Source organism: Nycticebus coucang, chromosome 21, assembly GCF_027406575.1.
Source record: "Nycticebus coucang isolate mNycCou1 chromosome 21, mNycCou1.pri, whole genome shotgun sequence".
Taxonomy (NCBI): Eukaryota; Metazoa; Chordata; class Mammalia; order Primates; family Lorisidae; genus Nycticebus; species Nycticebus coucang.
The window spans coordinates 57,222,473-57,509,925 of record NC_069800.1 but is presented as its reverse complement, the minus strand read 5'-3'; the positions used below and the strand labels follow the sequence as shown (position 1 = coordinate 57,509,925).

The following is a 287,453-nucleotide window of genomic DNA, read 5'->3' as shown; positions in this document are numbered from 1 at the left end:
CCTAAATGAGTCTCAGAGGACTGAAATCACGGCAACTGCAGGGAAGGTTCCTTCTGGAGTCTCCAGTGGAAAACCCTTTTCCTTTGCCTTTTCTGGCTTCTGCAGGGTGGCTGCAATCCTTGCTTCAGAAACCTTTCTCCCATCACCCAGCCTCTTCTTCTGTTGATACAGCTCCCCCTTTCTCCTTCCATTTGCTGGCCTCCCTCTTATAAGGACCTTTGCGATTACCCTGGGTCCACTTGGATAATCCTGGATAATCTTCTCATTGCCAGATCCTTAATTTAAGCACATGTGCAGAATCCCTTTTGCCAGGTCAAATAACGTATTCGCAGGTTTCAGGGGTTAGGATATGGACGTTGGAGGCCATTACTCAGCCGACCACAGGCCCTACAATTTCTCTGCAGCCTACTGATCTACCAGGCGCTGCAAACTTCCTCCTCATCCCCTGCTCCTCTTCCCTCCTCTACTTATCCACTGAGACTTCTGCTCTTGCCCACCTGCCTTACTCATCCGGAAAATAGAGCTAACAATGGCCCTGACCCTGGAGGGTTATTGTGAGACTTGGTTTGAGAGCATTTGGCATCATGATCAACAGCTATCTGCTGCCAGCCCTGACTCCCAGCACCACACTCTTCCTATTGCATCCGAATCTCATTAACTTGCAACCCCCAGACACTCACTAGGGAGGGAGAAAATGCAAATACTATAAGCAACGTCGTAATGCCCCCGCAGCCATTGGAGAGCTGATCCTTCTACAGGTATTTTTGGCAATGAGAGGAAACCAATAAAAAGAAGCATCTATTTTCCAAAAGCAACGAAGGTGGTTTTGGCACTATGTTGCCTTTTCCGTTGTTTAAGAATTACCTAAAAATGTATTTATTACGTATAGTAAATAGAATACATGACATAAGGAAACCTGCATAAGGATTCCATTTTGCAATAGCAAAAAAAAAAGGGTGGGGAACAACCTGAATATCTACTGGAGCAGAATGGAAAAGGGTGTGGACCCAGCAAAACACGACACAGCTGTTAAAATTAATGCGCTAGAGAAGGAATCAGCGAGCTCTAGTCTCATCCTTGTCTGATTTTGTACAACCCATAAACTAAAAATGAATTGTGAATTCATTCACCTTTGTGAATGGTTAAAAAATACAAAAGAAGGCTTGGCGCCTATAGCTCAAGCGGCTAAGGCACCAGCCACATACACCTGAGCTGGCGGGTTCGAATCCAGCCTAGGCCACCAAACAACAGTGACGGCTACAGCCAACAAATAACGGAGCACTGTGGCAAGCACCTGTAGTCCCAGCTACTTGGGAGACTGAGGCAGGAGAATCGCTTGAGCCCGGGAGTTGGAGGTTGCTGTGAGCTGTGATGCCACAGCACTCTACTCAGGGCGACAGCTTGAGGCTCCATCAAAAAAAAAAAAAAATTATAAAAGAAGAGGGTGGCAGGCGGCGCCTGTGGTTCAAAGGGGTAGGGCACCAGCCCAATATGCCAGAGGTGGCGGGTTCAAACCCAGCCCCGGCCAAAAACTGCAAAAAAAAAAAAAGAAGAGGGTGGCACCTAGGCTCAGTGGGTGGCGGGTTCAAACTCAGCCCTGGCCAAACTGCAACAAAAAATAGTCAGGTGTTATGGGTGCCTGTAGTTCCAGCTACTTGGGAGGCTGAGGATAGAGGATCACTGAAGCCCAAGAGTTTGAGGTTGCTGTGAGCACAGCACTCTACCAAGGGCGACAAAGTGAGACTCTGTCTCTAAAAAAAAAAAAAAAAATACAATAGAAGAATGATATTCATGACATGTAAAAATTTATATGAAAATCAAATTCTGGTGTCCATTTATAAAGTTTTATTGGAACATAGCCATGTCCATTCATTTATATGTTGTCTATGACTGCTTTTATACTGTGGGATTAGAGTTCCGTAGAGTGGACCATGTAGCCACTCTACTGTTTTTTGTTTGTTTATTTATTTTTTTTTTTTTTGTAGAGACAGAGTCTCACTGTACTGCCCTCGGTAGAGTGCCATGACATCACACGGCTCACAGCAACCTCTAGCTCTTGGGCTTACGCGATTCTCTTGCCTCAGCCTCCCGAGCAGCTGGGACTACAGGCGCCCGCCACAACGCCCAGCTATTTTTTGGTTGCAGTTTGGCCGGGGCTGGGTTTGAACCCGCCACCTTCGGCATATGGGGCGGGCGCCCTACTCACTGAGCCACAGGCGCCGCCCTTGTTTGTTTATTTTTGAGATAGAGTCTCACTATGTCCCCCTCAGTAGAGTGCCATGACGTCACAACTCACAGCAACCTCAAACTCTTGGGCTTAAGTGATTCTCTTGCCTCAGCCTCCTAAATAGATGAAACTATAGGCGCCTGCCACAACGCCTGGCTTTTTTTTTTGCAGTTCTCATTGTTGTTTTAGCAAGCCCGGACCAGGTTCAAACCCACCAGCCTCAGTATATGTGACCGGCGCTCTACCCACTGAGCTACTATTTTTAGAGAAAGGGTCTCGCTGGATTGCACCGGTATAATCATAGTTCATGGCAGCCTCGAACTCCTGGGCTCAAGTGCTTCTCCTGCCTCAGCCTCCCAAATGCTATGATTATAAGTGTGAATAAACTGTGTCTAGACCAAAGCCCAGAATATTTACTCTACTATCTGTTCCTCTACAGAAAAAGAGCTCTGAACAGGAGCTATATTGACCAACATGAGTAAATTCTAAAAATATAATAGTGAATTTGAGAAACAAGCTGAAGAAATACATGTGTGAGATAATTCCAAGCATACAATACATATCATGCCATTTTTAAAAAATACCGTGAGCCAGGTGTGGTGGGGTGCAAATCTGTAGGCCCAGCTACTCAGGGGGCTGAGGCAGGAGGAGCACTTAGCCCAGGTTCAAGGTTACAGTGAGCTGTGATTGTGCCATTGTACTCCAGCCTGGGCAACAGAGCAAGACCCAGTCTCGAAAAAACATAAAGCATGGGCGGCGCCTGTGGCTCAAGGAGTAGGGCGCCGGTCCCATATGCCGGAGGTGGTGGGTTCAAACCTAGCCCCAGCCAAAAAAAAAAAAAAAAAAACATAAAGCATAACAAATAAATAAATATTATGAATTACTAATAATTTGGATTCTTATATACATAATAAAATAAAAATAAAAGGTACACATACCTTCCCAATCCTGGTTGTCCCTTAAGAGGAAAGATGGGAGGTAGAATTTGGAAGGGCTATCAAAGATTTTCAAGTTCATTAATGATTACTTTTCCCTTTACGCACAAAAAAATCTGAAACAAAAACAATGACAGGCACTAACATTGCTGTATCCTACCCGGTGGTAAACAGCGTTTGTTATTCCTTTTACTATATTCCTTTTACTTTTGTCCTTTCTTTTGAGACAGAGTCTTGTTTTGTCACCCTCTGTCAAGTGCTATAGCATCATAGCTCACACCAACTTCAAACTTTTGGGCTTAAGCAATCTTCCTGCCTCAGCCTCCCCAGTAGCTGGGACTACAGGTGCCCACGACAATACCCAGCTACTTTTTTTTTTTTAGCGGGGGAGGTCTTGCTCTTACCCAGGCTGGTCTAGAGCTCTTGAACTCAAGCAATCTATCTGCTTCGGCCTTCCAGAGTGCTAGGATTAAAGGCATGAGCCACTGCTTTTCTGAGGTTTAATTTTTTCCCCAAATTTATACCCACAAGTATATGTATGCTTATTTTTTTTTTAAACTGTGAATAGTCACATTTTAAAAAAAAATGGTAAGTACCAAAGAGTACCCCCCAAAGTGAAAAGTCTTCATGACTATTAGCATCTTGGCAGCCCCCAGGCACACGTTTCTCTGAACATATGTGCACCATCTTGCTGGGTACATTTTATGTATACATTCTGCTCTGCCATCTGCATCTTTAAATTTCAACAGTATGTCAGGTTTTTTTTTTTTTTTTTTTTTTTTTTGTAGAGACAGGGTCTCACTTTTATGGCCCTCGGTAGAGTGCCGTGGCCTCACACAGCTCACAGCAACCTCCAACTCCTGGGCTTAAGCGATTCTCTTGCCTCAGCCTCCCGAGTAGCTGGGACTACAGGCGCCCGCCACAACGTCCGGCTATTTCTTGGTTGCAGTTTGGCCAGGGCCGGGCTTGAACCCATCACCCTCGGTATATGGGGCCGGCGCCCCACCGACCGAGCCACAGGCGCCGCCCCAGTATGTCAGTTTTATGGATCACTTTATTTTTCTTTATTTTTTCCAGTTACAAACTAATAGATGTCCTTTTTAAACTTTTTGTCTTGGAGCAATTGTACATCGTAAGAAAGGTGAAAATAGGTTACCATGAGCACCGTTTCTCAGGACCTTGTAGGGCCATCTGTTTCAGGTTGGCCACACACACTGGGCTCAGAATAAACCTCCTTATATTAAAAGAAAGGAAAAAAAAGAAAGGAAGGTGGGCAGGTAGGCAGGCAAAGTAGCACAGTAAGATCCATATGCCATCACTCATCTGCCCCCACGATGACATTATCAAAACCAGGAAATCTACATTGGTACCATACAGGGAACAAGACTACGGACCTTACTCAGTTTTTACAGGCACTTGGCATTTTATTTCCATGTGACCTTTAAAGAGAAAAGCAATTGCCAGGCACGGGGGCTCACACCTATAATCCGGGCACTCTGGGAGGCCAAGGTGAGAGGATCACTCGAGCTCAGGCGTTCCAGACCAGTCTGAGCAAGAGCGAGATCTGTCTCTACTAAAAATAGGAAAATTAGCCAAATGTTGTGATGGACATCTGTATTTCCCAGCTACTTGGTGAGCTTGCTGTGAGCTAGGCTGATGCTACATTACTCTAACCAGGGCAACAGAGTGAGACTCTGTCTCAAAAAAATAAGAAAAAAAAAAAAAGAAGGAAAAAAGAATTAATATAGTGCTTGCTTGGGCAGCACGTATACTAAAATTGGAATGATTCAGAGATGATTGGCATGGCCCCTGGGCAAGGATGACACGCACATTCATGAAGCGTTCCATATTTGTTGTACTCAATTTGAATATGGAGGCCGCTAATACAAAGTCCGGGGTAGAGAAATGAGTGAGCCAGGAGAGGGGAGGATGGAGAGGGATGGGGAGTCACGGTGTACGGCACACCTCTTGGGGGCAGGTCACAATTATAAGAGGGACTTTAGAGCAGTGCCTGTGGCTCAAGGAGCAGGGCACCGGTCCCATATATCGGAGGTTGTGGGTTCAAACCCAGCCCCAGCCAAAAACTGCAAAAAAAAAAGGAGGGACTTTAACAAATGCAATCCGTGTAACCTAATTCTTTGTACCCTCAATGAATCCCAAACAATAAAAAAAAGAATTAATACAGAAATATAAAGTACAGAACATCCAAATCCATTGTATTGTCTGAGATATTTCCCTAGGTTATTTTCTCTGTGTAGGTGCTAATTATTTTATTAAACCACAACAATAAAAGATTTTCTAAGCCGTATATTATTTTTAAATTCTCTTTTTTTCTTTCTTTCTTTCTTTTTTTTTTTTTTTTTTTTTTTAGTAATGGGGTCTCACCACGTTGCCCAGGCTGGTCTTGAACTTCTGAGCTCATGTGATCCTCCCACCTCAGCCTCCCAAGTATAATAGCCGGGACCACAGGCATGTCCCATGTGTCTGGCTAAAATTTGCTTTTTAAAAAAAAATAGTGGAAATCTTTTCATGTCAGCACAAATTTAGATCTACCACGTGTGACTGTCCTTGTGTTGAAACATCTGTGCCATAGCTGTTGACTTCTCATGGAAGTAGTAACCCAATTTATGTCCAGGCTTTAAATCTTGAAAAACATGGTGGGCCCCAACCGTCGGGATTTCAGAGTGTGCGTCTTGGTGTTTCCCAGTCCGCTCCATGCTCTGCCCTGGGTACAAAGAAGAGTGACTGCTGACCCTCAGAGCAGCGTCCCCCACCCCGCAGTCCATCCTCCGGTCACCCCGCACCTGCTTGGGCCTGCATCACTGTTAACATTTACAAAATATTTTTATGAGACATCCACCTTAACAACTTCCAGAAAAATCATTCTGGGGAGGGGGCCCCTCCTGGCTCTCCCTTCCCCCACCCCGCTCTCATGCATTTGGCATAAACATTTCTTGCAGCCCATAAACACCTTGGCCATTTTACCAGTGTCGTGAAAGATGTTTATGGCCCAAATATGAAAACTTTGTGAGAATTAACGCTTTGGCAGACGGTGTTATTCTTGGAAAGAAATGTCTTCTAAAAAAGACCCAAAGCAGGCAGGGGTGGGTGTGTGAAAATACATCTGCGTTGGCATACTTACGTGTAAAACCCTCAAGATGGTCTCTGATTCAAACTCTCCACTGTTGCTCAGTAACCGGGCGGTCCTGCGGGTTTTAATGGTTATCAGCTTCCTGTTTGAGTGTTTTTATTGCATTATTATGTTGCAAAGTGAATGAGGCAAAATAAAATAGGGAAAGAGATGCGGGACCAGGAGGTTAATAAAAATCCATGTTGTCACTCGACAGCCCCCAGCTCCCTTTTCAAGCCCCTCTGAGTCTCTTTGTATTGACAGATGCCATTTGCTCATTTACGATGTGATAATAAAAACCTTCAGCCTTTTTCAATGTTATTCTTTTCCTCCCCTGACAGGAGGGAACCAAATGGCTCGTAGTCCCCTCAGCAGGCATTTTTTCATTAAAGATGATAACTTCACAATGAACAACATTCAGGAGATGTTTCAGAAAAACAGCAGAATTTGCTCAGGGAAAGGAAGATCTATGCAGACATGTTAACCACTCCGTAAAGACCCAGAAATAGTTATATGTATAAAATGATCCAGATTTTACACAATTAAAGAATATGTAATAAGCATGGCTGAATGTTCCAGCAAGTATGAGCTTGAATGGTAAAAGCTTGTATAGCAGATATTAAACCTAAGTCTTCCCTCATTTTGGCAATTGTGTGACTAATATAAAATCAGGCATTTAAGCAATTAATTGCCTAATACCAACTCTGAATCCTTCTCACACTATCTTCTGCCAAAATATTTTCTTAAATTTGTACTGGGATTTGACACAGAAGATAATTTAAAGTGAAGTCTGAAAGTTGCACAGCTTTTTATTCCAAAAAGTATCATTCTACAAAGTTTCGTTGATATCAATCATTTTCAAAATTGGTGGGTTTTAGCCAGTAGAACCATATGCTCTTTTCCTAAAATGTATTATTAGCACGTTTTATTCACTAGTTTAAATCACAGATTAATTATACCCACTAGTTTCAAACAAGACCAAATTATTAGAGAGTTGTGACTCAAATTGTTCCATCCTGCTATATGTCATAAACCATAAATTAGGCTTGTTAGTAGACGACAGATGTCTTTTAAAGGAACACAGACAGATCGCTGTGTTTTAACATTGATTCTCTGGAGTCTAGACAGAAATACTTATAGACCATCAATTCCTGTGTACCATTCCTTAAACGTTCTAACACAAACAAACCCGAATATTAAATACAAGGCACATCCTGGGTGGAAAGGCACAAATGTGATCACCTATATGCAACATAGGGTCATTTGTTGTGTTTTTAATTTTTTACCGAACCATAAACACGAACATTTTGGTCCATATAGGTCAACTTCATTTTTTTTTTAATGTTGATTTCTAATATTTGGCTATAATAATAACAATGGCAAAGATTTTTGAGAACTCACTGTGAGCCCAGCCTTAGTTCCAGACTGTCTGAGCATCACCATTTAATCCACACCATCAACCAATAAAAATTCCAAACATCTTTCAGATGGAGAAAACAAGGAACTAAAAAGTGAAGCAATTAATGACTGCCCTGTTCATGGACAAAATCAATTCAGTAATGAGTGTCCTGTACATCTATTTTTACACATTCCTATTTTTGTTGGCTTAAGTAATGGGTGTAAAATTGCTACACTTAATTGCTACCCTTTTCATACTGAAAAGCATTGCTGCCAGATTTTTTAGACTTAATATATATTCTTCCTATTTGGAGCAGACTGTTGTCCTCTAAAGTCATATTTTCCTTAGCTACGTGATGGACGGACAGACAGATGGAGGAATGGTCAGACAGAACCCATTTTCCCAGAGTCTTTGAGTTAGTAGCATTCGATGCTGGCTCTGTCCCTCCACCACCACCCCCCGCCCAAATGTAGAGGCTGGCCTAAAAGATCGGGGTGGTTTTCCCCAAATTAGGGGAAAACTATTTTGAGGGTGCAAATCTCAGTCTTTCTCCTCTTACCGATTGTTATTTTGGAGGTGTTTTCTGGTCATAAAATTCATTCGGAGGAGCAACACACTTGCCTAAAATGGTGAGTCCAGGCATTGACCCACCCTGGGAGCAAGGAGACTTCCTAAGTTATAGGCAAGAGTCACTCCCCAGAGAAAAACACTCGGGCATCAACATCCCTGGTTCCCCTTTCCCTTGTACAGTGAGTACACAGCAGAGAGAAACAGCTTTTACTTCAGAAAAAAGGCAGAGCGGTCTGCTTCAGAACTCACAGTTCAATGCTCATAAAATCTGATCAGGACCAAAGAGGCTCTGAGTGTCTGCGCACCTTCATACTCCAGGAGACAGAAACTTCAGCAAGTGCTGATGGCTCCGAGGCAGCCCTGTCATCTGGGAGGAGTTGGAAGATCAAAGGCTCAACTCCAGGGAAGGGAAATGAGAAGAATTAGTGTCCCGCTAAGAGCCTCTCGCCCCACAGTAAGGCCGTGGTTCTTCTTATCATCACCAGCTATTTGGGTCTTAATTTGGGGCTTCATTAAGGGCACATCCACACTGGAATAGGAGGAATGGAAGTTTTTGCAGTTTCTTTCAAAGTCCGGCTGTTATACTAAATTGTCATAAAGAATTGTCTACATTCACAAAGCTAATAAATCAGCACCTGGCACATGGCAAACCCGTGGTAACTGTGGCCATTATTTTTATTGTTATTTATTTGTTTATTTATTGATTGATTTATTTTAAGACCAAATCTCACTCTGTTGCCCTGGGTAAGTACTGTGGCATCATAGCTCATAGCAACCTCAAACTCTTAGGCTTGAGCAATCCTCTTGCCTCAGCCTCCCAAGTATGTGGAATTACAGGCACCTGCCAAAACACCCACCTCGTTTTTCCTATCAGTAGAGACCGGGTCTCATTCTTGCTCAGACTGGTCTCGAACTCCTGAGCTCAAGCAATCTATCCATCTCGGCCTCCCAAAGTGCCAGGATTACAGGTGTGAGCCCCTGGCCATTATTTTTATTATTAACATAACTTGATGGCAAAATAATCTGCAAGATTCAAAGAAAGAGTGATGTTCTCCCACTCTTATGGAGTGCATTAGAAATTTCTAGAATAGGGTCTGGGCACATAGAGGAGCGCATCAAATTTTCCTTGTACAGATGATTCAGAACACTCCTGGATGGTGAGACGTGGTTTAGTGTCCCCATGAGAAGCTGACTGAGGCTCAGAGAGCTGATGTTATTTCCTTGAGGTGGGACTTGAACCCAGGTCTTTGGAAAGTTGCCATGCCTTTACACATTTCTCTACGAGGAATTCTACATGGCTGAGCAATTGAATTAAGTAAGGTTTCTGTTAGCCAGTAAGTGGAAGAGATTGTTCTGCAAACATCAGCTCTAGCCAAGCTTAGCCTGGTTGGAAACTGGCAGACTTTGGGGCCCCGTAGACATGGGCTCACTCCTCAACCCAGACATTATAGCTGTGTGATCCTGGGTAAACCACTTTACCTCTCTGTATCTTAGGCTCCTCCAATGCCAAACAGAGATAATAACACAACCTTACAAGATCCTTGCAGGACTAAATAAAATGATATCTGTAAAGAATTGGCATCCTACTGGGTGGAGAGACACGACTCTCTCCATTGGCTATGAAAATAGCCTTTGCTACACAGAATAGTGGCCCCCAAAAGATGTGCACGTTCTAATCCCCGAAACCTATAAATGTGTTATGTTACATGGCAAAGCTGGATTGAGGAAGTAGGTGGAATCAAGTTTCTTAATCAACTAACCTTAAAATAGCAAGATTATCCTGGATTATCTGAGCTGGCCCCATGTAGTCACAGGGTCTTTGTAAATATAAAAAGGGAGCAGAATTGCACAAAAATTTTGACTATTTTTTGTATGAAATATTTGTCTTCCTAGAACTGTGCACAGCACCTGGTTAATGCTGAATAAATATTTGTGGCATGAACAGCTGATGGAATAATGAGTGATTGATCCGTTAACACACAGACCATTCTTCTATTTTGGAAACCAAATTTGGGGTTAAGCAATTCAGGAAAGTTTTGTTTTTAAACCAAATGTTTAAAAATGTATTGAGGTGGCTGGGCGTGGTGGCTCACCCCTGTAGTCCCAGCACTGTGGGAGGCCGAGGTGGGTGGATTGCCTGAGCTCAGAGGTTCGAGACCAGTATGAGCAGCGGTGAGCCAGATTAAGACCCCGTCTCTGCTAACATTAAAAACAGCCGGACGTTGTGGTGGGCGTCTGTAATCCCAGCTACTGGGGAAGCAACGGGAAAGAGAATCGCCAGAGGAAGAACATTAAAAAAAAAAAAGAAGAAGAAGAAGAAAATGAACAAAAAAAAAAAGTACTTCAGGGCAGCGCCTATGGCTCAAAGGCCCCATACGCCGGAGGTGGTGGGTTCAAACCAGCCCCGGCAAAAAACTGCAAAAAAAAAAAAAGTACTTCAAACGAAGAAGAATGAACAAGGAAGCTGAAATTAAAAATTAAAATTAAAAAAAATTTTTTTAAATGTATTGAGGCATAATTAACATACCATAAAATTCGCCCATTTTACATGCGCAGGTCAATAATTTTTTGCCGAATTCCCTGAGTTATGCCCTTAACACCGAAATCCAGTTTTGAAACATGTTCATTATCCTAATAAAGTCCTTTCATTCCTGTCCTGCCCTTTCCCACCCCCAGCCCCTGGCGACAATTAATCTACTTTCTGTCTCTATAGATCTGCTTGCTCTGGACGTTTCACAGAATAGCGGATCAGAAATTTAACTAAGGGAGGTGAGGAGGCATTCTGATCGCAGTCTGAAGCTCTCCACGGAGGGAGCTCGTGGTACAGGAAGGTGAAGAAGTTGTACTGAGCACCTTTGCCCAAAGCCAGGGCTGACAGACTGTGGGCAGGCAACATCTTACCTTGGAGACCCGAGTCGGCAAAACTGGGGCAAAAGTCTATTTGGTCAAGGAGGCTAAGGCGAGTATCCTATGTTAGCAACCCGCCCCCAGGTCTTTGTGACGTTTCTTTTCTCCTAGTTCCTCCCTCCCTCTCCCCTTTCTTTCCCCCTCTCTCTCTTTCTCTCACTTTCTTCTTTCTTCCCTTCATTTTCTTCCCTTGGCCACATCTTACCTGTTTCCTTCTGAGGAGCCAGACAGGGGTGAAGAGACCCCATCCACGCCCTCAGGCCTCCCTTACACCATCTCTCTCTGTCTCTTCCTCACGTTTTTTTGTTTTGAGACAGAGCCTCAAGCTGTCACCCTGGGTAGAGTGCCTGTACCATCACAGCTCACAGCAACCTACAACTCTTGGGCTTAAGCGATTCTCTTGCCTCAGCCTCCCAAGTAGCTGGGACTACAGGCACCGGCTGCAACGCCTGGCTATTTTTTTTGGTTGCAGCCATCATTGTTGTTTGGTGGGCCCAGGCTGCATGGGAGCCCTCCAGCTCAGATGTATGGTTGGTGCCTTAGCCGCTTGAGCCACACCTTTTAGTGATTGCCTGGTTAACTGTGTGCATCTCGGGGGTATATGGGGTGGGATCAATCGCCTGTCTTGTTTACCATCAGATCCGAGGAACCCAGCTGACTTTTCCACACCAAGTAAAAGCCTAAGTGTTGGTTGAATTAATAAATGACTAAATGGAATTAGAGTCCCATAATCCCACCAAATAATTCATTTTTGACGTTTTTCCTCATCTCCCCCACGCTGTACCTTTACGGCCTCCCAAGTCAGCAGCTGCATTAGTTTCCTATTGTATTGTATGGTAACAAATTGCCACAAACGTGAGTGGCTTAAAAGACATTCTATTTATTATCTTACTAGTTAGAGGTCCGAAGTCCCAAAGGGTCTCACGGCACTAAAATCAAGGTGTTGACAAGACATTCTCTGCTAACCTTGTCCTAGTAGAGAATACATTTCTTTAGAGACACCTGCCTACCTGGGCCCATGGCCCTTGAATCTCAGAGCCTGTAAAGACAAAGGAGCCTGTCTCACACTCCCTCCCTCAATACTGACTCCCCTGCCTCCTTCTCCCACTCCTAGGGACACTGCAACTGTTATGTTACATGACACGGAGGGATTGATAGATTGATAGTTAAGGTGCTAATCAACTGACTTTGAGATGACTTTGATCATTCCATTGGGATCATTGTTGCCACAAGGATGGGTGGGTGGGTTTGCTAAAAATCAGGGGTCAACCAATTTTTTCTGTTAAGAGCCAGACGGTAAATATTTTAGACTTTGAGAGCCAAGAGGTACTGTCCTCAACTTTTCTTTTTTTCTTTTTGAGCAGTGACACCACTGGCACTCTGCCCATGGCCACATAGTGAGACTCTGTCTCAAAAAAAAAAACAAAAACAAGAAAGAAAGAAACAGGGTCTCACTCTTGCTCAGACTGGTCTTGAACTCCTGAGTTCAGGTGATCCACCTGCCTTGCCCTCCCAGAGTGCTGGGATTACAGGGCGTGAGCCACTGGAGCCTGGCCTTTTCTTTTCACCAGAGCCCTTTTTCTTTAACACAAAAAAAAGTGTAGAAGAAGATGTTAAAGATAAGGAAGGACAGTAGCCTCACTGCCCCAGGTGGACTGAGTCTGCTTCCTCAACTTCGTTTTGTGCTGCTTTCTTTTTTCTCTCTTTCTCTCTCCCTCCCCTCCCCTCCCCTCCCCTCCCCTCCCCTCCCCTCCCCTCCCTTCCCTTCCCTTCCCTCACACGTAATTATTATCTACATGATCACTATAGCACTAGCACTATGGTAGATTTTCCTTGTTCAGCCTTTTTCTCTCTCTCCCTTTTTTTTGTTCGGCCAGCCCTGGTGCATGGGGCCGATGCTCTAACCACTGAACCACTGAGCTATGGGCACCCAGCCCTTTTTTTTTTTTTTTTTTTTTTGAGACAGAGTCTCAAGCTGTCGCCCTGGGTAGAGTGCTATGGCATCATAGCTCACAGTACCTCCAATTCAAACAATTCTCTTGCCTCCGTTTTTCTATTTTTAGTAGAAACGGGGTCTCGTGTTTTGCTCAGGCAAGTCTCAAATGCGTGAGCTCAAGCAATCCATCCTGCCTCGGCCTTCCAGAGTGCTGAGATTTTGCATGAGTCACTGCGGGCCGCCCCTTTCTTTTTAATTTTAACGCACATTATATTTGCATAATTTGTTACTAGGAAGCCAGTTTAGTTGTTCCTAAACATTTTGATGAAGAGGCTTCAGCCATTTGTTTTTAAACAGAGAGATTCTTATACCTATAGACACTTAATTTCTTCTTTAATAATCATGGACTAAGATAAATAGAAGCCCATGTTCTCACCCCCGGGTGAGTTCCCAAGAGGATCCAATGGAAATATCTTTTAAAAAATCTTCAGTTTTTCATTTTGCTACCAAATGTCTTATCTGATACCATGTCTATGCGATGTAAGCAAAGCTAATTAAAAAGTAGATTTGCGGGCGGCGCCTGTGGCTCAGTGAGTAGGGCGCTGGCCCCATATGCCGAGGGTGGCGGGTTCGGACCCATCCCGGCCAAACTGCAACAGAAAAATAGCCGGGCGTTGTGGCGGGCGCCTGTAGTCCCAGCTGCTCAGGAGGCTGAGGCAGGAGAATCGCGTAAGCCCAAGAGTTAGAGGTTGCTGTGAGCCGTGTGGCGCCACGGCACTCTCCCGAGGGCAGTACAGTGAGACTCTGTCTCTACAAAAAAAAAAAAAAAAGTAGATTTGCTTGGTCAACTGTTTGGATAACATGACAAATGGTTGACGGATAATTTTCCCCTGAATGGACTAGATGGTTAGATTGAGACTTTTTTTCCCCCTCTTGAATTAACAAGTTGTTTTGAAGTCTTGTGGGCACTGTCTGACTGCCTACTCCATCTCATGGGGGTGGAATTCAGTTAATGATGGCTCTTTCTGGATGTCTAAGCAGTGTATATATGCGTGTGCAGACAATTTGCCTCCTAAGGAGAGACATTTGGAACTATTGTTGGCATTTTAAATATGTGCTCTGAATTAACTGTAGTCATTACATATTTTAACTTAAAAACTGATCTTTATTGAGTATTTTCTCACTTTAAAGAGATTTAGGGGGCAGTGCATGTAACTCAGTGGCTAGGGCGACGGCCACATACACCAAGGCTGGCGGGTTCAAACCCGGCCCGGGCCAGCTAAAACAGTAATGACAACTGCAACAACAACAACAAAAATAGCTGGGCGTTGTGGTGGGCACTTGTAGTCCCAGCTACTTAGGAGGCTGAGGCAAGAGAATTGCTTAAGTCCAAGAGTTTGAGGTTGCTGTGAGCTGTGATGCCACAGCACTCTACCCAGGGTGACAGCTTGAGACTTGAGATTTAGGGGCCAGGCACAGTGGCTCATACCTGTAATCCTAGCACTCTGGGAGGCCCAGGAGGCATGGGGAGCTGGGGGGAGGAGGGCCCTAAGCTCAGGAGTTCAAGACCAGCCTCACCAAGAATGAGACCCCATCTCTACTAAAAATAGAAAAACTAACCAGGCATTGTGGTGGGTGCCTGTAATCCCAGCTACTCAGGGAGACTGAGGCAGGAGAATCACTTGAACCTAAGAGACTGAGGTTGCTGTGAGCTACGATGACCTCATGGCACTCTTCTCAGGGCAATCACCGAGGGAGACTATGTCTCAAAAAAAAGAGAGAGAGAGAGAGATTCAGGCTTAGTGAAAAAAGCACTCTTGGTGAAAGAATACAAATAGATGATGTAGAAAGCAGAGACCTTTCAGTTCGTCTCTCAGATAATCACTGTTACCAAATGAGCCACCGTCATTTGTTTAAATGCGCTGCACTGTGAGCCCCTGAAACAATTCCTGCGGCAGAGGAAAGAACAAACAAAGCAAAGCCCATGTTAAACCAAAACTAGAGCCCCGGCATGTGAAAGGTGGTTATTTCAAGGTGAGATACTGGGTGATTGTTTTTCTGTTTCCTGTTATTGATCTACATTTTCTACAATATCTGACTCGCGTATTTTTAAGTTATGAAAAAAGTAAATGGGTTCAGAAGGCTGATTTAATGCCCTGTATGTGTGTGGATTAAATTGGTGGGCTGTGTGTGAACCAACGAGTGACCATGAATGACCAGCATTTTTTAATGGCATTGCTAGCTGTATATTTTCTGGGAGATCGCTTTTTTTTTTTGCTTTTTTTTTTTTTTTGCAGTTTTTGGGCAGGGCTGGGTTTGAACCCGCCACCTCCGGCATGTGGGACCAGTGCCCTACCCCTTTGATCCACAGGCGCCGCCCCTTTCTGGGAGATCTTAGCGTGTGAAAATCCTGTTTGAAAACCTGACAACTGATCCAGAGAGTGAGGAAAGCAAACCCTGCATAATCTATCACATTTCCCAGAACAACAAACACGGGTTTGATGTGGCAGCAGCCCCTCCAGAAAACGTCAGGTAAATAAACATTCCAGGAGGGCAGGGTTTGAAAAGTCGGCTCAGGTACCAACTAATTTGTTAATGTCTTTCTGATGGCTTGTTCCCAAATTGATAATAGCAACAGATGTAATTATTTGAGAGCTTGCTAGATTCCCGGTGCCCAGATAGGAAGGACTGGAACGTTTCCTATCTGCCTAACCTCTCTTTACACTCATAATTACCAGATGAGGTGGTGGCACCCCCATTTCCTGGCTGTGGGACTTCAGGCAAGTTACTTGCATGCTCTGTGCTTTTGTCTGTTCACATTTTTTTTCTTCACATTTTAAATGAGGACAAGTTGCAGTAGTTTATGCCTATAATCACAGCACTCTGGCTGGCTGAGACGGGAGGATTGCTTGAGGACAGGAGTTTGAAATCAGCCCTGGCAACATAGTGAGACCTCACTCTCTAAAAAAAAAAAGCAAAAATTGGCCAGGCACAGTGCCTTACACCTGTAATCCTAGCACTATGGGAGGCCAAGGCTGGTGGATTCTTGAGCTCAGAAGTTAGAGACCAGCTTGAATAAAAGCGACTCCCTATCTCTAAAAATAGCCAGGTTGGGCGGGGCCTGTGGTTCAGTGGGTAGGGTGCCCGCCCCATATACCAAGGGTGGCAGGTTCGAACCCGGCCCCCGCCAAACTGCAACAGAAAATAGTCAGATGTTGTAGCAGGTGTCTATAGTCCCTGCTACTCAGGAGGCTGAGGCAACAGAATGGCATAAGCCCAGGAGTTGGAGGTTGCTGTGAGCTGTGACCCCACAGCACTCTACCGAAGGCAGTAAAGTGAGACTCTGTCTCAAAAAAAAATAAAAATAGCCAGGCATTGTGGTGGGCACCTGTAGTCCCAGCTACTCAGAAGGCTGAGACAAGAGAATCGCTTGAGCCCAAGAGTTTGAGGTTGTTGTGAGCTATGACACCACAGCACTTTACTGAGGGTGACAAAGTGAGATTCTGTCTCAAAAAAATTAGCCAGGCATGGTGGTGCATACCTGTAGTCCCAGGTACTTGGGATGCTAAAGTGGGAGGATCGTGTGAGCTCAGGAATATAAGGTTACAGTGAGCTACGACTGTGCCACTGCACTCCAGCCTGGAAGTGCAGCAAAACAGAACAAAACCCCTTCTCTACAAAAGAAAATAATAATAATAAAAGAAAATAAAATTAAAACAGGCATAGTTCTTTATACTGTTGTGGGCTTATGTGAGTTAATACATTCAAAGCACCTAGACAGTGCTGGGCACATTGTAAACATTTAGTAAACTTAGTTATTAGTGTTCTTATTATCCCCATTTAATGGATGGGAAGACTGAGGCTTAAACATCTTAAGTAATGTGCTCAAGGTCCTACAGCTCCGGGCTGGATCCCCAGTCTGGACCTGTCTTACTCCAACATTCATGGCATTGCCCAAGAGTCAACATACTTTTAGTAAAGAGGCAGATAGTAAATATTTGAGGTTTTGCAGATCAGATGATCTTTGCCAAAACTACTCAACTCTGCCTTCGCAGCAGAAAAACAGCCATAGATAATACATAATGGAATAGACTCGGCTGTTTTCCAACGAAACTCTATGTACAAAGGCAGAAAGCCAGATGTTGGAGACAGGTCTGAGTTTGTCACCCTTTGGTATTAACTGCTACATAACAGGACTCTATTATACAATACTCATCTGAGCTTGAAAAGAATTGCTTCTATGACACAAATTTCCTTCTGCCTCTACTGTGTTTGAATTTTATATTAGCAGAGTGAAGACCTCATGTATACTTAGGGAATGCAACACCAGGCTAGTAGCTATTAACTTTCCTGCATTTCTTAAAAAAACAAATCCATTGTTGTGTAGACAGACATTCTATGGATTGTTCTTAAAGAATGTGTTTAGAAATGGTATTGCTCTGTTAGGTAATGCTATCTTGATTGACAGAGCTACCCCGCCGGCCTGCTGAAACCAGATAAACAGAGATATGTCAGACATTTAGATTTTTAATCAATCTGGCTTCATCTTGGGAATGTTTAATTCCCCCCATCTGCATCAGCTCTTAAAATTCCCTGAGAACTTCTGTAAAAATGGAAAGCAATAAATGTATTTGTCAGTACCCATAACAACTCATCCTTTTTTCCCGTGGATGAATTTGAGTGAGGATGAGAATAGGATCAATCTTGGAAGCTTTTTGGAATTTTTGGGGTGTTTCAAAACACTACTCATGGTTTGGAATTTGAATCAGACACAGATAACTGTGAATCCCAGATCTGAGTGACAAGTTGCAATGTTTAATTCTATGTAAGGTATTTCACTGTGTAGATGTCTGTAAACTAGTATTGTACCATTGGACTTCAGGTCTTCAGAAATTCCTTTATCACAGGCCCGGGCACAGCGGCTCCCACCTGTAATCCTAGCAGTCTGGGAGGCCAAGGCGGGTAGAATTGCCTGAGCTCACGGGTTTGAGACCAGCCTGAACAAGAGTGAGACACCCCATCTCTAAAAATAGCCGGGTGTTGTGGCGGGCACCTGTAGTTGCTGCTACTTGGGAGGCTGAGGCAAGAGAATGGCTTGAGCCCAAGAGTTTGAGGTTGCTGTGAGCTGTGATGCCACTGCACTTCTCCCAAGGTGACAAAGTGAGACTCTGTCTCAAAAAAAAAAAAAAATTTCTTTATCAAGAGTAAAATTAATTCAGTGTCTACCTCTTTGTGATATGTATTTGTGGCCAACTGTGTTCTAGATTCTAATACAGTAGAACCTCTATAAATTAACCACCCAAGGGACTGTAACGAACCGGTCAACATACGGAGGTGGCCAACATAAGAAAGTAGGCCTATTGCACTGATAGGAATAGGTGGTGCCATGTCCGATCTATGAAAATCAGGTTAACTTAAGGAGGCGGTCAGTGGGAGGTGGTCAGCCACGGAGGTCCTACTGTGTTAGGTCTCAGAGAGCAATCAGAGAGGCAGAGTGGAAGGTGAGGGGCTGAGGGGACCTGCCTATGGTCACCTTTCTACTCTCTTAATTCATCTTCTTACATATGACCCCACCTAGAAAGTTAACTATTCACATTATAGATAATACGGTGAAATGTGATCACTGAACTAACAGAAATGGTTTAACTGGTTAATCAGCCTCTTTCCTTATCTCCAAACTCACCTTCCCTCTCCCATTTTGGAAAATAAACAGAGAATGGGGTGGGTCCACCGGGGCATTCTAATATCTGTGCTGGGACAGAATGAGCGGGAGAGCAAAATGAAGGAAGAAAAATATAACAGGGGGTGGGCCTGTGGCTCAAAGGAGTAGGCGCTGGCCCCATATACCAGAGGTGGCAGGTTCAAACCTGCCCCCCCCCAAACAAAAGATAACAGCCACCCACTCCTATCCCAAAGAGATGGAGGAAGCCATTGGATCCTGCCTTCACATTCGGGGTCTAAAATGTCCACTTTTGACATTATCTGCAAATGAGGCCCCAGAGAAACACTTGTAAGAAGAAAAGAAGGTGACAGTCCTCATATACTCTTTTTCCAAATATTCCTATGCTCTTTGAATCACCCTCATTTATAAAACAAATGAATGTATTAAGTACAAATATAGGGCTTAATCTTTATCACAAGTTCCTAAACTTTCTTTGTTCTAATTTTCCTTTTCTTGTTTTTTTTTTTTTTTTTTTGAGACAGCGTCTCACTTTGTCACCCTTGGTAGACTGCTGTGGTGTCAGAACTCACAGCAATCTCAAACTCTTGGGCTCAAGTGATTCTCCTGCCTCAGCTTCCCAAGTAGCTGGGACTACAGGCACCTGCCACAACGCCCAGCTATTTATAGAGGCAAGGTCTAGCTCTGGCTTAGGGGGCTCTCAAACCTATAAGCTCAGGCAATCCACCCACTTCAGCATCCCAGAGTACTAGGATTACAGGTGTGAGCCACTGTGCCTGTCCTTAATTTTACTTTTCATTATGAAAATTCTCAAATATGCAGAAAAAGTACAGAGGGTAGTTTCCACCTATGGATGGACATGCCCTTGTTGGCTGGGAGAGAGAACCATCGCTGACACTTTGCCATATTAGCTTTTATCAATCGTTATTTTTTCCTTAAGTATTTCAAATTATAGGCTATGCATATTTGTCACTAAATCTCTCAGGCTGTGTCTCTGAAACGATAGGGAGGACTTTCTTTTTTGTGTGTGTGTGTGTGTGTGGTTTTTGGCCAGGGCTGGGTTTGAACCCGCCACCTCCGGCATATGGGACCGGCACCCTACTCCTTGAGCCACAGGCGCCGCCCAGGGAGGACTTTCTTAAACAATCACAAATGTCCCCCAAATATCTTTAACAGCTGGTTTATTCAAACCAGGGTCTAAGGAAGGACCACACTTCACACGTGGTTGTTGTACATTTTGTATCTCTTTTTTTTATTAATTATTTTTTATTAAATCATAACTTTGTACATTGATGCATTTATGGGGTTCAGGGTAGTTTTGTATCTCTTTTAAAAGCTGCAGCAGCCCTCCCTGCCACCCTGCTGTGTTTTTCCCCACGACTCTAACTTCTTGAAGAGGCCCAGCCAGTTGTCCTGCAAACACTCCACCTTCCCAAAGTTTTTGTACAAGTTTAAATTTGTGCCTCATCATCACCACACTATTCAGGATAGAAGAATTAATGTTGTTTTTTTTTTAAATAATCTTCTGATGAGCACAATGGTATACCACTTCTTTTTACATTTCTTTTTTTCTTTCTGTCTTTTTTGGGGATTTGATGAAAGTGATGATTTATATGTGCACACAGTTCTTTGGTTTTTGTTTTGCTTTGTTTTTTGAGACAGAGTCTCACTCTGTGGCCCTGGTAGAGTGCTGTGGCGTCATAGCTCACAGCAACCTCAAACTCTTGGGCTCAAGCGACCCTCTTGCCTCAGCCACTTGAGTATCTGGAACTATAGGCACCTGCCACAACGCCTGGCAAATTTTCCTATTTTTATTTATCATTATTATTATTATTTTGAGATAGAGTCTTAAGTTCTGACCCTGGGTAGAGTGCTGTGACATCATAGCTCACAGCAACCTCAAACTCGGGCTCAAGCATCCTCTTGTCTCAATTTTTCTATTTTTAGTAAAGATAGGGTCTTGCTTTTTCTCAGGTTGGTCTCAAACTCATGAGCTCAAGCAATCCACCCACCTTGGCCTCCCAGAGTGATAGGATTACATGTGTGAGCCACTTTGCCTGGCCTAATTTTCCTATTTTTATTAGAGATGGGGTCTTGATCTTGCTCAGGCTGATCGCAAACTCATATCACGTAGTTTTGCTTTTGTTTTTTGAGACAGAATCTCACTCCATCACCCTGGCTAGAGTGACATGGCATCAACATAGCTCACAGTAACCTCAAACTCTTGGGCTCAGTCTATCTTCTTGCTTCAGTTTTTCTATTTTTAGTAGAGACGGGGTCTCACTCTTGCTCAGGCTGGTCTCGAACTCCTGAACTCAAGCAATCCTCCAGTCTTGGCCTCCCACAGTGCTAGGATTATAGGCATGAGTCACTTTGCCAGCCCCCAGCACAGTTTTGATAATATATCACACAGTTAGAATATCTTACTTTTTATTTTTTAATATACAGAGACTCTCAAAAGATGGAGGTGATTGGGCTTCCTGTGCTCCTAATAGTCACTGATTATCTGCTCGAAAGTGACCCTGGGCACATCTTAGTGTTTTTGTTTTGTTTTGTTTTTGAGACAGAGTTTTCATTTTGTCAACCTCGGTAGAATGCTGTGGTGTCATAGCTGACAGCAATCTCTAACTCTTGGGCTCAAGCGATTCTCTTGCCTCAGCCTCCCCAAGTAGCAGGACTAAGGTGTCCGCCACAATGGCTATTTTTAGAGACTGGGTTTTGCTCTTGCTCAGGCTGGTCTCGAACCTGTGAATTCAGGGCAATCCACTCGCCTCAGCCTCCCAGAGTGCTAGGGTTACAGGCGTGAGCCACTGCACCCAGCCTTACATTTTACTTTTGTAGCTCCTGTTCCCTGTGTCCATCATTAGAGGTCCACCACCCCAAACCAGTTACTTGTTCCTAGTCATATAATATAGTCATTATCGCACGGAGAGCGAGTTGCTCTCCGGCACATGGCGTGCAATATGAACTTGTTTCCAAGCCTGCATGTGGTTTCTCTCAAGCTTCTTCAAGTCTGCACACGTACACGTACCTTCCTAATGCGGTGACAATCATTTCCTGGAGAGTAAGCTGAATTATGTGGCCAGTGGCTCATGACTCTTTTTTTCTATTGTCACCTTAATTTCATGCCAACCTCTTCTGGGATAGTAGAGTTTTCCTCCTTTAATAATAAAGCCTTCTGCTTGCCGGTAGTTTCCATTCTAATCTGTGTCAACTGGAAGGGTTATTTGATTTGAAGAGATCAGCTGAGCTGCCCCAGACCGGAAGAGCTGTCTGGCTAGCCTGCAAATATCGTGAGCTATAGAAGTGATGATTATATTAAGCCACTAAGTGGCGGGGTAGGTTGTTACACAGGAAACGAAGTTCATTTTTTTTTTAGGTGTTTAATGAATTGCTGACATATAGGAATAAGGTGCATTCATGTAAGAATTCAGATTGCAAGATCTTTCAACAAATGGGATGGTCTGGCTACGCTGGGCCTGCTTTCCTGCACGCAGGTAATTGGCTGGGGCCAGTGAGAGGCAGGACTATTCTAAGCACCCAGCAAATAATGACTGAGCCCTCACATGTGCTAGACGCTGTCCTGGAGCAGCCATAGAACAGTGAATGGAGCACAGTCCCTAATCTCAGGGTGCTCACTTGGGGGGGAAGGAGACAGACGCTAAACAAAATAATCTAAGTAAAATACATAATCTGTTAGCTAGTGATAGGTGCTGCGGATTAAAAAAAAATGCTACAGAGAAGAACCAAGACTAATGGGTAGGAATGAACATTTTATATCCACAGGTCAGTGAAGGTCACAGACAAGGTGATTTGAAGGAAGAACAGAGGGAGGCATAGAAAGTAGGAGAAGAGTTCCAGACTGAGGGGACAGCAGTGCCGGAGACTAAGGTGGGCTGGCGGCTGGGGGACGCATGCAGCAGTGGGGAGGCTGGTATGGAGCTGGCATGGGAGAGGGGGCCGCGGCCAGGGCTGAGGGAGGCTCCTGAGAGTGCAGCAGGGCTGACAGTGCAGTTTCCCCGCGCCCTCCACCTGCTCTGTTGGGGGTGGGAGGCACCAGGACAGCAGCTTGGAGGTGACCCCCATGTCCGGACTTGGCCCAGGGTAGAAGCAGTGGGGACAGAGAGGAGGGGGCAGACACAAGGTATTATGAAGGTGGCAATGGGCTGTAGGCGAGATGGAGACAGCAGAGAAAGAGGTTTTCTTGGCCAAGTGGCAGGACAGAGTTGCCAGGAGCTGAGCTGAAGAATCCTGTGAGTGCTGGGTTTGAGGTTGACCAGGGTTTCGGGGTTTGGGTGTTGTTTTGTAAAGAGTCTCATTCTGTTGCCCAGGCTAGAGTACAGTGGCATCATCATGACTCACTGTAACCTTGAATTCCGGGGCTCAAGTGATTCTCCTCCCTCAGCCTCCTGAGTAGCATGCATGCCACCCTGCCTGGCTAATTTTTTCATTTTTTGTAGAAATGGAGTCTTGTTATGTTGGCCAGGTGGGTCTTGAACACCTGGACTCCAACGATTCTCCTGCTTCGACCCCCCAAAGTGCTACAGTCACAGGTGTGCGCCACCCAAACCTCTGGACTCCAATGATTCTCCTGCCTCAACCCCACAAAGTGCTACCGTCACAGGTGTGCGCCACCACCCCCAGCCAGGAGTTTGGTTTGACCCAGTCACACTGGGGAGCATCTCTGCACCAGTGGCTTTCGGGACCTAGGGGACAGATCTGGGGTGCAGCTCAAGAGATACTCACACGTCAGAGCGTAGAGGCCCAATGAGAGCACGCACAGGACAAGTGTAGGCGAGGGAGCCCCAGGACTGAGCTCTGCACCTCTGCAACATGAGGAAGGGAGAAAGGGGAGGGAGAGCCAGCTTGAGAGACTGGAGACTGGGAGGAAAACCAGGCCAGAGTGATATTCGGGAAACGCCAATGGTGTTTCCAGGAGGATTGCTGCTGGTAGGTTAAGAAAGATCATCTCAGCAGGCGGGTTGGCTCACACCTGTAATCCCAGCACTCTGGGAGGCCGATTCCGGTGGTTTGCCTGAGCTCACAAGTTTGAGACCAGCCTGAGCAAGATCGAGACCCCATCTCCACTAAAAATAGAACAACGGAGGCAAGAGGATCGCTTGAGCCCAAGAGTTGGAGGTTGCTGTGAGCTATGACGCCATGGCACTCTACCCAGGGCAACAGCTTGAGATTCTGTCTCAATTAAAAAAAAAAAAAAAAGAAAAGAAAGATAATTCTGAGAACTGACTGTTAGTCTCTGGCTTCATCCTCCTTCAGTTAACAAAATTATTCATTCCTTCCTTCATTCATTCAAGTTACATGGAGCACCGTGGAGCCAGTGTCTGAGATGGTCCCCTGTGATTCTTCCCTCCTACACTGAATAAGGCTGACCCGTTAACCAGCAGGGCATTGCAGGACTGGAGGTGTGTGACTTCCAAGACTGGATCCTCCCAGGGGCTGGGATTAGATGCTGGTGATGATAGCACATCTTTGTGAATCTACTAAAACCCCAGAATTGGGTCAATTTTTTGGTATGTGAATTCATTTCAATAAAAGAAATGTACATAAAATGAGTAGGGCATAGTGGCTCAGGCCTATAACCCCAGCATTCTGGGAGGCAGAGGTGGGTGAATTGCTTGAGCTCAGGAGTTTGAGACCAGCCTGAGCAAGAGCGAGGCCCTATCTCTAAAAAAATAGCTGGGTGTTGGGCAGCGCCTGTGGCTCAACGGAGTAGAGCCCCATATGCCAGAGGTGGCGGGTTCAAACCAGCCCCGGCCAAAAACTGCAAAAAAAAAATAGCTAGGTGTTGTGGTGGGTGCCTGTAGTCCCAGCTACTCAGGAAGCTGAGGCAAGAGGATCATTTAAGTCCAAAGAGTTTGAGTTTGCTGTGAGCTATGATGCCATGGCTGGGACAACAGAGTGAGACTCTATCTCAAAAATAAAAATAAAATAGAACAAAATAAAAGTAGAAAAATTCAAAGGGGTTGTACGAATCACATCAGTCACATCAGGTAGCACAATAAATGTGAATAAATTGAGTTACCTTGCTTTAAAAAAAAAAAAAAAGCCTTGTGCCTACCACAGTGCCGTCTCTCTGATCCTGGGCTCTGGGGAAAAGCTGGTGCTATAGCATAAGGCTATTCAAGGAGCCTGGTGGAGAGGAGCACACGTGCCTCCCGCTGAAGCCACGCACATGAGTCATCTTGGAAAAGGATCCTCCTCCCTTCGGCACCTCAGCCAGCATCCGGAACGCTACCTTATGGGGTCTCTGATCCAGAACCCTCTGACTAAGCTGCTTCCAAATTCCTAACCCACACAGACTCGGAGATAACAAGGGTTTGTTGTTTTAAGACACTAGGTTTCGGGTGATTTGTTCCATAGTAACAGAGAAACCACACAATCACCGACACTGCCTGGGGCCCCAGAGACTAAAAAATGTGGCAGGCCTGGTAGCTGCCCCGAGACTCCGTGAGTCTCAGCCCCCCGAATTTTCTGTCGCTGCTATCTCCCAGGTTAGGACACAGAGACTTAGCCAGGCCAACGACGTGACCGCTTTCACATTCATAACTCAAGCAGACAAGAGCTGTCTGTGCAGTCACAGAGGAAGAAGCTTTCGACTCTTTTCCAGATCTTTGGAAAAAGACAGTGCCATCAATAAGAACTTTGAGGACCCTGTGGGAGACTTTACGGCCCTAAAAAGGACTTAACTACATAACAATGCCATGACCCGCTCCATCTTTTCCTATAAGTCCCAACCCCAATGTTGCCTCGTGAGTGGAGTCTGACTCTAGATACTCCCATAATGCAGTCTATTCCTCTGAAAACATCTATGGAGCACCTGCTGTATGCCAGGCTTGCCCAAGAAGCCAGGAACACATGAGGCAAGTTCTAGGCCTCAACAGGCTCCATGTGGGGTTGGCAGACATATTTGCTGACAAGAACGGCAATTTATGGCCCACAAACAGAAGAACATACAGGTAGATGTCATATGGCTTGGTGGCAAAGCACACTAACTTTAGAGCCAGACGGACTGGAGGGTGTCAGTGAGGTAAGGGAGGCGCTGTTATACATATGACTACAGAAAGGAAATCCTCCACTCTTAACAGATCACGGAAGGTGCACCCTAAACTATTGGACCATAAAACCTCCTTTTTTCTGGCTGTTTCTCAGCACACACTAAAGTGTCCCTGCCTTTAGGACCAAGAACTACAGACCCTGAAAGGCCTACTGACCTACCCATGGTAGGGTCTCCTGACAGCCAGTGAGGGATTCAGGAGCTGGCTGTTGTCCTGGGCACTCTCTTCTCTGGGTTGAGAGTCTCTGAGCTGATTGGAGGTAACACGCACAAAGTTCGATTAAGTACAACCCTTCGCTAGAGTTCTCTAACAAGGCTTTTCTGTCTGGACAGCCAGCCTTTAGTGTTCTACAGCCAAAAGACAGCCTTGGAGGGACACAGGCCCTAGCAGGCAAAGCCAGACCAGGCTCGGTGGCTCACACCTGTAATCCTGGCACTCGGGAAAACCAAGGCAGGAGGATTGTTTGAAGTCTTGCAAGAGCAAGACCTCATCTCTACTAAAAATAGCAAAATTAGCCAGACATCATGGGAGGGGCCTGTAGTCCTAGCTACTAAGGAGGCTGAGGCAGGAGGATCATTTGAGCCCAGGAGTTGGAGGTCGCTGTGAGCTATGATGATGCCACTTTGACATCATAGTAAAAAAAAAAAAAAAAAGATGCCTGCAACAAGGAGAGAAATACAAAATAGAATTTTTCTGTTCTAATTAATAGATTATCATGGGGATATCTGAACCCCCATTATCCATGACGCCAATTATCCATGACGCCAAGTCTCCCTGCGTGTCATTTTCTCCCAGGGCCTCCATACAGCCCAGACCTCCATTGCCAGCTGACTCCTAAACTTGCAGAGGATGGAGGAGCCAGTGTGAATGGAAGGAGTAACTTCACCTTCTCCCCCAGCCCAAGCTGTCCTTTTGGGAGTTCTAGGGGAGGTTTTTCTCTCCATTTGACAGATCTCTGTGCTCCCTGCACCTTAGCAAAACGATGATCCTCCTTCAGAGTGAAATATTGTTAATATTGTCTCCCTGTTTAATCCTCAGATGCTGTTCCAGCCACGAGAGGGCCATGGTCAGGGCTGGAGCTCCATCAAGCTTGAGTCTTCCCACCTAGGATCAGTGGGGAAGGTCATGGTTAAAGTGGTTAAAATAAATTATTTTGCTTGATTATTTATTTCCTGATAAATCATTGGGAAAGACAGTCAGACCTAAAGAGAATGCATCAGCCCAGGAGGGAAAAAAGGGAGAAACTGAGAGACCAAGCCTGGCGACAAGGGCTAATTGTGCTGGGAGAAGGGCCGGAGGCTGAGCCTGGACCTGTCGTCCTCCCTCTGTCTCTCCCAAGCTTACTTTCTCTATTTCCCTTGTTCTCACCATCACCTGCCACCCCATTCTTTTCCACGTCAAACCACCCCCTGGAGAAACACAGGAACACAAACTCAGCCTAACCAGCCATGATACAATAAAAAGCTAAAACAACCATAGGCCCCATTTATAGAACCCTCCTGGAAGTGTTAGATACGCTTATGTTATGTGTACACACACTATGGCAATATGGACGTATGTGTGCTTACACGTGTATAAGCACACATATGTATACTGTGCATACTCTTAGAACAGTCTTGTGAAGTGGGCCCTGCTATTAGCTCTAGTTTATAAATAAGGAAATAAGGTACAGAGAAGTTAAGGAATTTGGCCAAGGCCAAGGTGGAAGAGGCCTGGGTTTGGACGCAGGCAGTCATGTTCTGGATCCTACCTGCTTAACCACCGTGCTATACATTGGGAAATTTTTGTGTGTGGTTTTTGGCCGGGGCTGGGTTTGAACCCGCCACCTCCGGCATATGGGACCCGTGCCCTACTCCTTGAGCCACAGGCACCGCCCACATTGGGAAATTTTTAAGCAAATGAGGGACACCCCTAGAAAGCTTTTTAAACAAGCGCTCATTTGATTTAAAATGTTTATGCATCTGAGAATATCTCAAGGCACAGATTTTCTGCATTCGTATTTTTTCAAATACGAAAATAATGCACCAACAAAACTATCAGTATCATAGTTCTTAAAAATAGCACCACATACGGAGATATTAAAAATCTCAAAAAAGTGGCTCTGCCACAAGGAATGACTAATTGCAAATAAAATTTAAAAGGAAATGAGGGCGGTGGTTTGAGTCAATACCATCCTAGACAGTGGGTGTGTCAAGTGAAGGGCTGGAATTCCACAGAAGTCTTTTCAGTGTGGCTGTGTAAGAAAAGGAGCCCTTAGCCTGCTGTTTTACGTTTGATCGTGTTCTCCTGTTAATAAACTTGCTGCGTTCCCATTGGGCAAGCTTCTAGCTAGGCTGTGAAAAGGCATTGTCCCCAGAACATATTTAAATTTCAAATGCATGCCTAATAAAATCAAGCCCAGTGCTGGTTAAATTCTCTGCATAACTCAAGGGGTTATTTCATTTCACTCCAGCTCTTTGGAGTTCTACAACTGGGTTTTGTCCACAGGCCCCAGCCCCCAAGTCTATCTTCCTTTCTTTCTCTCTGCAATCTGTTGGTGGCAATTAGCCTAAAAGATATACCTTTTCACTCTGGTTTGGTTTAAAAAGGCATTAATCTTGGTTATAGAGAGAATACTCTATGTTCGTGTGTGTTTTATTTTCAGCGTCTTATTGATCTGCATTTTCTATTCTTCCTTATTAATGTTCAGCAGCCCAACTTTTAAAGGGTCAAATTTCAAAGAGACTCCATCCTCTCCTTGGGAAGTACTCTCCCTCATAATTCTGAAAATGCAAGTGGGATATCTGACCCCTGATTCATACGCATGGATTGGTTCATACAAGGTTCAAGGGTGCTGACCCAGCCCAAGACACTAAGTGTACCTGTAAGAGAATGTATAAAACTCACTGCTGAACTTCTATAGAATGTTAAGAAAAAAAAAAAAATCAGGCCGGGTGCAGTGGCTCACACCTGTAATCCTAGCACTCTAAGAGGCCCAGGTGGGTGGATTGCCTGAGCTCAGGAGCTCAAGACCAGCCTGAGCAAGAGCGAGACCCCATCTCTAAAAATAGCTGGGCATTGTGGCAGGTGCCCATAGTCCCAGCTACTCCGGAGTCTGAGGCAAGAGGATTGCTTGAGCCTAAGAGTTTGAGGTTGCTCCCAGGGGTGACAAAGTAAGACTGTCTCAAAAAAAAAAAAAAAAATCACTTCCTCTTAATTTGGGAATCTGTCTTCCATCTGGGGACTGCCTAATTTTTTCTTTTTTTTTTTTGCAGGTTTTGGCCGGAGCTAGGTTTGAACCCGTCACCTCCAGCAAATGGGGCTGGCGCCCTACTCCTTTGAGCCACAGGCGCCACCTCTGCCTAAACTTTTCAAAGGTTACTGAATCCAAATGCTTTTCTCTTCAAATTTATGGAAATTCTAAATTTAGCCAGTAATCATTAATAGAGACTTATGGTAAAAAAAAAGATAATTCCAACCTCTGAACTTATCTTTAAAAAAAAAAAAAAATTTATTTCTCACAGTTTTTTGTTGTTGTTGTTGTTGTTGTAGTCTGGCCGGGGCCGGGTTCCAACCTGCCACCCTCAGTATATGGGACTGGCACCCTACCCACAGAGCCACAGGTGCCGCCCTGAACTTATCCTTTTTTTTTTTTTTTTTTTTTTAGACAGAGCCTCAAGCTGTTGCCCTGGGTAGAGTGCTGTGGCATTACAGCTCACAGCAACCTCCAACTCCCTGGTCTCAAGTGATTCTCCTGCCTCTGCCTCCCAAGTAGCTGGGACTACAGGCACCCACCACAATGCCTGGCTATTTTTTGGTTGCAGCCGTCATCATTGTTGTTTGGCGGGCGCAGACTGGATTTGAACCCGCCAATCAGGTGTATGTGGCTGGCGCCTTAGCTGCTTGAGCCATAGGCGCTGAGCCTGAACTTATCTTTTTAAAAGAAGTTTCTTGGGCAGGCATAGTGGCTCATGCCTGCAATCCTAGCACTCTGGGAGGCCAAGGCTGGTGGATTGTCTGAGCTCAGGAGTTCAAGACCAGCCAAAGTAAGAGTGAGACCTCATCTCTACTAAAAACAGAAAAATTAGCTGCACATCATGGCAGGTGCCTGTAGTCCCAGCTATTTGAGAGGCTGCAGCAAGATCAGTTGAGCCCAGGAGTTTGAGGTTGCTGTAAGCTATGACAACATGGCACTCTAGCCTGGGCAATAGAGTAAGACTCTGTCTCAAAAAAAAAAAAAGTCTTGCTGTATATGCATAACACCTGTTCAATTGTTCAATTATTTACTTTATATTTTTCCTTCATGCAACTCACATTTTTATTTAGCCTAAACTAACCTCATGCAGCTGTCTTCTTGGAAATTGTAAGCTTGCTAACCTAGTTATTTAGTCCTCTTCTACGAATGAATGTACGCATCTACCTATTTATGTCATCCTGTGTACAACCAGCTGTGTGGGTACCACATTTTGGCAAACCAGGTTCTATACTGTGTCATATTTAATGGCCGAATAGATTCTAGAGGTTGTTATTTCACTTTGTATCTTTGTGTACGTTCTATAACTTTGAGAGTTGTGCAAACACTGCTACAATCAGAATACAAAACAGTTCAATCCCTCCTGCTGCCCCTTTATAGAACTCTTGTTTGGACAGACTATGGTCTCCTACTGGTGGGTCAAGTCGTTTCCTGGTTTTCTCTTTGATGATCTTGCTTCCTTTCAGTAGCACTGTATTTGAAACCTTCTGGGATAGCTTCAAATTGTAATCAACCAAAGATTTCTAAGCACTTATTAAATACCCAGATAGACATAATGATACGGTCTTTCTTGTATTTTAATTCTCTGTGTCCCTAAGATTTTATGCATTTATAAAAAAGTCATGATTTTTTGTTGTTTCTGAGCACAACTAAAGACAAATTGTATAAATATTTCAAAGATGGAACATCTCAGATCTGATATCTAATGCACAGGGGTACCTGATTTTGGCTTGGCTGTTCTTTCTCCCATCCCCTCCATCCTTCCCCATCCTCTCGTGGTCAACAATCCAACCCTGATACAATACTCCCCAGCACAGGCAACGGCTCTTTACTAGGCTGTGTGCCCAAGAGGCATCACTGACCAATCAGGACACTCTTCAAGCACACCCTGATATGCCTCAGAGCACTTCCCGACCCTCATGTCAGGCAGTTGGTTGGTTGATACAACAGATGAAGTCTACCTGTTGTGCTAATTCAGTCCCAGGTTGAGGGTGAAATAATATCTCGATCTTGACCGGCTGGGTTTCTTCACCCACAAGTCCCCAATCTTCATGCGTGAGTCCATTTATCTTCCCCATCCCCCACTTCACCCCTGTGTAGACCCACCCCCAAATCCTCAGGAGCAGAAGGAAGGTGTGACTATCAATGTTGCTGGCATCATAGCTCACAGCAACCTCAAACTCCTGCGCTCAAGCAATCTCAGCCTCCTGAGCAGCTGTGACTATTAGGCAGGCACTACGGTGCCTGGATAATTTTTTTCTTTAATTCTTTGTAGCGATCGGATCTTGCTATGTTGCTTAGGCTGGTGTCAAACTCCTAACCTCAAATGATTCTCCCGCCTCAGCCTCCCACAGTGCTGGCGTAACAGGCATGAGCCACTGCACTCCCCCAGCCAACTAACATTTATTTAAGCTATTCCAGTGGCAATCAAACCATGATCCTGGTCCAGCAATATCTGGGGTAACGAACTGTTTGTGTCCCGACTGTAGTGGTGGGTTACACAAACTGACACGTGTTAAAATGCATCAAACTGTACACCAAAAGAAAAGGCCAATCTAAACATTTTTAACACAAATGAGGGTGGATACTGTTTTTACCAAGGTAACTTTGAACTTCCACTTCCATAGGCAGGTTGCACAGTTAAGCAGTGAATTTATTACATATGCTCAACATACAACTAAGGGTTGTTTGGTTTGGTTTGGTTTTTTGATGCAGAGTCTCACTCTGTTGCCCTAGACTAGAATGCCATGGCATCAGCCTAGTTCACAGCAACCTCAAACGTCTAGGCTCCAGCAATCTTACTGCCTCAGCCACCTGAGTAGTTGGGACTACTAGGCATGCGCTACTGTGCCTGGCTAATTTTCTCTTTTTTAATTTTTTTGTAGAAATAGGAGGGTCTTGCTATGTTGCTCCGGCTGGTCTAGAACTCCTGAACTCAAGAGATCCTTCTGCCTCAGCATCCCAAAGTGCTGGCATAACAGCCACCACACTCACCTGGCCTTATTGAAGCTATTTGAATGGTAATCAAAGCCATGATACTGGTCCAGCAGCATCTATAAACTTGTTAGAAATGCAAATTCTCAGGACTCAATGAAGACCTACTGAATCGGAAACTCTGGGGTGCAGCCTGCAGTCTTTGCGCAAACTCTCCAAGCAACTTGTGTATTTGCCCAGAAACACTAAAATTTGAGAGCCACGGGCCTGGAGTACCTGAGTCCTGACTGCACTTCCAGGGGCTGCTAGATTCCAATGTCTGGCTAAGAAATGATGGACTTGGACCAAGGCAGTAGCAATGGAAGTGACAAGAAGTGGTCAGACTTGGGATGCATTTTAACCGCAAAACCAATGGAATTCTCTGAAAGACTGGATGAGATCCAGGAATTAGAGTCACCTGGGGAAGCTTTAGCAACCATGAACGCCAACATCCTCCCCCACCCCAGGCTTAGCTATTAGTATGGCCTTAAAAGTTCACCAGGTATTTCAAACCTGCAGCCAGAGTGAAACCTAACCTACAAGACTGTTTCTTACACTTGAACGTGCACGGGGAATACCTGGGGGTCTTGTTAAAGTTCTGTAGGTAGGAGTAGAGCCTGAGATTCCTCATTTCTTTTTTTTTTTTGAGACAGTCTCACTTTGCCGCCCCCGGTAGAATGCCGTGGCTTCAAATCTCACAGCAGCCTCAAACTATTGGGCTCAAGCAATTCTCTTGCCTCAGCTTCCGAAGTAGCTGGGACTCCAGGCACCTGCCATGATGCACCGATCATTTTTCTATTTTTAGTAGAGACAGAGGTCTTGCTCTTGCCCAAAATCTCAAACTCCTGAGCTCAAGCAATCCACCTGCCTTGGCCTCCCAGAGTGCTAGGCTTACAGGCGTAAGCCACCGCGCCGGCCCAGCCTGACCCTGACCTATTCTATTCGCTACATCTGGGCACTCAGTCCAGCCCACACAGACAGGGAAGGGAACTGGACCTCCTTCTCTGAAGGGAGGACTGCCAAGGAATGTGCAGGCATTTTTTTTTTCAATGTAACAGAGAGAAATTTTATTTAAGAAGAACAAAGAGAAAGGTTAGAGCATTTCCGAAGAGAGTTGGAAGTGAGTCCCTCTCATGAAGGAGCAGAGGTGAGAGAGAGCCTGTTTTTAAATCCCTATACTCCCCTTTACCTTGCTTTATTTTTCCTTTAGAGCTCTAGCACTTCCTGACATGTGTCTATCTCTGTGTGTTTATCTTGCTTTTCCATCAAAATAGCAGCACCTCTGGACAGAGTCAGTGTCTGCCTCCATCCCTCCTGCGTCTCTCTTGTTTATAAGCATGTGTCGTGCACAGTAGATGCTCGCTCGCTCTCTCTAGCTCTCTCTTTCTCTCTCTATATATTTCACGCTTTGTGAACTTGCATGTTATTCTTGCTCAGGGGCCATGCGAAACTTCTCTGTATCGTTCCACTTTACAGTAATGTGCTGCCGAAGTTGGCACTCTCTCGATAGTTTTTGAATGAGTCAATTACCATGTATTAATCCTTGTTATATTTTGCAAACAATCCAACTGCTGGAAATGCAGAGAAAGCGCAGGAGGGAAAAACAGTCTGTTAATGGAGAGTGAGACCAGAGAAACTTAATAAAGCTTAATTATGCCCTGTAACTGTGAAGATTCAAAAGCTGAGGGCATCCCATGGGGTCACTTTCCCAGCTGGGCTGGGCTGTAACAATCGGCTCTCTGGGAGAGTGGGGGCTGGCTCTTCACTGAGTACACTAGACTCACTTCTTGGAATTATTTCTGATCCATACAAGTGAGGGACTCTTGCCTTCCCTACTCGGCTGCTTGTATCTTATTTTATTGTTCCACATATAATGCAACGTACTTAAAACTCAAGGGCTACTTCATTGAAGAGCTTCAGGCATGGAGGAATAGTACTAACAGGTATTGTTTATTGAGTATACTGGGTGCCAGGTACTGTGTTAAGTATTTGATATATAATACCTCTGAGTTTGCAAATGAAAGTGTGTTGGTTTTATAGGCTGAGCAGCATAGGAAGACCTCATCTTTACAAAAAATGTTAAAACATTAGCCAGGCATGGTTGTGTACACTGTAGTCTCAGCCTCTAAGAGGCTGAGGCAGGAGGATCCCTTGAGCCCAGGAGTTTTTGGAAGTTGCAGTGAGCTGTGATGATGCTACAGAGTGAGTGAGACCCTGTTGCTAAAAAAAAAAAAAAAAGCAAACAGGAAAGAATTGTGTTCATTTTATAGATCAGTAAGCTGAGACCCATAGAAAATTAAACAAAAACAACAAGGGTCTTGCTCGTGGTGGGGACTCAGTTAATATTTGTAGAATAATCAGATTCCAGTTAATATTATCATTTGGGCATAGGCTCCCAGCTCTCAGAAGCCACATCCAGACTAAACTGGAAGAAGGCCCGTCACGTGGAGATCCTGAAATGGAGACACACACAGCCCCTCTGAGGCGAGGTTCCTCCTACTGGGACTGCGTGAGTCTGTTTTACTGTATTAATCCTGGGTAGCTCATGTAGCTGTTTTGGAATTTTATGCAAGGAAAGGGTCGTGCATGTCTGCGTGATTCTGTGAGAATGGTGACGCCTGGAGCTGTTGCAAGGTCTTGCTTCTTTTGGTCAGACATCCCACTTTCTTTGTGGGGCTCCTTCCCCACTCAATGAGGTGCGAGGAGGCTGTCAATTAAGGTGACTTACTGTCCCCCCTCCCACCCACCCACAGTCAGCCAATCAGAGAACTGTATTCCAATCACCTGCCACCAACGCTGTCTCCCTGATTGGTTCAGAGATGAATGGGAAATCACACTGGCCAATCAGACCATTCCCTGGAATTCCTCTGCTAGCGGTAGTGTGGAGAATAAATTTGCCTTTAAAATTTAAGAACAACTCTCCAAACCAAGTATCTTTAGATCCATGTTGACCTCACACCACATCTGTTCTACATAGAGTCAATGTACCTAATTGCAAGTTGCTGAAGGCAAAGAGAGGTGGTGGGCAGAGGGGGTGTTAGGAAGTCCTGCTTTCAGAGGAAGAATCTGAAGCTCAGCGAGTGGAAAAGGAGCCAGATGCAGAGAGAGAGAATGAGACAGTGAGACTGTAAGACTTTGCAGGTCCTAAGCAAACGAGTAAATAAATAAGGACTTTCTGAGGATCAGGTTGGCAGTGAGGCAGAAATGGCGAAGAGAGTGAGGGCGGATTGGGAAGTACCCGCCCCAGAAGAACCCTGAATTTTGTCTTTTCCAAAGTGTACGGTTCTTGGGGATTTTGGCAAACTACTCACCAATTTCTGCCATTTTGGTTCTGAAAGTATGAACTTATAAAGATTTTCTTTACAGTTAACAGACACTACCTCAGCCAAGAGATCCAAGTTGACGGACACAGTGACCAGTCTCGTTGACAGTCTGTACCTTTGACACGATTGATGGGAATGACTTTACCTCTGTGGTTTTCCTCCCACAAATATGTAGCACCAGACAAATCCCAACAGAGGGGCATTCTACAAAATAACTGACAAAACCATCAATGTTATCAGAAATAAGAACAGGCTGAGAAACGACAGTGAAGAGGAACCTAAAGAAATATTACAACTAAATGTAGTTAGAGGCTCAGTGCCTGTAACTCAGTGATTAGGGCACCGGCCCGTATACTGGGGCTGGAGGGTTTGAACTGGGCCTGGACCTGCTAAACAACCAGTATAAAAAAATAGCCGGGCATTGTGGCAGATGCCTGTAGTCCCAGCTACGTGGGAGGCTGAGGCAAGAGAATCGCTTGAGCCCAAGAGTTTGAGGTTGCTGTGAGCTGTGATGCCACAGAACTCTACTGAGGGCAACATAGTGAGACTCTGTCTCAAAAAAAAGAAAGAAAGAAAAAGTAGTATAGTGTTTTAGGTGGGATCCTAGCACAGATAAAAGACATTAGGTAACGACCAAGGAAACTTGAATAAAGTATGCACTTTAGTCAAAATAATGTCAGTATTAGTTCATTAATTGAAATAAATGTACAGTGCTAATAATCTAAGATGTTAATGACAGAGGAAATTCTGTGTAGGGTGTATGTTACCTCTCAGTACAATCTTTGCAACTTTTCTATAAGCCTAAAACTGTTCCTTTTTTTTCTTTTAGAGATAGCATTGCTTTGCTACCAAGCTGGGGTGCAATGGCGCAATTGTAGCCCACTGTAACTAACCTCCAAGTCCTGGCTCCAAGCAACTCTCCTGCCTCAGCTTCCATAGTAGCTGGGATTACAGACACATGCCACCATGCCCAACTGATTTTTATTTGTTGTAAAGATGAAGGTCTCCCTATGTTATCTAGCCTGGTCTCAAACTCTTGCTTTGAGCAATCCTCCCACCTCAGCCTCCCAAAGTACAGGGATTAGGGCACATGAGTGGCCATGAGTGGCTGCACCCAGCCTACTCTTCTTAAATTAAATTGTATTTATAAAAAGAGAATTGATCATTTAAAGCAAAAATAACAAAGTAGGGCAGTGCCTGTGGCTCAGTTGGTAGGGCACCGGCCCCATATACCGAGGGGGATGGGTTCAAGCCCGGCCCCGGCCAAACTGCAACCAAAAAATAGCCGGGCATTGTGGCAGGTGCCTGTAGTCCCAGCTACTTGGGAGGCGGAGGCAAGAGAATCGCTTAAGCCCAGGAGTTGGAGGTTGCTGTGAGCTGTGTGAGGCCACGGCACTCTACTGAGGGCCATAAAGTGAGACTCTGTCTCTACAAAAAAAAAAATAATAAAATAACAAAGTATCTTGGAGTTTATAACATAAGCAGTAGTAAAATTTATGACAAATATAATCCAAAAGACATGAGAGGGAAATGAAATTATATTGTTATGAGGTTTTTACATTATATGTAAAGTGCTATAATATCATTTGATGGTAGATTGTGGTAAGGTGAAGATGCTTATTATACATGTAAACCTGAGCACAACTACTACAAAATAGACATAGCTAATAAAACATTAATGGAAAGAAAATAGAATCCTAAAACATAATCCAAAGGAAATCTGGAAAGGAAAAAAAAGGAATAAAGTACAGATGAGACAATGGAAAACAAAGAGCAAGATGGTAGATTTAAGTTCAACCATATCAGAAATTGCTAAAATTACTATAAATGTACATGATCTAAATATCCCAATTAAAAGACAGAGATTGTCAGATTTTTATAAAAAGCAAGATCTAATTATGTTCTGTCTCTGAGAAACCTACTTTAAAGACAGATAGATTAGAAATAAAGAATTGAGAAAGATATTCCATGTAATACTAAGTATAATGAAATAGAAAACTATACTAATTTCAGACAAAGTAGATTTCAACTTGAGAAGTATTTCCTGGGATAAAATGGTACATTTCAAACTGATAATGAAGTCATTTCACCAAATGACATAATCTTAAATTTGTATGCCTTAATAATATAGAATTAAAAGAATGCATGCACATTATATGAAATTCAAAACAAAAATATGAATTCTGTTTGGCACATGGAGAGGAAGTTTATCTGTAGGATCAACTGCAAATTGAATTACTGGATCAAAATAATGTTAGTTTTAAAGTTTGAAGACAAATTGCTCTCAAATGAATTTATACCAATGTATACTCTCCAACAAGGGGAAATGGATAAGGATGTGAATGAATTACTGTTAACAATACTATTCCAATAAGAATAACAGCTAAGAGCCAGGTGGTGGGAGCCTGTCGTCCCAGTTAGTTGGGAGGCTGAGATAGAATGATTACTCCAGGCCAGGAGTTCAGGGCTGCAGTGAGCTATGTAAGCACCACTGTACTTCAGCCTAGACAACAGAGCAAGACCTTGTCTCAAAAAAGAAAAAAAATAATAGCAGCTAAGATATTCTGAGCATGTACTGTGCATCATGTTATAACAAGTGTGTGACTATTTATGAACTTTTTGCACCTATGAAAGAGGTTCTCTGCTACTCTGCCATTTTGCAGAAAAGATTATTGGGTAGAGGACTTTAAAAAGCAATGTAGATGCAGGGAGTGCGGACACTCCACATTATGATTATCACAGATCCTAGAAATCTTCACTTACACACACTTTAAATTTTTCCTATACTGTTGTGTAGCTAAAAATGGAGTATAGGGTGGTCCATTCTTTTTCCATCTTTCCCTTTCTCTTAGGACTTCTTTGCTGGGCTGTATTTACCATGTTGGCTTCAGAAGACAGGAAGCTACATTCCAATAAAGCTTTTTTTATGGACACTGAGATGTAAACTTTATATAGTTTCCATGCATCATAAAATATTCTTTTTTTCATTGCTTTTTTTTTTTTTTTTTTTTTGAGATAGAGTCTCAGTCTATGGCCCTGGGTAGAGTGCCTGCCGTGCCATCATAGCGCACAGCAACTTCAAACTCCGGCGTTCAAGCAATTCTCCTGCCTCAGCCTCCCCAGTAGCTGAAACTACAGGCTCCTGCCATGATGCCAGGTTAGTTTTTCTCTTTTAGAAATGAGATCTTGCTCTTGCTCAGGCTGGTCTGGAACTCCTGAGCTCAAGCAATCCACCTGCCTCAGCCTCCCAGAGTGCTGGGATTATAAGTGTGAGCCACTGAGCCCAGCCTAAAATATTCTTTTGTTTCTCAACCGTGTAACTAAAGTATTTCTCATTTACATGACATGCATGTGCTTGCACTACCCACAGATTGAATGACTGCTCCTCCCTTTCAAAGATTTTCAACCACCTAAGCACACCCACCCTATTCTTGCCGCCTAACAGTGTTTCCTTCCATTGTGAAAAGAAAATTCCATGAACGCAGAAGCTGAGATTTGTGAATTTTGTTTGTTTGTTTCTCATGAAGATGCTTATCGAAGGTGAGCTTTGCAACTGAAATGCAAAGGGGCATCAGATGCAGCTCAGTGGCATCAGAGAAGACAGGCAATTATCAGACGGTCTGAGTGATAGAAGGTTAAGTATTTAGGGAAGAAAGCTGCTTTCAATACTGCACATTTAGGAGGATTTACAATTGGATCTGGCCTGGCAGAGTTATCATTGCTAACTTGTACTTTGGTGTACTAATTTTTTTTTAACCTACTAGTTGCAGCCAACATAGTTTTTTGTTTTGCAAATTAAAGGGCTGGAAAAAAATCTCTTTCTACTTTTTTGCTTGCCTAGGCAATCCCAGATCACTCCAGGTAATCCCCACTGTAATCAAAGGGTTGTCTGTTTTCTAAAATGAAAGTAAGAGACAAAATAAGGTTATTTGGGGGGTTTCCTTCTAACATACAAGCTTTCATTTCTGAAAATTCCAAGGTGAACTGAAAGCCATAGGTGATGCATCCTAAGGTGAAAAGTTTCATGGACTTTGGAAACTGTTGTGATTTGATTTTTTTTCTCCCTATGCATACCAATCATTTTTAAACAGCTTTTTCTTTCTTTCTAACTAAAGACATTCTTAGAATTTGAAAAAGCTCATTCACCGGATAAGTTAGAATATTCATCAGAATCATATAATTGTAAGAATGGCAAAGATTTAAAAAAACAGCCATCAACCTTTTGAGAAAGAGTTTAATCAGACATGTGAGCAGAGGAGCCCAGGGAGGTGGTCACTTGAAGAAAAATCCTGACTCCAATTATAAAGCGAGGACAAAATCCTTGAATCCTTTCAATCCATCCATCTTCCCTGGCCAAATTGTATTCTTTCTCTTCCCTTCCCACCCCCTTCTGAATTTCCATAAACAATATGGCTATCTGCTGAGCCCCTTGGTCAGCAAGTAAAGGCAGAGGGCTAAGTAAATTTGCTTCCCAGCAATTATTTTTGTGAGGTCATGGAGTTAAGCATTACAAGAATACTACTGCGGAGGGGAGTATTCAATAACTGTATGATTTGTGCTGCAAAACTGACAAAAGAACTCAGCCACTCTTTCACTTTCATACCCACAGAAATCATTGACCGCAGGGTCTTTGTTTCCTAAATTCATCTAAGAGGAATCTTTCACATGAATGCCCCTGCATTACAGCTAATCCCCCCTGCACTCAGCTTCCCAAAGAATGTTCCTTTGGTCATTTGCTCTGAAGCTACACCTGCAAATTATCAGGATAATTTTGATCTTAAGAAAATAAAAGAAAGAACAAATGGGAGTGGGGGGAGAGGGAGAAAAGAAGCAAAAATATCCACCACAGCCTTTAGTATCCAGAGCAGGAATCAGCTTCTGTAAAAGGCAGACAGTGAATATTTTCAGCTCTGACCACTCAATTCTGTATCTTAGCACAAAGGCAGCCACAAGCGATGCTTTTATGCAAATAACGGCGGCAGTTCCAATTATATTTCTTTATTGACACGGAAATTAGGATTTTATATAATTCTCATGTGTCATAAAGTATTATTCTTTTGATTCTCAACCAATTTAAAAAATATATAGAAAAACCATTCTTAGCTCAAGGGCAGATTTGTCCCAGAGGCTGTAGTTTGCAGACCCTTCATCTGGAACAACCCAGCCTTTTGGTCTGAGTAATGTGGATCCTACTGAATGGGCTTCATGGGGAGTGTAGCTACTTGAGAACAAAGCTGAACAATGATTTTTGGATTTTTATATCCTATTTAAAATGAGAAATTCCAGGAACTTAAGCCAGGAAACTGGATGTCATTCCACATACACTGAAAAGTCCTTGTCAGGCTCTTAACTGTAAATTCATCCATCCAAATCTTAAGGAATATAACCTTCTGGTCATTCAGCAATAACTGTCACACCGGTGCCTTCCGACAAGCCATGTTTCTCAATCTCGGTACTACTGACATTCTGGGCCACAGAATTGTGTTGTGGGGGAGAGTCTTGGGTACTAGGCGATGTTCAGCTGCACCCTGGCCTCTACCCACTAGATGCCGGCCACATCTCCCCAGGTGTGACATTTTTGGTCTACTTATATATCTACTTTGGAGAAATGTCTATTCAAATTTTTTGCCCATTTGTAATTGGGTTTTTACCTTAAAAACAAGACCTCATTACCAAATGTCTCAAGGGAGACAACATCCACCCCAGTGAGAACCACCGATCCAAATCAGCTGTGTTCCTGTAACCCCAGCGCTCTCGGAGGCCGAGGTGGGTAGATTGCTTGAACTCATGGGTTCGAGCCCTGCCTGAGCCAGAGCAAGACCCCTGTCTCTACTAAAAATAGCCGGGCATTGTGGCGGGCACTGGTAGACCCAGCTACTTGGGAGGCTGAAGCAAGAGAATCGCTTGACCAAGAGTTTGAGGTTGCTGTGAGCTATGACATCACGTACTCTACAGAAGGCAACTAAGTGAGAGTCTGGCTCTAAATAAATATAAATCAGTGGGCAGCGCCTGTGGCTCAAAGGGATAGGGTGCCGGTCCCATATGCCGGAGGTGGCGGGTTCAAACCCAGCCCCGGCCAAAACCCACCAAAAAAAAAAAAAAAAAAAAAAAAAATATATATATATATATATATAAATCAGCTGTGTCCATGAAACATGGTGTGATGGTGGAAATGTTCTACATGGGAGCTCTTTACTATTGGGCGCACATGCGTAATGAGCACTTGAAATACACTAGCATGCAAAAGGAGCTGAATTTTTCATTGTATTTAACTTTTAATGACTTTAAAGTTAAATTTCAATTGTCTATTTGGGCAGTGGCTGCCATATGGGATGGTACTTTTCTAGATTGTGACTAAACCCACTCCCCCACAACGCAAGACTTGGGAGGAAGTTTAACCTGGTATTATGTGTAGGAAACGACTCTGGATTGAGAGAGCAAATTCTGTGGTTCATTCATTTATTCACTCAACACGTACTGAGCACCTATTATGTATCTGGCACTGTGCTGGGGGCACAGAGATGAACAAGGGTTAAAGACCTTTTCTTCCTGGGGCTTTCATTCTAGTGGGAGGACAGGCCAAAATATAAGTTGAAATAAGGTCATTGTAAGTCATGATCAGGGCAGTAGAAAAAGAGGGTGGGGGCGGCGCCTGTGGCTCAAGGAGTAGGGCGCCGGTCCCATATGCTGGAGGTGGTGGGTTCAAACCCAGCCCCTGCCAAAAACAACAACAACAAAAAAAGGAAGGTGGGGAAAGGTTCTCCTTTAGATTGGGTGTTTGGGAACTACCTCTCCAAAGCCTAGAAGATGGTTTAAATGTGAATATTTCAGTTGAAATTGCAATGTGAATTGTTTAATATTGTGCATGATGCCTGCTCTTAATATTTTTTGGCCATTCCTCCTTTTAAAAACCAGCATTCAGCAGCACCTGTAGCTCAGTCAGCAAGGGCACTGGCCACATACGCCTAGAGTGGCAGGTTCGAATCCGGCCTGGGTCTGCTAAGCAACAATGACAACCACAACCAAAAAACAGCTGGGCGTTGTGGCAGGCACCTATAGTCCCAGCTACTTGGGAGGCGGAGGCAAGAGAATTGCTTAAGCCCAAGAACTGGAAGTTGCTGTGAGCTGTGATGCAACAGCACTCTACCCAGGGTGACAGCTTGAGACTCTGTCTCAAAAAAAAAGCCAGCATTCCTTGACCTTTTCCACTGTTTACTTTTCTCCAGGCACTCATCTTACTACTGTAATTTTTACATCTATTGTAAAATTGTTCCCTTTTTTACAGATAAGGGAAACTGAGGCACATTCACTTTTGCACATTGTACAGCTAGGAAATGGTAGCATGAGATTAGATCTCAGGCAGCCACTTTATTATCTCTAGCAATGCACTTGAGTTTTCCAGAGAATTCAGTATTCAGTTTTTAAAAGGCCACGCCTTATAAATGAGAGGAAAGGTGGTAAAAAGATGCACTTTCCAGGTTGGGAGAAGAACTTATGCATTCTTTAGTCCTTGATTGAAATATCCCAGCACCACTGACAATAAATTGTAACTCATCTTGGGTGGGTTAAATCTCTGGTTTCTAGGTGCAAAGGAAAACACTGCCTTTGAGTCGTAATTCCTGGTGAAAGTATAGGCGCTGGGTCAGTTAGGACTCTCAGCAGCAAATAAGAAAAAAATTTAAGTCGAACATTTCCCTGGCAACTTCCCCACAGCCTTCATTATCGGGATGAGGAGGATGGTTCTTCTGGCCACAGTTGCACCAAAGTGGTCTTCAAAAGACAGTTGATCATTATTTGAGGAGGATGTATCTGCAGATTCACCTATACCCTGAAATTTATTTGCAGCCCCCAAATCAACACTTCTGGTGCCTTACGGCCCTTTGTGGACATGCACAGAACATTGTCCAGAGCACACAAAGCGACACCCTGCCTTCTCCTTTCTGCTCTCATATTGCAAACAAGTGGCCTTTTCTTGGTCTATTTAATAGCATTTTTCTAACGTCCCTTTTGTCAGTGCTTTTCCTGTTCAAATGCCTCCTGTTGGCTATGAGTTCAGAGTTCAAGGATCAATAATATCTATGAAATAACTTTAAATATTATAAAATCACTTAAAATATTTAATAAATAGTATCTAGTAAATAAGGTGTCTTTAAATAAAAACAAGCATACAATATAGTTTTGTGCTAGTCAATTGATGAACACATTGTGACCAGATGCTTGCGGGAACCTTTTCACTATTAGAAAATATACTGCTACAGGGGCGGCGCCTGTGGCTCAGTCGGTTAGGCGCCAGCCCCATATACCTAGGGTGGCGGGTTCAAACCCGGCCCCAGCTGAACTGCAACCAAAAAATAGCCGGGCGTTTTGGCGGGCGCCTGTAGTCCCAGCTACTCTGGAGGCTGAGGCAAGAGAATCGCGTAAGCCCAGGAGTTGGAGGTTGCTGTGAGCTGTGTGAGGCCACGGCACTCTACGGAGGGCCATAAAGTGAGACTCTGTCTCTACAAAAAAAAAAAAAAATATATATATATATATATATATACTGCTACAAACATTTGAGCATAAGTTTCTGTGTGGATATATGTTTTCAAGCCTCTTGACTATATCCCTTGGAGTAGAATTTCTGAGTCAGAAGGAAATTCTATGTTTAACATTTTGAGAAATTGCCTAACTGTTTTCCCAAGTGGCTGCACTATTTGCATTTCTACCAGCAATGTATGAGCATTCCAGTTTCTCCACATCCTTGTCAACACTTGTTACTGTCTCTTTTTTTTGTAGCCACTCCAGAGGGTATGAAGTAGTATCTTACTGCAGCTGTGTTTTGCACTTCCCTAATGACTAATGATGTTGAGCATCTTTTTATGTGCTTATTGTCTATTTATATATCTATTTAGGAGAGATGTGTATTCAAATTTTTTACCCATTTTTAATTGGGTTTTTATCTTAAAAGTAATATAGTAGTTAAGTGGTGAGAGTTCTTTATTTATTTTGGATACTAGTCCCTTATCAGATATCTGATTTGCAAGTATTTTATGGAAAGGTATTAATCAAGGCAGTGAAATGATCAGATCAGTGGTTTAGAAAAATGACTTGTATAGATTCTTTCATTGTCTGCTGTTAATCAAGAAATAAAGTGAAGGCTATAACCCAACTATAGCACAAGACTATGGGGAAAGGGCCAAGGAAGGGGAAGGGAGGGGGGAGGTTAGGATGGAAGGAGGGTAATGGGTGGGGCCACACCTATGGTGCATCTTAGAATGGGTACAGGCGAAAGTTACTAAAGGCAGAATACAAATGTCTACATACAATAACAAAGAAAATGCCATGAAGGCTACGTTGAACAGTTTGATGAGAATATTTCAGATTGTATATGAAACCAGCACATTGTACCCCTCGATTGCATTAATGTACACAGCTATGATTTAACAATAAAAAAAGGAAAGAAAGAAAGATGCAAACGGTACCTGTGGATGTCTTTGTGGGTTTACATCATCAGCTAGGAATGGTATGGTTTCAATAATATTAGTGGTACCCAGAGTAATGATACCATGTGTCAAGTTCTATTTTAAGCATTTCACATATTTTGAACTTATTTAACCCTTCCATTATTACTCTCATCCATTCCATTTTATATATGTAGAAACTAATGTATAGAAAATTTACGTAGCTCACCCAACGCACACAGCTACTAAGTGTTGGAACTCAGATTTGAGCCTAGGTTTCTGGCTCCCAAGTCTGAGTATTTTATTGTAACTCTATCAGAGAGGGGCCTCAGGAGCAGCTGGGGATGTTTCTTCTCATCTGACATCTCCAGACTCATTTGTGACCTGAGGTAGGCTCTCAGTCTCATCATTCTAAGGTCAGTTTGTTTAATAGGTTGATTCCCAGAAGGTGTTTCTGCTCAAAAATCTGTGATATCTTGGCCACATGCCTCTCAGCCAGGTATTTTGAGACAGCTTTACATATATAAACTCATTTACATTATCCCAAAAGGCAGTTCTAAGTTGAATAATTTGGGGTACAGATTTGCAGCCAGATGTGTCTGTATTCACATCTCAGCTCTGTGACTTACAGGCTGTGTTACCATGGGCAAATCACTTAACCTCTCTGGTGCCTGATAACTATCCATAATTTGTAGGCTATTTCATAAGCTAAGTGACATAATACATTCACAGCACTTAGCTCATAGTTTATACCTAATTAAATAACTATCAATTATAATGAAAATAAATAATTTAACAACTGGGTTGTGTGAGTATTATCAGTTTCATTTTATTAACAAGGACATCTGGGTTCAGAGACAATGAATGATAAGCTCAAGATCACATTGATGCTAAGTGTTAGGATAGGACTTGAACTCTGACCTTCCAACACCAGGTCATGTGGGTTTTTTCCCATGATACCTAGGTTCTAAACATACATTTCCCATATGAATTACTTATTCACTCAGATTCTGTCAATAATATGTTAAAATCTTACATAATAAAATATACAACTTCTTTTTCAAATACATCCACTCAAGGGAAAGATAAATATCTATTTTCAGGTTAAATATTCAATCAAAAGGAGCTATGAAAACCAAACAGGACTGTGTGAATTGCTGATATTACAATTTAATAGCAATGGAAAAGTAGCCAGTCAGGAAGGGCCACAATATACTGGGTCATCTTTGCTTTGCTTTGCTTTGAGACAGAGTCTCACTATGCCACCCTTGGTAGAGTGCTGAGGCGTCACAGCTCACAGCAACCTCCAACTCCTGGGCTTAAGCAATTCTCTTGCCTCAGCCTCCTGAGTAGCTCGGACTACAGGCGCCCGCCACAACGCCTGGCTATTTTTTGGTTGCAGTTGTCATTGTTCTTTAGCAGGCCCCGGCTGGGCTCAAACCTGCCCGCTTCAGTGTGTGTGGTTGGCGCCCTACTTACTGAGCTACGGGTGCTGAGCCCATCTGTGCTTTTCTTAAAAAAAGTCCCCAAATGAGGAATTTTGCTTTTTGCAACTTAACGGATTTCAAGATTAATCCTGAAATATGTGTCACCAACACAAATGCTGATCTGTGATTGTTCTATTTTGTTGTGGTAAAACACTCAACATGAAATCAACCCTCTTAACATTTGAGTGTAGGTTCAATGCTGTCCAGCAAATCTCCAGAGCTTGCTCATCCTGCTTAACTAAAACTTCACGCCTGTTGTGACTGCCTCCCATTTCTCCCTCCTCCCAACCTCTGGCAACCACCATCCTACACTCTGATGCTATGAATTTGACTACTTCAGAGCCCTCTTGTAAGTGAAATCCTGCAGTATTTATTTTTCATCTCTGATTGGTAGTACCTCTTTCTGGCAGCTGCAGGGAAACCCTCAGCCTTCATTGAGGTCTATTTCAGGAAGGAAGTTGACTGATGAGTAAATATCACAGTCTTTGTCAAGGAATTCCTTCTGTCCCTGCAGAGAAGCAAAGATTTTTTTGTTTGATTTTTTTTTCCCCCTTTTCCTGGCACCATCACTCTTAAATCCTCACCAGTAAGGAGAGAAATGTGAACAGTTTCTAGGAGCCAAGTCTTCCGTCCATACTTGGTGGAAATCTGAATTGATTTCGGGTAGACTCGCCAAAGTTTCTCAGAGGTAAGCAGCTTGGCACGAAGAATGCCGGGCTGACCTTTTTTTAATAAGGTTTAATTCAGATTGTTGTTTTGCAGCCTGGGCGTGTAAATGGCAGGAAGCCAGGGAGAACTAAAGATGCTCCCTCTGTTTTGTCAGGAAGGGGTGGCATCTAAGGATCATAAATTGCCCTGTGGCTTTTCAGGAGTTTATGAGCTCCCAGGCCTCCTCCACAGTGGGACGCAGGATGACTCTTAACACCTCATTAAGGATGTTTTTTACCAAATGCTAATAATAAAAAGCAGCCCTAAAAGTCCGGCTCATTTTTATTCAAAATCTTCTCCCCTAGAATATAAAAGATGTCATAAAATGGAAATACAATGGGCAGCCCACATCTTGGGTAGACTGGTAAAAATGTTCACATCCACAGGGACCCCAGGAAAGTCAAGGCTGGGTCCCTGGGGTGGGAAACCACCTTTTTGTCCTGTTAGGTTTTGTCCTGAAAGTTAGGTTTCCCGTAGGTTTCTGGGAAAAATGCAAGGCCTGTGTGTCCTGTAATCACTGTATTGTTTTATTAACTTCTGAAATATCGTTCTGAACTTTATCTTTCTGATCACAACACAGCTTTGCCACCGAGTCCTGTTTCACAAATCGTCCATGAAGGCCTTTTTTTCTTTTTTTTTTTGTAGAGACAGAGTCTCACTTTATGGCCCTCGGTAGAGTGCCGTGGCGTCACACAGCTCACAGCAACCTCCAACTCCTGGGCCTAGGAGATTCTCCTGCCTCAGCCTCCCGAGTAGCTGGGACTACAGGCGCCAGCCACAACGCCCGGCTATTTTTTTGTTGCAGTTTGGCCGGGGCTGGGTTTGAACCCGCCACCCTCAGTATATGGGGCCGGCGCCCTGCTCACTGAGCCACAGGCGCCGCCCCCATGAAGGCCTTTGATTTATAATGTAATCTATGGCATCAGCCTGGGCCAAAACTACGTTTAAGAAAAACAAAAGAGGGTCTATTCATAAAACCTGGGACAGCTAGAAAAGTTCCTGTATGTGATCCCTGGAAGTTATTCTTCTTTCCAGAGAGTCTGGTACGAGGCAGTTTTAGTTACACGTTAAACTTGGGCCCCTTTGAATGGAAAACCACTCACTTGGTTACTGTTTAGCTGTGTGACCTGCACGGGGGACCTCTTCTCTCTCTGCCATCTTTTACTCTGTAAAATAGGGCTATGCATAGGAGTGCCCACCTCTCTGAGGTGTATTCTGAGGCTCAAATGGGATAGTGCTAGTAACATGCTCAGTGTGGTCTTTGACAGACAGAAAGCCTTTGATGAATGAATGGTACTTGGTGTTCATTCATTCATTCATTCAACTAATCTTTACTGGGCACCTATTTTGTGCCCAGTACTGTTCTAGCATCAAACAACAAATGTCCATACATTTTTTTACTTGACATTGTAGTAATTATTCTCCAGAGCACATGAAAATGGGGTCTAGTTGCTAATCGGTCCCTTGCTGGGTACGTGAATCCCTCAGCCTCTGAGGTCAGGGGCTCCCTAGGGGAGGCATGGGTATTATCTTGGTTTAGACCAGGCTTTCTGAACATCAGAGCTATTGAAATTTGGCCCCCTCTAATTACTTTGTTAGGAAAAAGGCATTGTCCTATGCATTGTAGAATGTTTAGCAGGATTCTGGTCTGTACCCATTAGATGCCATAGTTGTGAGGATATGTTCAGACATTGCCAAATTGCCCCTGGTTGAGAACCACTGATATAGACAGTGGTTCTCAACTTTCCGAATGCTGCAATGTACCTTCATTGTTAAAAAGGGGTCCCGACCCACAGGTTGAGAACCGCTGGTCTAGATGAATCTCTCCAGCTCTCCAAACCTCAGTTTCCTCATTGCTGAGCTGGGATAACAATCTTATCTATTTCACAGTTAATTAGATGTGAGGAGTGAATGAAAGAAGGCATTTCCTGGCACACAGTAAGCCTTCCATAAAGGTGACCTATTAGCTGATAGGGAGGATTAGGGTGAAACTTTCATGTGTTTTGCCTCTGAAGGGGACACTGGGAGCCAGAGTTCCTTTGTTACAGGTGCTCTGAACTCTGACAGGCCCTGAATCTGATGGGGGGATCTTACCGCCTCTCATCTTTAATGCTCCCAGGTGAGCAGGACCAGGTTTGCACAGTCATGGCCGATGTACATCTATGCGTTATTTATGAACCTTCCTTCCAACTTGGCTTTTGCCAGTAAAAGAGTCCAGACAGTTGTAGAAAATTAGAGTTGACTTTTTCACGTGCAAAGGAAGTTTAGCCGCACGTCTAACTTCTCTGGGGCGTCCTCCTGCCCCTTTGGTTAACAACAAAGGCTTAGGCTTGCTTCCAAAGACTTTTGGTGGGAAACTCTAGAAATGCCAACTTGTGTAGCAGGCAGATTAAGAAGTGAGGAAGAAGGCGGCGCCTGTGGCTCAAGGAGTAGGGCGCCGGTCCCATATGCCGTAGGTGGTGGGTTCAAACCCAGCCCCGGCCAAAAACCACAAAAAAAAAAAAAAAAAAGAAGTGAGGAAGAAATGGCACCATTCTGAGAATGGACCATGGTGACATGAATACCATTTAAGGTGTAACCTTGCACAAGTCACTTCAGCTGTCCAAGGCCCCATTTCCTCACCTGCCAAATGGTAATAATAATACCACGAAGCCCTTCAGTTGTAGGGATTAAAGGGGAAAAAAGAAGTAAAGAGCTACCTTTGTTCAATGCCTAGAACCTAGCAGAGTTCAAAATATGGAGGCTAATTTTTTTTGGGGGGGGGAGGAAGGGAGGATGATAGGCAGCTAAATATTAATACACATATGAAAAAATACTGTTACCTTCCTGATTCTAGGCACTGGTTGTCCCCATATTACAGAGGAAATAAACCCATTTGTCCAGGTTTGCTTAGGACTTTCCTGGTCTCGTGTCCCAGAAAACTCTGCCATACCATGCAAAAAGGGACAGTTGCCACCTAAAACGATGACTTTGAAAGTGATTTTCTGGTTCAGTGTCCCGGGCAGAGACCATAGTGGGGTTAAACTGTGACTAGCTGGTGGTTTGGAAAAAGCTTCTAACCCCTGTCCACATGGGCCGCGTCAAGAGAGAATATACTTTGTGAGTTTCGAGGGGAGGTTTACGAGCACTCTTCTTGAAGGTTTAATGGTCCGGAGTGATTTACCCTATCTGGAGAGTCGTTGCTCTGAGGAGAGACCTGCTCGTCCAAGTCTGTGCTTCCCTTTACCAGCAAAGCTTTCATCTTCCCAGAGAATGTCTCCAGCCCCCATAAATAACCTTATTACGGCCACACAAAGGCAGGGCTGGTCCTCCTGCAAGACTGGACTTCTCAAACAGTGGTTTCGTAAACCAGTTTGACCAGAACATGGGAAGTCTTAATAGGATCTACTGGGGCTATTTTAAATGTGCAGCAAGCTGCAGGGGGAGTTGGGTGGTGGTTCCCTAGAATGATGAGCTTGGGAGCTACCCACTAAGTTACATTCCCGGAGTGTCTTAAAATACAAGGATGCCTTCCCCTGCTAAGAATCCTATCAAATGGGGGCACGTGATAATAATTTCCATACATTATTGTATTTTATTCATTGTTTTTTATTTTTTGAGACAGAGTCTCTCTGGTGCCCTGGGTAGAGTGCTGTGGCATCATAGCTCACAGCAACTTCAAAGGGCTCAAGCCATCCTCTTGCCTCAGCCTCCTGAGTAGCTGGGACTATAGGTACCTGCCATAACACCTGGCTAGTTTTTTGTTTTGTTTTTTTTTTCTTTCTATTTTTAGTAGAGATGGGGTCTTGCTCTTGCTTAGGCTGTCTTGAACTCCCAACCTCAGGCAATCCACCTGCCTCAGCCTCTCAGAGTGCTGGGATTACAGGCATGAGCCACCACACCCCAGCCCTATTATTGTGCTTTTTTGTTTTTGTTTTGTTTTTTGTTGTTTTTTATTGAGACAGTTTCACTGTGGCACGCTGGGTTGAGTGCCATGGTGTCACAGCTCACAGCAACTTCAAATTCATAGGCTCAAGCGATTCTCTTGCCTCAGCTTCCCAAGTAGCTGGGACTACAGGCACCCACCACAATGCCTGGCTACTTTTTTTTTTTTTAATTTAGCAGGCCCAAGCTGGGTTCGAACCCACGAGCCCTGGTACATGTGGCCGGCACCCTACCCACTGAGTTATGTGTTTTAAACCAATACTGTCCATTGGAGCTTTCCACATTGATGTAAGTATTTTTATAATCTGCACCATCTAATATGATAGTCACTGGTAAGTATTGAGCTCTTGAATAAGACTAGTGTGCATGACAGACTGAATTTTTTACATTATTTAATTTTACTTTAATTCATTTAAATTTAAACAGCCATGTGTGACTAGTGGCTACCATATTGGTTAGCATAGTTTTAACCTAATAAACAGATTAGACATGGTGGCTCACACCTGTAATCTCAGCATTTTGGGAGGCTGAGGAGGAAGGATGGTTTGAGGCCAGTAGTTCAAGATCAGCCTGGACAACATAGAAAGACCGCCATCTCTACAAAAAATTTCAAAATTAGCCAGGTGGCCCATACATGTAATCCCACCTACTTAGGTGATGGAGGTGGGGAAATCTTTTTTTTTTTTTTTTTTTTAGAGACAGAGTCTCACTTTGTCACCCTCAGTAGAGTGCCATGGAGTCACAGCTCACAGCAACTTCCAGCTCTTGGGCTTAGGCAATTCTCTTGCCTCAGCCTCCCGAGTAGCTGGGACCACAGGTGCTCGCCACAAGGCCCGACTTTTTTTTGTTGCAATTTGGCTGGGGCCAGGTTTGAACCCACCACCCTCGGTATATGGGGCTGGTACCCTACCCAGTGAGCCCCAGACACCATCCGGGAAATCTTTTGAGCCCAGGAAATCAAGGCTGCAGTAAGCTATGATCACACCACCATATTCTAACCTGGACAACACAACCAGACTCTGTCTCTTAAAAAATAAATAAATAAAATTTTAAAGTAATATAAAAAAAAACTATTAGAGATTTATAATAAAATGTATCATTGTGAAGGCTGTGCTTATGATTTTCTTTTCAGATTCCAACAATAAAAGGGAACTTTACCATTTGTATCACAGCAGTGGTCCAATGTGCCTGTGCTGTGTATCCAAGTTACCAGCTGACTCAGGGTTAAGTGTATTCCAAGAGGTCACTGCACCCTTGCTTTGCCTGCCATACCTGGGATGGTCAGCAAAAAAACTGGGTACTTCTTTGTACCCTCAAGGAATCCCAAACAATAAGAAAAAAAAAAAAAAGAAAGAACAGTTGCATATTTAGAATGAATTAAGTTTCAGGAAACATTTTGTAAAAGAACTATAAAAATGTTACATTGCAGGCACGGCGCCTGTAGCACAGCGGTTACAGCACCAGTGACATACACCAAAGCTGGCACGTTCAAACCCAGCCCAGGCCAGCTAACCAACAATGACAACCGCAACAAAAAAGAGCCGGGCGTTGTGGTGGGCGCCTGTAGTCCCAGCTACTTGGGAGGCAGAGGCAAGAGAATCGCTTAAGCCCAAGAGTTTGAGGTTGCTGTGAGCTGTAACACCACAGCACTCTACCGAGGGCAACATAGTGAGACTCTGTCTCCAAAAAAAAAAAAAGTTAAATCACAGAACTTGACAGCTTGCTTTAAAGATCGAAGCAAATATTTTAACAATTTAAAAGGTATATAAAATTAAACATGAACAATAAAAAAACCCACCTGATCCCTCCCCTTCTTGCCTCTACTACCGCTCAGCTGCACCCCCATCTTCCCATAGAAACCGTTCTTTTTTTTTTTTTTAGGACAGAGTCTCACTTTGTCATCCTGTGTAGAGTGCCATGGCATCAGGGCATCATAGCTCACAGCGACTCAAACTCTTGGGCTCAAGTGATCCTCTTACCTCAGCCTCCCAACTAGCTAGGACCTCAAGCACCTGCCACAACACCTGGCTTTCTATTTTTAATAGAGACAGGGGTCTCGCTGTTGCTCAGGCTGGTCTTGAACCCCTGAACTCAAGGGATCTGCCTGCCTCGGCCTCACAGAGCGCTAGGATTACAGGCATGAATTGTGGAGCCTAAAAAAAGCCTAAAAATACCTCAGGGCAAATTAGTTCAGGGCTTTCTCTGAACACACACACAAAATATATATATATATGTGTGTGTGTGTATTTATGTATTAATTTTTTATAAAATTATGAACAATGACAAATACTGACCTATATCTAACTTAATTCTTTTTTTGAGACAGAGTCTCACTTGTTTGCCCCCAGTACAGTGCCATGGCGGCATAGCTCACATCAACCTCAAACTCCTGGGCTTGAGCAATCCTTTTGCCTCAGCCTCCCAAGTAGCTGGGACTACAGGTGCCCACCACAACACCTGGCTATTTTCTTTTAGAGACAGGGTCTCTTTCTCTCTCTGAAAGACCATTCTTGTCTTTCAGATCTTTTTTTGCACGTTCACACCAATATAGAAATACAGAGCTTAAGTTTTTTTTGCAAATGCCCAAAACTATATAAAGTGATGATTAACCCCACTAATAATTAAGACTGTGCAAGTACCAGATTGGCAAAAATTAATAAATTTGAGAGCATCGGGCGTAGGTGAGGATGTAGGGCAGTGGAAATTCTTTTACATTGTTGGTAAATACCCTATGATTGAGTCATTCCACTCCTAGCTGGGGACCCCAAACATTTCCTGCTTGTGTGCACCAGAACGTGCAAGGGTGCTCCCAGCAGCACTGTGAGTGATGGTAAAATCTTGAAACAACCCAAAGCCTCTTCCCAAGAAAATGGGTAAGTAGATTATGTGATCATCATACATTAGGATATTATACAAATGTGAAAATTAATAGCATTCCTGGATGAATCTCAGGCACGTCATATTAAGATAAACACTTCATAAGAAAGAAGGCACAACGCTTCCCCAAAAGTGTATATGAACTAAAGGAATAAATACTTAATGATCTATATGTGCGTAATCATATTGTTCAGAATAGTCAATAATAGCTGTACAATTCACTGCGTGGAGAGTGTGGGAAGGGCGGCTGGGGGAAGGATAGAGAAGATTTCACGGTAATGTGGCATCTCCTCAGGGTGGTGAGAGAATGGTATTTGCCATAGTATAATTATATTCATCTGATATCTTTTTTTTTTATTAAATCATAGCTGTGTACATTAATGCGATCATGGGGCACCATACACTGGTTGTATAGACCGTTTGACACATTTTCATCACACTGGTTAACATAGCCTTCCTGGCATTTTTCTTAGTTATTGTGTTAAGACATTTACATTCCACATTTACTAAGTTTCACATGTACCCTTGTAAGATGCACCACAGGTGTAATCCCACCAATCACCCTCCCTCCGCCCCCCTCCCTTCCCTCCCTTTCCCCCTTCCCCTTATTCTTAGGTTATAACTGGGTTATAGCTTTCATGTGAAAGCCATCATCTTATATCTTAATATTTTCATCATGTATGCAAATGTTAACTTTTACAAAGACGTAAGCCTTAATTTGTGACTTTAAATCAATTTCATAAACCAGAAGAGATAATTTCCTAAAAGATACTTTTCAAAATTTTATATTTGTAAGAGAGAAAGTAGTGTAAGTACACTGTAAGAACCTGGGTTTTAGCATCACACAGATTTGACGTGCATCTTATCACTGTGGGAAAGTGGCCGGTGTCCCGAAGTTTGGATTTTCTCATTCCAAAGTGGGGATAAGAATAACCCTTACTTTACAGGGCTACTGTGAGGCTCTGAATGAAAATGAAACAGTGGGTTCTTTGAAAGCTCAATTATGGGGTGGCGCCTGTGGCTCAAGGAGTAGGGCGCCGGTCCCATACGCCAGAGGTGGTGGTTCAAACCTAGCCCCGGCCAAAAAAAAAACCAAAAAAAAAAAAAAAGAAAGCTCAATTATGTCTTATTTGTGCATCACAAGCTTCTATTTGTAGTGTCTGCTGCATAAATATTTATTGAATGATTTGATAATACACGAGCATATACCCCAGTATGGGCAAGGTTCCCATTCAGACGCCCATCTGATCATTGACGCTCTATCTCCACCTGTCTACTCCATATTTACTCATTCATCTAGTTTATTCATGCACGAGTGCTTATTGAGGATCAGTTATGTTATAGGCATAGCTTTAAGCTCTGGAGACACCACAATGACCAGGAGAGACAACGTCCTCTTATGGAGTGGACATTCTCTTAAGGTGAGAAAGACATTAAAAAATAAAACACATGAGCAGGAGAAATATCTTGGTATAAAGACATGTAAGATAAGGAGATAGAGTGGTTGGGAAGGGTAGATATGTTGAACAGTCTTGGAAGACCCCTTTAGGGAAGTATAATATCCGGGGCCAAAAGTGCAAAGGCCCTGAGGCAGAGACAAACGTCACTTATACAAGAAAAAGTCAGTAGAGCCCAAGTGACGGGGGATGAGAGAGCAAAGGGAACACTGGCTGAAGACAATGTGGAAGAGGGGAAAAGGCCAGGACATTGAGAATTTGAAAACCAGAATGGGAGCTCTGGATTTTGTTATAAGGGTAAAAAGTAGTCACAGAGGAAATCTGAGCAGGGGAGTGTGGGGCTCTGAGTTTTAAGGTATAATTTATATGCAGTAAAACTTTAAAGTTCTTGGCTCAGCACCTGTGGCTCAAGCAGCGAAGGTGCCAGCCACAGACACCTGAACTGGCGGGTTTGAATCCAGCCCGGGCCTGCCAAACAACAATGATGGCTGCAACCAAAAAATAGCTGGGCCTTGTGGCAGGTGCCTGTAGTCCCAGCTACTTGGGAAGCAGAGGCAGGAGAATCGCTTGAGCCCAGGAGTTGGAGGTTGCTGTGAGCTGTGATGCCACAGCACTCTACCCAGGGCAACAGCTTGAGGCTCTGTCTCAAAAAAAAGAAAAAAACTTCAAAGTTCTTAAATGTACAGCTCAGTGAGTTTGGCCATTTGCAGTGACTACCCAAAACAAGACAGACTGATTTTATCACTCCAAAAGGTTCCCCAGTGCTCCTATCCAGTCAGTTTAATCAGTTCCCCCACCTCCCACGGACAATCATATTCTACCATATCAATTACCTTCTCCAGAACCTCATATGAATGAAATCGTACAGTATGTCCAGCTCCTTTGACTCAGAGTCACGCATGTAATATTCATCTATTTCATTCTTCCTATCAGTAATTTATTTATTGTATTGATAAGCAGTCTTCCATAGTATAAACATACCAGGACTTGTTCATTTATTCTCCTGTCTGAAGATCATTGAGTGGTTTCAGTTTGGGACATTATGAATAAAACTACTATGAATGTTCTTGTACAAATCTCCTATGGAAATGTTTGATCCCTCTTAGGTAAATGCCTGGAAGTGGAATTGCTAAGTTATAATACAGGTGCACACTTAACATCATATGAAATTTTTTAAACATCACAGTTGCACCATCTTACCCTGCCGTTCACCACTGTAGGAGTTCCAGTTTCTCCAGATCCTTGTCAACATTTCATATTATCAAGTCCTTTTCATTTAAGCCATGTTACAGGGTGTCCCAAAAGTACCCTCTACTGTGGCCATAGGTGGGGGAAATGGGAAGTGGTAGCTAAAGGAACCTTTATTTGCAAAATCATCGTTATAACATTTTATAAGAGGTGGCCAACACGCAGAGACTATTTTGTAAATATTTTGTAACATGTTGTCACGAATATTTTGTAAAAAAAGGTACATTTACCTACAATTTAGATGGTGATTTTAGGGGTGACTTTGGGGATGCCCCGTAGTGAATAGGAAGTGATATCTTGTGTTTTGTCTTTGTTTTGAGATTTAATATATGTACAGAGGAGAGTTCAGGTCTTCAGGGTACAGCTCAGATTTGGCAAACGTGTATACCCACATAACGCAGACCCCTATCAAGACAGAACCCTTTATCCCGCCATCCCCATTTTGTCATGGTAAGTTAGTTTATCCTCTTCTAGAATTTTATGTGAATGAAATAGTAAACACGATAAGTGTGTTTGTGCCTGGCTGCTTTCTCTCAGGGGGATGCTTTTTGAGGCTCACCTGCATTGTTGCATGTAACAGTAAACCATTTCTTTTTAATCCCTGAGTGGTACTCCGTGACATGAATACACAGTCCCTTAAGGAGGGGGTATATGTTCTGAGAAACAGTATCATTAGGTAATTTCTTCCTTGTGCAACCATCAAGCAGTGTGCATATACAAACCTACATGGATGGCCTCCTAGCACTCCTAGGTCATGTGGACCTAGCTACAATCATGTACAGAATGTCAGGCAACTGTAACACAAAGGTAAGTATTTGTGTATCTAATCATAACTAAACATAGAAGAGGTACAGTAAAAATGTGATAGATACATAAGATTTAAAAAAAGGTACACCTTGGGCGGCGCCTGTGGCTCAGTGAGTAGGGCGCCGGCCCCATATGCCAAGGGTGGCGGGTTCAAACCCAGTCCCAGCCAAACTGCAACAACAAAAAAAAAGGTGCACCTGTGTAGGGCACTTGGCAGGAATGGAGCTAGCAGGACTGGAAGTTTCTCTGGGCAGGTCAGTGAGTAGTGAGTGAATGTGAAAGACCCTGGGTGAGACCATTCCTGACTATAAACTTGGACATTGTATAAACTTGGACTTTGGCTACATGATCCAGTCAGACCATTCCTGACTATAAACTTGGACTTTGGCTACATGATCATTTTTTTTTTTTTTTGGCTGGGGCTGGGTTTGAACCCGCCACCTCTGGCATATGGGACTGGCACCCTACTCCTTGAGCCACAGGCGCCACCCTACATGATCATTTTTTAGATAAAATAATGGTGCTACAGTGTTATAACGACTAGGGTAACCCTAGGCAATGGGACCTTTTCAGCTCTGTTGTAATCCTTTGGGACCACTGTCACATATTTGGTCCAGTGCCAACTGGCCATGTCACTATGCGGCAGGTAACCGTACCAGACTTTGATTACCCATTCTCCTGGGGATGGACGCTGTGGCTGTTTCCAAGTGGGGCTGTTGAGAATAAGGAATTTTGTGTGTGTGTGGTTTTTTTTTGGCCGGGGCTGGGTTTGAACCCGCCACCTCCAGCATATGGGACCAGTGCCCTACCCCTTTGAGCCACAGGCGCCGCCCAAGGAACCTTTTCTATATGTGGTTTCTGTGGAAGTAGGTTTTCATTTCTCCTGGATAAATTCCCAGACATGGACTTCCTGGTGGTGGAACTTCCTAACAGCTCTCCAAATGGCCTATCCTGTCGCACCAGCAAGGCCAGGAACTCACACAGGCTGCACGGATTGCCAGTGTTGGGTGTTGTTAGTCTTTTTTTATTCCAACAGGCATGAAGTGGTATCTCCTCTGGTTTTAATTGCATTTCCCCAATGACTAATCAGCTGAGCATCTTTTCATACTGAGTTTCATTTTTTTAAACATAAATACCTGGGCTGGTCGCAGTGGCTCACGCTTATAATTCTAGCACTCTCAGAGACCGAGGAGGGTGGACTGCTTGAGCTCAGGAGTTTGAGACCAGCCTGAGCAAGAGGGAGACCCCGTCTCTACTAGAAATAGATCGGTCAAAGCACGTGGCTCATGCCCGTTATCCTAGCACTCTGGTTGGCTGAGGTGGGTAGATAGCCTGAGCTTAAGAGTTCGAGACCAGCCTGAGCAAGAGCAAGACCCTGTCTTTACTAAAAATAGAAAAATTACCCTAGTATTGTGACAGGCGCCTATAGCCCCAGCTACTTGGGAGGCTGAGGCAAGAGAATTGCTTGAACCCAAGAGTTTGAGGTGGCTGCAAGCTACGACTCCAGAGCACTCTACCGAGGGTGACAAAATTAGACTCTGTCTCGAAAGAAAAGAAAAGAAAAGAAAAAGATACTATATAGCCTGAGTTTCATCTTTAATAGATTTTACTTTGGCTTCTGGTAGAGACCTGGCCAGAGGCAGATTCAAAAGGGAAAGAGAGGAACTTGTGGAAGACTTTCCGGGGAGGTGGGAGGAGCGATTAGGATGGGGATGTATTTTTAAGAGCGCCAGAGCTCTCAACAGAGTGGACGCGGGTTGTCAGTCAGACAAAAAACTTAAGGAAGACGCTTAACTTTCGCCCCAAACAGCCAGGTGACTGGTGATGCTCTTTCCTGAGATGAGGGACAGTGGGACAAGAGAAACAGGTCCGGAGGGGATAATGAGCTTTACCTTGGAAAGATGAGGTGACTCTTTTTTTTTGTAGAGACAGAGTCTCACTTTATGGCCCTCGGTAGAGTGCCGTGGCCTCACACAGCTCACAGCAACCTCCAACTCCTGGGCTTAAGCGATTCTCTTGCCTCAGCCTCCCGAGTAGCTGGGACTACAGGCGCCCGCCACAACGCCCAGCTATTTTTTGGTTGCAGTTTGGCCGGGGCCGGGTTTGAACCCGCCACCCTTGGTATATGGGGCCGGCACCTTACTGACTGAGCCACAGGTGCCGCCCAAGATGAGGTGACTCTTACATGTTTGAATGGTGATGTGGAGGAGCCTGGAACTGAGGAAGGTGGTCCCCGATGGAGCCATCTGCCCCTGGGATGAGTGAGGTGTCCAGGGTAGTGGATGTCACCTTTGCCTGTACCTTGGAATCACCTGGGGACCTTTCAAATACTCATGACCAGGCCTCCGCTGCAAGGATTTTGATGTAATGGGTCTCTGAGTGTGCCTTAGGCAGCAGAACTTTTAGAAGTTTCCCCGATGGCTCCCCAGTGCAACCAGAGTTGAGAGCCTGGAGAAGGGTTTAGCGGGAGTCTGCACATGGGCCACAGCAGCCTCTCCTCCCTTCGCCTCGTCCCCTCACTCCCACAGTTCAGCTCTCACGGGGCTGCAGCCCAGCCCATCGGTCCTCTTGGGTGGCTGAACACATGGACTCTAAGGAGAACTGAGTCACCCAGTCATTGAATCTCAACCTTTTAAATTGAAAAGGTTACAGAGCCTCTGTGATGCCCCCACCATCAAGTTTCATCCTCTGGCCAAATAATTGTACTGGGGGACTCTCTGTGGCCCAGATGAAGGGGCAAGGTGAGGCCAGGCCAGGGAAGGCCCAGGTGAAGAGCTGGAGGCAGGAGGCCATCTGGGGTAAGGACATCTGCTGGGGGACAGAGCAATGCAAAGGCTCCTCTCCATACAAAGGGCTGCTCTCTGTTATATTTCAGGGAGTATTGATTCTGTTCCTGCAGGCATCATGGCCTTTCTCAGAAAAGGGAGCCTCTTTTGCCCGTTCACTTTCTCTTCTGTGGCTCAGTGTCCCAGGGATGTGGTTCTGGGTGAGACCACCTGATCTAGGGCCTCTCCTAGACCCAACCAGGACTGTTCACAGAATATTCCCCAACACTGATCTGAGCTTTGGGTCCAGGCCAGCACCGTCAGAAGGAGTTCTCATTAATTTAAAAGAATGTAATGTCAGCAATGCTTAGAGAAAGACTATGCCTTTTTCTCCAAATGAAATTTCTGTAAATAAAGTAGTTTCTCATCATGGGCTCGTTGTACTTATGCAAATTTAACTCTATAAACACAGCAAAAAGTAAAATGGTGCTGCTGGTGGAAGTGAGGATGATGTAAGAACACATAATGATTTATAGAACTTTTTCCTTTTCAGAATTTGTTAGGTAATGCAATTTGGTCCTCCTGGGGACAGTGTGGAAGTCAATCTCCACCCCACCCCCTTCATTAAGGTTCAGAGGTTTTTCCAAGGTGTCAGAACCAGAAGTTGTAAAATTCAGGTGTAACCCTTGGTCTTCTGACCTTTTTGCCCTGACCACCTCCATCCTGTCAGAAATCCAGAGAGCTTGCAATTCAGAAATGGCCCAAAGACTCTTAATGAACCGGTTTATCCTTCTGAAGCCCAGGAGTTGTCCTCCCAGCAGAAGGGGCAGCAGGATGACCAAGGAGCTCAGGCATGCACTGGTGACATCTGAGGTGGCATCAAAGCCTGAGGGGGAGGCCGGGTACAGTGGCTCACACCTGTAACTGTAACACTCTGGGAGGTGGAGACAGGGGGATCCCCTGACCTCAGGAGTTAGAGACCACCCTGAGTAAAGCGAGACCCCCATCTCTACTAAAAACCAGCCAGGCATGGTGGCGGGCGCCTGTAGTCCCAGCTACTTGGGAGGCTGAGGCAAGATTTCTTGAGCCCAAGAATCTGAGGTTGCCGTGAGCTGTGACACCATAACACTCTATGGAGGGTGACAAAGTGAAACTCTGTCTCAGAAAAAAAGCCCCCGGGGAGTTTGACAGAGTTCACTGTTTCTCCTTCCATCACCATTTCTGCTTATGTATAGCAATAGTCCTGGACTGTGATATCTGAGTGCTGGTACATGAGAAAGAAATTAATTACTTTCTTGTTTAAACTTCTGTTATTGTGGCGCTCTGCCAGCAGCCAATCCTGTATTTAAACTAATATCAAGAGGCAGCAGTTGGGCGGCACCTCTGGCTCATTCGGTAAGGCACCGGCCCCATATACCGAGGGTGGTGGGTTCAAACCCGGCCCCGGCCATACTGCAACCAAAAAATAGCCGGGCATTGTGGCAGGTGCCTGTAGTCCCAGCTACTCGGGAGGCTGAGGCAAGAGAATCGCTTAAGCCCAGGAGTTGGAGGTTGCTGTGAGCTGTGTGATGCCACGGCACTCTACCGAGGGCCATAAAGTGAGACTCTGTCTCTACAAAAGAAAAAAAAAAAAAAAAAGGCAGCAGTTATTGGTTCCCTGGCAAATACCTTCATCTGAGTTAGGGTCTTTGATCCCACATACACCACTGGCCAGAGTTTTCAGTTACAGGAATCAATGATTAGCACAGAGGGGCTGGCGCCCTTACAAAGCATACAATCCACTTCCAGGTAAGTAAATTAAAGAGAAGAAAATACGTGGAAAACTTTTTAGAGATCAGTGCTGATAAAAAAAAAATTAAAGCAAGAAAATTATGGGAAGCACTTTAAGGGGCATACGGTTATACACAGGGTGGTCTGGGAAACTCTCTCTGAGAAGTTTGGAGCACAATCCAGCAGGAAGTGAGGGGCAGACCATGCAGACACCCGGCTGAAGGGAACAACAGAGGGGACAGCAGTGCAAAGGTCCTGAGGTTGGACCCTGCATGGAGGTTTCAAGTAACAGTAAGGAGGCCATTGTGGAAGAGTGGACAGTGAGTAAGAGCAGGAATAGCAGGAAAGACCTCGGGGGTGGCAACAGGGATATAGGGCCTGGTGGGTTACAGTTGAGATTTTGGCTCTGAGTGAGGTGGAGCCACAGGAGGATTTTGAGCAGAGGAGGGATGTGATCTCACTTAGATCTCAACAGGAGCCCTCTGGCTGCATGTGGAGAACAGATTATGGGGCAAAGGCAGGATTGGGAGGGCTAGTGAGCAGGTGACGGTGCTGTCCCAGAGAGAGATAATGAGGCCATTATCTGAACCTCAATGGGTTAGTATGTGCCAGATTGATGGACTGATTAATTGAGACAGGGTCTCACTCTGTCATCCAGGCTAGCGTGCAGTGGCATCCTCATAGCTCACTGTGATGTCAAACTTGGGGGCTCAAGCGATCCTCCCCCCCTCAGCCTCCCAGAGTGTTAGAGTTATAGGTGTGAGCCACTGCACCTGGCCCAAATTCCATTTTTTGTTAATAATAAAATTTTTCAAAATATACAATTAAATATAAATCAAAGTTTCCTGTAGTGCCCTTCACGGTCCCCAGAAATACCTACTTTGTGTGTGCGTGTGTATCCTTCTAGAACTTCTTTTGACATCGATGCAGTCATTCCATCTAAAATATCTCTGCCACTTGCTCTGTTTGGTTGTTAATGGGACCCAGAGGGATTTCTTCAGAGCAGAGGCCATGGACCGGCCTCAGCATTTGGAATGCTGCTTTGTATTTGTTTGGTTCACAATTTCTTTCCTTATTCTTTTATAGGTAGATGTGGTCCTTCTCTTTAATTTTTAATTTCACTAATAACACATGAATATATCCTCTTTGTAAAAAAAAGCCTAAAACTTTGCAAATAAGACTGACATTCCCCATGCTTGCCTGATTTCTTGGCCTGCACCCCCCATGGAAACCCAGGCCATCAATTTGGAAGGCAGGTTTCCAGAAGCTTCTCAGTGTCTGTCCCTACAGAAAACGTAACACTGCTTCCTGTTTTCCCTTCTATCTTGTAACTTGCCTTCCTCACTCAATCATATTTGTAGGTAGAGCTTCCCAAGGCAGTTCACATAGACCCGTCTCTTTCTCTTTCAGTACTGCAGAATCTTTCTGTAGTTTGTAGAGATCCCCTCGCTTAATGTTTAGCTCCCTCCTGGGTGACTTTAGGTGGTTTTCAGTTTTCCTCTCTTACCATGAAAACTACAGCCTACATCTTGCTCTGTGTTCACATGGGGCAACATTCATTCATCCATTATTTGAAAGCTGTGTCTGTGATGCAGAGTAACCAGCCAAACAAAAGCCTTGGGCACAAGGGGCTTTGGATTGAGGAATCTAGAACCTGATGTATCCCTTCTCAGATATCTGATGAACTTATTCTCCATCAGTTTACACAACGTGACCTGGCAGAGAGAGAGCTATAGAACCAAATAGAATCCCGGCCTCTTACACCAGCTCTGAAACCTTGCACAAAACTGCTTTTATCTCGAGAGTCTGGGCATTCACAGACGCACTCCTAGCGTGAAGAATGATTCAAATGAAGTGCTAGGCACCTGTGCCTTAGGGAGCCCTCAGCAAATATGGACGGTTACTGTTAAAATGTGACCTGCCTCTTACTTCTGTCCCATAGGATCTGTGGTGTCCTACTTAGACTTTTCAGGCTACTAACTTTAAAAACAAACAAAAAAATTAATCCGGTCACCCCTCTCTAATAGACACCAAAACAACAAGCTAAGGTTTAAGAAAAACCAGAATATTTAAACTTCCTGCCAAGTCTAAGAAAGTATTATGTGGGGCAGTGTGGCAATCAAGGGAAGGAGACACTTCCAGAAGGCTAATTCTGACAAGATTCCGGGGTTTTCCCACTCACCCAACCTGATAATTAATAGGAGCCAGGAAGAAGCCCCTGTATTCTAAGTGCTGATTCCTGCTGCACCGGCGCTCCAAACATCTGAAGGGAAAACAGTTTGTTAATTGCTGTCTAGACGGTTTATTGCGGCCATAAGATCAAAACCCAGAATCCTAAGGTTTGTGGTATGAATCATGCAGACTAAACAATTGTTTTATTGCATTTACAGAGAACTTGATTTATAACCGCACTGGGTAATAAAATTCCTTCATGGTTTATCCGAAATAATTTTGCTCTTTTTACACCACTCTGATAATTCCACCTCGCGGGGCTGTTAAAATGTGTTCTCCAGCACATCTAAACAGTTTCTTATCAGATGTCTTGTTGTCATCAAATGAGAAACAAGGGCCAGGGTTCACTCCATCCTGGCAGAGCCTGTGGAGAGCAGCAGCCTGGCTGGGGTGGCCTTTGTAACCCAGCTGTCATGGCTGTGCCTGCCTGTGCCCACCTGTGGCTGATGAGCAGGCCCTGGAAGCCTCTGTCTGCTTTGTGGGCAAAGGCATGTGTGTCATGGCTTCCTCTCTATCCCATTGACTGGTTCCTAGATGAAATGGACACATCTGACCAGTTCTTTGGTGCCTCTGAGACTCTGGGGTTGACATCCCTCCTGCTCGAAGCCACATCTGTACCCTGACAACCTGTGGGGTGTGCGGGGAGGAAGGAACAGGCCAAGACGTACACAGCATTGCTTCGGTCCACCCCGCAGACGTCTAGTGGAAAGAGAGGGCAGTGCTCAGACATCTGGGTGGCTCGCACAAGGCCAAATGTTGGGAAGTCTCAGTCCTCAGGCCCCGATTCCTGTGCTCTTCAGCACCGGAAGTGATGTCAGAGATTAGCATCAGATACATTTTAGTAACTTTCCTAAAAGGGATTTGCCTGTTTCTTCTCTTTTTCATGCCTGTGCCCGGTGAGGCCAGCCACTTCCCAAACCCCTGCAAGCAAATGCTAGTTTTAAAAATTGACATGAAATTCATAAAACGTGAAATTAACCATTGTGAAGTGATGAATTCAGGGGCATTTAGTACATTCACAGTATTGTGCAATCACCACCTCTAGCTGGTACCAAACCATTTCATCATCCCAAACCCAAGTGATAATTCTTGTGTTTAGCTTTTTGGGGAACTGCTGCACTGCTTTTCTCAGTGTCTGAACCATTGTACATTCCTATCAGCTATGGGCAGGGTTCTAATTGTTCCACATCCTTCCCAACATTTATTTTTTGTTTTTGTGTTTGTGTGTGGTTTGGGTTTTTGATGATCGCCATCCTAGGGCCTGTGAAGTGATTCCTCCCTGTGGTTTGATGTGCGTTTCCCCAGTGACTGATGATTTGAGTGTCTTACCATGGGCTTGCTGGTTACTTGGGTATCATCTTTGGAAAAAGTATTTCTTTAATAGTCGCAGCTACTTGGGAGGTGGAGGCAAGAGAATCACCTAAGCCCAGGAGTTGGAGGTTGCTGTGAGCTGTGTGATGCCACAGCACTCTACCGAGGGCCATGAAGTGAAACTCTGCCTCTACCAAAAAAAAAATATATATATATATATATTTCTTTAAATCTATTTAATAGCATTGCATTCTAGAATAACACACTTACTCAATTTTCAGATGTCTCCTTCCCTTCAGGGCTGTATCTTTCCACCATTACAGTTGCTCCAAGGGGTATAGGGAGACCCTGACAGTCCCTATCCCACTGCCCACCTTATTATCTTCAAAGCCCTTACCTCTCCTTATATGCTGTAGAGCTGGTTTATGTGTTTAGATCTGCCCCACCATCAGTACAGTACAGACTTTTGGGGGATAGGAATTTTTGCATGTTGCGTTTGCCACTGTGCACACAACACCAAGAACAATGCTCACACACAATAGCTGCTCAACAGATGTTTGTTACATGTTTGACTGAAAACACAAATGATTGGATGCCAACCTGGGAAGGAAGCTTGCACATGGACACTGGGATGTCTCTGACGTCTCTCTAGTAGAGGGCTTGCTGTTCATTCCCTTTGCCAACAACGAGTAGGCCTCAGGCGCAGAACATTGGATAGACCACTGTATACCATTTTCCTTACATTTATTTCTAAAATTATTTTCTATTTCTGGCAAATGATCCTGGTTTTCTAATGACTGTAGTGATAGAAACATTCTAGTATGAAGGGACTTACTTAAATTTTTAAAAAGCAAACTGATTTAGAGAAAAACAACACAAATAATGGTATAGGTGGGCTGAGCATATAGAAAATACATCTAAGCCGTGTACTGTCCCTTCTACTGGCAGACAACATCAAAAATGGTCCCCGGGAACTTCTGCCTCCTGATTTTCATGCCCTAGCCCTCATGTAATCACCTCCGCTTGGTACAGGCTGGATTGAATGAATCACTTCTGGCCAACAGAAGGTGGTAGAAATATTGAGACATTCCTTCCGGGATTAGGTTACAAAAAGACCGCAGCTTTGTCCTGGGCACTCTGTCCTGCTTTCTCACTGTCTGTCTTTGAGGGGAGTCAGTTTCTATATGAGTTCCCTAGGAGTCTCCAGCTGGCAGCTGGGAGGAACTGAAACCCTCAGTCCACTAGCTCTTGAGACACGGGACCCTGCCAACCGCCTGTGGGTGAATTTGAAAGCAGATCCTTCCCCAGTTGAATCTTCGGATGAGACCACAGCCTAACCCACCCCATGATTACAACCTCGCAAAAAGTCTAGAGCCAGGGGCGGCGCCTGTGGCTCAGTGAGTAGGGCGCCGGCCCCATATGCTGAGGGTGGCGGGTTCAAACCCAGCCCCAGCCAAACTGCAACAAAAAATAGCCAGGCGTTGTGGTGGGCGCCTGTAGTCCCAGCTGCTCGGGAGGCTGAGGCAAGAGAATCGCGTAAGCCCAAGAGTTAGAGGTTGCTGTGAGCCGTGTTACGCCACGGCACTCTACCCGAGGGCAGTACAGTGAGACTCTGTCTCTACAAAAAAAAAACAAAAGTCTAGAGCCAGAGGACCCAGCTGAGTCTGTGAGGTGATAAACATTTGCTGTTGTAAGCCGTTAAATATGGGGGGCTTTGAGGGGGGGGAATTTGTTACATATCAGTAGGTAATTTATAGACTTTTTATATTCTTATTTCGTGGTCCTAATGACCACCTGCCATTGTGCGTCAGGCCCTCTGTCATGTCATCCTCACGACAAACCTGCAAAGTGAATTCTTTTTTTTTTTTTTTTTTTTTTGTAGAGACAGAGTCTCACTTTATGGCCCTCGGTAGAGTGCCGTGGCCTCACACAGCTCACAGCAACCTCCAACTCCTGGGCTTAAGCGATTCTCTTGCCTCAGCCTCCCAAGTAGCTGGGACTACAGGCGCCCCCCACAATGCCCAGCTATTTTTTGGTTGCAGTTTGGCCGGGGCTGGGTCTGAACCCGCCACCCTCGGTATATGGGGCCAGCTCCTTACCGACTGAGCCACAGGCGCCGCCCGCTGCAAAATGAATTCTAATACCATCACCATTTACAGCCAAGTAGACTGAGGCACAGGGAGGTTTGGTAATAGCTGGGGACTGGCAGCTCGGAGATTCAAAGGGGGGACTGCTTCTACCTCACAGCTGTTTTCCTAGACACCACTCAAGACTTCATGCTCGGAAACTCCAAACTCTGTGACTCCTGAAGGGCACTGACTGAATTTTCTGGAATAATCTGTGAGGAGGTCAAATAGGAAGAGAAGTTGGTGCCCAGACACCTTCAGGAATCAACACTTCTCCGTCCCACATACTCCTCCGTCACCCTCCATGTCATAAGTGGAGACAAGAGTCGACCTTGCCCGGTGCCCAGTCACTCCCTTCTGCCAGCTCTGTTACCCTCTGTGGATCCTCTGGGGAGTATATTGGGGAAATAATATAAATTGTAAATGTTTCCAAAAAATGGATGTAGGGTGAGGCAGAATTCTTACACTTCACATCAAAAACATGATCCAGAAAAGAAAAACCTGATAAACGGGACATCATGAAAAGTAAAAGCTGGTGCTAAAGACACTGAGAAAAGATGAAAAGAAAAGCTAAAGCTTGAGAGAAATATCTGTAAATCACATATCCAATGGAGGACTAGTGTCCGACACAAACAGTCCTCGCAGTGGTAGGCTATATAAAGAACTCTCAAATCTCAACAGCAAAATAACCCAGTGGGAAATGGGCAAGAGACAAAGTCACCAGAGAGGATATACGGAGGGCAATAGCCCCCTAAAACTGTGTTCAACATCATTAACCATCAGAAAAATGCAAATTAAGACCACAAGGAGACGTCACTACACTTCTACCAGAATGGCCACGCGCGAACAAAAGTGACTGCCCTTGATGCCGGTAAGGATGTGGACAAGCTAGATCGCCCATCCGTTGTTGGTGGAGATGTCAACTGTTAGCAGCTTCTCTGGGAAACAGTTTGGCAGTTTGTTAAAAAAAACAACAACAACTAAAAACTAAACATGCAACTGCCACATGACCCAACAATTGCACTGCTGGAGATTTGTCACAGAGAAATTAAAACTCTTGAGTTCACACAGACACCTGTGCATGAATGTTTACAGCAGCTTTATCCATTATAGCCACAAACTGGGGCAACACATATTCTTCAACAGGTAAACAGCTAAACAGCAATAAAAAGAGACAAGGTACTCATTCCCATAGAGACCTGGACGACTCTCCAGGGAAAGTAAGTTACGATCATCTACAATCGGAATTATAGATTATATCAATGGCAAAGCCAATCCCCAAAGGTTATATACTATGCGATTGCATTTATGTAACTCCCTTGAGATGACGAAACTATGAAAACGTGGAACAGATCAGCGGTTGCCAAGGATTAAGGAGGGGATGGGGGCAGAAGGAAGGTGGGCCTGGCCATAAAAGTGCAAGCTGGGGATGACCTTGCTCTGTTCCTTGACTATATCAACCTCTATATCCTGGTTGTGATATTGGACTAAGGGTTTATAAGACGTTACCATTAGGGAACTGAGTAAAGGGTAGACAGATGGCTCTGTGTTATTTCTCACAAGTACATAGGAATCATTTTTCTCAAAATTTCAAAGTTTAAGTAAAAACATGCCCATATTTTATATTAACTGATATTGTGCTTGTATGTTAAGATGGTCTCATATTGGTTCTTTCACACAGTTCAACCTAATATTCCCCCCCCCACCGTCCCCACCACTCAATTGGTAGCATCCAATTCATAGTTTGGCTTCCTGTGTTTTTCATTTCACTCCAAGGCTCATAGGCTCATAGAATATTCCAGATCAGTAAAAATACAGCTGCCTCCAGCTGTAGAAATACAATGCCATATTACAGATGACCGTAACTTACTTTGACAGTTTCCTATAATAGATGTTTTGGTTGTTTCTGTTACATGCAATGTTGCAATATACTTCCTTATACATACATCATTTATCATATATCCCTTAGTGAATCTGGAGAAAAAATTGCCAGCAGAATAACTGTTAGGTCAAAGGATATGTAAATCGTTTATTTTACTTTATGTTTCTAAAGGAGATTGAACCAATTTTAACTCACGCCTACCATGGCCCTGTGTACCAGAGCCTGTTTACCCACACCTTGAAAAGACAGTGTTATCAAACTACTCCCTATCTGTTAATCTGATAAGTAAAAAAAAAAAAATCCACATAGTAATTTATATTTGCATTTTTCTTATAATGCCTGAGGTTAAGAATCTTTTCTCATACATGCTTGGTAACCTCATCACAATACTCATTTAGAATCTTCTAAAGCAATGGTTCTCAACCTGTGGGTCGCAACCCACAGGAATTGTATTAAAGGGCTGCAGCATTAGGAAGGTTGAGAATCACTGTAAAGGGATTTTGTTTTCTATTTCTTGATATCACATAGCTCTGCAGAGTATTTAAATACAGTAGAAGATTAAGAAATACTTGAAGATTAATCACCCCACCCTTTAGCCATCTTTAGGACCCCACCCTCACCTCCTCAGGCTACAAAGAACAGAATGACATTGAGAAATCATTAGTGTGCTTTTTTTAATAGCAAATAAAACTAGACAGCAAAAGGGCCATTTTCACTAGCAAGCCCTACTTGGCTTTGTCTAAACTTTCAGGGATATTTTTATAGGTGCTAAGATATTAGATTCAATGATCTTAAGAGTTTTGCAAGAGCCAAAGAAAAATGTAGAATTCATAAATGTCTACAAAATATAGCAACATGCTAGCGGGCATCTGCGCCTGGAAGTTTTTAGGATTCTTTAAATTGCACACCCAAAATAGTCTATTTTGGTCCAGCACGATGGCTCACACCTGTAATCCTAGCACTCTGGGAGGCCAAGGCAGCTGGATTGTTTGAGCTCAGGAGTTTGAGACCAGCCTGAGCAAGAGCAAGACCCTGTCTCTACCAAAAATAGAAAAATTGGATTGCCTGAGTCCATGAGTTCGAGACTGCCCTGAGCCAGATTGAGACCTCATCTCTAGAAAAAAAAAAAAAATAGTTGAGTGTTGAGGCAGGCACCTGTAGTCCCAGCTCCTTGGGAGGCTGAGGCAAGACAATCACTCAAGCCCAAGAGTTTAAGGTTGTTATAAGCTGTGACTCCACAGCACTCTACCCAGGGTGATAAAGTGAGTGAGACTCTGTCAGAAAGAAAGAGGGAGAGAGAAAGAAAGAAAGAAAGGAAAGGAAAGGAAGGAAGACTGAGGCAAGGGGAGTGATCGCTTGAGTCCAAGAGTTGGAGGTTGCTATGAACTATGATGACACCATGGCACTCTACCCAGGGCAACAGCATGAGAGAGACTCTGTCTCAAAAAAAAAGACAGAGACAGAATGGAATAAAGAGCTTATAAAAAAATAGTCTACCTTAACAAAATCGATAATGAAAGCATTTTAGAACATTAAAAAAGACATACACATATATTTCATTGAATGTAGAGTGTGGTTGCATTTTAATATGCTATTGAGTGTCATATATTATATATTAGGGCCATCAAAGCAAGACAGCCTGGATCTGCCATGCTGCTAGGCAGTACCTTGAGAACTGCTGTGACCAGGGGTGGGCTTCAGGAAAACATCCTTGATCGACAATGGTTTCCATCTCTCTCTGAATTTTTCTGACACATGCCTGGTAACCTCATCACAATACTCATTTAGAATCTTCTAAAGCAATGGTTCTCAACCTGTGGGTCGCAACCCACAGGAACTGTATTAAAGGGCCACAGCATTAGGAAGGATGAGAACCACTGTAAAGGGATTTTGTTTTCTATTTCTTGATATCACATAACTCTGCAGACCCAACCTGAATTTTCCATTTTTTGTTTTACACCTTTCTAATTTCCTCCCTTGTAAAATGAAGTAATGATAACATGGACATCAAATTTTGGTAAGGACAAAAAAAATGAGGTCTTCAGGTTGGAGCATTAGGCACAGTGGACATTTGGAGAATGGACAAGACTCGCGTCAGGCCTCCCTTGGTGCTTTTCTCAAAGCTTCAAAGGGCCACCAGTGTCAGAGTGGCCACTGCACGCAAAATCCCTGGAGTGGGACTAGGAACCTGCATTTTTATTTATTTTTACTTTTATTTTTATTTTTTTGAGACAGAGTCTCACTTTGTCACCCTCGGTAGAGAGCCGTGGCGTCATAGCTCACAACAACCTCAAACTTTTGGGCTCAAGTGATCCTTTTGCCTCAGCCTCCTGAGTAGCTGGGAGTAGAGGCTCTCGCCACAACTACTGGCTATTTTTAGAGACGAGGTTTCGCTCTAGTTCAGGCTGGTCTCTAACTTCTGAGCTCAGGCAATCCACCCACCTCAGCCTCCCAGAGTGCCGGGATTACAGGCCCCAGGAACCTGCATTTTAAACAAGTGTGCCCAAGGCCTATGAAAGTTCCCTAAAATGTGTTAAATAACAGCTTTAATGAAATAGAGTTCACAAGGGTTGTAATTCAACTATAGAAAATGTCTGATTCCCTTGTCTTTAGTTTATTCATAGTCATTGCAAACATTAATCAATTTTGGAACCTTTCATTACCCCCCAAAATGAAATCCCATACCCATTACCAGTAATTTCCCATTTTCTTCCCCACCTACCTCCTGGCAACCACTAATCCATTTCCTGTCTTGTTTCTGGATTTGCCTATTCGGGAAAATGTAAATAAATGGAATCACACAATCTTGGTCTTTTCGGTGTGGCTTCTTTTAGCCTAAAGGAACATCTTTTCAAGGTCCACCCATGCTAGACATTGCTCAGATCAGAACTTCATTCCTTTGTGGAGTTGGGGTTTGTTTGTTTTGTTTTGTTCCGAAATATACTCTAAATTTTGAGATCACTGGTCTTGGTGCTCTCAGAACATTTTGGTGTTTTGTTTTTGTTTTTTAATAGATGACACCCAGATTTGAATAGAGCAGCCCCAGGCAGTCTTCCATCACTGGAGCTCCGGAGGACTTGGGCTTTTTTAATGAAAACAACCCAGAGGGAGCAGCCACGGCCACCTTTGCTTTGTGGCAGGCCCTTCCTTGTGTCTTCCCGAGCTTTATCTCATAGAACCCCCTCCCAGCAGGCAATTATCATCCCTACTTCCCAGAGGAAACAGGCCTAGAGAAGTTAAGTCACTTGTCCAGCTTCAATGGGGCAGCCGCAAGTTGTTCTCATTCTACAACCTCTGTTTGGTAATTTGTGAAATCTACAACCTTCCGTCTTTGTTTAAAAGTTTGATGGACTTAATATATACTGTGCAGAGAAACAAATATGCCTAGAAACACACATACAAACATACCTATGTTACAAATAAAATAGAATGTAAATCACACATGATGTGATACGACACAGTATTATAGTAAAATTTGAAGCTGTTTGTTTCACCCAGTCATTCAAGGTAAACAATGAGACATTCATTAAAAGGCTAGGTGTGATGGCTCATTCCTGTAATCCTAACATTCTGGGAGGCCAGGGCAGGCAGATCACTTGAGCTCAGGAATTTGAGACCAGCCTGAGCAAGCGTGAGACCCTGTCTCTAAAAATAGCCAGGTGTTGTGGTTGGTGCCTGGAATCCCAACTACTAGAGGGAGGCTGAGACCTGAGGATTGCTTGAGCCCAGAAGTTGGAGGCTGCTGTGAGCTATGATGATGCCATAGCATTCTAGCCTGGGTGACAGAGTGAGACTCTGTCTCAAAACAAAGCATTTATAAGAATTTACAAATCTCAACCAGAGACAGAGGCCTCTCTTGACCCAGTAACAGATCCGGTAGAAAATGGCAGAAGCTAACTATTTGGAAAAAATAGGTGGAACCAGACTGATAAGAACCTTCCAAGCATTCATGAAAGACAGTTGGATACATTCCAAATGCTTATTCCTCCCTCTCTCTCACTTTCTCTCTCTCTCTCTCTCTCTCTCTCTCTCTCCTTGGGAGCTCCTTGATAACCATCTTGGCCTTTTGAAACCTCCCATTGTATGCTAAGTTACGGTGGGCTCAAGACTGATCCCTTCACAAAAGTTCTTTGTTTGGGGATTCTCTCTATAAACTAGGACTCAGTGAATTATGCTCCCTCTTGGAAGCCTTCCTTAGCTGATTATATTTACCTAAGCAAACATTATTTTCTGCCTTGTTTTCTTTTCTTTTTTTTATCGAGCATACTTCAGTCCAAGGGAAAGCATAAGAAAAATAAGGAAAGGTGCCAGCTAACAAGGAATTTCTGGCTTCTACACTTTAATAGGGATGGAGGATTTTTGCAACAAGCACATACCATTTACAGAAATCGTTGAAAAACCTTTTTCCTATTCATCATTATCACCCTAGAATAAGATCTGTATTGTTATAAGCATAATAATAACTGTACAATGGCAGCATGGTTGAAAAGTGAAATTAAAGTTTTTGGTTTTATTTTAGATGCTGCCTTTAAAGAGCACTGGTGAGACCTTTAAGAAAAAAGCTGAGCCACATAAAATTAGAGCAGCAAAGGACAGACTGGCAATAAAAGGAGTAGGGGGGGGTGTCCCCCTAGCATGGAGAATGTCCCTCCCTTCCCTGAAAAGCAGCCTTCTTTTCATGGGAAACCAAGCCCCTGGGTTATTGGGTTCACAATGAGTTCCCCAGATGTAGTTCCCAGGAGTGAGGATTCTCAGAAGAATAAAGAGAGTCCTAGAGGCTTCTGTTTGTTTTGTTTTGTTCTTGTTTTAGTAAGGTTTTGAATAGGTAATGCCTCCAAGTGGTTCAAATAATCACAAAGTTTAACAAATGGTGAAAAGTCTCTTCACTTCTGTCCCGAAGCCACTGGTTTGTTGTCCTTCTGAGTCAACCCTACTCATTTATTTTGCACAGCAAGATAGAGCTGTCTCGGGCACATATAACCAAGTGTACGGGTAAATCCCGTACACTTTCCCCCTCTCTACACAGATGTTAACATACTGTACGGTGGTCTGGCACCTTTGTCCTTGTATGAACATTCCTCATGACCATGGTCCCGCCCCAATACATAGAGAACTTGATCCATCTTTTCTAAGGCCGCATAATGTTCCATTGTAAATGCCCCCAATTAATGAGCCTTTAGATTATCTCAATATTTGGTGATTACAAACAGCTCTTCTTTGAATAATCTTGGTCACACATCATTTCACACCTGTGGGAGTAGTTCTAAGGAGTACCTCCCTCCAAAAGGAATGGGTAGGTCAAAGAACGTATTAGCCTATTGCTAAAAAAAAGGACTTGAGATGCTCGCATTATTTATAAGGTTGGCTTTTCATGCCTTTGGTTTTATCCTGTCTTAATATTTAAGTTACCCAAGTAACACACTAACTAGTTCTCCCTGTACACTAAGTCAGTAAATCCAGAAGTACATCTGGCAAAATGTGAAAGTCCCCTTTGAATTCCCAACACACTACCCTTCACCGTCACATTCTCCTCAAAACCCATTCTTCTGAGCCCAGCACCGTACTTCATACCTGTAATCTTAGCACTTTGAGCGGCCAAGGTGGGTAGATGGCTTGAGCTCAGCAGTTTGAGGCCAGCCTGAGAAAGACTGAGACCTTCATCCCTACTAGAAATAGAAAAACTAGCCAGGCATTGTGACAGGCACCTGTAGACCCAGGTACTCTGGAAGCTGAGGCAGGAGGATCACTTGAACCCAAGAGTTTGAGGTTGCTGTGAGCTATGATGACACCAGGGCACTCTAGCTTTAGTGAGACTCTGTCTCTAAAGAAAAACAAACATATAAATCCATTCTTCTCAAAATTAACAACTGTGGTCAATTTAGTGGATATAATTTAAGGCTTTCTATACATTTATATTATATATATACATATGTATAGATAGCTGGATGGGTGGATAGATAGGATGTTATATTGACATATGTAACACACAGGTGTTTACAGTGTGCAGAAATACAAATATAAGCTTTTGCACCTGTGCTTGTCAAACTTTTTTTTTTTTTATAGAGACAGAGTCTCACTTTATGGCCCTCGGTAGAGTGCCGTGGCCTCACACAGCTCACAGCAACCTCCAGTTCCTGGGCTTAAGCAATTCTCTTGCCTCAGCCTCCCGAGTAGCTGGGACTACAGGCGCCTGCCACAACGCCTGGCTATTTTTTGGTTGCAGTTTGGCCGGGGTCAGGTTTGAATCTGCCACCCTCAGTATATGGGGCCGGCGCTTACAGACTGAGCCACAGGCGCTGCCCTGTGCTTGTCAAACTTTAATGTACTAACGAATCACTTGTGGATTTTGTTAAAATGCAGGCTGTGTTTCCGTGAATCTTGGGGAGAACCTGAACTTCTCCATTTCAAACAAGCTCCCAAAGGATCTGGGCACTGCTAAGTTCGGGGCATTTTTCAGTTTTAGCTTTTGTTTCTTATTTATTTTTATGTAAATGAGATCATATCTATGTACTGTTCTGCCACTGACTTTTTTTTTTTTTGGCTGGGGCTAGGTTTGAACCTGCCACCTCCGGCATATGGGACCAGCGCCCTATTCCTTGAGCCACAGGCGCCGCCCCATCTGCACTGACTTTTTTTCCAGGCTATGTCATTCTGGAGGATAATATGGATGTAGCTTTGTAAGCCTAAGGAGCTGGCTGTATATAAAGCTATACATTTTTATGAAGAGTATGAATGTATTTTGATACATTTTTATGAAAAGGTGATTTCATCCCTTTTCAACCTGTGAAGCCTCTAAGACCTTCTCAAACTGATTAAATCAAACTTACAGGATCAGTGGTGGTATTTCAAGCAGTTTTTATTTGCGAATGAAATGAAGCCTCAGATTACAAGAGAATTGTTTCTGGTTGATTCATTACCCCCAGGTGGCTCTGTGCAATGGTGTGTCTTTTGAGAATGCAACAGACGTGAAGAGAGAAGCATTGGCCAAAAAAAAAGAGTTCCCATTGGATGTATTTACAAAGGGCATTTTAATTAGCGTAGAGAAAAATAATAGGACTAGGCCAGGTGAGATGGCTCCTGCTTGTAATCCCAGCACTCTGGGAGGCCAAGGCCAGTGGGTTACCTGAGCTAACGCGTTTGAGACCAGTCTGAGCAAGAATGACACCCCTCTAAAAATAGCTGGGTGTTATTGCGGGCACCTGTAGTCCCAGCTACTCTACTGAGACAAGAGAATCGCTTGAACCCAAGACTCTGAGGTTGCTGTGAGCTATGAAGCCACAGCACTCTACTTGGGGTGACAAAGTGTGACTCTGTCTCAAAAAAGGAAAAAAAAAAAAAAACAAGTAGGACCACAGAGTCTTTTCCTCACTGTATAGCCTTCAATGTCATTTCTTACTCATACCAGAGAGGGTAGGATGGCTTGAACTGGGGAAGGATCTGCAGTTGCTCTAGCTGCTGGAGCTTGAGGCCAGGGACCTTCACTCCCCTCATCACCCCCATGCACCCTCCAAATCTCCAAATTATATCGTCCATCCATTTGCAGCTCCATTTGATACCATCACCTGCAGGGTGGCAGGAGCTTCCTCACTGGTCTTCTGTCCTCTCTCACCTCCCTCCAGTGGTTTTCCAATTACAGCCATGGTCGACCTGATTCAACCCAAAAAGAATGGTATCTCAGGGGCACCTGGAATGAGTGAGTCTTGCCAGGGCTTGCACTTGACAGGGAGAGAGGATGGCCCCTGGACCAAGTCCTTCATTTCAAAGTGATTCGTTCACCCCAGCCCACCTACAAGGATGTGAGTGAGGCCAACTTGAACTCCACCAATCCTCAGAGATGTGTAGGTGTGAAGTATGTCCACTCCGGTCATTTCAATCCACACCAGCTCTGAATCCTATCATGGCCAGTCTTCTCTGTGGGTGACCTTCCCAAGTTACCGAGCAACTATGACCTCAAACTGGAAAGTGATGATAATTGTGGATGCTACTTGAGAAAGTTGTGTAGATTACAGTGGTGAAGGCATCAATAGCACCAGACATTGGTAAGCTCTCAGAAGTGAGGTGTTCCGTTGTCCAAGCTAGTCCTAAGCCACCGAGGACAGCCTGGGGATGCGGAGTGAGAATTCAAGCCAAGCAGAACTAGAGGTCACTTCATAACTCCACACTGAAGGGAGGGCAAAACTTTTTTCTTTTCTTTTCTTTTTTTTTTGTTTTTTGAGACAGAGTCTCACTATGTAGCCCTGGGTACAGTGCCGTGGCGTCACAGCTCACAGCAACCTCAAACTCTTGGGCTTAAGCGATTCTCTTGCCTCAGCCTCCCAAGTAGCTGGGACTACAGGCGCCCACTACACCGCCTGGCTATTTTTTGTTGCAGTTGTCATTGGCATTTAGCAGGCTCGGGCCAGGTTCAAACCCGCCATCCTCAGTGTATATGGCTGGCAGGGCAACCACTGTGCTACAGGCGCCGAGGCCAAAACTTGTTTTTAACAGAGTCACTTTAGCACCAAAATGTCCAGCCCTCAGTCCACCACCAATGTCTGGTGTCTTTTCCTTTTGTTCATGGCTGTAGCCTCAGTGTCTAGGACAATAAATGACATCATGCAGATGTTGGGATGAGTCCAGGGAGGCACCCGGGCACCCTCAGGGTTGGTGTGTGTGGCAACTCTCCATAGTCCCCACCTGGGCCTAGCACATGGTACAAACTCATGAACAGTTGCACAATGAATGACTCCAGATATATGGAAACAACCAGACCTGTGAAGTAATCTTTTCTCTCAGACGTATTGACCTCAGATTTGAGCAGCCTTGGGCTGATGAAGTGGCAATATCTTCACTTCAGGATCTCCCAGGAAATGTAGATATTGTGATCACCCAAATACCAGGGATAATGTTGATATTCAGCCTTCTTGGAACCCTGTATCTCTGTTCCCTGCAGTTACAGGATTTAAGTCACAGCAAGCACTGTGAGTGCTGACTTCCTTGCCATTCTGATCAGCTCTCACCTGCTTGCTGGCTAAGTTGGTTCTACAAGTGACCTCCTCAAAAGCATAGTTGTACCATTTTAAAACTGTGGGGACTTTAGCAAGGTGTTGTGACAGGTGCCTATATTCCCAGCTACTCAGGAGGCTGAAGCAAGAGGATATCTCTCTTTTTTTTTTTTTTTTTTCTGAGACAGAGTCTCACTATGTCGCCCTCAGTAGAGTGTTGTGGCATCACAGCTCACAGTGACCTCTAACTCAGCGGTTCTCAACCTGTGGGTCGCGACCCACAGGAACTGTATTGAAGGGTTGCGGCATTAGGAAGGTTGAGAACCACTGCTCTAACTCTTGGGCTCGAGCGATTCTCTTGCCTCAGCCTCCTAAGTAGCTGGGACTACAGGTGCCTGCCACCATGCCTGGCTACTTTTTATTGTTGTTGTTGCAGTTGTCATTGTTGTTTTAGCAGGTGGGGCCGACCTTGGTGTATGTGGTGTATGTGGCCAGCACCCTACCCACTGAGCTACAGATACCTTGAGCCCAAGAGTTTGAGGTTGCCGTGAGCTCTGATGCCAGGACGCTCTATCCAGGGCCACAGAGTGAGGCTCTGTCAAAGAAAGAAGAGAGAGAGAAGAGAGAAAAAAGAAGGAAGGAAAGAGAGAAAGAAAACATTAATTTTTTGGAACTTATGGAATTTACTTCTTAAACATAACAATATATCTTTTTTGTTTGTTTGTTTTTGTAGAGACAGAGTCTCACTGTACCGCCCTCGGGTAGAGTGCCGTGGCGTCACACGGCTCACAGCAACCTCTAACTCTTAGGCTTACGCGATTCTCTTGCCTCAGCCTCCCGAGCAGCTGGGACTACAGGCGCCCGCCACAACGCCCGGCTATTTTTTTGTTGCAGTTTGGCTGGGGCTGGGTTTGAACCCGCCACCCTCGGTATATGGGGCCGGCGCCCTACTCACTGAGCCACAGGCGCCGCCCCATAACAATATATCTTGAGCATCTTCCCCATCACTACCTATAACATTTCAGCTCACAACCTGAGCTCTTGGGCTGATGAGGAACATGGACCATGAATGGAGGCGCATGACCAATTTACACATGTGCCTTAGAGTCTCCTCAAAAGAAATCCCGAGGCTCAGGGACAGCATGAGGACAATAAACAGCAAAAATCTTCCTTCCCAGAGCGTAGCATCCTTGGAAGAGCTACAACTCTGGGGCAGCCCCCACCCCGGCAGAGGTTACAGCCCAGGTCTGCTCTCAGGGGCTCCAAGACCTTCAGCAAGTCATCGAGTTCTCTGCTCAGGCTGCTCCATCTACAACAGGGAGGCAGTGATGTTACCCCCCACAGCACTGTGGGGGGATGAGGGCACTTGCCTCCTCCTGTTCTGGTTCTTTTTATGATCCTTTCCCGTATTTCAACATAGATGATTTCAGGAATCCAAAGCATTGAACATTAGGAGAACAGGGAAAAAAGCTTAATTCCAGAGGATGTTCCAGAATCTCCCCATGGGACGGCTGCTCTAGGCTTCCTCACTTTGTTTCCCTTTCTTTAAAGCACGAAGCCTCTGGGTTTCTGCAGGCTGCACAAGTTGCTGAAGGCCACTGGGCCAGGGCAATCCGAGGCCATTCATTCTCCCCCTTTCAGCCTGTCCCTGTGTTTACATGACCCTGTTTAGTTTAATGCACATCCCAAGATTACCCCTAATATACATCCTCAGAAATGTTTATGGAAATTCTTTATAAGCAAACGGCTTTATTTCCCTTGAGTAGGTGCAGATACAAAGCAGCGGTCACTTGTTTTATTGACAGGCTTAAACACCTCGGGATGTCCCGGCCCCCGACCCCCACCCCAAGGAGATCTGTTACCCAGCCCACCCACGCGCCCATCGGGGGACACCTCAGTGCCAGGGGTGGGAACTTGGCTGATCTGGATCCATCCAGGGTTCTCAGCCCTTAGTCATGACGCCAAAGAAGGAATCTTAACAAGTCTTTTAGACATTCTGGGTCATTCCTCCACTGCTGGTTTTGTTCAGGTAGGGGACGGAGGGGGAGGAGAGAGACATCATTTTGTGTTCACTCCCCCTGCCTTCCCGGCAGAGATTTAGTAAATGCCTGTTGAGCACCAGGCACCATTCTGGGCATCATGATTCAGCAGAGAGTCATCAGCTGTCAGGCTTGGGCAGAGGCAAACTGCCACCAAACAAACAAGGGTCTGGCTCAGCGCCCATAGCTCAGTGGTTAGGGCACCGGCCACATAAACCAGGGCTGACAGGTTCGAACCCGGCCCGGGCCTGCTAAACAACAGTGACAACTGTAACCAAAAAATAGCTGGGTGTTGTGGCGGGCACCTGTAGTCCCAGCTATGTGGGAGGCTGAGGCAAGAGAATTGCTTAAGGCCAAGAGTTTGAGGTTGCTGTGAGCTGTGACAGCACAGCACTCTACTGAAGGCAATGTAGTGAGACTCTGTCTCTAAAAAAAAAAAAAATGGGTCTGGTAACTGCAGAGGTTGGGAAATGCAATGTAGATGATAATGCAAAATAATGCAACTAAAGTTGAAGAGGCAGGAGAGGCAACGTAGTCAGGAAAGGATGGTCGAGGAAGACGGGTAAGAAGAAATGACTCTGAGCAGAGCCCGAGCGAAGTGAGGGAGAAAGTCTGGGAAGGGCATTCCAGGCACAGGGGACAGCAAATGCAAAGTCCCTGAGACTGGAGCCTCTTGTTCTAGAGGAGGAACGGGAAGAACCACGTGGCTGGGAGGTGGCGCTCAGGGGGCACTTCGGTCTGCCCTAGTCTCCATGGAAGGTCCTCAGGGGCTGTACGGGGGAAGGTCATGACAGGATCCGTGTTTATAAAGGTACCCTGGTTTTGTGGACAGGATGTCCTGCAGAGGCTGCAGGGGAACCAAGGAGGCCAGTTAGGAGGCCGCTGCTCAGTTCAACAGACTGTCCAGGAGAGGACGACAATGGCTGCCCTGAGATCTAATTGCTGGAAAGAAGCAAAAGGATTCAGAATATAAGGTGTCCTGGGAGGGAGACCCACCATGCTGGTGGTGGGATGAAAATGGGGGTGAGTAGGAGAGGGGCATCGTGTGGCTTGAGCAACCTGGCCGTTGAAGGTGCCGTTTTCCAAGATGGGTAAGATGGCAAACCGAGTCCCTGGGTGGGGGAAATCAGAGAGGCCTGAAGACACCCAGTGGAGGGGCGTTGGGAACTGTAACAGGTTAGCGCTAGGAGTAAAAGCCCACAGGGGCAGAAGTTCATATCCGCCATGGTCTGGGTACCCTTTAACCCTCTCCCACCTCCCTCACCACAATCCTGCAGAGGATTAAGATTGTGGCAATATCGTCCCCATTTTCTGGATGACAAAGTGGAAACACCAAACAGTTTAAGTAATGCAGCCAACATGACCGAGGCTGGATTTGAACTCACGGACATAGGATGGTTACATGTTGAAAAGGATATGTTGGGCCAGTGCCCCGGTTCATGCCTATAATCCCAACATTCTAGGAGGTCAAGGTGAGTGATTTGCTTGAGCTCAGGAGTTCCAGACCAGCCTGAGCAACAGTGACAGCCTGTTTCCTACATGCCGATAGTCCCAGCTACTTGAAAAGTTTAGGCATGAGGATGGCTTGAGCCCAAACAGTTTGAGCTATGATGACGCCACAGCACTCTACTCAGGGCCACAGAGTGAGACTCTGTCTCAAAAAAAAAAAGATATGTTGGGGTTTTGACTCTGTGTGGAAATAGGGTCTTCACAGAGACCCCGTTTCCAAACAACTGGTGTCATTTTGGGGGAAATTTGGACACAGAGACGGACATGCCTCGAGGGATGACAGTGGAAGGAAGAGTGGCAGGAGAAGGGCCCAGAACAGGATCCTTCCCTCCCAGCCCTCAGAAGGGACCAGATTTCTCCCTTGAGCAGTGAGCTTGGGGTCCTTTGTTACAACAGCCCCTGGAGACCAATGCAGGCTCCTAACTGGTGAGCCACGTTCCTCCCAGAGTTTGATTTCTCCAGAGTCTGTGTTTGCCAATAAAACAGGTATTTCTGGTTAGCATGAGCCACGACTATATGTTATAACTGCCTCACCAGTACAGTGAAAGTTGTTCCAACTTTTTTTTTTTTTTTATAGAGACAGATTCTTACTTTGTCATCCTTAGTAGAGTGCTGTGGCGTCACAGCTCACAGCAACCTCCAACTCCTGGGCTTAGATGATTCTCTTGCCTCAGCCTCCCAAGTAGCTGGGACTACAGGTGCCTGCCACCACGCCTGGCTATTTTTTTGTTGCAGTTTGGCCGGGGCCAGGTTTGAACCCACCACCCTCGGTACATGGGGCCCACGCCCTACCCCTTGAGCCACAGGCACCACCATGTTCCAACATTTTTAACAGTGGTATTTACTCTTAATTTAAGCTTCATATATTTTCTTCCATTCTTATTGTCACTGGTCATTGGGGGAGGGGTAGATTAGCTGCTCTAAAGTTCAGTAAAGTGTGATACTTCTAATACTGAAAAAAAAACACAGGTATTTCTGGGTGATAGAGATGATGATCAGCTTCACACTTGGGTGTGGTACATCAAAGTCGTCTAATAGAAGTTAAATTGTCATTTGGAGATAACTCTGAGCGTGGCCTCTTTACAGTAAGAAAGCTGCCACCAGACAGGCTCAAGTCCCAATAAGATTTTGATTTTGATTTTTTTTTTGGCCGGAGCTAGGTTTGAACCCACCACCTCCGGCATATGGGACCGGCGCCCTACTCCTTGAGCCACAGGCACCACCCAAGATTTTGATTTTTAAACTAATGTCGTATTTTGTTAACTTTTTATCTTTAATTATTATAGATACATAATAGTTGTGTATCTTTATAGGGTATAGGTTTTGGGTATCTTTATAGGTTTTGATACAGGCATATAAGGTAAATCAATTAAATCAGGGTAGCTGGGGTATCCATCACCTCTGCATTTAATATTTCTTTGTATTAGGCACAGATCAGGGAAGAGAAAATGGAGAATATTCTGCGCTCTCAGAACGTCCACAGGGCACACTCTGGCTAGACGACAGGACCCACTTCTGGAACATCATCCTCTCTCTCTGGGTTATTTATGTTGTTCCCCTTTTGCAAGAACCACATAAAATATTTTACATGCTTTTAAAACTCATAAATGTAATGAAGCCAAGATGTTTCGGCAAATGTGCTCCATGGACAAATCCTGCTGGAGATCCACTCTCAGCTGACGTCAGGACAAAAGGCGCATCTCGTGACCCACAGAGCATCTGACAGCAAAGCCAATAAATTCGTCCCCCTCGGCTTCCAAAACATCCAAGCTGTCAGTGGATCTTAAAAATGTATCTATTCCTTCATTCACTTCCTGCCGTTCATCTCTGCAAGTATTTACTGCTCTTTAAAAACTGAACTTGGCCAGCTGGAAATACATCAGTGAAGGGAGAGTCCTGTACTTAGTTCGGGCAGTTGTGCTGCGACCTCCAATCTGACGTCTCTGAAACACAGGTTCATGTTTCAGACACCCTGAAACTTGGGTTCATGATCTCTTGAAGCTCAGTGTAAAAATCAGCCATTGTAAAACAAAACAAAACAAAACAAAATCAGCCATTGTTTATTACAAAGCCAGGCATGCTAAAGAGTAGCCGAGCTGGAATCTGAATGGGTCAGACAGGTTTCTAGCCTTTTACACATAATGGTCACACCCAGCCTCCTCATAGATGTATAATGCATGTGTTACTATCCCCATTTTACAGAAAGATAAGTGAGGCCCAGAGGGAACTGAACCAGCTTGACTGGGGCCAGGTAGTTAGCAGATTGGAGAGTAAGAAGTTAAATCCAAGTAGCGTGATTCCAAGGACACTCTCAACCTCTATATACAATAACGCCTACCTAATGGCCGGGCACAGTGGCTCACACCTGTCATCCTAGCACTCTGAAAGGCCAAGTAGCCAATTGCTTGGGCTCATGAGTTCAAGACCAGACTGAACAATAGCAGGATGTGATCTCTCCTAAAAATAAAAAAATTAGCCACTGGTTGTGCCAGGTACCTATAGTCCCAGCTACTCAGGAGGCTGAGGCAGGAAGATCCCTTGAGCCCAGGAGCTTGAGGAGGTTATGAGTTCTGAGGCACCACGGCATTCAACCCCAGGGAATCTCACTGTCTTTAAAAAAAAAACAAAAACAAAAAACCCAACTCAGAAGTTTTACTGGTATATCTTGACCTTCAGACTTCAGATCTGCAGCTCAGGCTGAGCCAGAGTTTTGATACACGAATACACCCAACACCTGTAGTTTGGGGTATCTGCCTGACACTGAGGATACAAGTGTGGGTAAGACAGTGTAGCCCTTACTTGGATTGTGCCTGCAGTCTGGAGAAAGAGAAAGAGCTTAGTCAACTAATCTCACAAATGAAGCAAAATAAAAACTTCAATAGATACCACTGGACAGGTGTCCTGCACTCCAAGGGCCATGTATGAGGGAACCTGACCTAGTCAGGGAGGGGCGGGTGACAGGACTGAAGATAGGATGCCTGTGCTGGGGATGAGGTTAGTCATTAACAAAATTCAGGGGGGCAGGCAGAGCAGTTCAGGCAGGGAGAAGAGCAGGTGCAAAGGCCCTGTGGTGAGGTAGCAGGTCTGGAGAGGAAAGTATTAGGAGGATGTTGTCACCCGGGGACGGGTTCCAGGGGAGATCTCTGAAAAGGGGACAGGAGGGCAGAGACTCAAATGAAGCCAAGGACTGAGCCACGTGGATCTCTGCAGTAAAAATGTCCTGGATAGAAGGGAAATCAAGGCAAAGGCAGGAACCTTGTTGGAGGACCTGGAGAAAGACAAGGGGGCCAGGTGGTTGGAGCAGAGGGGAGGGCAGAGAGAGGAGGAAGGAGATGAGGGCAAAGGAGAAGCAGGGGGCCTAGCATGAGGGTCTGCGGGCCCTGGGAAGGTCCTGGGCTTCTCTCATCACCCTCAGGTTGGCCTCAGCCTCCTGTTCAAGGACGTCCTTCCACCTCGGACCCTGCTGCCCTCTGAGAACTTCTGTACTCTTCTTGCCTCTTGAATACTCAGGCTTTCCTCTTAAATAATATCCTTCCCCTCAGCATTTAGAATCTTCCCGTCTTTAAAAAAACACCCTCTCTTGTCTTCTTCCCTCTAGCAACTGTCCTGTCTCTCTCCTCCCTTATCAAATGGCTCACATCCATATCCTTCTATTTCTCTGCCTCTTGGTCACACTCTCCATGAAAGCCATCTGTACACGGTCACCCAGTCACCTGTCCAATCCCTTCTCTGTAAATCCAGTAGGCATTTTCCTAGCCCTTATCTTGATCTCGCAGCAGCATCAAGATACTGCAGGATGGAGACAGGAGTGATGCTGTCACTCACCCCTCAAGGCCACCTCCCACCTGTCACCACAGGCCCCCGAGCACTAGGAGCCCAGAGCTCCTCAGGGAGGCACCTGAGACCTTGTCACTTCTTACTGGATACTCTCTCCCGGTGTCTGCTACTCCTGCAGCCTCTAAACCATCTATGAACCAGCAGCTCCCCAAGTTCTGTCCCCACCCAGATGTCTCCGTTAAAGTATAACAACCTTCTCAGGAAATCTCATGGGATTTACTCATGTTACAACAGTGGCTGCTGTGAGCTGAGCCCTATTCTGAATGCTGGGGTTCAGGAGGAAAAGAAACAGCCCCCAGTCCCAGCTTCTGTAGTCCCAGCAGAGAAGAAAGACAAGTAGGTAAAGAATACATGCACAGGGCGGCGCCTGTGGCTCAGTGAGTAGGGCGCCGCCCCATAAACCAAGGGTAGCAGGTTCGAACCCAGCCCTGGCCAAACTGTAACAAAAAAATAGCCAGGCGTTGTGGGCGCCTGTGGTCCCAGCTACTCGGGAGGGAAGAGAATCGCCTAAGCCCAAGACCAAGAGCTGGAGGTTGGTGTGAGCTGTGATGCCACAGCACTCTACCAAGGGCGACAAAGCGAAACTCTGTCTCTAAAAAAAAGGACGTTGTAAATTCATGGGCTGGGCGGGTGGCTCACGCTGTAATCCTAGCACTCTGTGAAGCCAAGGGGGCAGAATGCTTGAGCTCACAAGTTGGAGAGCACCCTGAACAAGAGCAAAATCCTGTCTCTAAAAAAATAGCCAGGTGTTGTGGTGGGTGGCTGTAGTCCCAGGGAGGCTGAGGCAAGAGAATCACCTAAGCCCGGGATTTGGAACTTGCTGTGAGCTGTGATGTCATAGCACTCTATTGAGGGCAACAAAGTGAGACTCTGTCTCTAAAAAAAAAAGAAGAAGAAGAAGAATACATGTACAATACCATGTACGAAAAATTTCTTCTACGAAAATAAGAGAGCAGCGGGGCAGCGCCTGTGGCTCAAGGAGTAGGGCGCCGGTCCCATATGCCAGAGGTGGTGGGTTCAAACCCAGCCCCGGCCAAAAAAAAAAAAAAAAAAAAAAGAAGAAAATAAGAGAGCAGGAAAAAGCCAGTGATGGGGTGCCTGACCTCTGCTGGGTCACAGCGTCAGTGATCGTGAGCACTCCCTGGCTGCTGGGCTGTGAATCTCAAGGCTACACTACAGTCACCTTCAAAGTATTCCCAGGGGCCATCTGGTGCCATTGTGATATTCAGCAATGAGGTATGTACCACTTTTTCTAGGATGAGTTCGAGAACTTAATTATTAGACCTTGTATATAAAATAGCCCACACTCCGCAGAGGGAGGACGCCTGGTGGTTGGTGGTTCAGTAACAAACATTCTTTTTTTTTTTTTTGTAGAGACAGAGTCTCACTTTATGGCCCTCGGTAGAGTGCCGTGGCATCACACAGCTCACAGCAACCTCCAACTCCTGGGCTCAAGCGATTCTCTTGCCTCAGCCTCCCGAGTAGCTGGGACTACAGGCACCTGCCACAACGCCCAGCTGTTTTTTGGTTGCAGTTCAGCTGGGGCCAGGTTTGAACCCGCCACCCTCGGTATGTGGGGCCAGAGCCCTACCAACTGAGCCACAGGTGCCGCCCCAAAATCAACATATTTTTTTTTTTTTTTTTTTGCAGTTTTGGCTGGGGCTGGGTTTGAACCTGCCACCTCCGGCATATGGGGCTGGCGCCTTACTCCGTTGAGCCACAGGCGCCAACAAACATTCTTTATTTAAATCTTGATTTAAATAATAATATTGAAATATGTAAACAATAAATAGTTTACATTAGTTGTATTAATCTAATAAATACTCATAAAATATTAATTATAAAATGAAATGATGATGTTTATCACTATTCCTAAAGAATGTGCTTAGTTTTACTTTTTACTTTCCCAAGTGGCAGCACACACTTGAATGGTCCTTTGAGCGAGTTAAGATAAGGACATGTAGCCTCAGAGGCAGGTGACCCACTGGGAGAGGACAGCCACCAGCTGAGGAGGTTCTGTTGCAAACAGGGGAGGGCAGCAGAGCTGGTGGGCACCGGGGCACAGGTGCAAAAGAACACACACAGCAGCTGTGGCCATCTCTCATGCCTCACTATTCACACGAGCAATGCACCATCCAGAGCAAGCGCTCTGCACCAGGGGCAAGTTTGGGCCTTTCCCTGGGAAGCATGTGGCTATTTCTGGAGACGTTTTTGGTTGTCATACTGGAGGGCAGGGGTGAGAGAGAGAAGTACCAATGGCATCTAGTGGGTGAAGGCCAGGGATGCGTCTCAAGGCCCTGCAGTGCCCAGGACACCACACAACAGAGAATTGTTTTCTGGCTTCAATATGTGAAAAGAGGAAAGGTCAACAAATCCTGGCCTAAGGTTTAGATTTAGGATGGCAGGAGGTAGGTACAAAGCCCCTTTGTGAACCCAAGGAAAGCTGGGCACCAAATGTGGCAGCCCAGGTCAGGTAGCTAAACCATCCGGCACCTGCCTGTGGACGTCATGAAGGGCCTCGTCTACACAGGTAAGGTGTGCAGAGTCTGGACCCCTAGGTTGCCATTTTGCTGTCTTCTTCATAACCAAGCAATTCGATGCAACATGGATTATTCTCCTATAGCCAGTGAGACCTCAGAGCCAATAAAACAAAACAGGAAGAAAAAAAAAAACAAGGATGAAAATGAAAACTAGCATAAAAGAAAAAAGACCAGGAAGATCAGCATTCAGGTTTGTGGCAGAGACGAGTCAGTCTCCAGGCTGCCTTCCATCCACCACTCTCTCTTTGTTCTCTCCTCCAAAATCATCCAGGACAGTTTTTACAAGGTCTATCAAAGCACATCACTCCCAGCCTAGAGCCTCCCAGGGGGTCCCTGTCACTGGGAATGAAATTCAACCACAAGGCACCAGGAACAGAGCCTATCTGGCCCTATGAGTCAGTTGTACCCACCTCCAACTCAACTCCCCCAACATCAAAGACAACATCCAAGCTCATTTCTGTCTCAGGGCCCTTTCTGTTTTCTAGAACTTTCTTCCCTCAGCAACAAGTGGTCACTCATGAACATCCCAGCTCAGCCGGCCTCCACCTCCAGTCACTCTCTATATTGCCCTGAAATTCCCTTCAGGACTTGTGGGATAATCTGCATTTATTTTATTTATTCGGGTATTGTTCACTTGTTTGTTGCTGGTGAGCTCCCTGAGGCAGGCCCTTCATTGCTGGGTCTCGGACCTAGAACCTCACCTACCCAGTGGGCTGGTTGAAGATGCAAGACAAGTGTATGCAAAACTGGACTCAGAACCTGGGAGGGTTGGGCTGTGCTTAGCAGCCTAGCCATGCAGGAGGCTGAGGGAGGAGGATCGCTTGAGCCCAGGAATTGGAGGCTGAAATGATCTTGTGTGTGAATAGCCACTGCACTCCAGACTGGTCCTGAGACCACTTCTCTAAAAAAAAATCTAAGAAAAAAAAAAAAAAAAAAAGGGTGGCACCTGTGGCTCAAGGGGTAGGGCGCCAGTCCCATATGCCGGAGGTGGCGGGTTCAAACCCAGCCCTGGCCAAAAAAAAAAAAAAAATCTAAGCCTGAATTTAGTGAGGTGGAGTATCCTGGGGGAGAGCACATCTCCTGTCTGTCCTTGGCTTCTGCATCTGTTAAATGGAATAATATTTACTCCTCAGAGTCATGAGAACAATTACACAAGGGCCCTGGCATGTTGTTTCAACTGTAGTTGCTGTCGGATAAATCCTGGTCATGCCTGATAAACTCCTCTCAGAGGACCAGCTCCTCAGAGTCTCCTCCTGGTCTCTGGACTCCTACATTTAGTTCTTTTATATTCCCCATAAAAAATATCCCAGAGGCATACAGGCCTTTCTGTGTAGCTGTGGAATTTTCTGCCAAGGATCAGATACTGAGGACAATGGTGGATTTAGCCAGATTCAGTTAGCATTCCCCGGGCTTTTTTTTTTTTCAGAGCTAGTCAGTCTCATCTCCAACAACCTTTCTGCAACTGAAATTCTGCCTCCACCTCCTCCAGATAAGCTCTCTGCCAATTTCAATCACCCCACTTCCACTGACCTTGAATTTTCCTCTACTTCTCCCACTAACTCATTCACTCACTCACTGAATGGCCAACATTTGTTTATTTTGGAGGGGCCAGATGTAGTGGCTCACACCTGTAATCCCAGCACTTTGAGAGGCCAAGGCAGGTGGATGGCCTGAGGCCAGGAGTTTGAGACCAGCTTGAGCAACATAGTGAGACCATGTCCCTACAAAAAAATTTAAAAACTGGCCAGGTATAGTGGCACACACCTGTAGCTCCAGCTACCTAGGAAGCTGAAGTGGAGGATTACTTGGGCCCAGGAGTTTGAGGTTACAGTGAGCTAGGATCGTACCACTGTGCTCCAGCCTGGGCAACAGAGCAAGATGCTATCTCTAAAAAGAGAGAGAGAAAATATATATTTATATATATAGTGTGTATATATGTATATATACAGAGTGTCCATAAAGTTTGTGTGCAATTTAAAATGCACGAACTTTATTGACACCCTATACACACACACACATTTATCTTTTAGATAACACCACAGGGCTGGTACAGGAGCATTTCCCCTATTGAGAGATACATGAATATCGTCCACACTTTGACGAACTCTCTCTATAAAGGACCAGGTAGAAATATTTTAGGTTTTGTTGGCCAAGAGGCAGAACTGGGGATACTCTGTAGATAGCAAGAAAACACATTTTCACAAATTCGCAGTTGATAAAAATCAAAATATTGTAAGGTTTCCTCATAAATGTCTACTAATGAGAAGAATGTAATTCTTCTGGAGCAGATAACATTGTGATTAACTGGCACTCGAGCAAATATTTCTTCTCATCGAATAGATTGTAGCAAATATTTCTTCTCATCGAATAGATTGCAAATGTTCACCTGTAAAGCCCAGTCTTAGCTCCAAGTTCATGCAGTAACCACGGCAGTCTGCATCCGGCTGTAGTTCACTGGTGCCCAGAATGGTCCTGAGAAGGTTGCCAAGTTTTGGCCCTACACCTGTGAAACCTTGGATGTGTCACTTACCTCTCTGTACTTCTGAGTTCTCATCTGGAAAATGAGTCTGATAATAATAGCAATTGCCCCATGCAGTAAATGATCAGATACAGGCACAGTGGTTAGGACAGTGTCTGGCTCTAAGCTACCAATTCCATAAACCCAGGTACTTATCTGACCTAACACCCAGTGTCTTCTGATCCAATATGGCCAAATCTTCTTTTTCCTCCCCCTGTTCTCTGAATATGCTCTAAATGACCCTTGCCTCTGCCCTGGGGACACCGCCCCTCCCCCAACCCTCTTACGGCCAGCTCTTTCCCTCAGGCACCCTAGTCCACCAGACGGGAGTGGGCCAGGGGAATTTCGTGCTCCTGGTGGCCTCAATTATCTCTTCTTCCACCTTGGGCCCTCAGGAGGCCCAGACTCAGACTCTGCTAGCCACAGCCCTCCTCTGTGAATCCCCTGCCGCCCCCTGAGATGCCGCTCCTTAGTTCTCAAAGATTTTGTTACCTGACTTGGCACCTTGCTCACCCAAAACATTTCCTGACATTTTCAATCTATAAAGGGAATCCTTTTGACGCCCTGGCTGCTCAGTTCCCTGACCTCTCCCTTAGGGATCTCGCCAGCTCAGCCAGCTCAGCACACACTCTTCACACTTTCTTTCCAGCAATGCCAATGCCACCTCAATTTCAACCATCTCTTCCTTTGAGTATCTCCTAATACCCTGCTAGTTCTGGCCCTTTGGGACCCCAGATCCAACAATTTCTTGGCTGAACCTCCATATTCATGGACCCCACCATTATTCTACCTTTTTTTTGAGACAGGGCCTTGCTTTGCTCTGTCACTTAGTCTAGACTGTACAGTGCAGTGGCTGTATGATAGCTCGCTGCAACTTTAAACTCTTGAACTTAAGCAATCCTCCTCTCTCAGCCTCTAGAGTAGGCTCACACCACCACTTATTTTCCTATGTTTAGTAGAGACGGGGTCTCACTGTTGTTCATGCTGGTCTTGAACTCCCAGCCTCAAGCAATCCTCCTGCCTTGGCTTCCCAGAGCGTTAGGATTACAAGCATGACTCCCCGTGTCAGCCCTGTTCTGCTGTTCTCCCCTCCTTCTTACCAGGCTTGGATGCTACAGCTCGTTAACAACCCCTCACTTTCGCTCTGAATACCCATGCTCTTTTCTTCCTGTTGCACCTGCCTTGCTAAACCCCATTTCTGCTTCAAACCAATGTCTAAGCCATTCTGTACTTGGATGCGACCCACTGAACAATGGAGAGAAAAAACACAACTGGTGTCTCTACAAATGTGGGACGGCCCACGTGGGCCCAGCCACCAGACTGCGTTTCCCGCCTCCATTCATTCTCCCTCTCTCCTGGAAGAGTGTTTCACCCCTTCCTTTCTCTCTTCTAACACTCAACACCCTCTTCCCTTCTGTACCCTTGTTTCTACTTTCACCAGTGTGATAGACACGATAGGCACAGTCACTAGAGACCTTCCCCACATTCCCAAGCTTAATCAACCCGCCTGGCTTGACCTGCACCCAAATCTCCTGCTCGTTTTTATCATGGATGAAGTGCACGTTACCATACCGGAGGCCGGCACCCCATCCCTTTCTACCTTCCTAAGACTGTGGCAGATGGTCTTCATCTTGCAATGGCTCAATTTAGGATTCTTCGATTTTACAGCAATGGGAAAGCCATACTCACGCTGTGGAAATTGTACTTGGAGTGCCCACATGAACATTCTATTTTTCACTTTTGGTACAACATTCAATAAATTACATGAGACAGTCAGCACTTTATTATAAAAGAGGCTTTGTAGACCACTTTGCCCAACTCAGGCTAATGGAAGTGATCTGAGCACGTTTAAGATAAATTGGGCTGTGATTTTCCAATACATTATTAAATACACTTTTGACTTACTGAGATTTTCAACTTATGATGGGTTTATTGGGACATAAGCCTATCATTTGCTCTGTGATTATTCCTTTTCTCTCCTGTGTTATCAACATTTCCTCTTCTCTGGGATCCTTCCTATGGTCAAACAGCACCAGTTATAGGGTGAGTCCCCCCTCTCCACTTACTTTTCAAAACACTTTTCAAAAGAGCTGAACTTAATCACCACCCCCAGCCCTCTCCAGTCAGCTCTTGCCCCTTGGGCTCCTCGGGTGTCTTCTTGATGCCTGGCTATCTCTGTACTGCAAAACTCAAGCCTTAGTTCCCAGTCCATCCACCTTGAAATATCAGCATCACGTTGGGCAGTGAGTCTCTGCCTCCCCGGGAAGCCTATCCCTCTCTTGGCTCCCCGATGGCTCTCTCGGGCCTTCAGAGTCACATTTATGTATTTCCTCCTTTAAACCTAGGAGTCCCCCAGCCTCATCCTTGCACTTATCTCTTCCTTATCTACATTCATTGCCTAGATTGTCCCAACTGGTCCCTTGGCTTCAAACACAGCCTCGAACTGATGTCAACAGCTTCCTGGTCCTTGCCCATGGTATGTCCAGCTACAGGTTTGACTTCTCCATTTGAATGTCCAATTGGCTAATCAAACACAACATGTCTCAAATGAATTATGGAGATCCCCTCTCTGCCAAATTTACTTCTCTCAGAGCCTTCCCTATTTCTATCCCTGGTACCTACATCCTTCCAGACGTTCAGGTTGGAAATCTAGGAATCATCCTTTGGCACCTGTTTTTCACACCCACATCCACTCTGTTTGCAGGTTCCATCAGGCACACGATGACACTGTACACCCAGGTCCATGCATCTCCCCCACCCACCCCCACGTCAACCATGGTCCAAGCGCTCCATTCTTGGTCCTGGACAATTGTCATAGTAACATTACTGCTCTTCCCCTCACCTGCTGTAGACCATCATAGCACTCAGAATTCTCCTTCTAAACACTGCCTCCCCACCCCCGAAATTTCTTTCATCTGCTCAAAACCCTCTGACAGCTTTTCAAATCACTAACCAAAAAAAGCAAAGGTCTTTAAAAACAAAAACCAAAAACCTGTCTTTGCAGTGATATTTAGGCAAAGCCTATTTAAATGTTTCCACGCTCAGATATTTTTTAGCGACAGGGGTCTCATTATGTTGCCGAGGCTGGCGTGCAGTGGCTCCTCACAGGTGCAGTCATAGCACACTTCAGCCTTGAGCACCTGCCTCAGTTTCCCGAGAAGCTGGGATTCCAAGTACATGCCACTGCACCTGGTCTCTTAGACATTTTTGTGCAGAACAGTTAGGACTTTATTAAAAGTTCTAGTGTGATGAAAATATGTCAAATGGTAGATAAAAGCAGTGTATGGTGCCCCATGATTGCATTAATGTACACAGGTATGATTTAATAAAAAAAAAAAAGTTCTACTAGTCACCCTTTTTTTTTTTTTTTGAGACAGAGCCTCAAGCTTGTCGCCCTGGGAGAGTGCTTGTCGCCCTGGGTAGAGTGCTGTGGCATCACAGCTCAGAGCAACCTCCAACTCCTGGGCTCAAGTGATTCTCCTGCCTCAGCTTCCCAAGTAGCTGGACCACAGGTGCTCGCCACAACACCCGACTATTTTTTGGTTGCAGCTGTCATTGTTGTTGGGCAGGCCCGGGCTGGATTCGAACCCACCAGCTCAGGTGTATGTGGCTGGTGCCTTAGCAGCTTGACCCACAGGTGCCGAGCCATAGTCACCCTTTTTGAGTATTCTTCAAACCTTTGAAATGTCCAAGTAGTGATTTGGATATCTATCTGGTAAACTGGCACTGTAAAATGACATTTAAAATAAGTGGGAAAAGGAGAGGGAGCAAAATCTTTGATTTGGGATTTATATGTACATATGTATGTGTGTGTATGTATATGGCACACTACGTTAAATTCCACACGAACTTCATGGCCACCCTGTGTATCACAAAATCTAGTAAAAGATGCTCAATATCAAGAATCATTAGGAAATATAAATCGAAACCACAATGAGATAATCACTTCATTCCCATTCAATGGCTGCTATGAAAAAAAACAAACAGAACGTAGCAAGCGTTGGCATGGATGTAGAGCAGTTTGAACCCTTGAGCACTGTTGGTGAGAATGTAAATGGTACAAGCACAGTGGCAAAATTAAAAATAAAATGACCATATGATGGGCGGAGCCTGTGGCTCAGTGAGTAGGGCGCCGGCCCCATATACCGAGGGTGGCAGTTTCAAACCTGGCCCCGGCTAAACTGCAACAAAAAAATAGCCGGGCGTTATGGCGGGCGCCTATAGTCCCAGCTGCTCGGGAGGCTGAGGCAGGAGAATCGCGTAAGCCCAAGAGCTGGAGGTTGCTGTGAGCTGTGTGATGCCACGGCACTCTACCCGAGGGCGGTACAGTGAGACTCTGTCTCTACAAAAAAAAAAAAAACAAAATGACCATATGATGCAAAAATTTCACTTATGGGTAAATACCCAGCAGAATTAAGCAGGGTCTCAAAGAGGTACTTGTACACCCATGTTCATAGCAGTATTATCCACAGGATCTAAATGGTGGATACAACCCAAGTGTCCCTTAACAGATGAATGTGGCTTAGCTACAGAATGGGATATTATTAAGCCTTTAAAAAGGAAGGAAATTCTGATTTATGCTACAATGTGAAGACATTATGCTAAATTGGCCAGGTGCGGTGGCTCATGCCTATAACCCTAGGAGGCTGAGGTGGGTGGATTGCTTGAGCTCACAAGTTCGAGACCAGCCTGAGCAAAAGTGAGACCTCCATCTCTAATAAAAATAGAAAAACTGAGGCAGGGGCAGCTCCTGTGGCTCAAGGAGGAGGGCGCTGGCCCCATATACCAGAGGTGGTGGGTTCAAACCCAGCCCCGGCCAAAAAGAAAAACTGAGGCAAGAGGACCACTTGAGTCCAAGAGTTGGAGGTTGCTGTGAGCTTTGATGCAACAGCACTCTACCCAGGTTGACAGCTTGAGACTCTGTCTCAAAAAGAAAAAAGAAAAGACATTATACTAAATAAAATAAGCCAGTCACAGAAGGCTAAATAGTGTATTATTCCACTTATAGGAGATACCTAGAGTCATCAAATTCATAGAAATAGAAAGTAGAATGGTGGCTGCTAGGGGTGGGGGTGGGGGAACAGAAAGTTAGTATTTAGGGGCAGCGCCTGTGGCTCAAGGAGTAGGGCGCCAGTCCCATATGCCGGAGGTGGCGGGTTCAAACCCAGCCCTGGCCAAAAATAAAAAAAAAAAAAAAAAAAAAAAAAAAAAAAAAGAAAGTTAGTATTTAATGAGTATGGAGTTTCAGTTTTACAAAATGAAAGGAGTTCTAGAGAAGCATGGTGATAATGGTTGCAGAACATGAATGTACTTAACCAATGAACTGTACACTTAAAAAATGGTTAAAATGGTAAATTTTATGTTATGTGTCTTTTGCCACAATAAAAAAAAAAATTGGAGAATACCACAAAACACCTAGATCTCTCAGACCATACGTTTCCTCTGCCCGGATCACTCCTCACTCACTCCATTCCAGCCCCACTCTCCTTGTTCTGGATCCTCAAACAGGCCAAGCATGTCTCTGCACCAGGGCGTTTGCACTGGCTGATATCCATATGACTCTCTCCCTCACCGCCTTCACTCTCTGCTCTGTTCACACGTCTCCTTTTCAGAGAGGCCTTTCCTGATTACCCTGCAAAAAAGCATCCACTGATGGTATAACTAGACTCTAACCCTTTTACTTTGCTTTGTCTTCAAAACAGTTGCTCCTAGTTGATCTGGTCTCTTCTGTCATGAAGCATCTGTTTTGGAGGGAGTATGTCCTCCATTATGTATCCTGTGACTCCATCCCACCCCAGCCCTGTTCTAGGCAGAAGCAAAGTACCATAGACCACCATAGGACCATAGTCCATCCCTGGGCCATAAACCACCATTGTCCTATGGGACAGCATTTTTCCACAAACCCACAATTTCTCCATTACATTTTTATACATCATGGACTGTAACCTATGTGAGTTTTTTAATCTCTAAACTCCCAGAGTTGAGTGAGCTCAGGGTCTGGTACACAGTGGACCAAATAGGTTTCAAATGCATGAATGATCAAATAAATGTACATAAAATAACTCTGGCCCACAACCTATTCATGTGTGTTGTTTATCTACTTATTATCATTATAAACCTTAGATAAACATTCCTGCTGTAACCTGAAATAATTTGTATGATAATAGATGTTTCCAAAACGATAATTATATGCCAGAGGCTTTATACAAATCATTCCTGATTTTTGCAGCAATACCCCAAGCAGAGATTGCCTCCCCACTTACTGGGGAAGAAATCAAGGCATAGAGAGTGGGTAAGACCTTAGGGGAATTTTTATAGTGAAGGGGGACATTATAAAGGCAAGCTCCACATCTGGGGCTGTCCTAGTATGCTTAGTTACCCTGCTCTCCTTTTTTTTTCCAGATAGAATCTCACTCTGTTACCCTGGGTGTAGTGCTGTGGCAGCATAGCTCACAGCAACCTCAAACTCCCGGGTGGGAGCAATCCTCTAACCTCACCCTCCCAAAGTAGCTGGGTGTTTTTCTACAAGTGTGTGCCACAATACCTGGCTAGTTTTTCTAGTTTTAGTAGAGATGAGGTCTCGCTCTTGCTCAGGCTGGTCTCAAACTCCTGAGCTCAAGCAATCCACCTGCCTCAACTTCCCAGAGTGCTAGGATTACAGGCATGAGCCACCGAACCCGGCCTAGAAATTAATTTTCAGACCAGGCTTGGTGGCTCATTCTAGGAGGCTGAGACAGGAGGATTGCTGGAGGCCACAAGTTTGAGACCAGCCTGAGCAAAATCAAGACCCCCCTACCCCCATCTCATTGCCACAGAAAAACAGAAAACATTAATTAGCCAGGGGTAGTTATGCATCCTTGTAGTCCCAGCTACTCCGGAGCCTGAAGCAGGAGGATGGCTTGAGTCCAGGAGTTGGAGGTTGCAGTGAGCTCTGATGACACCCCTGCATTCTAGCCTGGGGGACAGAACAAGGCTCTGTCTCCAAAAAGAGAAAGAAAGAAGAAATTAATTTTCAGATCACCTGCAGGGTGAGAAAAAATTAGATGCCATCTTTCTTGTTACTCTCTGGGGTTAATTCTTATTCTCAAGGGATTCTGTTTCCTGGGGGTTCATTCCTTCTCGTTCGGTTTTTTTCTTTATCCCCCACATTTATCATCCTCCCTTATTTTTCTTCTCCAGCATTTTTCTTTGACTCTTGCCCACCCGCTGACTTTTCCCTCTTTGCCTCCATTTCAGCGTCTCATTTGTCTCTCTTTGTTACCCCCACCAGATGAGGGCCAAGTCATTTGTTTACTTGAGAGTTTGAACTGAGAAAAGAAGTTAAAAATCTCTCCACACATTAAAACAAAGAAACGAACATTTTATATTCCCTTTCATGGTCAAAAGATGATCCTTTCTTCCCCTTCACAAAATCCATTTAGGTGTTTATAGGCCAGTTATCTTAACAATGACCATCCTTTGCTTTTTTCTTTGCGCCAATTAACATTCTTAATTGCCTTGTTCTAACCGTCTCGCTTTTTGTATGTTGGGTAGAGCTCTCTGACAAGTTTATTTTTAATTATAATTTATATTGTAAAGACAGATAGCTATTTATGACAGTAAACTTTCCAGTGTGCTGGGCTTTTAGTCTTTAGGCTTTGTTATAATAAAGAACGCTTGCAGCAAATTTAAAGAAGTCCTTTCTCAATAACATTTTTTTAAAGACAGAATTCACAAGAGGCACTTTTGGGGAGCACAGAGGGGTATTTGTGCCTGGTAGGTACCCCCCCCCCCACACACACACACAAAAAGGCAAGAGAAACTTTTAAGAAAGATTTTGGTTTCCCTGGTGGTCTAGTGGTTAGGAAAAAAAGTAAAATAAAAAATAAACATGAAGAAAGGTTTTGGGTGCCAGCACAGAAATATTTAAGTAAATGAATCAGAACTGTTGAAAAAAAGGGGGGTGGCCATGGGGGGAAAATTAAATGGAAAGTGTCTCTGGCCGAAAAATTGTTCAATCAATTGAACCTTCGACTTGTTTTTGAAAATCTATACATTTCTCCTACCCAGTTGTGCAATATGTGAGTGTACTGATAAGCCTGTTTATGGGATGACCCATTTAGCTTGATCACTCATGTTACTGAGGCCCAGCTCTTGCACAAGAGCCCACAAAAGGAATAAGATATTTGAAAAAGCTCTCGAGCTCTCGAAGAGTTGTGAATTCGTGAAACATCAACATGCATTTAAGAAAGACTCAAGGTGGTAGGCCTTGAGAAAAGAAATCCAAAATTGGGACGGAGCTGTACAAACAAGGATGTTCACTGAAGTGTTATCTAGAATAAAAATATCTCAAATATATAATAGAGGTTGGTTAAGGAAATGAAAGTTTCATCCACAGAGTGGGGGGAAAAGATGATAAAACGCATTCACGAAGACTTGTTTTAATGCAGTAGAAAGGGCTTATGATATCCTGCCCAGTAAAATAAACAGAATTCCAAAATGTTATCTTTCTCTAATCTGCAGGAGAAGCAGATAAATTACTCAAATCATCACAGGAGTGAATATAAGACTGTAATTGTGCAATCTTTGAGGGAAAGGGTCAGAATGCTGGGGTTTGATTTAGTTGGGAAGGTTAAGAAGATTTCTGCCCTGGGGAAGGTACAGGGATTTAGCTGTGATTTAATAAAGTTTTTTTTTAGTAAGAATTTTACTTCTTTTTTTGTTGTTTTAAATATTAGATAGATGCTAACATGGCCTTGAAATCATATTACCTGTAGGCTTGGGCACTACTGACATTTTGAGTCAGGTAATTTGTTGTGTGTGTGTGTGTGAGTGTTTACCATGATCGTTAAATCATCCTGCCCATTGTAGGGTGTTTAACATGCTCCCTGGCCTCCACCTGCAACTGTGCGCTGCGCCAGACTGCTGCTTATACACTATCACGAGCGTCAGGTGACTCAAGGAAAAAACCACCAGTAGCACAAACTTTTTAATTCCTAGTCCATCTGAAGAACCTACAGGAGGGAGTATCATTTCTGACAACTCATTCTTGCTTTCATAAACTTGCTGGGGAAAAAAAAATCTATTTCCTTTTTATTAATTTTTTTTTTTAGTACACAATACATGGGCTGCAACTCAGAAGACTAATTGGAGCTAGAAATTGTTCAATACCAATTTGGAATTGATGAAATGACAACAAGCAGAGAGATATTAAAATGGGGGGAGGATTCATCTGTTAAGTGGTGATTATTGCAATTAGCTGACTTGGCAACCATAAATTATCCCAGTAGAAGGGCTCTGGGCCAGGATACTCAGAAAAGTGGATGTTTGGCCCCATAATAAAGCAGTCCCCTTGCACGACAAATAGGATTTCAGAGGCAAATTTAGCTCAACTTCTAAATCTCTAGAGTTTGAGGAGTGCCTTCCAGACATTGAGCCTTCCATTTAAGGTAGGCAGATACCAAATCTGCTGTGATACATGAAAGTCCATGTTGAGAAAAACCCACTTTATATATATATATATAATTATATATATATATATATTTTTTTTTTCCCCGTTTGGCCAGGGCTGGGTTTGAACCCTCTACCTCCAGTATATGGGGCCAGAACCCTACTCCTTTGAGCCACAGGCACTGCCCGAAAAACCCACTTTTTATACTTCCTGAATCCAAACCTAACATTTCCCAAATTGAAGTGGCAGTGGTTACTAAGTTAGTCAACTGTGCTTCCTGACACGAGTGAAGAGAGATCCAAAGTGGGGATACTTTTGGCTCAGCACCCATAGCTCAGTGAATAGGGCATGCCAGCCACATACACCAAGGCTGGTGGGTTCGAGCCCGGTCCTGGTCTGCTAAAAAGCAATGACAACTGCAACCACAAAATAGCTGGGCATTGTGGTGGATGCCTGTAGCCCCAGTTACTTGGGAGGCTGAGGCAAGAGAATCGCTTAAGCCCAAAAGAGTTTGAGGTTGCTGTGAGCTGTGATGCTACAGCACTCTACTGAGGGTGACAGTGAGACTCTGTCTCCAAAAAAAAAAGTGTTGATACTTTTGCCATAGCAGACATGATTTATGGGACCCAAGCTTGCCACTTTAGTGATTTCAAGCTTGAGATGCTGGAAATCCCACATAGGAAAAAAAAAATACGTAATTGTGGTTGGTTCAATTATAGGGATAGCCAGGTACTTAATTGCCTCCTTAAAAACCTCAGGCTCAGTGCCTGTGGCTCAAGCGGCTATACACCTGAGCTGGCGGGTTCGAATCCAGCCCGGGCTCGCCAAACAACAATGATGGCTGCAACCAAAAATATAGCCAGGCGTTGTGGCGGGCGCCTGTAGTCCCAACTACTGGGGAGGCGGAGGGAGGAGAATCGCTTAAGCCCAAGGAGTTGGAGGTTGCTGTGACTGGTGATGCCACAGCACTCTACCCAGGGTGACAGCTTGAGGCTCTGTCTCAAAAAAATAAAAATAAATAAAGCTGATTAAAAAAACAGCTCCACCTATGGTAAAACTCATCCACGGTGAGTATACAGTTCAATGCTTTTTCGTAAATTTATATGGTTGTGCAACTGTCATCATCATCTGGTTTGTAATTTGCCTCCCCTAAAATTGTGGTAAAATACACTTAACATCAGAATTACCACCTTATCCATCTTTAAGTGTAGTGTTCATTAGTGTTATATACATTCATGTTATTGGACAACCAAACTCCAGATTCTTTAAAAATAAATGTGGTTGTGTATACTTAAGGCACACGACACAAAGTTATGCTGTGCATAGACAGAGGAACAAGGTTGCTGTCGAGAAGCAAATTAACATAGCCCTCCTGCATAATTACCCTGGTTTGTTTTTGCTTTTGTTTCTGTGGCAAAAGCAGCTAAAATCTACACATTTATCTAGATCCCTTTTCGTCTTGTAAAACTGGAACTCCACACCCATTGAATATTAACTTCCCTTTTTCCTTCTCCCCAGGCACTGGCAACCACCATTCTGCTCTCTGTCCTGATGAATTTGACTACTTTGTGTTTTTTTCCTGCTGTGACTGGCTTATTGCACTCAGCATAATGTCCTCAAGGTTCAATCCCATTGTAGCATCTGTCAGAATTTCCTTCCTTTTAAAGCTAAACAATATTCCATGTTTGCATGTATCATATTTTATCTCTCCATTCATGTGCTCCTGGGTATGTGGGTTGTTTCCACATATATACCCAGAAGAAGAATTGCTGGATCATTTCTATAGTGGTTGCACCATTTTACATTCCCACTGACCATTAATACTTGATTTTATATTCAAGTCCCCAAAGTCATTCACCATCTACTGATTGAGTCATTATTTACTTACTTATTGTGAGTTCTTGTGTCCCATTACTGTGGCTAAGTGTCAGGGACACAGTAGTGAAGGTATGTGCCCTCTTGGAGTCTGCACTGTGGCAAATAAGCAATAAACAGAGATACAAATAAATCTATCATTAAACGTTTTGAACTAGGCTATGAAAAGGAAGACTTGGCTTCTAGAAGACCAAACACATTAATGGGAGAGCAGCAGAAGAGAGAAAGTTTCCTTGCAGGAAAAGAGCAGAGGTGAGGTTTTGTGGAGAGAGTCGGAAGATCTGCCTTCCACTGAGACCTGGAAAGTTACCCTTTACCTGGAAAGTTGCTGGATTCATGATTCAGCATGAATTTGTTAGCACTCTCAAGTCTTGGATGGGAGCTGTGGGCTTTAGTTTTCCCATCAATTAAACGGGAATAAAAAGGGATTTAAGTGAGAATGACATGAAATTATGTATCCCAAATCTTTTTATGAACAGTAAAACCTCAGTATTCATAGATTGCTGAAAAATACACCACCCTTAATTACCTTTCCTGAAAATTCCTGCCTGGCATAAACATTGAAAATGAAGGGATTATAATATAATCCAGTGGCCTTGTGATTTCAGATTGTCCTTTTTTAAGCACTAAAGGAGGCAAGAAAAGTGTCACCTTTCTCTGCTGCACCCCGTTTTTCTTTTTCTTTTCTTTCTTTTTTTTTTTGAGACAGAGTCTTACTATGTCACCCTCCGTAGACTACTGTGCTATCACAGCTCACAGCAACCTCAAACTCTTGGGCTTAAGTGATTCTCTTGCCTCAGCCCCCCAGGTAGATGAGACCACAGGTGCCCACAACACCCGGCTATTTTTTGGTTGTAGTTGTCATTGTTGTTTCGCAGGCCTGCGCCGGGCTCGAACCCACCAGCCTTGGTGTATGTGGCCAGCACCCTACTCACTGAGTATGGGCTCCAAGCCTGCTGTACCCCATTTAATAAGAGGATTAGTTCTTTAAAATATTGATTTAGTCCAAAGGGCACACTTCAAGATGGAGGTTTTCCATCCCTGGATCATATAAACCCAATGATCTAACAAAAGACCTAATGTTAAAATGTTTAATATCATCCTTTACTTGGATCATTTTCTTTTCTAACTTGGGTCCCACCCAGGTCTTTTGGTTACTTAAAAACTAACTTCTGATTAGGGACTTGCCTTCTGCTATACCCTCCTGTCATCCTCTGCTTTGCTATGGGGTCATGCTTCATTCTCCACCTACTGGCTTCTGGCTGTAACCCTAAAATCGTAGGTAGATTAAAAACATGTACTTACTGTGTTCTTTTCTTGGTATGGCATTCAAGGAAGTTTTCCATTTGAAAGAAACTTGTTGAAATTATCTGTTGGAGTGATTTCCACCTTAGATTTTTCCAGGGCAGTTTTAATTTAGCACATGTTTACTATCCTCCAATTTTTCTTTTTAGAGCTTTCATCTATATTCAGCTGTTGCTGGATGACAGCTATTGGGGTGTGATGGGAAGAATTTTGAAGTCAGACTTAGGAATTGATCACCAGCTCAGCCACTTCCTAATTAAATCATTTCATGTTCTTGAGCCTCAATTTTTTCATTTTCAAAATGGAAAAAACAGCCAGGCTCTGTAGCTCACACCTGGAATCCTACCGCTCTGGGAAGCCAAGGCGGGTGGATTGCTTGAGCTCAGGAGTTCAAGACTAGCCTGAGCAAGAGGGAGACCCCAGCTCTACTAAAAATAGAAAGAAAAAAATACCCAGGATCTCTTGAGTCCAAGAGTTTGAGGTTGCTGTGAGCTATGATGAAACCACAGCACTCTACCCAAGGTGACAGAGTAAGACTGCCTAAAAAAAAAAAAAGGGAGAAAACAATAGTATCCACCTCCCTGAGATTAAAATAAGACTGTGTGCATTTAGTACAGTTCATGCCATGCACGGGGGCTCAATTAATTATTATTGCTATCACTTGGAGATTCAAGTGGCACAATTTCATCTTGTTTTAAGCAGAAATGGCTAAGGTGTTACAACTATCACTTACGAAAATAAACAAACACATATATAAATAAATAAATCTCATAAATGAAGTTTTCCTTAAACCAGTGATATTTTTTGAGCTGTAAACCTACTGTGTACTCAGATTTGTAAGTTACATCTCCTGCCATATTTCCCTTACACAGAAAAGGTGTTGGGAATATCAGTAGATTAGTCAGCAAGGCAGGTGTGAATTGGCCTTTTTACTCAGGATCAGAATTCTGAAATGCTTCCATGTATTATTAAACCGAATTCTTATCTTTTCAACGGAGCTGTTAGCTGTAATTCTATCTTATTTGGTTTAGATGTTACACATAAAACACTACAAAACATAGTCAAACAGAGACTCAAATATTGGAGATGAACCTTCCTTTAAGAAATTTTTATTGATGCCCGTGAGTATCAAAGATTCAAGCTGATTTATGTTCTGCCTTGGGTTGTCCAAACACCCAGCTGAACACATTTATAAGCCCAGCATTCTATTTTGCTTGCATTCCTGATGAGCTTACAAGCTGGGAAGGTGATGAACAACTAACTAATCAAGAAAATGCAATGCACAAATGTGGAGAGAGGGTTTATAGTTGCACAGTCCCTTACAATGAAGTAAATGCCAAAGAAAGACGCGCGCGTGGAGGTGTTATGAAAGTACCAGAGACTTAAAAGGCTGAAGGTTTCATCATTCATTCTGCATTTATTATTTACATTGTACAAAACAGCCAAAATAAATATACATAGGTTTACAGTATAAATGTAGGTCTCATATACACATGCACACTCAACTCTAGAAAATTCCAGGCATCCCTGGGTCAGAATGATAAAATCACTTTGAACTATACACCTTTTTGTAATAAAGCTTGTATTGCAAAATATTCCAATAATGATTAGTAACACCCAGTTATTCTGACAATGCCCCATTCCTGATCCAGGGAAAATGTAACAGCATTGTCTCAGTAATAAAATATGATGTTATCAGACGTTACAGCTTGTGGGGAGGGGAATGCAATTGCTTGCTGTTTTGATATTATCTCTGACTATGCTTGCTTATAATCTGACTTTTCTACATTTGGTAACCAATTATTTTAAAGTTAAATAAAAAGCAAGATCCCCATTGTAACAACAAACTAATCCTTGTGTATAAGAATCCTGGGGGTGTTATTCAGCATTTAAAGGAGATAAATCACGGTGCGTTATTTCCAAGCTCAGTCTAAGAGTGGAGGTGGGTTTGGGAGTGGGGGCTGAGTAACACTGTTCAGTATCCTCGAAACGCAATTTAAACACTTTAATTAAAAAGAATATGGGAGGGGACACGAGTCACATGTCAGGGTTGGGGGTGTTTGTTCTTTTGTTTTTTGTTTTTGTAGATGTAAAAATGAAGCCAAAATATTCCCCTGTGAAATGACTTTCCTCCCCGGCTGGTGGACATTAACCATATAAAAGTAATTTTTGGAGCATTACCACCAAATACATCCGTTCCAAAACCTTTTAAGTACGCTCCTAGTTTTTAATTAGAAATATTCCCCACCACCCCTCCTTCTTCTTTTCCTCTCCAAGGACTCAGATAGTTGGAGCGAGGATGGGTCCCCCTCGGATTTCGTCCACGCCCCGGCCAATCTGAGCCCGGATGCTAATTAGCTGCGCTCCCCTGACCAACACGCCTTTGTCGCAAGTAGGGCCGGACTACAAAGCCCAGAATGCCTCGCCCCTCCCTGATCAATGAGGGCTTATTTAAATGATCTCTGAGGTCTTGGACCCAGGCCAATCAGCTGTCAGGGCTCATGATAAATCGCAATGCATTATTGATAATAATAATTACTGGGACATGCGCGTTCCGGACGAAGGGGGGTAAATTTCTCAACTCCAGGAATTTGTGGCGGAGAGGGCAAATAACCGCGGCTCTCCCGGCGCCCCGATGCTCGCACCATGTCGAGGCGCAAGCAGGCGAAACCCCAGCACATCAACTCCGAGGAGGACCAGGGTGAGCCACAGCCGCAGCAGCCGACCCTGGAGTTTGCAGATGCGGCCCCAGCGGCGCCGGCGGCGGGGGAGCCGGGTGAGTCGGGCAGGGGCGCCCGCCCGGGGAGGGGAGTTTCCCGGACGGACGCGGGATCCTCGAGGGCGCGGGCTTCGGGGAGCTGGCGGCGTCCAGCGCAAACTGTGATGCGGAGATTTGGGGTCCAGGTCCAGTAAAGAGAAGCAGCAACCTCGTTCTCTGCACTCCCGCCCCCTCGCAAATTATACACTTTTTCTTTTCTCTCTAGTGTAAGTTAACTCCCCAGCTCTCTCCCACCTTATTGTAAAATTGACCCCCACCCTCACTCCTGAAAGGGTTCCCTCTCCTCGTCCTCAGCCCCTCTCTTAATTGGTTCCACTCCCCTGACTAGAGCCCCCCTTGTGACTTAAGTTCCCCCTCCCTTGCGCCGCTTTTAAAAGAAAGAACCCCAGGGCTCCCCACCCTCTCCACCACCCCCTGGGGGCTTTTCTAGTGGGCTGGAGGAGGGGCGCACCCCTGGAAGACCCGGGAGGAGGGCACTCTGTTGCACGCGCCCCTGCCGGGCCGAGTGGGGGGAGGGGGCGCGACCTCTCCCCACCCTCGGGAGCCGGGGTGCCGGCCACCCGCGCTGCGGAGCGGGTCGGAAGGGCCACAGAGGTGGGGGAGGAGGGCACAATATTTCCCTTTTTGAAACGTTTCTTTTTTTGGTTTTCGCCTTTTCACTCCGGGCCGCGCCGCCCGCCGATCTTCGCCCTAACCTTTCGGGGCCTGACCTCCAGCCATCTTTGATTTCCGACTTCCTAAAAATAACCGCGGGCAGCCCGAGGGGTGCGAGCCCCTGGGGGCCAGGGTGGCGCGCGCGCCGCAGCCCAGCTGGGGAGCACTGGCCTAGCATTCTGCGTATCTTTTCTGGGGCTCTCAGATCTCCAAATTCGCGCCCCTCGGGTGAAAGGGGAGAGGTCGGGCTGCGGCTGGGCGGTCGCGGCCAGGGCGAGCTCCCGCGGCTGACCCGGCCCATGCTTCCGCGGCGAGCGGCTCCCAGGTCGAAAGGAGTTCGAGACCTCGGCCGTGCCCGGAGCGGCGGGGCACACTCCCCCACCCCACACTTATTCATAGAGGTTTTGGGAGCGAGTCGATTTCTCGCTATCTCCTTCTCGTCCCGGCCCGCCAAATTGTCGCCCGATAAGTTTTTAGCATAGACGTGGGGGGAGGGGCGTTTAAACCTCCTCTGCGGTCCCTTCCCTTCCCTCCCCTCCCCGCCTGCTTTCCAGGCTCCCTGCAGCAGAGAGGTGTGCGCGGCAGCTCCGCGCGCTTCGAGCCCGGCTCTGACACCCGGACGGTCGCCACTGTTTGGCTACCGTTCCCTCTCCTTTTTCTCGAGGAGGGAATGGACGTGTACTACATTCCCCAAATTTATAATAGCTCAGTGAAATCCCGCCTTTCCCCTAAAATAACTTTTCCAGGGCGAATTCAAAGGATCGGCTTGACCAAGGAGGCGGCCGTGCGCGGTGGGAGCGGCTGACCGTCAGGGCAGCGCACCCCCGAGATCTTAGCAGCCTGGATGGCCTCTTTGTGCCTTGGTGAGGGGAGCGAGGAGGGAGGCGAGGTCGCCTGGCCCACCTGGAACAAAAGGGTTAACCCTCGGCCCGCCCGCTTCCTCCGGAGAGGAGGGGCGAGCTCCTGGCTCTGACCCCTCCCCGGTCCTGCTCTGACCTCCCCTTCCCCCTTCCTTTTGGGTGGGCGCTCCGGAGCGGGGCTTTCGGTGGTTTGGCTCCTTTGCTGCGGGAGGTGCTTCTTACACTAGGGCTTCTGAAACGAACGCGAGTTAGAGATCAGGGGTAACCTGAGCGGGGCTAGGATCGCTGGCCTGGCTGTGCGCTCCCACCGCGATTGGGGAGGGGAGTTAGCTATTGATCGCTGGGGTTAGAGCCGGAGGTCCGGCCGGGTTGCGCGCGGGCGCCCCCTGGAGGCTCATCCTGAAGCCGAACCCTTTGCCGGGAGGCCGGCCCCTTCGCAGGTACTGGCTCTCACCTGGTGCATGGGACGGGTTGATGGGTAAATGTAAGGATGGGCTCCCGTCGCCGTCCGTGCCCGCTATTTTTTGCTAAGTCTTTGGAATTCTTAGAAAGAATTCCTCGATCCTCGGATGTGCTTGCAGAGCCTCCAGTTGCCGCCTTGGGACCGAAGTTTCTTTCCCCAAGCAGTACCGTTTTTAATGGCTGTATTTTACCTGTTTGCGTTTTATCAGCTTGAACAGATATGATAGGTATATTTTCGAAAATTAAGATTGGGCTGGTCTTATTTTGCAAATCTATTTGAGAATGCAGTTTTTGACGGAGGAAAAATGGTATCTGGCGATCAATTAGCTGATCAAAAAATCGGCAGGTGGTCGGGGAGGCTAACAACTACATACAGGAAAATTAGCATTTTCTCAAGTTTCAAATGCCCATTGTGCCAAACTGGATTACAAACATCAATGATTACGATTCCCAAGTTTCAGATAACTTACGAGCTTTGTTTCTCGACTAAAAAGTCTTACACTGGCTGTAAGGATTTTTGGCAGTAGTTAAGGTTTCAAGCCAACTTTCTGTATTAGTGTTCCTCTGGGTTCCCCGTAGGGAGAGGGGCTGCAATTTGCGCACAGCGCCTTTTGTTCATTAAAATAAATTGCGTTGTAAAATGCAGTCCCACGCCGTAACAGTGTAGAGCACACTCCAGTGCGCAAGGAAGTGATACTTTGTCATTCAAGCGGCCTTTGGCAAGCGTCCTCATGGGTTGGGGGTTGGGGAACCACCTAAACTTTAGGAGGCAGAATATAGAATTAGTATTTCCTTTTAAAGTGTGAAAAGTATGGTTGTTACCTGGGAAGTTAGGTTTTTTTGGTAAGGTCTTGGAGAGCTGGATTCCAATGTGGGTGTATGACTTTAAGCTGTGTGACCTTGAGGCCAGCTTGACTAGGGTGAGCTTTGGGGTTCTTCCTCCATACGGTGGTGCTAAAACTCTGTTTTAGATTATTGTAAATATGGAAAGCTTGCTGTGCTGGGAATATACCGTTACTCATTTGAGAGTAAATTGAGGCACCTGGTTGAAACAGCTTTGCCCATGGTGCCTTGTCCCGCTTGATTTTAGCCTTGATCTGAATCTAAGGAGTTGTTTTCAAATAGTACTTAGCGCAGTTGATGATATGATAGTGTTTTCTGTTTCTTTACTGAGGAAAGCCATGGTTAGTGTTCAGCTGGTTGGGTTTGGTGGTCTTTCATCTCTTAAAATTTTGAGATGGGTCTTAGCTTTAAGTGGTCCCAGGGAAGTAAGTTGGAAATAAAACAATGCTTGCATTTGGTTGGTTTTTCTGGGCCTTACTGCCCTAGAAGAAAAAGGATGAAAAGAATTCAAGACGTTCCCTTTCTTAATCACACTTAACCTATTGTAGTTTTGACTATTTTAAATTAATCAATGCGGACAAAAACTGCATAGCCCGTCACCACAGTCCATTTTTTTTGTCTGTGGCAGGGTTTGTCTAAGGGGGCTTTAAAGAAGGAAGGTAGCAAAAATTTGCCCCTGTCCTCATGCAGTTTCCTGACTTGCTTGGACACCAGCTGGAGCAGAATGGGGCTTGTCTCTACAGCCTTGAGAGCAGAGAGACTTAGCAGCTATAAAGCCTTCTTTGAGACTCTGCTCTATTTTTTTCCTTTTTCAACAGTCTCAGGATTTTTGATCCAAGGCTGTTTGAATTAAGTTGAAACAATTTAAGGTCTAATTTGCCATCTACTGATTAAGTTAAAGGCTTTCTACTGAAGTGCTAAAAATTAAACTGATAAAAGGGTACTTTCTTTCAACTGGTTCCACGCATAAGGACATAATTTCCTTTTGTTTTTTGGTAAGCAGTTATCCTGGGGGTGGGGAGGGTAGAAGATATTATGTGCTTCAGATAATCTACTCATTGTAGTTCTTTTAATGTTGGGATGAAAACAGATAAGCTGGAGTTGTAATACTTTTATCAAGATGTACAGGTTTTGCTTTTTAAGGCATTTTAGTGTCTCTACAATTTAATTGGCCTCTAGTAGATGAACTTTCTTCTTATACAATTGTAAGAATATTTTCTATCTATTTGGCAGTGATTGAATCTAAGACCCCTGCTGGGTTTACTGCATTCTTCCAACTTATTGGATAACTAGATGCTGAGAGATAACATTCCTAAAATTCGGGGTGGGGGTGGGGTAGAGGGATGGAAGAACTAGTTGCTGTGTAATCCCTCTGAACTTTGCTTTTTTTCCTTTTGGGTTCACTTAAGTGCCTACCCTGCAATTGTGCATAACAGAATCCTCTTACTCCTTGGCAAATACGGTTTCAGTATTTGCCAATGGTGGTCTGGATGTAGAAGTACTTTTTACTGCAGAAGCAAACAGAGCTGCTGCTGTTTTAAAACTCAAGGGGCATGTTGCTGGTATTGCTTCCAGCCTACGGAAGAGGTGAGCTTTGTGTATACAGCGAAGGCAAGCTGGTATTCAGGCCATAAATCACTCTTGGGAACTGCTGGCTCCTTTCAGAGGGGGGGGGGGGCTTAACCTTTTTTGTACCGTAGATCCCATCTCAACATGATAGGTTTAAATACACAACTAGGTCAATGCAATTTATTTTATCCAAAATTAAAACATGATTTAGGAATATGTGCTTCTTTCTTTATGAATAATACAGTAATGGCTCGGTGCCCATAGCACAGTGGTTACAGCGCCAGCCACATACACCGAAGTTGGCGGGTTCGAACCTGGCCCAAGCCAGCTAACCAATTATGACAACTGCAACAACAACAACAACAAAAAATAGCTGGGCATTGTGGCAGGTGCCTGTAGTCCCAGCTACAGGGGAGGTAAGAGAGGCTGAGGCAAGAGGATTGCTTAAGCCCAAGAGTTTGAGGTTGCTGTGAGCTGTGATGCACAGCACTCTACTGAGGGCAAAGTGAGACTGTCTCCAAAAATAATAATAATAATAATAATCTCTCAGGTAAGTACCAGAATTTCTAAGTCATGCAACAACTATAATAACAGCATATGAAGTGTCTGTGGCCTTCCAGACAAAAGTCACAATTTCTGCTAATATCACTGGAAAGAAATGTTAAATTTTACTTCATCTTAGTGAAGATATTTATTTTTTTCTTACCTAATTTTAAGGTAGGGTCTACTAGCTTAAAAATGCCTGTTTTAGAACGTGCAGTTTCAGTCGGGGGATATTGTCCCAAAGAGGATAAAAATTGTTTTAGGAGGAACAAAACAGTTACTGACATTACAATGGATTGTGGCCATCCAAACGTTCAGAGTACATAAATGTATACAGTATATTTTTAATATTAAAATTACATGGGAGAGATGATTAGGAGAACATTTAAAAGCATCCCTGGGCGGCGCCTGTGGCTCAGTGAGTAGGGCGCCGGCCCCATATACCGAGGGTGGTGGGTTCAAACCCAGCCCCGGCCAAACTGCAACCAAAAAATAGCCGGGCGTTGTGGCGGGCGCCTGTAGTCCCAGCTGCTCGGGAGGCTGAGGCAAGAGAATCGCGTAAGCCCAAGACTTAGAGGTTGCTGTGAGCCGTGTGACGCCACGGCACTCTACCAAGGGCGGTACAGTGAGACTCTGTCTCTACAAAAAAAATAAAAAAAAATAAAAAAATAAAAGCATCCCTAGAGGCATGAAGTGGTGATGGGCGGTGGTAAACTCTGCTGCTGAAGAAACAATTGTGCATTGGACCACTCATTTTAGTTCTTTTTTCATTAAACAATCCAATGCCTGCACTTCTGCCTTCTGGCCAGCACTATGTCATCTTCAGCCATTGAATTATTTCTGAGCCTCAGTTTTTCACATCTGCAAAATGGGGACCAATATTCTTGTTTCCATACTTAGGAAGATCAGTGACTTAAGGTGTATGAGTCTGAAGTGTCCTGGTTTGGGGAGGGTGGTGATAGCGCTTAGCTTTGGCCCTTAACATGTGGATTTGAGTGGTTGGTCAACATTTTTGCATGGAAATCTTTTTTAAAGATTTCCGTAAGTAGAATAGTTGGCACAAAGGGCAAATTAAAGAGGTCTGGCTTGACTCAGGAGATGGCTGAGGGCTTTGATTTTTATTTAAAAGAAACCATAGTACAAAACCAAACAGTTGATGGAGTTTTTCACTTGGGGCTTCTAACCTAGTCTCCAGGAGGAGAAGACTTGGAACAGTTTCTCTTCTATGGTTTCAAGTTTTCTACATACATATTTATATTTTTATGTGCAAACACAAGTGGTGGCACATTATATGTTATACATCCTGTTTTGCCTTTAATTTCTCCTCATGAAATGAAATCTTGGACATTTGTCCTATTGAACCCCACATCACGTAGGTCTGCTTTATTTTCGTGGGCTTCAAAGTGTTCCTCTTTTCTATACCCAATGTATTTAACCCCAAATTTGCCAATGGACCAGGGTGGATCTGTTTTTGTTGTTGCTGTTTGTTAATCCAGAGTGGACCTAAAGTTTTTGTGTGATTTAAAATAGCTTAACGTAGTAAGTTGCACATGAATTTTATGGATAACCCTGTGTAAGAAATGCTGTAAGAGTCACCCAGGAATTGCTGAGTCAAAGGAGAATTGCACTAAAATGGTGATATCAGATCACTCCCTGCAAAAGCTATATCCATGCATCCACACCCACCAATAGGATGTATTTCCCCCAAAGAGAAATTTTTTAAAGGCTTCCTTTTTTAAAGTTCTGGACACATAGTGACCAAGATTGCAGTTCCAGAAAGATTGTGTTGGGTAACACTCCCCTAATAGGTAGATAAGATTTATCTGGGAACCCCCAACTCCCAGATAAATAGTTCTCAGGGTTCGAGGCATTGACGACTGTTTTTAACTTTTGAAATAGGGCTGAGTCGGGGTAGTAGTGGAGTCTTAAGAAAGGAGGTTTCATACCATCCCTTGTTCTGGAACGCTCATCTGGAAATAGACATGTTTTGTATCTGAATACTTTGAGTCACTTCTGGAAGCTCCAGATACAGGACAGTAATAAGTGTTTTACTGTCACCCCTCCTAACCTACCCAACCCTCCTGGCTTTCCTGTCCCACTTAGGGTTTCTGTGAGAGGAAAGATAGTTGCAATTTAAACAGAAGAAACATGATGGGAAGTTCAGAGAGAGGGTCTGGGCACTGCATGGCTGGGTTTCCACAGTGGCTGTGTGGTTCATGTGCACATGAACTTGGGGAAGTTAACATCTCCTGTGCCTCGGTTTCTCCGTATGTCAAATAAGAAAATAGTCCCTGTCTGCTAGAATTGCTAATAACAAATGGTTTAGAATTACACCTGGCACTTAACAATGTCTAATTATGTTAGCTTGGGCAGGTGACCGCTCAGAGCCTCCGTTTTTCCGATCTTTAGATAGGGTTGCAGTTGAATGGGCTTGAATGATGATAGTGAGGGGCATCCGAGAGTGGTCTGAATTACAGGAGGTTGATTGGGTCATTTGTTCCCCCCTGGGTCCCTACTCCCTCCCTAGCCCACAGTAGGAGGTGAGCAGTACTGTTGAATGAGTTAGGCATTAAACGACTATTGAAACTCATTGTTCTCAGCAGTCCTGGTTGAATTAATAACTTTACCTAATCCAGGCATCTTACCTTATGAGGCTGCCATCTGATCGTGCATGATTATGCGTGTTTAGTAGACATTCTTACTTTATCTACCCAGTTACTGACAGGCGGTAGCCAGATTGGCCCTGGCCAGTTCTCTGTCCTCAGGCAGACCAGCCCCAGTTATGATTGTTATCTCCTTCCCTGGTCCACCCTCAACACACAAAAAACTTCGTTTTATTACCTAGTCTGAAATACATGCAGATTAAGATTGTATTTTTTTTTTAATATTTTAAATTTTTTTGTTTTTTTTTTTTTTTGAGATAGTCTCCATTGTCACCCTCCGTAGAGTGCCTTGGCGTCAGACGTCATAGCTCATAGCAACCTCAAACTCTTGGGCTCAAGCAATCGTCTTGCCTCAGCCTCCCGAGTAGCTGAGACTATAGGTGCCCACAGTAATGCCTGGCTATTTCTTTTTTTAAGAGAGGGGGGTCTCGCTCTAGCTCAGGCTGTCTACACTCAAGCAGTCCACCTGCCTCAGCTTCCTAGAGTGCTTAAGATCAGTCAGTCCCTCTTCCAAACTGTTGGTGGCTCTTCTAAACAGTCCAAAAAAGCCCTGGGTTTAAGACAGTGGTTCTCAACCTTCCGGATGCCACAGCCCTTTAATACAGTTCCTGTGGGTCGTGGTTCCTGTGGGTCACGACCCACAGGTTGAGAACTGCTGGCTTAAGAGGTATAATCACCCCAGAAGTTGAAAGTAAAATATGTTAGTTTGCTAACCTAAAAGGTAATAAGGTATTTAATTTTACATTAAATAATGTAATTTATTACATTAATGTATTTTAATTAAAATACATTTAAATAATGCATTTTAATTACAGTGGTGGGAACTCTTCCTGGCCTTTCCTTCCATGCATTGTACTTTTTTTTTTTTTTTTTTTCAGACAGAGTCTCAAGCTTTCACCCTGGGTAGAGAGTGCTTCAGCCTCCCAAATAGCTGGGACTATAGACACCCACCACAATGCCCAGCTAGTTTTTGGTTGTGGGTGTCACTGTTGTTTGGCAGGCCCAGGCTGCATTTGAACCCACCAGCTCTGGTGCATGTGGCTGGTGCCCTAGCCACTGAGTTACAAGCGCCGAGCCTACATTGTACTATCAAATGTAGGTTTTCTTTTAAGTGAAAGGGTCATTTTTTTTTTTTTACATGTTGTTCAGCAGCCTGTTTCTCTCACCTAACTTTCTATAGCTTATAGAAATTCTGCATCTTAGCCGGGCGTTGTGGTGGGCGCCTGTAGTCCCAGCTACTCGGGAGGCTGAGGCAGGAGAATCGTCTAAGCCCAGGAGTTGGAGGTTGCTGTGAGCTGTGTGACGCTACAGCACTCTACCAACGGCAATAAAGTGAAACTCTGTCTCTACAAAAAAAAGAAAAAAAAAGAAAGAAATTCTGCATCTATGCAATATGGCTGGGCCAATTTTTACTTCTTTGCTGCTATAAACATGTGTTTCTGCCCAAGATAACCTTCTTCATACCTAGATTGCTGTACATGTGTGCAAACATCTCTATGGTTGAGATTCATAGGCTCTGAGGTATGCCCAGGACTTAATCCTGAAGCCCCAAGCTCCAGTGGGCTTCTTAGCACAGCGGGGAGGTGAGGACAATGAGGTGACTTTAAGAGACTTTTCCAGACTTCTTATGCAAAGAATCTCAGCATCTGTCCCAACGCTCAGGCCCAAGAAGGAATTATGTATAGACAGCACTAACGAGGCCCCAGTTGCAAAAGAAATCCATGGATTGATCATTTTTAGGAATAGGACTGTCTTATTTTGTATATTTAAATTTAAGAGAAATAGAATTATAACATTAACACACATGACAGGTGGGGGATTTTGGAATCCATCAGTCCTATCTCTTTACAGAATGATTTCCATTTTTTTCCCTTTACTGTCCTATTAAATGGGATTTCCATTGGATTTTTCACAATAATGGAAGATAAATGAGGTCTTTCTATTACCGTGTCTTACTTCACTGCAGTCTTTTTCAGTGTTTTCCCATCTCTCTTGGCCTTGCTGTCTGAATTGATGTGGAGTGTCCTCCACATTTCAAGTGAATTTAGTGCTGCCATCATAATTGTTGGTACCTTTAAACATTTATAGTCCCTGCTAAGTAGGTGCTCATTATGATGGTTGAATGAATGATTTTCTGCAGTTTTACTCTCAGGGGGGAGACCAACAACTATTTCTGGAGAAGGTTTCCTATGTTCTTTTTGTTGACTACGTGAAATCCACATGTCTTTACCAGCTGGCTCTGCAGAGGACACAAAAGATTTGGACAGGAATTACTTTAACAAATTCTGTGCACCTGCCAGGGCTACTATGACCAGACGATCTAAAAGAGAGTCTCATCTGTTATCCTTAGTTGGCTTCCAGCAGTCCCGGGCTTAGGGCCACATATCTCCCGCCTTTGTCTTTGTCTTCATCTTCACATGGCCTCTATTCCCTGTTTTGTTTCAAAGCTCGTATTTCCTTTCTCTCTTTCTTCCTCTCCCCCTTTTTTGAAACAGAGTCTTACTCTGTCACCCTGAGTAGAGCGCCATGGCACCACAGCCTGCAGCAACCTCAAACTCTTGGGCTCAAACAATTCTCTTGCCTCAGCCGCTCAAGTAGTTGGAACTACAGGTGCCCACCACAATGCCCAGCTACTTTTTGTTTAATTTTGTTTAGAGAGGGGAGTCTCGCTCTTGCTCAGGCTGGTCTTGAAATCCTGAGCTCAAGCAATCTGCCTGCCTCCGCCTCCCAGAGTGCAGGGATTACAGGTGCGAGCCCCTGTGCCCGGATGTTTCCTTTCTCTTAATAACTTTGCCAGGCATTAGAGCCCAACTTAATTATGTTCACCAAGATCTTATCCATATATGATCGAAAGCATGGGTGTGGAGTTGGGGTTAAGGTTTGGCCACATCTTTTGGAGATGGGGCTGCGGGGTACATAATTCTAACCACAGCATAAGCGGTTAGTTCATTCTGACTCTTTCGACGACTTTACACAATCTTGGGCATAGATAACAAAGACCTTTGTTATGTTGTGAGCTGTGATTCTTTCCCCAAACCATCCCCCATACTTTTTGGGGGAGCAGAGTTCTTAGCTTTTTCTCTCTTGTCACAGGTACTCCAATGAACCACCCAGGGAATGATGAGGAGGCCAGTGGGGAGGAAGTTACGGCAAAGCGGCCTCGCCGGGAGGACACACACGTCTGCGAGAAATGCTGTGCGGAATTCTTTAGCATCTCTGAGTTCTTGGAACATAAGAAAAATTGCACTAAAAATCCACCTGTCCTCATCATGAATGACAGCGAGGGGCCAGTGCCTTCTGAAGACTTCTCTGGAGCTGTGCTGAGTCACCGGCCACCCAGTCCAAGCAGTAAGGATGGTCACAGGGAGCATGGTGGCAGCTCAGGGGACATGAAGGAGAAGCCAGGTGCAGAATCGGTGGTGTACTTAAAGGCAGAGACGGCTCTGCCACCCGCGCCCCAGGACATAAGCTATTTACCCAAAGGCAAAGTGGCCAACACTAACGTGACTCTGCAGGCGCTGCGGGGCACCAAGGTGGCTGTGAATCAGCGGAGTGCGGACGCGCTGCCAGCCCCTGTGCCCGGTGCCAACAGCATCCCCTGGGTCCTCGAGCAGATCCTGTGTCTGCAGCAGCAGCAGCTACAGCAAATCCAGCTCACCGAGCAGATCCGGGTGCAGGTGAACATGTGGGCCACCCATGCCCTCCACGCAGGCGGGGCAGGGGCTGACACCCTGAAGACCTTGGGCAGCCACATGTCCCAGCAGGTTTCCGCAGCTGTGGCTTTGCTCAGCCAGAAAGCTGGAAGCCAAGGTCTGTCTCTGGATGCCTTGAAACAAGCCAAGCTACCTCATGCCAATATCCCTTCCACTGCCAGCTCTCTGTCCCCAGGGCTGACACCCTTTGCACTGAAGCCGGATGGGACGAGGGTGCTCCCGAATGTCATGTCTCGCCTCCCGAGTCCTTTGCTCCCTCAGGCCCCGGGCTCGGTGCTCTTCCAGAGTCCTTTCTCCACTGTGGCACTAGACCCATCCAAGAAAGGGAAAGGGAAGCCACCGAGCCTCTCCGCGGTGGATGTCAAACCCAGAGATGAGACCATCCTCTCCAAGCACAAGTGTAAGTACTGTAGCAAGGTTTTTGGGACTGATAGCTCCTTGCAGATCCACCTCCGCTCCCACACTGGAGAGAGACCCTTCGTGTGCTCTGTCTGTGGTCATCGCTTCACCACCAAGGGCAACCTCAAGGTGCACTTTCACCGACACCCCCAGGTGAAGGCAAACCCCCAGCTGTTTGCTGAGTTCCAGGACAAAATGGTGGCCGGCAATGGTGCCCCCTATGCAGTCTCTGTGCCTGTCCCTCTAGACGAGTCCAGTCTCTCTCTAGACAGCAAACCCGTCCTTGTCACCTCCTCTGTAGGGCTACCTCACAATCTCTCTTCAGGGACTACTACCCCAAAGGACCTTATGGCTAGCCCGTTGCCCCACGACCTGCAGCCCGGGCCTTCTCTAGAAAGTGAGGGTGGACCCACACTCCTCGGGGTGGGGCCAAACCATAATTCCCCAAGGGTTGGTGTCTTCCAAGGGAGTGGGACCCCTGAGCCAGGGTCAGAGACCCTGAAATTGCAGCAGCTGGTGGAGAACATCGACAAGGCTACCACTGACCCCAATGAATGTCTCATTTGCCACCGGGTCCTGAGCTGCCAAAGCTCCCTCAAAATGCATTACCGCACCCACACCGGGGAGAGACCGTTCCAGTGTAAGATCTGTGGCCGAGCTTTCTCCACCAAAGGCAACTTGAAGACACACCTCGGGGTTCACCGCACCAACACATCCATAAAGATGCAACACTCATGCCCCATCTGCCAGAAGAAGTTCACCAACGCTGTGCTGCTGCAGCAGCACATTCGGATGCACATGGGCGGTCAGATCCCCAACACGCCCCTGCCAGAGAGTCCCTGCGATTTCACGGGTCCCGAGCCCACGATGCTCAGTGAGAACGGCAGTGTGCGTGCCATCTGCCATGATGATGTGGTGGAAAGCATTGATGTGGACGAGCTCAGCTCCCAGGAGGCCCCCAGCAGCTCCTCGAAGGTCTCTGCACCCCTTGGCAGCCTCCACTCTGCATCGCCCACTCTGGGGTTTGCTGTGATGGCGTCCCTAGATGCCCCGGGGAAAGTGGGTCCTGCCCCATTCGGCCTACAGAGGCAGAGCAGCCGAGAAAACGGTTCAGTGGAGAGCGACGGCTTGACCAACGACTCGTCCTCGCAGTTGGGAGACCAGGAGTATCAGAGCCGAAGTCCAGACATCGTGGAGACCGCATGCTTCCAGGCGGTCTCCCCAGCCGATAGCCAGGCAGAAAGCATCAAGTCAAAATCTCCCGATGCCGGGGGCAAAGCTGAGAGCTCCGAGAACAGCCGCCCTGAGATGGAAGGTGATATAGAACTTTGGATTTAACTTATGTCCATTGTGGGCGTGAGGTCGTCAAAAAAGGAGCCTGGGTTGAACTTTACAAATGGAGAGTATGATCTGAAGCAGCCCCTTCCATAGGGCAGTTAGCTTTTCTGTACCTCTGGGTAGAGGGAAGTAACAACTACCTCTATCCTAGTAGCGACCCTGCTTTTTATACGTACTGAATAATGCATCTGGGTATGGACAGCATGCTTTTCTGTTGGTTTTGTTTGTCTTTGAGCCCCAGGGAGACACATGGGTGATTTTAAGTAAATTCCATTGGTAGTTATGTTTGGGGAAGTTGGCACTGCTCTTTGGGCATTGGCATAAGTCATAGTTCCTTGATTCTGAGGTCCCACTCTAACGTCAAGTTTGCAAATGAATCACTCTTGCGGGGAGGAAAGACTAGGTGCCTGTTAATGTCATGAATGATAAATAGAGAAGCAGCTACATTATAGACTCAAAGAGAGATGGTGTCTGGGCATAGTCGAAAGGTGGTTTTTTATGCAGAAATTTGAACTTGAATTACATGTGTGTTCCCGTGTTGCCCATATCTTGATTCATCCTCCCTGCCCCCCAAATGGTACATTTTCCTAAGTGTTTTGAGTCTTTATTCTTTGCACAGCTTCAAAGGAGGCTGCTTTTGAGGTGTACATTTTCTGTAAGCCATCTCCAGGCTCTCAAAACTAGTGGCCCCTTGTCTTTTTTATTTTGAAGAATGGATGACTGGGATGATAAAGGTTTGGATTTTTCTTTTTTCCCCCCTCCACTTACCAGCTCGGAGCAGTCTCCCTTCAACATTTATCCGAACCCAGCCAACCTATGTCAAAGTGGAAGTTCCTGGCACGTTTGTGGGACCCTCAGCCTTGTCCCCAGGGATGACCCCTTTGTTGGCGGCCCAGCCACGCCGACAGGCCAAGCAACATGGCTGCACGCGGTGTGGGAAGAACTTCTCTTCTGCCAGCGCGCTCCAGATTCACGAGCGGACTCACACGGGAGAGAAGCCTTTTGTGTGCAACATATGCGGGCGAGCTTTTACCACCAAGGGCAACTTGAAGGTGGGTTTTTCTAGGCTTTCAACAAGGGACGGGGCTGGGCACCCATGGCGTCTTTTATTGCATCATCTGCCATGGGCCAGTTCTTCCATTAAGACATTGTGGGATATATGGACGCATCTCAGCTTGCTCTTGAACTATTTTATTTTACAGAAGTATGTGTTCTCACATTACGGCATTTCAAGTTGAAATGATGCTTACAGCGAGAAGGCGAGGAAAGCATGGTGACAGGAATGGGTGACGGCTTTTTCTGATCTTAGGGGCACATTTAATATGTCTTACATTTTTACAAGCAGGACAAGGTTGACTTCATGCTCTAGTCTTTCAGTCCAGGGTGGATAGTTTTCTTCCCAGTGGTAGGAGACCATGATTTCTTAGAACAATAGTTACATGGATGTATGAAATAAAGCCTGGAAACATAGATGGTATTTGTCGTATGACGAGGTGGTATGTGATCACCTAGACCCGATGGCCACTCAGGTTTTTGGCGTTGGTTTTTGTGTACCTCACCTGCTAAGTTGAAATAAATACTGTGTTTATGATACAATACCACTGGAGTCAAAAAGAAAAAGCCTCTCGGTTATTGGCCCTGCTTTTTTTAATTTATTTATTTATTTGAGATAGAGTCTCCCTTTGTCACCCTTGGTAGAGTGCGGTGGTATCATTATAGCTCACAGCAACCTCAGACTTTTGGGGCTCAAGTGATCCTCTCACCTCAGCCTTTCAAGTAGCTAGGACTATAGGTGCCTGCCACAACTCCCACCTATTTTTTAGAGACAGGGTCTCACCCTTGCTCAGCCTGGTCTGGAACTCCTGAGCTCAAGCAGTTTGCCTGCCTTGGCCTTCCAGAGTGCTAGGATTACAGGCGTGAGCCACAGGCGTGCCCGCCTCAGCCATGCTTTTAAGAACTGAGCAGCTAGGTCCTTCCAGAAGGTGATCTATATATTGTCATTATTGTTAGGATAAGTTGGTTTCACCTGAGATTTCATTAGGGCGGAATCTCCCATGTAAGGATAGAAAACGCTATTCATTGGAATACAGGATGGTAAGGGGGGGCTTTTTTTTTTTTTTTTTTTTGAGAGAGAGAGGTTCTCACTGTGCTGTCCAGGCCGGAGTCCAATGCCATGGTATCAGCCTAGCTCCCAGTAACCTCAGATACCTGAGTTCAAGCAGTCTTCCTGTTGCAGCCTCCTCAGTAATTAAAACTACAGGAACCAGCCACAATGCCCGGCTAATTTTTCTTTTATTTTTTTCTTTTTAAGTAGTGATGGGGTCTTGCTCTTGCTTGGGCTGATCTCAAACTCCTGAGCTCATGCGATCTACCCACCTCAGCCTCCCAGAGTGTTAAGATTACAGACATGAGCCATTGCACTCAGCCCAAGTATATACATTTTAAGAAAGGAAAAAAACAGTATTAAATTTGTAATATTCAAGTCACATTTGACTTGTGCAATTACAAGAGGTACTCAATATAACTTGTATTCACCTTATTGGAATATACTGAGCATTATTATAATTTTAATACAGGATTTTCTCTTTCTTTCTTTTTTTTTTTTTTTTTTTTTTGTAGAGACAGAGTCTCACTTTATGGCCCTCGGTAGAGTGCCGTGGCCTCACACAGCTCACAGCAACCTCCAACTCATGGGCTTAAGCGATTCTCTTTCCTCAGCCTCCCGAGTAGCTGGGACTACAGGCCACAACGCCCAGCTATTTTTGGGTTGCAGTTCAGCCGGGATTGGGTTTGAACCCGCCACCCTCGGTATATGGGGCCGGCGCCTAACCGACTGAGCCACAGGCGCCGCCCAATTTTCCCTTTCTTAAAATGTGTTTTTTTGGCACCCTCTATATTCAAAAGTTTTAACCATAGTGCTTGATTGGAACAATGCCCAGCACGTAGTAGGTGTTCATATAAGTGCAGAGACAGAATGTAAGCTCCACTTAGGTGGCTTTAGGCAGGCATACTGGCCAGGGGATATATGAAGTCTAGTTTCTAAACACCAGGTACAGACAGTCTTTGGTAAGTGATACACGTTCAGTAGAAACCATTCTTTGGATACCCACACAACTATTCTGTTTTTCTTTCCTCCTCTCCTCTCCCCTCCCCTCCCCAACAGAATCTTGCTACAGAGTCTCACTACGCTACCCTTGGTGGGTGCTGTGGTGTCACAGCTCACAGCAACCTTAAACTCTTGGGCTTATGCAGGTCTTTTATTTATTTATTTATTTGCAGTTTTTGGTCAGTGCCCTACCCCTTTGAGCTACAGGCGCCCTCCACAACACCCTTCTATTTTTTTTGTTGCAGTTGTCTTTGTTGTTTAGCAGACCCCGGCTAGGTTCGAACCCGCCTACCTCGGTGTGTATGGCTGGCGCCCTAACCACTGAGTTACGGGCACTGAGCCTACTATTCCGTTTTTCACATTCAGTATAATATCCAGTAAATTACATGAGGTTTTCAATGCTTTTTCTTTATAGGCTGAGTCTGAGATGACTTGCTGATGTAAGTGTTCTAAGCAGGAAGGCAGACAATTTGTGATGGGTTTACTGGGGTAGAGTCTCCATAAGTCTAGGAGCATCTGTATGTTCACATGCTCCTTAGAGCTAAACCCAGATAGTCTCACTCTGTCACCCTGGGTAGTGTGCCATGGCATCATAGCTCACAGCAACCTCCAACACTTGGGCTTAAGCAATCCTCTTGTCTTAGTCTCCTGAGTAGCTGGGACTACAGGTACCCATTTCCAACTCTGGGGCTCAGGTGATCCGCCCACCTTGGCCTCCCAGGGTGGTAGATGTGAGCTCCAGTGCCTGGCTAAATCTCTGTTTTGATGAAAACCTTTCTCATTCCCATAGGTCCACTACATGACCCACGGGGCAAACAATAACTCAGCACGCCGCGGGAGGAAGCTGGCCATCGAGAACACCATGGCTCTGTTAGGTACGGACGGAAAGAGAGTCTCAGAAATGTTTCCCAAGGAAATCCTGGCCCCTTCAGTGAACATGGACCCGGTGGTGTGGAACCAGTACACCAACATGCTCAATGGCGGTCTGACCATGAAGGCCAACGAGATCTCTGTGATCCAGAGTGGTGGGATTCCCACCCTCCCAGTTTCCCTGGGGACCAGCTCTCTCGTGAATAACGCCCCTACCTCCAAGATGGATGGTTCCCAATCAGGTGTCAGCGCCGATGTGGAAAAGCCAGGGGCTACTGACGGCGTTCCCAAACACCAGTTCCCTCACTTCCTGGAAGAAAACAAGATTGCAGTCAGCTAAGCCAAAGGAGAAACCCAGGCAGAGCGGACTCTCTGGAATCTGCTCTTCTCATTTCCTTTCAGAACCCATCTCTTCTTCCTGTTTTCCTTTTTCTTACTGATATGCGAATGATGTTTACTAAGGTTGTGACCACAACCTCTGGCAGTCTTACAATCACAATTGTTGCTATGCTGCTTTGCAAAAAAAAAAAATGAAAAATCAAAAAAAAAAAATTCATACCAAAACAGACTAGAATTTTTTTTTTTTTTTTTTAATTTTGGAAAGAAGCGGGTCTTGCAAAGTAGCTTTGTTACTTGTGATAAACTGTATACTTAGAACCTTGTACAGATGTAGAGTGACTTTTTCCAAAGACTGTTACCTATTGTAAGGTAGAACAGTTGGAATTACTGAACCACAATGGAAAAGATAACTACTTAGCCTAAGTGGAGGGGGTGGGGGTCCTGTGTACTTCCATGGTAACTGCGGGTAAGTGGACAAGGTCTGTCATCGATCTATTTAGGGACTTGTTTTATAAATGCCCCCAACCCTGTCCCCATCTTTTTTCTTTTTCTTTCTTTTTTTTTTTTTGAATGTACTTTAAAAGAAAAAAAAGCAACTAAGGTTGTAGAATTATACAATTGCTTCAACCTTAGAACCTTTAGTAGGATACCCTCAAATGGACTTATTTTAGTCCTTAGGGAGTCAATGTGTGTGTTGCTGCTTATTTAAATACAGTTCATTTGGAACCCCGAGAGTGCCAATATCCTCCCCACGCTTTCTGTATGCCTTCGTCTTCCTGAACATCAGAAGAGGTGGGTGCCTGAGCGGGGAATCTCAGGTGACTTAATTTTAGTTTGCCAGTGCCTACTCTAATGAAGAACTGGGTTTTCATTCTTGAGAAGAAATTCGTGCAAGGGTGTGTTTCCTATCACAGGCTCACATTCTGATTTGTTGAATTTCCTTGGTATGACCTACACCAGGTAATTATGAAGATTTCTCCCCCCCACCCCCACCCTATGAGTATTTCATGAAGGCTACGAAGTTGGAACAGGCAAGTCCTGCGTGTGAAAGCTTTAATTTATCTACCTCATTTATTTTTTATTTTTTGTAGCCATAGTCTCTATTTTCCTATTTTATGACCGCTGAAGTATTCCCAGGCCCTGTCTTAAACCTCAGAGTTGACATTGATGGAACCGCTGGACCTTCAAGATTTTTTTGTGATTTCCTTGTAATCTCCTTTTGTACATGTAATAATATGGAACAAATGATGAAACGTTGCTCTAATGGTTTAACTAGGGAGGAGAAAGACCATAACTTCTGGGCAGAGAGGTCTTTCCCCTCTCTGTGGAAGGCCCTTATTAAAAAGTGGATTAAGACTGTTACCCAAAGTCTCGTTTCTTAGTTATTGCACCTGACTTTTGAATCTTTTTTTTTTTTCTTTTTTGCGCCAAGTTGTGCCTTTCCTTCTGGAATTTTAAGTGAACACAGTAATAGGAACTGTTTACACTGTGAAGTGGATATTGTTACATAGAACACACCGGTGGCTTTCTCACTGTTGAGCTGATGATGCCTTGTGAATGTATGACCTACGGAGAAACCCCTGTAGCTGTACCTGCTGATTCCATCTGTCTGTTGGAAAATAAATTTTGAATGTTTTTTCTTTTCCCATGAGGCGTGTATGTACGTTTTTCGGGTGCTTTCTGTTCTGAACCTGAGAATCTTTACTTGACAATCACCTCTAGCCGCCTCGTGGCCCTCTGGTACTAAAGTCAAAGACACATCTGGTTATGAGCAGACTTGCCTCATTTCTGAAGCACTCACAACCACCTGCTAGCTGGCATCTTTCCTTCTTAAGCTCTGTTAGAGTGATCTTCTAGTGAGCAGAGAAGGCTTCTCATTGGGGTGGCGTCTGTGGCTCAGTGAGTAGGGTGCAGGCCCCATATACCAGAGGTTGGGGGGTTCAAACCCGGCCCTGGCCAAAAACTGCAAAAAAAAGAAGGCTTCTTACACCTTGCATGGCCCCACATCACAATTCATTGTAACCTGGTACAAGTCACTTGGCAGAGACTTTATTGTGCATCATCTCAAGAGTGCTTAGAAGGAGTGGGCTGGCTGGGCACGATGGCTCAAAGGTAGTCCCAACCCTCTGGGAAGCTAAGGTGGTGGCTCTCCTGAGCTCAGGAGTTCAAGACCAGCCTGAGCAAGAGTGAGACCCTGGTCTCTACTAAAAATAAAAAAGTAGCTGGGTGTTGTGGTGGGCGCCTGTAGTCCCAGCTACTTGGGAGGCTGAGGCAAGAGGATCCCTTGAGCCCAAGAGTTTGAAGTTGCTGTGAACTATGATGCCATGACACTCAACCCCAGGGCAACTGAGATTCTGCCTCAGGAAAAAGAATAGAGGAGTAAGCTGAGCAAATAGGGAGAAAAGGAGAATTATTCGATGAATCTGCTGTGTTAACATCTGCACCACACTGCATAATTAAAAACTTAAGAATAGGGCGGTGTCTGACTCAAAGGAGTAGAGCGCTGGCCCCATATGCCGGAGGTGGCGGGTTCAAACCCAGCCCTGGCCAAAAAAAAAAAGAGTAGACTGGTGTTAGCCAAGGGGAAAGGCCTTGGAGAAGGTGGAGAAGGATTTGTCTGGGAGAGGTGCAAAGACAAGACCAGTAGGTGTCCTACCCAGAAAGGACTCTCTTGCAGCCTATTGCAACATGTCTTTGTGAACCTAATGGCCAGAACCCAGTGTCAGACTCTGGGAGAGTGTTCTGTGGGTGTAGATGGATGGCATTCTGGAACGGAATCCTTTGACATCTAGGAAAGGGCTAGATGTTACATTCTTTTTGGTCTTTGACCTACCATGACTCCTGTCAGCCTCTGCAGGTGGATGCCCTCCCTCCATTCAGCTTGCTTTTTGATCTTAACTCAGTTTCAGGTGAAGTAGCTGCCACCTTGGCCCTGAGAGTAAGACTGACGCACCCCTTCAGCTAACTGACACGGAAATTCCCATTTAGACTAACGTGTCCTTGTTCTAGATATCTGCCATTTCCCCCTTTCTTCTACACAATACTAACCTACAGTTAACTTTTATGTTTTTCTGCATGTAAATGTATAAGAATTGTTTTACTTCATTGAACAATTATGTTTTCATTTCTTCCCAAGGTGAAACCCATTTCTGGCTGATTTTTTTTTTTATTTCTTTTTGCAGTTTTTGGCCCGGGCTGGGTTTGAACCCGCTACCTCCAGCATATGGGACTGGCACCCTATTCCTTTGAGCCACAGGCGCCGCCCTCTGGCTGATCTTTTTAAAGATACTTGGAGCGGGTGGTGCCTGTGGCTCAGTGGGTAGGGGGGTGCCGGCCCCATGTACCAAGGGTGGCGGGTTCAAACTCAGCCCCGGCCAAACAGCAGCAACAACAATAAAAATAGCCAAGTGTTGTGGCGGGCGCCTGTAGTAACAGCTACTTGGGAGGCTGAGGCAAGAGAATCGCGTAAGCCCAGGAGTTGGAGGTTGCTGTGAGCTGTGACGCCATAGCACTTTACCCAGGGTGACAGCTTGAGACTGTGTCAAAAAATAAATAAAAATACCTGGAGCAATACAAGAATGCTGTCTAATCAGCTGTTGCCAACAGTACTAGTGTTGGCTCCTCAGACTTTGTTGTTAAGTAATTTTGACCGTCTGTGGCATAACTTCTTGCATTCGAGTTATCCATCTCCCAGGTAAATTCCCGCCTGGGATTGCTAAAACAAAGGGTAATCTTTTCCTGCATGTTGGCTATTTTCCATAACTGCGCATACTCAACCTGCCTGAGGTGACCAGAGTGCCAAGATTACAGGCCTGAGCCACCTCGCCCACCAACTAGATAGTGATTTCTCTGAGTTTCTGGAGCATAGAAGGTGGGCAAGACAGCTGCCATAGAACTGGAGACCGTCTGTCACGTGTGTTGTATGGGTCTTGTATACTTGCATAGGCTCGCTATATTTTTTGGGACAGAGTCTCTCAGTAAAGTGCTGTAGCGTCGCAGCTCACAGCAACCTCAAACTCTTGGGCTTAAGCGATTATTCTCTTGCCTCAGCCTCCCAAGTAGTGGGGACTACAGGCTCCCATCACAACGCCCGGCTATTTTTTTTTTTTCTTTTTTTTTTTGTAGAGACAGAGTCTCACTTTATAGCCCTCGGTAGAGTGCTGTGGCCTCACACAGCTCACAACAACCTCCAACTCCTGGGCTTAAGCGATTCCCTTGCCTCAGCCTCCCAAGTAGCTGGGACTACAGGCGCCCGCCACAACGCCTGGCTATTTTTTTTGTTGCAGTTGTCATTGTTGTTTAGCTGGCCCGGGCTGGGTTTGAACCCGCCAGCCTGGGCATGTGTGGCCGGCGCCCTACCCACTGAGCTATGAGTACTGCCCAGGCTCTGTATTTGAAGTTCTGTTTTTGATATTTGATTTAAGAAGTTTCCTGAGTCTTGGTAGTGTAATTTTTACCATTCACACTGACTTCTAGAATAAATAGTGGTAGGTGTGGTGGCTCACTCCTGCAAGCTAACACTCCAGCAGGACAAGGCAGGTGGATTGCTTTGAGCTCAGGAGTTGGAGACAAGTCTGAGCAAAAGTGAGACCCATCTCCACTAAAAAAATAGAAAACTTAGCAGGGTGTGGTGGCAAGTGCCTGTAATCCCAGCTCAGGAGGCCGAGGCAGGGGGATTGCTTGAGCCCAGGAGTTTGAGGTTGCTGTGAGCTGGGCTGATGCCATGGCACTCGAATTTGAGGCAACAGAGTGAGGCCTTCTCAAGAAACAGAAAAAAATAGAATAATTCTACTTTTCCCCCTCACCTTAGGTTGGGACCCCCAGAGCCTGTTCTGCATAGGGAAAGGAAGCAGGGGAAGGCAGTGCCCCAGGTAGGGACAGGTGACTGGTTCACTAAACCATAGCATCAAGGAAAGGGTTAACACCTCTGCTGCTTCACAGGAAGCTCTCAGCTGAATTTCAAAGGCAACTGTCTCCATGACATAACCTGTTGTTTACAGGTTATGTCAGGTCTTTTGAGCCCAAATAGGAAATTTTGCTAGTGTCAGCATACCGAAATCCAGAAACAGGCTAGTAAGAGATTAAATAATAAAGGTGCACTTAAAATCAGTGGGGAAAGGATGGGTTCAGCGTGAGGTATTTTCATTTGGGAAAGAAGTCCCAGCTCAACACTTGGTGGGTGCTTTACTTTATTCAAAACTCAGTTACTTCCATCTGCCAAATGGGTGTAATATTTGAGTCAGAGAATTGTGAGTTTAAATGAGATCATGAAAATTCTTTTTTTTTGTAGAGACAGAGTCTCACTTTATGGCCCTCCGTAGAGTGCCATGGCCTCACACATCTCACAGCAACCTCCAACTCCTGGGCTTAAGCAATTCTCTTGCCTCAGCCTCCCAAGTAGCTGGGACTACAGGCGCCCGCCACAACACCCGGCTATTGGTTACAGTTTGGCCGGGGCCGGGTTTGAACCCGTCACCCTCGGTACATGGGGCTGGCGCCTTACCGACTGAGCCACAGGCGCAGCCCTGAGATCATGAAAATTCTTAAGCTGGGATAAATGAAGCATTCAAGGTGGTAGCCATCGCTGTTTCTTTTGTTTGGCACAAAATCTAAACTTTCCTGCTTAGGCAGAATGTGTCCCAACTAGGTCAAGTAGATTCTCTTGGTTGCATCTCTTAATACTGAAAGAGCAGGTCCCCTGGGTCACAAGGTAGCTGACAGTGGGCGGAACCTTTTACTTTGAAGGCTGAAAGAGATTTTGCAGCTCACAAACCAGGGACCATCTGTTCAGTGGCATATTTATCATTCCATGACTATTTTGTTTTAAAAAAATACTGTTTGTGGGCGGTGCCTGTGACTCAAGGAGTAGGGCACTGGCCCCATATGCAGGAGGTGGCAGGTTCAAACACAGCCCCAGCCAAAACTGCAAAAAAAAAAAAAAAAAAAAAAATACTGTTTGCTTAAAAAAGAAAAAGTGAGGTTAAATTTTAGGGTATGCTTTGCAGGTGTCTGTGCTAATAAGGTGAGGATACAAGCTGCTGAGTATTTCAGCTGGGCTTACTACATTTCTTTTCTTTTTTTGAGGATCAGAAAAACTATATTCATAGAGCTGGTGGATGTCAGTCCCAGGGTCACACTTAGATTACCTCTTAGATGATCTCGTATTTAAAAACTTACAAGGAAAAATAGACTGGGTACCACTAACTGGTACATCTACCACCGGAGAGAAAAATAAGGTTTGGAAGGAATGTGCGTAATCTTTTTCTAGATCTATCTCTCATGATGATGACTATTGAGCATATTAAATGGAAAGTCGTAAGATATGAGTTCCAGTCCTGGCTGTGCCATTATGGCCCAGACTCAGTTTTCTTATATAAGGAATAAGAATGGAAGGATCTTCTTCCATTCTGGCTGAGTGAATACCTAGCATTGGTACCTGGAGCACTGCAAGTGTTAAATAAGTAAATGACATGAGTGCTCACAGGGCGTCGTACAGACAGTGCTTGTGAAGTTCCAGTACATGTGAGGACTAAAATTCACGATTCTCTAGACTCTGGTTTTTCCTCCCCTTGAAAACAAAAGTTCCCATATGTTCATTTACAGCAAGTAAATTTATCATAGTTCATTAGGGCTGATAGTTTCTTATTATACTTTTTTTTTTTTTTTGTAGAGACAGAGTCTCACTGTACCGCCCTCGGGTAGAGTGCCGTGGCGTCACACGGCTCACAGCAACCTCTAACTCTTGGGCTTACTCAATTCTCTTGCCTCAGCCTCCCGAGCAGCTGGGACTACAGGCGCCCGTCACAATGCCCGGCTTATACTTTTGTTTTTATTGTTAAATCATAGCTGTGTACATTAGTGCAATCAAGGGGTACAATGTGCTGGTTTCATATACAATCTGAAATATTCCCATCAAACTGTTCACCGTAGCCTTCATGGCATTTTCTTAGTTAGTGTATGTAGACATTTGTATTCTGCATTTAGTAAGTTTTGCCTGTACCCATTCTAAGATGCACTGTAGGTGTGGTCCCACATATTACCCTCCCTCCACCCTAACCTCCCCCTCCCTTCCCCTCCCTTGGCCCTTTCCCCATAGTCTTGTGCTATAGCTGGGTTATAGCCTTCATATGAAAGCTATAAATTAGCTTCATAGTAGGGCTGAGTGCATTGGATACTTTTTCTTCCATTCTTCACATAGGGGCTTACTACATTTCATTGATTCCTGTGCATTTTGCCTCCCTCTCCACCACCAGCACTGACAGACACCCCAGGATGTTCAGATGGCCTGTGGTTGGAAACCACAGATAGCAGAACACCGCTGGTTCTGGAGCCCTTCCTTGATATTGGAGAGGCTCATTTTGAGTTCATCAAAGAGCTGTTTCTGATCTTGTCTTGATTAAGTTCAAGTCTAAACACTATGGCTGCTAATTCATACCTCCTGCTGTTGCACATTTATATTCTGGACTCTGCACCCACAGCATGTTCCTTTTTTTTGAGACAGAGTCTCACTAGGTCACCCTCAGTAGACTGCTGTGACGTCACAGCTCACAGCAACCTCAAACTCTTGGGCTTAAGCAATTCTCTTGCCTCTGCCTCCCAAGTAGTTGGGGACTACAGGCACAACACCCGGCTATTTTTTGTTGCAGTTGTCGATGTTGTTTAGCTGGCCCAAGCTGCGTTTGAACCTGCCTGCTTCAGTGTATGTGGCCAGCGCTGTAACCACTGAGCTATAGGCGCCGAGCCAACATGGCATGTTCCTTTATGTGAGCATTTCATAGGTCTACCAACTCCACCAGTTCTCTTTTCTGTTTCCAAAAAAATTTATTAAACTCTTAAAATAAGGAATGCATTTCTGTTAAAGAAAACGGGTTGGCTTCCAAAGCTATCAAAGCGACCTAATGTGGTTAAGAAAAAACTATTTTTGGTCAAGGAAGCCAGGTTCTAGGCATTTTTGATCTCAGCTCCATGAAAATTCATAGTAGCTTCTTGCCTTAAAAAAAAAATCACATCCTGGTCGGCGCCTGTGGCTCAAGGAGTAGGGCGCCGGTCCCATATGCCAGAGGTGGCGGGTTCAAACCTAGCCCCGGCCAAAATTAAAAAAAAAATCACATCCTTATCACTTTGCTGCAACCCATTTCAACTATTTTTAAGTATCAAAATAAAAATGGAGCCGGGCAGGGTAGTAGAGCCTGTAAGTACCATCTACTCAGGAAGCTGAGGCAGGAGGATCATTTGAACCCAGGAATTCAAGACGAGCCTGGAATAGACAGTGAGACCCTATCTCTAAAAATAAAAGATAAAAGTGGAGCATTAGTTTAAGTAGGGCCAAAACAAGCACTGGAAGTAAATTTACCTTAAAAGCAGGCCTCACACTTATATTAAGCTAAAACCTTGTGAATATGTTTGTTGTTTTTTTTCCCCCGAGACAGAGTTTCACTTGTCACCATCGGTAGACTGCCCTGGCATCACAGCTCACAGCAACCTCAAACCCTTGGGCTTAAGCGATTCTCTTGCCTCTGCCTCCCAAGTAGCTGTGACTACAGGCACCTGCCACAACGCCTGGCTATTTTTTGGTTGTAGTTGTCATTGTTGTTTGGTAGGCCTGGGCTGGATTCGAACCTACCAGCTCTGGTGTATGTGGCTGGTGCGCTAGCTGCTGAGCTACAGGTGCTGAGCCACACCTGGTGACTTTAGGTTGAAGCCAATGCTCATGGATCATTTTTTTTTTTAATTTATCCATTCATTTATTTATTTTGAGACAGAGTCTCACTTTGTTGCCCTTGGGAGAGTGCCATGGTTTGATAGCTCACAGCAGCGTCAAACTCTTTTGCTCAAGCGATCCTCTTGCTTCAGCCTCCCTAGTAGCTGGGACTATAGGTGCCTGCCACAACATCTGACTGTTTTTTTCTACTTTTAGTAGAGATGGTGGAGTCTCACTCTTGTTCAGGTTGGTCTTGAACTCTTGAGTTCAAGGGATACACTCACCTTGGCCTCTCAGAGTGCTAGGATTACAAGTATGAGCCACTGTGCCCACATCATCCACCTTTTTGTCTTTTTTTTTTGAGACAAGTTTCACTTTGTTGTCCTAGGTAGAGTGCCATGGCATCATAGTTCACAGCAACCTCAAACTCCTGTGCTCGAGCAATTCACTTGCCTCAGCCTCCCAAATAGCTGGGACTACAGGTATCCACCACAATGCCCGGCTACTTTTAAGAGATGGGGTCTTGCTCTTGCTCAGGCTGGTTTTGAACTTGTGAGCTCAAGCAATCCACCTGCCTCATCATCCCAGAGTACTAGGATTACGGATGTGCCACCGCGCCTGGCCTCATCTGCCATTTTGGAAGTCCTAGAACTCCTTAAGAATTATGCTAAAACTGGCAGCACCCATAGTTCAGTGGGTAGGGTGCCGGCCACATGCACTGAGTCTGGTGGGTTTGATCTGGCCTGGGGCTGCTAAACAACAATGACAACTGCAACCGAAAAATAGCCAGGCATTGTGGTGGGCACCTGTGGTCCCAGCTACTCAGGAGGCTGAGGCAAGAGAATCGCTTAAGCCCAAGAGTTTCAGGTTGCTGTGAGCTGTGATGCCATAGCACTCTACAGAGGGTGACAAAGTGAGACTGTCTCAAAAGACAAAAATAAATTCTGTTAAAACTACTTTGCCTGTGCTCCAAAAATGGAACAACACAGCCTGGATTACAGTAAACAACATGTTTTACTGAATAAGCTCCCTGTTGAGAGCAACTGCTCAGGAGGAAAAAAAAAAATCCCTTCAAAAGATTATGTCAAAAAAAAAATTACTATCCGTTGACAATGCACCTGGTTATCTGAGAGCTCTGATGGAGAGGTACAGGAGACTAAGGTTGGGGGACTTTAGGGGAGACTAAGGTTGTTTTCATGCCTGCTAACCAACATAATCCAATCTGCAGCCCATGGATCAAGGAGAAATTTCAATTTTCCAATCTTATTATATAAGAAATAAACTATGGAAGGCTATAGATAGCTGCCACGACAGCAGTTCCTCTGATGGATTTAGGCAAAATAAGTTGAAAAATCTTCTAGAAAGTCCTAATCATTCTGGATGCCACGAAAACATTTGTGGTTCATGGAAGGTGGTGAAAACATCGAGATTGTCCAGGCACATGGTGGCTCACGCCTGTAATCCCAGCATTCTGGGAGGCTTAAGAAAGACCAGCCCGGGCGGCGCCTGTGGCTCAGTCGGTAAGGCGCCGGCCCCATATACCGAGGGTGGCGGGTTCAAACCCAGCCCCGGCCAAACTGCAACCAAAAAAAATAGCCGGACGTTGTGGCGGGCGCCTGTAGTCCCAGCTACTCGGGAGGCTGAGGCAGGAGAATCGCTTAAGCCCAGGAGTTGGAGGTTGCTGTGAGCTGTGTGAGGCCACGGCACTCTACCGAGGGCCCGTAAAGTGAGACTCTGTCTCTACAAAAAAAAAAAAAAAAAAAAGAAAGACCAGCCTGAGCAAGGTCGAGACTCCATCTGTAAAAATAGCCAGGCATGGCTTGGCACCCATAGCTCAGTGCTTAGGGAGCCAGCCACATGCACTGGGGATGGTGGGTTTGAACCTGGCCAGGGCCTGCTAAACAACAGTGACAACAATAACAAAAAAAAAAAAAGAATAAGATAAAAACCAGCCAGGCATGGGGCGGCACCTGTGGCTCAGTTGGTAAGGCACCGGCCCCATATCCTGAGGATGGTGGGTTCAAACCCAGCCCCAGCTGAATTGCAACCAAAAAAATAGCCGGGCGTTGTGGCGGGCGCCTGTAGTCCCAGCTACTTGGGAGGCTGAGGCAAGAGAATCACTTAAGCCCAGGAGTTGGAGGTTGCTGTGAGCTGTGTGATGTCATGGCACTCTACCCAGGGCCATAAAGTGAGACTCTGTCTCTACAAAAAAAAAAAAAAAAACCAGCCAGGCAGGTGGCAGGTGCCTGTAGTTCCAGCTACTGGGAGGCTGAGGCAAGAGAATCAATTAAGCCCAAAAGAGTTTGAGGTTGCCTGTAAGCTGCGACACCACAGCACTCTACCAAGAAACAGTGAGAATCTGTCAAAAAAAAAAAAAAGCTAGGCATTGTGGCGGGCGCCTGTAATCCCAGCTACTTGGGAAGCTGAGGCAAGAGAATCGCCTAAGCCCAAGAACTGGAGGTTACTGTGAGCTGTGACGCCATGACTCTACTGAGGGCAATAAAATGAGACTCTGCTTCTAAAAAGAATAATAATGATTAAATAGGGCAGCGCCTGTGGCTCAAAGGAGTAGGGCACTGACCCCATATGCTGGAGGTGGTGGGTTCAAACCTAGCCCTGGCCAAAAAACCGCAAAAAAAAAAAATAATAATAATAATAATCATTAAATAAAAAGAGCTCCCAAATTGCAGACAATCAGGAATGTTAAAAATGAATATACAGATAGATGCAAAGCATGGTCAATATCCACAGGCAATAATTGCATTCCACTGGACAAAATTCATTTGCATTTCTATGGACAAGAATTATTAGTAAGCAGTGCCTGCGGCTCAGTGGGTGGGGCACTGGCCCCATTATACCCAGGGTGGTGGATTCAAACCCACCCCAGCCAAACTGCAACAAAAAAATAGCCAGGCATTCTGGCAGGCACCTATAGTCCCAGCTACTCGGAAGGCTGAGGCAAGAGAATCACCTAAGCCCAAGAGTTGGAGGTTGCTGTGAGCTGTGATGCTACAGCACTCTATTGAGGGAGATAAAATGAGACTCTGGGCTCAGCGCCTGTGGCTCAAGCAGCTAAGGAGCCAGCCACATGCACCTTAGCTGGCGGATTGGCAGGTTCAAATCCAGACCGGCCGCCAAACAACAATGACGGCTGCAACCAAGACAATGGGCATCGTGGCAGGCGTCTGTAATCCCAGCTACTTGGGAGGCTGAGGCAGGAGAATTGCTTAAGCCAGGAGTTGGAAGTTGCTGTGAGCTGTGATGCTACTGCACTCTACCCAGGGTGACAGCTTGAGGCTCTGTCTCAAAAAAAAAAAAGAAATGAGACTCTGTCTCTAAAAACAACAACAACAAAAAGAATCATTTGCATTACTATCAATTTTCTACAATTTATAGAGTTGTAAAAAATTCAAGGACAAGGAAAGACACCAGCCACTTGGAAGAGTATGCTTCTCCCAAAATTGTTTACCATCTTCACTAATATCTTTGAACATAATGTCTCTGAAACCAGGGCTGTGTCTTGTTAACTGTATCCCTAGTGCCTGGAATGGTTTAGATCCTCAGTGAATGATCAAATCTTCTGTCAATTTTTCCCTAAACTTTCTAGTTCCCTTTTTGGAGGTAAAAATACAACATTATTGGATTCTAGCTCGATATTATTGCTTGTGGAAAGCTCTTAACCTAAATGTTTTTTTTTTCCAAGAAAAAAAGGTGAGGGGGGATTAGATTTGTGTTATAGATTGCATTTTTGTTTTTGTTGTTGTTTGTTTGTTTGTTTTTGCAGTTTCTGGCCAGGGCTGGGTTTGAACCTGCCACCTCCATATGGGGCTGGCATATGGGGCTGGTGCACTACTCCTTTGAGCCACAGTTGCCACCCTTTTTCTTTTTTTTTTTGAGACAGAGCCTCAAGCTATAGCCCTGGGTAGACTGCCCTGTTATCACAGCTCACAGCAACCTCTAACTCCTGGACTTAAGTGATTCTCTTACCTCAGTCTCCCAAGTAGCTGGGACTACAAGCACCCGCCATGGCGCCTGGCTATTTTTTTGGTTGTAGTTGTCATTGTTGTTTGGCAGGCCTGGGCTGGATTCAAACCCACCAGCTCTGGTGTATGTGGCTGGTGCCTTAGCCACTTGAGCTACAGGCGCTGAGCCAAGATTGAGTTTACTAAAGGTTTAAAAATAACTTACTTATGCTGGGCATGGTGGCTTAAGCCTGTACTTGCAGTACTTAGGAGGCTGAGGCAGGAGGATTCCTTGAATACAGGAGTTCAAGACCAGCCTGGGTAATACAGAGAGAGATCTCAGCTCAATTTAAAAAAAACAAAACAACTGTTTGGCTGGGCACTGTGGCTCACACCTGTAATCCTAGCACTCTGGGAGGCCAGGGGGAATGATCCCTTGAGGCAAGGAGTTTGAAGCCAACCTATTGAAGAGTTAGACCCTGTCTCAACAAAAAAACAGAAAAAATTAGCTGGGCATGGTAGCACACCTGTAGTCCCAAGTACTTGGGTGGCTGAGGCAGCAGGGTACCTGGAGCCCAGGAGTTGGAGGTTGTAGCAAGCTATGATGACGCCACTACATTCTAGCCTGGGCAACAAAGCAAGACTCGGGTCTCAGTTAAAAAAAAAAAAAAAAAAGTTGGCAGAGTGTGGTGGCTCGTGCCCTAGCTAGTGTAATCAGCACTCTGAGAGGCTTAGGCAGATGGATCGCCTGAGCTCAGGAAGTTAAGACCAATCTGAGCAAGAACAAGGGCCTGTCTCTACTAAAAACAGAAAAACTAGCCAGGTATACTGGCACATGCCTAAAGTCCCAGCTGTTTGGGAGGCTGAGGCAAGAGGATGGTTCAAGCCCAAGAGTTTGAGGTTGCTGTGAACTATGATGTCACAGCACTCTAACCGGGGTGACAGAGTGAGACTCTGTCTCAAAAAAAAAAAAAGTCCCTTTTTCTGGTTTTAAAAGTGTACTAGAGAAAATACGAAGAATGCACAGGCAATAAAAAACACCTCTGATTTTGCCCTCCCTTTTTGGGGGCAGTTTTTGGCCAGGGCTGGGTTTGAACCCACCACCTCCAGTATATGGGGCCAGCATCCTACTCCTTGAGCCACAGGCACCACCCTTGCCCTCCCTTTTTAAATGAAAGTGTTATTATCATTGGAGGATAATAGGGGCTCCTTGGTCTTTTAAAAATTTATATATTTAGAAAAATACTGTTGTAAAAGCAATAGCTGACCACTGAGGAAGTAGAGAGTATTGGCAAAACAAAAAGAGGGAAACATTTAAGATCCACCTGAACGTGGCACATGAATGCAAAATGTTTTTTCTATTTTTCAGACAGAGTCTCACTCTGTCGCCCTGAGTGGAGTGCTGTGGTGTCATTATAGCCCATAGCAACCACAAGCTCTTGGGTTCCAGCAATCCTCCTGCCTCAGCCTCCTGAGTAGCTGGGACTACTGGTGCACACCACCACACCCGACTAGTTTTTCTACTTTTAGTAGAGGTAGGATCTTGCTGTTGCTCAGGCTGGTCTTAAACTGCTGAACCTGCCTTGGCCTCCTGGAGTGCTAGGATTATAGGCCTGAGCCACTGTGCCCAGCCCCTGGAAATAATTTTTTTACTGAAATAATGATTGATAATAGCATGGTGTTCAGTCTTGAATTAGGGAACAATAATCACATTCATAGTCACAGTTGTAGGAATTATAATAGATAATCTTCCATGAGCATTTTACTATGTGGAAGGTTATATTAAGTGGTGCTTTTGAGTACACGTTTTCTTACTGTGTGGAATCCTTCCAACAGCCCTGCAATAATGATGCTCTCAGAGTGTTTCCTCTAGGTCCAGGTACCCTTCTAATTGCTTTATGTATATGACTAACTCAATTAATCCTTCAACAACCCCATGGGGCAGGTACAATCATTACCCCCAGTTTGCAGATGGAGAAACTGAGGCCTAACAGTTTTCTTTTTTTGAAGACAGAATCTCAGTTTGTTGCCCTCAGTAGAGTGCCATGACGTCATAGCTCATAGCAACCTCAAACTCTTGGTCTCAAGTGATCCTCTTGCCTCAGCCTCCCAAGTAGCTGGGACTACAGGCACCTGTCAAAATGCCCAGCTATTTTTAGAGACCGGGTCTCGCTCTTCCTCAGGCTGGTTTCAAATTCTTGAGCTCAGGCAATCCATCCACCTCTGCCTCCCAGAGTGCTAGGATCACAGCAATGAGCCACCTCACCTAGCCTCCCAACAGTTTTCAACTTGCCTGAAGTTCCATGGCTGAGAAGTGGTAGAAGTGATACAGGATTGAAGATGAGGGAGCCCCTATTGTTATTCATTCTATGTCTTAGAAAACAGGGCACAGTCTGAGGATCACCTAGCCCCAGGTGAGCTCCCCAAGGGCCAGCAGGAACTTGAAGATACTTGGAATTATGATTAGTTGGTGTCTAAGAGGTGTCATGATGACTGTCGTTCAGGTGGTCACTGGAGCCCATTTTTCCTGCTTTTTGGAGCATGAAAGACCAGGCCTTGGAGCCCAGCCTCCTTCTTTGCTAACCACATGGCTTTGCACAGACCACTGTGAGCTTCTATCCTTCTGTGTAAAAAGGGTTTGATCATTTGCACTGAACTGGCCTGGCGGTTGGGAGTGTTAAATGTGGAACTCCATGCATGTTAGGTGCTTGATAGAAACAATAGCTCATGTTTATTGAATGGCAACTGTGTGGGTGGACCCTCGGTTACAGTTTTATGTTGCCTAACTCCTTGGTCTTCACGGGTACTCCATGTGGCAGCAGAGGGCAGAAGGTCTGGGGTCTGAGAGCAGAAAGGAGAGGGTGAGACCTATTCTGATGCCATAACTGGTATGTCAGAGTGTTCACACTTCCTCTTCCTCCATTCAACAAACATTGAGTGCTGACTGTGTGCTGCACTGGGTATCAATGTAGGAGAGAGCAGGAGGCAAGGCGCGCCAGGACTGGTGGCTAGAGGCTGCTTTTTTCTCTCCAAAGGTGAGATGTAGCCATTTCTTTCTAACAACATGCTTCTTTTCTTGAGGGACATCTTTGGAACGTGAAATAAGTCATATTTCTTGGTTTGGGATCCTCCTATTTCTTCTTTCCTTTATCCAGAGGCATAGACAATGGGATAATTGGTAATTTCACCTTATATCATAGGGAGCATATTACAAAGGCACCCACACCCACATGGAGTATCATTACCTCCATGTATCAACTACCTAAAAGTCTGCCTTAGTTGTAGTAGATTAATTTATAACAGTCCATTTCGAGGCTTTTAAATTATGTAATGGTTTTTAGTCTCCCTCTCTTCCTTTGTTCCTTCCAGTATTCATTTTATTTTCTGCTCTCAAAACTTCATTGTACTTTTTTTTTTTTGAGATAGAGTCTCACTGTCTCCTTGGGTAGAGTACTATGGCGTCCAGGCTCACAGCAACCTCAAACACCTGGGTTTGAGCCATCCTTTTGCCTCAGCCTCCTGAGTTGTTGGGACTACAGCACCTGCTACAATGCCTGGCTAGTTTTTTCTTTCTTTCTTTTCTTTGAGACAGAATCTCACTATGTCACCCTCAATAGACTACCGTGGCATTACAGATCACCGCAACCTCCAACTCTGGGACTTAAGCAATTCTTTTGCCTCTTTCTCCCAAGTAGCTGGGACTACAGGCACCTGCCACAATGCCTGGCTAATTTTTGTTGGCTATTTTTTTTTGCAGTTGTCATTGTTGTTTAGCTGGCCTAGGCTGGTTTGAACCCACCACCTTAGGTGTATGTGGCTGGCGCCATAACCACTGTACCACAGGCACCAAACTGAGTTTTTTCTTTTTTCTTTTGTAGAGACAGAGTCTCACTTTATGGCCCTCAGTAGAGGGCTGTGGCCTCACACAGCTCACAGCAACCTCCAACTTCTGGGCTTAAGCGATTCTCTTGCCTCAGCCTCCCAAGTAGCTGGGACTACAGGCGCCTGCCACAACGCCTGGCTATTTTTTGGTTGCAGTTTGGCCGGGCCGGGTTTGAACCCGCCACCCTTGGTATATGGGGCTGGCGCCCTACCGACTGAGCCACAGGCGCCGCCCTCTATTTTTTTTTTTTTAAGAGGCAGAGTCTCACTTTGTCCCCTGGGTAGAGTGCTGTAGAGTCACAGCTCACAGCACTTATGTTATTCTCTTGCCTCAGCCTCCAGAGTAGCTGGGACTACAGGTACCTGCTACAATGCCTGGCTATTTTTTGTTGCAGTTTGGCCACCCTACTCACTGAGCCATGGCACCGCCAGTTTTTTCTATTTTTAGTAGAGACAGGATCTTAGTTTTGCTCAGGATGGTCTCAAACTCCTGAGCTCAGGCAATCCACCTGCCTCGGCCTCCCAAAGTGCTAGAATTACAGGCGTGAGTCACTGTGCTCAGCTTTATCAGGCCTGTAGAAAGTTCATGGGTCCCAGACACGGTGTGGGAGTGTGAAAGTGAGGGTGACTTGGGCTGGGTGACTTGGGCTGGGAGTCAGGTGTGTGTGTGAGAGGTTGTGAGTCACAGTGGCAGGTGGAATGTGACTGATGCTGGAGGTCTGAGAGTGGGGCTCATGGGTGGGGAAGCGGGTGTGAGAATGAAGTTTATTCTAAGGGTGTTTGGACGAATGAGGTATGTGTGTGAGACTGAGTTTCAGGAATCCAGGTGTGAGGATAGCGAAGGATGGTGGGTGTGGGAATCTGAACAGCTGAGCCCAGGTGTGGAAGGCAGCTATGCTCACCACTATACCACCAACGCTCTCTGAGCCCAGGTGTGTGTCCCTGTGTGACTGTCATTCCTAGGGACACAAGCGTGTGAGGCCTGAGATGCAGGGTCTGTGGATGAGGATGACCAACAGGGGGGTGACTGATGATGAATGTGGGATGTTGGGGAGGTCAGCAATGGCAGTTGTGTGCGTGTAGGGCTTGAATGTGAATAGAAACTTTGGTGGAAGAGACTGTGAGAGAGTGAAATGTGACTGATGGAGTGAGCGTGGCCGGGTGCGTGTGACTGTGTGTGTCAGGTGTGGTGTGGATGGGACTGAGAGTGTGTGCTCCTGCACGGCTGGTGTGTCTCTGCTATTGTGGGATTTGGGGGGTGCGGCGGCAGGGCGCGCGCGCGCACGGCGGGCGTGGGCGGGGGGCGCGTGGCCGGGTGGGCGCGCGTGGGGGGCGCGCGGCGCGGGCCGGGGGCGGGGACACTGCGGCGGCGGCGGCGCGGACACGGCCCCGCCGCCCCCGGTGGTAGGCGCCGAGTGGAGCGAGCGGGCGCAGCGCGGAGCTCGGTCCCATGGTGCGCCCGTGTCCGTCGGTCGGGCCGTGCGGGCGGCTCCGCGCGTGGCCCGGCGCTCGCGAGCTCGCCCCCTCGCTGCGGGCCCGGCCCGCCCGCTGCCGCCGCCTCCTCCCCCGGGGCGGCGCGGCGCCGGCGGGCGGCGGCGCGGAGGCCGGACCGGGCGGCGGCCCAGGCGGCGCTGGGGGCGCGGCGGCCAAGGCGGGCGGCGCCGCCGACATGACGGACAACATCCCGCTGCAGCCGGTGCGCCAGAAGAAGCGGATGGACAGCAGGCCCCGCTCCGGGTGAGTGCGTCAGGGCCGGCCGCCCTCCTTTGTCCGCGCGCCCGGAGCCCGGGCCGGGCCTGACAGGTTGGCCGCGCGCCGCCCCCGGCGCCATGAGCCGGCGGCCGGGCGGGGGAAGCGGGAGGGCCCCCTCGGTTCCACCCTGCGCCGGGCGCCCGGCCATCCCGGCCCGTTTGAGCTCCGGCGCGCGGCTGCCTCGCTCCCTTACCCACCTTCCTTTAGAAACCCGGAGAGGCCTGCTCCAGCGCTGTTTACGCGCCGGCGGAATTAGGATCAGCCGTGCCTTTGAACCGTTTTAGTTGTTTTGTGCCTACCCTTTGTCGCTGTAATTACTATTTGGCCGGTATCTAACCGTGCTCTGAGCGGGGACCATTCCTTGGGAGCTGGATTATGCTCAGCTTCGGGGGAGGGGGGCACAGCCTACGTCGCGGGGTTCCCCATCAGCGCCTCTGGGTCAGTCCCTAGAGGCTGTGCAGAGAACCACCTGCGCGCGGGATGGCCGCTTGTCCCTCCGGCCCGGGGTGGACTCGATTAGCAGCCGCAGGAGGGTGGGAGGGGCTCCTCCGGCCGGATTGATGACAGTGCTCCCTGGGATTCCCTCCCACATACAATTTGTGGTAAGGAACACTCTCAGAGGGGCAGGGTCTGCCGTCTGCTGTGCCCTTCAGCAAGCGGCAGACACCGAGGGCAGCCTAGGCATGGCGGAGGCGTGGGTTTTCCCTCATTTGGAGAGAGGGAACGGGTTGATATTTTGGGCCTAGCCATCTTCTTGCTCTGAGGATGGCAGCGCGATCGGTTGAGGTTTTGAGAGCTGTGGCATCGCCTTCTACAGACTTACCTGGGGGAGGGGGAGTTGATGGGGCGGGAGAGGGGAAAAGCTGGTGAAAATGCGGATTTCCAGGTTCCGCCTAGACCTGCCAATCACAGTGCTTGGGGGGCGGGACCCGGAGGTGTGCGTGGCTGCGGGCCGCCCAGGTGAGGCTGCTGCCCACTGCGGGCTGCGCACGGCGCGGGGCGGGGCCGCGGCCGCGCCGACCTGCCTCTCCCGGGAGCGTCCACCCGGATCTGGACACTTCCTGTAGCCGCTGTTTATTGCAGCGTTAGTTGCTTGGAACTGGAGACGCAGTGGATGGGGAGGGCGAACTCCTAGGGTGGCTTCGCCAGGTGTCTGTGCAATTAAGAAATAAAAAAAAGGAATGATGCCGGCTGCCATTTTGTGGGGTCTTTGTCCCTGGTTTCCCTGAATCCTTTCGTGAGGAGGCTCCAGTACAGAGGAGAAACGGAGCTTGAGATTCACAACAGCAGGGAAGACGCTGCAGAAGGAGATCGAGGTCGGGATCGACCGTCTGACCCAAAGACCGTTCCCGCGCCCCTTCCTTCGCTCTTGCCCTATATTGTAGGCATGTCAGTGCCTGGTGCATAAAGTAAGCCCTCGGTAAATTTTTTTTTTTTTTTTTGTAGAGACAGAGTCTCACTTTATCGCCCTCGGTAGAGTGCCGTGGCCTCACACAGCTCACAGCAACCTCCAACTCCTGGGCTTAGGCGATTCTCTTGCCTCAGCCTCCCGAGTAGCTGGGACTACAGGCACCCGCCACAACGCCCGGCTATTTTTTTTTTGGTTTGCAGTTCAGCCGGGGCCGGGTTTGAACCCGCCACCCTTGGCATATGGGGCCGGCGCCTTACCGACTGAGCCACAGGCGCCGCCCCCTCGGTAAATATTTTAATGAATTAATATGATCAGTGGACTCTGATGTCCTGTGGTTAATTTGTGCCGGGAACAAATTGATGCCACTGTGGCAGACGAGATGCCTACTATGTGCAGAGGCCGTGCCAAGTGATGGGAATGCAGAAATGAAGTAAACAAGACCTGCCCGAAGGGGTGGGTGTTCTGCCGCAGCTGCGCATTGAGATCACCTGGAAACACAAATAACTCCCATCCTCTGCCCCATTCTACATCTTTGAATCAACAGTCTGGGGTGGGACCTGGGTATCTATCTATTTTTCAAGGCTCCCCAGATACATATATATATGTGTGTGTGTGTGTATATATGTATATAGATAGATATAGACAAGAGTTTCACTTTGTCACCCTTGGTAGAGTACTATGGCGTTCTAGCTCACAAGCTTATAGCAACCTCAGACTCCTGGACTCAAGCGATTCTTTTGCCTCTCCTGAGTAGCTGGGACTACAGGCTCCCTCCAGAACGCCTGACTATATTAGAGGCGGGGTCTCCCTCTTGTGAGCCATCTCACCTGGCCTCCGAGATTATTTTATCCGCCTAGTTATAGTTGAGAACTTTTGATTCATTGCATAAGAGAAAAATGCAAATTATTATTTAAAAGCAATTGTTACTAGCATGGTTAATATGGAAGCCTAGGGGGAGTGATGCAGATAATTTTATATACAGGGTGGACATAAGGATCGTGAGCAAACTATTTTAAATTGTACACAAACCTTATGTCAACCCCGTATACTGAAAAGCTTCTGGTTGGTATTGGAATGGAGAATCACACCCTCTTCAGAGTTTGTGGGCTTTAGAACTAATTTATTTCCAGAATAGTAACATGGATTCAGAGTCAAATCTTGTACCTTGAGTGCCATGTATTTGCATAAATGTTTTTGTATATAATTTGCATTTTTAGGAGTCAAGTTGGGGATCCTGATGTTTGGAAGCACAGAGAGATGGATGGAATATAACTAGGGGAGAAGGGGAGGAGGAATGAGAGGGGAGTTAAAGGAAGAAGAAACTAATGTGTAATGTATTGGCACTTGAGATCATGGCCCCTTTTTTTTTTTTTTTTTTAAAGAGACAGAGTCTTACTTTATTGCCCTTGGTAGAGTGCTATGGCGTCACAGCTCATGGCAACCTCCAACTCCTGGGCTTAAGCAATTCTCTTGCCTCAGCCTCCAGAGTAGCTGGGACTACAGGCACCCGCCAGAATGCCCAGCTAATTTTTGTTGCAGTTTGGCTGGGGCGGGTTCAAACCTGCCACCCTCGGTATGGGGCCAGCACCCTACCCACTGAGACACAGGTGCCGCCCAGATCATGGCCCTTTTTTAATTCTCAAAATGACTGTATGAGTTTGGGGAGTTAATTCTCCTATTTTATGGACAAGGAAACTGAGATTGATTAATGCTAAATAGTTAATTCATGGTAGCCGGGTGCGTTGGTGTGCACTTGTAGTCCCAGCTACTTGGGAGGCTGAGGTGGGAGGATCGCTTCGGACCTAGAGTTTGCAGCACAGTGAACCATGATGCCATTGCACTCCAGCCTAGGCAATACCGTGAGACCCTGTCTCTGAAAATAATATTTTGTTCATGGTCATAGTGATAGTGAGAGGGGTGGATTTAAACCCAATCCACCTATTTCACCTAATTATTCGAGGCAGTAAAGGTATAGAATGGTGGAGATTTGTGGTAAAAACAAAACAAAAGAACCCCTCCCCCAAACAAACAAACAAAAAGCAAGGTGCCACATGTCCCAGGGGACAGAATGTATTTAGTTCTGGGATCACTCAGCACGTGTTGCCAGGACATGCAGCTTCCTTGCTGGAGGAATCCTCCGGCCCCAAAGCTCTTTTCTTTCTTGAGAAAGTTACCACATCCTGATGTTGAGAAAACAGTTGAAATAGTTTGTTTTTTTTTTTTTCAGTTGAAATAGTTTGGTTAGGAAACCAGACATTTGCCCCATATTGCTGGGAACCATTTAATGATGTCATCTCCTTTGCTTCTGGCTGCTGAATAGAGTTCCCTTCCTGTGACGCAGCAGAGATTGTTGGTTAGGATCCCTGAGCTGGGAGTCAAGGGGCTGGTTTAATTTAGCCCAGGCTCTGACGCTTAACTAGCTAATGTGATCTTGGGAAAACTGCTTTACCTCTCTGAGCCTCAAGTTTTTCATCTGTAAAGTGGGTAGAACAGTAATTATATATACCCCCTAGGGTTGTTTAACCCATGTTAAATTTGGAACAGTAAATGCTCCGCTCGGGGCCCATTGCTCAGTGGTTAGGGCACTAGCCACATGCACCAGGACTGGTGGGCTCCAACCCAGCTGGGGCCTGCTAAGCAACAATGACAACAACAACAAAATAGCTGGGTGTTGTGGCTGGCGCCTGTAGTCCCAGCTACTTGGGATGCTGAGGCAAGAGAATGGTGACAAAGTATGACTCTGTATCAAAAAATAAAAAAAAACAGGAAGCGCTCAACATGCCTTAGGCGTTTACTAGAGTTAATAGCAAGGGTTAGGTGTTTGCATGAGGTTTGTTACTGGACCTCTCCTTTGAGAAGTGGAGGCCTTTTACAATGGGAAATTTAGAAATATTGTGGACTTCGTTGCTCTTTTGTGGTCAAATTCAGGAAAATGAATTTATGAAGTATTCTATTCACTTAGAGGCCATGGTGTGATATTGTAGAAAGGACAAGAGGTTTGGCTCCAGCCAGCCTGAGACTGCCTTGTCGTTACAGTAAATTCTAGGTATTATGGACAAATTGGACAAGGATGCTTAATGTATTTGAACTTAGGGTACTAGGAAGTTTTGAATGTGAACTGGATTGAAAAAGAAGAGGTGAATATTTAGGTACGTACTGTGCCACGAGTTTTAATATAGTCATTGAAAGTGCACAATTCGTTAAAGTAATGTATGCAGTTTTACAATCCTAACTATTATAGTTTCTTTCTTTCTTTTTTTTTTTTTTTTTTGTAGAGATAGAGTCTCACTTTATGGCCCTCGGTAGAGTGCCATGGCCTCACACAGCTCACAGCAACCTCCAACTCCTGGGCTTAAGCGATTCTCTTGCCTCAGCCTCCCGAGCAGCTGGGACAACAGGTGCCCACCACAACGCCCGGCTATCTTTCTTTTTTTTTTTTTGAGACAGGGTTTTGTTCTGTTGCCTGAATTAGAGTGCAGTGGTACCATCATAGCACACTGCAACCTTGTTCTCCTGGTCTCAAGCGATCTTCCTGCCTCAGACGCTTGAGTAGCTGGGACTACAGGTGTGTACCACCATGCCTGGCTATTAGTAAATTTTTTGTAGAGACAGGGTCTTGCTGTGTTGCCCCGGCTAGTTGCAACCTCCTGGCCTCATGCCATCCTGTTTTCTTGGCCTCCCAAAACTGGATTACAGCTATGCACCAATTGGCCTGGCCCACAGTCTAGTTTTTGAACATTTTCATCACTCCCCCCAAATTCCTTTGTGCTCCTATTTACAGTTAATCCCTGCTCATGTCCCAGGCCACCACTGATCTGCTCTCTGTTTCTACAGGTTAGTTCTTTCTGGAAATTTCCTGTGAATGGAACCACACAATATGTTGTTTTGTGGCTGGCTATTTTCACTTAATATAATGTTTTTGTTTGTTTTTTAGACGGAGTCTTACTCTGTCTCTCTGGGTAGAGTGCCACGCTTTCATCATAGCTCATAGCAACCTCAAACTCCTGGGCTCTAGTGATCCTCTTGCCTCAGCCTCCTGAGCAGTTGGGACTATAGGAGTGTGCAGCAGGCCTGACTGATTTTTTAGCATAATGTGTTTGAAGTTCCTTTTTATTGCTTAATAGAATTCCATTGTGGGGTGGCACCTGTGGCTCAGTCGGTAGGGCGCCGGCCCCATATGCCGAGGGTGACGGGTTCAAACCCGGCCCCGGCCAAACTGCAACCAGAAAATGGCCGGGCGTTGTAGCGGGCGCCTGTGGTTCCAGCTGCTCGGGAGGCTGAGGCAGGAGAATCGCTTGAGCCCAGGAGCTGGAGGTTGCTGTGAGCTGTGTGAGGCCACGGCACTCTGCCAGGGCCATAAAGTGAGACTCTGTCTCTATAAAAAAAAAAAAAAAAAAAGAATTCCATTGTGTGTGTATACGCATTTTGTTTATCCATTTACCCTGATGGATATTCAGGTGATTTCCAGTTTTGGGCTATTATAAATAACACTGCTGAGAACAGGTAAGTTCTTGTGCAGATGGTGTGTTTTCATTTTCCTTGAATACCATGAAAATTTGAGACCCAGTTTGATGGTTTTTCTGGTGTCTTTTGTGACAGCCCTATGATTCCCCTGCCCCATCCTTGGCTGTCTGATCATAAAATGTTGCAGTGGCTCACATTTTGGTTCTGTATCTCTTTCCCTTCTCTGCTTCCTGGTCTGATGGAGCCAAATCCTGTCCTCCACCAGGCCAAACCCAGACGTGTGGTCTTGCTCCTACCATGAGCCTGTCTTGCTTTCTCTGGTGTTCCCAGGCTCAGAGAATGGGTTGCTAATCATGTAAATTGCTCTGGAATCTGTTCATGTCTCTGTCAGCAGTGCCACCACCCTGGTTATCATGGTCCCTGTTGCCATTGTCACCATTACCACTTGTCCCCTGCATCTGTGCTGTTCACTATCTCACAAGGTCTCTGCAGCCAGGACTGATGTGGCCAAATGATGGGGTTACGGAGCTGTTCTGCTGCAGACCCTTGTGGCTTCCCAGCTCTGTAAGGCCCTGAGTGCCTCAGCCCCGCACTGTCTAGTCTGCTAGCCCCACATGGCTGTTTAAATTCAGATTTCAAATAATTTAAATAAACTTGCAAATTCAGTTCCTCAGGGCCACTCCATTTCAGTGCCTATCACTCCCATGTGGCCAGTGGCGCCTGGTTGGCTGGCGTTTGCACCCGCATGGAGAGTTCTGTTGGGCAGTGCTATGCGGTGTCTCCCCCTCTTGGGCTCCCTTGTGACGCAGGCCCTTTGCACATGCTGTTCACATGTTCTCTTTTTTTTTTTTGAGATGGACTTTTACTTTTTCACCCTTGGTAGAGTGCTGTGGCATCATAGCTCACAGCAACCTCAAACTCTTGGGCTCCAGTGATTCTCTTTGCCTCAGCCTCCTGAGTAGCTGGGACTACAAGTGCTTACCACAACGCCAGCTATTTTTAGAGACAGGGTGCTCAGGCTGGTCTTGAACTTGTGAGCTCAGGCAGTCTATCCGCCTCGGCCTCCCAGAGTGCTGGGATTACAGGCGTGAGCTACAGTGCCTGACCTTGTTCACAAGTTCTGCCTGGAATGTCCTTTTCTTCTCTTTTCACCTTGGCCTTGTATCTTCAGGGAAGCCTTCCCCTGATGTTCCTCAGTGGAGATCAGATCTGGGAGCCTCTCCGTTCCTCTTCTTTCTCATCCTATGGCAGTTTGACACCCGCTGGCGTGATCATTGAGCCAGGGATGCCATGGGGCCCTGGGCATGACATCTGAATTCCTATCCCATAGAGCCTGGCACAGAGTAGGTGCCTAGAAAATCCTGTTGAGAGAGAGAAGGACTCAGCCAATTTATACATTTATCAAAGGAGAGTGAAACCTCTGCTCTGGGAGTGGAGGGAGGACAACCTCTTCCAGATGGCTCAGCTAGAAGTCTGGTGGGCCTTCTCTGACTGCTGCCTTCTCTTCTTCTGACCACGCCTCTCACTGGCTCAGAGAGCCTCACTGGTCTATGGCTTCAAGTCTGAATGTCTCACCACATGCTGAGTGTGGGGGGTGGGGTGGCAGGGGAAGAGAATGGCAGGCCAGGGAAGACAGTGGGGGGGGGGGCAGGAGAAGAGAATGGCAGGCCAGGGAAGACAGTGGGGGAGGGGGACAGGAGAAGAGAATGGCAGGCCAGGGAAGACAGTGTGTGTGGGGGGGGACAGGAGAAGAGAATGGCAGGCCAGGGAAGACAGTGGGGGGGGAACAGGAGAAGGGAATGGCAGGCCAGGGAAGACAGTGGGGGGGGGGGGCAGGAGAAGAGAATGGCAGGCCAGGGAAGACAGTGGGGGAGGGGGACAGGAGAAGAGAATGGCAGGCCAGGGAAGACAGTGTGTGTGGGGGGGGACAGGAGAAGAGAATGGCAGGCCAGGGAAGACAGTGGGGGGGGGAACAGGAGAAGGGAATGGCAGGCCAGGGAAGACAGTGTGTGTGGGGGGGGACAGGAGAAGAGAATGGCAGGCCAGGGAAGACAGTGGGGGGGGGAACAGGAGAAGGGAATGGCAGGCCAGGGAAGACAGTGGGGGGGGGAACAGGAGAAGAGAATGGCAGGCCAGGGAAGACAGTGGGGGGGGGGGCAGGAGAAGAGAATGGCAGGCCAGGGAAGACAGTGGGGGAGGGGGACAGGAGAAGAGAATGGCAGGCCAGGGAAGACAGTGTGTGTGGGGGGGGACAGGAGAAGAGAATGGCAGGCCAGGGAAGACAGTGGGGGGGGGGAACAGGAGAAGGGAATGGCAGGCCAGGGAAGACAGTGGGGGCGGGGGCAGGAGAAGAGAATGGCAGGCCAGGGAAGACAGTGGGGGAGGGGGACAGGAGAAGAGAATGGCAGGCCAGGGAAGACAGCGTGTGTGGGGGGGGACAGGAGAAGAGAATGGCAGGCCAGGGAAGACAGTGGGGGGGGGAACAGGAGAAGGGAATGGCAGGCCAGGGAAGACAGTGGGGGGGGGACAGGAGAAGAGAATGGCAGGCCAGGGAAGACAGTGGGGGGGGGGACAGGAGAAGAGAATGGCAGGCCAGGGAAGACAGTGGTGGGGGGGACAGGAGAAGGGAATGGCAGGCCAGGGAAGACAGTGGGGGGGGGGACAGGAGAAGAGAATGGCAGGCCAGGGAAGACAGTGGTGGGGGGGACAGGAGAAGGGAATGGCAGGCCAGGGAAGACAGTGGGGGAGGGGGACAGGAGAAGAGAATGGCAGGCCAGGGAAGACAGTGGGGGGGGGGAGGACAGGAGAATGGAATGGCAGGCCAGGGAAGACAGTGGGGGGGGGTGGATAGGAGAAGAGAATGGCAGGCCAGGGAAGACAGTGGGGGGGGGGGTGGATAGGAGAAGAGAATGGCAGGCCAGGGAAGACAGTGAGGGGGGGTGGATAGAAGAAGAGAATGGCAGGCCAGGGAAGACAGTGGGGGGGGGACAGGAGAAGGGAATGGCAGGCCAGGGAAGACAGTGAGGGGGGGCAGGAGAAGGGAATGGCAGGCCAGGGAAGACAGTGAGGGGGGGCAGGAGAAGGGAATGGCAGGCCACGGAAGACAGTGGGGGGGGGGACAGGAGAAGGGAATGGCAGGCCAGGGAAGACAGTGGGGGGGGACAGGAGAAGGGAATGGCAGGCCAGGGAAGACAGTGGGGGGGCGGACAGGAGAAGGGAATGGCAGGCCAGGGAAGACAGTGGGGGGGGGACAGGAGAAGGGAATGGCAGGCCAGGGAAGACAGTGGGTGGGGGGGACAGGAGAAGGGAATGGCAGGCCAGGGAAGACAGTGGGTGGGGGGACAGGAGAAGGGAATGGCAGGCCAGGGAAGACAGTGGGGGGGGGGACAGGAGAAGAGAATGGCAGGCCAGGGAAGACAGTGGGGGGGGACAGGAGAAGAGAATGGCAGGCCAGGGAAGACAGTGGGGGGGGGACAGGAGAAGAGAATGGCAGGCCAGGGAAGACAGTGGGGGGGGGGACAGGAGAAGGGAATGGCAGGCCAGGGAAGACAGTGTGGGGGGGGTGGATAGGAGAAGAGAATGGCAGGCCAGGGAAGATATCCTACTGCCCCGAGGGGCATCAGTTAGATCATGTTTGGCTTCTGAAATAGATGACTTAAGATGAGGCCCATATTCTAGTGAAGACTTTTTTTTGGTGGCATTTTTTTTTTTTTGTCTTCTTTCACGATAGGGTCAGTCTGAGGATGTTGGTTAAAAGAGGAGACAGAGAAAAGGCTTGTGACGAGAAAAGAAAGTTTATGATACACAAGAGGTCCCACATGCCATGCCACAGCACACCGGGCCACCTGGGAAAGACCCCAGGGCCATCAGGGCAGAGACAGGAGTGAGGGGAAGGTTTAGCCCAGAGCCTTTATTGGGGTTTCCATGGGAAGGCAGGACAGAGGAATGTGAGTGGCAGGGTGGGGTTGGCTAGTTTGTTTAATTCTGTTGAGCCCTGGCCTATGGCAGGGTATCTGGTTGTCTGGTGCCTGGTACCTGAGATGATTAAGGCAGAGGAACATTATCTGGGGTGTCCAGGCCATCTCAGGGGAGTGTCGTTCTGGATTGGTTAGTTTATATATCTAAGACATCCTCCAGGCTGGGCCCTTTGTTAAAGTTAAAAATTAGCCTAGGCTGGGCTTGGTGGCTTGCACCTGTAATCCTAGCACTCTGGGAGGCCTAGGTGGGTGGTTTGCCTGAGCTCAGGAGTTTGAGACCAGCCAGAGCAAGTTTGAGATCCCATCTCTACTAAAAATAGAAAAACTCACCAGGCATTGTGGCGGGCTCCTGTAGTCCCAGGTACTTGAAAGGCTGAGGCAAGAGGATCACTTGAGCCTAAGAGTTTGAGGTTGCTGTGAGCTGTGATGCCATGATACTCTACCAAGGATGACAAAGTGAGACTCCATCTCAAAAAAAAAAGAAAAGAAAAAGAAAAGAGCTGTGAGAGCTAGGCCAGAGCTAGGCATGTTGGGGGCCAGGCATGGTGGCTCATACTTGTCATCCTAGCATTCTGGATTGCTTGAGCTCAGGAGTTCAAGACTAGCCTAAGCAAGAACAAGACCCTGTCTCTACTGAAAATAGAAAATTAGCCTGGTGGCTAGTTGTGGCTAGTGCCTGTGGTCCCTCCTCCTCTGGAGGCTGAGGCAAGAGGATTGCTTGAGCCCAGGAATTTGAGGTTGCGGTGAGTTAGGCTGATGCCATGACAACTGTAGCCTGAGTGACAGAGGAGACTCTGTCTCTAAAAAAGAAAAAAAAAAATTCAGCCAGTTATCTCCCCTGTGCCAGAAAGGAACATAATAATATGCAGAACATTTAAAAAAATTAGCATACAATTTATTTATGTGAAGAATTTTACAAAGATATACTTATAAAAATATAAGAAGCCAAGCATTTAATGGAAAGGACTCAATAATATGAAATTTGGGTTCTTCTGGAGGTTATAATATATATGATGTGGTGGGCAGCCTAATGCCCCCCCACTCCGTGTCCACATTCGAATCACATATGGTGTTGTTATATTACATGGCACATGTGATGAAGTTAATGATCTTGAGATGGAAAGATCATCCTGGATCATCCTTGTGGGTCCAGTTTAATCACAGAGCTTCTTAAACGTGAGCAATGGAGGTAGGAGAGTGAATGTCAGTTAGGGACAGATTGGAAGATGCTGTGCTGTGCCTGAACATGGAGGAAGGGGCCACAAGCCGGGGAATGCAGGGCCTCTAGATGGGGGAAAGCAAGGAGCCTACAGAGGACGCAGCCCTGCTGACATCTTGATTTTAACCCCAGGAGCCCCATTCTGGACTTCTGGCTTCTGCAGCTGTAAGATAATACATTTGCATTGTTTTAAGCCACTACAGTTGCAGTAGTTTGTTACACTGACCGGGTGAGGCTGCTATAGACAGGTGCGCACTGCTGACCTTGGGAGCAGATCCCTGCGCGAGGCTCCATCCCGTGGAGGTGACTGGCAGCTGGGAGGATGCATCAGAGGCATTTCAAGGCTCATGCTTACCTTTTGCCTGAGAACACAGACTTAAATCCACATGTCTGTGTGACTCATTCCTTGACTGTGGAGGAGAAAAATGAACATTTATTCTTATTTTATCCCACAAGGATCTGCAGTGTTTTGGCTTTGAACTAGTATTTCCTTATTTACATTGCGCAATGGCCCTTTGATGATGTTTTTTTTAATCCTTGTTTTACTGGTAAGGAAATTAAAATGCCCTTTCTCTTTGCCGCGATGGAGGTAGTGACTCTCATTATTCTTAGGAGTTATGTTCTAGAAAGTCACTGCGAGCACAGAATTATCGAATGCTGAGCCTTTCCTCCTGGGGATGGACAAGGACAGGTTCCTACAAGCCTCTGGTCGCAACATCTTTGTCAGCTGATCAAAACGGAACTTTGTTTTAGGTGTTTTTCTGTTTAGAGACCCCCATATTTCATATATATTGTTGATGGACTGACTTGAACTCACAGCCAATAGCACTGTAATTCCTCCTTCAACAAGCTTCTCAAACACGTGTGGTTTTGGTAAGGAACATCCAGCCTGTCTGGGCTTAGGAGCATTCGCCAGCACTTCAGCATTGTGCTGTGGGGGGTGAAGTGCGGTGGGCATTTGAAATAGAGAAATCACCAAGAAAAAGCACAAAAATGTAAAACATACGACAGTAAACAGATCATGGAAACGGCTCTTGTTTACAGCGTGTGAGTGGGGAGGGAAGGCGGAGCGAGTCTTGTGCAGCCTCAGCCAGAGGCGTGTGGGTGGCGAAGCTCAAATTTTGGCCACACAGCATGTATCTATGAATGTCTTTGAAAGTGCTGTGAGTATTGATTTGGGTTCTCGAGTTTTAGGGAGCAGATGCATTTGCAAACACAGAAATGGCAGATCCCAAGGATCTGCTGTGTATGGGGTGTGTGTGTGTGTGCGTGTGTGTTAGTGCCCTTCCTTTGAGAAAATGGAGGCAGTGTCAGGAATGTAGCATACTGCTTGTTTTAAAATCCTTTCCTTGATGGGTGGAGGTAGTAGTAGGCATACAGCATAAAGGGGGATGTTCAGGGGAGAGGGTGTTGTTGGTGGGTGAAATCCAGACATCCCCAGACCTTCCCTTTCCAAGGTGGAAGAGTTGAATGGAGCTTTTCGCCCCCTTTGGATGAGAACAGTGGAACCAGGCTTGGCAGCCGTCCATCAGGAAGTGATCTCTGCGTCCGCTACCAGCTCCCCAGCTGCACTTGCACCATCCACATCCAGTTAGGGAGTCCCTTTGCTGACCAAAACCAGACCAGGTGTTCTCTGCCTTTGTGGAGACTGGGGTTGCCTCATTCTAAACCCAGAGGGGGACTCTGAGGGATGGTGCGTGGACTCTGGAGCCCCATCAGTCAGAGCTTCCCTGGGAAGAGCTCTCCCAGCTTCTCAGCAGCCTCTGGGGAGGGCAGGTCCCTGTGGGCCAGTCCTCAAGGAGATGGGGCAATGCTTTGAGCTTGACTTCAGCTACACGTTGGAAGGAGGAGGCAAAGCATTGAACCTCTTTGGACTTTTGGGCCTTTTCAGAACAGAAATTTCTTTTGGTATCTTTACTTAGGTGCGGTGATGAAAGTCAGTGAGAAGGGCTGGCTGTGTTCTATGGCTGCCTTTGGGAATGGACTTGAAGTACCTTTTAACTTATGACAGTGGTGTATTTTGGTTTAATTTGTAAAGAATAAGACCAGTTATAATACTTTTATTGTTAATTATACTTACACAGTTGTCATGGTGCTGATTTTATTAATAGTGGTTGTTTAATGTATGTAAGTTTAGAAGATTGATACGCCAATAAAGATTGGTCAGTGGGAAACATTGCCAGCAATCACTTTTTTGGGGGGAACTCAGCCAGACATTTAAGTCTTAGTAATTATTTCTGTAGTTCCTTCTGTTTGTGCCGAATGATAATTTGTTGTCTCCTTGCAATTATGGCAAGAACTTTCCTTTTAGAATTCATTTCAGTGAAGAACAGGGAATCAACTTAAAGTCTGAAATCAGTTCTGTTAATGAGGTTTGTAGATGCCCCACGTCATGTTTGACATTCAGGAAGTAGTGGCCTACGCTAAAATGCCACGGTCAGGCTAAAAATATAATATTATTCCTACAAGAGGAGGGAAATAGGATAATCTGGTGATGCTCAGAGATTAAAAATTCTTTTCCTATTTTGCCAAGTTATCTACAGAAGTCATATTTTTAAGCAGTGATTATGAGGTTGATTGGGGAATGCTAATGCTGCTTTCATTTTTGTCTAAACAGTGTTCTAGGGGGTGATGAGGACAGTTGGAAGGGGAGGAGGAAAAAAAGGCTTCTAGTGAGAGCTGGATGCTCTTCCGTCATCCCAGTAAATTCTCTGTGGTGTTGGGCGGGGCCTGTGGCTCAGTGGGTAGGGCGCCGGCCCCATATGCCGAGGGTGGCGGGTTCAAACCTGGCCCTGGTCAAACAGCAACAAAAAATAGCTGGGAGCTGTGGCGGGTGCCTGTAGCCCCAGCTACTCGGGAGGCTGAGGTGAGAGGATCACCTAAGCCCAGGAGTTGGAGGTTGCTGTGAGTTGTGACATCACAGCACTCTACTGAGGGCGACAAAATGAGACTCTGTCTCCAAAAAAAAAAAAGTCCCTGAGGTGTTTGCTGAATGTCAGGAAAGAGCCAGGTGGCTGCTGTCCCTAAGGAAGAAGCAGTGTGTAGTGTCAACAGCGCCCTGCTCATAATATGCCTGGCAGGAACCCCCATCCTCCATCAGCAGTTTGTGGTGACGAGAGATGAAGTCAGACCCATCAGGTTAGACGTCAGTGACTTTCAGCCTCGACATTCCTGGCATTTTGGGCTCCCTAATGCTCTGTTGTGGGGGTCCTTCTGAACCGTAGAATTTTTGGCACCATCCCTGGACTCTACCCACTAGACATGGGTAGCACCTTCCACGCCCCCTTGTGACAATCAAAAAATGTCTCCAGACACTGCCAAGGGACCCTTGGGGTTGTCTCACCCAGGCCCGGAGCACTGGGCTACGGAAGTTGACGTTTACTATCAGTGACTGTGTTTCTTACTGTCCTTTTGGCATCTCTTCTTGTCTTTACAGAAAAATAAAACCACCCTCCCCACCCCCAAAAAACTATTGGGGGAGAAATTCATGCCTGGGCTATGACTATGAGGTCAGGCTTTTTACGAACTGAGGAGCGCTTAGAAGAAACATTACGGGCTGAATTCCCTCCTCCTCCCCAAATTCATATGTTGAAGCCCTGACCCAAGGACATGGGGACTTTGAAGAGAGGAGCAGTTTAAAATGAACCTTTAGGGCGAGCCCACATCCAGTCTGAGTGGTGTCTTTCTAAGATGAGGAGTTTAAACATCCAGAGAGACATCAGAGGAAAGACCCCACAAGGACACAGCCAGAAGGTGACCACCCTCAAGCCAAGGAGAGAGGCCTCAGGAGAAATCAAATGTGCTGACACCTCACTCTGGGCTCACAGTGTCCGTGACTGTGGCAGGTTACAGTCCTGCTGTTTGGGCATCCAGTATGGGGGTTTGTTATGGCAGTGCTCGCCCACTACGACTGGGAGCAACTCATTCATTGCCATTTTGGTAGGTGTGGTGTCGCTTACTGTGATTAGTAACTTTTTTTTTTTTTGAGACAGAGTCTCACTCTGTCACCCTGGGTAGAGTGCTGTGGTGTCACAGCTCACACCAACCTCAAACTCATGTGCTCAGGTGATCCCCTTACTTTAGCTTCCCAAGTACTTGGGACTGCAGGTGCCTGACACGATGCCTCCTTAGTTTTTTTTTTTTTCTATTTTTAGTAGAGATGAGGTTTCACTCTTGCTCAGACTGGTTTCAAACTCCTGAGTTCAGGAGATCCACCCACTTCGGCCTCCCTGAGTGCTAGGATTACAGGTGTGAGCCACCATGTCCCGCCTATTAGTGAATCTTCATTCATTCACTTATTTATTTATTTATTTATAGACAGCGTCTCACTCTGTCGCCCGCGGTAGAGTGCCATTGGCTTCATCGTAGCTCACAGCAACCTCAAACTCTTGGGTTCAAACCATCCTCCTGCCTCCGCCTCTCGAGTAGTTGGAACAACAGGCGCCTTTCACAATACCTGGCTAGTTTTTCAATTTTTAGTAGAGACAGAGTCTCACTGTTGCTCTGGCTGGTCTCGAACTCTTGAGCTTGGCCGATCCACAGGCCTTGGCCTCCCTGAGTGGAGGGTTACAGATGTGAGCCACCACACCCGGCCTTGTCTTCTTTATTTCAGCTATTCTGATAGGAGTGTAGTGGCATTACCAGAAGTTTATTTTTAATTTGTGATTTTTGGAGAGTGACTTCCTTTTCTTGAACTGAGATTAAGTGTTTTTTTTTTTGTGTGTGTGTTTTTTTTGGCCGGGGCTGGGTTTGAACCCGCCACCTCCGGCATATGGGACCGGCGCCCTACTCCTTGAGCCACAGGCGCCACCCATGAGATTAAGTTTTAACCTCATAGGTTGGTGACACTGAACTTACACTGGCAAGGTTGTCCCATCACACTACCCTTTCTTCCTCGGCGTCTCCAGCTTCCGGAGAAAAGACTGTTCTTGAGTAATACATGCTATAAGGGAAATAGTAAAAATCGATACATTTTATTTTCCTTTAATTGAGAAATTGAGCGCATGTGTATGTAAGAAAAAAATTGGAGCACGGAGAAAACTGATCAAGGAAATCCTGGTGTTATTTTTTCTTCAAAGACAACCCTGGTTAACATAAACATTTTGGTAGGTGATGTTTTCTTCCCGTCTTATTTGTGTGTGTACATTGTTTTATGAACAGGAACCACGTACCACGGGGGTTTTTACTTTTTCCACTTAGCATTTTAATTTTCTGCAAATGGTGAACTTTACCAATGACATTTTAAGTGGCAGTGTAGATGTCTCTAATTTACCTAGCCAATACCTTATGTTTTTATAAGTTGATGCGTATTTTATTTTGACCTCTCAAGTAATATTTTCATTCTGAGTGCCAGCCCTTTGAAGGGGAGTCACTCCAAAAGCTAACAAAAGGAAAGCTGAGGCACTCCCCACCTCCCAGGCCTGAGAAGTCACTTACCTTGGGTTGGATGAGCCTGGTTAATAACGTGACACTCAAAAAACAGTTTTGTACCTGACGCCACAGAAAACCGGTGAAATCTTGACTCTGACCAGGTGTGGTGGCTCAAGCCTGTAATCCCAGCACTCTTGGAGGCCGAGGAGGGTGGATTGCTTGAGCTCAGGTGATCAAGACCGGCCTGAGCAAGAGCAAGACCTCGTCTCTGAAACTAGCTGGGCGTTGTGGCGGGCACCTGTAGTCCCAGCTACTTGGGAGGCTGAGGCGAGAGGATCACTTGAACCCAGGATTTTGAGGTTATTGTGAGCTGTGACGCCACGACATTCCACTGAGGGCGACAGAGTGGGACTCTGTCTAAAAAAAGAAAAGAATCTTGACTCAGTTTTGGACATTTTGGAGGATTTCCAGCTATTTTTGAGAAAATCTAGAACTCGAAGCTTTATACAGTCACCAAAAAGTGAAGAGAAATTTATAGGCTGAAGACTTAAAATAACCAGTGCTGACCATTGCATTCATTCCCTCTGCCAGTGTGTACTGAGCACTATTTTTTCCCTGGCATTTTACTGTGGAGGATATAGCAGTAAACACCAGAGACAGACATCCCTGATGGCATAGAGCTTGCATTTTTATGATACATAATGGTGTGTTCTCCTAAGAATTTGTTAACTGTGGGTTTCATAGGGGCCAGTGCCACCGTCCCAGGTATTTTAAGTGGATTGTCCTGTGGTTTCTGTGCATGGTGCAATGGTAGCTGCTGTCATCATTCTGTCCTCCAGGCAGCTGAGCTCAGAGGGGTTAAATACCTACCAGCCCAGGTCCCATAGCTCTCCAGATGCTGCATTCTTGTCCCCCAGCCTCAGCTCAGGTGTCTCTTCTGAGAGGCTGTCACAGACCGTCCACTCCACCAGACCCACCTCTCACTGAGTGGGGCATATTTTTTGTTTGCTTGCACCTTTTTTTCTCTTTTCTTGTTTTCTGTTCCTACTTTGCTTCCCCATACAATGAGCCTCCAACCGAGTAGTGCCCTTCTTGTCTTACACGTATCCTAGTGCTTAACGCAAAGGCTGGCATGGGGCAGGTACTCAGCAAACGTCCTCGGACCGAGTCAATGAAGAGTGTGAGTCCCAGTTCCAGGGAAGCCCGGCTGGTCCCAGCATCCTTAGTTTTATTCAGAACCATTAATAACCCCATGGGGTGCTGTGTGTAGTGGGCGGTGCACCCAGTGGGCTTTCAGCGAGGTGCACGTTGGGTGTTGGAGACAAAAGAAGGAAAAACTGCAGGACCCCTTTCTGCACAGAGAAAAAGGGCGTCAGGCCTTTCTTTTCCTCCCATCCTCTCTCCTTCTCGTCCTTCCTTATCCACATGGCCCATTGCTTGAGGGGGAAAGCTGCTGATGCACCTACCTGCCTCTTCTTGCCAGAGCCTGGGTCACAGATCGCAAATGGATCTTGTATTTACTTGTTGGCTGAAGACACCCCCATTATAGTCCTAGCAGCTTTCTGAGCAGCCGTATCACCAAGATTTCTAAAGTTTCCCAGAAACTGCATTAACTGGGGCTGAGCCTTCATCAGACAGTCACTAATGTCGTCCTGAGTAGCAGTGAGCTGTATTGTACCAAGTGATAAAATGAGGGGCTTGTGGGACTAGGGCCTTGCAGGAGAGAGACCCTCACACAGCAAAGCCAGAGCAGGTTGGCATGGCCCAAAGGGAGGACCCTGCCAGAGAGCCCTCTCCCGCTCTGGGGCTCTGGACAGGACTTTTAAACACAGGGGTTTTATTTTTCCATTGCAAAAGTAATTTTTGTTACAGAAAAATTAAAGACGCAGTAGCTAGAATTGTATTTAAAGCCCTACCTCCCATCGTTAAGATTTAGGTCTTCAGATCTGTATCTTTTTTTAAAAAATCTGTATCTTTAATGGATGATAAGTGACATTTCAGTTAATTTGTGCTGTTGTCAATTACAACTTTGTAGGGGTGATTTCGATGTGTAAACTTTTCACTGCATTTCAGAGAATTTTCAGAGGCTGGATTTCCAAGTTGCTGGGTTAAATGGGATGTGAGGTGCTCAAGGGCCCTAACTGCTTGTTTTACTAGGTGGCTTTCTGGAAAGGCTCAGCTATTTTACACCCTGTGACAGCCTGAATTTTCCCACATGCAGGCTCAGGATTTGGGTGATGGCTTTCTTCACCTGCCATATTACATGATAATGCTCTGTGGGGGTAGTGGGTGAGCTTAACTCCCCACAAGTCACTAGTTATATACATGTTTGTAAGTCTGTAAGCATTCAATAAATATGAATGAATAAAGAAAAGTCTACATACAGCTTCTCACGACAGGGCTATGTAGATAACAGGACCAAATGCAATAATGCCTTATTTCCTTGCCCAGGGTAGGGGTCTGTAGTGTGGACCTGGAGCCCAGGGTGGCGTTCCCTTGTAGCAGGGACGTTAAGGAAGGTGTGAACGCTCTGCCTGCTGAGTGCACTTGGACACGTGAGCCTTCCTCGTCCTCATCCTCAGCATCTCTGCTCCCGGTCTCTAGAGGTAAACTCCTTCCAAAAACAGGTGTTGCAACCTCTGGCATTTTACTAGCACCTTTCTGGGGCTGTCAAAGCTGTGCCCAAGGTGATAGCATTGCTGTCCCGGGGCTGCTGCTCAGGTCTCCGTGGGAGCAGGGAAAGGAAAATAGGTTCCTAGCGGAGGTTGGTGGTTCCCCGAGGCCAGGGCTGGCTGCTGAGAGTCTTCAGAGGTTAGGAGCGTGGGTTTAAGCAAGGCTGTCTTGGTTCAGGTTTGTGCTCCGGCTGTATGACCTGGGGTAGGTGAGTTGCCCTCTCTGAAAAATGGGCCTGATAGTAGTGCTCAGTGATTTTGAGGCCTTTGATGAGTTAATGTGTGTAGAGTTCTGAGACCCTCAAGTGTGTGGCCGCAGAGAGTACAGCAGCAGCATTGGCATCGCAGCAGGGTTGGGGGCAGGAGGGAGGCGGGCTTGGCAGTGCTTGTGGGGTCCCCTGGGTGTGTTCCTGCTCTGTCGCTGTAATTTGGGTTCCTCTCTAAGTTGCCATCTAGATGATTCGGAGGGAACTTTCATAGTCTACAACAGGATGAAATCACCAAACTCAGCGGCTGCGAGGGCTGGCTCTGGGGTCTACCAGCTGGACTTACATCCCGGCTCTGCCCCTTACCAGCTACGGGACCCTCTGAGGGACAGTGTCCTCACCTGGGAGAGAGGGAGAGTAAAAGCCCCCCTGTTGGGAGGATGGAGAGTGGCAGCTCACCGTGAGGGCTTGGACACAGCGCTCGGCATGCACTGTTCATGTTTTTACTTATCATCTTGGTGTCTGGGGACCTGCCTTCCCCTGAATTCTATTTGGTTCTCTGGTGTCTTACAGGTTAGTGCTGTGTGCTGGGCGCTGGCCAGGTGCTATTACTTAGACCTGTTTTAAGGTCTCTATGACCAAACATCTCAGACGAAATGTAAAGCATGGTGTAAGCTAGGTGTGCCAGGCCCAGTGAGAGGGCCCAGCTAAGTGAGTGAGTCATCAGCCAGCGCCTAGTGACAGAGCATCTTCTGGGGAATGGCCTGTGACTTCTCACCCACAAGCTCAGGGCCAGGGCCTGGGACTGCCGATTGAGAGCCGTGAGCTATTTGGATAGCAGGGTGAGGTTTTTTTGTTTTATTTTTGAATTAAAAAAAAAAAGTGTACTCAGTCACAGAGTCACATAGTTCAATGTTTCAAAGTCACATGCAGTGTTTGTTTTTCCATTCTTGTCATATTTCACTTAGAAGAACGGTCTCCAGTTCCATCCAGGTTATTACAAAAGGTACTACTTCACCATTTTTCCTGGCTGAATAGTACTCCGCGGTGTACATGAACCACATTTTCTTTTCCACTCATGTACTGAGGGCTGCTTGGGCTGATTCTTTGTGATCGTGAATTGTGTGGCAATAAACATGTGAGTGCAAACATCCTTTTTGATAAAATAATTATTTTTCTCCCCTTTGGGTAAATAAATACTCAATGTGGGATTGCTGGATCAAGTGGTAGGTCTACTTTTAGATCTTTGAGCTGTGTTCATACCATTTTCCATAGAGGCTGTACTAATTGGCCGTCCCACCAACAGTAAGGCTTCCTTTCTCTCTGCATCCACATCCCCGTCTCTGAAATTAAAAATAAAGTCACATGTAGACGAGTGAATCCCCTGCCAAGTCAGCTTCTTCCCCTCCCCGACTTGAGTCAGCTACTGCGTTTCTCCCCAGGCAGCCTCTCTTATCAGTTTTTTCTGTGTTATTCCAGAGAATTTTTAAGCACCTACTAAAAATGCCTGAATGTATTTTTATATCTGTACAGTTAAGTGAAAACACACATTTAATTTTTTCCTTTTTTAATTCAATGATTGGTATGCCTTCCGCTGTACAACATTTTTTTCCCACGTAATAATACACCCTGGGCTCATTCCCTATCAGTATGTAACATTCTTCTTCATTCTTTATAATTATTATTATTATTACGTGGATCATCACAAACATTTTGAAATACACAACAATCAAGAAATGTATTCCTCACGGACAGAAACAAATGAAGCCCTTTCAGCAACACCAGTAAGTCAAGCAGGTTGACACTTGCACGGCTGAATCGGAAAGGACACTGTCGACTGTGTTTCTTGGAAGTGAAATAATGGACCATAACACAGCCTGTCTCAAAACTTTTTATTTATTTATTTATTTTTTGAGACAGAGCCTCAAGCTGTCACCCTGGGTAGAGTGCTGTGGCATCGTAGCTCACTGCAACCTCAAATTCTTGGGCTTAAGTGATTCTCTTGCCTCAGCCTCCCAAGTAGCTGGGACTACAGGTGCCCACCACAACGCCCGATTACTTTTTTTGTTCTTGCAGTTGTCGTTGTTGTTTTAGCTGATGGGGCCAGGTTTGAACCTGCCAGCCTCTGTGTATGTGGCCGGCACACTACCGACTGAACTACGGGTCCTCCTCAAAGCTTTTGTAGTGACCTATTTTAATGCCTTTATACTATTTCATTGAACGGTATCATAGTTTGTTTAACCAGTCTATCACTGATGGGCATTTAGATTTTTCTAATGGTTTGCTAGTGCTGGCAATGTTATAGTGAACAACCTTGAACACGAGTCCTTGGGCTCATGTTTGTCAGACTATATGGAATATCTTGAAGTGGGTGTGCACATTTGTACTTTTGACAGTTACTGCCAAATGCCCCTCCCTGAGGCTGTGCTGATTCAGACCCTCCCTGCAGTGAGAGTGCCTGTTTGCCGTCCTGACCAACACAGATGTAATTCAACTTTTTGACTTTCCGCCTAGTGCTAAAAGAAAAATGCTATCTCTGTATGGTTTTATGTAATGGCTAAAGACTAAATCAGTTGCCAGTGTTGGGAAACTATTTCCACTTCAGAATCTGTTTTGTCTTTGTCTTGAAGAATCGGATGGTCTGTTGTGCTGGCCTTGTGCCGGAACGCACCCCGGCAGGGTGGAGGTGTGCCCCAGCCCACGGGCCCCATGTTTATTTTTATTCATTTATCTTTTCATGTGGCCTGCTGGGCCCCTGTAGGTTTGAGTTTGTCAGTCCTGTTCTAGAGAGAAACAGAACTTCTCTTTGTGAAGCAGAGTTGGTTTTGGAGGATTATATAGAAGCTGAGGGAACAGGTTTGCAGAAGGAAGTCTGGTGGGAGTGAGTCTCACAAAGGGATTGGGTTGTTGGAGAAAAGTGGAATGTGTAGAGAAGACGGGAGGGACCTGGGGCATGCCTCCCTGGCCTGCTGCGGGGCAGCTTCATAATGGAGCAGCTGGGGTAAAAAGGTGGGAGCCTTGGATTTGAGTTGTTGGGTTTTTTTTTTTTTTTTTTTGGAGACAGAGTCTAACTCTCCAGGCTCGAGTGCTGTTGGCATCAGATTAGCTCACAGCAACCTCAAACTCCTGGGCTCAAGTGATTCTCCTGCTTCAGCCTCCCCAGTAGCTGGGACTGTGGGCACCTGCCACCACGTCCAGCTATTATTTCTATTTTTGCTACCAAAAATAGCAGGGTCTTGCTCTTGCTCAGGCTGGTCTCAAACTCCTGAGCTCAAGGGCTCTTCCCACCTTGGCCTCCCAGAGCACTGGTTTTACAGGTGTGAGCCACTGCGCCTGGCTTGTAATTATTCCATGATTGTGGGGGTGGGACCCTGTGGGAGTAAAGCTTTAGTAGGAAGAGTCATGCCTTTCTGGGTCACAGGAGACCAACAGGGAAAGAGTGGGGATGGGGGAGGTGACACAGGGAAAAGTTCTGCCCTTCCTGTCTGTCCCTTCCCTCAGAAGCGCTGGTGCTGAGAGCAGGGTGCATGAGTATTCGTTGCCCAGTATTTTTCCCCAGGCTTACAGTAACTGTATTATTTTTATTTAAGTATAGAATGATAAGTATATAGTGTTTGCTTTATACATTTCCCCTTGCACTTAATCGGTGATCTTGCGCAGCCAGTGTGTGTATCTCGGTCTCATTCTGGGAATTGCCCAGGGCGTCTCTGTCATTTCCAGGGCTTTGCTCTCTCCTCGCTGCTGTGCACACCCTGGTGCATTGCCCTTTGCTCACAGGACTAGTATTTGTATATGATGCGTCCTGGAAGGTCTGAGCTTTACCTTTAGGGAGAAGTTGCCATGTTGACTTGGCTTTTCTCAGGAGGTGGCAGATGTATCCCCGTTTCTCTTCCTGCTAGTATTCTTGTGGCTAGAGATAGATCCAGACTTCAGAGGACTCATTTCCTTCTGTGCCTCCTTCCTGACTGCAGATTTTATCTCCTCTGAGTTAAAGTAGAATCTGGCCACTTAGGTGTACTTAGAAGGAAGAGCCCCGGTTTCCTTTCATACCTTCGCTGCAGCTCCCTCTAACTCTGCTCCCTGCCCCGAGGGATCTGTGCTTAACAGCTGCTGTCCTCTGCAGTAGCCAGTCCCTTAAATTGATGAAGTAGCATTTAAAGTTCACATGTCAGGTGGTCGACAGCCGCATGTGGCCGGTGCCCACTGTGTTGGGCAGTGCAGAGATAGGACATTCCCGTCATCACAGACATTTTCAGGGGCAGTGCTGCTCCAAAGCAGGGTTCTCAACTTCAGGACTGCTGATAGTGGGGCCAGACAGTCCTCAGTTGTGGGGACACTGCCCCGGGCATTGTGGGTATTTAGCACCATCTCTCGTCTCCACCCACACAATGCCAGTTGACATATCTTGTCCTGCAGTGTGACAACCAGCCTATCTCTAGACATTGCCAAGTGCTCCCAGGGGTCAAAAATCACACCCCTCCCCTGTTTTGAGAATCACTGCTGTAGACTATTCTGTCTGTACTGATACATTGATTTTAATTTTATTTTTTGAGGCAGAGCCTCACTTTGTCACCCTTGGTAGAATGCTGTGGTGTCACAGCTCACAGCAACCTCAAACTCTTGGGCTCAAGCGGTTCTCTTGCCTCAGCCTCTCAAGTAGCTGGGACTACAGGCACCTGCTACAACGCCCAGCTATTTTTAGAGATGAGGCCTCACTCTGGCTCAGGCTGGTCTTGAACCTGTGAGCTCAGGCAATCCACTTGCCTTGGCCTCCCAGAGTGCTAGGATTACAGGAGTTAGCCTCCGTGCTCAGCCCTGATTTTAATTTTTCTTTCTTTTTTTTTTTTTTTTGCAGTTTTTGAACCCGCCACCTCCAGCATATGGGGCCAGTGCCCTACTCCTTTGAGCCACAGGCGCTGCCCTTAATTTTTCTTTTTTTTTTTTTTTAGAGACCGAGTCTCACTTTATGGCCTTCAGTAGAGTGCCGTGGCATCACACAGCTCACAGCAACCTCCAACTCCTGGGCTTAAGCGATTCTCTTGCTGCAGCCTCCCGAGCTGGTTTGAACCCGCCACCCTTGGTATACGGGGTCGACTGAGCCACAGGCGCCGCCCCCTTAACTTTTCTTTTTAATCTTCCTGGATCTGTCCAGTGTCAGATCCTCTAGCTTCCTGAAATGTTGGTGTCATCACAAGCAATTGAACAAATACAGTAGAACCTCTGCAAGTTGACCACTCCAGGGATTGTAACTGGTCAACACATGGAGATGGTCAACAAAAGGAACCAGGCCCAGCGTACTGATAAACACATGGGGCGCATGTATGGTTTAGGAAAATTAGGTCAGTGTAAGGGGGTGGGCAGTGCAGGGAGGTGGTCAGCTGTGGAGGCTCTGCTGTATTTATGGGGTGCCGACTGATTGTAGGCGCGCCCTGTGGCAGAGAGGCTCGTTGCTGTGGTGGCCAACTCATTTGTATTTCAGCCAGGTTGCATAAAACCACTGCATATCTGCTCAGCGGCCCATCTGCTGTCAAAACCTTTGTTTGTTTTACAGTCAGATCATAAAAAAATCCATTTTGTTTTCCTTTATATAAATGGTCTAAGCAAGAAGCAGTGTGAATTATATTTTATATAAACTTACTTCTTAACCTAGTTGAATATTTGCTTTCAACTTTGCCAGACTCTCTCACACAGGTGAACATTGTTTCATGGTTTCTTTTTTTTTAATCTGGAAAAAAATAGTTAAAGTGAAATAATATCTACTATTAATTGAGTGGCTGTTATGTGCTATGCCCTTTATATATATAATGTCTAATCCTCCAGGAATTCAGCAAGGCAGGTCTTATTATTATTTTTCAGGTAGTAAAAGTGAGAATCAAAGAAAAGGAGCCCCAAGCTGCACAGCCTGGCTGGCGCAGGGCTGGGTTTAGTCCCAGGGTTCTCCCCCGTAGCCCACATGACCCTGCTCTTTTGACACTGCCATTCTTGGGTAGTAGTTTCTCCTTCCGGCTCTTTAATAATTTCTCGCTGTTAAGGGATTCTGTTTTGTAGCTCATCTCCCAGCTGGGAATGCAGAACATAAGTTTCCTGTTGTGGCAAGTGACAGTTCGGTTTGGTGTTAAGAAACAGCTGTGGCAGCTATGACACCAAGGGGACAACTGCCACAATGCTACCCTGGACACCGCTCCTCTGGAGCTTCCGGTGGCTGAAGTCCCGCATTTGGACATGTAGGGTGTGGTGGCAGCTGCCAGGGGAACAGAGTGTTGGAGAGAAACGCGGTAATGGATCCAGTCATGGACAGAGACCCTCCCTGGCGGCCACCGCTTCTGTTTGGGCAGATATGGGAGAATTTGGTTGCTTGTAAATTTGCCACCAAGCTTGAGGTTTCCACCTTAGGAAAGCAGCTCCAGAAATGTGAGCAGGTGACGGTTCTTGGTGCTGCAGTGACAATGTTTAAGAAGGATGCAGGGACTAAATCACATTGAGACATTTAGTAGAACATTCATTTCTTATTTCTTTTTTCAATTCTCCTTTAATATTTAACAACGCCCCCCGGCTCGGCTCCTGTAGTTCAGTGGTTAGGGCACCAGCCACATACACCAAGACTGGAGGGTTTGAACCCGGCCCGGGCCTGCTAAACAACAATGACAACTACAACAAAAAAAATAGCCGGGTGTTCTGGTGGGTGCCTATAGTCTCAGCTATTCCAAAGGCTGAGGCAAGAAAATTGTTTAAGCCCAAGGATTTGAAGTTGCTGTGAGCTGTGAAACCATGGCACTCTACCCAGGGTGACATAGTAAGACTCTGTCTCAAAAAAAAAAAAAAAATTAATAACCCTATCAGGGCCCCCTTCATTCATTCATTTATGTTTTGGAAACTGAATCTCACTATTACCCTTGGGTAGAGTGCTGTGGTGTCATAACTCACTGCAACCTCAAACTCTTGAGCTCAAGTGATCTTCTTGCCTCAGTCTCCCAGGTAGCTAGGACTACAGGCTCCCTTCACTATGCCTGACTATTTTTCCTATTATTTTTAAAGATGGAATCTCGCTCTTGCTCAGGCTGGTCCTGAACTCCTGAGCTCTGAGGATCCACTGCCTCGGCCTCCCAAAGTGCTAGGATTATAGGCGTGATCCACCACGCCCAGCCCAGGACCCACTTTTTAACATCAAGCCCTTGCTAGTATCTCCACAATGAAGAGCAGGCTTCACGCTCAGCACCACTGTCGCTCACAGCACGCAGCCAAAACTAGGTGACATGGTTTGCTTTTCATTGTACTGATTTTGTTGTTTATCTCTGATTTATAGCAAATGATACTGGTTTCCATTTGTGCTAGTGGTGTGAGCTTACCTTTTCAAATAAATTTGTGTAAATGAGGTAAATCCATTTAAAACAACTACAGTAGAACCTCTGCAGATCGGCCACCCAAGGGACTGTGACAAACTGGGCAGCACACAGAGGTGGTCAGCATGAGGAAGCAGGCCTGCTGTACTGATTCACGCATGAGGGGCGTGTCCGGTCTATGAAAATCAGGTCAACTTACGCAGAAGGTCAGGGCAGGGAGGTGGTCAACTGTGGAGGTGGTACTGTAGTTTGTACATAGAATCTAGAGTCGGAGTTCTTACCCTGGGCAGCAGTTGCTCATTGGGGTGGATAATCCTCTGTCGCAGAGGTTGTCCTGTGCCTCCCTGACCTCCCCCCTCCACTAGATGCCGGGAGCATCCTCTAGTTGAGATAACCAAAAGTATCTCCAGACATTGCCCGTAACCCACCCATCTTGGAGGCACAAAATCGTCTTTAGCTGGGAAACACTGATGTGAGCCATTCAGATTTAGACAAAATCAGGTACCCTGTTTGCCCAAAAATAAGACAGTGTCTTATTTTAAGGTGTGCTCCCAAAGATGCGCTAGGTCTTATTTTCAGGGACATCTTATCTTTCCTGTAAGTAGGTCTTATTTTCAGAGGATGTCTTATTTTTGGGGAAACAGGGTAGGTAGAAAGTAGAGGTATTTACATTTCATAGAAATCCTGTGTGTGTATGAAAATGGCTAAAGTTTGAGAAACTGTGTTTAGGCAGGTTTCCCTCTTGTGAAGTTCACTTAATAAGGCTCCTGTGTGCACCCTTTGGGGTGGACATCATTTAAGAGTGAGGTGGAAGAAGATGTCTCGAAAGGGATGCTGTCAAGCGGTGCTATCAGCAGCACCCTCAGCCGTGAGGGAATGTTCTCTATCTGTGCAATCCACTGTACTGCCACTGGCCGTATGTGGCTATGGAGCATTCCATGTGGCCAGTGACTGAATTATTTTAATTAATTAACCTTATTTATTTTTTGAGACACCGTCTCTGTCACTCTGGATTCAGTGTCCGTGGCATCATAGTTCACAGCAACCTCAAACTCTTAGGCTCAAGCAGTCCTCCTGCATCAGCCTCCTGAGTAGTTGGGGCTATAGGTGCCTGGCACTGGGCCCAGCTATTTTTTCTATTTTTATTAGAGATGGGGTCTCGTTCTTGCTAAAAAGCTAGTCTCGATATCCTGAGCTCAGGTAATCTCAGCCTCCCCGAGTGCTAGGATTACAGGCCTGAGCCACCACGCCCAGCCCCTTAATTAATTTAAACTTAAAAATAGCCACACCTGGGAGAGGCTACCAGGGTGGACCGCAGAGCTGTAATGAAGTTAGAGTGGAGATGGTAAGACGCAGGCTTCCAGCTCTGGTCACCTTTAGGCATTAGAATTGAGCACACACAGAGCCAACTGGAATGCGTCTTTAAGGATGGTCCAGCCACATGGCAGGCAGGAATCTTAGGAGATTTTGGGTGGTAGGAACAGACATCCAGCTGAAATTAACTTAAGCAAAGTAAAATAAAACCCAATTTACTGATTCTGAGACTGAAAGTCTAGCGATGGGTAGATGTTTACCCTCTACTATTATGAATTTAGCTGAAAAATAATTTTCGTCCCAGAGACAATAGGTAGAATGCAAAAGAACGTCAATGCTGCTAAAAGAATATGCAGAAAAAGTTTTCCCTACTCCTCCTTCCTCCAAGGGAGCCAAAGTTATCAGCTTGTGGTGGAGATTGTGAGTGTGCGAGTCGTCTTCTGCCTGAATATCCTCCTGCTTTTGTGCAGAGAATGGATTTGCAGCTCTCGCCTTTTGATTCAGCGTACCTTGCAGATTGGACCATGTCATGCACACAGCGCCGTCTTATTCTTTAGAGGCTATTGGGAATTCTGTTTTGTGGATGATCCCTGTTTATTTAACCAGCTGCCCTCTGATGAGCAGTGCTGTGGTCTGAATGTTCGTGTCCTTTCAAAATTTATATGTTAGAATCCTAAACCTTAACATTATACTATCATGAAGTGGGACATTCAAGGGGTGATCAAGTTGTGACGGTGGAGCCCTCATGCATGTGCTCCACTCCCTTGTAAAAGAGGCCGGGGACCTCATTCATCCCTTCTGCGGTGTGAGGACATAGAGCGGGTGCCGTCTATGGGAGCCAGCCTCACCAGACACCAGAGCTACCCGTGCTCTGATCTTGAACTCTCCAGCCTCCAGACCATAAGCAATACATTTCTGTTGTTTATAGATTCTCCGTCTAGGTGTTTTGTTATAGCAGCCTGAGTTTACTGGGACACGTGCTTAGGGTTGTTTCCCGTCTTTTGCTGCCACTGTGCTGTGGTATCTTGTGCACCTCCACGTGGCCATAGATTCAATAATGAGTAAATAGCTTAACTGGGTGACTCACTGTGTTGAAAGAAACAAAACAGAAAACTCACATCAGCCATCAACCTGACAGTTTGTGGTTCTCTCAATTCGTGTTTCATCTTTCATTAGAAACTTAACCACTGTGGAATCATCATTACAGGACTCTTACAGGACGGAGGGAGAATGACGGCTCATGCAAGGGTCAGTTGTATCCATCCAGGAAGGTGTCTGCAGATAGAGTGGTGTGTTCCCTGTCCAGTGACTCTTCCCTCCTTCCTCTTCCTCTCTCCGTCCCTCTGTCTCTCTGCATTCAGTGGCATTCAGTGAGTGTTCACTGATGGATTTGCATTGAAGAGCAGGGGAGTGGGGAGAGTGGTCTGAAGCTTGTGTGTGTCTCTGGCTTTTGGACAACTGTCAAAGGGGCCAACAGGAATGAGTTCATCCAAGTGGAGCCTGTCCTTAGCAGAGCCAGTCTGTACCCTGACTCGGGTTATTGGAACGAGGATGCTGTTGGTAGGAAAGAGCATTGTGTTTGCTCATGGAGATTTTGGGCATCTAAGCTGGCTCACTCGTCTATAGGGTCCCAAAATGCAGAGACTGGATTTGCATACTCTGTACCCCTGCAGCCCACCAGGGCCTATCCTGTAGGAAGAAGGGGAAAAGGAATGCCCGTGGTGGGCAAAGAATTATGTGAGCCGTAGCTGCCAAATCTGTTTTGTATCACTTCAGCTGGTGACATCCCCGGGGCCTTCTCCTTCCCAGCCTGTAAGTACTGGGGTGGTGAGGGGGACATCCCAGCGTGGAATGTTTTTGATGGCAGGGCTTAAGGCTTACACTTCGTGAAATACCTCATGTAAAAGCAGCTGTCCTGAACACAAGCTGCCCTTTGGGGGTTTTCAGAGTGGCTTTGTTTCCAGAGCTGTCCAGATTCCCAAGTGTTTCCTTGCCTTATTTGAGGGTGTCTCAGGAGCAGGGTTCGAGTGGGTTGGTGCTACCAAGCTGTCTCTCAGGAAGGCCAAGTTAGGGGCAGCATTTTAGGTCAGTCTCCCGACAGCTGGTGTGCTGGCCCCTCTCCAGGTTATTTTGGGCTCTGAGACATCGTCTTTCCAGCTCACTTCTCCAGCGTGTTGTTGAAAAGGAGAGCCTAGGCTGGAGAGGAAGTTTGTCCCCCCCTTCTCCTTTATTTAGTAATTTTAGTGTAACCAGCAGCGTGGACAGCTTGGGGCAGTGGAATAAGACTGGCCCGGTGCAGGGCCCCGTTCAGCTGTTCCTCACATCTTGGCAAACTCGGATGTTGTATTGAACTGTTTGGAGCTCCCTCTCTCTGTGTGATGTGAATGTGATAATTGTGCTTATTGCAATGTATGTAATCGTTTAAATCTTTGTAATTTTAAATGAATCCTACTTTTTGGAATACAATTATGTGTCAGATAGTGATGTTTTGGTCAATGACAAACTGCATGTATGATGGTGATCTCAAAAGATTCCAACACCATCTTTCTACCATATGTTTCCCTGGTGTAGACATGTTTGGATTCACAGCGCTTATCACTGTGCTAAAACTCCCGCCTTGCTTTGTGTTGTAATATGCTAGCGATTGTGTGCCGTATAGCCCAGGCGTGCCACAGGTGATACTGTGTAGGTGTGTGCAAGTACGTTCTGTAATGTTCATGCTGTGGTGAGATCACCAAGGGCTCATGTCTCAGAAGGTATCCCCAGTGTTAAGCAGCATGTGACTAGAAATAATCTGGGAGTGGGGACAAAGCCTTTTTTATTTGGACCATTTCTTAAGAGCCTCACCTCTGTTTCTTTGAAATCTCACTGAGGTATGCAGCCTCATATGTGGCTGTGGTCCTGACCCAGTAAAGATGCTTTAGAGAAAAATGTTCTGACAACAGGGAACAGATATGGGTGTGGGCGGGGCTTTGGTCGTATGGGCGGGGCCTTGATGCTGTGGGTGGGGCCTTGATCTATGGGCCTGTCTATTCCACAGGTGCTGTGAGTGGCTGAGATGCTGCGGTGGAGGGGAACCCAGGCCCCGCACTGTATGGTTGGGGCACCCCGAGAAGAGAGACCAGAGGTATCCTCGAAATGTCATCAACAATCAGAAGTACAATTTCTTCACTTTTCTTCCTGGGGTATGTGCAAGCAAGGACTACTTTATTTTCTTTTTCCTGTTACAAATATGTACTTGGTACCAGTCTTAAAAGTCTGAGATGCCCATCCAGATTTTGCAAATACCCTGTGTCTTCTTTATACCACCTTAACCACTGCTTAAATCCTCCTCCCATAGTGGCACATTATAGGCAAGTTGAGAGACGGAAGTATAGTGAAAAAAGTAAGTTTTTATCCTACCATCTAAGAAAACTTCTATCCATATTTTTGCTAATAAATGGTCCTGGGTCATAACACTTCTACGGTTACTTATACAAATCCGTGGGCATGTACTCAGCAAACCTTCCCCCCCAACACATGCAGAAAGTAAATATTTTTATCTGCCACTGGGGCCTCTACTTACATACTCATTGACTTTGAGAAGCAGGGCAGCAATCAGCTCCAGTGCAGAAAGGAAAAAGTGGCTGTGTTAGATAGTGTGTGTTAATGCAGAGGCACAAATCTATTATTAAAGGTCAACTTGAATTTTTTTTTTTGAGACAGTCTCACTATGTCACCCTCAATAGAGTGCTGTGGCGTCACAGCTCATAGCAACCTCCAACTCTTGGGCTTAAGTGATTCTCTTGCCTCAGCCTCCCAAGTAGCTGGGACTACAGGCGCCCGCCACAATGCCCAGCTATTTTTTGTTGCCATTGTCATTGTTGTTTAGCAGGCCTGGGCTGGGTTTGAACTCACCAGCCTTGGTGTATGTGGCTGGCACCGTAACCATTGTGCTATGGGCGCCAAGCCTGAAGGACAAACTTTTATTTCACAGAAAGTCTTATGCACACTAGGGCCACCCTCCTCCCTCTCCTGGTTATGCCATCTGGAATATGTGGCCACCAGAGTCGCTGTGGTGGGGCAGGTCACAGTGGTTCTCAACTGCCTGAGCCTTGAAGAGACACTACCAGTATGTGACCACTAGTCATGTGGTATTGCTGTCACTCCCAGGGAACATGGCAGTGGTCAGAACCCTGCCAGAACCCAGCAGCCACCAGAGTGGGACTCTGCTGTCCTCTATTTTTTGGAGTTGAGATCATATCATGGTCATAACTTTTTATCTTCCTTTTTGGACTCAACCTTACAGCATAAGCATTTCTCGCTAAACCCTCTCCCTAAACAACATTTTGAGTGGCCTACTTGTCCTTACAACATTTGTAGTTTAGGCTTGGCGCCTGTAGCTCAAGTGGCTAAGGCGCCAGCCACATTATACCAGAGCTGGCAGGTTCCAATCCAGCCTGGGCCTGCCAAACAACAATGACAACAGCAACAGGCGTTGTGGCGGGCTCCTGTGGTCCCAGCTACTTGGGAGGGTGAGGCAAGAAAATCACTTAAGCCCAGGAGTTGAAGGTTGCTGTGAGCTGTGATGCCACGGCACTCTACCCAGGGCGACAGCTTGAGGCTCTGTCTCAAAAAAAAAATAAAATAAAAAATGTAATTTAAGAAATAAAACCTGGGAGGCCAAGGCGGATGGATTGCTTGAGTTCCTGAGTTTGAGATCAGCCTAAGTAAAAGTATCTACTGAAAAAAGAAAAACTAAGGCAAGAGGATTGCTTGAGCCTGAGTTGAAGGTTGTTGTGAGCTGTGATATCACAGTACTCTACTCAGGGCCGTGACAGCTTGAGACTGTCTCAAAAAAAGAAAGAAAAAAGAAAAATAAAACGTAACACAGATACGGCTGACGCTCCTATGGGCCTTTCCCATTGGTTTTCTCCTAACCCCTAACCCCCAACAAGCAACCACTATCTTGAATTTGCTCTTTACAATTTCCATGTATATCTTTATTTGCTTTTTTACTTTTACAGAAAATATTTTTTTACCCATATGTGTTTCCTAAACAACATATGGAAGTGTTTAAGCTTTATGTGTAAGGTATCTTGTAAATTTTGTTCTTGGGGAGGAATGTTTTTAAATATTTTCCTTGCTGCTAAATCTTCCCAACTTCATCAGGCAAGCCCTGAATGTCTCGTTTCTGTTGTTCCTCTACCTTCCAGGTGCTGTTCAACCAGTTCAAATACTTTTTCAACCTTTATTTTTTACTTCTTGCCTGCTCCCAGTTTGTTCCTGAAATGAGGCTCGGTGCACTCTATACCTACTGGGTTCCCCTGGTGAGTAAACCGGCATTGTTTGTTCAGTAACCTTAGAGGTTTGGAAACAGAAAGTTCTTTGTTTCTCTTACCCTGGCATCTGGAGTGGGACAGGGGCCTTTTAAGGGAAAGGAAGCCCTCAAGCCAACACGTTAGGATTCCCTTCATTCATTCAGTCAGTCAGCAGTTCAGTCATTCACTATTTCAACAAATATCTATTGCATGCCTTCCTACACGGCGCTGTTCTGGACTCTGGGAATACAGTGGTAAGTGAGAAAAAAAGGAATCTTCTGCCCTCGTTGATTGTGGTACATTGTGACCATATAAATCCCAAACCCTGAAATCCAAAATGCCCTACAGTCTGGCCGGCGTGCAGTGGCTCATTTCTGTAATCCCAGCACTCCGGGAGGCCGAGGTGGGTGGATTGCCTGAGCTTAGGAGTTCCAGATGGGCCTGAGCAAGAGCGAGACCCCATCTCTACTAAAACTAGCCAGGTGTTGGGGCTGGCACCTGTAGTCCCAGCTACTCAGGAGACTGAAGCTCAAGAGTTGAAGGTTTCTGTGAGTTACGATGCCACAGCCCTCTCCCCAGGGTGACAGAGTGAGACTATATGTCTCAAAAAGAAAAAAGGAGACATTTGTAAAAGTAGAAGACATGCAAGCTCCTTTTAAAGAAACCAAACAATGACCTTGTCTTGCTTTGGGGGCCAGCAGGTGAGAGGTGATAAGGACAGTGCAGAAGTCTAAGGAGCAGGGGGAGGCAGTTGCTGAGGAACCGGGGAGCCACGTCTCTACACCATGCACGCTCAGACCCCACACAAGTTACGCCAGCAGCTCAAGGGGGGATCTTTCTTTCACACAAATAATAAGGATGCTTTGAGGATGTGAGAAGAGTCCTTTCTTTCTCTGAGAGGGGAAATAGGCTGCTAGGAACAAGAGAGAAGTGTGGAGAACCTTTCCCTTGGACAGCAGTCGTTTCCGTATGTGTTGGGCAGCAAGCCTCATCACCTGTCAGCAGGTGCCTGTGCTCTCAGCCTTCACCTCACAGACTGAGATGCTCAGATACAGCCTTGGGAGAGTGACCAACTCATGTCTTGCCCAGATGTGGCCAGATGCTGCTCCTGTCTGGCGTAAACATGGACCAGGAGCTACCAGACCCAAAAGTTAGAAATGTGAGAGTTTTATATGAAACACACATATTAATTTTTAAATTTCAGAACTGTTCACTATGTACTTATATAAAATCAAAGCATAGTTATTTAACAAAGTCTACCGTGTATATAAAATAGCTGGAGTGCTGTGACGTCACTGTAGCTCACAGCAACCTCAAACTCTTGGGCTTGAGCAATCCTCCAGCCTCAGCCTCTGGAGTAGCTGGAACGACAGGCACCTGCCACAATGCCTGGCTAGTTTTTTTTCTATCTTTAGTAGAGACGGGGTCTCTCTCTTGCTCAGGCTGGTCTCTAATTCCTGAGCCTCAAACAATTCACCCACCCCGGCCTCCCAGAGTGCTGGGTTTACAGGCGTGAGCCACCATGCCCAGCCTATCGCTGATCTTTTAGAAGTGTAGTAGCAGAGGCCGAGTGTGATGGGTATGACAGCACAGCACTCTATTGAGGGTGACAAGGTGTGACCTGGCTCAAAAAAAAAAAAAAAAAGAGAGTAGTTGCTTGAAAGGTAATACATTCACATGATTCAAGAAACACACAGATGCCCTACTGAAAATCTGCTTCCATCCAGGTCTGCCCCTAAAACACCATCTTTAATTTCTAATCCCGCCTTCTGGTTTCTTTACAAACAAGCACAATGAATGAAATTTTTGCACCTTTTTCCCTTTTTAGGAAAAGAGTAACAAGGTACACCTCGTTCAGAATCATTTTTTCTTTTTAATTTCCAGTGTATCTTTTGATTTTTAAACACTGATGACTCAAAAACATCTAAAACAATACATGGACTAGACCTGCCCTCTTTCCAGGTGGTCTGTCATGCAGGCTGGCCCTTTGCTGTCTCTGGTCTGAGGTGAGGATACTTCTTAGCAGCTGGCACTGTTGCCTTCTGAGCTCCAGGGTCCCGCCCACCCCAATCACCTCCTGCCCAGCCCCAGCATGAAATACTTAAGACCCCATCGCTCAAGCCTTGTCTATTGGATTCTCTTAAAAACCAGATCCTATGGCCCACTCTACAGCCTCTAGAGTGGCTTCTGTTCATTTTTCTTTTCCTTTTTTTTTTTTTTTTTTTGTAGAGACAGAGTCTCACTCTACGGCCCTCGGTAGAGTGCCGTGGCCTCACACAGCTCACAGCAACCTCCAACTCCTGGGCCCAAGCGATTCTCTTGCCTCAGCCTCCCGAGTAGCTGGGACTACAGGCGCCCATCACAACGCCCGGCTATTTTTTGGTTGCAGTTTGGCCGGTGCCGGGTTTGAACCCGCCACCCTCGGTATATGGGGCCGGCGCCTTACCGACTGAGCCACAGGCGCCGCCCCTTCTTTTCCTTTTTTAATTACAGAGGATCTCATAATATTAGAGAAAAGTTTGAAGAACCAAAAAAACACACAGCAAGCCTGATAAAAATCATGTGTGCAGCCACATCCCTGAGATGGCCCGTTTATGGTTCTGGTATATTTCCTTGCAGCCTCTTCTTACTCAAGCACGTATTTTCTGTAACTACAATGTACATTCTAATAAGCTGTATATTTCCTATAGATGCACAGGTTTTGTGCATGTCAGTCGGGATCACAATGGTGTCTGTGAAGGCGGCTTGTGTCTCCGACCCTCTTACCTTTGGTATCTCCGTGGTGTGCGGTTTAATCTTTTTCATCCCTTGGCTTTATTCATCTGCTCAGCCCTGGTACAGCAGAATCTCACACCTAATGGGTTTTGGGGTACAGACATCTGAGCAGCCTTCAGCTTCATTTACATTATAACTGGTGTCTATGGTGGCAGGGGACCTTAACCACATTTGGCATACATTTTTTTTTTTTCTTGTTGAGGCAGGCTCTTGCTCTGTCCCCCTGGGCTGGAGTGCCCTGGCGTCATCATAGCTCACTGCAGCCTCAGACTCTTGGGCTCAAGTGATCCTCTTGCCTCAGCTAGGACTAACCACACACAGATAATTTTTTTCTCATTTTTTGTAGAGATGGAGTCTTGGTATGTTGTCTAGGCTGGTCTCAGCCTCCTGGCTTCAAGCAGTCCTCCTGCCTCGGCCTTCTAAGGTGCTGTGATTATAGACGGGAGACATTAAACCCATACTGTTTAGCTTTAGTGCCTTTTTTCTTGACACTACTATGTTAGGGAAAAAATACCCTTAGGAGAGAGCTGAAATAATCCATAACATTGTTTGTATGATGACCAAATAGTACATCTAGGTTTTTTGATATATAATCTGTATACCATGAAATGCACAAATCTTCAAGCTTTCAATTCAGTGTGTTTACACCCATGTAAACACCACCTCAATCAAGATGTAGAACGTCTTCTGTTTCCCTGAGCCCAGAAAGTTCCCCAGCACCCCTTCCACTACCTCACCCCTGCCACAGGCAACTGCTTTTCTGCTTTCTTTCTTTCGTTTTTTTTTTTTTGAGACAGAGCCTCAAGCTGTCCCCCTGGGTAGAGTGCTATGGCATCACAGCTCACAGCAACCTCCAACTCCTGGGCTCAAGCCATTCTCCTGCCTCTGCCTCCCAAGTAGCTGGGACTACAGGCACCCGCCATAATGCCCGGCTATTTTTTGGTTGCAGCCGTCATTGTTGTTTGGCGGGCCTGGGCTGGATTTGAACCTGCCAGCTCAGGTGTATGTGGCTGGCGCCTTAGCCGCTTGAGCCGCAGGCGCCGAGCCGCTTTTTCTGTTTTCTATATCTCATTCATTAGTTTTGCTTTAGTAAATCTATTTTTGATTTTCAACATAACAAGAGAGTTTAGAACCTTCAGAATCACTTGTATGTTATCACTGCCCATGATGTCTTTACAAGCTCGACCAACCTCAGCCTTATCCCCATGAAAGCTCCTTTCTAAATATCTGTGGATATTAAGGACCTCCTAAGTTGGGTGGCTGGAATTTATTTATGAACGACATTTCGCATCTCTTTGTAAAGTGATTTCTAGCTGAAGGGAAAGCGTGTCCTCTAGCATTAGTAAGAACTGTGTGTATGTAGAGATATTATAATTTAGGAGGTGGAATTTATTTGCAGAAGGGAAGTTAGCGAGTGGCCCCTGCCTTTGTGTGAGCTCACACTTTCCATTAACATCTGTGGGAGTTAGCCAGGCCCACGCAGAGGGAAATGGAAACTGGAACATCTGAGAAAACAAACAACAACAAAAACTCCGAGCTCTGGCACAGAGCAACCCAACAGCAGCAGGGTAGGACAGTTGGGGTGGGGGGTTCTGCCAGCCTGGCCTGTGTGCCTTCCAGGGCAGGTTTTCTCTCACCTCCCTAAGTGGTCTGGTTATGCTTTGAATATGAAATGCACCAGTTTTCTCTTGGCTGGGCTGTGTACTTTGCATCTGATTGGAAACAGGAGTAATCCTTTGATTGTAAAGATGTATGGGTCTGGGAGGAGTTTCTGCAAAGCAGCACATCTCTGGGTAGATTTACAGAAGAGATTTAAGGGATTTAAAGTCCTTTGAATTGAAGTTAATGTATGTCACGGGGTGAACAGTATAAAGGGGAGATCCTCCGGGAAACACTATCACTGCCCGCTCCCCCTCCCCAGGCAGTTATGCTATCTGTATTAAAAAGTAACTGTCCTGGCAAGCTTTGAAAGAGGCAGAAGGAAGGGATGACATGGAACATGAACAAATGTTTTTGCCTTTATTGTTACAAGAAGAGAAATAGAGATTGCACATAGATTCTGCTACGGGTGACTCACCTCTCAACCCCCTTCCCCACCAGGTTTGGGAGCTGGGGTACCCGACCCAGGGGAACGTTGGGGAAGCTTTTACTTTTTATTAGTTAGAACTTATGCAGTTAATACTTTAATGTGGTCTCTTTATAAAAACTGGAAACATGACAGTTAAGAATGAGATTTTTTTCAGTCTGGCAGAGGAATCCAACCTGGGGTTAGGACATTGAAGAACATTTAACAGCATATGCAGTCTTCGTTGTTGTTTATAGGAACTCCATTATATTGTGTGTCCTGGAGGGCCGTTTTCCCCACGGTCAATGCCATGAGTGGGTCTTATTCTTTCTAACTGTTGCCTGGGGGCCCCTCATTGGCTCCACCCACCTGCGTTTCTCTGGATGCAGAATAATGTGGCAGTTAAGTGCAAGATTTCCTGTCAGATTCCTGGGCAGTGTTCAGGAACTTTATGTCCCTTGGGCCTTTGTTTCGTCATCTGACGGTGACTTCGGCAGCAAGAGGGTGTAAAACGGCTGCTAGAGGGTGTAAAACGGCTGCTGTGAGGATGAGACAACCTTTGGTGCCCAGCACACGCTGGGTGAGAGACAAGTGGGGGCAGTCACCCTTGTTGTCTCTGGAGGGAGATTTTGGGTGTTGCTGTGTATTCACCCTGGCAACCCGCCAGCTGGTGAATATGGATGTCCTTGTCCCGTATGTGGCAGCAAATGTATCTCAAGGGTCACGTTTCTCCACGGTGCGTGTGAACGCGTGTTCCCCGAGAGAGACAGCAGTGTTTGCTGAGGCCTGTGCATTGGAAACGATAGGCAGGTCCTGCACCTCTGCCCTCCCTCCAGAGTGGCCTCTCGCCTTTCTTGCCCCGACACCAGGAGAGGACAATTTGGTTCCAGCAAGGCTCACCCCCCACCGTCCACTCTCTCCACAGGGCTTCGTGCTGGCCGTCACTGTCATCCGTGAGGCGGTGGAGGAAATCCGATGCTACGTGAGAGACAAGGAAGTTAACTCCCAGGTCTACAGCCGGCTCACAGCAAGAGGTCAGCCTCCTGGCTCCTGGGTCACTGACAGTCAGGGGAGCAGAGTGCAAGGCCTGGGCTGCGGGTGTGCGGGCGGGACAGTCACTTGGCACCAGGGGGACCTCCCTCTGCCTGGGACCTGGAGGGACTCGGGCGGCATCCGCAGGCCTCTTAGAGTCGGTTCTGGAAAAAATCACCAACCTGGAATTAAATGCTATGTCTTTGGCACCCTTGTTTGCTAATCCTTCTCCCTGTCCCCCGCCTGGCTGAGAAGGGAATGAGGGTGTCCCTCCTGTTCACTTGGGAGGATGAGAATAGCTTTCAAAGATACTCTTTCAACAGTGATTACTTTAAAATCAAAACTGTTGCAACATTAGTTTTTAAAAAAGCAACAACAGATTTAAATAGACGTTGCTTCCATGGAGATTTCTTTGAAGGCATCTTCTGAATCATTGAGATTGTGATGTGGGGAATGGGCAGTGTGAACCAGAGAGGAGTGACCAGGTAACCTTTCATCATCAACCTCCTGGCCAGACTGTTCATCTTAAATGGTGGGACTTAAAACGTCACCCAAACACACCCTTGGAAAAGCCACAAAACAGTGCAAATCAGGTCAACTTCTGATTTTAAAATGATAATAGATTTACTTCAAGGCGGTATTCAGAAGTGAGAGAATGTTGGCTGAAGTTTGCTAATGGGGCTGAGGAAAGACATGATCCATTGTTCCCTGGGATTACCGATCCCATTCAGGGATTACTACTGTTTAAGGAGAGGCTGAGAGGAATAAAAGCTGTACCTCACCTTCAGGAAATTGAGAATTTGGGGAGGTAAGATGGATAGATATCTAAGGGACTCAGCTCAGGAGCTGGAGTCTGAACTGCTTTACGGTAAAAGGTTTAGCTTCCAAAGGGGCAGTTCATCCATGAGTTTTCATTCTAGGAAAAATGTTGGAGGCATATGTTTTGGACTGAAAAACAAAAACATTGATATTTTAGTAACAGTTCCCAAGGGCATAAAGATGTTTTGTTTTAGTGGGTTTGAACACATTTTCACAGTTGGTGGTCTTAAAATTCTGCATGTCTCTGGGAGGTGGGAGAATTTCGAGTTGGTATAGAAAGGCTTTATTAATGATAAACTACTGTATTTAGGACATTTTGTTACCTAAAGAAAAAAAATCAGCATAATCTTTGCAGAGGCAGGTGGCTGGGGTTTCCACGTGGGTAGTCAGAAGACCCCTCTGGAGAGTGCTTTTTGTAGTGGGGTGTATATTAATCCTCCCTTAATAACATATTCTTACTATAACATTTAAAATGCTTGGCAACCAACAAAAGCTCCGTGGGAGAGCATGTGGTGGATCTCTGTAGGGCTCAAGAGAGGGGCCTTCAGATTCTATCCATTCATCTTCCAGCCCGCTTTGGCTCTTTTCATATTGCAATTGCCTTTCCCGTGACTGACGTCTCTGCCCTCTGCTGTACCGCCCTTCCCAGCTCTTGCTTTAACTTCCCTCAGCTCTTGAAAAGATCCTAAGGAGAATTGGCAGATGGCTCCAGCATTAAAAACTTGTCTTCCTTTGTTGACCCGCTTTTGTGGCCCATGCTGTCTATTGTCACACCAGTACCACTAGAGGGAAAGCAGAACATCATTCTGAATGTTAACCCAGACCCCAGCTCTGCAGTTGGTTCTGAAAGCCCCCCAAACACTGAAGAAACTGTCACCTTGGGCAGTGATGGAGGCCACTTGAGTCATTTGAAACGCTTGGTGATGGGGGAGAGTGACAACCCCCAATGGGAGGATTGCAGGGAGATGGGGGGGGCTTAGTAATATTGAATTGAATATTCAATTGCTTAGTAATAATTGAATTGCTTAGTAATATTTCTTCAAGTGAAACTTGTCCCCATCATCTTCATTTAGTAAGATCAAATAAAACGAACAGGTATGTGCATGCTTGGTCATGAAGAACGGTTTGCCTTTTTATCACATGATATCTTACAGTGTACTTTTAAACACTCTTTCGGAGGTTCAAGATGGTCAGAAACCAGAATACCTTGGTCACTAGATTATAGGTCACAATATTTACTGATTAATAATAGCAGTATTTGTCATATTATTGTTAAATTTTTTTCTTAAGAATTCCTAACTAGTGGCCAGGTGCAGTGGCTCATGCCTGTAATCCTAGCACTCTTAAGGTCAAGGTGGGTGGATTGCTTGAGCTCAGGAGTTTGAGACTTGCCTGAGCAAGAGTGAGACCCCGTCTCTACTAAAAATAGAAAAACTACTTGGGAGGCTGAGGCAAGAAGATCACTTGAACTCAGGAGTGTTTGAGGTTGCTATGAGCTATGATGCCACAGCACTCTACCAAGTGTGACAAAGTGAAACTCTGTCTCCAAAAAAAGAAAAAAAGAAATTTCTAAATAGCAAAAATAGTTGCAAAAATCATATTAAGCACTGCTATATATACCCTGTTCACCAGTTATTACATTTTGTCACATTTGCTTTTTGATAATCTTCACACACACCTCCATATTGGTATATCTTAGTTATTATAGAGTTAAGTTGACAACTTTGTTTTTTTTAAATTTAATTTTTTTTTTGTCACCCTCGGTAGAGTGCTGTGGCATTGTAGCTCACAGCAACCTCCAATTCTTGGGCTTAAGCAATTCTCTTGCCTCAGCCTCCCAAGTAGCTGGGACTACAGGTGCCCGCTACAATGCCTAGCTATTTTTTGTTGTTGTTGTTGTTGTTTTTGTGGTTGTCATTGTTGTTTAGCAGGCCCGGGTGGGGTTCTTACCTGCCAGACCTGGTGTGCATGGCCGGCTCCCTAACCTTTGAGCTATAGGCACTGAGCCTAAGTTGCCAACTTTTATCCCTAGATACTTCAGTGTTTAAGTCCTAATGTCCTAAGAACATTAATTTCTTTTCTTTTTTTTTTTTTAATGTAGAATTATCTTTTTATTTTGGGTAAAAACCCACAGTCATTTTGAGGAGCCGTAATTAAGATTTAACGGCATTATAATTCTAACAAATAACTTAAATATCCTTGTGAGATAAATATAGTAATATTTTATGGGTATTTTGGAACCCGACAGTATTAAGACTACAAATCACACTAGCCTACATCTACCACCAATGACTCATACTGGTTCTTTCTAATGAATTGACCATTACATTTCCAAAGTTCTGAAATGGCCAACAGACCATAGAAAGATAATTCTTTAGGCTCCTGCTTGAAACCAACAGCTTCAGCAAACTGCTGGCCTTGATTCAGGGCCAACAAGAACATTAATTTCTAAGGACATTTCTCTTGCATAGCATAGTAAAATTATCAAAATCAGGAAATTTACCATTAAGACATTACTATTCAACTAATTTATAGTTCGTTTTTTTTTTTTTTTGCAGTTTTTGACTGGGGCTGGGTTTTGAACCCGCCACCTCCGGTATATGGGGCCAGCACCCTACTCCTTTGAGCCACAGCTGCCGCCACAACTAATTTCTAGCTCTTATTTAAATTTTGCCATTTGTTCCTAAAATGATTCCCCTCCTCCCTTTTCTTTCTTTCTTTTTTTTTTAAGTTTATTTATTTATTTTGCAGTTTTTGGCCAGGGCTGGGTTTGAACCCGCCACCTCCGGCATATGGGGTCAGCGCCCTACTCCGTTGAGCCACAGACACCGCCCCCTCCTCTCTTTTCAAGGTCTTTCTCTGCTGCCCAGGGTGGAGTACAGTGCCATGATCATAGCCTACTACAACCTCAAACTCCTGGGCTCAGGTGATCCTCCTGCCTTAGCCTCCCAGAGTGCTTGTATTACAGAAATGAGCCACAGGGCCTGTCCCCTAAATTTTTTTTAATAATAATTGTTATTTTCCTGGCTCAAGGACCAATTCGTGTTCAACGCCTGTATTTAGTTGCCCTTTCTACTTGGTGTCACACCTTGGTTTTCATTGTCTTTTGTGATTTTGACATTTTTGCAAAGGACAAGCCCATTTCAGGTCACTTACTTTGTAGCTTCTCCCTTGATTTGTTCTTGTTTGATATTATGTCAAAACTGGATTCACCATATGCACTTCTGGCAGGAATTAATATAGTTTTAAGAATTCCAGCGGCACAGTTTCTTGTTGAAACTTTGCCAAAGTTTTAGAGGATTTAAGTTAATCAAATTGAACTATTTTCAAACTTATTTTGAGAAAAAAGAATTTTATTTTAAACAATGGAGCCAAAATCACTGTTTATTAATAAGGAACTCACCATATGAAAGAATGATTCGTGACAGGTGTTTTTTGTTTGTTTTTTTAATAGCTGCTTTCAACATTGTATATGATTTTATTTCATTCAAAGTGTGTCTAATACCAGTTGTATTAATTTTTAATGCAACTGTCATGGCTTAATAAGAATTTGAAGTATTTTGGCAGTAAAATTAGCCATCCACACAGGAATGATCTTTTAATTCATTCTTTGAAGAAATATTTGAGACTTTTTCATGTGTCAAGTGTGTGAGAAAGTTCTGCATTACAGAGATAAATGGGAGTCTGGGGTTTCAGGGAAATAACCGTCCACAGAGGTATACAGGCATATAAACAGATAATGACAAGAAAGTACTACTAATAATACTTCAGTGGCATGAGGATGGTGGCCCTCGTAAAGAAAGTCGTATTATTGGGGGTTTTTTTGAGACACGCACTGTTCCCTGGGTAGAGTGCTAGGGCATCATAGCTCACAGCAACCTCCAACTCTTGAGCTCAAGCGATCCCCTTGCTGCAGCCTCCCAAGTAGCTGGGACTATAGGCTCCCCCAAAACACCAGGCTAGTTTTTCTATTTTTAGTAGAGACAGGGTCTTGCTCTTGCTTAGGCTCGTCTCAAACTCCTGAGCTCAGATTATCTACCTGCTTCAGCTAACCAGAGTGCTAGGATTACAGGCATGAGCCACAGCGCTTGGCCAATTTTTGTATTTTTAGTAGAGCCAGGGTCTTGTTCTTGCTCAGGCTGGTCTCACACTCCTGAGCTCAAGCAGTTCACATGCCTCTATCTCCAAAGTGCTAGGCTTACAGGCCTGAGCCACCGCACCCAGTTTATGGCCCCGTTTTTGACTACTGCATTCCCAGTCTGAGCATAGTTCCCAGGAGTGACAGAAGAGTTTCTGAGCTTGTGCTCTCTGCCTGGGTACAAGCATCCTGCTTCCACCTGCCCTTGCCATGTGGGCAGAACCCGTAAGCTCTGAGTAAATTGAAATCAGGGATAATGCATAGTATTAGCATCTACCTTTGAGGGTTGCTGTAAATGTTAACTGTTCATGGGAAAAACTTAGTACTGTGCCTTGGGACTCAGTTCCTGTTGAAGAAAGGCCTGTGCTTATGGTCTCCCAGCTGGGGTTGGTGGGTGAATCAATGGGGCTGTGAGCCAGGGGTTATGGGAGCCCTTTGGTGAGGAGCTGAGGTTATCTTTCCAGAAGAGGTGACCTTTATCTTGAGTCTTATAGGATGGAAGAGAGCATGCCTGGCTATGATTTGTGGGGCCCAATGCCATGTTGGAGACCCTTTGTTCAAAAATTAGTAAGAATTTTGAGATGGCATCAGCAGGGCATTAAACCAAGTGTGGGACCCTTCCGAATACAGAACCTGTGCACATACCCTGCTGGTGTGTCCAGGAAGCCAGCCCTGGTGAAGAGTTCTCCAAAAAGAGCTCTTAAGTTGAGCCCAAGACCACAGACTGTGATGGCTGGAAGTGCAGGCTGCAGACCCCTGGGTTCTAGCACTGTTTTGTTCTTCACAAATGGGCTGTGTTTTCTGAGACTCTCCTTCCTGGGAGAACAGCATAAAAGACCACACAGGCCAGGGAGAACCTGAGGCGCTGGAAAAATCAATGCTGTGATCCAGGAGTTGGTATACAGTATCAGGGAGACGGGCATTGAGCTGTTTGGGAAAATACTGTTCAAATTAGAAAGCAGGAGAAAAAAATTGAAGAGAAACTACCCGCCATGGGCCAGCCACAAGGTGCTGGGTAACGTTTAGTCTGAAAGTTTTAAACAGCCTTTGGGGGTGGAATTTATGGGTGGGGATGTAGAGAGGAAAAACATTTCTTTCCCTCACCCATGGCTAACTTTATGGCTGAGGCTCCTATAACAAAAGAGAAAGCAAGTGTGGTGTCTGGGAGGATGTCACTAAGAGGCAGAGCCGCGATGTGAATCTGGGCTCGTCTGAACGTGAAACCTTAGCCTTTACGTTCAGGCACCTACTTATATGCCAGCGTTAGTATTAAACACATTGCTTCGGAAGCGGTTAAAAGATCTGAGTCATTTTAAAACACATTTTTGGCCCCAAAGAAGCCTATCAACTCTGCCTCCTCCTTGTAAGGTAGACAGAGTGTTGAAAACCACATGGGGCAATGTTTTTCTATAAGCCAGCAGCCTCTCTTCTACTTAAAACTCACATTTAAACACCATCAGAAGCTCAAGAGCGCCTCTTCGAACTTTCTGAGTCTTTATGGTTTTAATTACAGAGCTGTCCTCCCAAATTAATAGCATTCAGTGGCACTGGAAATAAAACCAAAATACTCAGCTTTGTTACTCAAAAGGATTTGGGTTGAATCAGGAAAAAATCATTAGTGAGTGAATTATTTCTGTTTATTGAATGAATTATTTCTGTTTATACTTGCCTCTCCCAGACTAAAAGTTTAATTTTAGGGTGTGTGTGTGTTGGGCGTGGGGGGGGGGGAGGTCTGCCTCAATTTTCACAGTGGATTTGCATTTTCACAAGATGAATTCTGTGGGCCTTCATACCAGGAATGCTTCCCAGACTAACTCTGATCAGGGGCTAAATGAAGCAGGCAGACAATTAGCCTCAGAAGAACTGCGAACAGAAGCATGATTAACACAATTGCTGATGCTTCTTTCCTGCTGGGGACATCTGGGCTGACAGTTCACCGTAAGTCATAAGACAAAGATTTATGCAAGAGAGAGCAATCCTCTCTTATCTTTTATCTTTTTGGGGGCAGTGGGGGGGGGAGGTACATATGTGGTGTAAAAAACTGACCTGACATCTTTTCTTTTCCACTTACTTCTATATCAGCAGTGCTCCTTGGTTACCTTGCCCCAGTTACAGAATTACCCATAACTACAAGGATCTCACCTCCTTTTGAAGATAATCTTTTTTTTTTTTTTTTTTTCAATTTAATTCAAAATTTACTTTGGGCAGTTTTCTAGGATTGCAATTAATGTGACTAAATTTTGAGACCTAAGGAAAGGATGTGAGTGTTTTTCTTTTTTGGAGATGTACTCCATTGGAGTTAATCAGAAGATACAATTGTGTAGGGCAGATGAGTTCATTAATGGGGGCATTGTTGAGCTTAGACTTAATTAACTAAATGGAAACTCGGTATTCCCAAGCACAAATACTACTTTCGTTTTCAAAATATAAACTCTGTTCAAACACGGGAGAACTCTAAAATATGTTTTACGATTTTGTTAAGGAAGAGAATTACAGGGACAGACTACCGCTAAGATCCTTGACAAAAGATCTCAAGAACAGTTCAGTAAGCAAAGAATTCCACTTCCCAAACCTCTCGCTTGTTAAGATTCAGAGTATCAGCTTGTAGTGTGTGAGACTTATTTAAAACAGATTTTGCCACTTTCTCATACTGTCTCTGACAGATGCAAAGTTATTTCAGATCCATAACGTTCAGTATTTTTTCTTTCAAAGAATTCAATTTCGCTTTATCACAAATCATTGGAAAACTCATTTACTGTTTAAAAATTAAATTGAAAAAAAAAAAAAGCTCTGAAAAATGTCACATGCAAATCGCACTGTTTTTTTCACCAAAGGCATTCTCCTCCTTGCCAGGGAGTTGGTCTACTTCATCATTTTTGACCACTATAAGCTGGCAGGGCCATTAATATATTTATTTTAAAAGCCTCTGTTGGGTATAAACTTGTTACATTTAAACTTTAGTCTCTTCCCCCACCCCACCCCCTTTTTAGAAAAGTTCCCACTATTTTAAACAAAAGCCCCAGGAAGTGGTAGTGATATTTATAATAATCCTTTCAACCCTTTGCCTGTTTTCAAATAACAGCCTTTTCTTCAGCTTTGGGGAATACAGACAACTCTATTTGAATATGAAAATTTCAACTTTAAACCTCTGAACTCTGCTGGGTCTGCAGAGGCGATTTAATGCCAACCCCAGGAAATGTACACACGGACCAGAATTTACAACTCATCACTGTCACAGTTAGATTAGAGTGCAAGTTAAAGAGTAATACATTAACCAGGGTTAGTGCATGGGGACTGCAGCTAGAGATCTCCAAAAGCAATCAAGGTCCTGCACGAACAATGAAAAATAGAAGGATGGCTGGAGGTGTTTGGGGTCACAAAATAAGGCTGCACATACTAGTGCCCTGGAATTTCTTTAAAAATATTTTTTGGTTTTTTTTTTTTTGCAGGCTGTTCTGCAGTTTGAATTGTCATGTGCTTGTTCCAACTCAAGGGAAACATCTGGTTTCTCCCTGCAATGTAGACAAACTGCTCTTATTCGGAAGCTGTCATCCATGAAAGGCATGGTTTGGGCTCAATAGGTTTGCTTATGAAAGGCTTGGGGTCCATCCCTATAGAAATAAACAGCCTTCATAATTGGAAGTTGGTTCCCTGTTTTAAACTAGACTTGGAGACGATGAGGGTGAAGTGGTGAAAGCTGAAAGGGATAAATTTATTACAAAGACGTGTGATGATTTAGGATGTGGCGGGCAGAGAATTTCCACTTAACTTTTGCAAAAAAAAAGTCTCAGCCAACTTTTGTAGAGTTGCTGCAAATGCATTTAAAAATCTCCGAACCTCGATGTTGGGGATGGGGGTGTACAGGCTTCAGGAGAGAGGCGAGGTCTTAGGGGAAAAGTTCAGAATTCTGTGGCTTTGGTTCTTAGGACACCGCTGTGCTTTCCGTAAAGAAGGACTTCCCTTCTGGACCAGCTATGTAATTTGTGGGGCCCAGTGCAAGATGAAAATGTGGGGCCCCTTGTTCAGTAATTAAGAGTTTTAAGATGATAGCACTAAAGCGTTCACCCAAGCAGGGGACCCACGAAGCTGGTCCTTTTTCCTCCTTAGGATTCTCCGAGGAAGGGGAGGAAAAAAATATCAAATAGGCCTGTTGGGACGTGTGCCTGCTCCCTTCTCAGTGGGGTGTGGGGTGACTGCTTTCTGTCCTGTCAGATGGACAGGAGGGTGGGTTCCTGCCCTTTTGAGATTGGTAAGAATCACTGTGAAGGAGCTATGTTTTTCTTTCTCCTGTGTTACTTTGTTAGGAAGACACAATACTCTGCTAGATTGCTTCTCTGTATCTTGTTCTTCCTTTTTTTTGCAAGAATGTTTGTAGAACACTCACAGCAGTGGTTGTTTTGAGGTTCGCAATTAAGCATTTTAGGGCTGTTTCACCATCTTAAGCGTTTTTTTCATTCTGGAAGTCCCTCTCAGCCACTGAATGCTCTAGGGGGCCTCACTTCTGACTTTGGTCCTCTTTTCTCCTTCCTCTTCTTTCTATCAGCTTCTGAGCTCCTGAGATAGGGGCATTTTATTCAGATGCTGACAGCAAATGCTAGTGCCTGGCTGGTGAACAACTCCAGGTAAATGCTGGAATATAAATACCAATATCTGCTTTCTCTTCTTTTTCCTGCCTGCTGCTTTTTTTCTTTTTTGCTCTTCTGGTTTTACTTGTATTTTCTTATTCAACAACCCTGACCTCATATCCAGCATCCAGGCCCAAACTACGTTTTTGTTCTGCAGTTTTTGGCAGGAGCTGGGCTTGAACCCGCCACCTCTGGCGTATGGGGCTGGCGCCCTACTCCTTTGAGCCACAGGCACCGCCCAGCAAACTACGTATTTTTAATCACCAAGAAATGGCCACACAGGGCAGGAAATCGAGATTTATGGTCAACAAGCTGCTTTAGTTCTATCGAGTAAGAGATTCTGGGACTCTTTTTTTGTTGAAGCTGCAAATCTGAGGCTCCCCACCCCGGCCAAAAAACCCCCACAGACTTAGTAATGACTGCACCATGGTGGCTAAGGAATCTAGGTGACCTCATGGTGGCCTGGCTCTCAATGTCCTCCTCAGGCGGGGCTGGAGTCGGTCGGCTGATGGACACGCAGGTACAGTAGGAGTGTTTGCAGGAAGGATCAGCCTGCAGGGGTTACTCAGAAACTGCTCTGCAAACACAGTGGGTTAAAGGGGTTTTTGTTGAGGCAGAGCAGATGGACAGAGAGAGGCAGAGTTCAAATTAACTGATCATAAATCAGGACTGAGTTGTAGAAGGGAAAGACCAGGGCCTGGGTGCTTAAAAAATGGTGCTCATTTAAAAATTTTTTTTTTCTTACTGGGAAAGCAACCTCATGCTTTATTGTAAAATTCAGCACAAATAATTTAGGAAATCCATACACCAGAGAAAAACGAAATCTCCCCACATCCCCAGAAAGAATCACTGGCAATCCTTTCAGTGTAATCCTTTTGATTTTATCCTCTGTCCTGGTGACCTACACACATATACACAGGCAATTATTATTTAATAAGAATGAAAACATGCTCCTCTTTGAGTTAGGTTTTAAGAGAAAACTTCCAAGTAGGTCCTGAAGACCAGAACACAGGTGTGATTGTTTGGGTCAGGCCAGCGGTATAAATTTGGGTCATAAAACTGAGGACAATGTGTAAATTTATGTTTGGGGAAGTTGGGGCAGGCTCAGGTGAAGGAGAAGTTCATTGGCGCTGAGGGCCATGTTGAATTTACGATCTTCCAGTGATGCCTGGCGGGCTCTCCAGGCAGAGCCATGGGTCTGTGCCTGACTTTGCTGCTGCCCCCTAGTGGAGCAGGAGGAGTGGTCCAGTCAGTAAAGAGTCCTGCCCCTTAGCGCTGTCCTTCCCATTTCTAGTGCATGTTCTCCAGTTAATACATTGGCCAAAGCCCTAGGCATAGTGAAACCTGAGTTGCCTGCTCCCAGAGCAGTGGCCCAAGGCGCTGGCCGTCGGGCTGAGCTCAGCATCATGTTTTATGAAAAGGGTGCTCACTTAGAGGGTGAGGCACTCCTATTAGCAGAGTCTGGAAGTCCAGCTCATCACCATCTGTTGAGTGCTTTCTAAAAGTCTGTGATGTTTGTTGTAGGCAGATCTTTTAGTGCCAGTTCTACTCACCATTATATAGGGTATCCCCAAAGTTGCTGTGCATCGGGGAAAATTGGAAATCATAGGGAAAATGGGTAGCTAAGTATACCTTTCTTCAGCCAGGCACGATGGCTCAGGTCTATATCCCGGGAGGGCCCAGGAGGGAGGCTTGTTTGAGGTTAGGAGAAATTCAAGACCAGGCTGAACAAGAGTGAGACCCCCTCTCTACTAAAGATAGAAAAATTAGTCAGGCATTGTGGTGGGTGCCTGTAGTCCCAGCTGCTTGGGAGGCTGAGGCAGGAGGATCGTTTGAGCCAGGAGTTTGAGGTTGCTGTGAGCGAAGCTGACAAAACAGCACTCTACCTTGGGTGACAGAGTGACAATCTAAAAAAAAAAAAAGGGTACCTTTATAAAATATTCATTACAAAATTTTACAAGATATTTTTTATGTTTTGGCCACCTCTTTCCACTTGCTCATGAAGTCTTCTCTCCCATTCATGGTGAAAATGGTCCAAAATATGTGGTGTCTCTGGTTATGCAGTTTTCCTATGTAGTGATACTTTTTTGGACACACTGTAATGGCAGAGTTTGATGAAGTACAAAAATCAAATCTGGTCTTGTGAATTCTATTAAAGATATTTGTTTCTTTTTTTTTTTTTTTTTTTAATTTTTTTATTAAATCATAACTGTATACAATGATATGATTATGGGGCATCATACACTCACTTCATAAACCGTTTGACACATTTTTATCACAGTGGTTAACATAGCCTTTCCGGCGTTATCTCAGTTACTGTGCCAAAACATTTACATTCTACATTTACCAAGTTTCGCAAATACCCCTGTAATATGCACCACAGGTGTGATCCCACCGATTCCCCTCCCTCTACCCACCCCCCCCCCTTTCCCACTTCCCCCTATTGTTAAGTTGTAGCTGGGTTATAGCTTTCATGTGAGAGTCCCAAATTAGTTTCATAGTAGGGCTGTGTACATTGGGTATTTTTTCTTCCATTCTTGGGATACTTTACTAAGAAGAATATGTTCCAGCTCCATCCATGTAAACATGAAAGAGGTAAAGTCTCCATCTTTCTTTAAGGCTGCATAGTATTCCATGGTATACATATACCACAATTTATTAATCCATTCGTGGATCGATGGGCACTTGGGCTTTTTCCATGACTTAGCTATTATGAATTGGGCTGCAATAAACATTCTGGTACAAATATCTTTGTTATGTTGTGATTTTTGGTCTTCTGGGTATATGCCCAGCAGAGGAATTACAGGATTGAATGGCAGATCTATTTTTAGATCTCTGAGTGTTCTCCATATATCTTTCCAAAAGGAATGTATTAATTTGCATTCCCACCAGCAGTGCAGAAGTGTTCCCTTTTCTCCGCATCCACGCCAACATCTCTGGTCTTGAGATTTTGTGATATAGGCTAGTCTCATTGGAGTTAGATGATATCTCAAAGTAGTTTTGATTTGCATTTCTCTGATGATTAAAGATGATGAGCATTTTTTCATATGTCTGAAGGCCGTGCGCCTGTCTTCTTCAGAGAAGTTTCTCTTCAAATCCCTTGCCCAGCCTGCGATGGGATCCCTTGTTTTTTTCTTGCTGATGCGTTTGAGTTCTCTGTGGATTCTGGTTATTAAACCTTTGTCAGAGTTATACCCTGCAAATATCTTCTCCCATTCTGAGGGCTGTCTGCTTGCTCTGCTTACTGTGTTCTTAGCTGTGCAGAAGCTTTTTAGTTTGATCAAGTCCCAGTAGTGTATTTTTGAAGCTGCTTCAATTGCCCGGGGGGTTCTCCTCATGAAATGCTCACCCAGACCAATTTCTTCAAGGGTTTTCCCTGCATTCTCCTCTAGTATTTTTATAGTTTCATGTCTTAAGTTTAAATCTTTAATCCAATGAGAGTCTATCTTAGTTAATGGTGAAAGGTGTGGGTCCAATTTCAGTCTTCTGCAGGTTGCCAGCCAGTTCACCCAGCACCATTTGTTAAATAGGGAATCTTTTCCCCACTGGATGTTTTTAATTGGCTTGTCAAAAATCAAATAGCGGTAAGTAGCTGGATTCATCTCTTGGTTCTCTATTCTGTTCCAGATATCTACTTCTCTGTTTTTGTGCCAATACCATGCTGTTTTGATCACTATCGATTTGTAGTAAAGTCTGAGGTCTGGTAGTGTGATTCCTCCTGTTAAGATATTTGTTTCAATAGGAATGATTTGAATTGCTTTGGAAAATCTCAGTGGTGGTGAATTATTTTAATAGTATGTGGCATTCAATTGTATTAAAAGTGTAAAATGTGAGAAATTGTATTAAAATGTGAGTTGTACACTTATATTCTTTTTTTTTTTTTTTTGAGACAGAGTCTTATTATGTCACCCTCAGTAGAGTGCTATAGCGTCATAGCTCACAGCAACCTCAAACTCTTGGGTTTCAGCGATTCTCTTACCTCAGCCTCCCAAGTAGCTGGGACTATAGGCACCTGCCACAATGCCTGGCTATTTTTTGGTTGTAGTTGTCATTGTTATTTGGCAGGCCCGGACTGTGTTCGAACCCACCAGCTCTGGTGTATGTGGCTGGTGCCCTAGCTGCTGAGCTGCAGGTGCCAAGCCTCTTTTCTTTTTTCTTTTTAAAGATAGAGTCTCACTCTGTTGTCCAAGCTAGAATGCTGTTTTGTCAGCCTCGCTCACAGCAACCTAACATCCCTGGGTTCAAGTCATCCTCTTTCTTTACCCTCCCAAGTCCCGGGGACTGTAGGTGCCTGCCACAATGCCCAGCTAATTATTCTACTTTTATTAGAGTTGGGGTCTGATTCTGGCTGGTCTCAATCTCTTGAGCTCAAGGGATCCTCCTGCCTCAGTCTCACACAGAGTGCTAGGATTATAGGCATGAGCCACTGCACCTGGCCTATACTCAGATTATTTCATAAGTATCTTTTAAGTTCTTTATAAAGCTAAAGAAATTAAAGCAGGAAATTATGGTATGAACACTGGGTGTTTACTGGATGAGTAGAAAAACTGAGAGAATGCCGGATTCCAGGTGCTCAGTTCAGACCAGAGTGGTGGCTCACACCTGTAATCCTAGCACTCTGGGAGGCTGAGGCGGGAGGATCACTTGAATCCAGGAGTTTGAGGTTGCTATGTGTTATGATGACGCTACTGCACTCTAGCTCATGCGACAGAGCGAGGTCAGGGTCATTATTATTATTTCTCACCTCACTTGCCTGAGTCTGGAAGTTAAATGGGCCTATTATAAGATACTAGTAACATAAAGATTTTGCAGTGCTGCGTCCTTGTATAAGAACTGGGCCTGTTGTTGGCATAAAGGCCCAACTTCCTCCCTGGGTTGCTCTTACTGTGTTGGCCGCTTGGCCCGACCTGCCACATCTACCTTTATCTCGCTGTTCCCTGCTTTCTGCGTGATGCTGCAGGCCTTGCTGGGAAGTTCCTGCCCCTGGCTGTGTCTGTGCTGTCCGCCTCTCACGCCACTTTCTCCCATCTCATCCTCCTTGTTATCTGTTCCTGGAACCACAGTGTCCTTCCTCGGGCTGATACTAGCCTCAGCTCTTCTTGCAGTGTGTGTTGACACCCAGCCCTCTCATTCACCACCTCCGTTCATTCATTATTTGTTTATTCCCACCACTGGAATCGGAGTTCCACAGATCCCCACCCCAGCCCTTAGAACGCCTGGCAAACTGCAGGCATTTGGTAAACCTTGCTTAATTCTTGAGTGAATGGTCAGGTGCCTTTCATATGGTGGGTACAGTTCTAGGTCTACAGGGGGAAATTTCCCTCCCTTAACTCACCAGGCTCACTGCCACTGTTTCACACACTTTTTGCACTAACAGCATCTGTCTGGCAACTGCAGCCCATGGCCCAAATTCAGCCCTCCATGTGTGACCTCTGTATGACCTGAGAACTAAGAATGTTTTTTTATATTTTATTTATTAACTTATTTATCTTTTTTAAGAGACAAAGTTTTAGGGCGGCGCCTGTGGCTCAGTGAGTAGGGCGCCGGCCCCATATGCCGAGGGTGGCGGGTTCAAGTTCAAACCCAGTCCTGGCCAAACTGCAACAAAAAAAATAGCCGGGTGTTGTGGCAGGCACCTGTAGTCCCAGCTGTTTGGGAGGCTGAGGCAAGAGAATCACGTAAGCCCAAGAGTTAGAGGTTGCTGTGAGCTGTGTGACATCAGGGCACTCTACCCAAGGGCGGTACAGTGAGACTCTGTCTCTACAAAAAAAAAAAAAAAAAAAAGAGACAAAGTTTTGCTGTATCACTCAGGCTAAAGTGTAGTGGCTCAATCACAGCTCACTGCAGCTTTGAATTCCTGGGCTCAGGGAAGCCTCCTCCCCCAGCCTCCCAAGTAGCTAGGACTAAAAGTGTGCATCATCACACTAGGCTCATTTTAATTTTTTTTTTTTCTTTTTTGTAGAGGCAGGGTCTCACTATGTTGCTCAGGCTGTTCTTGAACTCCTGTGCTCAAGTGATCCTCCCACCCTGGCCTCCCAAAGTGCTGGGATTGCAGATGTGAGCCACTGTGCCTGGCTATGTTTTATTTTATTTATGTAAAATATAAATGTACAATAGCCTTTTAGTTTTGGGGGGAGAACTGATTGGAAGGGTTGAGGACATTGCCTCTTGGCCTCCAAAACCTAAACCAGTCCCTACCTGGCCCTTTGCAGAATAAGCATGCCAATGGCTATACCAGACTGGAAGCCTTTTGAGGATGTGCAGACCACGTTACATCTTTGATTCCTCAGGAAGTGATAGTCATGTGTTTTGAGTTGAATTGGACTTGTCATCATCTTTACTCCCTACTGTGGAGTCAGACATGGGTGTGACTATGGTGACGGGATGCTCTACCTCTCAGAATTTAGGAGAAGGTGCACCTGTCCTGGGCCTGTCTTCCTCATCTGAAGACTAGAGATGACAGTCCCTTCCTATGTGAGCTCTTGTGAAGTTTAAATGAAGCTGTCAACATCTGTACAGCGCATAGCACAGAATTATCATTTAGTTTTAGTTTAGATGGTTTATTTGGATAAGGACCCAGCAAAAAATAGTACAATTTGAGCCTAGTCATATAAACCAAACTATACAAAAATTGTAGAGTAAAAAGTAAATCAGTCATGTGGGGTCAGCTTCTTCATTTTCTTCCCCAATTCTGTATGTATGGTTCCCCTTCCCAGGCCAGGCTGAGTGAAATCTCTTAGGGTGCTGATTTAGAAAAGCTTCTAAGTCATGGTTAAGACATGACCTTTCCTGAAAGGCATGAGTTATTCCAGCACCCCATATGAAGTGGAGATTTCCTTTCTGGAGCAGTGGCTCCCCCAGGTGAACATTTTCTTTTTTTTTTTGTAGAGACAGAGTCTCACTTTATGGCCCTGGGTAGAGTGCTGTGGCCTCACACAGCTCACAGCAACCTCCAACTCCTGGGCTTAAGCAATTCTCTTGCCTCAGCCTCCCAAGTAGCTGGGACTACAGGCGCCCACCATAACGCCCGGCTATTTTTTGGTTGCAGTTTGGCCGGGGCCGGGTTTGAACCCGCCACCCTGGGTATATGGGGCCGGCGCCTTACCGACTGAGCCACAGGTGCAGGTGAACATTTTCTTAGAGAGCAGGAGATAATGACGTTGAGGGTGGTGGCAGGTGGGCACATGCTTTCAGGGTGTGCTTTGCTGATGTTGCAAGCTGGGTACTTTCTAAGGACATGGTGGATGGAAATGAAGACAGTGATGTATCTTAAACCTGTTGCTTTGCAGGGACGGTCAAAGTGAAGAGTTCCAACATCCAAGTTGGAGATCTCATCATTGTTGAAAAGGTGGGTGGAGCCTGGAAGCTTGTTGGGGGGTGTGTGTGTGTGTGTATAGGAGGCCTTTGCCATCACTCACACATCTTAACGTGGTAGACAAATTGAAGGATGCATTTTGGGAATCTGTCCGACAACTTCGCCTGGGGAGAAACATCTCTTTCCTGTGAGAGGGGGGAGAGAGAGGCATACACACAGTATTTTTCCAATGTTTGTGTGTCTTTCTTTTTTTTTTTTTGTGATTTTTTTGGCCGGGGCTGGGTTTGAACCCGCCACCTCCAGCATGTGGGACCGGCGCCCTACTCCTTGAGCCACAGGCGCTGCCCAAAAAGATGTTCTTTTTTTTATTTTTTTTTATTTTTGGGCAGGGCTGGGTTTGAACCCGCCACCTCCGGCATATGGGACTGGCGCCCTACTCCTTGAGCCACAGGCGCTGCCCTGTTTGTGTGTCTTGATTTGTCAGAAATCCTGCTCACAAACACAAGTACAAGTTTTGATTTCCTGTTTGATGTTTTGTTGGGTTTGGGGATTTTTTTTAAAAAAAGTATCATAAAATCTTTCCTGGAAGTCTGCTTGCTACGTAGACACTTAAATAGATTTATCCAGTTTACCTTTTGGGTGATTTTAGCTCTCATGTTCTGACTTCACTGCTCCTCTACCATTTTATGGGGGTCAGGGGTTAAGTGTAACATGAGAATAGTAAAAAAGCCCAAAATGCCTCTTCAAAAATAGTAGTGTCAACATGTTTGTGACTTTGGCAAACACTCCCCCCTCTCTCTTTTATTGTGTGTATTTGGAATGTATTGGATTTTGGGGGGGGGGTAGTGGCCCTGAAGAGTTTTGGGGTAACACTTGATTACAAAAGGATTGTATCTTCACTTGTTTCTGTATGAATTAAACTGTGTTCTCGCCAAAGGATTAAATGCAAGAGCTCAAAATTGATTTGAGGTGAAGTGAAGCCCTTTTGGGTGGCAGCTCAGAAAACCGCCTGGACCCCCTGTGTTACCCCTGTGTTATCAGATACTTCTCTGTTCATAATTAAAGGGAGGGGGGAGCTGCTCATGGCTTCCTTCTTTTTAAAAGAATGGCTTCTGTTGTTTCTTATATCTTATTAAAATTTCACTAAAAAGCCAAACAGCAACCTAGAGAATTGGTATAAGCAGAAGGTGTGAGCAGAGGGTCTGTCTAAAAGTATCAGTAGGCAGCCTGGGGCAGAGGAAGGCAGAGGCCTGTGTCCTTGGACTGGAATTTCAAGAGGTAACGGATTCACCAGAAAACCTGGATGTTCTCTTTCTACCCTGTTTTCCCGAAAATAAGACAGTGTCTTATTTTAAGGTGTGCTCCCAAAGACGTACTAGGTCTTATTTTCAGGGGATGTCTTATCTTTCCTGTAAGTAGGTCTTATTTTCGGAGGATGTCTTATTTTCGGGGAAACAGGGTAAGATAAGATCTCCATGGGGGATGAGTGCTGCAGCAACGTATAGGATTTTTCAGATTCAAAACACAATAAATTCTCGAATCTGTCTTTGACAAAGGCAGAAACTTAAACGGGGCTGTGGGTCTTGGCCGCTCCCCTTCCCCTATGAGGGCTTGAGGGTTGGGGGCAAAAGCCCTGTGCACGGGTAACCTCAGTAACAGTCCTTCTTTTCATAACACAGAATCAGCGGGTTCCTGCTGACATGATCTTCCTGAGGACATCAGAAAAAAACGGTAAACATCTGAGATCGATTTGGAAAATAACCATTAACTTTTCAGTGGTCATCTGGCAAAACAAATCATTTGAAAATATAACAGAGGTAGATTATCATTTTGGAGCCATGGGGGTGAATCAAAAGCATCTTTTTTTTTTTTGCAGTTTCTGGCCAGGGCTGGATTTGAACACACCACCTCTGGCATATGGGGCCGGCGTCCTACTCCTTTGAGCCACATGTGCCACCCTCAAAAGCATCTTTTTTAATAGACCTGTTTTTTACAAAAGTATTTTTGGTGCTTGCAAGTTACTAGATTCTGATCTTTGAAGAGATACAGTTAGACCTGGTGCAGCGGCTCAGGCCTGTAATCCTGGCACTTTGGGAGGCCGAGGTGGGTGGATTGCTTGAGGTTAGGAGTTTGAGACCAGCCTGAGCAAGACAAGACCCCGTCTCTATTAAAAGTATAAAAATTGGCTAAGCGTGGTGGCAGGTACCTGTAGTCACAGCTACTTGGGAGGCTGAGCCTAGAAGATCTTTGTGCCCAGGAGTTTGAGGTTGCTGTGAGCTGTGATGCCATAGCACTCTACCCAGGGTGACAGACTTGAGACTCTGTCTCAATAAAAAAAAAAGAAAAAAGCAAGAGATGGTTGGGCTCGGTGCCCATAGCACAGAGGTTACGGCGCTGGCCACATGCACCAAGGGTGGCGGTTTTGAACCCAGCCCGGGCCAGCTAAACAACAGTGACAATTGCGACAAAACAATAGCCAGGTGTTGTGGTGGGCACCTGTAGCCCCAGCTGCTTGGGAGGCTGAGGCAAGAGAATTGCCTAAGTCTGGGAGTTGGAGATTGCTGTGAGCTGTGACGACACAGCGTTCTACTGAGGGTGACACAGTGAGACTCTGTCTCAAAAAAAAAAAGCAAGAGACAGTTGGACACAGGCTGACCTGAGGCTGCACAGGCTTGTGTAGGCGACCTTGGTCTTCCTGGCTTTCCTCTCTGGGCTGCGTGAAGCTTGGCTTCAGGAGCTGATGGGATGAGTAAGTGTCTCTAACCAATAGAAGCAAACAGAGGTGATATCAGGAGATGTGTCAAGAGATGTGACATGACAGGAACGGGGGTGAGATTGGGCCTTTTCTGCCCTTTGCTCCCCAGGAGGGGTGGGGTGTTGCTCTCATGAAGCCCTGACTCCTGCCAGTTAGTCTCGGAGCTGCTCCTCCCAGCCCCCCGTCAGCCACTTGCCCTATTGGTTGACTCACAATCACCCTAGTTTTTATTTTTTGTTATTTAACTTTTTCTGAGGAAACAAGGCTGTTCTTGCCTATCTGGAATCACTGGAGATTTTTGGACATCTGAAAAATGTGCATTCATATTCCTTTGAGCTTGCTGTGTCATTTAGAATGGAATGGAAATATGAATTCGATTTTATGCTAATAATATATTAAGTAATCAGGAGAGGGGGTGGAAGGTACTAAATTAAAACTTTTTTAAAAAACTGCAGCTTTTCCCTCAAATTGCTTCTGTCTTATGCAGTAAAAACAGTGTTATGGATTGGGGTCCTTGATAAGCTCTTGCTTTCTTAAATTAAAAAAAAAAAAAATTACGGGGCGGTGCCTGTGGCTCGGTGAGTAGGGCGCCGGCCCCATATGCCGAGGGTGCCGGGTTCAAACCCAGCCCCGGCCAAACTGCAACAGAAAAATAGCTGGGCGTTGTGGCGGGCACCTGTAGTCCCAGCTGCTCGGGAGGCTGAGGCAAGAGAATCGCGTAAGCCCAAGAGTTAGAGGTTGCTGTGAGCCGTGTGACGCCACGGCACTCTACCCGAGGGCGGTACAGTGAGACTCTGTCTCTCCAAAAAAAAAAAAAAAAAAAAAAATTATGGGTGTTTAATAGCTCTCAGAAGTCTTAACTGCAGTGAATTGAACACGTCCTCTGTCTGGGATAGCTGACTTATTGCATGGACTTGTGTGTCCCATGGAAAATACATATCTGTAAAATGTGTAAGCTGGTAACAGCAGCGGACGCTGACCCAGGGCCTCCCACGAGTCAGCACTGTTCTGATACCTTGTGGGACTGGCTCTTTATCCTCGCAGCGTCCGCATGGGGTTGGTGCTGTTACTGTCTCCACTTTTACACATGCGGAAACTGAGGCTTGAAGAGGACAACTGTCTAGGGCACCAAACTAGAAAGGGAACGAGCCTGGATCTAAGCCCCCGTGGTCTGGTTCATGACAGGGTGCTGGTGGCCCCAGGCCACACAACTCTGCATGCAGGGTGCCCTGTGCTAGCTAGCCACGTTCTCTCATCCCACTGAATTCTTGCAACTGGTTCAGGAGGTCTGTGGTTCTCCACGTTTTTCAGACAAGGACGCACTGTGGGTTGGCCAGGTCAAGAAACCAGCCAAGGATCCCACTGTGAGCAGCTGGTGGAGTGAGGTTTGAACCCAGAGCTTATGAAGAAGGGGGAAGTAATGTGTTTATTTTCCCATGGGGTCGCTGGCCATTGCTTGGCTGTTTTGACAAGGACCCGGGGAGGTGCCACCCAAACTGCAGGATCAGGGTCCTTGAAGCACAGGTGACCACACAGTACCCGACTTTCTTCCGCAGGGTCTTGCTTCTTGCGGACGGATCAGCTGGACGGGGAGACAGACTGGAAGCTGCGCCTTCCTGTGGCCTGCACGCAGAGGCTCCCTACAGCTGCTGTGAGTAGCTTCCCCCATAGAAGCTACTAGCAACCTGCCCTAGCAGGGCCCTCAAACTCAGGCACCCTCAGGGGGAGTTGAGGGGGGAGCATGGGGTTCTGGAGAGCCTTGGGCACTGGTTGGCTGGCACTAATGTGGCCAGGCCAAATGTGGACCCTGCGTACAGGGAGTGAGCTCTTTAAAGGGAAGCACAAAACTGTGGGAGGCCTTATCAAGGTACCTTGCAAATCTTTAAAAGGTTAAGTCAGAGTGTGTCACTCCTCTTGGCTCAGAACCTCCAAAGGGGAGGAGGGGAGGGAAAAATCCAACCTAATGGGGATGGTGAACACTGTTTGGGTGACAGGCACACTGATAGCCAGGACTCAAGAATTACAAAAATGATTCTTGTAGCCCTAACACATTTGTAACCCCTTAATATTTTGAAATTAAAAAAAGTAGAATATGAATGTTGGGGGCTGGGGTAAAATGCCCTGGTCTGAATGTGTCCACCAGTGTTCATGTGTTGAAAACTTAATGTCTAATGTAACAGTGTTGGAGGCGGGGACTAATTAGAGGTAATTAGATCGCTGGAGTTCTGTCCTCACAAATAGATTAATGTCATTAACATTGGAGTTAGTGAGTACTCACAAGAGTGGGTTTGTTATAAGAGCCAATCTGGCTCACGCCTGTAGTCCTAGCACTCTGGGAGGCCGAGGCAGGTGGATTGCCTGAGCTCACGGGTTTAAGACCAGACTGACTCAGAGTGAGACCTTGTTTCTAAAAATAGCTGGGTGTTGTGGCGGGTGCCTATAGTCCCAGCTACTTGGGAGGCTGAGGCAAGAGAATCGCTTGAGCCTGAGAGTTTGAGGTTGCTGTGAGTTGTGATGCCACGGCACTCTACCGAGCGTGACAAAGTGAGACACTGTCTCCAAAAAAAAAAAAAAAAGAGCAAATCTGGCTCCCTCTTTCTCACGTGCTCTAGCCCTCTCTTGCCCACTGCCTTGTGCCATGGGATGACAGCATGAAGGCCATCACCAGAGGTCAGTGCCATGTTCTTGGACTTTCTAGCCTCCAGAACCATGAGAAATAAATTTCTTTTATTTATTTAAAAACAAAACAAAATAAAACCTTGCAAAGTTAGGCCAGGTACAGTGGTATGAGAAGGTAGTCCCAGCTAATCGAGAGGCTGAGGTGGGAGGTTTGTTGGAGGCCAGGAGTTCAAGGCTACAGTGACTTGTGATTGTGTTTGTGAATAGCCTCTGCACTCCAGCCCGGGCAGCATAGTGAGACCGCCTTCTCTGAAAATAAATAAAGTAAAATAAAAACCCTCCAAATGCTTCTCTTCTTTCAAGGATCAGTTCTGCAGTGTTAGCTCTCATCTTCAGCCTACAGGACTTGTCTCTGCTGAGACTCCGACCTCAGCATGTGGCCCTCTGCCCACGGGCCTCTTGGGTGAATGTACTTCTGTTTCTGGATATCTGCTGCTGTCCTTTGCCGCACCTGTTGACCCTAAGATCTGCCTGGCTGGGTTTAGCTTTTAAACATGCACCTCTTTATCAGAGAGGCATTTTCTGACCACCCACTCCTGCCTCCCCACTCCGCTCAAGGCAGCATCCTGGTGAGTGGGCAGGCTCATCCCCATGAGTGGAACGTGGCAGCTGCATCTGTGCTCACCTCATGTGGATCGAGGCCGCTCCTCACTTGTGTTCCCTGAGGAAGGAGCAGGCAGGTGAAAGTTCCATGTCTTGATGGAGTTGATATAACAATGAATGTGGCCACAGAGCTAACATTTTTCATGGCTAATAAAGAGTGAAATTGCACCATTATTACCGTTAATGTTTAATCCAGGAATTCTAGAGCAGTAAGTTTCTAACTCTAGTCCAGGGGCCCCTGGGAACTTTCAGAAGGCATCACCAGGCCTGTGAGCTGGCGCTGGCCTAGCACGTGGGCTCTGATTGTGTCTGGGGGTCAGACTCTGGGTGGAGTTCTCTAAAGAGAGCTTCCTGATCCTTAAACGCTTTGAAGAATCAGCTCTAGAGACAGAGCAGAGGAGCCTGGGTGTGAAGACACTGGCCTGCTCCGCAGCACAGGCAGAGCTGCGTGTTCTGGTGTGTGCTTTGGAAGTGCTGCTGGGTGGTTCAGTCTATGCTCACTTTGCCTCTTGTCTGGTCCAGGCCTGGGCCGGGATTCAGAAGGAGTTGAGGTGCTGTAGTCTCTATTGTCAGGAACCTCTCAGTCTCTGCTCTGTGGGAGCAGCATTTTAACAAAATTTTAGGTCGTAAAGAATAAATGAAAAGGTTACCTGATAATTAATACACTTTTTCTTGGAGACCAAGTCTCACTTTGTGCCCCAGGTAGAGTGCTGTGGCATCACAGCTCACAGCAACCTCAAACTCTTGGGCTCAAGTGATTCTCTTGCTTTAGCCTCCTGAGTAGCCAGAACTATAGGCACCCGCCATGACGCCTGGCTAGATTTTCTATTTTTATTAGAGACAGATCTTGCTCTTGCTCAGGCTGGTCTCAAACTTCTCAACACACGTGATCCACCCACCTCAGCCTCCCAGAGTGCTAGAATTAACGGGTGTGAGCCACCATGCCCAGCCAATACACAAATATATCCTTATTAAAAAAACAAAACAAAACAAAAAACCCTCTAAACCAGAGGGAAAGCTATGGAAGAAAAAGTGAAAAGTCTTGTGTACAGCCTCTACCTCAAATCTTACCTTCTTCCTTGAGAGGATCGTGTGAGGTCAGTAGGGGTCTTTCCAGATCTTTCTCAGTGTACTTATAAATGTACAAATGCAGACTTGTTTGTGGGTTGTGGTTTTAATAAATGACATCAGATCGTATTGGATGTTCTGCCATTTGTTTCCCCGTCAACGTTGAATGTGTCTTTGGGTCTTACGAGTGCATGGAGGCCACAGTGCAAACACGTCTGCACCTGGCGCTCCTGGTCAGCGGTCAGGAGCACAGCCTCTGTCTGAGGAGGTGGCCAGCAGCCTCTACTCCACTCCAGAGCTTGCCAGGTGGTATTGGCCTGAATTTACCTGACTACCTGCTTGTTTCTGAGAGAGAACCCGGAAGTCCAGACGGTCACGTGAAGTCACTCAAATTTTACATGTTGGTAGTTCATTAAAAATTCAAAGCACAGGGCGGCGCCTGTGGCTCAAGGAGTAGGGCGCCGGTCCCATATGCTGGAGGTGGCGAGTTCAAACCCAGCCCCCGCCAAAAAAAAAGAGATCCTCCTGGGAGAGGCGCCTGTGGCTCAGTGGGTAGGGCGCCAGCCTCATGTACCAAGGGTGGCGGGTTCAAACCCGGCCTCGGCCAAAAAACCAAAAAAAAAAAAAAAAAAAAAAATTCAAAGCACAGCCTCATTCTGGTCTGCATCTGCATAAGATAACGTCAAGACGTGCGGATATCATACTGGATCCATCTTCCATCTTTTAATATTTATGGGAAATTTTATGTTTATCTAGCACTTTATAATTGGGTATCTTGGTTTGAAAGGAAGATTTATCTAGTAAGAGAATCTTGGCTTCTCCTTTTTCTATAAACTACTTCTACCTCCCTTGAAAAGGTCGTGTGGAGGCGAGGTGAAAAGAAACTTCCAAATGGTAGGGCTGGGGACGTGCCAGAAGGGGCTGCTGGCAGGTGCTGCCAGTCTTAAACGGGATAACTGCTTCTGGCTCTGCGGGCTCCTTCAAGGGGCAGGCTGCTCTCTGCCCGCAAGAGTCATGGGCTCACCCGGGCCACATCGTCAGGGTGAGCTGTGCTGGTTTGGAAGGAATTTTGTTAAAAGGGAGAACAAACAGGAAGAATCAGGAAGGGGCAGAGAAGAAACAGAGGCAACAATTAAGTGCCAGGGCAGAGGTGGGCACGCTGACAGCAGGAACCGTCGCAGGGTCCCCTGGCTAAACACACGTCCTGCTGTAGATGTTGCTAATGACAATGGCAGCTGTGTCCCACCGCGAGGCAGGCGTGGAACCTTCCATTTCTCCATATTCACATAGCTGGTGCGTGGGAGCTGGGATTTGCTCTTGGCTCTGTGCAAAGCCTCATTCTGACCAGGAGGTGATCGGCCAACAGTGGGAAAGCAGAGCAAGAGCCCTCCCAGCAAACGACCTTCCTGTTAAGTAGCAAGAGCCATTAAGAAAGATGAACTTAAGATAAATCCTGACATCACGCCTATACGTGCGAGGGTGTGTGTGTGCATGTGACATAATGCTACCCCGTATGGGTCCCCACCCTGCCATTTCCTCTCAGGTACCCTGTGCCGGCCTGGTGTCCCCTCTCCCAGGGATTTTGCTTCTGGGCTTTGTTTATATTGCCACAGGGTATTTTGGCCTTTCCCTTCCTCCTCCTGGGCTTCCCTCCTGTCCCCTCCCCTGCTGTTCCCACCTGCTGCCCAGCTCCCGGTCTGCTTCCTGTATTCTCTGTTCCCAGGTGGCTGCTACCTCCTCGCACTTACCAGTCTGATACCACTCCACATACTCTGCTTTGAAATGCAGTTGTTGCCAAGGTGTTTCACTTAGGCACGCTCTTATCACCAAAGGTTGGCTGCTTGTTTGCTTTAAAAAAAAAATTGTGGTAAAATACACATAACGTAACATTTGCCATTAATCATTTTTAAGGCTGGGCAAGATGGCTCACGCCTGTAATCCCAGCACTCTGGGAGGCCAAGTGGGGAAGATCGCTTGAACTCGTGAGTTCGAGACCTGCCTGAGCAAAAGCAAGACCTTGTATCTAGTAAAAATAGAAAAACTGAGGCACAAGGGTCGCTTGAGCCCAGGAATTGGAGGTTGCTGGGAGCTATGATGCTACGACATTCTACCCAGGGCAATAGCTTGAGACTCTGTCTTAAAAAAAAAAAAAAAATCATTTTAAAGTGTACAGTTCAGTGGCCCTAAGTATGTTCTCACTGTTGTGCAGCCATCACCACCATCTGTATCCCAGAACTCTTTTCATCTTGCGAAACTGGAACTCCGCACCCATTAGACACTAACTCTCCACTTCCCTGCTCCCTGTGGCCCCAGCAGCCACCTTTTAATTTTCTGTCTCTTTGAATTAAAATACCGTAAGTACCGTGCATAAGTGGAATCACACAGTATTTCTTCTTTAGTGACTGGCTTGTTTCATGTAGCATAATGTCACTGAGGTTTAACCGTGTAGTACATACGGCAGAATTTCCTTCCTTTTAAAGGCTGGGTAATAGTCCATTGAATGTCTGTACCCCATGTGTGGATCTGTTCCTCCATCAATGGTTGCTTGGTTTTCTTCTTTTGGATACATACCCAGAGCTGGAATTGGTGGGTCATGTGATAATGCTATGTGTAAGTTTTTGAGGCAGAGCCAGGCTGTTTGCTACAGCAGCTGGGTGATGTTACATTCCCACCAGCCCTGCACCGGGGCACAGTTTCTCACATTTTCACTACACTTGTTTCCTAGTTTTATTTTTGTTTTTGTTTTTTTGACAGTAGCCACCCTAATGAGTGTGTGTATTCTTTGTTGCTGTTTTAGCCCTTCCCAGGGGTTTGCACAGAGTAGATGCCCCATCGCCTTTTATTAAATGAGTATTTTCACTGACACGAATAGTCTTGTGAGATGGAGTTGAGCAGAGAGGCATCTGCCCATTTCAAGGTTGTTCGTAGCTGTGTAGTATCTCCTGTACCGTCGAGTTTAGCAAATTCTGGGTAAACACGAATACACAGGTGTCTTCCCTGTAGGGTCTCTCTGGTGTCTTGGCACATTGTATGGGGCAACTCCTAAACTGACTAAGTGGGGATTTTCCTTTTCTTTCCACCCACCCTATAATTTTGAGAGCCTGTTTGTTCTTTGTGCGAAATACATTTGCCTTTGAAAAATAGTGATGCCTCCTGAAATCTTGCATTGTGACCAAAATGTATCTCTGTTGAACAGGATCTTCTGCAGATCCGATCGCATGTGTACGCGGAAGAGCCAAGTATTGATATTCACAACTTCCTGGGAACTTTTACCAGGGTAAGCAAGCTCACCTGGGCATAGAATCCTGCTCAAGAGCGTGTGTTAGGGACGAAGGCCTCCGTAGAAGAGTTGACTGGTCTTTGTTAGGAAGTAGTTTTAGGACACATTGGGGGGTGGTGGTGAGATTTCCTTAGGAGGACCCCAACCTTGAAAGCTGACATTGTTTCTCAGTAAGAATTTTCTGCCAGCCTTGGAACAGCTCGAATTACCTGACAACTTGGAGCCAGGCGTTGCTGTAATTAATGGTAACTCCAATGTCTGAAAGCAGTTATTCTTTCTGTCTCTTTCAGATGGGTCCATGTCCTCTTTCATTTGTACAAATCCTGTCTGCCATTTTTGTAATTTTTAATCCACTTGCAGATCTTTCAAAATAGAAATTTAATTTGGTGGATGGCACCTGTGGCTCAGAGGGTAGGGCGCCAGCCGCGTATACCGAGGGTGTCGGGTTTGAACCTGGCCCCGGCCAGCTAAAACAGCAGTGGCTACTGCAACAAAGAATAGCCAGGCGTTGTGGCGGGCGCCTGTAGTCCCAGCTTCTCAGGAGGTTGAGGCAAGAAAATCGCTTAAGCCAAGAGTTGGAGGTTGCTGTGAGCTATGATGCCACTGCACTCTACCGAGGGCCGCAGAATGAGACTCTGTTTCAAAAAAAAAAAAAAAGAAATTTAATTTGGGTTTAAATGATGATGATGAGACAGAGTCTCACTTTGTTGCCCTGAGTAGAGTGCCATGGGGTCATCTTTGCTCACAGCAACCTCAAACTCTTAGACTAAGTGGATCCCCTTGCCCCAACCTCCCAAGTACCTGGGACCACAGGTGCCCGCCACAATGCCTTGCTAGTTTTTCTATTTTTTTAGTAGAGACAGGGTCTTGGCTTTGCACAGGCTGGTCTTGAACTCCTGAGTTTAAGCAATCCACCCCCCCTTAGCTTCCCAGAGTGCTAGGATTACAGGTGTGAGCCACCGAGCTCAGTCTGATTTAATTATTTTAGGAATCCAGGACATAGATTTTTAGAACCCAAGTTAAATTACCCGTGTTCTCTTTCTATAAGCCATAACCCAGCCAGCAAAGAGCCTCACTGGTTTGCTTCCACGTTTCGGTTCTGACCTTGTAAACGTTTCCTCAGCGTTGGAGCTCTACACTTCCTATGTCAAATGAAAATCCAAGGACGGAGAGCCTGGCTGTCCTGTCCTGGTGGGGCTGTCGGCTTCCAAACTGGGACCCCAGTGTCCCCAGGAGGCTCTTTCGGCTTTGAGCCGAGCAGGCTGGAGGCAGCCAAGCATCCTGGCCTGTTTGTTCTTTTGCAGGAAGACAGCGACCCTCCCATCAGCGAGAGCTTGAGCATTGAGAACACGCTGTGGGCCGGCACCGTGGTTGCATCAGGTGAGCCATGTCCCGAGGAATGTGGTAGCAATTTGAAAAGGAAAGAAAATCCTTTTGTAATTAGAATAATCATCTGTCAGTTGGGAAAATTAGACCTTGGTCAAATGGTGTTTTGCTCTTGTTCAGCACCTCCAGGGAATTAAACTGACATCTAATTGTGGCTCAGACACTTAGAGATGTCTGCTGGAGAAGTGGGGGTGGCCTGTGGGCCTGCGCTGGCCACTCTGGGAATGGCCCTAATTGCCACTGGAGATTGACATTCTAATCTGTACCAGAGATGGAGTCGGCCTGAAGGGCCTGGCGGGAAGTCGGCTGTGGGGGCTGCCGCACACGCACTGCCTGTGCAGGGGCCCAGAACACAGGGCGTGGGCCCGAGTTGAAGCCTTGGTGTTTAAATACCAGCATGAAGTAGAAATTGGTGACTTTCAATTTTGGATGCTGGGAAGACATGGCGCAGGAGGTTCCAGGAGCTGAGCATGATCTACAGTCGCCGTGGTTGCAATTGGTGGCATGCGGCCAGTGTGTCGGTCAGCAAGAGGGCGGGTGCTGCTCTTCTGCCCATTCTGCAGATGAGGAGACTGAGGCCCTGTGTGGTTATGTTACTTGCTCTGAGGTCACACAGTACGCGAAAGGCAGACTCGAACCCAAGTACTTTGTTTCAGTGGCACAGTTTATTGGGCAGCTATTATTTTTTTACCTTCTGTTTTGTAACATATTGCTAATATAATAATTAGTATTGTCTTATGATTCTATCACTGGCAACTTTCTGTCTTCACTATGACAGGACCGCGTTTTTCTTTCCTTGGCAAATATATTCCCCTCTCTCTACCACCACCCCATTTTCTTGTGCTCGATGCTTCTTTGTGGCCCTTTAGTATGACAGACCCTTGATCAGAGTCTGGTGTGACAGGAGGAGGGAATGAACCAGCACAAGCTGCACCTCGCGCCTTCACAGGCTCACCACTTCATGCAAATGGACAGAGATTAGCCTTCCCTTGAGGTTTTTTGCCACTTTCCTTTCCCACTGCTGCCTTGCACCCCATGCAGTTCTCCTGATTATTAAAGGAGCGAAAAACTAGTCCTGAAGATTCTGCAGGTGCCTGCCTGGGCCCCAGGCCCCAGAGCGTGCAGCGTGCAAGTGCTCACCTCACGCTCTTGAGTTGCTCACTTTTCCTCACCAGTTTTTCTGTTTTTAAGTCATTTATTAACAGTAAGTTGCCACATATTCTTTTTATTCCTTGATTATCTGAAAAATAAGCCTCAAGTTCAATTCACCTTTCCTGGATTGCCTGGTTGGTCACCTTTGCTTCTGTTTTATTTCTTCCGTTCTCAGTTGTTCGTAGTTGCTATTTTCTGTCGTAGTTCTTACCTTTTTTTGGTATTCATTGGTGAGAGTTTCTCGTATCTGATGCATAGGCCTTATGTTCTTTTTCTCTCATCCAGTCTGTCACCTTTCTTCCCCCCCGTCAACTTTGTGGTGTGTTTGATGTATAGGAGGTGAAAAATACTATTTTTATTTTTCAAGATACAATGGTATCTTGTCATTGTTTTAGTTTTGGTGAAATTGTTTGTTTTTTTTTTGCCAAGGCTGGGTTTGAACCCACCACCTCTGGCATATGGGACCGGCGCCCTACTCCTTGAGCCACAGGCGCCGCCCAATTTTGCTGTAATTGTTAACAGATTGTTTTGGTGATGATAACATTTCCGTAATAAATGCATTCTCATGTGCCTGATTTTCTTCTCTTCTTACCTTCCTGCCTTTCTTTCTTTGCAGCAAACATTTATGGAGCACCTGGTGTGTGCTGGGCTCCCTTGCTAGGCCCTGGAGCTATAGGGGTGCCTCAGGAGATGATGGGCCCCACCCTGGTGGGGTTTACTGTGTACTAGAAGTTTAAGATCAGTTACGGAGGAGATAGAAGGAAATGATAGAGTTTTATGTCTTTCCTCTGAAATGAGTAAAAAGGAAAAGGATTTAGGTGACAATGCAGAAATTTCTGAGGTGGAGGGATTTGAAAGGGCTCATCAGTCTTAATCTCAGAGATTCACAGTGGTAACTAAGTCTTTTATTTATCGTCACTTCTTATTCACAAAACATTTTGCTGCCATTCTCTTGTTTGGGTCTCATAATATGGGATGAGGACGTTTAATGGAATGAGAAACCGAGTCTCAGAGAGGTTAAACAGCTTGTCCAGGATCACAGAGCCTTGGAGAGGTCATCTTCTGGGAGGAAGAGAGCGGAAAGCAAATTGGCATCTTGCAGATGGAAGAGATTTCAGACAAGTCCTGGGAAGTACATGGTGGGGTTGAGAGATGCATTTTCCTTTTCCTGAATTCCTCTCTTTATGGTTATGTGGGAAGAGAAAGAGAGAAAGAAAGAGAGAGCAGGTGCACTCGGGGACGGCATGATGCTGTCAGCAGGCACATTTTGGAGTATGAGAAGCTGGGCATTTACTGTTTCCTTAACTGGTCTGTGTCCCCGCTTCTCACTGAGTAAACATCTGACTTCCCCTTGATTCTAATGTACACATGGGTTACACACGGCCATTTTTTTCTGGTGCTCAACTCAAGAAGCACCCAGCAAAAGTAATCTTAGTTACGTGGGATTCCACTTCAGCCTTCCCTTTAGAATCTAAACTCCTGCTTCTGGGTCAATTTGTGATTATCTCTTGGAAGTTACCAGGTGCCACTGAGGGTCCGGCTGCATTAGCTGGCATCAGTCAGGAGAGGATGTAGTTGCCGTGGTAACCGCACACTGCTGCAGGGCTGAGGAGGTACCACAGGGATGGGATGGAGAAGGACAGGGAATTGGCATCTGGGAAGGTGGCCCAGCAGTTCTTTTCTCACACTCAGGGAGCAGCGGCCAGTGGGTTGAGTTTCTCCCTAATCTGTGGTGGATCAATTTGTGGTCCTGCCCCTGTGGGTGGCCACTATGCAGCCATACCGTGTGCCCCTTGCCACATCAGTGTGATGTTGCCCCGGTGGTCTATACCCCATTCATGAGCTTTGTTCTCTGGTCACATGCTTGGGCACTGCCGCAGGGTCCAACAGTTATTTTTGTTGTGGATGAGAAATAAAGGGGTCACAGAATCACCTGACCCCAGACAGGACCACACCACCCTGAAGAGTTAGTGAGGACCCTGTGAATGCTGTGACCACACGGACACTGGCGGGGAGGGCGGAAGGGCTGCCTGGTCTGCAGGTGCAGAGGGTGACAGGGATGTGGAGAGCAGGGGGGACTGCAGAGGTGACAGTGTCGGGAGAGAAGGGCTAGGCGGAGAGGGTCAGGCTGATAGCACTTTGGGTTGGGGAGGGCACTTTAAGATGGAGATTGGGCCACATGGCCACTGCAGTGGGCTGAGAGCTTGTGCCAGTCTCAAGGGGTGGTTGTCCCTCAGTACCAGTGGTCACGGCACGAGGGTTGTGGCCCAGGTATCACCAGATCTTCCCGTTCTCTAGGAGAAGCTAGAGATACCAATTTTTTCTGTGAAATTTCCTGAATTTAAAGGTTGGCAACTTATTCCTGACCTTGAAAGCACCATGTGGACCAAACCGGCGTGCGTGTGTGGGCACAGCATGTGCTTGCTCTGGTGGTGGCCATGGAGAGGATGAGGCTGGGGTCTGGATCTCTGCATGTGCGGGCACAGCATGTGCTTGCTCTGGCGGCGGCCACGGCGAGGATGAGGCTGGGGTCTGGATCTCTGCGTGTGCGGGCACAGCGTGTGCTTGCTCTGGCGGCGGCCACGGCGAGGATGAGGCTGGGGTCTGGATCTCTGCGTGTGCGGGCACAGCATGTGCTTGCTCTGGCGGCGGCCACGGCGAGGATGAGGCTGGGGTCTGGATCTCTGCGTGTGCGGGCACAGCATGTGCTTGCTCTGGTGGCGGCCATGGAGAGGATGAGGCCGGGGTCTGGATCTCTGCGTATGCGGGCACAGCATGTGCTTGCTCTGGCGGCGGCCACGGCGAGGATGAGGCTGGGGTCTGGATCTCTGCGTGTGCGGGCACAGCATGTGCTTGCTCTGGCGGCGGCCACGGCGAGGATGAGGCTGGGGTCTGGATCTCTGCGTCTGTGGGCACAGCATGTGCTTGCTCTGGTGGCGGCCACGGCGAGGATGAGGCTGGGGTCTGGATCTCTGCGTGTGCGGGCACAGCATGTGCTTGCTCTGGTGGCGGCCACGGCGAGGATGAGGCCGGGGTCTGGATCTCTGCGTGTGTGGGCACAGCATGTGCTTGCTCTGGTGGCGGCCACGGCGAGGATGAGGCTGGGGTCTGGATCTCTGCGTGTGCGGGCACAGCATGTGCTTGCTCTGGTGGCGGGCACGGCGAGGATGAGGCTGGAGTCTGGATCTCTGTGGGTGCGGGCACAGCATGTGCTTGCTCTGGTGGCGGCCACGGTGAGGATGAGGCTGGGGTCTGGATCGCTGCGTCTGTGGACACAGCATGTGTTTGCTCTGGCGGCGGCCACGGCGAGGATGAGGCTGGGGTCTGGATCTCCTGGAGGGCAGGGCTTTGGCCCTGAGCACCGGGAGGCATCCAGGGGGAGAGGACATTTTCAGCAACATTTGGTGGCAGTAAAGGGGTGTAGGATGCTCCCTTTGGGGTACCTCTTGTTACCAAGGCAGTCTTTGCTCTGGGCATCAGGGATTGTGCTTATGTAGGAGTGGACAGAGTGGCCTTGTGGCCTTCCTGAGCTCAGCTCAGTCTCGGCTCTGCTATCTGACCATCTGCTCTCGATGGGGGCCTGTAGGGAGGGTGCTGCATTTACAGGAGCCTGCCATCTGCCGAGAAGCGGTTCCCTGGCCGACCATCGCCCTGGCTTGCCATCTGCTGGGAGCTGCCCAGAAGGGCACCGATTGTGCAGAAGGACATTGTTCATCCGCCTGGCTGAGTGCTGTAAACTTGAGAGGGATGTCAGTGCCTTTGGGCTCTTTGTCCAGAGACCTGGTCACTGCCCTGATTTGGGGTTGGGCTCCCTTCCTGCAGATGTATTTGAATCTCCTGGAATTTGTGTATCTCTCTCTAACAGGTATTCCTGAGAGTGAAGGGGAGAGAGGGGAGAAGGGCTGGTGTTTTCCTTTTCCAGCAGAGACCAAATTGTTTGTGTTGCTGGGAGCTTCCCTGAGAACTTGGCAGGGCTGGCTTCTTCTCAGTTTCTAAGTTTCAGCTCAGATGACTTGAATCAAAAGAACTTCTCTAGCCAGTGCAAAGCGCACCCCCAGCCTCTCTTGCTAGAGTCCACCCCAGCTCCCCTCACTCTCTGAAATACCCAAGTTTCTTCCTTTCTTCATTTTCGTCTGTCTTCCCCACTGTATTGAGCATTTTCTTGGCAATGAACTGCCTCCTTGGAAATGTCTCCTTGGAAAAGGAGAGACAGGTACATTTTTGACAGATGTTGCCAAATTTCCCCCCAATTTGCTCTTCAGCCAACAGCATGTATTACAGGAACCATTTCCCACCTCTTGCTAACATCAGATGTTCTCTCAATCTTTTGAAATTTTGTCCATCTTACCATGATAAAAATGGTTTATTTTGCGTTTGGGGGATTATTTACTAGATTGAGTATCTTTTCTAATATTTACTAACCATTTTTATTTCTTCTGTAAGTTGTTTATTTTAGAAGGATTGACGCCTTTCCTTGTTATGTCTGGGGATTGGGAGAGGGTGGGGAAAGTTCTCAGAAAAGAATTATCACCTGGATAGACATTCTCCAAGTGGTCAAGTTAGACAGGGTCTGAAGGGAATCAGAATCACCAGGAAGAATGTGCTATAAAGTCAGGGTGTGTTCATAAGTTTCCATAATAGTTTTGGAAGACCGGAATGTTCCAGGCACCTTTAGACGCCTCAGAGGCCAGTGGCAGAAGGGACAAACTGCTCGTACCCCTTCTGTTAGAAACTGCTGGACCCCACAGGCCAGCGCTGACCCACAGGACTTTTGCAGTAAGGCGATGTCTTCTCTGTATCCTCCCTGTCTCATGAGGCAGCCACTAGGCCTAAGTGGCTATTTTATTTAATTTCAATTGAATCAAATTGAAATGCTCACCTGAGGTGAGTGGCTGCCCTACAGCAGACACAGATAAGTCAGTCCCACTGTAAAAATTTTGACTTTCTCACAGTTTGGCTGTTAGATTTAGAGAACTCCCAAGTGGTTGGACTCTTCTAAGCCTGTCTGTATCAATATTTCTGCTTTTTGTTTTTTCATTTTAGGTACTGTTGTGGGTGTTGTTCTTTATACTGGGAGAGAACTCCGGAGTGTCATGAATACCTCGAATCCCCGCAGTAAGGTATGTAGATGGTGATGAGGTGTCACCAGCAGCTGTATTCTGTTTTATTTTTGTTTTCTTTTTTGAGATACAGTCTCACTGTGTCACCCTCAGTAGAGTACCATGGCATCAGAGCTCACAGCAACCTCAAACTCTTGGGCTAAGTGATCCTCTTGCCTCAGCCTCCTGCTTGCCATGACACCTGGCTAGTTTTTTTGAGATGGGGTCTCGTTCTTGTTCATGTTGGTCTTGAACTCCTGAGCTCAGGTCATCCACCTGCCTTGGCCTCCCAGAGTGCTAGGATTACAGGTGTGAGCTTTTTTTTTTAACTATCTCACTCTGTTGCTCTAGGCTAGAGTGCCATGGCCTCAGCCTAGTTCATAGCAACCTCAAGTTCCTAGTTTCAAAGGATCCTCCTGCCTCAGCCTCTTGAGTAGCTGGAACTATAGGTGCCCACCATGATGCCCAGCTAATTTTTCTATTTTTAGTAGAGATAGGGTCTTGCCTTTGTGCAGGCTTGTCTTGAACTCCTGAGCTGAGGCATCCTCTGGCCTCAGCCTCCCAGAGTGCTGGGATTTCAGGCGTGAGCCCCTGAGTCCTGCTGACCAGCTGTGTGTTGATGCTTGGTGGTGGCGGGTTGAGCAATGAGATGAAAAACCAGGAGGACCTACCAGTGTTCCTTTCACCATCCTACCATCTCTTCAAGCATACACGAGCACACACACACCCCTACGCAATAATACATAAATAGGTATTTACGTGTCTATGAGTATCTAACCATTTTTGAAGCTTTTAGGTTAGAGCAGACTCCTGAGGGAGAGCTCAGGTATTTGCCACGTGTTGTGTTGCCTCTCATTTCTTTTATTTATTTATTTTTTTCATTTTTTTCATTTTTGGAGACAGAGTCTTACTTTGTCACCCTCTGTAGAATGCTGTGGCATCATAGCTCACAGCAGCCTCAAATTCTTGGGCTCAAGCAATTCTTTTGTCTCAGCCTCCTGAGTAGCTGGGACTGCAGGCGCCCACCACAATGCCTGGCTATTTTAAAAGATGAGGTCTTGCTCTGGCTCAGGCTGGTCTCAAACCTGTGAGCTCAGGCAGTCCACTCGCCTTGGCCTCCCAGAATGCAGGGATTATAGGCATGAGCCACCGTGCCCTACTGTGTGCATCTCATCTTCTCCTCACAGCAGTGGCGTGAGCGCAGGCACCTTCTTGCACCCGTGACAAACTGCCTGGCTCAACCCCACTGCCCAGCGAGGAGAGAGCAGGCCTGGTATTTAAGCCAAAGTGCTGGCTGTGGCACATGGAGCCAGACCTGTCCAGTGGCCTCTGCCTCTGATTGTTCCACATCCCTATGCCTCTTCTGGTTTGTAAGAGTCAGAACATTGCAGAATGACATTCTTTGTCACAACAGGAAGGAATGCTGTGTCTCCCAAACGCTTTTCACCCCTCTGTTCATAGCCATCATCTCGGGCTACTTTTGTGAAGTTGTGGATTTGATGATCTCGTTACACATCTGTTAGACTGTCTATGAAAACAAAGATATTGCTATCAAAATAACAATGTTCTTCAATGAAGCACCTAAAGATCAGGTGTCTGCCTATAGTGTGGGCCCCACATTTTCAGGAAATCCTGAATTAGTGTATGGTATGGTGCTAAGGGTTGGAGCCTGGGACCTTTTTCGGGGCCACTGTGTGGGGTGGTGGATGCTGTGCAGTGATGGTTATATCCTTCTAAGTCTAAATTTTCTTTGGTTTTGAAATCAGAATTCTTTGAAGTTCCTTGGATGTTGGTTTTGAACTCTAGCCCATGGAAGCCCAGTATTCTCAGACCAAAGCCATAAGGACCAAGGGATCCCACCATATTATGTGGGTGGGGGGACAGCTAGGGAGGCTGCGGGTTGCACCAAGTCACCTTAACCCCTTCCTTCTTCCTCTCCCAGATCGGCCTGTTTGACCTGGAAGTGAACTGTCTCACCAAGATCCTCTTTGGCGCTCTGGTGGTGGTCTCGCTGGTCATGGTTGCCCTTCAGCACTTTGCTGGGCGCTGGTATCTCCAGATCATTCGCTTCCTCCTCTTATTTTCCAACATCATTCCCATCAGGTAAGCAGGGGACAGGCTCCTATTAGGTGCCATGCCGTTTTCTTCTTTTGCTCATTCACACATCCTGGTTCGGCAACTTTAAAGGGAGCTAGACTCTTTGTGGGTGATGCTCAAGGACAGTCAGAGTCAGGAGTGTGGCTACAGCATCGGAAGGAAGCGTTCTTTCCAGAACCATCCTTTCTTGAATCACTCTCTGTTCAAAAGGTCTTTCCTTACCGTGGCAGTCTGTGGTAGGGTTCATCTCGTCTGCCAGCTCTGCAGGGGTGTTGGGAGGGCTGTGCCGCTGGGATGTGCAGGGGGAGCTGGTGGCCTGTGCCCGTTGTTTGCCTTCCTGATTTGAAGGCTCAATAAATGGATTTTAAAAATGATATAAGTAGTAGATTGTCACAGCAGAAAAAAAAATAAAGATCCATATTAACGAAAGAAGAAAATAAAAATCACCTGTAATCTCACTTCCAAGTGATCGTCGCTGGGAATATTTTGGAATCTATTTTTTTCTAGACTTCTTTCTATTTTGGGAAAAGGAGATTCTGAGCCACATCAAATCTGCATTTTTAAAAAATCAGAGCAGTATGTTATGAATAACCCTGCACTTCACATACGCGTGTGCCCCACCATTCCTTAGAGCGGCTCTGTGTTAACTTCTAGGTCTAATGCTCTATTTTTTCTCCTACTCTTAGATACTTGTTTTTACTTTTTCCCCACAGTAAATGAAAAGTAAATATTTAAAATACTATGTATCTCTTTCTCCTGAAACGTCCAGTGTTTATAATCTCTCTTACACTGGATTATTTTGTGATGTAATTTGTCTTGCATTTTTGCATGTTTATGTTATCCTGGTTGAAACTTGTCTTTTTCTGAGGATTTTCTTTTTCTGTGGTTTTTGGTATGATGGCATGAAGAACACGGGGATTGTACCCTCGTCAGCAGGCTCTGGATGGTGGCTTCTGAGAATGAATCTACTTTATTGCTAACAAAACAAGTGCTCATGTTGTGATGCTAAGTGAAATAGACTTTATAGTTTATCTGTAATAAGATTGAAAATTAGTAAATCAACCCCTCATATGGTTCAAGGTCAGGCAGTAAAACGATAGACAATTTGATTCGTTTATAGGGTTATCAATTTGAAGACTTCCATTTATTTTTTGCAATACAATAAAATTTAAAAAGTGGATATAATACATATCATGCAATGTTAGTCAGCCTTAAGAAGGAAGGACATTCTGCACATTGTATGGTGTAGGTGAGCTGAGAATATTATGCTGAGTGAAATAAATGAGACAAAGGGCAAATGTCTGTTCTTATATCCAAAGGTCAAATTCATAGAGACCTAAGCAGAAGCCAAGAGAGTGGGGGCAGCATCTGAAGGGCAGGGGTGGGTATTTGCCAGGAGCTGCAGAGGTGGGGGGGGGAGAGGGGTAGAGGGATTGGGGAGTTATTGTTTAAAGCGTGTGAAGTTTCAGTTTGTGAAGATGAGAAGATTCCGTAGATAAAGGATGGTGGTGGCTCAATAACGATATAAATGTACTTAACCCTACTGAACTGTACACTCAAAACGATTAAAAGTTTTATCTTATGTGTATTTTATCACAATTTAGGAAACGAATATAGCATAAAAAATACATTAGTTTAGGGACAAGTAATTTTAAAAAATGGTAAGTCTGGCTGTGGGGGCTCACGCCTGTAATCCCAATACTTTGGGAGGCCCAGAGGGAAGGATCACATGAGGCCAGGAGTTGGAGACCAGTCTGAGCAACACAGTAAGGGCCGATCTTTTTTTTTTTTTTTTTTTTTGAGACAGAGCCTCAGGCTGTCACCCTGGGTAGAGTGCTACGGCATCACAGCTCACAGCAACCTCCAACTCCTGGGCTCAAGCAATTCTCCTGCCTCAGCCTCCCAAGTAGCTGGGACTATAGGCACCCGCCACAATGCCCGGCTGTTTTTTGGTTGCAGCCGTCATTGTTGTTTGGCGGCCCAGGCTGGATTTGAACCCACCAGCTAGGGTGTATGTATGTGGCTGGCGCCTTAGCTTCTTGAGCCACAGGCACCAAGCCAAGGCCCCATCTTTTAAAAAAATTAAAAAAAATTAGCTGAGGGTGGTGGCATGTGCGTATAGTCCCAGGAGGCTGAGGCAGGAGGATCGCTTGAGCCTAGGAGTTGGAGGCTGCAGTGAGCTGTTATAATGTCATTGCACTTAAGTCTGGGGGACAGAGCAAAATACTGTCTCAAGAAAAAAATATTTTAAAAGATTGGAACAACTACTCTTGTGTATTTTAAGTGATTCAGCCCATAACAAGAGCCTTTGTGAAAGTAATGATTTGTTTAGTTGGTACCCTATTTGATGATGGGGTTGGCTCTTGCTAAATCTATAGTTTCAGCCCCAGCATCTGTAGGGAGTGAGTCCAGATGCCACCACACACATGTATCTACATTCACGTTGTTTATACGAAGAGATACAAGGAACCTCACAGAAACATTTCGCTCTGGTTTTCTGACTAGTTTGCGTGTGAACCTGGACATGGGCAAGATTGTGTACAGCTGGGTGATTCGAAGGGATTCAAAAATCCCCGGAACCGTGGTTCGTTCCAGCACGATTCCCGAGCAGCTGGGCAGGATTTCTTACTTACTCACAGACAAGACAGGTGAGCTGCTTCCTGGGGCCTCTGTAGGATTCCGGATGGGAGCAGATGCCCGAGGGCTTTGACCGAAACTCTCGGATTCTCTCTCTGGACAAATGAGAGATGCGTGCTGTTGCTATTTTGTTTTCTCTTTTGATGAAGACTGATTATTTGGTGATGGGGCAATTATAAGAGCGGCATTCTCTTACATAGGACTAAATGCATTCAAAGCACTGTCCTGGGGTGTTCAGATGCAGCCCCTCATCCAGTCCCCACCCTAACCTTGCAGGTGAGGAAATGTGGCACAGAGAGCAAAAGTGACTTGTCACTGGCACTTTGTGGCTGAAGCAGCCTTCAGTTCAGGCAGCCTGGCCTTGAGTCCTGACCTCACACCCACACCCGACTCTACTGCACAACTTAACCATCTGGACAGCTGTGAGGTTATCCCAGTGCTGAAGGGCAAGGCATGGGAGCCGGGAGACCTGTTCCAGCTTCAGCTTTACTATTTAGTGGCCATGAGGAGAAAGGATGCTATTGCAGAGATCCCGGCTGGCTCACCAAGTCAGAGCAAATCCGGGTTTCTGGAAGGAGAAGAGCTGATGGAAGGAGAGGAATTTCTGGAAGGAGAGAAGAGGTGCAGGACAAGGCAGCGGCAGGACCCCGGGACAGTCTCTGTAGGGTCCTGGCCCTTGGTTGTGTCTTCCCGCTCAGGTTGTAGATTCTTTCTAGGTAGAATTTTATTGGCTTAGTATATGTCATGTGGCATCCTCTTGGCCAATGATTTGAGTCAGATGCCCTGATTGACAGTTCTCCTGGGCCGCCCTTGGGAATAGGCCTGGTCATTTCACCTTGGAAACCCAGGATGTCATTTTCGAAAGGGGAATAAGATTCTAGGCAGGCGGGACCCCGCCCCGTCTCCCCCAGCAGGGGCAGTGCCCACTCCAGTGTATAAACTCCCTAAACATGGCAGCTGTCATTCCTGTTAACGATGATTAACGCCCTGGGCCGTAGGCACATCGCTTATCTGTCCTGTGTTTCAGGCACTCTGACCCAGAATGAGATGGTTTTCAAACGGCTCCATCTGGGAACGGTAGCCTATGGCCTCGACTCCATGGACGAAGTACAGAGCCACATCTTCAGCATCTATACCCAGGTGAGGGCTTCTGTGTCAATACCCTCAATGATTCTTTTACATTTTTTTAAAGAGCTATATCGAAATATAATTCCAATAATCCATTGAGTCACCCACTTAAGATGGGCAGTTGCTTGGTTTTCAGTGTATTTACAGACTTATGAAACCATCACCACAGTTTTACATTCACCACTCCAAAGAGAAGCTCCTTACCCTTCAGCAGTCACTGTCCATTCCCCCCAGGCATCTCCGTTCCAAACCCATGGGAACCACTCACCCTTTGTATTTGGAATAAAATTGCAACCGGGTTTCTTCCCATCATCCTTATCTCCAGGGTTAATCTGCGCTACTGAGGTACAACTAAATGGCACTGGGAAGCACCTGACAGAAAGTTGTTTGTCTAATAACTGGTTCCAGAAGGAACCTAATGGTTGGTTACACTTCAAGTTTGTGAATGTGTTTATTTTCCCTTTTTCCCTGGCTGGGAGCCAGAACAGCAGTAATGAATGGTCTACGTGTGAAATAATCATGATGTTACTGATTAACTTCAGTGTCTCATCTGCATTCAGCTGAGCAATCATGAGGAAGGAATTAATTATCAGAGATGACTTACAACTTACTGGCTCAGTCACTTTTCAGAGAAGGATATTGCTGGCAAGTGGTTCTCCATCTCGGCTGCTCATTACAATTCTGGTGATGATATTTCAAAACAGGCCAAACACAAGAGACATTTATATGGGCCTGATACCCCTAGAGATTCTGATTCATTAAGACTAGGGCAGGGCCTGGCTTCTGTCTTTTTTTTTTTTTTTTGGCCAGGGCTGGGCTCGAACCCGCCACCTCTGGCATATGGGACTGGCGCCCTACCCCATTGAGCCACAGGCACCACCCTGGCTTCTGTCTTTTAAAGGTAAGATAAGATAAAACAACCAACGCCCTTGGTCATTCTGAGGCACATCCTAGGGCTAGCGTGGACCACATGAGACCAGCTACATGTTACTGTGTTTGGAGTCAAAAGACAATAAGGAAGGCCATATTTTTGCTTAAATTTGGCAAAATGAACAAACAATTCCATAGGCAGAAAGCCAGTTAAAAATGGGAAGGAAGGCTTGGCGCCTGTGGCTCAAGCAACTAAGGTGCCAACCACATACACCTGAGCTTGGTGGGTTCGAATCCAGCCCACGCCTGCCAAACAACATTGACGGCTGCAACCAAAAATAGCCAGGTGTTGGGGCAGGCGCCGGTAGTCCCAGCTACTTGGGAGGTGGCGGCAGGAGAATCACTTGAGCCCAGAAGTTGGAGGTTGCTGTGAGCTGTGATGCCATGGCACTCTACCCAGGGCGACAGCTTGAGCTCTGTCTCAAAAAAAAGGGAAGGAAATATCTCTATATAAAGGTTAAAGGCAGAATCCCTGAATGCCTGCTGACTTGGTTATAGTGAACATTTAATTTTCTAGAATGTTGGCCAGCAGGTACACCTAATTTCCAGGCTGTCTCCTAAAAAATTACAGACCAGGGGGCCGTGTGGCAGTGGGGGTGGATTTTGAATGGAAACAGTTAATTCGATTCAGCTCATGTCATCATCTACAACCAGCAACGAAGCCCTTTTCATCCTGCTAGGTTGGAGGTAGGCATTATGGCTGGTCTCCACGTGGGCCCACCCACCCCTTCAAAGATATGCTTTAGGGTTGTTTGAGGTGCTTCACTATACGGGGATGAAAAGCCACACAGTCCCCTTTTCCTTTCCAACTGTCTTTTTTTTTTTGTGGTTTTTGGCCGGGGCTGGGTTTGAACCCACCACCTCCGGCATATGGGACCGGCGCCCTACTCCTTGAGCCACAGGTGCCACCCTTTCCATCTGTCTTGACCATCTTCCTTTGCGTGGTGATTCCAGGTTGGCATCTCAAGTGGGTGGTGCTGGGCCCTGTTATGTGTCTCCTTGGGTTCCTCTCCTACCCCATCCAGCTTCTATCACCCAGAGATGGCTCCGTCTCTGTCTGTTATGACCCCAACCTGAAGCTTTGGACTGTGAACACCAGCACCCTTGGTGTCCCTTCTCACCGGGCATTGGTGCGTGTGGCTCATAACAATTGTATCTGAGGATCCCTCCCAACGTTCTTCTTTCTTCCCTTAAACCTGCTCCCTGTCTGAGTACATGCTGTGTCCATCCACCTCTAGCCTCAGCCACTAACCCTTCTGTGGCACCTACTCCCACCAGATTGCCCGTTTGGCATTTTGTCTTTGTCCCTTCTCACTTGGCAGAATCAACCTTCTCCCTTGCCTTACTCTGCAGAGCCTCGTTGATGTGGGTCTATACCACTCCCGTAGTGCGGTTTTCCCGCTTCTTTCTGCTCTCCTCTCGAGCATGGGAGCATCCTGGCAGTGTCCGCTCCCTGGTGGGGTCCAGCTGGTGTTCCAGCTGTGGCCCGTGCCCCTCCACTCCTGTGGTCCAGCTTCTGCTCCCATTCACCCTAGCCTTTAGCACGGGCTAAGCTGCCTCATTTCATAAGGCCAGCCCCTTACGCCTTCTGGCCTCCTTCCGAGGAGCTGTTGTTTGACTGTCCTGCTTCCTGACACCCACCTGAATGTGTGTTTCACTCTCAGACCCTTCCCAGGTGTGCTGACATGTTGATGACTCTATTAGACAGCTTCATAGGTGGTGGTGTGTACCCCTGGCTGGAGACACACCCTTCTCCATTTGGGTGGTATTTTTAAGAGCTCCTGGTATTTGCAGAAGCCATCCCATTTCAGGATATTTGTTATTTCAGCTTTTATGGTTTGTTTTTTAGGTTAGCTCAGATAACACTCTTTGTAAAGTGTTAAATGGCAGAAAATGACATTTTTTACTATGAATTCTACTTTCTTAGCGGAAGCTCATAAATTGTTTTGCCCATCCTGGTCTTGAGTGTTAACAGAGCGCAGGGTCGCACAAGGTTAGGGCTTCTCCAGGCTAAGGGGAGCTCAGAATTGTGGTACAGAACCACAACAGTGAGGCTCTGTGCGTCTCTCTCCACGTCTCAAAATCCTGCAGTCAGCATGTGCTGCTTTTGTGATGAGACATGTGAAGGCTTTTCCACATTTTTTTTTTTAAAAAACAGCCTTGAGTTCCAGACTGGCCTGAGCAAGAATGAGACTCTGACTCATAAACAAAACAAAACAAAACAAAATAAAACAAAACAAAAAACCCAATCGTGCAGGCACCTCTGCGAGCGCATGTAATCCCAGCGGCTTTCAGAGGCTGATGCAGCAGGATGCCCACAGCCTGGGTCTGAGGGTGCAGTGAGCTATGACGTAGTTGCACTCTGCTCAGGGCATAGGGTAGGACTCTGTCTTAAAAAAAAAAAAAAAAAGCAAGGAAATAAAAAAAATAGCCTTGAGGTGTAATTTACGTACCATAAGATTGAGCTGTGTTAAATGTACAGTTCAATGATTTTTAGTAAATCGTCAAAGCTGTGGGAGCCTCACAGTTACCTAATCTCTTAGAATGTGCCCACCACTCCAAGAAGGTCCCCTGTGTCCATGGTAATCACTCTTTCGACCTTTAGAGCTTAATAATGAAATTTATAGCAGCGTTTCTTTAAGTACAGTGTTCGGAACTCCTGGGCCAGACCACTTCTGCCAGAGTCAGAAGCTCCAGGAGTCATGCCCAGGGTTGTAGTTTTAACAGGTGAATCAAATGATTGCAAAGCACAGCAGAGTTTGGGAACAGCTTCTGGGAAGCTAAGATTCACTCTTCTCTTTCAGAACCTCAGTTTCTGTATCTGGGTCTTCCAAGGCAGAGCTTGCAACATGGCACACTGGAGTGTGGGAAGAGAAGATCGGAACATCTATTTCCATTTCATTTTCATCTCTAAAATTAATGCCAAGTTTAAATCCTACTTGTAGTATTGAGGTTGACCCAGGGAGATCAGTGTTTGTTGGATCTAGTCCTTGGGGTGTTTTGGAGAAGGAGCTGGAATTCTACAGTTATTTATTTTCGGAGTGTCCAACTGTTGATGGCAGTTCATGAGCATCCAGGTGACTTTTGTTTTTAAGGATGTTATTTAACTAAACCAACCTCATAAAGAGAGCAGGTGGTTTTTAAAGATTTTTACAGGAAAACTTCAGATTATGAATAAAATTAGGCCAAATACACAAGAAGAAAATGGCGAACACATTATGAGATAAAACCATAACAGGCCAAGTAGATGTGAGGCTCTTCCCTCTGGCTTATTTATTTATTGCTATCTTTTACATTTTATTTTATTTTGGTGCCTTATAAAAAATGCAGTATCATTCAAACACCAATAGAATTTGCTCGTTAAAACTTACATAATTATTTTTTTCTGGTATAATCACAGAACTGGACGACCATTGCTGCTAATTTCAGATCATTTTCATTATCCCCAAACAAGGTCCACGTTGCTTGAACCCTCGCTCTTGCTTTTACACCCCAGACCTTGGCAGCCACTAATCTACTTTCTGTTTCTGGATTTTCCTGTTTTGGACATTTCATATATATGGACGACATGGTCTTTTATGTTCGGCCTTGTTCATTTAGCATGTTTTCATGGTTCTTTGAGGCTGTAGCATATAGAAGTACTTTGTCATAGCCAAATAACAGATAGGATAATTCACTTTTCACTTATGTCAGTGACGGAGTTCAGGGTTAATGGTTCTGTATTAGAGCCTGGGAGGGTCAGGCAAATGAGGAACTCCCCTAGCTCGTTTAATGAGCCACCAAAAGAACTCAGTAATCAAGGGAAATCATATTCTAATGCAGTAGTTTAAAAACTCTAATGTAGGCAGTGCCTGTGGCTCAAGGAGTAGGGCGTCAGTCCCATATGCCGGAGGTGGCGGGTTCAAACCCAGCCCCGGCCAAAAACCACAAAACAAACAAACAAAAAAAACCCTCTAGTGTAAAAAGTCCACAAGGGACAAAATGTTGACATTTTAAGTGAAAGCAGAATCCATCCTGGTACTAGCAGAGGTTGGCCTCAGGTGCTCACCCTAGTCCTGGGCTTGATTTATAGAATCAGTGGCTTAAATCGGGGTTCTCACCTTTATATCAGGGTTCTCATTATTGCCATATTGGGGCTGGATTGTTCTGTGTCTTGTGGGGCTGTCCTGTGCATGAAGGATGCTTAGCAGCATTCCCGGAGAGGCCAGTTAGTGCCCTACACTCCACGTGACAACTAAAAATAATCTCCAGGTTTTACCAAATGAGGAGTAAAAGCTAGGGGCCTGCGGATAAGTTGAAATGTGTTGACTTTGTTGGCTGATGGTGTCCACTGTTAAATAGTCAACATTGTATTTACTCAGTCAGCTGTAACTTGGTTGGTTTGTTTGGAAGTGATGGCTTGGAGCCTGTCTCTGTGGTGGCGGCCCTTTAATTAGTCATCAACTTAGCACTATTTTGGGGGGGTGACGGTAAGACTATCATAACAGAAACTCCTGCTTTTTAATAGCGTATTTCTGTCATTAGCAGCCCATTCGTAATATCCATGAATATGATGAATGCCCAGATGTGGTGAAGTTTTAACTGCATTCAGAAAGAAAATTGGTATTCATGGTGACTCAACATTTAATTTTTGTATTAATCTTTCCTGTAATATGGGCTGGAGTGCTTGTCCGGAAGCGGCCCTGCCGTGGGTCATTAATGAGAAACGCAAGCCTTTTTTTCACGCGTCTTCGTGTCTCCATTATTGGCTGGGATGCTGCGAACGATTCCGAGTCATTATGTACGAGACACCCACCCCCGGTCCGAGTCCGGGGCCTGCGTGTGTGGAGGCCTTTGTTCCTCTCCCAGCCCTGACCTGGCTTGGTTACAGAACTCACTCCTGACCTCCCGCTCTGCCCTCCCTCCCTCCGCAAGAGGACTGGTGGTTTCTCCCCGGGGCAGAAAGAGTCATAACTGCCTCTGTGGATGCCACATCTGTTTCTGTTTTCCCCTGGTATTTTTTAAGTAAGAAGAAATGTGTGTAGGTTAAAGGGCCTATGGGAAGGAGGTTACAGATAAACACTGTTACGAGGTGAAACTCTTCCATATGGGGAACGTGAGGATGCTTGAGGAGGGCCTGGCACCAGGCATCACCCTCGCTCGGCCACTGGGGGTCTCAGTGCCTTAGTGACATAGGTGGATTGCTATTCGGTGTGCCAATGAGCCTTTTATTTGACAACTGAGGGAGGCAGTTTCAGCACCATTGCTTATTCCCTGTCCTCCCTGAAACATCTTAGTAGGAAAGGAAGACAGGTGTTGAAGTCAGAGAGAAATAAACAAATGTGGAGACAGTAAGCCCCTCGCCTCACTTGCGATGTTGGTATGGACTGTCACCCATGTGCTCGCGTTCACCATCACATGATCCGTTGATCTCAAAGTGAGATCTTTACAAAAATCTCAGCTGTGTCCGTGGTTCTCTTTTTTGTCTTACTTGGGAATTGTTTTATCCGGAATGCACCATCCCATAGCTCTGTGTTGCTCCACATTAGGAATATTAGTGGAAGTGTTTGACTTTTGTGGACATGACATTGGGTCGCTTTATAAAATGTGGGAGTTGGTGATGGATGCCCTTAGCTTGGTTTTTTTCATTCAAAGCCACTGTCACTAAAACTTGCTAACTATAGCAATTACATTGTCAAAGGTCTTGGTATTGGCCCTGATGTTCAATAACGATTTGGTCCAGGTGCTGAGGAATGTGGGTGAAAACAAAGACACATGTTCTTGTAGCTAGAACATAAATTGCAGAGCTTGAAAAAGAAAAGGTTCTTGATTTAGTCTCTCCCACAGAGAGAACCTTTCTGTAAATCTTCAGTTCTTCTTTATAATTTTTAATTCTTTATAATTAAAAGCACTTGGCAAATAATGATTCATTTAAACCGGAGTTCTGATTCATTACTCTAATTATCGTTTACCATGCAGTGCCCTTTGGCCTGGAAGTGAAACTCGTGTGCTCTTGACACCAGGGGTTAACGGAGCAGGAAGCTAGAGCCCGGTGTGTCCCTGCAGCAACCAAAATAATTTAGTAATTGTCTAATTACCTGAGGAGTCTAATGCCACTACTAAAAATAGTATTAAAAATGAAATGAAAGTCATTTTCTTGTTTCTTATAACCCATCTGTTCTGTATTTTGGGCACCCATGTGTCATGGTTGTAAAAATGTGGTTCATTCTAAAAGACCAGATCACTTCTCTTATCGGATAAATATGTTTTTAATGGAATGTAGAATCCAGTAAACATTTCTAGCTGCAGGATTCAGTTAGCTGCAGAGGTAGTCAGACTATTAGAGGTGGTCCATTGTCCAAATCTGCGATTTAAAATCTGGAACTGAAGTTGGTTAATTTGACATTTATTCTTGGAAATGAGAAAAAAATTCATGTCAATTCAGGACGATCCACCACGAGCTCAGGCATATGAAGTTCGTAATTTGTTTGTTAATTCAGCAATCATTTATTACATGCCAGGCACTGCCCCAGTGCAAGGAATGTAATGATGAGTGACTCAGACGAGCTCTCTCTGCTTCTCTGTTTGGATGAGAGAAGGAATCGCCAGGTAAACTTGCCAAGTTTAGATAGTGAGGAGAGTGATATACAGGGTGACATGGACGTGTGGCTGGCAGTGAGGAACACCAGTGGAACAGCCCAAAATAGGGTTTCAGGGATGGTGATGCTTGCTCTGGGGAGTTGAGCCATGTGCTCACAGGGTAGAGGAGGGGCAGGGGAATTGCTCCTTGGGCGAAAGCTGGGGTCTGAAGCCAGTATGGAAGGCAAAACGTGAACACAGGTAACATTCCCCCTCAAAGTCAACCTTAAGTGCGGTGCTGGGCACTGTTCTGTGGGAGGTCCCACCAGCCAGGTCATTGCCTGGCCTCGCTGGCCTGCTCTGGGCTGCTTGTTACTAGTGACTGTCCCCTCTGTAGGGTGACAGTTGAAGCAATTAACTTCTATTATAAATCAAGAAGGTTGTACATTTAAAACAGTGCTTCTGGGCGGCTCCTGTGGCTCAGTGGGTAGGGTGCTGGCCCTATATACCGAGGGCGGTGGGTTCAAACCCAGCCCTGGCCAAATTGCAACAAAAAAATAGCCGGGCGTTGTGGCAGGCGCCTGTAGTCCCAGCTACTTGGGAAGCTGAGGCAAGAGAATCACCTAAACCCAGGAGTTGAAGGTTGCTGTGAGCTGTGATGCCATGGCACTCTACTGAGGGTGATAAAGTGAAACAAAACAAAAAAAAAAAAACAGTGCTTCTAAACCCAGGAGAATTTTGCCCCCAGGATATTTGGTCACGTCTCTTGTCACAACTGGGGGAGTCCTGCTGGCATCTATTCCAGGGACTCTGCCAGACACCTGACAGTGTGTGGGACAGCCCTCACAGCAGAGAATGACCTGCCTCCAAAGGCTGTAGTGGGCAGGGGGGGAAGCCCTGCCCCGACGTCCTGGGACCCCTTTCATACAGTGGGGTCCCTGTCTTGGCAGAGGCCCCCAACAGCACCCCAGGGAAGACAGTCACTGTGTCCACAGGTAGAATCACTCTCGTTCATTGACTTGTAATCTTTTCCTCTTTACTTGATTTCCCCCGCCCAATCATCAATGATCAGAACCCTGAAAAATCATACGCCATTTATCACAATGTCTATAGGTGTACCTAGGAGTTACCTGGGAGAGTCACAGACGGAACAGCGGTGACTCTGCACGGCTGTTCCTTGATGCTTCCCAGACCCTCCCTGTCTGATCACCTTCCCTATTCATTTCTCCTTCCTGCAGCAATCCCAGGACCCACCGGCTCAGAAGGGCCCCACGATTACCACCAAGGTCCGGCGAACCATGAGCAGCCGTGTGCACGAGGCGGTGAAGGCCATTGCGCTCTGCCACAACGTGACTCCCGTGTACGAGTCCAACGGTGTGACCGACCAGGCGGAGGCTGAGAAGCAGTATGAGGATTCCTGCCGTGTGTATCAGGCGTCCAGCCCAGACGAGGTAAGCTGGGGACAGACGCCAGGTCGACGCAGGGCTGCTAGGGAACAAGTGTTCAAATACGGGAAGGAATTACTCCTCCTCCGTGGGGTCATAGGCGTGAGATATACCCTTCAGTGACAAGCAGGAAGAGATGTTGCTTTGCCAGCCTGAGCGAGAACAGGACCCTGTCTCTACCAAAAATAGAAAAACCAGCCAGACGCTGTGGCCGGCACCTGTAGTCCCAGCTACTCAGGAGGCTGAGGCAAGAGGATCGCTTGAGCCCAAGAGTTTGAGGTTTCTTGAGCTAGGATGCCACAGCACTCTACCCAGGGCGACAGAGTGAGACTGTTGCTTTTTAACGCCAATGACCAGCACAAGGCCCCACTTCAACGCTACAGAATTTTTGAAAAATGTTGTAATTTTAAATAAATTTAAATTTTAGAAATGTAAATACAATTTTCACATGTAAAAATGTAAACAAAAGTTTTATTTAAATTTCATCTTAAAAATTATTTCAATTCTGTACCATCTACCCATTTGAAGTGTATAGTCCAGTGGTCTTTTTAGTATGATCACAGCATTATATAACGACTGCCGCAGTCAATTTTAGAATATTCTCATCATTCCAAAAGGAAAGTCTACACCATTTTTTCCCCTCCCTTCCATTTTTCTTCCCCCCATCTTGGCCCTAAGCAAACACTAATCTATTACTGAAACTTTCTGTCTGTCATTACACACATTCTGTACAACTGGAACCGTACAACTATTGGCCCTTGGTGACAAGCTTCTTTTACTTAGCATAATGTTTTCAAGATTTCATTCCTTTTTTTTTTTTTTTTTTGTAGAGACAGAGTCTCACTTTATGGCCCTCGGTAGAGTGCCGTGGCCTCACACAGCTCACAGCAACCTCCAACTCCTGGGCTTAAGCGATTCTCTTGCCTCAGCCTCCCGAGCAGCTGGGACTACAGGCGCCTGCCACAACGCCCGGCTATTTTTTGGTTACAGTTTGGCCGGGTCGGGTTTGAACCCGCCACCCTCGGTATATGGGGCTGGCGCCTTACCGACTGAGCCACAGGCGCCACCCAAGATTTCATTCCTTTTTATAGCTAAATAATGTTCCATTTATGACTGTTCTCCATTTTGTTTATCCATTCATCAGTTAGTTTGTGTTGTTTTCATTCATTGGCCATGATGGACAAGGCTGCTGTGAAGATTTGTGTACAAGTTTCCGAGTGGGGGGTGTAGCTTTCCTTCTTTTGGGCGTATGCCTAGGAGTGAGTGGAAGGGGCCTATGGTAACTGCTCTGTGGTTTTGCCTTTTGAGAAACAGCTGTTTTTCAAGTGGCCTCACCGTTTAACGCTTCTGTCAGCAGCATATGAGGCTTCTACCTTCCCTTCATCTTTGCCAATACTTGGTTATTACCCGTCCTTTGTGATTCTGGATGTCCTTGCCGGTATGAAGTAGTAGCTTTTGGTTTTGATTTGCATTTTTCTGAGGTCTAATAATGCTGAGCATCTTTTTTTTATGTGCTTATTGGCCATTTGCATGATCATCTTTGGAGAAATGTTTATCCGTAACCTTTGCCCAGTTTTTTTTTTTTAATTTATTGTTAAATCATAGCTGTGCACATTAATGCGATCATGGGACACCATACACTGGTTTTATAGACCATTTGACATAGTTTCATCACACTGGTTAACATAGCCTTCCTGGCATTTTCTTAGTTATTGTGTTAAGACATTTATATTCTACATTTAGTAAGTTTCACATGTACCCTTGTAAGATGCACCGTAGGTGTGGTCCCACCAATCACCCTTCCTCTGCCCATCCTCCCCCCCTTACCCAGTTTTAATTGGGTTATTTGTCTTTTGTTGAGAGCTCTTCATATATTCTAGATACAGGTCCCTTATTAGATACATAATTTGCAAATATTGTCTCCTATTCTGAGGGTTATCTTCTTTTGGATGGTTGTCCTTTGAAGCACAAAAGTTTTTATTTTTGACGATGTCCAATAGACTGCATACTTCTAAGTTACTGTTTATGTCTAGGCATATTGTATTGCTAAAACCAAAAGGATTAGTTTGACACCGTGTTGGAGAGCATGGGGCTTGTTAGCACAAGTGGCTCTTGATGTTTGTCTTAGAACAAGCTCCTGATTGCTTTTCTGCTTAGGTTGTTATATCATAGGAATGTCCTCTGCATATGTGCAGACAGACAACTAGCCCAGTGTGAAAATACAGTGTGTCCCCTACAGAGGGAAAATGGGGAATCGTAGCTTAATATACCTTTATTTACAAAGTTTTCATCACAAAATTGTACAAAGAGGTGGCAAACACAGAGAGAATATTTTGTAAATATTTCACGATGAATGATGAATCTGGTGTGGTAAGTCCTGCCAGTGACTGGGAACCCCACGGCAGGGATGTTGTAAGGCCTTAGTAGGCAGATCTGTGGGTCATATTGAATGAGTATTTTCTTTTCTTCTTCTTCCCTGTTTTTTGTTTTTTTGAATTTAAGAGAAACAGGGCCTTGCTATGTTGCCCAGGCTGTCCTCAAACTCCTGGGCTCACGTGATCCTCCCCAAGTAGCTGGGTCTACAAGGCTCACACCTCCACATCTGGCTGCAATGAGTAGTTTTAAGGGTCCTGATAACATTACCAGAGTTCTTCCCAGAACTTTTTTAAAACTCTTTTTTGAGGACTCCCAATTATTTTTTTGTTCATTTTGGGAAGAAGGGGTATTCTCTGAGTGAGTGAACTGTTTTGAAGTCAGGACTAAAGTGCAAGTATTAAATACTAAGCCTGTGGTTAAGGGTGGCTGTGGGATGGCACAGTGATAGTCTTTACTAAGGTTCACCATGAAAGGACCCTTGAACGTCACCTTCCCTGTCCTCCGGCTTCTCCTTTCTTGGGGCAGTGGAATTTGTCGTCCTTCCAGTCAGCTGGGTGTTTGTGGAACAGTTCAAGCTGAGAAACCCAGTTCATCCGTGACTGTTGACATTTGAGCGGAGGCTTTTCAGGAGTGAAGAATGTCGCACCCCCTGGCCCATTTTCTGAGGTGGGACTTGTGTGCAGACAGAGAGCGGGGAAGAAAGGTAGGTCTGGATGATCCTACTGACGTCTCGTCTCGTACTGGGCTGTCGGCAACTGAAAACTTTCCAGGTTTATCATCATTTCCTTTTAGTCTTGGGGTCTTGTTTTTCCCCTTAGGAATGAGCATACCATGCCGTGGAATGACAGGTGTGAGATAGGGCCACAGTCTCAGTAGCTGTAGATCCCGACACTACACTGGTGACTTGTGGGTATAGGATGGAATGCAAATTGGGGCAAGTTTTGGATATTGACCTTAAGCACTTCTACCTGGGGCTCCCTGCGGTGTTTGCATTTCTGAAGGCCTTGAGTGCCTGTCCCACATGCCTCTGTTTCCACCCAGCTTTGATATGTTTGTTTTAGGGCTGTGCAGAGTTTTTTCTGGGAGGATAAATCTTTCATGGAATGCCCTGTGCTTCTTGCCTCCTCTTCTTAAAGTGCATAGTGCGTTATCTCTTCTGTCCATTAATTACACTTGCATTCAGATTTGTCTTATTTTTCTACAATTCTGAGTCATGATTGACTAAAGAAAAAAGATGAATTTGCTTTAGGTGTCTTTTTTTTTTTTTTTTTTTGAGACAGAATCACACTCTGTCATGCTGGCTAGAGTGCTGTGGTGTCATCATACCTCACAGCAACCTCAAACCTTTGGACTCTGTTGATCCTCTTGCTCAGGCTGGTCTTAAACTCCTGAGCTCAAGCGATCCTCCTGCCTTGGTCTCTAGGATTAGGGCTAGGATTACACTGGTGAGCCACTGGCCCGGCTCTTTTTTTTTTTTTTTTTTTAATTGAGAAAGTCTCACTCTGTTGCCCTGGATAGAGTGCTGTGGCATCATAGCTCACAGCAATCTCAAATTCTTAGGCTTAAGTGATTCTCTTGCCTCAGCTTCCCAAGGAGCTGGGACTACAGGAGCCCACCACAAGACCCAGCTGTATTTTTAGACACAGTCTCAGTTTTGCTCAGGCTGGTCTTGAACTCCTGAGCTCAAGGAATCTGCCTGCCTCAGCCTCCTAAGTGTTGGGATTATAGGCGTGAGCCACTGCCCAGCCTTAACTTTTTTTTATTACAACTTTATTATTTTTTATTGCAGTTATTTTATGTCTATACATAGAACATGTAAAACATACGTGAGAAAAAAGTAGACCATAATCTTACTAGAGGTATAGCCACTGTTACGATCTTACGTCTGAGCTACTTCGGAGGATGCAGCCTGCAGGGCACAAATGCATTTATCAGTACATCAGGAGCCACTCAGGGGCTGAATCTAGTTCAAGTGAAATCTTTCAGAAAGTCATTCTGTTTCCAAATCCCTGTGGGATTCCATGTAGACTTGGCTGGCTCTAGAATGGTGCCTTTGAAATCCAATATCAATAAAACATTGCCAGTCTAGGCAAGGTCAGTTTATGGAATACGTACAGAAACCAGTATTCATTTTACTTTGGAGCTGCTGAAGTAATTCCTACCAGTTGGCGTAGGATTCATTTCCTGTAACAGAAAGCAGGATTTCCTAAATTTGTTTCCTGTGCACATTCCGCTTTAGAAGCCTTGAAGTGCCTTTATTCAGCTATCGATTACAGCCTGAGGGGCGCTGGGCCCTCCCTGCCCGGTACAGTAACTCATGGGGGAAATGAAATAGATGTAATCTGACCAGAGACAAGTGCCTCTCAGATACTGGTGCAGGCGGGCTCAGCCCCAACAGCAGGCCATGGTTTCCAGGGTATTCCGCAGCGGCAGGGGTGGGGGTAACAGCAGGGGAGGCCATGGGGGGGTGTCATGACAATGATGCCCTTTTTAAAGCATTTGTTTCTTGGTGTGAGCGGGCAAGGAGGCACTGCCCTGCGAGCAGCTGGACTCAGCCCCGTGACTCATTCATTTGCCTTTTTTATGAATTCTTTCATATTAAAAAAAAGTTTGAAGCTGCTTTTCTTTTTTTTTTTTTTTGGCCGGGGCTGGATTTGAACCCGCCACCTCTGGCGTATGGGATCGGCACCCCACTCCTTGAGCCACAGGCGCCACCCTGAAGCTGCTTTTCGAATCACACACACTGATGTCCTCCCTACAGAACAAGTAGAAATTGTAGATTCAAAAAAAAGGTGATAAAAATAACCTGTAATTCTTATCACATAGTGATAACTACTGTTCCGTTCGTATTAGGGTATACATTTCCCCAGATTTTTCCTAAATTTAGGCTTGTATGTGTCTAGAAACTATTGTAGTATAGAATCATACTGTAGGACATATCTTTAAACAGGAAGGATGGTGAATAAGTAAAATCCTTTGGAAAGGCATATGGGGCTGGGTGTGTTGGCTCATACCTGTGATCCCAGCACTCTGAGAGGCCGAGACGGGAGGATCCCTTGAGCTCAAGCGTTCAAGACCAGCCTGAGCAAAAGCGAGACCCCCATCTCTACTAAAAATAGAAAAATTAGCCAGGTGTAATGGGTACCTGGAGTTCTAGCTACGTGGGAGGCTGAGGCAAGAGGATCTCTTAAGCCCAAGGGTTTGAAGTTGCTGTGAGCTATGATGGCACAGCATTCTACCCAGGGTGACAGAGTGAGATTTTGTCCTGGGGTGAGGGGTGAGGGAAGAAAAGAAAGTCCTTTGCCTTTTATACTTCTGTAAGAGTTATGCGTGTGTGTGCTTGTGTAGTATGGGTACGTGCTCTGTGTGTGCACATGCATGTGTGTGCATGTATATGAACAACAGTTGCTTGCTGTATTTTGCCTTGCCTTGAATGGCTCCGTAATTTCAGAGCAATCAAGTTTCAGGGAATGCATAGAGCAGAGGTGTCCAACTTTTTTTTTTTTTCTCCTCTGCACATTGGAAGAATAGGAGTTGTCTTGGGACACACATTAAATATACAAACACTGATGAAAGTCCTTCAGCCAGAAAAGGTCTTTGCGTACTTTTTGTGATCTCTGACACCACCGATAAGCAAAAAAAGCCCTTACTGAATCAACATTTAGCCCAGAGGCCACAGGTGGGACACCCCTGGGTAGAGTGTCCTGCCTGGCAAGCACAGACTCCTGACATGGAGTAAGAAATTTGTTCCCTCTTTCCCTGAGACTTCAGTTCCCCCAGAGCACTCGCTGTTAATGTCTAAGCATCCTCACAAAGATAATTCTTTGCCTGTCTTAGAATTTTCCTTGCCTTTTATTAAAATATTTTTTTCCCAATTATTTTCCTCTATTTTCCACTCACATATGACTGATTAGTTAGCATCCCTATCAGTGTGAACAGTAGTTTTCAGAGGCTTTATGAACTATTACATTTAAACATATAAAAATGTGTTTTAATCGACTACAAATATTCCTCATTAATGTTCAAATGGTCCCATTTTTAGCCAATAGGAAATTTTTCAAATTAGACCCAAAGTTCTTGTGAAAGACCCCAATTGTCTTTGAAGCGTCCTTATTTACTGGTATGACAAGATGTTCCAGGCTTATCTTGTACATTTCTTTTTTTTTTTTTTTTATTGTTGGGGATTCACTGAGGGTACAATAAGCCAGGTTACACTGATTGCAATTGTTAGGTAAAGTCCCTCTTGCAATCATGTCTTGCCCCCCTTTTATTAAAATATTTAAAAAAATTTTAAAACAGAATTGTAATTTAATGCAATTATAAATGTTTTTTCACCTTGCCTATAGAAACTCCTTTTTTAAAAGCGTGCCTATTTTAAAAGTGTGCCCATTTCACAGATGAAGCGTAAGTTGGCTAAGAAACATTCCTAAGGGCACGTTGCTGGCAAGGTTGAAACCAGACCGCTGTGTCCAGAGTGTGGACCTATTACCCTTACTACCACTTCCCTGCCTGTGGGTTGATGGCTGAAGAGTGCTTTGTGACCTTAGCAAGAGCTACGCAGAGTTAATGCTCCTGCACTTCGGGGACTCAGAGCTGATACTCCATGAAGTTCCACCATGTCTGGTTTCTACTGGCTGTTCTGGTTCCCTTGAGTGCCCTGTTGGAGCTGGAGTTCAGAGACTACGCATCTCCCAAGTTCAGCAGGACACTGTTTTGTGTCTGTTCCCTCTTTTCTTTTTTTTTTTTTTTTTTGCAGTTTTGGGCCGGGGCTGGGTTTGAACCTGCCACCTCTGGTATATGGGGCCAGTGCCCTACTCCTGTGAGCCACAGGCGCCACCCTTCCCTCTTATCTTAGGAAGCTTCCAAGCTCAGTGGAAATAAACCTTCATCTCCCAGGCCCCGGAAGCGTACCTTCTGAGCATCTTGCCTTTACCACCCATCTTTCTAGAAGGCTTTCCTTAGAAAGGAAAATTAAAATGAGTGTGTTTCACTTAATGAGCTCTAGTCCCATCCATGTTGCTGCAATGACAGAATCGAATTTTTTTTTTTGGTATGGTTCAATAATATTCCATTGTGTGCACACACCACGTTCACCACATCTTCTTTTTTCTTTTCTTTCTTTCTTTTTTTTTTTTGAGACTGAGCCTCACCATGTCACCCTCAGGAGAGTGCCGTGACGTCACAGCTCACAGCAACCTCAAACTCTTCAGTTCAAGTGATTCTCTTCCCTCAGCCTCCCAAGTATCTGGGACTACAGACACCTGCCACAACACCTAGCTCTTTTTTGGTTGTAGTTGTCGTTGTTTGGCAGGCGCAGGCTGGATTCGAACCTGTCAGCTGCCATGTATGTGGCTGGCACCCTAGCTGCTGAGCTGCAGGCGCCAAGCCACACACCACGTTTTCTTTACTTATTCATCCCTTGACGGACACTAGGTTGACTCACGTCTTGGTGGTCACGAGTAGTGCTGCAGCACGCATGGCGATGCAGTGTCCTTTTGATAGACTGATTTCCTTTAGGGATAGACCTCCTAAATACCCAGATTTAACCAATTCTGTATTGTGTGCTCATATCAAAATATAACATGTACCCCTTAAATAGGGATAATTCTTATGTAACAACAAAAAAAAATGAGCGTATCTTTCCTCTAGTCCACAGTGTCCTCGAAACAGCCCTGTTACAAATGGCCGTGGGGAGCTGGACAGGGAGCTGTGTGGGTAGAGCTGTCCTGGGGACGGCAGAGCCTCTGGGTGGCCATTTGGAACGTCAGCCTGTGGGCAGCGACACAGGGAGGGCGGGAAAGAGCAGCTCATCGAGATTCAGCTCCTCTGGAAGGACGTTTTAGGTTTCACTTTCCCCCTTAATTATAAAAGTAACACAAACTTGTTATAGAAAAGGTAGAAAGAATCAGAGGGAAGAAAGTTTTTAAATCTTCCATAACCTCGGAACTCAGTGGTAATGAGTGTTAACATTTTGATGTTTCTCTTTCCTGTCTTCTGCTTGTATAATATAAATATTCCGTATATTTCATCTCAGTTTGTTCACTCAGCAGCATACTGCCCGCTCCCTTTTCATTCATAAGAAGACTTAGCGGTGACCCTGTGTTCTGCTGCTTAGACGCACCACAGATGATTTTTTTCTACTTCCCTTAACCTTTAGGAGGTTTCCTGCGTTGGGTCATCATGCACAATGCCAGGATGCCCTGCTCGAGGTTTAATTGTCTCTTGCATTTCCGATCATACATGTGAAAAGTCCCATTTGTCTTGCTTTGCGTTGTCTTCTTAAACTCGTTGCTGAGAGCGAAGGTCAAAGCCACCGGAGAACTCAAGCTCGCGGCACAGAGAAGGGCCGGTATCTCATGGTCCTTTTGCAGCTGTGAAGGTTTTTCTTTTTTCCTCCAACCACCTTTGGATCTCCGTGAACATAAAATATACACAGTTCCCCTGAATGCCTTGGTGTACCCTGAACCCCAGCGTTAGGCCCGGACAACAACGGCATTCAGGTGTGTGTGTGAGTGAGCTCTGAGGGGTGAGTCTGGGAGATGTAGGAGGGGGCGGGGCTTCACCCTCGCATGGCCGTGCCCTTGGACCCAAGCGGAAGGTCACAGAACAGGGGTCAGGAACTGTAGAAAATACTGCCCCATCCATGTTATTTATTAACTACTGAGGTAGACTCTTGAAATATGATTGTTCAGAAGAGAGGGGGGCTGTTGGCGGCAGGACTGGACAGGGTCTTGGGGAAACTGTAGAGAACTGTCCTGTGAGCTTTGGAGCTTCGCTCCTCCACAAGCCCCAAACGCAGAAGTTCTGTGCATGTAATGTTAGTGTTGGCTGAGAATGGACCGAAATGATTAGTCATTGCTAAATGACTACATTTTAAGGGAGAGGATGCCATTCTTTGTTCTTAGATATTAATTTTTTTCAGAGTTGAGTGGTATAAAGTTTAATTTCAACTACAGAAAATTTTGATCAAGGAATAGCCTTTTATTCCTGCTGCCTTGTCCACGCTATGTTAAAAAAAATACCTTGAAACAATATTTAAAAATCACCTAATTTTATGTATCAATAACAAAACAGATTTTCTTGAGACAGTTTAGCTCTGGAAATGGTGGGCCCATGGCAATGCTTGGTCAGGGTCGGTGGCTGCTGCCTCAGTTTACCCTGGGGCCCCCTACATGGCTTGCCCAACCCCTGTTGTTGGTATTCAAACCTGTAACCACCATCCAGCACGCTGTTGGATATGCAGAGTAAAGAAAATCTTAGGTCTGTGGATAGATTTATCATCCTGAAAGGCTGGATTAGGGCCTGACTGGCTGCTCTTTGTGAGTCTGGGTGTTTATCTTACTGAATGCCACCAAAGAACCCCTTTTTAATCAGATGGCAGATTCCTGTCTTGGTATCATACATGCTTTTAGGATTAGTATGTATCCTGCCTTTGACAAGAACTCAAGGCTGTGAAGCGTGGGCTGGCATATTTCCCAAGCACAGCATCCTAGGTACAAAGAGAAAATTTTAAAAACTTGTCACAGGTGGTTTATTGATGACCAACAAATGATGAAAAAGCCCTTTCAAGGATGGTTTCTGGCACGAGTTCTTCTGGGCATTTTAGGAAGGGAAGGGAATGGGCTTTGCCATTTTGATTTCTTTCTTTTTTTTATTCCCTTCCTCCCTCCCTCCCTTCCTTCCTCATTCTTTTGCCCGGGGCAAAGAGTTCCATGGCATCAGCCTGACTCACAACAACCTCAAATTCTTGGATTCAAACGATTCTCCCATCTCAGCCTCCTGAGTAGCTGGAACTACAGGTGCCTGTCATACTGCCCAGCTATTTTTTTTCTATTTTTAGCAGACAAGGGGTCTCACTCTTGCTCAGGCTGGTCTCAAACTCTTGAGCTCAGCTATCCTCCTGCCTCACAGGCTCTCTGATGGTGGGTATGAGCTATCATGCCTGGCCAACAGGATAAAGTCTTGAAAAATAAGTTTTTGCTAATGTAAATTCAGTTAATATCAGCAACAGAAGCTGAATTAGCGATGTGAGCATAGCTGGCTAAGGATATAGAAAGATACATCCCCAGAGCTAGAACAGAAGTGCGAAGAAATTGACTGCAAGGCTCTCATTGCACAAAGGCCTTGTGGGAGAGGGGGGCTGGTGGCTGAGCGGGGCCTGGAACCCCACATTTGAAGTTCAGCTTGCGTCCTCCCTTCAGGGCACAGCAGGGCAGCCAGGGACAACCCGGAGACAGACCAGAGACAAAGAAACCGGCAGCAGTGAGCCGCAGGTGCTTTCCTTGTAGCTTTTGCAGAGAGCTCTTATAAAACAGGGGTAGCTGGACTGCTACAGGAGTCCCCCCAAAGTGACTCTTTCCCTTCCACTACCTTTAACAAAAGAGCAATCATTAGGAAATATTTCAGGCATACGGAAAGTTCTGTCTACCCACTACTGGATTTAAAGATGATAAAGCATTTCCAGTGGAGCTGAGGCCTCCCATGTACCTGTCTCCCTGTTACTATCCGTGGCCTCTAAGTCCACACTGTCCTGAAACCTGCCCCGGCTTTCCTCCCTAAAGATGAAGCTTTCTAGGAGGAAAGTGGGAAAGCCACATCTTTTCTTTATCATTTTTAGACACTGTGCCTTTGTCCTTGGATCAGAATAAACGGACAGCTTGTTTGGCATTGAGTTCAGGAGCCCCCTGTATTCATTTCCTATTGCTGCTGTGGAGAATTACTGAACATCTGATGTGTTACAATGAAACAAATATGTTTCCTTCTGGTTTTGTAGGTTGGATCAACTGAGATAGGATCAAAGTCACCTGGGCAGTGAGTCCGTTCTGGAAGGCTCTGGGGGAGGACTGGCTGCCTTCTTCAGCCCTAGGGCTGTCCAGGCTCCTGTCTTCCAACCCTTTCCTCCATCCTCAAAGTCCATCATCCCATTTCTCTGACCCTCCTTCTGTCCTCTTGTCTCTCTCTGGCTACAGCGGGAACAGTTCCCTTTGAGGACTTGAGTGATTCACTGGGCCTGCTGGGATGGTCTGGGCTCATCTCCGCACTAAGGTCCTTCCTCTTACTCCCAAAGTCCCTTTTACCACGTAGGGCACATGGTCACAGGCTCTGGGGTTAGGACGTGGGCATCTTTGGGGGCCATTATTCTGCCTGCTACCCCTCCTATGAACTTGCCATGGTGATGGTAGGCCAGGGGAGCCCCACCAAGGACGTGCTGGTGTGTATGCTCCCCGAGGCAGGCCTGCATGATTCCAGAAGGACATCTGGATGACCAGGGATGGCACTTTGCCCTGGGCCTCATATCTGAATCAGCTAGACTTGGGACTAATCCTGACCCAGCTTTTCACGGGTGCCAGCTGAGAGCAGCTCCCCTGGCCCTGCCCAGAGTTTCTCCCTGCCTGGGTGGAGTTGGCCATTCCTGCCTCAGCGGCTGTTCTGAGGATAAATGAGCTGAGCTGCCTCCAGCCCGTCGGGCACACCCTTGGTGTTTCCTGCCCATGTGTGCCTCTCCCACCCTGGCCTTTTTCTTCCCTGTTCTATTCCTATTTTTATTTTTTCTCCTTGGAGATCCTAGGCTAGATCAGTCTGTAGACATGTTTTCTCCCTCCCACCCCCAATTTTTTTTTTTTCCCTGAGAGAGGGTCTCACTCTATCTCCCAGGCATCATCGTAGCTCATAGCAACCTCAAATCCCGGGGCTCAAGTGATCCTCCCGCATCAGCCTCCCGAGCATCTGGGATGAGAGGACCCCATTGCCATGCCAGCTAATTTTTCTATTTTTGCTAGAGATGGAGTCTTGCTCTTGTCTAGTCTGGTCTTGAACCCTGGCCTCGAGCAGTCCACCTGCCTCAGCCTCCCAGAGTGCTGAGATTATATAAGGGTGAGCTGTTCTGCCTGGCCTTTTTCTTCCCAGGCTTTTGGAACATGCAAATTGGTAGCTTAGGTTTAAAAGTTAGGCAATCTCAGGGACAAGTCCAGAGTTGTGGTATTTGTGGAGACGCTGGAAGCTCCAGCCACCCTGGGCCCAAGTTCCTGTGGGGTGGTCCCTTCACAGAACATCGTGGTGGCAGCTGCCTCTGTGGGAGGGGGCCATCTGGAGTTTGCAACCCCTGTGCCTTTTGACCTTCAGTAGAACAAGTCTGGCTGAGCTGTGAGAGGCTCCGATTGGAGACCCAGATGATGCCTCTTAGAAGTAAAGACTGTTGTGGTGTGGAACTGTGTACCACCTGGCCTTTGCCACATGCCAGCACTGTTACTTCAGGCAACTTCATTCATGTCTCTGAGCCTCAGTTTCCTCATCTATGAGTACCGCAGTGTTCTCCACTCTTGACTTTGGAGCTGGATGATGGTCTGTCGTGGGGCTGTCCTGTGCATTGTAGGTGGTCAGCAGCGTCCCTGACCCCTACCAACTAAGACCTCCTTCCTGCACCAGTCGGTCCTCCTGCCTGGTTGTAACACGCAGAAATGGCCCACTGTAGACTCCCTCCCAGGGGAGCGTGGCTGCGAGGAGAGCCGGGAGTGAAGCACCACGGCGCTGCCCCTCTCCTCCTTTCCCTTTGTGGTGTTCAGCATGGTGCACATTCTTCCAGAAGCGATCTGTGTTGTGTAATCTCTCTTTTTCCTGCCTCTGCTGTGTAGCTTTGAGCCTGGAGGGAGGGGAGCCGAGTTGTGCCTTATTAGAGGGGGGCCTTTTTTTTGATTAGTATTTTAATTAATTATGTAAACGAAACTGAAAGTGATGTTACAGTACATGAGTTATTTACAACTGTGCAGGAACATGTTGCAAGATAAATTATCTAGAGAACAGCAAAAGTACTTTGTGAATGTTTATAAAACTGTACAGCGTTCATGGATACACTTTTTCTATGACTGTTGTCTCTGTAGTGTTTCAAGTTATGTTCTCAGAAGGAGAAACAAAATGCCCAAGATGAAAGGAAAAAATACTGTTAAAAACACTATCCGGGGCGGCGCCTGTGGCTCAGTGAGCAGGGCGCCGGCCCCATATACCGAGGGTGGTGGGTTCAAACCCAGCCCCAGCCAAACGGCAACCAAAAAATAGCCAGGCGTTGTGGCGGGCACCTGTAGTCCCAGCTACTCGGGAGGCTGAGGCAGGAGAATCGCTTAAGCCCGGGAGTTGGAGGTTGCTGTGACCTGTGTGACGCCACAGCACCCTACTGAGGGCAGTAAAGTGAAACTCTGTCTCTACAAAAAAAAAACAGAACTATCCGGCATTACAGCTCTGTGGCCAGGCCGGGGCATGGCAGGGCCCCCTCCCTTGGTGCCAGCGACCCCTACCCTGGTCTGAGGCCAGCGGCCATTCCACAAGACAGTGGCAGGGATGGTGCTGCCCTGCCACAGAGGGGCAGCTTTGAGTGTGGGAGCCCTCGCTGTCCCTGGGGACAGTGACTGCTGCACTCAGCTGTTTCTGTGATGCCCGCTGCCTTGTGCTCCTGTGCGTGCCCCGTGGACCAGGACCCTTGGCTGTGTATCTGACCTGTGACCCTGTGTTATGTTTAGGTGGCCCTGGTACAGTGGACCGAAAGTGTGGGCTTAACCCTGGTGGGCCGAGACCAGTCTTCCATGCAACTGAGGACCCCTGGCGACCAGATCCTGAACTTCACCATTTTGCAGATCTTCCCCTTCACCTATGAGAGCAAACGCATGGGCATCATCGTGAGGGTGAGTCTGTGTGTGACTTGACACGGCCAGAACGCCCCACCTGTGCTGCATGGGTCCCTGGGGCTTGGCGTTCTTTCTTGAACCTCTTCAGAGCCCTCTTTATTGTGGTATCTGTCACCTAGACCAACAAGGGAGCAGAATTTCCTAAGCCGAAGGGAAATCAGTTCACCAACTGGACAGACCCCACCATCTGATGTAGAGACCAGTTCTGACACGAAAGTTCTAATGAATGTAGACGGGGTGTTTCTTGGTCTGGTTTCTCATTCTCTTTTGTTTCATTAACTATATACAGAGGGTGCCAAAAAAATGTACACGCATTTTAAGAGAGGGAAAAAATCTTGCTAGCATGGAGAGTCTGAAGGAAGATCTCATTTTTTTTGTCTGCTTTTTTACCCATGGAGAGATCACACTTTCTTTCTGGGAAACCTGGAAAATCTGGTAACCATAAACTACTTCATCCAGTAGTCCTCAAGCTTCACTCACTTTTCTAAGGGAGCTTGAAATTACAGATTACTCGATCCACTCCCAGACCTATTTTGGTATTAGGGTTGGGATTATTCCCTATTTTTAAAGGTTCTTCATGTTTTGGCTTGGTGAGAGAGAGCGCTGCCTTAGATCCTGATAATCTTTGGGATAAGACTATGGGGTCAGCGTGTGATGAGAGGGAGCTGAGAAGTACACCGAGCCTCCGGAGTCATGTTGGGGCAGTGTATTAATTATATATGGCTCCATAACAGATTGCCCCATATTGAATGGCTTAAGACAACAACATAGTACTCTCTTTCTCCTTATCTGTTGTTACATGTTCCATGGTTTCAGTTACCTGCTGTCTACTGTGGTTAAAAAAAAAAATTGTAAATGGACAAAAATATTTTATATTTTTTAATAATTAAATACTTTAATAATTAAACTATTATTTCCAGAAACAGATAATCTGTAAGTTTCAAATTGTGCATTGTTCTGAGTCGTGTGATGAAATCTTGCGTTGTCTTCCTGTGTCCAGCCAGGGTGTGAATCTTCCCCTTGTCCAGCATCTCCACACTGTCCACGCTGCCTGCCCATCAGGGCATTGCAGTGCTTGTGTTCCTGTAACCCTTGTTTGACTTTGATTACAGTGTACTGTTGTAATTATTATGTTTGATTAGTTACTGTTGTTCATCAATTACCGAGGCTAATGTATGAATCAAGCTTTGTGATAGGTACGTATGAGGTCTGAGAAGGTTTGAACGCATCCTAGAAAAAGTGCCCCCTCCCTTACTGCTGCCTCTCAGGAAGATCACCTTCCAAGCACTCTCTTTGGGAAGCTCTTCAGTGACGCCGGCACCTAGTCCACTCTTCAAAGCCATTTTGGAACTCTTTTTTTCTGGAATGGCCATCAGAGCTGTCTTCATACCAGGCGTGACAATTACATTCACAGACTCATCCTAGCAAAGTGCTTCATGAACTAAGTGCTGGCATCAGGGCGTGGCTTCCCAAGGGGAAGACTTTGGAGGTGATTGTAATGATACTCAGCAGTGAGGTATGCAGCACTTTTTCCAGGATGAGTTTGCAAACTTCATTGTCTGACCTTGTATGAAAAAAAATAGCATCTATAGTGTTCAGTACTATCTGCTGTCTCAGGTATCCACTGGGGGTCTTGATAAAGGGATTTTACTGTGTGTGTATTAGCCACAGTGCCTGTGGGCAGGAATCGGGGTGTGGCTTGGCTGGGTCTTCTGGCTCTGGGTCTCTCACAGGCTGGGCTCAGGAATCAGCCAGGGGCGCTGCTGAGGTTCCACAGAGGCAGAGTCTGTGTCCAGACAGCATCTGTGCTCTTGGGAGTTCAGCTCCTGGCAGGTTTTTGGACGGAGGGCTCAAGTTCTTTACTGGCTGTTGTTGGCTAGAGGCTGCCCAGGGTTCATTGTTCATGAGCCTCTCTGTAGGTCAGTTCCAGTGTCAGCTGGCCTCACCAGAGTGAGATAGAAGTTACAAAAGATAGAAGTCTTTTGTCACCCAATCTCAGAGTGACATCCCCCGCATTAGCCTTATGCTGTTACCGGAAGTAAGTTACGAGGTCCAAGCGCACACCAAGGGAGTGGCTGGCACCATGGCCTGAGTACCAGGAGGTAGGGACCATTACAAGCCATCATAACGGCTGCCCACGCAGGGAGAAGACAGAGGCAGTACCACAGCTGCTGTACAGATGACCCAGTGACACACCCCATGAATGTGCTTTGAAATGTCACATGTGAAAGGATTTTTGTGTCCAGATGCCAGTAGGAACTTTCAAACTCTGCAGAACATGTTCCTTGGCAACTCTTGGTGGGGAGGAAGCTTTTTCTCCCACGCAGCTGTGCCCTGCCCACAGGTCCACACCTGCTGGACCCCTGGTTTCTCAGCCCTATCTGGAGGACACATCTGGTGTCAAGAACATCATGGTCTGGAAGCAGCGGCATAGATCCCGTGGGTGGGTGTTCCTGGGGAGTGAAAGTCATTGCCTCCTATGGAATCACTTTGTGTTCCAGCCTTTATTTTTTTAAGTTTTAGGGTCATGGGCTCTGCTGAGGTCATTTGAGGGTTGAGACATCATCAAATTATCCCCAATGCCATACGTTCTAGAATAAGTGAGTGGTATATACCACTCTTCCTTTACGTGCAAAGAACTTTCATTCTCTGTAAGATGTGACACCTGTGTCTTCCCATAGCAAGAAAAGGGACTCTGCTTGCAAGTATGAGTTAATGTCCAAGGAGCAAATCTATCTTTAATATAGTATTCCCCCTTTCCCTGATTATAACAAAATCAGCATTTATAAATTCCTTATAAATTTATAAGCAAGGGGAGCAAGATGATTCTTTTCCGTTTTCACCAACCAGTGAATCTTACTATTTCAAGGGACTTCCTTTCAGGCTTTTTTTCTAAGAATAGAGAGTGTAAATATCCACACATATTTTCATAAAATCAGCAACCCCTATTGGCTTTCTAAACTTCCACCTCATGAACTATATGTACGTGATAAGAATTTTCTCCTGTCATTAAATATAATTTTCAGTTTGTGCATGGTGTTTTGTTGAAAGACTGTACCACTATTTCCTTCACTGTTCCTTTTTTTTTCTTTTTGTTTTTTGATTCCTTAGGCTATTTCTCATTTTTAACTACTAAAAATAACACCATGTAAGCATCCATCTTTGCAAGGCTGTCTTTAATGAGACACATATTGTTTTGCTATTTTCATTTTCCGACCTCTGTCTTTGGTTTGGGTGGGTAGAAATCAGCATCCAGGACTTTTGGACCCGGTCTCTGCTTTGTACGAGCTCACGGTGCTCCTGTGATGTGGTGTTTTTCATCCTGGAAGCTTTTGAAAATGTCTCAAGACATTCGTGGTTGTCACCACCCCAGGTCGGGGGCGGGCGCTGCTGGCGTCACATGTAGTGCTAATTATCCTGCAGCGCACAGGACCATGTCCCTGGCAGAGGATGACCTGGCCTCGTGTGTTAGTTGTGTTGAGGCTGAGAAGCCCTGTCCGGGTGTGTTCATATAACCCGCATGCTGTACGCAAATGACTGTCCAACTCCCTGATGTGAGAAGTTTTAGCTCATTATCAGACTTCTCGCTAGTTGCTTTAGCAACTGTGCACAGCTCCACTTTGTTTCATTAACCCTTTTAGACAGGTGTGAGCTCACGGCAGCATCTTCCTGCATCCATAAGGCAAGGTCATTTCTCTGCATGTCTCCTGAGAAATCAGGCAAGGTCCAAGAAGCCAGTTTCTTTGGGTTGTGTGTGCATCCTTCTGGAGGAAGGTTGTGTCCCTGTTTTGTTTTGGTCTTGATGTTCTAAGGCTCTCTCCCTTTTCTTATGTGAACAATGAAACAGGGTTTGTTGGTAGAGGTCATGCGCTGTCAGTGTGGACAGAAGGAGGCCTTTGAGCAGGTGCCAGAAACAGACCACAGTGGGGAAAAGATGAGGCCCCAGAACAATGCCACACAGCCAGCCGATCTCTGAAAATTTATGGCGTAATCTTGCCATAATATGGGAACGAAATAAACTTGCGATGAACTTGGTGGGAGGAAATGAGTCATGGGAGGAGATAGATGATACAGTATTTATATTGGACAGAACTTCTAAACTTGCTTGAGCCCCTTCCAGAGTAAAAGAAGCTGGGCCGGGGGCGTGATTTCCTACAGCCATGTTGTGAAGCATCGTTTGGGTGAAGGGGAATGGAAAAAAAAAACAAACCTCTGATGCTTTCATGTTCAGACCCCACAGCTGTCTTTGGTTCGAGCCAGAGGCAGCCCAAGCAGCGCTCCGTCTGAGATAAGCATGCAATCGTGTGCTTTTAAAACGTGGGCGCCTCATCTTGCCCGGGGTGCTTTATGAGTCAGCGTGTTGATCTAGAAGATTGTCGATGATGGGAGGGCATTTGAAAGTTATTTTAAAAGAGGAAACTAGACCACTAATTTGGCTTTGGGTATTTTTTTCATATAGTTTTTGTTTGTTTGTTTGTTTTTTGAGACAGAGTCTCATTCTTTTGCCCTGGGTAGAATGCTGTGGCATCATCATAGCTCACAGCAACTTCAAAATCTTGGGCTCAAGCAATCCTCTTGCCTCATCCTCCCAAAGAGCTGGGACTATGGGCATGTGCCACCACACCCAGCTACTTTCTTCTATTTTTAGTAGAGACGGGGGTCTCCTTCTTGCTCAGGCTGGTCTTGAACTTCTGAGCTCAAACAATCCACCTGTCTCAGCCTCCCGGAGTGCTAAGATTACAGGTGTGAACCACAGTGTCTGACCCTGGCTTTGGGTATTTTTTCATATTCATTGAAGGGGCTGGAGGCATTTCTTCTGGGCTTCCTGGGTTGGTAAAATGTAAGCAGAAGGTTCTTGGCCGTGCTCTGGCCATGTCTGTTGGCTCCCACCTTCCTGTAACTCAAATTATTGAGAATTTCTTAGTCTTGGCTCTGTTGATGTGTAGGCTTGGGGAGTTCTTGGCTGTCCTGTGTTGCAGGTGGCCTCTGCCCGCCACGTGCCAGCAGCACGCCCCCAGAGTGTGAGAACCAACAGCATCCCCTGAGCATTGCCGGGTACTCTCTGGGGGCAGAATTGGTGTCATTGAGAATACTGGGCTAAACTTTGCTTTTCTTGATCAAGGGACTTGTGAAGTTAACTCTTGTCCTGATAGGAATGACACCACTGGGGAGCGTGTTCTGGGTATCTGGCCCAGGGCCATCTGTTCTCTATGAATTATCTCGTTTCAGCCACAACAATCTATGTGGTGAGAATTCCTGTTTTACATGAGAGACGGAGGTTTATGGAAGACAAGTAGCTTGTGCAGCTGCACACAGCTAGGGACTGGCGCCAGGTTCAGACATTGGTGCCTGCGCAGTGGTGTTAACCACTTCCCACAAAGCCGGGTCAAGGTGAACTAAAACTCTGGGCAATCTGAGTTCTAGGTAGGTCCTCACCTAGACATAGGTGTCTGGAATTGTCTAGATCAGTGGCTCTCCACTGAGACAATTTGCCCCCCCCCCCCAGACACTTTGGTTGTTACCATGGGGATGTTACTGGCATCTGGCACCCACAGTCAATGCCAGGAGGGCCCTGCACAGCAAAGAATCATCTGGGCCCAAATGTTCACAGTGTTGAGGTTGAGAGACCCTGGTTTAGGTCACGACCTTCCCTGTTCTTTCGGTGGGCCACAGTTTGGTGATACTGGCAGTCCTGCATAAAAATCTAAAATTAACTTACAGCGTGGAAGTCTGCAGTTTGAATAGTAAAAATTCCAAAAAAGGGGCTTAAGTCCTTTTGAGCCTGCTTTCATCACTTAGTAAGTTCCCAAATGCTTTGAGTTTTCGTCTGCTTTCTGCAGCCTTTGCTCCAAAGCGAGGTTCCCGCTTGCTTTTCATCTTTGGCCAAGTGAAAAACACGTTCGTGTCTGTTCGGTTCACCCTGTACCCGTCACAGGATGCGGGCACTGCGGCAGGAGGAGGGTGCTCCTTTCAGCTTTTCATTTCTCTTGGCCCCTCTCTCCAGGATGAATCTACTGGAGAAATTACATTTTACATGAAGGGAGCAGATGTGGTCATGGCTGGCATCGTGCAGTACAATGACTGGCTGGAGGAAGAGGTGAGCTTGATGGGGGGAGTTAAAACCAGGCCTCGGAAGCACGTTCTGCACAGGCAGACCCCTGCATGGACAGTAAGGTGCATCTCTGTGTTTGTTATCTATAGCTGTGTTACAAACCACCCTGGAATGTAGCTGCTTACGACAATACAAATGTTCTTTTCACGCATCCTGTGGGGTAGGGATCCAGGCTTGGCTCAGTGGGGTCCTCTGCTTCAGGGGTCTTTGCCCTCAGTCTGTGGTCAAGGTGTCATGTGGGGCTGCAGTCTCATCTTAAGACCCAACTGGGGCAGGATCAGGTCCCTTGGTGGTTGTGGCAGCAGTTAGCTCCTTGTGGGTTGTTGGTCTGAGGGCCTCAGGTTCTTGACAGCTGTTGGCCATGGGCTTCCTGCTTTCCCTTGCCATGTGGGTTTTTCCATAGGGAAGCTCATCACCCACCACTGGCTTCATCAAAGTGAGCAAATGAGGGGGCGGGAGAAGACCAATAAGGGAGCATCACCATCTTTGGTAATTGCATCCCAGATGTGACATCTGCCCACTTGAGCCTCAGTCTGTGTGTTTCGGATCAGTCAGTAGGTCCAGCACACACTCAAAGAGGAGGTGATTACATGAGCAGGTGGGTGCCAGGAGGTAGGATCACTGGGCTGATCACATCTGAGGCTGCCTCCCCCATTTATGATATGGACAGTTAGCCCACCTGGCAGGAAGGAGGGAGCATTCAGGTTTCTTGGGCCATTTTTGTCCCATCTCTCAGCTCCAGAAAGGGGTTTCACATTTTAATAAATAACAAACACCCTCTTTCTTCTCCAGTGTGGCTTCCTGTGCTAGGCAGTGTGCAACAAGGATGTAAAGAGATAATGTTTCAGTAACATCCTAAGTAGTCATGTTTAGTAACTCAGTAACATAGTGTGTCCAATTTGGGGTTGCACACACCCTAATGACTGCAGGAGCCAGGCAGGAAACACAAATGAATAAAACAGGCCTGGATGTGTTTTTCTGGCAGTGTTGTACCTTTCACGTTGAGTGGGCTCCATTTTCTGGGAGCACACAGAGGCAGCCACTTGTCAGCCATCACTGTGGTTATTTGGGAATGTGCATGCCATTTAGTTTTTCCATTGATTCAGCAGTCCAGATCTATGTGTGAAGTCTTGTGAGGTTGACTTAAATTTTAGCACATATGCTGTGCCTCCCCCATAAAAGGTTCACTTCCTAGAAGATGGCTTTAGGGAACAGCGGTTTTCTGATTTGCCATTTTCCCTGTCCCCTTTGGGAAGGACATGTCCACATTGGCATCTGGGCCCTCCCCATTGAGTTGGAGTCTCCAAGGCTGAGCCCTCTGCGTGGTTTTCACTGACCTCCATTTACTTTCCAGTGCGGCAACATGGCCCGTGAAGGGCTGCGCGTGCTGGTGGTGGCAAAGAAATCTCTAGCAGAGGAGCAGTATCAAGACTTCGAGGTGAGTTGTTTGGGGACCTCTCCTTCGTTTTTGTGGCCCTGCCACCTCCTCAACCATGTGTCCTGCAGTGTCCCCCTGGCTCGTTCTCTCCAGCTGTCCCTTGATCTTTGCACTTACATTCTCTGCCTGACACTCTTCCCCTACAGGTCTCCATGGGCCACTCCCTTGATTTTTGGGGGTCTCAGCTCAAATGCTGCCTCCTTCCAGAACTCTTCCTGGACTACCTGTCTATGGCAGCCCCCTGTCACTTTCCCTCCACCCTATCCATCTTTCCTCATCATGCTGACCACCATCTATATTCCTAGCGGCTTTATGTATATTTTTTAACATTCATCTTCCTGTCTTTTTTCTGGAATCAGATCTTTTTGAGGGCAGGGACATTTTTCAGTCTGGTTCACTCTTACATCCCCAAAGCTTAGGATGGTCCTCAGCACATAATATTCCTTAAGGAAATTTGGCATAAATCTCCCCTTTGGAGCCCTAATTTCTTCAGTGTAAAAATGTTGGAGTTGAACTAGATCGCTGACTTGTTTATATCATCCTGTCACGTAGACGGCGTGTTCCCCACGGGGAGGGTCCTTGCCTTGTCCACTCTGTGTCACTGGCGTCTGGCATAAAGCCGAGGTACACCGATGCAGGGGAGTAGGCAAGGCCCCTGCCCTGCGGTCCCCAGAGAAACCACATGGGTCTCACTCTATTCATACGGGTTCTTTGTAAGCCTTTATTTAACAAGAGTTCTGCCCCCTGATCCACGCTACCTGCATTTCCATTTTAAAGGCACATGCTTTGAGTGGGTCCCTCAGGGGAGTTTAGGGTTTTGTCCAGGTTTTTTCTAACATGATATAGAGCAGTGGTTCTCGACCTTCCTAATGCCGTGGCCATTTAATACAGTTGAGAACTGCTGATATAGAGGAGTTGGGTCTGTGGTCCTCAGAAGGGGGACTTTGTCTTTCTGAAAACCTGGTGATGCAGAGTTTGGGTTCCACAGTACACGTGGTGTGTGGGAGAACCTACTGTGGTTATCAGAATTTGGGTTGTGCTGATCTTTGAGACAACTCAGTGAGGTGCGTGCTGTAGTTGACATTTCACGGACAAAGCAAATGAGGCTCAGAGAAGTTAAGTGACTTGCTGAAAGTCTCACAGCAGGTGAGCCTGAAGCACAGGGTGGAGCTCAGGCCTGTCCAGCTCTGGTATCTACACTCATGACTTGGGAGCAGCTGGGAAGTCCATTCGACCTCTTGGGGTCCCAGCCCACTTGCCTGTGGCAGGGATCAGGGACAGTCCTTCCACTATCAGCCTCAGCGGGTTAGCTTTGCCTCTCCCACCCTGAGTGGTGACTGTATCTGGTGTGTCCCAGGCCCGCTACGTCCAGGCCAAGCTGAGTGTGCATGACCGCTCCCTCAAAGTGGCCACAGTCATCGAGAGCCTGGAGATGGAGATGGAGCTCCTGTGTCTGACGGGCGTGGAGGATCAGCTGCAGGCAGATGTGCGGCCCACTCTGGAGACCCTGCGGAATGCCGGCATCAAGGTAGGGAGGGCCTGCAGAACTACCCCACAGCAGAGCAGAGAGGAGAGTGGTGCCCAGAGGAAGCCAGGAGTGCCCCCTCTGCAATGGGCCCTGGTTGGAGGAGCTGTGCGTGGTGTTTGCTTTTACTCCGTGGGGCCTCCGTGACTGCACCAGCCTCCCTTGCTTGGTGTCAAGTGGTGTCCAGCGGGCACCAGCTGCGTGGTATGGTCTAGCTGAACAGGCAGCAGCTGGCTTGTTGGTGCGGCTGAGTGACTGACCAACCGAGAGACAACTGTCGAATTTATGGTTGAGGACCCAAAAAGTATGTCCTGTAGTTGAATCTGGAGAGGCCAGCAGGGGGCGTCTGGGGACCTGGTTCTCTGGGAGCCCAAGTGACCCAGGAGGAAGTAAGTGTGTGTTTGCCACCGGCCTCAGCTCACAGGCAGCTCTCTGGGGCATCCCCTGGGGCTGCCCTCTCAGCAGGACCTTATGAGTAGGACAGATTAGACACCAGGCTGCATTCAGGCCCACTGGCCTCTCACACGTATGTCTCCTTGTAAACCAAGCTCAGTCTGGTCCCTGTGGCCACAGGCTTAGTTCTTCACAGGGAAATCACCAGGAAGATCCGATTTTCTGGTGGCTGGAGGCCCATTCCTCCTGCACTGTGAGGTTTAAAATTGGACACTGGCAATTTCTAAGGCTCCTTCTCTTAGAGTTTTGAGATTCCATTTTCTGGTTCCGGCTTCGTCCTGGGCTTTTCCTCTTTCTCAAGCCGGTTCTGACCCCAAGACGAGGTGTTTCTACTCTGCAGTGCGGCACAACCTATCTTCCTGGTGTCCCCCTTTACATGCGAGGGGAAGAGTGACACCTGGTGGGACAGGGCAGGGTGGTCTGTACCTACTGTCTGAGGTGTGATCGTTCACAGGAAACTTTCCACTTCAGCGCCTCTTCTAGATGCAGAAACTGAGGCAGAGCGAGGCAGCCCTGGCTTCTTGTGCTGGGACCGGAGCTGGGGTCTCAGCATGTCCCGTGGCACCTTCCTGTCGTCCTGGGTGGGGTGTTAGCTGTGGAGTGCACCTGACAGCTTTCTAGAACTTGAGCCCCCAGCACCTGGCTTTGTTCTTTTACATCATCTCTGAAGTAGCACTAAGCCAGAATCATGTAAAAGAAATTTATCTTCAGGCCCCAAAGCGGGTTTCTCCTGGCAAAATCTGGCACAGCTCCAGAAGTGCCCAGTGCTTCCCTGATGACCCTCTCTCTGCCTGGGTCCCCACCTTGTCCCTCTGCTTACTCCTGGGAACTTTGGCAAGTGACGCTTCTGTTCCCGTCTCTAATAAAAGTCACCGTGAAGGTGAAATGCAGCTCAGTCCACATGCCGGTGCCCCAGAGCATGTGCTATTATTTCCTTTCCTGTATCCCCCACTACCCAGGTTTCCAAGACTTCTGGTTGGGGGCAAAGAGAACAAAAGGGTTAATGAGGTAGAACAGCAGAAGTAGGAAGCATGTTCCATTTGGACTCTGAAGACCCAGATTCTGGCCTGGTTAGGACATGAGGTTGCTGTGTGGCTTTGGGGCAAGTCACAGTGCCCTGTCTGAGCCCACAGCAGTGAAATGCAGCCTGAGCTGGTAGAAGGTATGGAAGAGCTTGGTTCATTACCTTCAGGGCTTGGTAGGCAGGGTTGAATGACAGCAGAGTCTGCCACGGGCATCCAGCCACATAGAGTTTGCAGCGTCATAAATCAGTGTTTCCTATAGGACGTGGAGGAGACCTCTCATTCATACAGCCTTTTCCTTTTAAAGTGTTTACTGCTTTTTTTTGAGACAGAGTCTCACTTGGTCACCCTGGGGTTAAATGCCTTGGTGTCATAGCTCACAGCAACCTCAAACTCTTGGGCTCAAGTGATCCTCTTGCCTTGGCTTCCCAAGTAGCTGGGACTATAGGTGCCCACCACAACGCCTGCCTAGTTTTTTAATTTTCAGTAGAGACAGGGTCTCACTCTTGCTCAGGCTGGTCTCAAACTCCTGAGCTCAGGCAATCCACTCGCCTCGGTGGGGATCAGGGGCAACCCTTCCACTTTCAGCCTCGGCGGGTTAGCCTTGCCTCTCCCACCCTGAGTGGTGACCATGTCTGGTGTGTCCCAGGCCCACTACGTCCAGGGCAAGCTGAATGTGCATGGCCACTCCCTCCAAGTGGCCATGGTCATCGAGAGCCTGGAGATGGAGATGGAGTGCTGGGATTACAGGTGTGAGCCACTGCACCCAGCCTTGAGTTGTTTGCTGCTTTAAGGAAAATCCCTGTGAAAAGGACTGTGAGGTCTGAAGACCAAGCTTCCCAAGCCTCCTATAGCACGTGGAGGAATGCTCATTCTAAAAGGACCCTGCTAGCTTTTTGCTGCCACCAACAGTGGTTGGTCAGGGTTCCAAAGCTCTTGAACCAGAACACCTCCTGTGGTTTGTTGGGGACACCACGCGTCTCAAGGAAGTAACTGGAACCTGTCAAGTTCAGCTCGATGTTCCTGGAAACTCAGCTGACACAGACGGCAGACCGCCTCCAAAATGCTCTGGTGCCGTGATTTCAGGTGTGGATGCTGACGGGGGACAAGCTGGAGACGGCAACGTGCACAGCGAAGAATGCACATCTGGTGACCAGAAACCAGGACATCCACATCTTTCGGCTGGTAAGGCTCTCTCTGTGTTGGGGTCAAGTGGGGTGATGCTTCCATTTGTCCTGTGGTCCCATAACCTTGAGTGGGCCCCTGACGAGGGACGGGGAAGCACGTGGACCACTCAGGATGGGAGGAGCTGAAGCCAGGAGGAGTTTGACGGGATCTCCAGGTGGCCCCGGGTACAGGCTTGGAGTTCCTGCCCCAGGGTTTAGGAGTACCTGGTTCCCCTCCTGTACTCTTAACCTTTTGGGGGAGGGGGGTCGTGGGGGGTCATGGTCCCCTTTGCAAAGCTGATGGACGTTAGACACTACCGTGTGAAAGAGGCAAGTCTGCTCAAACATGAACTTGTGCATGATTCCTGAGACTTCAGGGGACTCCCAAAGGCCAAGTCCTTGGATAAGAAAGAAATTTCAGACCACAGATGCCGGCCTGCCTGTCCTCCTGAAGGGACACGTTTAGGATGTGTTAGGGAGCCTTTGATGGGGGAGAATTAGATGGCAAAGGAGAAGCTGCCTGCCCTTGTGTTGGGTATTCACAGAAACCATGCAGGGAAGGGGCACTGCTCCCAGGAGGGCTGCCCCGCCCTTCACTGTACGAGGGAGGTCGGGGTGCTGGGTCCTCTTTGGGGCAGGGTGTAGCATTCCCACCATCAGAGCCATGATGTCAAACAACTGGAGGGACTCCAGATGTTTCGGGTTTGGGGGTGTCCCCCTCTTGCCATCCGTCCATAGAAGAAATCCAGTGACTTCAGAGCAGTCGTGTTGTACAGAGGCAGATAAGGTCAATGGTCATGATTCACAGATTCTTTGTGAATCTTCCTCCTCACTGAAACTTACCCATGACCTTGAAATCGGTACTTGTAGCACTGTGATGGCCACCTGCAGACATGGGGGTGAGGGGGATGTGGGTTGCCCGACATGGACGTTCCCAGCTGAGGCTTTGCAGGGTGGTGAATGGTCTGCCTTCCAGCTCTCAGGACTGGAAACAAGTGCCCTTTTTCTAGTCCATTTAAGTGTAAGGCTTTTCACTTTTTTGCGCTTTTTGTTGGCTGTTGGCTGTTTGAAGTGGTCCCTAGCACAACACTGAAGGGTGTGTAGTGTTCCCAAGCCAAGAAGGCTGCCGTGTGCCTTTCGGGGAAAATGTACATGTTAGGAGAGCTGCCCTCAGGTGTGAGCTCGGTGCTCACGTATTAAAGTGCCTTTAAACAGGAGCACACACAGAAAGGAGTTCCCCATCGATGGCAGTAGTGTGACCAGAGGCTCACAGAAACCTAACCCTGTATTTCCCTACAGCGGTGAGTGGTTTAGTACTTGGTAACTCGGCATTTGCAGTGACATCATAGAACACAGCTACATGACAGTGAGAGTTGACCTGGAACTAGTTGATCTAGAACTCAGGGGTTGGAAACTATGGCCCATGCAATAGTCCCCCCTGTTTCTGTAAATAAAAAGTATTTAGTTTGTTTGGAATGTCGACCTTCCCACTGCCTTAACGTATTGTGTGCAATTGTTTCTGAACGACAACAGAGTCGAGCATTTGTGGTCAACACTCCATGGTCCACCAAGGCTCAGCCATTTAACCTCTGGTGCTGGATAGGAGTGGGTCACCCCATGGGATGCCCGGCTGGGAGCACCTGCTCTGCCGTGAGCCGGCCACGTCACTCAGGCAGGCTGACACACCTTACCGGCCTTCTGTTTCTTTAAGTGTAAAAGAGAGTTGTGATCATCATGTGCCTGTTGGAGCTCTCCTGAGGAATAAATGAGAAAAATCCCTGAAAAGTGCCCAGCACCGTGCCCGGCACAGGAAATGGAGGGTGAAGGGGGTCTACAGGCTCTCCTAAATCCTGCAGAATCATGACTGCCAGGGCTTCGTGTGGCTCTGGATCTGTTGGGGGACAGCGGGGAAGGGCCCTTGGCTGGGATGGCCCCTGCCTTCACTCCAGCTCCAGGAGGCCATTGTTCATTGTTCTCTAACCTCCAGAGAGCTGCGCCTTCTCCGTCTTCCTATTCCCTTGCAGGTCACCAACCGTGGGGAGGCCCACCTTGAGCTGAATGCCTTCCGCAGGAAGCATGACTGTGCCCTGGTCATCTCTGGGGACTCGCTAGAGGTGAGCTCGGGGTCCCCCGCCACTCACCCGCTGGAGTTTGGTCCTCTTTCTGCTGCAGTGGGAATGCTGCAGGCTGGAGGTGACATTGGCTGACCTGCCCTCTCTCCCTGCACCCCCTCCAGGTCTGCCTCAAGTTCTACGAGTATGAGTTTATGGAGCTGGCCTGCCAGTGCCCGGCTGTGGTCTGCTGCCGCTGCGCGCCCACCCAGAAGGCCCAGATCGTGCGCCTGCTCCAGGAGCGCACGGGGAAGCTGACCTGCGCAGTAGGTAGGCACTGTGTGTGCACGGGGAAGCTGACCTGCGCAGTTGGTGAGCATGTGTTGGGCATTCACAGAAACCACGGTAGGAAGGCACAGCATGTGCATGGGGAAGCTGAGTGGTAGGTAGGTAGGTAGGCGCTGCCTGGCCCAGACGGCAGGCTCTGCTGCAGGTGCCCAGGAGGTACTTGGAGAAGTATAAATGGTCTGAACTGCTGGAGTCCTCCAATTCCCCAGGCTGCTTTGCTCAAGTAATGATGACCTCAGCTCTCCTTTTGTTATTATTTTTAATATTCTCCTTGGGGAGAGAATAGATAGGCCTATTCCACAGTGTCTTCTTCCTCGTTAGGGAGAGTTCCAGAAGGATGAGGACCACATGCTGTGGATCTGGGTTCAAATCTAAGTGGCTTCCTTCACCCCTTCAAGCCTCAGTTTGCCCATCAGTAAAATGGGAATAATAGGTGGGGCTTACAGGAACGGAAGAGAGTTGCATTTCAAAAGTGCTTGCCACAATGCAGGGCAAATGTTCAGGGCGAGCAATGCTCATTGTTGCTGATGGTGATGTCACCCCCAGCCTCAGAAAAGGGTGGTGGCTGCAGACATCCATGTGGAGGCGGTCCATTGCCCCTGCTCAGTGCTGGGACCCCAAGGGAGTTGCCTGGTCTCTCTCATGCTTAGTAAAATAGTGCTGTGAACGAGGATCCTGGCGGTGTGAGTGGTCGGAGAGATTGAACGGAGCAGTGCAGGCACAGTGCTTACACCAGGCACTCCACAGAAGGCCAGCATGTTTTATTGTTTAAGGCAAGAGTGAGATACAGGGTCATCCTCTCTCTCTGGTCTGTGTGGCCTACAGGTGATGGTGGCAACGATGTCAGCATGATCCAGGAGTCTGACTGCGGGGTCGGCGTGGAAGGAAAGGTGAGCATGTTTCCCTCTGCTTTGCTCCACTACTGGGTTTCGTTTTTCTTTTCCTTTTTTTTACTGTTGGGGATTCACTGAGGGTACAATAAGCCAGGTTACACGGATTGCATTTATTAGGTAAAGTCCCTCTTGCAATCGTGTCTTGCCCCCAAAAGGTGTGGCACACACCAAGGCCCACCCCCTCCCTCCTTCCCTCTCTACTACCTGGGTTTCTTTACGGGTGTTCTTTTTGCCTTCAAGACATAGCTTTGATGCTTTTGGATATTTCAGATAAGAATTACAAAAATGTAAGGATGTATCCAATCCCCTGGAAGTCAGAGGTTCATGTCATTCTTAGATAAATGCTGACTTTTTTGCTTGCCAAAACCTGAAAAAAATATATATATATATACACGCACACACACATATTTTTCTGTACTCTTACGTTGCTGTGAATATACTTAAATGTTTTCTGTGGTCCAGCATCATCAGTGAAAGCATCAGTTATCCTGCCGTGTGCTGGTCTCCTGGGGTGATAGGAAAAGGGACCAGGTTTACCTCCCACTAAAAGGCCTCATTAGCTGGAGCGTGGCCAATTAGAATTCTTCTATGCCGTAAGTGCCCGGCTGGTGAATAAAGGCCTTTCTCTTGTAAACAAACAAACAAACCAAAAAAAAAAAAAACCTCATTAGCTATAATTTTTTAATGGTTTTGTGTAATGAAATAACTTTTCTGTCTTTCCCTTCTAACCAATTGTGTGGTTGCTTCTTCTGATTTACTCTGCCCTCTCTAATTTGTGATCTCTAAGTGACTACGGGCAGGAAGATTGGTCACCACGTTCGTTAGAACTGTGTGTGAACTAAGAGTACCAAGGGCCTGAGAGAGGACTGGAAATGCCTTCCCTACATTTCATTGCCTATCTCCATGAATTGGGCTAACCCGTAGGCCCGATTTTCTCCTTTTTTACCCTTTCTGGTTCTCTGGTTCTCAGCCAGATGCAGAGGTAGATGATTCTTGAGTCAGATGCTTTGTTGGAAATCTGTATAGATTTCCTGCTTTTAAGGAGCACACTTGAGGCTCGGCACCTGTAGCTCTGCAGCTAAGGTGCCAGCCACATACACCAGGGCTGGTGGGTTTGAATCCAACCCGGGCCTGCCAAACAACAATGAGAACTCCAACCAAAAAATAGCCGGGTGTTGTGGCTCCCGGCTACTTGGGAGCCTGAGTCAAAAGAATCGCTTAAGCCCAAGAGTTTGGGGGTTGCTGTGAGCTATGATGCAACAGCACTCTGTATAGGGTGACAGCTTGAGACTCTGTCGCAAAAAAAAAAAAAAAAAAGTACATCTGAGTTTGATAGAATTCTTTACCAGTTCCTGTATTTAACTAAAACATTTCCTCTTTTATTCAAAAATAATATTCTGATTCCTTTATTTTTTTGGAGTATAAAGTAACAAGTGGTCCCTGCAAAAAAATTAAAACAATTTAGAAATAAGTGTATCCTTGCTTTTAGATAGTTGCATTATGCTAAGGATTTTGGTGATTCTGCCAATTTTTTTTCTATGTGTATGTTATTTGTTGCAAAGTATGTCTGTCTGTCATATATATGTATACATACGTGACTTACACATGTATATATATTATTTTCATGTGTAATTTTATTTTTGTTTTTGTTTTTTGAGACAGAGTTTCACTCTGTCACCCTGGATAGAGTGCCATGGTATCATCATAGCTCATAGCAATTCCAGCCCTTGCCTCATCCTCCCAAGTAGCTGGGACTACAGGTGCCTGCCACCACTCTTGGCTAGTTTTTCTATATTTAGTAGAGAACTGGTCTTGAACTCCTGAGCTCAGACGATCCACCCACCCCGGCCCAAGAGTCGGGACTATAGGCGTGAACCACCTCACCTGGCTAACAATGATATTTTTATTTATTTATTTATTTATTTGAATTTTGTATTTAGTTGTTTTAGTTTGGAGGCTTTTTTTTTTTTTTTTTTGCGGTTTTTAGCTGGGGCTGAGTTTGAACCCACCACCTCTGGCATATGGGGCCAGCACTCTACTCCTTTGAGCCACAGGCACCACCCGGGAGTTTTTTTTTTTTTTTTTAATTTCTTTTATTTATTTATTTATTGAGACAGAGTCTCACTTTGTGGCCCTGGGTAGAGTACTGTGGCATCGTAGCTCATAGCAACTTCCAACTCTTGGGCTCAAGCAATTCTCTTGCCTCAGCCTCCCCAGTAGTTGGGACTACAGGCGCCGGCCACAATACCTGGCTTTTTTTTTTTTTTTTGGTAGAGGGGGGGCTCTCACTGTGGCTTAGGCTGGTCTCGAACTCCTGAGTTCAGGGTAATCCACCCATCTTGGCCTCTCAGAGTGCTAGGATTGCAGGTGTGAGCCAACAGTGATTTTTTTAGAGGATTCAGGACAGTTGTTGGTTGGGTTGATTTGGTTCAGATTCTGGCTTTGTGAGTACCACATCCATCTGGAGTCTCGAACACTGGACTGTTGGAGACTGACAATGGCATTGTACACTGTTACTGCAGCTTCTGTGAATGTGCAGAGCTGTGTGCTCAGGAGCAGCCCATGTGATGTTGTCAGCCACATCAGGTTTTTTGCCTTGTTTGCCTCTTAAGAAACTGAATGATTTCTTTTGCCGAGCCCCAAAGGCTTAATATTTGATCCACTTGACCTCCCAATTATAACTATCTGTGGTCCAGAATGTTTTTTTATTGAAGTAAATTCCTCTTTTAAAATCAGATTTAGACTTGGACCACCAACTGAGTATAGTGTGAAACCAAAGAATCTCTTTTTTTTTTTTTTGAAGTTCTTCAGAGATCTCCTTACAACGTCTTGCTTTTTCAATTTAAAAAAGAAAATGTGTTTGTCTTGACCTCTCGTGCCCCTGACTGTGCCCAGTTTCTTTGGGTTTTAGGAAGGAAAACAGGCTTCCCTGGCTGCAGACTTCTCCATCACCCAGTTTAAGCATCTTGGCAGGCTGCTCATGGTGCACGGCCGGAACAGCTATAAGCGGTCAGCCGCCCTCAGCCAGTTTGTGATTCACAGGAGCCTCTGCATCAGCACCATGCAGGTGGGTGGGCAGCTGGGCCTCTGCATGGGTGCACACACCTACATGGGGGTGGGCAGCTGGGCCTCCTGCATGGGTGCACACACCTACATGGGGGTGGGCAGCTGGGCCCCCTGCAAGGGTGCACACACCTACATGGGGGTGGGCAGCTGGGTCTCCTGCATGGGTGCACACACCTACATGGGGGTGGGCAGCTGGGTCTCCTGCATGGGTGCACACACCTACATGGGGGTGGGCAGCTGGGCCTTCTGCATGGGTGCACACACCTACATGGGGGTGGGCAGCTGGGCCTTCTGCATGGGCCACACCTACATGGGGGTGGGCAGCTGGGCCTTCTGCATGGGTGCACACACCTACATGGGGGTGGGCAGCTGGGCCTTCTGCATGGGTGCACACACCTACATGGGGGTGGGCAGCTGGGCCTTCTGCATGGGCCACACCTACATGGGGGTGGGCAGCTGGGCCTTCTGCATGGGTGCACATGCATACAGGGGGTGGGCAGCTGGCCCTTTTGCTCAGGTGCATATGGCCATGTTCTCATTGCTGAACCCAGGAGCATAGTTTGGGAAAACAATCCAGCTGTCGTATTGTGGGCAAGGCCTTGAATCTCCTGGTGCTCTAGATCTCTCCTCTGTTAGGTGGTGCTGGCCACTGCTGCCGTGTGGCGTGGGTGTGAGCTTTAGCCTTAGTGCTTATTCAGTGCTTGGCCTGGGGCAAGTGGAGTGTAAATGACAAGTTATTATGATGAGGGGTGATTGTTATTGGTTTGCTAGAGTGAAACATACATAGTTAAATGCTGCATGTCTATACTCTGGGCATCGGGCTAAGTGCTTAAAATTCCCTGAGCCCATTTTCCAGATGGGGAGGCTGAGGCTGAAGCTGCAGGAGGGTGAGGAATTTATGCAGTGTCCTAGTCTGCTCAGGGAGGTGGGCCACCAAACCAGTGCTTAGAATCAAAGCCTCCTCCTTTATACACTCAAGATGGAGGGATTGGGGCCACCACTGCTTGCAGGGTGTCAGTGTGACAAATGACACAGAAATTGGGCATCGTGGTCCTGTGTCCCAGCAGAGCTTGGAACAGAGTTGAGCTTGGTTTTAATAGTTGTGAATACCCTTGGGGGTTAACATCTTGCTTTTAAAAAACAAGAGGATTCTAAAATATTTATTTTCCCACCTTCTCTCCCCCTAACTCCTTCAAAATCTGCCATCAGGCTGTAGCAATTAGGTGTGTACCAGGAAGGAGGTCAAAGGGAGGCAAAGAAAACATTTTGAGTGTTGAAAATCTATTGATTGATTTTCCTTTCAGTATTGAGGTGAAAATGCTCCCAGTTAAGTGGTGAGAACATAGAAGCCATAGATCCTGGAACCCACATCTCTTTCTGACCACACCGCTAAGTATCTGTGAGACTTTGAACAAGTCACTTTACAGCTTTGGGCCTCAGTCTTTCCACCTGTAAAGTGGGGGTAGGATCCTCCCTCTCAGGGCTGCGTTGAAAAACAGCTATTTAAGGCTTCAGTGCTCAGGCATCCTGACTGTTACTAATAGAAGGGAAACAGGACACTATATAAACATCGGGTGACATTAATTTATAAGAAAGGTGTTTAATCATATGCTAGACAAATTGTGTCAGCTGAGTGCTGCTTTCCGTACATGAGAATCACCTTCATTGGCCTCTCCCAGGTTTTCTTTTGGGGGGTGTGTGTGTGATTTTATGTTTTGAGTATCTGTTGCCTTTGTGAGTGGAGGAGCCTTAAAGTGATTTTCATCAAAACGATCTAAACCTAAACAGCTATTATGGTTCACCAGACCGCATCTGTATTTTTAACTTACATCAGCTCATCAGTTGAACTGGATAATGCCGTGGTTTTAATCACTGGGGAGATTAATCAGCCCATCCCTGGGCAGACACACAAAAGCTGACTGGAATGAGCCGACTTCTGCGATGACTGCTTGTTAGTATTAACATCAGTGCAGAAAAAAACATGCCAGGATGGAGCATCGTTCTCTGTGCTATAGAAAATTGCCTTTCACCCCTGTCCACTGTGCTGAAAGTGGCTGCCTGGGAGCAAGTCTCAGTTGGAATCTCCCCTGGACATCGGTGTCTGAGAGACATGGACACAGTGTTCCCCCCACCCCCAAAATGGTTTTGTCAGAATGCAGGCTTTATGGTCAGCATGGCAAAATCAAAACTAGATTCTTTTTTTTGTAGAGACAGTCTCACTGTACCGCCCTCAGGTAGAGTGCCGTGGCGTCACACGGCTTACAGCAACCTCTAACTCTTGGGCTTACGCGATTCTCTTGCCTCAGCCTCCTGAGCAGCTGGGACTACAGGAGCCCGCCACAGCGCCCGGCTTTTTTTTTGTTCTTGCAGTTTTGCCGGGGCTGGGTTTGAACCGGCCACCCTCGGCATATGGGGCCAGTGCCCTACTCACTGAGCCACAGGCTCCGCCAAAACTAGATTCTTGACATATCACAACCATCCTTCCTGTGCGGTGGCCCTGCCTGGGTGAGACGTCATTTGAAAGATGCTTCCCTGGTGCTGTGATTCTGAAGTCCCCGCGGTCGTGGTGCTCAGTGGCACCTGTGTTCTGAGCTCTGTACCAAGCGAGCATGTGTTCTACACGGAGATGGCTCTGGTGAGACACTGTTTCTAATTACAAGAGTGGCTCAGCCTCCTCTCAGCGTGTTGTTTTTTTAAAAAAGCCTCAGGCAGCACTGTTCCTGGCCTTCCTTTGGTTTTACACCGACAGAAATGAGCCGGGAGGCCGCTCTCCTTCTGTCGGCCTGCAGATGTCCAGAGAGGGAGCTGACAGAGCGCGCTGGGCGTGATTCCCTCTCCCCAGCCATTCTTCACTGCCAGTAGCTCATATCGTCCAAATCAGGAAGCAGACATTTCTGTGAGGGTTTGTAAATACCTCCCTTGCTTTTGTCTAATTGCAAAAGTCATCTGTCACCTTCTCTTTTACAAATTTCTAAAAATACTGACACGTGTAATATAAGAAGAGAAGCCTGCCCCGCCACCCCAGTCTCTGTGGGAGCGGCATAGAGACCTTGGAGGCTCTTTTTCCATGCTGGTTTTGTGCCTTGTTAGAAGCATGTGTGTCTGGATGGGCAGGGACTCGAGCCTTTGGGGAATGTGGGCTCTGGAGACAGAGCCGGGCCTGAGTCCTGCAGGGCTACCCACGTGCTCAATTTCTCCTCCTCTGAAATGTGTGACAGTAGGACTCGAACCTGTGGGTTGTTCTGGGGATTCTTGGTGCTTTGTGCAAAGCCTTCCTGGGTCCAGCACAGGGAACTTCATAAATGTTCACAAAGGGGCCAAGAGCAGATTTTGGAGCTCAATTACTTATGTCACTTCTGGCTTTGTTGCTTGTACTGTGTGGTCTTGGGAAGCCACTTAACCTCTCTGAGCCTCGCTTTCCTCATCTGAATAATGGGCATGATGATAATAGTTCCTGCTTCCTAGGGTCATGGTGGGAGTGAAATGGGCTAATACATCTGAAGAGCTCACAGCAGGGCTGGCGTGCAGTACTTGCTGTATCCGTGTCACGTGTTACTTTTATAAACACGTAAGAGTTTTTGTTACAGTTTTTGGTGACACTCTCTTTTTCCTTGGCACAGGCTGTCTTTTCCTCCGTGTTTTACTTTGCCTCCGTCCCTCTCTATCAAGGATTCCTCATCATTGGGTAAGGAAATCCAGGCAAGGTATTTTTTTATGAAACTCCCTTAAAATGTCACAGAAGAAGCCTTGTCTAGAGCAGCGGTTCTCAACCTGTGGGCCGCGGCCCCTTTTAACTGTATTAAAGGCTCGTGGCATCAGGAAGGTTGAGAACCACTGGTCTAGAGGCTCCTGGGTCCCTAGGTCCCCTTGGACTTCCAGGCCTGGTAAAGGCCCAGCTTTCAAACCTCCTTTAGTTAATAAGGTTTTGGGCTGTTAAGCCCTTAACTAGACTGAGGAAGTAAGAGTCCAAAGGGCTCATGGTCCACAGCACTTTGCTGTTTGTACTTAGTAATGAAAAAACTCTCACTCTGGGGGTGTGAAGTTAGCAGCTGATGGAGGAGAACAAGGCGGGAGGTTCATGGACTGGAGGGAAAGGGAAAGGGAAAATGCCCTCCCAGCGGGGACTGGTAGAGTCCTGTCACGATGTTACAGCGGGATGTTCACTGTTCACATCATGTTCCTGTTCCTGACCTGGAACTTCACACGGTTCCCTGTGTCCGTTTCATAGGAAGTACTCAGTCTCTGTATTCCCTGGGCAGGTGGAGTCTAGTTACCAAACATCCCAGATGCACATGCACAGGGCTGGGCCCATGCTGGGTTAGGAGGAGACAGGAGATGCAGGATGCCCGGCTAGGCTCGGGAGAGTCTACAGCGTCCACTTTCCATCTCCTGCGTTTGACCAGTTAGCTGCACCTGAGAGCTGGCTCTGGAACTCTCCCTGCTTATACCTGGGAAAGTGGACTGTCCTTTATCAGGTCCTAGAAGAGTAAACGATGTGCCAGAACGTAGTCAGGGGTTCCCTGAGCCGGGCTTCGTGCCCCCTTGCGTGGTATGGCCCTGTGGGCCCTCATTCCTCCTCGCACCCTCCGCTCCAGCCACGTTGGCCTCCGTACTGTTCTTCAGATGTGACAGCCACACGCCCACTTTAGGGCTGCTGCTTCTGCTTGGAGTGCTCTTCCTCCCAGGACTGGCACAGCTGCCCCTCCCCTCTTGTGGGTGTTTACTCAAATGGTGGCACATACCTGTAGTCCCAGCTGCTCAGGAGGCTGAGGCGGAAGGATCGCTTAAGCCCAGGAGTGTAAGGCTTTCGTGAGCTGTGACCACAACTAAGAATACCCACTGTACTCCAGCCTGGGCAGCATAGCAAGACCCCATCTTTAAAAAGAAAAATACACATCACTCCTTGGCCACCTTCTCTAAAATTGTACCAGCACCCCCTCTACGCATGTGTGTGCGTGTGCATGCTAACACATCTTACACCTTCTTCCTCACTATATATATATGTATATATGTGTGTGTGTATATATTATATATATGTATAAATTTTGGGGGGGGACAGAGTCTCACTTTGTCACCCTCTGTAGAGCGCAGTGATATCATAGCTCACAGCAACCTCAAACTCTTGGACTCAAGTGATCCTTCTGCTTCAGCTTCCCATGTAGCTGGAACTACAGTCACTTGCCACAACGCCTGGCTATTTTTGTTTAGGAGATGGGGGTCTTGCTCTGGCTCAGGATGATCTTGAACTCCTGGGCTCAGGCAATCCACCCTTGTTGGCCTCCCAGAGTGCTAGGATTACAGGCATGAGCCATCACGCCCGGCCCTTTCCCCATTTTTTTTTTTATTCTTAGCACTTATCTCCAACGTGAATAGAGTTTACTTATTTATTTATTGGCTCAGAACTAAAGCTCCCAAGGGCAGACAGTCCATCCTTTTTTCATGTTCAGTCTCTGGTGTGCAGAGCCAGACCTGGCACATAGTAGGCACACAAGAAATGGTTACTGGAGGAATGAATGGACTTAGGCTTCAGAGGCTGGCACGGCACACTGCTCTCATCCCCTCGGCCGGGTCTCACCTGGGCGATTTTCTCTCCTAGGTACTCCACGATTTATACCATGTTTCCTGTGTTTTCTCTGGTCCTGGACAAAGACGTGAAGTCAGAAGTTGCCATGCTGTATCCTGAGCTCTACAAGGATCTCCTTAAGGTCCGTCCCGCTCTTTCCTCCCTTCCCTTTTTCCTTCCCTGTTCTTTTCCTCCTCTCTTCCTTTCCTCCTTCCCTACTGTTTTTCCATTTAGCTCGTTTCACACAGATTCTCTCTGATCTGAACACACTTAAACTGGAGACTTTCTTCCTTTTGGGGTGAGCGCGTGGGAGTTTACTTTTTCTTAAGACAGTAACCTATGTACTGCTGTAAAGAATTACAGTACCGTAATATGTAAACTGAAAACAAACCAGCCATGACTGCAACTTGCGTTTGCTCCTGGAAATGTTCTTTTGTTCATTTCAAAAAAGCGTGTGTCGAGAGTGTGGGTGTGTGCTGGTGTGTTGCTTCATTTGTCTTCAAGAGGTTCTTACTGAAGGTTTATTCCCATCTAATGTCAGTTCTCTTTTTCAAAAAATGCAATTTTCCTAATGTATTCAGATGTGTGTATTCAAGCCATGTTTTGATGAAGGCAGGCAGGTTACCTTGTTGAGTTAGTGGGAAGGTAACGTGAAGGCTGATGGCACACGGAACAAGGCCCCTGGAGGAACCTGCGCTGACCTTTCTCTGTCTCTCGTTTAGGGACGACCGTTGTCCTACAAGACATTCTTGATATGGGTTTTGATTAGCATCTATCAAGGTAAGGACAGGTGGGGCCACCTGTTTGTCTTGTGTTCTGGTGTTGACCCAAGCGAATCCCTTTCCTGTGTGTAGGACGTGAAGAGAAGAGTCTGGAACCTCAGATAGCAGCGCGCAGCATGACAGTTGTACCCCAGGGGACATCTGCTTAGTGTGTTATAAGGACCCAAATATTTAGCACAGGGCAAGTCAGAAGTGTGCAGAGCTGTTTAATGACATAATAAAGTCAGAGAAAAATATAAGTCATACTAATCACAGCCTGCCAAGCTGTTCCATCCTTGTAACAGTAAGTGTTTACTTTCTGGGATATTCTGGTATCTTTTCTCAGAGTAAGGTCAAGTTGTAGTTTTTTGAAAAACGTTAAGTTCGGTGGCCTCCAGAGAGGTCCTCACAAACTGCAGGGGCTTGTAAAATGACCTATTGGAGTATCAGAAGAAAATCGCAAAGCTTCTATTTGTATTTTCCTCACTTATTTTAGAATTTCCATTTTCTACACGACTCATAATGCACCTGGTATATTTGTACAGGTATCCTCATATCTCTGTGTGGACAAGTACATGGGTAATTTACAAATAGTCGCGTATATGTAGAGTTTATTCCAGATGTTTTTTACTGACGGGTGGTGTCATCAAAAAGTTTAGAGATAATTAAATTTGTTGACAGAGGGTTAAATTGCCATTCATTTTTTTTTGAAGAGACAGAGTCTCACTTTATCGCCCTCTGTAGACTGCCGTGGCGTCACAGCTCACAGCAAGTTCCAACTCCTGGGCTTAGGCGATTCTCTTGCCTCAGTGTCCCGAGTAGCTGGGACTACAGGCGCCCACCACAACACCTGGCTATTTTTTTGTTGCAGCTTGGCCGGGGCTGGGTTTGAACCTGCCACCCTCAGTATTTGGGGCCCGTGCCCTACCCACTGAGCCACAGGTGCTGCCCACCATTAAAATGTTTATTGTGGTGTTTTTAAGAAGTATACCATGCTGTAATATGTGCATCTGGTTAACACAAGCACATCCTGCATGAAAGTTTATTATAATCAGCAGAGGGTCCTCCGTCCACTTCTCCAACCTCAGCCCCATTCAGGAAAGGGAGTCGCTCTGGGGATTTCATGTTTGGTTTCCTGGGGCCTCCTTTGAGTCACGTGTTCACACTGCCGACATTTTGATCAACAGGAGGCAGTGTCAGTTCAGTTCTCTGGGCTTCTCTCTCAGTCCCCCCTATCCTTTGTGTGTCGGGGAGGGGATGTAAAAACCATATCATAAAACAGACCATTTTGACCGTTCAGTGTCTGGGTCAGTGATGTTTGTTATATCTGCATTGTCCTGAGACTGATCTCCAGAAAGTTTTTATCTTACATAATGGAAATTGCGCACCCGGGAAACAACAACTCCACTTCCCCCAGCCCCGCCATCCACCACTCTGCCCCCTGTCTCTGGGGACTTGACTACTTTAGATGTCTCCTGTAAATGGAGTCATTAGGCATTTGCCCTTTTGCGACTGGCTGCCTCTGTCATTTTAAAGAAGAAACTGTGTTTGGCTGTGTAGAATGTGCTCCCTTGCAGAATGTGCAACCATGTTTTGGGCCCAGACTTTCAGGAAAAAAAAATCTTTCATTTAAATTTTTTAATTCACATTTTTATTTGTTTATATTTAGGTACTTGTTTTTGGCATTATTAGGGAATTTTAGCATTTATTTATTATTATTTTGTTTTGTTTTGTTTTGACTGTTGAATTATTATTATTTTTTTTATTAAATCATAGCTGTGTACATTGATATGATCATGGGGCATCATTTACTAGCTTTATAGACCGTTTACCAACTTTCACATATACCCTTGTAAGATGCACCGCTGGTGTTATTATTATTATTTTTTAAGAGACAGAGTCTCACTTTGTTACCCTAGATAGAGTGCCGTGGCATCACAGCCTACAGCAACCTCTAGCTTTTGGGCTTAGCTGATTCTCTTGCCTCAGCCTCTCGAGTAGCTGGGACTACAGGCGCTGGTCACAAGGCCTGGCTATTTGTTGTTGTTGTTGTTGTAGTTGTAGTTTGGCTGGGGCTGAGTTCGAACCTGCCACCCTTGGTATATGGGGCTGGTGCCCCTACTCACTGAGCCACAGGTGCTGCCCTTAATATTTATTTTTAAATGAATTTTGGTACAAGAAATTTTGTGAAGGCTCAGTGCCTGTGGCTCAAGCGGCTAAGGTACCAGTCACATATACCTGAGCTGGTGGGTTCGAATCCAGGCTGGGCCTGCCAAACAACAATGATGGCTGCAACCAAAAAAATAGCCAGATGTTGTAGCAGGCGCCTATAATCCCAGCTACTTGGGAGGCGGAGATAGGAGAATCGCTTGAGCCCAGGAGGGGTTGGAGGTTGCTGTGAGCTGTGATGCCATGGCACTCTACCCAGGGCGACAGCTTGAGGCTCTGTCTCAAAAAAAAAGAAAGAAAATTTTGTGAAGCAAATAATTATTAAACACAAGAGCGGATACAAGGTACCAGGCATTTTATGTACTGGGCAACAAATAGTACCACCCATATATGATGTCCGCCCTTACTTTCCCCTCAAAAATGTGGGCTGAAAAGTACCCATTATACATGGAAAAATATGGTATTTAAATTTCTATTTCCTACTCTGGAAGGCAAGGTGGGTGGATTGCTTGAGCTCACGAGTTTAAGACCAAACTGAGCAAAAACAAGACCGTGTCTTTACTAAATATAGAAAAATTACCCAGGTCTTATGGAGGGGCACCTGTAGTCCCAGCTACTGGGGAGGCTGAGGCAGGCGGATCACTGGAACCCAGGAAACTGAGGTTGCTGTGAGCTGTCTTGATGCCCCAGCACTCTACCCAGAGTGACAGAGTCTCAAAAAAAAAAAAGAAAATTAAATAACTTTCCTTTTCCTTCTTCGACATGCTCTTTCCACCTCTCCCTTCGTCTTGCTTTTTTTCTCCTTAGTCTCTCTACAATTCATAGATTATTTATTCTATAAGGTCAGACAGGACAATAGGAAAACCATAGGTCCAAAGCCTCCAGAGAGCCCATCATTAACTACCCATATGAAACGATACCTTCCTGTTGAAATGAGAAATTACAAAAGGAGCCGATTGTGAGCGGGCAGAGGGAGCCCCGTGCGGGAGGCCTCAGGAGGACTCTCTGCTCTGGCCTCCCCAGGGAGCACCATCATGTACGGAGCCCTGCTGCTGTTCGAGTCGGAGTTCGTGCACATCGTGGCCATCTCCTTCACATCGCTGATCCTCACTGAGCTGCTGATGGTGGCGCTGACCATCCAGACCTGGCACTGGCTTATGACGGTGGCTGAGCTGCTCAGCCTGGCCTGCTATGTCGCCTCCCTGGTGTTCCTCCATGAATTCATCGGTGAGAGTCCTGAGCATGTGCTGGTGTCCCACGGGGTGCCCACAGCTGGCATTCATTTATTGCACATTTCAAAAATTACGCATGGACCTTTTTTTTTTTTTGCTCATCAGCTTTCATTACTTTTCGTGTATTTAACGTGCGGCCCAAGACAAGTGTTAGATAAGTATTCAAAGCCAGCTGAAGGCTGTAGGTGGACATCCCTGCACCAGGTTCATGCGGCCCTGGGGTCTTGCCACCCCATGGAGGGAACCTGGGCTCCTTGTCCCATCAGTTTTCTCACTCTGTTGCCTGCATTTTATTACCCAGGACAGGTGGCCAAGGCAAACCAGCACGTGTGATTGAGGAGTGAGGCTGCACTCTCAGTATAAAGTGTGTGCGTGGTTTTCTTTTTTAAAGGCACACAGAGCTCAGAAGGGAATCTGTTGAAGTCAGTGGCAGGATCAGGGTGGGGCCCACTGTGCCGGGGCCTGAAGAGCTGTGGAGAATTGAGCCCAAGTCTCACTTGAGTAAATGACCAGCCCAGCCCCCTGGGGAATCCGAGGAGACAGCAGTAGCCTCTCTAGCTGACAACTTTTTAAAGTTGGTGTTTTTTTTGTTTTTTTTTGCATCAAAACCCCTTTTCCCCTGAATTCTTAGTCCGAAGTCCAATCCGTGAGACTGGTAGGAGTGGGTTTGCAGTGAGAGGCGGCAGCGTGGAGGTGGGGCTCTGGGACCTCGCCCTCCTTGTGCTCCCTCTGTTCTCTCAAGGGGACTCCATGGCTCTCAGAGTGAAATCTGCTGCCCTGTCCCACCAAGCCAAGCAGTGACAAGTGCCATCAGCAGTGGCACCGCTCATCCCATGTACGTGTAGGGGCACCTGCCGTGTGCCAGGGTGGCAGTGGCAGAGAGATGGGTGGGCTCTCCTTGAAGTTTCCAGCACACAGATGAGTTTGCAAGCTCAGGGGTGCCAGGCGTGAGCAAAACCACAAAGAGATGGAAACAGGGTCAGCTGGTAGAGACCCAGGAGAACCCAAATAAAAAAATGTCACGGAAACTGACAAATGGGAACGTGTAAGTTCCACTGGGAAAGGAGTGGTTGATTTTCTGACCACAGCAGTGACTTCAGGCACTCTCAGCTGTCCCTCAGCAACCACTGTCTCTGGATGGACAAGCCTGGGTCCTTCACCCTCCGTGCCAACCTCTCACGTGCTTTACGGTGTTGCCAAGTCAGTCCAGTTCAGCCCGTGCTTGCTGAGCAGTTGTGAGCTGAGAGTCCCCTTGGAGCCACAGAGATCATCTCTCTCCGTGCTGTGCTGGACCCACTCTGCTACTGACGTGGGTTTCAGTTCCCATCCAGAAACCTCTTTCCAGCTCAGCGTCATAAACTTTCAATATGGGCACAGTCCAGATGACCCGGCATTTTCTGTGTTTTGCTGGGGATAGTCTCATGAGACTCTAATCTTGGTTTTCCCAGGCGCAGGGCAGATTCAAGCCTGTCTGAGCTCTGAAACTTCCGGGCCAGGGGTCATGGGCTTGAAAGCCCAGCTAGGAGGCAGCAGATAGCCTTCTGTATTTTTGCAATGCCTCATACACATCTTTCTTAATAGAAGCATTAAGTTTCTGTCTGTGTTACTCCAACAAAAAACAACCCTCGGAGTGAGTTTTCTCCTTTATCAGTGAGGAGGCAGCTCTGAGGCTCTTTCCCAGCTAAGATGTCTATCTCCCTTCACAAGGCTGATAGACAACCCCCCTCTGGCGGGGGCCAGTTTTCAGTTCTGGGCTCACGCCCACACCCGCTGGAGGCCAGCAGGGGCCAGGGTGCCTTTGCTACAGGCGTTCTCACTGGGGGTCATTTGGCCCCCACCACCAACAGAGCAGATATGAACAGATGTTATTCCCTTTATGTACAAAGTCAGATGTAGGTACAATTTTATAAACATATATACAGTATACCTGTGGCATTAAAATCTCATAGAGATGATCTGTTGGGGGGAAATAGCCTAAAAGGGCTCCTTCGGGATCAGTAATGAGAGAAAGGCTGAGAAACTCCAGCTTACTATGGCAGCAGCGTTGATCGTGACTCTGTATCAGCCTTAAAATCTCCTCAAGAAGGTTTTCGTGAAGGTAAAAGGAATATCCCTGTGAAAAGTAAGGTTTTAGAACAGTGTCACCATTGTCCCCAGCCTCTCAGAAAGGGTTTTATGAGCACCTATTATGTGCTTAAGGGCTTGGGTCTGAGGAGGTCACAGAGATGTGGTTCCTGTCCTCAGGAAATGTGGTTTCCCTTTGACTTGGACCAGCCACAGGGCTGAGTCTAGGGCACATAGGAAAACCGCCCAGGGGATTGAGCCCTGGGCCTGGCTCTTAGTAGGTGCTTTGCTGATAGCAGCTGCATTTTGCATCCTGGCTCTGCTGTGTTGAAAACCACAAGCTGTTGCTCCTATCCTACAAAGACCTCCTCATTCCCAGGTCCACTATCTTATGGAAAAGAGAGCACCCTATCCTTTGGTCAGAGTCCCCGAGGGTAATCGAGGGGGTCTCAGTCCATTGTGCGGCCCACGGCTCCCCCTCCCCCTGGGCTCAGATCCACACCATGGCTTTCTGTGATTCATTGTGGCACAGGGAAGAAGTTGTTGGAAGCAGAAATGGGCGTTTGAATGTCACTTTGTACTCTCTGGTGGTGGGGGTTTAGAAAAACATCTCTAGTTCTCAGACTTCACATCAGAAACACCATGAGGGTGTTGTTCCCTCCTAGTTTTCTTTTCCTAGTTGTTGAAAATAGCATTACACGGAGTATCAGGAAGCTGCGGAAGAGAAAGCAGAGAACAGCCAGCCGGCATCCACGGAGCACTGAGCGGGCCCTTCCCTTCCAGGTCGACGGAGGGAGGGCTCCCCGCCTGTGCTGGGCAGCCAGGGGTTTGTGATGTGAAATGACTTTCCCTTCGGTAGCTGGGATACCTGTTTGAAGATCACACGTGCCTTCCAGAACATTCCCTGCCGCCTGCTCACTTCTGACCTCCCGTTTGCTTGCAGATGTGTACTTCATCGCCACCTTGTCATTCTTGTGGAAAGTCTCCGTCATCACCCTGGTCAGCTGCCTGCCCCTCTACGTCCTCAAGTACCTGCGCAGACGATTCTCCCCACCCAGCTACTCGAAGCTCACGTCGTAGGCCGAGCGCTGGCAGAGGGGACCCCAGTCTCTGTGCCGACAGAGTTCAAGTTCCATCTACATTACCCGCCACCCGTGGATTCTGCAGTGTTTGCGGACACGTGCGGTTCTGGTGGGATGAGCCGTGCATGTAAAGGGAGCCCTTGTGCTGAACAGACAGGAAGGAGGTTCCTAAGAGGTGCCCACTCGGGCCTGTTTGAACCCCTGGTCGTTCATATGTGAGCAAATGTGAATACGTTAAAACTGGCGGCTCGGCTGGGAGATGGGTGTGGGTCCCTGTGCGAGCTTCCTTATGACTTGAATTCTGTCATTGTGTGATAAAAGTTTTTGTCTAGTTGAAGGTGGTAGAGGGCTTGTTTTTTGTTCTTGTTTTTAACAGTCCTAATGCGTGTGTATACTCTTTAATTCTTTCTCAATCTTAAAAAGCGACGTCAGGAAAAGACAAAAGTGCTTAGCGTGGGTGTGGGAGGAGAAGAAAGTGACATTTGGTGAAAAGTTATCCAAACAGTAATCTCTGTTTGGAAATGCTAAATAGCTTCTCTAGGCAGCCCCGCTCTGCTTACCCAAGTTATACTGGATTGCTGGCTGGGATGTTAACAAGTAAATTAGGAGGGAGAGAGAGCGCCATAAATCCAGCCCGTTTTCCTTGATCTGATTCAACAGCTGTAGTACTTGAGTTAACTTCACCTGCCACCTTGTAAAAGAATTTCAGAAGTGTGATCCTGCTTTATCAGGACCAGGCAACAATTTACAAAGTCACTGGCTGAGGACACCCCCCCCCCCGACATTTTTAGCAGCAGTGTTGTTTTAACAGGGAACATGCCGCTGAGCAGCCCCTCAATGTGTCGACAGTGTGATAAGAGACTCAACTAATTCTTTAGACAACATGGCAGATGTGACTCAGATCCTCCGGCTCCAAAGCGGAAAGGTCAGGGAACTGGGGCTCTTCTCTCATCCACAGAAATCTGTTTCCTGTTAGGAGGAATTATTGAGGATGACCTGACAAAGGCAGGGCCATCTTGTCACACTCCCATTCATCGGTAGCTGCCTTCAGAGTAAGGCGCCCCGGTGGTGGGAGGAGGCTCGGGCTGCAGCTCTGGGATCTGGGATCTGTTCCACTGCCTGCAGATTTCAAGAGGAACTTGCTGAAAGGCAGCCAGTAGTAAGGATTCCTCTCCTACCAGGATGGACTACATGTGTGTGTGTTTCCAACAGAGTGTGTGACTTCTTATTTCAGAGGAAACAAGGGGCATTTCTAAGCATTGGACATGGCAAAGCAAGGCATTCTTGGGTTTTCAAGTCACTTCTTGCAGAAGCCACATGTGCGTGCCATAAGGGTTAAGTCGGTGGATGTTTAAGAGCTGAGTGTGCCGGTATCTTGGATATATGATTAATTCTTTCAAACTTCTGGCGTGACACTACTTGCGTGCTTCAGAGATGCACATACAGCCTGATTGCTGATGCTTACCACCTATCCTTGGAAAAACCTGCTCTTGGAGGGTTGGGGACACAAGAATCTGACAGTCCCTTGCCTTCGAAGCACTCTTGAGATGCTCTTGTATTTTGTGTCGCCCTTTTAAAACTTTCCAAAATGACAGGCTGAGTTGCAGGCACTGACGGATTGGCTGTTGACACCATTTCTATTTTATCTTAAGATCCTGCACATTTGCAGTAATTCTGCACTTTTGCAGCCATTTCTGCCCAAGAGAAAAGGTTTATTGCATTGAATGAGTGGTTGTTTTTAGGAACAGGATCTTTGTCTAAAAATTTCATAAAGGTCGAGCAAGTCTCACTTTTTCACCCAGTGATTTTATGTGGTTTCAAAGGTAGAGGAGGAGAAAGTTGTGCTCAGAGATTTTGAGCCTCTTGGACGTCAACCTGTAAGACTAAGAGTCTTAAGATAGTTCACAAACCCTGACATGTGATAGCTTCTGCAGATGGGTCATGGAGAACTGTTGTTAAGAAATTTTAGATGTTTCCAACAGATGTAAGGATGAAAATGGTCTCTCTGGTCTTTTCCTTTATTCCCAATTTTGATTAAAGTACACAAGTTGAGTTTTAAAGCCAACACACAAGATACTGCTCAACATCTCAAAGGGAGAGAGTTTCCAAGAGAGGCTGAAAAAAATCATACCTGGAAGTCGAAGGTACTGGCCAGTATCCCCCACAAAGCTCCTTGTTCCATTGTCTCAGCCACACTTGGGTGGACCCAGTTAAGGGAAACCCAAGTGGAAATGGCCGTGGTTCCGAACATCCTGCCAGCGGGCAGCCTGCCAGTGCTACTCACTGGGAGGGTCCCTGAGTGTCTAGCAGTGCACACACCACACTTCTCAAACACGGGAAACAAAAGGGCCGGGGCATGTGTAATCATTTGAGAGTGCACGACCTGCACGGATTGAACTGTCATCCAGCAGAGCACCCAGGAGTGCTCAGGCACTTCCAAGGGGTTATTTCAGTTGTGGAGGAAGATTAAAAAATAAATAAGAAACCTGAGCTATTTTGTAAGAACCTCTCCTGAGTTTGTAAGCCTTAAGTTAAGTGTAAGGATTTGGTTGACCTTTCCCTTAGTTCATCAATCTAGAAAGAACTTAGATGACCATTGAACCCTCGAAACTCAGTGAGACTTAACTCTCAGATAGCCAATTTAATTTGAGGTCACAGGGGGCCTGTAGGCACACATCAGCACTGTTTGAACACTTCTGAAGGTTCACAGCTCCCCCGTGCCCTCTGACAATGCTAGCTATGTCTGTTGCCATTTTAGTAATATTGCTCTTATTTCTTTGATGATAGTTGTGTTGGGGACAGAGGATCTGTTTGGCTTCTCCCCCTTTCTTCCTTTCCTCCTTCCTTGTCTCTTTCTCTTTTTTTTCCTCCAAGAAAATGACCAGAGAGGTTTCTCCATCTTAAATAATTCTTTAAATTGGATGGATTTGCCCCTCATTGAGAGCGTGTGTGTGCACGCCTCTGGCCTGTGGCACTTGATGAGACAAGGCGGCGCTGTAGCTGTCCGCAGGGTATCCCGGCAGCCTCTTAAAGTTGGAGCAACCACCTGTTTGCAGCCCCCTGGTGCTGGTCAGCCGAGTGCTGGGATTTCCCCGCTCCTACTGAGCTTTGCTACATCCCCATCTCTGTGCTGCTCTTCTGCAGTGAGACCCTTTTTACTTTTTTAGCAGTAATCCTAAAAATACCATCATCTCTTTACAGCTGTTTCCTTGATTTATCCCCTGCTGAAAATATAGGTTGTACTGACAATATTTTTAAATGTACTTCGAATTTTGTGCTTATTGGAAATTGAAGTGTTAGTGGCTATTTTTTTTTTTTCTCCTCCAGACTCTTGTTTTATACTTAGTCTTGTTTTTACTGGGGTGGGGATGGGCAAGCACTCATGCCTATATGGGCAGCATTTTCAACCTTGGCCAAGATCGCCAGTGGGACCTATGTAGTCTTTTGCTCCGTCTTACGCGAAGCAGACATCTTTCTGCTGCTTTTGTATGTTTGAATCACGTGTGTGAGTATGTGATGCCATCGCAAGGTTTTGAAGACGTATTTGGTTTTCATTGCATTAAAAATCTATCCCTCCCAGCTTTGTTTTCATGTAAAAAATATGCAAGGAGCTTTGTAAATACAACAGATTTTATTTCTCCTTCTTTTAATGTAAAGCTTTTTGTTGTTTACTTAAATTATTACTATTATGTCCAGTTCTTCTTGGGGGGAAACGATCACCTTTCTCAATGGAAATGCAAAGCATCCCACAGTGGGAGCAGCGTCCCTCACCTGGAGCTCGGAAGCATCTTCTCAGGCCAGAGCAGCATCCCTGTGCATCTGTGTTCTCCAGCACAACGTGGTTGGTGGTGCAGACTGCGAGTTGGATAATGCCAGTGACTGTCCTGTTTGCTGGGTCAGGTGGGGCTGGGGCATGGTGTTTGCAAAAGAAAAAAATTGTGGCTAATTTCTTATTTTCTTGCAGTGAGCTTAATTGTGAATTCCTCCAGGAGTCCACGATTTCCTCGTTAGCAGCCCTCTCTCTGTGTGACCCCCATCCCACACTTGCAACTGGACAGTGGTCTTTGATGGGGAAACTCCGGTGCCGGATGCTTTAATTTAACAGACCCTTCCAGATGATTTAGATTCTCGGTTCTGTGACGACGCACATGTGATCTCTTCTGTTCCCCGGGGACTCTACTTCATTGTTTGCCAACACGGCCCATTGCTGTTGCCCAATAAACTTGTGTACTTTCTGCCTCGGGGGATTACTTTAATTTGTAGGTGACATGAATTCTGGTGTCAAAAACGAAGACGTTTTTATTACAGTGCTCCTATTTTGTGCTTCTCTACATAAAATGTAAAGTTCCCAGTCAAAAAAAAGTTTTGGTCTTGGCAAAAACTTCCAGATCAATGCATGTCATTTATTATCCTGTGCTGTTGTCCATTTCAGACGTGTCAGAATTTCATAAAGTGACGCTATAAACGGAGACTAAGCTGGAAAGCGTAAGATCCATATTGTATTTATACACAGCGTCCTTGATGACTTTGCAGTCTGTTCTTTTGTTTGATTTTTAATCAAGGGATGGAAGATTGGGGAACACAGTTAAGTTTTGGGCAGGAAAGTGTTTTTCAATTTCAGATTGATACAAGGGTACAAATGTTTAGGCTACATTGTTTTCATTCCTAAGGTAAAGGTCAAGTTGTAGTTGAGCCCTTCACCCAGGGGGCCTGCTGGACACCCTCACATCGTGCATAGGAGGTGAGAACCCGCCAACTCTTCCCCTCTGGCAGAAGAGCTTAAACTATCATGTAGGAAGCAGGGAGCATTCTATTTTGTTAATTTAATCCAATGTTTTCAACCAGGGGTGATTGAAGGGACACGTGGTGGAATCTGAAGATATATCCAGTTATTACAATGCGGGGGGTGGGGGGGAAGGGTGCTTACAGGTGAGGGGTGTTGCTGAAAACCCTATGATGCGTAAGGCCGCTTCTCCAGCGAACGATTATCCTACCCAGATCATCCAAAGCGGCACGTGTCTGTAAAGGGGCCCAGTGGGGTGAGCTGCTGTGTGTCAGAAGCAAGGTTTGCACCCTGCTGGCCAAGAGGCTTAATGAATAGCTTTTTTGCAGTACCAGACCTGTGGTCCATTCTCAGTTGGAGGAGCCGTTCTCAGCTTTATTGATTAGAAAGAGAATTCTAATTTAGCTGCGTTTCTCTGACAGTGGCTTCCCTGGACCAAAGGAAGACACATGCTCTTCCTTCAACTGTGCGTGCTATGGACGCAGAGTCTCAGGCCCCTGCATTTGCCTGCAGTGAAAGCCCACTTGTGTGCAGACGCTCCTCCTTCAAAGCCACTAGGGGGAACTTGAGGACTGAAAGAACTTCTGTTTCCTATTTGCCGTGACCAGCCAGGCCCGGCGTGCTCACTGTCCCGAGTCTCAAGATGTTGCTTTCATAGCTTCAGAATTTATTTCATGGCCAACGGCTCCATCAAAAAACAGACATTCCTTTTCATGTTGTTGACCAGAATATTTAGCTGGACTTTAAAAAAAGTGGGTGGGGGGGGGGGAGAAGAAGAGGGCGTGGGAGATGAATATTTATTTCCTCTTAGATATTTGCATATTTGAATAATTGGCAACTGGGAAGCCTTTCCCCGACTCACTGTTCAGGCTAATAAGGTTTTGAGACGAAATGTTCCAACATCCCGAGTACATTAACTGTTTTTGTTATGAAACTTTTCAGGGTGACTTGAAGCCCTGTGGTATTTGTGAGGAGGTTCTATAAATGATGGATTTGCTCACCTCAAAATAGAACTGTAGTCGCTCCAAACTTTCCAGAAGTGGGAGCACAGTGACAGAATTCATTCAGGACTTGCTAATTTCCTACTTTAAATGGGTTACATAACAGAACGGGCCCGCCTTCACGCCTCTCAAAATTCCCCATGAAGTGATGGTGAAATGTATCATTAAAAGCTAGAAATAGCTCTGCTAAACTCTGGGGAAAAGACAAGTTTTTTTTCTGATATCCCTTCCCACCCCCCCTATTTTTCACCCAAACATTGCATAATGTTAAAAAAGTCAACTCTTTCCGTGGGATTTAATTTCATTCTCTGTGTGGCTGTTGTTGGAGGGGTAACTTAAGCACTTTGGGGGCTGGTGGATTTTTGGAGGATCATGCATTCCCGGATCAGTTTTCATCCAAAGCTTTAGCCAAGAAATATGCCCAATGCTGGGGTTTCTCTCCTTCCCTCCTGCCCCCCTTCTGAGGATGGTTATTTACGTACAGCACAGCATCTTTTCAGAAAGCCTGCCTTCTGCAAGACCAAGCCTCCCTCCACTTCTGTGTTGAGGCTTTGACCTCAAAATGGATTCCCTCTAAAATTGAGGATAACTGAGTCATGTGTGAAGTCATCGGCCCCACAATCTTTAGTTGATAATGAGCCAGGTCTTCATTTTTTAGAATTTATCCGGAAGGTTCTGTTTGCTCATGCTAAGAACTTGGTGTTCTAAGCCTCTACTGTCCATTTTCAAGAGATTTGAGAAAAATACATTTTTTTCTTTTATCAGGTCCAGATAAACCCAGGACTATATATATATATTTTTGAAACAGAGTTTCACACTGTTGCCCTCAGTAGAGTGCTATGGCATCACAGCTCACAGCAACCTCAAACTCTTGGGCTTAAGCAATTCTCTTGCCTCAGCCTCCCAAGTAGCTGAGTCTATAGGCGCCCACCACAATGCCTGGCTATTTTGTTGTTGTTGTTGTTGTTGTTGTTGTTTAGCTGGCCCAGGCTGGGTTTGAACCCGCCAGCCCCAGTGTATGTGGCAGGTGCCCTAACCACTGAACTATGGGTGCCAAGCCCCAGGACTATTTTTTATTTCCTTTGAGAAAGATTTCAGAGCCCAGAAGAAAGACAGTCAGAGGGTATGGGGGGTGGTCTGTGGAATACTCTAACATTGTCATTCCTTCATTTACCAAATATTTACTGAGCACCTGCTACGTGGTAGACACTGTTCTTGGGACTGGAGGTGGGGCAGGGAATAAGATAGCTGTATGCCCTGCCCTAGCAGGGGTTATATTTGTGTGTGTGTAAGAGAGAGAAACAGATATGGGCTCTAATATCAGGTGAAGATGAAGCCTACTAAGGTGATTGAAGCAGGGCAAATGTCAGCAGAAGGTGACAGGTATGAATAAGGGTGGGGAAAGTGGAGTCAGAGAGGGGCTCTCTAGGGATGGGCCATAGGCACAGAGTCCTGAAGGATGAGTATGAGGGATGTGAGGAGAGAAATGGGGGAAGTGGCATTCAGAAATGGTGTGTGCAAAGGCCCTGGGGTCGGAAAGGCCAGGTCATGTTGGAGGGACACAGGACTGGAGTGCTGAGACCAAGGAGGAGAATGGAGGAGGTGAGGTCAGGGAGGGAGGGAGAGCCTACACACCTTGGCACTCAGGACAAGAAGTGCCGCAACAGAACTGAGCAGGCGTTGTTAAAGTTAGCCGTCTAGACTTGACCTATGCCCAAAGATCCATCTCACTCTCTGCCACCTATTCTGTCTCACTGACCCACCCCTTCTGGCCTCATTTCCACCCCAGTGGCTAACAAGGCTCAGGTGGAACCCCTTGCCTTGCCCCCAGCCCACTCCCATACCCAGCAATCTGTGTGATTTGATGGATATAATCCGCACTGGCAAATACAAAGCAGCACCAGTCTTTGGATAAGGTTTCTTCTTGCTTTTCCAGCGACTAATAGCAAGGGTCCCTGTCCAGCCCTGTACCCTGGGGCGCTGTTGACAGAGGTGACTGTCCTGAGACACAGGTTGCATAAACTGATGCCTAGAAATAAGAGGTGAGTCAGGAGGAAGACTAGGTAGAGAAAAATTAACTGGGTCATGTTCTTCGAAGCTGCCACACTTCCTGAATGTGCCCACTTGGGTCCAATTTCGAAGATGAAGCCTTTTGTAGTCATGAAACTGTAGGAGCCCAGTCTGTGTTCAAATTCCTCCTGAAGAAAGAAATAATAACGAGAACAGGCTGTGGAAAAGAATGTAGTTAGTGTCTTAAGGATGGCCAAATATTCATTCTCATTTGTCCTTTTATGTGAAACAGATTTTTTAAAAGGCAATCGGAGTAGCTAACAACATCCAGAGCCCTGTTGATTCAAGTGGGGCTGCGAGTGGGGGCTTAAATTGGCCCAAGCAACTAATCAGACCCAAAGAAGGAGGTGAGTTGATTACTCTGGAAATTGCACAGGAATCCTTCAAAGACGTGGCCAATAATTAGGGCTGGAGATGCTACTCTTTATGCACATAACTTAGCATAATTTTATTAGGCAGCTCATCACCACCAAGAATTAGAGAAAATCAGGCCAGAAAAATTCTGCAAGCTGGGCTGGCTTGGGCAGACATGGAGGCTAAAATGGCCCATCTGGTGCTTGAGGAAGGTGCCGTGAAATCACAGCCTTCTGTGCACTGACAGGAGATGGGAGGGAATGCAGTGTCACCTTAGGGGGATGTGCTAGAGTTGGAAGGGGAGCAGCGGGGTCTGAATGTCACTTCCCCCACTTACTAGCTAAGTCACACGGGGCCAATCCTCTGTCAGGATTGATGGCATGATGGGCGGTGGAGATGCAGAAATGGTGCTATCATTGTCACTCCAGGCCTCTGTCAATGGAGGGAAGTCCATCATCAAAGTGAGATGGAGGGAAGTCCATCATCAAAGTGAGAGTCTCCCCATGTTTTCCCCAAACACCATGGTCACCCATCTGGCTAGAGTTCTTAGACGATTTCAAAGTTTGGGGGCAGAGGCAATAGCCAACCTGGAATCTTCCATGTACCTTCTGCCAATCTTGCAGGCTCTCTGCCCTCGAGAGATGGCCCTGATCCTGTAGCCCCAGCCTTCGTTCTGGGTTGGAAGTGAACCTGCCTCCCAGAAGCCGGGCTGAGCTCCCCTGACTAAAGCCTACACCCCTCTGCAGCTGGAGGGAGTGTGGCCTGAGGAGGAAGCCAAGGAAAGCTCCCCCGAATCCATTGACACGGGGATTTGGAAGGGAGAAAGAAAGTAAAAGAATTGGCAAATCAATTAGAACAGCGGTTCTCAACAAACCTGGGTCGCGACCCCTTTTTAACAATGAAAATACATTGCGGCATTAGGAAAGTTGAGAACCACTGACTTAAAACTTCTGTACTCCTTTTTTTTTTTTTTTTAACTTTAAGACAACAAATTCATTAATAGGATAGAAGGCAGAATTTGCTTGTGTTTAAATCACAAAAGTGGGGAGAAGCAGGGGTGGGGGGGGGGGGGTGAGGGCTTCCCTGCTGGCTTCAGCTCTCTTAGGCTCCAGAAGAACACTCGGGTGGGACTGGCTTCTAGTTTTATCCCTCACCAGCCCAGCCTCTGACCATGGTTAGGGTCAGTAAACCTTGGTGGCATTTGAGGGTTTTTTTCTTTTTTAAATTCTGGAAAAATATACATAAGATAAAGTTTATCATTTTAATTATACATTTTAATGGCAGCAAGTCCTTGAGTTTTAAGAGTGGTTTCTGGAAGATTCCAGAACCTGACTGAACAACGTGAGCCCTGCCTTTCACGGCATTTTACATTTGCAAAGTGCTTTCCCACCTACACTTCACAATCCCATGGGGCAGGTGTTATTATCTCCATTTTGCCATAAGTGGGAAAAAAGACACAAAGGTTGAGGTTGAACCAGGCCCACACAACACCTAAAAAGGTTGTGTCATTGAATTCTGACAGATGATGTATCTGAGAAAAACCACTCAGTTCTGATAGAACAGAAAACTCCCAAACAACATAGTTTAAATAAGATGGAAGGTACTTTTTTTCTTGTATAAGAGAAGCCTGGGTTTAGGAAGCCCCAGGGGGTATGCTGGCTTAGACTGTCACGGGAACTGGGACTGCCTCAGCTCTCCACTTTCTTGCCCCAAGGCTGCTGCCAATACCTCATGGTGCAGGATGGCTGCTGGAGATCCAGCCTTCAAGTCTGAAGTCCAGACAGCAGGAAAGAGCAAAGAGAGAGGATTCCCAGCATTCGCACACATTATTTCTGCTAAGACCTCAGGCGAATGACCCCATTACCACACATAGCTTTCAAAGTGGCTTTCAACCTTAAAGAAAGATGGAGGCTTTACCTCTTTCATGTTTACATGGATGGAGCTGGAACATATTCTTCTTAGTAAAGTATCTCAAGAATGGAGGAAAAAGTATCCAAAGTACTCAGCCCTACTATGAAACCAATTTACGGCTTTTATATGAAAGCTATAACCCAGTTATAACCTAAGAATCTGGGGAAGAGGGAGAGGGAGGAGGGAGGATGGGCAGAGGGAGGGTGATTGGTGGGATCACACCTACAGTGCATCTTACAAGGGTACATGTGAACCTTAGTAAATGTAGAATATAAATGTCTTAATAACTAAGAAAATGACAGGAAGGCTATGTTAACCAGTGTGATGAAAATGTGTCAAACCAGTCTATAAAACCAGTGTATGGTGCCCCATGATTGCATTAATGTACACAGCTATGATTTAATAATAAAAAAAAAACAAACAGGAAAACAGGAAAAAAAAAGAGGCTGGGAAATGCAGCCTTTTTTTTTTTTTTTACCAAGAACCCTAATAAAAACCAAGGTTCTGTTTCTGAGGCAGGAGGGAGAAACAGTGAACAGCAGTCTGTACACTAAAGAGGAGAAAGATGTGGGGTGATAAGGAACCCTTCCCCTTAAATGACGCCACTCACTCCCTGTACCCTTAGGGATGCCAGAGGTGTGAGGTGTGAACTCACCTCCTTGTGAGAGCAATAGTTGGGAACACACAGGCATGATCTGGCCAAAGACACACATGATTTCTTCCATTCCTCCTCCTTTCCTTTTTTTTGCAGTCTTTCATCCATCTTGATTTTCCTTGAATCCTTTAATTTTTCATCTTACATCGCCCTTTCATATGTAAAAAATGTTAAGTATGGCATACCTACAGAAAAGTGTATTCAATAGGCTAATAGTGAATGCATAGTTGATGAATTTTTATGTAGGTTTCCACCCATGAGACCTCACCGAGGTTATATGTGAAATATGCATCCTGGGTACGTCCATAGAGGCAAAGTAGCTTAGTGGTTGTTGGCGTCTAAGAAGGACAGGAGGTCTAAGGGGTGACTGCTAAGTACTGAGGTTGGGGGGGGTGATAAAAATGACATGGTGGTGGTGGTCACACAACTGTGTAAATTTACTAAAAACTGTTGAATTTACTTTACATCGGTGAATTTTATGATATATAACATAACATCTCCATAAAGATATTAAAACCCTGCGAAATGGCCTTCCAGGGTGGCTGTGCTGCCTTTGACACCACCATGTATGAGAGTCCAGTTGTTTTACCTCCGAATCTGCGCTTGGCATCGTCAGTATTGTTTTAGCCATTCTAACAGGCGTGCAATGGTATCTCATCATGGCTTTAAATTACAGGTCCCTAAGGATTAATAATATTAAACACCTTTCAAGTGCTTGTTTGCCATCCATATATCTTCTCTGGTGAAATGATCATATCTTTCACTTATTTTTCATTTTATATATCTTTTATTCTTTCTTGAGACAGAATTTCACTTTGTCACCTTCGGTAGAGCGGTGTGGTGTCATAGCTCACAGCAACCTCAAACTCCTGGGCTCAGGGGATCCTCTTGCCTCCCTGGTAGCTGGGACTACAGGAACCTGCCACACCA

The 287,453-nt window shown here is 46.2% G+C and overlaps 2 protein-coding genes and 3 non-coding genes across 6 annotated transcripts; 3 read left to right on the top strand and 2 right to left on the bottom strand.

The window, feature by feature from the left end:
- The first annotated feature begins 4,909 nt into the window (after positions 1-4,909).
- LOC128574305 (U6 spliceosomal RNA) lies at positions 4,910-5,016 on the top strand. The gene has a single exon (XR_008376682.1). It is a non-coding gene; the product is annotated as a U6 spliceosomal RNA (small nuclear RNA).
- A 28,441-nt stretch (positions 5,017-33,457) lies between these two features.
- On the bottom strand, positions 33,458-33,564 carry LOC128574330 (U6 spliceosomal RNA). The gene has a single exon (XR_008376707.1). It is a non-coding gene; the product is annotated as a U6 spliceosomal RNA (small nuclear RNA).
- Positions 33,565-106,105: 72,541 nt separating this feature from the next.
- On the top strand, positions 106,106-123,782 carry SALL4 (spalt like transcription factor 4). 2 transcript variants are annotated; one of them, XM_053574102.1, is made up of 4 exons: positions 106,106-106,235; positions 116,926-119,259; positions 120,054-120,334; positions 123,179-123,718. In XM_053574102.1, the coding sequence occupies exons 1-4, from the start codon at positions 106,106-106,108 to the stop codon at positions 123,596-123,598; spliced, it is 3,165 nt and encodes a 1,054-aa protein (XP_053430077.1). In that variant the 3' UTR covers positions 123,599-123,718. The 2 variants fall into 2 exon arrangements, with proteins under 2 accessions (XP_053430077.1, XP_053430076.1); XM_053574101.1 differs by lacking the exon at positions 106,106-106,235 and adding an exon at positions 108,069-108,192 and having other exon boundaries at positions 123,179-123,782.
- A 17,835-nt stretch (positions 123,783-141,617) lies between these two features.
- Positions 141,618-279,984, top strand: ATP9A (ATPase phospholipid transporting 9A (putative)). The gene is made up of 28 exons (XM_053574054.1): positions 141,618-141,879; positions 172,908-173,052; positions 175,063-175,176; positions 180,933-181,041; positions 197,911-197,969; positions 199,616-199,667; positions 202,248-202,342; positions 208,238-208,318; positions 209,626-209,701; positions 215,903-215,979; positions 217,901-218,061; positions 220,561-220,703; positions 221,720-221,832; positions 230,547-230,759; positions 244,640-244,801; positions 250,809-250,901; positions 252,271-252,354; positions 253,712-253,882; positions 256,441-256,539; positions 258,545-258,634; positions 258,757-258,901; positions 259,745-259,809; positions 262,724-262,879; positions 266,499-266,563; positions 268,475-268,583; positions 269,164-269,221; positions 272,395-272,598; positions 275,611-279,984. The coding sequence occupies exons 1-28, from the start codon at positions 141,812-141,814 to the stop codon at positions 275,745-275,747; spliced, it is 3,144 nt and encodes a 1,047-aa protein (XP_053430029.1). The 5' UTR covers positions 141,618-141,811; the 3' UTR covers positions 275,748-279,984.
- Positions 184,155-184,291, bottom strand: LOC128574370 (small nucleolar RNA SNORA2/SNORA34 family). Its single transcript, XR_008376741.1, has one exon. It is a non-coding gene; the product is annotated as a small nucleolar RNA SNORA2/SNORA34 family (small nucleolar RNA).
- Positions 279,985-287,453: the final 7,469 nt, after the last annotated feature.

Excerpts from the sequence above, each read along its gene's own strand:
- SALL4 (XM_053574102.1), top strand. The coding sequence starts at position 106,106 with ATGTCGAGGCGCAAGCAGGCGAAACCCCAGCACATCAACTCCGAGGAG. Across the intron at positions 106,236-116,925 it reads GCCGGCGGCGGGGGAGCCGG|GTACTCCAATGAACCACCCA; the intron begins GTGAGTCGGGCA and ends CTCTTGTCACAG. Across the intron at positions 120,335-123,178 it reads CCACCAAGGGCAACTTGAAG|GTCCACTACATGACCCACGG; the intron begins GTGGGTTTTTCT and ends TCATTCCCATAG.
- ATP9A (XM_053574054.1), top strand. The coding sequence starts at position 141,812 with ATGACGGACAACATCCCGCTGCAGCCGGTGCGCCAGAAGAAGCGGATG. Across the intron at positions 253,883-256,440 it reads TGCGGAATGCCGGCATCAAG|GTGTGGATGCTGACGGGGGA; the intron begins GTAGGGAGGGCC and ends CCGTGATTTCAG. Across the intron at positions 268,584-269,163 it reads TCTACAAGGATCTCCTTAAG|GGACGACCGTTGTCCTACAA; the intron begins GTCCGTCCCGCT and ends TCTCTCGTTTAG.